General features: G+C 41.4%; 5 protein-coding genes and 1 long non-coding RNA gene across 18 annotated transcripts; 2 read left to right on the top strand and 4 right to left on the bottom strand.

The window, feature by feature from the left end:
* Positions 1–6381: 6381 nt before the first annotated feature.
* On the bottom strand, positions 6382–86243 carry SMAP2 (small ArfGAP2). Of its 7 annotated transcripts, none has more exons than XM_070610168.1 (13): positions 86097–86243; positions 84751–84920; positions 66184–66242; positions 65720–65850; positions 22744–22877; positions 21423–21508; positions 20378–20456; positions 16759–16845; positions 15647–15728; positions 14521–14630; positions 13580–13745; positions 12845–13161; positions 6382–7729 (listed from the first exon to the last, which is right to left on the bottom strand). In XM_070610168.1, exons 3-13 carry the CDS (start codon positions 66195–66197, stop codon positions 7604–7606), a joined length of 1332 nt encoding a protein of 443 aa, XP_070466269.1. In that variant the 5' UTR covers positions 66198–66242; positions 84751–84920; positions 86097–86243; the 3' UTR covers positions 6382–7603. The 7 variants fall into 7 exon arrangements, with proteins under 7 accessions (XP_070466269.1, XP_070466268.1, XP_070466270.1 ...); XM_070610167.1 differs by having other exon boundaries at positions 84751–85094; positions 86097–86240; XM_070610169.1 differs by lacking the exon at positions 66184–66242 and having other exon boundaries at positions 84751–85094; positions 86097–86224.
* COL9A2 (collagen type IX alpha 2 chain) lies at positions 85741–101019 on the top strand. Of its 2 annotated transcripts, XM_008524171.2 has the most exons (32): positions 85741–85907; positions 87172–87246; positions 88472–88507; positions 88590–88652; positions 89682–89735; positions 89859–89894; positions 89988–90011; positions 90329–90382; positions 90715–90768; positions 90875–90922; positions 91140–91196; positions 91336–91389; positions 91716–91769; positions 92169–92222; positions 92321–92374; positions 92494–92547; positions 93686–93739; positions 94166–94219; positions 94454–94507; positions 95488–95532; positions 95942–95995; positions 96605–96658; positions 96952–97005; positions 97091–97162; positions 97404–97439; positions 97585–97629; positions 97716–97748; positions 97931–98077; positions 98362–98416; positions 98725–98913; positions 99705–99782; positions 100228–101019. In XM_008524171.2, the coding sequence occupies exons 1-32, from the start codon at positions 85836–85838 to the stop codon at positions 100425–100427; spliced, it is 2067 nt and encodes a 688-aa protein (XP_008522393.1). In that variant the 5' UTR covers positions 85741–85835; the 3' UTR covers positions 100428–101019. The 2 variants fall into 2 exon arrangements, with proteins under 2 accessions (XP_008522393.1, XP_070466205.1); XM_070610104.1 differs by lacking the exons at positions 85741–85907; positions 87172–87246 and adding an exon at positions 87502–87602.
* ZMPSTE24 (zinc metallopeptidase STE24) lies at positions 99517–153683 on the bottom strand. Of its 3 annotated transcripts, XM_008524169.2 has the most exons (11): positions 152803–153464; positions 150823–150969; positions 144036–144122; positions 136898–137014; positions 136158–136310; positions 134697–134838; positions 129463–129647; positions 115081–115185; positions 112280–112423; positions 101391–101488; positions 99517–99591 (listed from the first exon to the last, which is right to left on the bottom strand). In XM_008524169.2, exons 1-11 carry the CDS (start codon positions 152923–152925, stop codon positions 99585–99587), a joined length of 1308 nt encoding a protein of 435 aa, XP_008522391.2. In that variant the 5' UTR covers positions 152926–153464; the 3' UTR covers positions 99517–99584. The 3 variants fall into 3 exon arrangements, with proteins under 3 accessions (XP_008522391.2, XP_008522390.1, XP_008522392.1); XM_008524168.2 differs by lacking the exons at positions 99517–99591; positions 101391–101488 and adding an exon at positions 107390–109115 and having other exon boundaries at positions 152803–153683; XM_008524170.2 differs by lacking the exons at positions 99517–99591; positions 101391–101488; positions 150823–150969 and adding an exon at positions 107390–109115 and having other exon boundaries at positions 152803–153161.
* A 5219-nt stretch (positions 153684–158902) lies between these two features.
* On the bottom strand, positions 158903–161653 carry TMCO2 (transmembrane and coiled-coil domains 2). Its single transcript, XM_008524166.2, has 2 exons — positions 161317–161653; positions 158903–159303 (listed from the first exon to the last, which is right to left on the bottom strand). The coding sequence occupies exons 1-2, from the start codon at positions 161551–161553 to the stop codon at positions 158989–158991; spliced, it is 552 nt and encodes a 183-aa protein (XP_008522388.1). The 5' UTR covers positions 161554–161653; the 3' UTR covers positions 158903–158988.
* Positions 160065–166296, top strand: LOC139081933 (uncharacterized). Its single transcript, XR_011537444.1, has 3 exons — positions 160065–160194; positions 164989–165060; positions 166159–166296. It is a non-coding gene; the product is annotated as an uncharacterized lncRNA (long non-coding RNA).
* Positions 166297–168858: 2562 nt separating this feature from the next.
* RLF (RLF zinc finger) lies at positions 168859–240982 on the bottom strand. Of its 4 annotated transcripts, XM_070610051.1 has the most exons (9): positions 240675–240979; positions 214671–214825; positions 213179–213260; positions 209079–209211; positions 203327–203415; positions 202606–202808; positions 183160–183296; positions 177580–177721; positions 168859–173792 (listed from the first exon to the last, which is right to left on the bottom strand). In XM_070610051.1, the coding sequence occupies exons 6-9, from the start codon at positions 202765–202767 to the stop codon at positions 169140–169142; spliced, it is 5094 nt and encodes a 1697-aa protein (XP_070466152.1). In that variant the 5' UTR covers positions 202768–202808; positions 203327–203415; positions 209079–209211; positions 213179–213260; positions 214671–214825; positions 240675–240979; the 3' UTR covers positions 168859–169139. The 4 variants fall into 4 exon arrangements, with proteins under 4 accessions (XP_070466152.1, XP_070466151.1, XP_070466153.1 ...); XM_070610050.1 differs by lacking the exon at positions 203327–203415 and having other exon boundaries at positions 240675–240982; XM_070610052.1 differs by lacking the exon at positions 183160–183296 and having other exon boundaries at positions 240675–240922.
* Between the last annotated feature and the right edge of the window lie 36631 nt (positions 240983–277613).

A 277613-nucleotide genomic window follows, 5' to 3' on the forward strand; every position in this document is an offset into this window, starting at 1 on the left:
CCAAAATAAATCATGTGGTATTCTTTCCAAAAATACCTGAATCTAATCAAGCCTCTAGACCTAATTTCCAGTTTCCAGGTAGGTCAAAAGTGTGGAACTTTCTACCAAACAATTGGCTTAAGCCCCTCAAAAGTCAATGTTGTGGAAAACAGAAGTTAGGGGCATTGTTCCAAACTAAAAGAAACCAAATAGACATAATAACCAAATGCAATGCATAAACCTAGATTGGATTTTTTAAAAAGCAACAAGAAATTTTTGTGATAACTGGGAAAAAATTGAAAATAGACTGACTTGTAATATGAAATTATTGTTTTCATTGGTATGAAAATGGTGTTAGGATTATATAGGAGCGTATCATTCTTAGGGGGCACATGCTCACATATTTAGGGATGAAGCATTACTATGTCTGCAAAATACTTTCAAATGATATAGTGAAAAATGTGTTCAACAATAAGTTTGTGAGATTCCTCTATGTGGTTGTATATAACCATAGTTTGATAATTTCTATTACTGTTTAGCATTCTATCATATGAATACACCACCACTTATTTATCCATTTTTCTGCAGATGGACATTTGGATTTCTGGTTTGAAGCTATTATGAGTAATGCTTCCTTCCATGAACATTCTTGTCTCTTAATGCTTACATACATGCATTTCTATTTGGTATATACCTAGGAGCAGAATTTCTGGGCCACAGGTATATCTATCTAGCAACCTTAATAGATAATACTAAACCATTCTCCAAAGTAGTCGTATCAATTTGCACTCCCACCAGTTGTATATAAGAGCTCCCACTGGGGCCAGCCCAGTGGCACAGAGGTTAAGTTCGCACGTTCTGCTTCAGCAGCCCGAGGTTCACCAGTTCAGATCCCAGGTGTGGACATGGCACCGCTTGGCAAGCCATGCTGTGGCAGGCATCCAACATATAAAGTAGAGGATGATGGGCATGGATGTGAGCTCAGGGCCAGTATTCCTCAGCAAAAAGAGGAAGATTGGCAGCCGATGTTAGCTCAGGGCTAATCTTCCTAAAAAAAACAAAAAAGAGCCCCCATTTCTCCACATTCTTGTCAACACTTGGATTATCTTTTTCCATTTTGGCCATTCTGGTAGGTGTTTAGTGATGTCTCATTGTGGTTTTTATCTGTATTTCCCCCATTACTAACGAGATTGGTCATCTCTTCATATAATTGTTAGTCATTTGGGCATCCTCTTGAAGTGCCTGGTCAGGTCTCCATTGACTATTTTTCTATTAGGTTGTCTTTTCTTATTTTGCAGTTCTTCATATTCTGGACACAGCCCTTTATCATATGTGTTTTGAGTATTTTCTCTTATTCAGTGACGTCTTTCCACTCTCTTGACAGAATCACTTGATAAACAGTTCTTACTTTTAATCTAGTCAACTTTATCAATCTTTTCCTTTATGATTAGTACTTTTTAACTCCTGTTTCAGCCTTCCCTCCCACCATGGTCATGAAGATATTCTCTCATATTCTCTTTTAGGAGCTTTATCATTTTGCATTTCACATTTAGACCTGCAATCCATCTAGCATTCACTTTTGTTATGGTATGAGGTAGGGGGTCAACTTTTACTTTTTTCTGTACGTATATCTAGTGTCCCAACATGCTTTATTAGAAAGACTTCCTTTAATCCACTGCTCTGCATTGCCACTTTCATAAATCAATATGTGTTGGGGGATGTTTCTGGGTTCTGTATTCTGTTGGTCTCTATGTTTATCCTGCACCAATTCCACACTCTTAATTATTCTAGTTTCATAATAAATCTTAAAATCTGGTAGTGTAATCTCTCCAACTTTGTTCATCCTATTTCCAAAATTGTCATGGCTTTTCTAGATCCTTTGCATCTCTGTATAAATTTTAGAGTCAGCTTGTCAGTTTCTACAAAAAAGCCTGGTGGAGATTTCTTATGCACTGATGGTGAATTGTCTCTTTCTTCCTGAAGTTCTATCAATTTTTGCTTTATTTATTTTGAGGCTTTAAAAAATGCCTACTGGTTTAGAATTATAATATTTTCCTTGTGAATTGAACCTTTATTACACAGAAATCCTGTTTCTAATAATGCTTTCTGCCTTAAAGTCTATTTTGTGAATATAGTGATCACTGCTTACTTTTGATTAGTATTTGCCTAATCTTTGTCTTTCCATTCTTTTAAACTTTTTGCCGTCCTTATGCTTCAGGCAAGACTCAGAGAGACTTTCAGTCAAGGACATTCCAAAGGATTTACTTCAGGTGAAGGAAAGTGATCTTAGAAGAACAGTCTGAGATGCAAGGAGTGGATTTTAAAATTCCAATCTGACAATCTCAATAGTTTAACTGTATTTATTCCATTTATACTTATTGTATTTTAGAGTACTTAGACTTGTTTCAAACATATTACTTTTAAATTCTATTGTTTTCCACTTTTCAATGCTTATTTTTAAAATTCTTACCTTGCCTTTTTCTTGAGGGAGATGACTAATATTTTTGCTTATTTGCATTTTCTTATTCCAAAGTTTTCCTCTTCATCAGTTTGTAATTTACACACTATTTTTATTCTCAAGAATAGAATATTCTTAAAATCTTATCATGTATATTTAATGTAATAGAGCCTGTTTCTCTACTTTTTCAACTCCTTCCATCCACTCCTCAACCCACCATAATCTGGCCTCTGGCCCCACCACTCCACTAAAACTGCTTTTTGCAGAAGTTTCCAAATGCTGAATTCAACAGTTCTTTTATCAGTTTATATGTCACTGGATTTCCCTGCTAATTTGACATTTGTGATCATCCCTCCTTCTTGATATTCTAGTCCGTGGGGTTCCCTGACATTGCACTTCCCCAGTTTCCTTGTTTGTTCTGCTTTCCATCTCTTTGACTATTACTCCTCATCCCCACTCCACCCCTCTCCTGCTTAGGCCTTTCACCCTTAACTCCTATTAAAGATGAATATTTCCCCCAAAGTTCTGTCCCCAGCCTGCTACTCTTATTTTAAAATTCACCCCTTGTCATCCCATCCATTCCCATGGAATCAATTACCACCTCCAAGGGGCTGACTCTCAAGTTCATTTCTCCATCCCGGCCTCTTCCTTGAACCTCAGACTCCTAAATCCCTTTCCAGCTGATCAACCAGACCTGGCTACATCACAGGGACCACACATTCAACATGCCTAAAACCAAACTCCTAATTTTACACAGATTCTCCCCTCCTAGAGAGAAAAGCCAGTTTCTCCTCTTCCTATAAATTCTCTCTCACACAAGCTAGAAATACATGAGATTTCTTTAACACCTGCCTCTCCCCGCCTCGATCCCACATCTCATCCATTACTGAGACCGCCCAACTCTACCTCCTAAAATATTTTTTCTGGTTGTTTTTCCCAAATAGTATTCTATAGTTAATAGGTATTCCATAAAAATGAATTCCATGGAAAAATAAGTCTTGGTAAATCCTAGAAAACCACGAAAAAAGTCTTTCCTCAAGAGAATGAGAAGACAAGCCGCAGACTGGAAAAAAAATATTTGCAAAAGACACATCAGATAAAGGACTATTATCCAAAATATACAAAGAACTCTTGAAACTCAACAGTAAGAAAACAAACAATCTGATTTAAAAAATGGGCAAAGACCTGAACAGGCTCCTCCCCAAAGAAGGTACACAGAGGGCACGGAACCACATGAGAAGGTGTTCAACATCATGTAATTAGGGAATTGCAAATTAAAACAATAAGATACCACAACACACCTATTAGAATGGCCAAAATCCAAAACACTGAAAACACGAAATGCTAGTGAGGATGTGGAGCAACAGGGACACTCATTCATTGCTGGTGGGAATGCAAAATGGCACAGCCACTTTGGAAGACAGTTTGGCAGGTTCTTACAAAACTAAATACACTCTTATCATATGATCCAGCAACCACATTCCTTGGTATTTACCCAAATGAATTGGAAACTTATGTCCATACAAAAATCTGCACACGGATGTTTACAGCAACTTTATTTATAATTGCCAAAACTTGGAAGCAGGCAACATGTCCTTCAGTAAGTGAATGATGGAACTGTGGCACATCCAGACAACGGAATAGTATTTGGTGCTAAAAAACAAATGAGCTCCCAAACCGTGAAAAGACATGAATGAATATTAAACGCATACTGATAAGTGAAAGAAGCCAATCTGAAAAGGCTACATACTGTATGATCCCAACTATACAACATTCTGAAAAAGGCAAAACTGTGGACACAGTAAAAAAAAAATAAGTCGTTGGCAGGGGCTAGAGGAGAGGGAAGGATGAAAAGGCAGAGCACAGGGGGTTTTTTAAGGGAGTGAAACTATTCTGTATGGTGGCTACATGTTATTATACATTTGTCAAAATCCCAGAGAACATACACCACCAAGAGTGAACCCTAGTGTAAATTATGGATTTGGGGTAATGATGTGTCAGTGCAGGTTCATCAGCTGTAACAAACGTGGCACTGTGGTGCAGAATGTCAACAGTAGTGGAGGTTGTGTGTGGAGGGGGAGGGATGATGGGGGAATACGGGAACTCTCTGTACTTTCCCCTCCATTTTGCCCTGAACCTAAAACTACTCTAAAAAATAGTCTATTAATCAAAAAAACCAAAAAAGCCTTTACCATAGAACTTTTCAGAGCCCTTACTATGTGAATATTATATTCTAGATGTACAAGAGGTGACACAATGTGCAGTCTTTCCAAACTTATTTTAGCATTTTTGTGTTCCATACAAAATGTTCCAAACTTATTTTAGCATCTCCCGAGCCTCATAAGCAGTTCATGAATTGCTGCTCTCAGCCACTCCATTCTCCTCTGCCCCTCCTATCATGGCCCTTGCTCAGCTCTTGCTGCCTCTCTGGTATCCTAATTCTGGTCTTGCTCCCTCATACACGTTGTTCTCAGCAATGCAAGAGTGAGCTGCCTAAAACTCAAATCTGACCACGTCACGCCACTGTTTACAAAGATTGAGGCTAAACTCCTTCCTAGGGTAGAGGAAGCCCCCATGATCTGGCCTGACCCCGCCTCAGCCTCACCTCTCACCACACCCTGACTTATATCATCCCTTAGAAACACTGAACTGCGTGTGCTTCCCCAAACATTCTGTGCTCTTGCAGGTCTCTCTCTCTCAGTTCACATGGTACTGTCTGGAATACTCTTCTCCCCACCCCCACCCCACCTACTGGTTAACTCCTACCTCTCCTCCAAGACTCAGTTCAAGTGCCACTGTCCTTAGGAAGCCTCGCTGCCAGGGTCAGGTGCCCCCAGCTCCCATAATACCCTGCATAAGATTCTAAGTCTGTTGCCCCACAAGACTGTGAGCTTCTCAGGAGCAGGGAGGATGTCAGATTCATCTTTTCTTATCTGTTCTTCCCAAATTCTAAAAGCTGATGGGCCCCAAGGCCCAGTCCTCTTCTCTTTCTCCTTAGGTGACTTCATCCAGTCTCACATACCATCCATACCCTGATGACTCCCAGATCGACACCTCCAGTCAAACAATTTCCAGGGCAGACACTTACACTTGCTCTCCTCTTTTTCCATTCTCCACACACGGGCTGCTTATTCAGGTCTCATTTCAAATGTAACTTTCTGACTAATCCATCTAAACGGTCCCATACCCACTCTCTCCCCTTAACCTACCTTAACCTGTATTATTACTATCTGAAATTAAATGACTGATTTACTTGTTTATTGCCCATCTCTTCTACCACACTATCCCGTGAGATTGGGGAGTTTTGATTCATTGCTTTATTCCAGAGCCTAAGACAGTGTTTGGCACATTGTACACACATTACATAATTGTTGAATGAATTAATGCCTACCATAGGTCTGGCATACAATACTTGCTAACATTTGAGTATTAAGTGCCCAATATTATGCTAAATGCAACACAGGAATTGTTTCATTTTTACCTTAAGTACCAGCATTACCCCAATTTTACACTGACACCTGGGGGTGTGGGAGCTTGCCCAGGTCACAAAGTAAGAAAGGATATGAATACTGGCAGCCTGATCCAGAGCTCACTTTCTTAGGCACTGTGCGATCCTCTCACTTACGTCTCAAGTATTTAAAGGAGAACTCAAAGGAAGGCAGGAAGGGGGCTGTCTCCACTTCTCCATCTATTGGGGGGGCGTGCTTCAAGTTTCCATCTTCTGAGACTCTAGCACGTGCAGATCTCCACGGTCCATCAGCTCACAACTCTAGACACCCCTGGAGAAAGGCCCCCTTTTGGACTGCCGGAGCGGGGGCCTGGCCCTTGGGTAGGCCCAGGATGGAATTTTTTTAAATACAGAAAGGGAGGGAACTGCCCCTGGAAAGCAGAACTGGTGTAAATCACCCTCCTCCAAGAGTGACACACAGTAAATCAAGCAAACAGTCCTTCCCTGCAATGTTTATTCAGGAATTGACACACACACGGGAGAAAGGCAACCAGGAACTGTGGTTCCCACAGGGGAAATCTTTTAAGCAAAGTTGTCTTGTTTTAATTTTCCAGTGGGGTGAACAATGACTGAGAGGAAAGGTGGCCAGGCGCGCTCCCTCACACACCTGGAACAGGTGGGGAAGCAGAGCAGCCGGGACACACAGGCATGAAAGAGTGATCGGCAGCCTGGGAGAGGGGAAACGAGAGAACCATCGATGAGACTGCAATTTTTTTGACTATAAGAAGAACTGACAACAGTTTTTAGGCTGTTGATAAATTAACTCCTCTCTGTTGCAAACCTAAAACTAAGAAACAAAAACAAAAACACCCAAAGCAGATGGGGAGAGAGAGAGGGCGGAATCCACACATATATGCACAAGCAGGACACTCGTTAAGGTCTGCATTCCCACTGGAGGGGCTGGTCCTCCAGCCTCGGGGCCAGATCCTACTGGAGGCAGGACAGAGGTGGGGAAAGGGCGTGTGGGACCTTCATAAAGTCTTTGGTGCTAACAAGGCTGACCGAAGCAGCAAGTCCTGAAGCCTCAGGATCCAGAAAACAATTCGGGGCAAAGCAGAGTAGTATTTTTGCTCATTCTCATAGGAGGAGGTTGCCTCACCCCAGGGGTAGGGCCAACCTGATCTGATATCCATGGAGAATTTAATTTGATTTCAGAACTTTCTTCATTCCCATAAATCATGCGAGCATGATGCCTCCCTCTTCAACCAATAATTTAAATATGTAGAAATAGCTTATAGAAGTACCTCCAAACCCTCCCCTCTTTGCCTAAAACAAAACACCTACAGACCTTTCTGAGAGTCTGACAGGAGGTTTAACCTTGTGGGAAAGGTACTCAAAGGTGTGCACATTTCTCCCGCAGTTTAAGTGCCTTCTGCCAACAATTTCTAAGGTGCTGGTGCCAGGAGAAGACTGGGGCTGAGGCTGGGGAGGAGGTCAGGACGGCTGGGGGACATGTACAACATAAAGCAACAGAGAGGTGTGCGTGTTCGGCAAGTGGCTGGGCTGGGCGGAGTGCCGAACCCCAAGTGACGGATTGAGCAATTTCTAAACCAAACAGAGATTGGTAGGAAAAGGGGATGGGGCTGGGGGAGTAGGGTAAAGAGGAAAACCGGGGAGAGAGGGAGCTGAGGAGTGGCAGCCATACGGGTGTCCTGTTTTTATTTCCACATCTGAGGGCTGAGAGTCTGGTTTGCTGCCTGTCCGTTCCCGCCATTCATCGACTGTCCATAGCTCAGCATGCCATTGGCTCCACAGAAGTTCATCCCGGCCATCTGCTGGGTCATCTGAAAGGGAGAGAGGAGACTTTGAGGCCAGGCTGTGGGCATGCAGCCAGTTCGTGCAAAAGGCAGGGTAGGAGTCCTTCCGGCTGTGGGGAGAGGAGAATGAGACAAAGGGAAACCACTGTGGTATATGACGGCGCTGAACCCGGTTAGATCACTTCAAGGACACCAGAGCACAGAAAGGAAGGACTTTCCAGAAGGAAGATGTTGACAGAGACCAATGCTCTGGGAGGGAAGGAAGGAATCCTGGACTAGTCAACATAAAAGCAGCAGGAGAAGTTATTATCTTTTTCCTTGCCAGTCTCTCATCCTAAATAGCAGGGCCTATCGCTAACTTGCTGTAGCCAACCCTGAGTATAAACAGAAGCCCCCAGGCCAGCGCTCCCGTCATCTCCCGCAGAGAGTTATTACTGTCAGCCTGAGTGAAAGTGCTTATGCACGCTCAAGCAGGACAAAAAGCAAGAGAAAGAAACTGAGCTGCTCAGAGCGAACAAAGGCAGGCAAAAAAAAGACCAATGGGGCTTCAGTGTATAAGAAGGGAAGCTCCTGGGAGAAAAGTTAGTGGAACAAGGCCTGGGTGGGGGCTGGGGCCGCTTTATGAATTAGATTGAAAGACTGGCCTCTGGCAGTGAACAGAAGAAACAATTTATCACAGAAAAAGGCCTTAAATTTTCCCAAGCCTGGTATACTTTCCGTATAAGTTCTTTTTCTTTAGGAGAAGGTCTATTTTATTTCTACCAACTTTTAAAGAAAATTTCAAGCTTACAGAAAAGTTGAAAAAGTAGTACAATGAAACTTATATAACCCTTCCTTAAATTCACCAATTGTTAACATTTTGCCATATTTTATAAACTTTAAAAAAATTTTTGATGAGCATTGAAAATTACAGATCTTGTGACATTTCACCCCTTAATCAGGAGGCATCTCTTAAGAAAGAACAGTTTCCTAGAACCACAATACAATTAACATGTTCAAGAAATTTAACATTAATACAATATCCTAAAATACATGTCATTTTCATATCTCCTTAGTCTCCTTTAATCTGGTACAGTTCCACCACCACTATCTTCTTTTTTTCCTGACATTGTTTTAAGAATCCAGGCCAGTTATTTTGCAGAAAATCCTTCAGTTTGGATTTATCTCATGTTTTCTCATGATTGGATCCAAGTTAAATATTTTTGGCAAGAATTCTATGTAAGAGATATTGTGTCCTTCTCAGTACAAGATACCAGGAAGCACATGATATTGATTTGTCCCATTGTTGGGAATTTTATGTTTATCACTTGGCTAAGGTATTATCCATCACGTTTTTTTCATTATAATTAATGTCATCTGAGGGGTCCTTCTTTGAGAATGTGTGACTACCCTGTTCTTTCTACAATTATGAGTCATCATTCTTCTGTCAAGAAGGCTTTCCCTCCCTCTATTCCACATCCATCTTTTAAAAATATCACTGTGGACTCATGGATTTTTTTTCCTTCAGTGTGCTATAATCCATTAGTGTCATTCTTTTTGATCTTCAAATTGTCCCATATTTGGACAGCGGGAGCCTGCAGGAGTTGGCTCATGTGGCCTTTTGACATGTTCCAATCAGTTTTATAACACTTCATTACTTATATAAATAAACATGAAAGAATAAAAATAAGTGAATTAAAATCCCAAGTATGAAAGCTGGAAAAAGGAGATCAAAGTGAGTGAAGATAACCCAGAAATTGAGGTAGAAAACAGAAAAATGTAGAACTAGTAAATAAATCAAAACGCTGTTTTAAAAAAAATAAGTAAAATACACGGACCACTAGCTAACTTAAATGAAAAAGCGGAGAGGGGAAAGGCGAGCACAAACATACAAAATAAGAAACAACAAGGGAGGGGCCGGCCTGGTGGCGCAGCGGTTAAGTTTGCACATTCTGCTTCGGTGGCCCGGGGTTCACCAGTTCAGATCCCAGGTGCGGACATGGCACTGATTGGCAAGCCATGCTGTGGTAGGCGTCCCACATATAAAGTAGAGGAAGATGGGCATGGATGTTAGCTCAGGGCCAGTCTTCCTCAGCAAAAAGAGGAGGATTGGCAGCAGATGTCATGTCAAGGCTAATCTTCAAAAAAAAGAAATGACAAGGGAAAAACAACCGCTGAAACAGGAAACTAAAAAATCATGAGCCTGCTTGGCACAACTTTTGAGAAAGGAATTTGAAAACCTAGGTAAACTGGATAATCTAGGTAAACAGAGCTTTCCAAAACTGACTTCCACAGAAGACACAGAGAAAGCTACCAAAGAATTACTATAGAAAAAAGCAAAAGGACCATACAATTTCATATGGTAATTCTACCAAATCTCCAAAGATCAATACTACATAAATTGTTCCAGACCACAGAAAAAGGAAAACATGAAATTTTTTTTTTTTTTAAGATCGGTACCTGAGCTAACAACTGTGGCCAATCTTTTGTTTTTTCTGCTTTTTATCTCCCCAAATCCCCCGTGGTACATAGTTGTATATCTTAGTTGCAGGTCCTTCTAGTTGTGGCATATGGGACGCTGCCTCAATGTGGCCTGACAAGCAGTGCCATGTCCGCACCCAGGATCTGAACCCTGGGCCACCACAGTGAAGCGCATGAACTTAACCACTCGGCCACGGGGCTGGCCCCGAAAATATTTTTTATAAAGCAATTATAATCTTGATACGTAAACCTGACAAAGACTGCCCGTGCATGCACTCGTGTGGGTGTGCACACACACCATGTGTCTGGTATTCCTCTGCCTATCTCTTTATTTTCCAACTTTGAATCACTTTGTTTCAGCTGTATTTTTTGTATCTAGTATAAAATCAGGCATTACTTTGTGAGCCAATTTGAACTTCGTTTTCTTTTAATGGAAGAGCTGCTTATTGCTATGACTGATATGTTTGATCTCAATTCCATCATATTATATTTTTATTGTTTTATTATATTTGCTGTACTTCATATGTCTTCTATTTTGTTGTAAAAAAATTCCTTTGGTATTCATGAAGTTCCATATTTTTGTTCTAGTGATGACCTTTACTAATACTTTCCGTCTTTGATCTCATTTATTCCGTTCCCAAGCTTCTACCATTTGGTTTGTGAGCTTATTACGTCCTTTGACTTCCACCTATTTCCTCTGCAACAATTTATTCTACTTTCCCCTTTTCTTCTCCTTTCTCCTCCCATTACTTTCAGTTGTATCGTATTTTAGTTGTTTGTCAAAATACAACATATGTTCTTCCACCCTTGTCATTACCTTTGTTTTAGTCAGATTCTCAATTAAACATTCACTCACCATCAGTCCTTTTGCCAAAATGTCCCCAGTCCTTAGATGGATGCAGCTTATCTTCAGGTAGATGCCTCAGGAAAGGCTTGTACGTATGATATTCTCTGATTTCCTGCATATTTAAGATTTCTTTTATAGCCTTGATACCTAAAGGATAACTTGGCTGACTATGAAATCTCGTCTCACATGCACCTGAGTGTCCTGAAAATACTATTGCCATTGTTCTCTTTTTGTATGTTGTTGTTAGGAAGTCTGATGTCAACCTGAGTGTTGTTTTTTCTTTGGAAATGACAGATTTGGGGGGAGGAGAGATGAGGAGAGGGCTGGTGCCCTGAGAATTTTCCTTGTTCTATGAAGTCCAAAAAGTTTACTGGGATATGTTAGAGTTGACCATTTTGGGTCAATTTTTACAGATACACAGTGGCTTCTTTCAATATTATATTAAAGTCTTTTATTTCTAGGAGATTTTCTTGTATTAGAGTTTTAAATAGTTTAATTCTCTTCCACTATGTTGTTTTTCTTCATTGGGAGTCTCCAAATATAATTGTGTTAGGCCTTCTTTGCCTAATTTCCATCTTACTTTCTCTCTGATTCCTTTTACTGTTTTCTATATTTAGTTTTCATTCTCTTAGCTGTTTCATGCCTTTCTTCAATGCCAAATATATCTCAGTTGACTCTATTCTCCTTTGGCCAACTTGTAATTCAGTCTTCATTTCTAAGATAATTGTGTCTTTTTAAAATTTCTTTCCTCAGTTTACCAAACTTTCATTTCACAATCTCCAGCTTTTTGTCCATGTTGGTTCTAAGTTTTTGAATTTCTGATTCAAGCTGTTTTGTCTTATCTGCAGTTGTTTGTTAAAGCACATTTAATTCACATTGGTGGACTGTGTAACAGTTTTCTTCTGCTTCACGACTGTTTTTTGGTGGAGAATTTTCATTTCCTGAAATGTTTTGATTTTCATTTTCTATTTTCTTCTCATAGTAGTGTTGTGTGAGTGTTGTCTGCCACTTTCTGTTTACTTTGTAGTGCCTTATTTTTCTGAATCAGCGATAACACAGGCAGGTGTGAGAGTTTTGGGATGCTTACTAGATTTCTTAGTTCAAGAGCGCCCTCTTCTGTTAGTATAGTGAAATGATGGGGGTGTATCTTCTGATTTTGTGATTCTCTATTCCACTTCTCATTTATTTTCCCTTTACTACCAGGTCTCCAAACAACACCTTCTCCTTCTAATTCAACCCCATTTCCCCTAGAAGCAATGCTTTTCCAAGGCTATCACCTACAATCCTATATATTTCAATCCTTTTTTTTGATTCTCCAAGTAACCGTTACTGGTTCTAACCTGCCAGGTCTCAGACCTCTTAGCATATCTCCAATCAGGGTAGGTCTTCACTTTCTAGGGAGTGATTTTATCTGTGTTCTGTCACTTCTAGCCTCCTGCTCCCTCTCCTCTTTTCACAGTCTCCCTGGGATGCTGACTCTGCTGGATTTAGGTGCCATGTAATCTGAAGTCTGTAGTATTTTCTACTAGATGCAGTAGTCGTGGATTGCATATGGGTGGTTTTATCTGCACTCCTATTTTATCTGTACAGGTTTTTGTTTTTTTCTCGATGAATGTGTGGAGAAATTTAGATTTAGGCAGTTACTCTCATTCTACAGGAACCCAGAATTCCTCAGATATTCTGACATTAGATAGACCTTCTAGGGAAAAAAAGCAAACCTAAGAATGTCTCTGGCATTATCTCATTTACTTTCAGGATTCAAAGGATAAGAGACAGACATAAGGTGGAAGAAAAAGTGCCAAAACTCTCGTCCTGAGTAAAATGGGATAGCTTACCTGAGTAAGGTTCCATTGCAGCTGCTGAGCTGGCTGAACCCCATACATAGTCTGGGGCATAGCTGCCATGCCTGCCATGTAGCCAGCCTGCTGAGTGGTCATCATCCCATTTGGTACACCCATCATTGATGCCTGCATGCCACCCATATAGCCTGCAGGCATGGCCATGGGGGCAACCATCCCAGAGGCTCCAGGCTGCGGTACCATGCCTACTGGTGGGGGCATCATGCTCCCCATTATGCTGTTCGGAGGTGTGACCCCAGGGAAGCTGGGGTAGGCTGTGGGATATGCCATCTGAGCAGGAGCCATGAACATTGCTGCCGAGAAAACACACATACAGTTCTGTTAGAGAGGAAACCACACAAAATCAGTCCAAACTCCCACTGGCTACTCCTTTCTAGCTAGAATTTCTCAGGACTACTCAACCTAGAATGCTCTTTTACACAGAAAAACTGTTAGATTTCCTCTAAGACTTGCAGTGGCTTATCAAGGGGCCGCTGGCCTAGCCACTTCCCTTTAGACTTTGCGGAGGTGTGAAACCAGACCCCAAGTATGGCTCTGAGTTCTAGCTATCTGCAGATATTTTGTGGCTTCACAAGAAATGTCATGTTCAGGCTTGTCTGCAGTATGACATCCTGGCCCCCAAAGCAAGTGCCCCCATTTTAACAAATAATTCCTGCATGTAAGTCCTCGCATCTCTATCTGGCATATTGCCAGGACCCCCATGAACTCTACCTTGGGCAGGCATTTGAGGCGTCTGGGATCCATACAGCGAAAGGATGGAGTCTTTAGAAAGCTGTTTCTTGCCCGTTTCTTCTGATTTGCTCCCTGGCTCCGGAAACAGGTTCAGGTTTTCAGGAACAGAGCCAGCACTCCCTGCAGTTGGCATGGAACCCACAACCTTACGGCAAAGAGGGCAGAGGGCAAATTGGAATGGTCCTCATGGGATCTCTGCAAGGACCGCCCTCATCTCTCTGCGGCTTCTAACATTCGCAGTAAGGATTCACGGCTCAAGCGAATCGCGTCCTGACATTTTCACGATACAAATATCTGAAAACACCTGATAGTTAAGCTCTGGTACAATTCTTGGTCCTTTGGCAAAACAACGTGATTTGGCGAAAAACAAACAAAGAAATAAAAACAACCTACAAATGATGCAGCCAGAGAGAACTGAGTTTAGATCCCAGAGCAGCCATTTACTGGTTGCATAATGAGAGGCTAAGTCATATAACTTTTCTGAACTAATGTTTCACCTATTAAATATCCATTTTGCAGGGTTGTGGTGAATATTTTAAATTATAAATGAAACATACAAAATCACCTAGCACCGTGCCTGGTACATTGCAGGTATTCCACAGATGGTAGCCATTAAAAGTTTCAAGTCTTTCATAGCTACAAGTTCTCTGGCAATAACTCAGGCTGAAGAGCTGACCCGAAGTATCAGCCTTTATAATTTGTCACACCTTCAACAGAAGCCCACTCTTTTTGGGCAGGAAACAAAATGGAATGAATAGTAATCTTAGGCTGTATCAGAGATGACACAGTGTTCAGGGAAGAATCAAGAAAATCAAAGTCCAATTCTACCAAGGAAGCATGACTTGGGTCCATGATTAGGTTATCAAAATCACCCTTTTCAGAATGCTCTCTAATCCTCTAAAGGAACCCACAAGACTCACCTTTCTGGAAACCGAAGAAGAGGGGGACGGAACAGAGGCCAAAAGATCTAAATCCTTCTCTAGGGTATTGCTGGTCTTACTATTTGCAGCGGAGCAGGACACAGGAGCATCTGGAAAGAGAGATCACAGTTAAAATGGAGCGCTGCTCATTAAGCCCATGCCTTCCTCCTATTCTGGACATGAAGCAGACAGGGAAGGCCCACATGCTCCATCATGGACCTGGAAATCTTGACTTTTCTGGAACCATCTAGCTTGGATGGGGCATCTAAAAGGAGGCCTCACCCCACATTCCCAAGAGCACGCTGGAGAAGCCTGTAGCCCAGCCATCAGGCCCAGGACAGCAACAGCCCAGGCCTGGAGGCTGCATCAGCCCCGCAGCAAGGGGGCTGGCTGGCTCCCTGCTGGCTATTTGAGGGGCAAAGCTGCGTAGGATTCATTTTCAGAGAGAAATGAAAGGTATAGAAATTAGAAGCCTAAGTAGCCAACAGCCTAAATCAGCGGAAATGGGCTGAAACAAAGGACAGCCAGCGGTACTGTGAAAGGTTCAGACTAGACTCTGTTTCTGACAGGGGCAGAATCACTAGCTCAGGGTTTCAAAGGTTTGGGGGAAAATGACCACAAGGTAATAGGCCATCTCAGAAACAGGTCTCACCTGAAAAATGAGAAGGACGGGGGCAGGGCTCACAGGCGCTGGCTTAGTAAACTTGCTAACGTTTAATGAGTGCAGGCACGAGGCTAAGAGTTTTAGAGGCATTATCTCCTTTCGTCCTTCCAACGACACCTCTGAAGTAGACTCTTATCACCCTCACTGCACAGATTAGGAAAGCAATGTTCAGAGAATGAGGAAGCTACCCCGGGTCACACAGATAGCAAGTGGCAGAGCTGGGACTCTGGCTCCAAAGGCCATGTTCTTAACCACAACATTTTACTGTCGCTCTGAAAAATCTCACCATAAACACTTCCTGAGAACAACTGCTCAGATGTAAAACAACAGGAAGAACAAGAGAGAACAATCTTAGTGACGAAGACACAAACTGAAGACTCTTGTCTCTGCCTATCCTCCCAGGGTCACAGAGAATTCATCAAAATTTGTAAGATTATGGGAGTGAAAAATTCTAACTCTTACCAAGGCCCAACAAATCCATGACAGGTGCTGTGGATTTCGGGGAGCTCTTCCGAGGTAGCTGTGGATCCTCTTTTTTCTGTGGCTAAGGTGAAAATATGTTATAGAAAGAAATAAGCAGGTGTTTTTGAAGGCTTTTCCCCCCTCTCCATTGTAAAGCCACAGGTATTCCAGTGGCATGGTTGCTGTTATTCAGAGACAAGACTCAGGAAGCGTCAGGTGAAAGAATCAAGTCAGGAGGCACGAGGGCATAAATCAAACCTAAAGTGAAAAACAAAGATATCATCTGTGCCTGTCTGGCTTTCTGAAGAGACAGATCTTTCTGAAACCGAGACAACCACAGATCGGGGGATCCCACAGAAGTAGCAGTTTTTGGTCCCAGGAAAAGCCAAGACTAAAGGTAGGTGTCTGATGGTACAAGAGCCGAGAGCCAACAAATCTCCCAGTGACTATAAAACCTTTAATACCAAAAGGGAGATCAGTAAAGACCACCTAATTCACTCTGCCAAATCACTGATGACTGCGATCTGTGGACGATTCAAAATGATGATAAAAGGCGCTTCCTTAAGCAAATAGCAAAAAGTCCCCTCTCCCAAGATTCCAAGCTCTGATATTAGACTATCTACTACTACAGCCACAGTGTGTCCTGTGGAAAAAGAAAGCTGTCTACTTCAGTATGATAGAGCAAGAATACAAAGAAGGGATTGTTTAAAATGGATTAGTATGGCCTGGCTTCTGGACTGTTCTTAACTGCAACAGGAAGATGAGGTACAGAAAGTCTAACGAGAGAAGGACAACGTAGCATCTGCTCAGAAGGTGTCACACAGCCCTGGCACTCTGGCATGGAGCGTGCCTCTTGCTCAGATGGGGCAGATGCAGGTCCCAAGCTCCCATGTGGCCCCCAAGAGAAGTGTTACAGAGCGGATTAGGCAGCAAGAAGGCGATGGGAAAGCAGCACAAACGGCAGCAGCTGATCTCATCTAAACATGGACCCTCCCTCCCCCTTGAGCCCCAGGTGCCGTGCTGCAGTACGCTATCAACCCCACACCCCCTCCCCTCCACACACACCAACACACTCGAGGCCATCCACACAGTGCAAATCCTGGCCCACTTACCATTTTAACTTTCTCAAAAACAACAGGTTCCATTTTTTTCTCTGGAGCTGGTTCATTCCCTCTTTTCCACTTGTCATCTTTTTCTTTCTATAATGATTTAATAAAACAAGACAAAAAACACAGGCCCCAGGGTGACTAACAGTTCGATAAATTATAATTCCACATGTCTAAAAAGGACACAAAAAGTCCCTATTGAATTTGATGCAGGAGTCTGATGAACTTGAGGGTTTCTTGGGGTGGGGCATGAGAGCTGGCCTCTTCCACATTAGCCTCAATGCCATAAGAGACATCTTTCAAATGTCTGAAGCACCTGCCCTCCTTGTTCTGGAAATGTGCGGTCTGGGCTATCTACAGAGGTTGACGTTTCCCCAGTTTGCTGCCTTTTTTTGACGCAACTTTAACTTGCTCATTCTTTGAGGGGTTCCCCCTCATCTTGCTACACCAGTCAATAAGTTCATGTTCATCTTACTCAGCAGATCCTTTGTGATTTTATAAATTCAATCATAAGTTCTTTCCATCTTCATCTCCTTTTTAAAAATCAAAAAATAAACTGTAATTTCAAGCTTAAAGATTAGGGGAAAAATCAAGGAAATAAGGCAAAAAGGAGAAAAAGGATTAAAGTATCCCTTTTAGGGTATCCGAGTGAGTTGCCTGTATAAAACCAAAAAGCACATCAAAAATAAAATATTAGAAAGTCTCTCTCAGTTTTTGCTACTTTCAGAGGCAGTTTCATAAGACTTTCACTGATTATAATGTTATTGGTCACATTTTTGACATCAAATATCTAAATGCAAAACAGAACCCCAAAGTGAACTTAAGAACACAGGCATATAAAAGGAAGTATAGCATATATATGAAAAAATGGTCAGCCTTGCTAATGATCAAAAAGCGAAATTTAAAGTGCATTTTAGGAGGAGAAAGAGCTTAATAATAATACCTAATGTTGGTAGGGATGAGGTAAAACCAGCACTCTTATACGCTGAGAAGACAGCGTAAAACAGTACACCTTCTAGAAAGCATATTGGCAAAAGTATGAAGAGACAAATACTGAAACCTTTTGACCTAGATAATATCTTATCTCGTAATATATTTTAAGAAAGTAATCCAAAATATGTAAAGGGTTATATCCACCAAGAAGCTCATCCCACAATTCTTTATGCTGAACAAAAACTTAAACAACCACCTTTATGCCACAGAAAGAGAATGACAAAATAAACTGTGGTCTAGCTACTCACTGAGAGACGCAACAATTGAAGATTATGGAAACTACATAAGGAACATAAATAACATAAAATACATCCTATGTTAAGTTGAATGAAAGCAGGAGACATTCTTTCTTTCTTTCTTTCTTTGGTGAGGAAGATTGTCCCTGAGCTAACATCTGTGCCAACCTTCCTGTATTTTGTATGTGGGACACCGTCACAGCATGGTCTGATGAGTGGTGTGTAGGTCCGCACCTGGGATCCAAACCCACAAACACCGGGCTGCTGAAGCAGAGTGTGCGAACTTAACCACTATACCACTGGGCTGGCCCCCAGGAGACATTCTGAATAACTGTATTATAATTATGCCTCCAGAAAGTAACTACGTAGAAAAAAAGAGGGAACACACCAAGATGATAATCACTCGTAAAGATGGTAAGAGTAGGCATGGATTCTCCACTTTAATTTTCATATTATCTCTAAAATGATATTATAATCACAAAGAACACATGCAGCTATGTCTGCTTCATACACAGTGTAACATTTTAATGCAGAATACTTTATTTCTTGAAGTGAAAAGCGTTTTATCTGTCCATTAAAAAAGAATACTCTTTAATTAACAAAGTCAGTTTCTTTTCAATTTGATATTAAATGTCTTCACTTAGCAAATATTAGTCCTTGGCATATAAGTCTTCACAAGAATATTAAAAACAATCTAAATACATCAAATAAATATTTTTGAAATAGCTTTTTGGTAAACAGGAGGTACTTCCTTCCTAAGTGAAAACATTTCCTTCCTCAGTGAGTGAAACAGGCTGTTTTCATGGGTACGGTACACCAGTGACACAATTATGAATGAACACTGTCTTCACGTGGCAACTCTTCCCTCCTCCCTCACTCTCTGGATCGCCTCGGATACCCTTTTCTGACCTCATCTGATTTCATACCTTCTGATACAAGGAATAGAGCTAAGCAGACAGGCCACAGCTTTCTACAAATAAAAGGAAATGTGTGTGATTTGGTTTCAAATGCTTTTTGATGATGCCATCCAAGCTGTAGCTGTACACTGGGTTAATTCTTTCTTGGGCCAGTTAGGATAACTTCCAGGTCCCTTTTCTGGATGAGGTAAGAGTCCTTCAGACTAAGTTGAGAAGAAATTTTCTTTACTAACTACATGTATTACCTTGTACTTGCTTGCTTTGAAATTTACCTACCAGTTAATGCCCCTTTTCACAACACCTCAAAAGATCAACCTGGAGCTGATTCCAATAAGCTTGATTTTAAAATACCTGGAAGGGCTTAGAGCCCATGTAAACTTAGTGATTTCACTGGCTAGTATATCCTCCATTAAAATAAACAGATAGATAGATAGATAGATAGACAGACAGACAGATAGATAGACAGACAGAACCTGTGCTGGAACTGGAGAATTCCATACTCTCTATACTTCGGCTTGAGAAATAGTCCATCATTCGTAAGAGAATTTCCTGTAGAATCTTATCAAAGACTTTTGAAGTTCTAAATAGTCATATTTATTGGTTCTCCTTTAGTTATCATTAGTCAGGCGTGCTTTCTTCTTCCAGAAACCATGTTGTATTTCCTGCTGTATGTTATACTTGTCCTAGTTATCATACACTGTATTTCAGATTCTAACCACACGCCCAGGTTGGAAAGTGTACTTGGCAACTGGTAGTCTCCTTCTAAAACCCTTCTCAGGAACAAGGGGCCCATTGGCAATCAGTCCATCAACTCACTAGAAATATACACTGGTCAAAATGAAGGAAAGTCTGGTGATTTAATTACACCTAATTTTGTTGACTTCACTTACAGAAAAAAATGTGTACACACACATATGTATACATACATACATATATACACATACATTTTATTCTATTTGATCTAGTATGCTCATCATGTCTATTTGAAGAACTAATTTGGAACTGGGGATCACTAACATCTAAATATAGATCAAGGCAAAGAAGTCACTGATGGTTTGCCCTGTCCATCCCTGAGGCAAAAGTTTGATCCATGGTATCTCATGGTCTTGAGTCAATAACTGGCTTTTTTTTTTTTTTAACAGTTTTTTTTTTCCTTTTTCTCCCCAAAGCCCCCGGTACATAGTTGTATATTCTTCGTTGTGGGTCCTTCTAGTTGTGGCATGTGGGACGCTGCCTCAGCGTGGTTTGATGAGCAGTGCCATGTCCGCACCCAGGGTTCGAACCAACGAAACACTGGGCCGCCTGCAGCAGAGTGCAGGAACTTAACCACTCGGCCACGGGGCCAGCCCCAAATAACTGGCTTTTTTTCTACTTTTGTATTTTTTTTTGGATAGCTTTGGAGTATTTTAGTAGCTGTTCTTCAAATTCTTCCCTAGCATGATTAATAAGCACACAAAACTTGAAAGATTTACAACCAACCCTAAAGGCATTGATGTCCAGACTTCGGTCCATGTATTTCTTCTTCTCATATTTATCTCGAATAAATCCCTCAACAGCTCTGCAAAAAGCTTATTAAGGATAAATCAAACAAATCTTTCCCACAATGTGACTATAAAAGGTGAATTTATATCCCATGGAAAATTGTTCTCCTCTCTCCCTCCTGCCTGGTTTCCATACGGCTCCTGTCTCTTCACATGTACTTTCTCTGACCAAGACCTTAAAATGCCTCCTTCACGGGTATGGCAGGGAATCACCATTTCCTATAATTTTCGTTCAGAGTAATGATAGCAGCAAATGAGATTAATCTTCATATTGACATCAGGGGAGCTTGGCTGTTATAGAATACAGGTAAAGCAGTCAGTTACCTATTTCAAAGCTCTTAGGTCACAGGCCTTAAACAAAGGCACCTGAGTGCCCCTTAAAAATATAAGCTCTTGTGCCCACTGCCAGATTCTGATCAGTGGGTCTTCTGCAGGGTCTCAAATCTGCATTTTAGCAGGATCCACCTGCACCCACTAAAAAGCAAACTAACAAGATCGTCTACAAACCACATTTTGAGAAACACCGCCTTTAGGGGGTTTGGTTTTGTGAGCTGGGTACTATCCCCTGTTGAGGGGATGGCAGAAGAAAGTTATGGATTAACTAGTCAACAACAGTTAATTCCTTCACATAGGACATAAGAAGGCCTTAAAAATGAATGGTAGTTTTGCTGATTCAACATAGCACAGAAAACTATTCTTTTCATCAAAGACCCAAAAACTACTGGAGATGTCTCTTTACGGAAGAATTCACAGTGAACCACTGCAGTCTTAATTCCTGAATGAGTCTTCCCCATGAGACCCACCATTCTGACATTAGAAAGTATATAGGCGTTCTATGTCTCGGTTGCAGGAGAGAGCAAAAGCAAGACTTGGACTAATCCATATAGAGATGGCCCAGTCAGATCATGGGTCTTGACTCCTGTGTGACTCTCTCAAAACACCAAAATACCACTCAGCCTTATAAGTTGCTCCAGAAAAGATACGGGTCTATTTGAGGCCGCCGAAAGGTCTCAGGAAGGTAGGCTTCATAAAGTCGGTTTGCCTTTCCATTCCCCATCTCTTGCATGCACTGTAACCAGAGACACGGAAACACAGAATGTCACATTAGGAAGGAAGTGAAAAATGTCTCCCCCAATTGCAGCATTTTACAATTGAAAAACCAACCTCGAGACTGGCAGAACCAAGACTGAAACCTGGGTATTCTGATTACTGATCCACGAGTCCCTCTACTCTGCTCCCAAACCTTTGGCCCCCCACAGGTGTCTTTCCCACCTCCCACCCCAGTACCATTTACTGAGAGGTTTGTCTCACTAGATACAATTAATTCAGTAATAATTCAAGATCCCATTTGAAAGTCCAAAACACATAGCTACTAATAAAAATGTCTACTTGGCAGGCAATAATCAGGCAATAATTACAATTTTGAGCTTATACTATTAATTAACCTATTCAGCTCTATTACCAATAAATGTGTTTCCCATTAGGCTTTTAAAATAAACTCCTTAACACTTGTGAGGGACAAATCCAGAAATCTTTTCAAATCTTCAAATGCCCAAGTATCTCCATGTATGCAATTTCCTTCATAAGAGACAGTAAAGTATAACTGAAAAATATAACTAACCTTTCAGACTTTTAGTGAATCTATAAAAACAGTTTAACCTCTAAGGTCATTTTCTGGTTAAGAATAACCTCTTATTTCCATTACCAACTTTACCAACTGGTTTTCTTTGCAGCTTCTCTTCCCTCACCCTCCCCAATTTTTTAAAAAATTACTTTTTAAAAGTTTCAATGCAGGAAGAGAAGGGAGAACAAGGAAGCCACATCAAGGTGCAGATCTTAGGCCAGCTGGACTCACTAACTTAAGTCTCTCACTCCAGCCCACCAACCCAACAGCAAGCAAGATTCATATATGCATTTTAGCAGTAAAATATTATTATAAGTTTATAAGTTGGAGGATTTTTTTTTTTTTTAGTGAATATCTAAAACTACGAATGTTAGATCTGCAAATGCCAAGGCTCGTAGAAAATGATCCAAAGATCCCCTTTACACCTTCACGGACCCATGGGGTCCTGGACCACAGACCATTTGTGTTTTGAAGGAGGTAAATTATAGGTAGAATAACTTGTATCTTAAATAGAAAGACTAAAAATTTCTCTGTTAAAGTATGAGGATGTGACATGAGTGTTTAACAACTAAACCTTTCTTTATCATCACCTTTGTGCCCACTTTGAGCGAAATTCCTCTGGAACTGCTTCTACACGGAAGCACGAGAGCGGCCGACTCGCGCCCGGGCTGTGTCCGTACCTGAATCTGTTCCTGAGTCCACTGGTCGAGGTTCACGGACTTTACCCTGGATATGTGCACCCCCAGATTCCTGTGGATTCCAGCACATCGAATACAGATGAACACACCGATGTTCCAGGAGGCCCATCGCGGCCCTGTGAAGGTCAGGAACACGGCAATAAAGTACACATTAAAACAAGAGTCAAAGCCTAAGCTGGACCATTTAGATCCTCAGCCGTTTCTGCTAGAACATAAGTGAGAGAACCGTTACCACAATGACCTTTATTGGTTTTGTTCATTCCCCCATGGACCGGCTTTTTTTCAGTTTAGTTCTATTTTTTTTAGTTGTACAATACTGTGGTTTTAGTATCTTCACACAGTTGTGTAACCATCACCACTATCTAATTCCAGATCATTTTCATCACCCCTAAAAGAAATCTCAAACCTGTGAGCAGGCACTCCTCCGTTCCTCCCAACTCCTCCCCCTCAGCCCCTGGCAACCACAAATCTTCTTTCTGTCTCCATAGATTTGCCAATTCTGGACATTTCATATAAATGGAATTATACAATATGCGAGCATTTGTGTACGGAGCAGCTTTTTACAGTGACTGATAACATGAGTGTTCAAATGCAGACATTGTCATAACAATAAGTAATAATACTGTAATTAAATAAAGAAAAATCCCAGGAGAACAGTGCAAAGCCATGTCACATTCTGTTCAGCATCTTATATGAACAGCCCCCCAACTCAAGAAACTTTTCAATGGTGGTAGGGCCTGGATTCAGTTTTCCTAAGAGGAAAAAAGATACAGACATGTCATGCCAGCCCAAGGCTCACCTGAAATTTAAAGCTTTGTTTATCCTCCCCTCCCTACCAGGCCTATAAAATATGCATCCAGATTAACTTAGGATCCTTTACCCTTGGGCTAGTGTCCCTACTTTACCCAACTATAGAATTATCTAGATTCAAGACTGTCAAGTAATAAGGATGCTTATTACAATAAAAAAGGAAATCTCAGATTTTATTTTTTTTTGGTGAGGAAGATTGGCTCTGAGCTAACATTCATTACCAATCTTCCTCTTTTTGCTTGAGGAAGATTGTCCCTGAGCTAACATCTGTGCCAATCTTCCTCTATTTTGTATGTGGGATGCAGCCACAGCATGGCTTGATGAGCAGTGTGTAGGTCCGCGCCCGGGATCCAAACTGGCAAATGCCAAAGGAGAGTGTGCAAACTTAACCACTATATCACTGGGCCGTCCCCTCAGATGTGTATTTTAATAAAAAACTGTTACACAATTTCCCATCCCCTGCTGACTTCGATCACACTAATAATCACTCTGGAAAATTATCAAACTCCTCTTCATAATTTTTATACAGGAAAAAGGCAACTTACTTTTTATACAACACCTTTCAAAGACTTACTGAAAAAGCACTGATATTTCCTTCTCCATCATTCCACTAGGCAGAAATTTACCACATAAAATAAGCATGACATCACAGTTAGAGGTTGCAATAAAGAGGTGAAAAGTCACAAATTGATTTTCTACAGAGATAAACAGGACCTGCGTTTCTAACAGCAAAAGGCACAAGACTTGAGTTCTGCCAGACACAGACGATTATTTGGTCGGTCTGCAGGTTTGGCGGCAGTTTTAATGAAGGAATGCTAGAATCAGATGGCAGAAAATTATTCTTACAAGTTTGAATCCATGATTGTTATAAATAAGAATGTAATTTTTTGACAAAGGTATCACTCAGATCCTAGGGCGAATTACAAATACAGAGGGTCAAATCCTCCTTATAACCACCAGGTGGTGTTCTCTGCCTGAAATTTTATCCCAACACCCTCTTATTGCTTTCATCTTGATCTAAAAAGACCTTCGGTCCCTTCAAATCCCTGGATAGATTTGCACAGTAGGCCTGCCATATAGCTAATAAACACATGATGATTCACACATTTCCTTCGGGTGGTGGGGAGCTACATAAACACAAAATGAAAAACCTAAACACACGTGAACAAAGTTTCTTAGGGTGCCGTATGTCTGTTTGGGGTTACAATTTTCATAAAGGAACTCAGATAAGATCTAAGTTATACAGGATTAAAAACGAGACCAAAAGTTAATATTTCATGTTTCTTTACCATTTTCCCTTTGCTCTAGATCCCAGAGTCTAGAACTCATGATAAGATAGTTAAAATATATTTGTTTGCTAACAAGACCAGAAGCCAAAAACACTAATTAAAAGTTAGCCGTGGAATGTTACACTCTTTGCTTCCTGGCCCTAAATCTAGAGAAGGATATTCCCAATCATCTAGGCCACTGTCACAACTATGGAATTTCTCCAGATTCCATTCCAGAGTATTTAAAGTCTCTTTGCCTCTGAGGGATACAAAGACTAAGATCTGATTTTTCTAAAGCCACTAAACAAGGCTTCAGTACAGAACACAGGCCATGATATTTTCATGAGAAGTCAGAGGAGAGCCACCACTGCGGTCCTCCCACACCCTTCCCACCACCTTTTCCCAGGGGAAGAGTGGCAGTTCTATCTCAGACACTCCGCCTCCTTTTAGTTTTGAGCCGCCAGATTTGTTAGTCAGTAACTGCATGCTCCATAAAAGATTCTGAAATTGGAGAAGAGGAAAACACAAGAGACAAAAGCTACTTAGATGGCTGAACACGTGGGAAAATGGTGTAGTTATTAAAAGTACAGTCTTTGCAGCCAGAAAAGATTTAGGTTTGGATGTCAGCTCCATCAATGATTAGCTGTGTGGCCTTCAGAGAGATACGTAAACTTCCTAAGCCTCAGTTTGCTCATCTATAAAATGGGGACAATAATATCCACCTCACAGTGCTTAGAACACAGAGGGATAATCATAAAAGAGAGCTACCTATAAGAACATGGTATAGAATGAGACTTCCAGAACCCATTTCCCATTCATCTCCTTCACTGATTAGGCCTGTTAACTCAATCATATGTATATACCAACACGCTGTGCAACAGCGCAGAATGCTTCTTTTTAGACAGGAATGTGAGTTCTAGTCCTAAAATGTCAGAAGCAAAACTGACTAACTGAATATCAGAAAGAAGAAATTTACCCTGAATCCAATTTCAGTCTTCTAGAAAACATGAAATTTTAAGCAGCTTCCTTTATCTCCCTCAAAATACTCTTTGAAAATGCACTACCTGGACCCCACGTGTTCCCCTTCTCTGCTATACACCCCCGCCCTGCCCTTGTGCCCACACATGCCTCCACCACCCACACAAGGGAAGGCTCAGAGCTGCCAGCCTGCCATGCTTAGATCCCGGAGTATCTGGTGTTTCTGCCACAGGGCCAGCCTACTTAAATTTGGTACGCTTGCAAAGTAAACCAATTGTTCAATACACATTGGTCATGGCAACCAAGGAGAAAATATAAAACATACCATTTTGAAGTTGCAAATGGAAGAGACTCTGAGAGACAATATTCCGAACAATTCTGAAAGCAAGGAGGATAGACAAGGGATATAAACTGGTAGTGATCAGCATGACAGAAGAACAAGGTCATGGCTAAGTGAACATATTCAACAGGAGCCTCAGAGCAGGCTCAGGAAGCATTCAGCAATATTAAAATTAACATATAATAAGTAATTATTATGTTAATTAATATACTCTCTGTAATGCACTCTGCAATAAGGAATCAGTGGAAATGAAGGCAGTATACGGATTTGGTTGATCTATCAAGAAATCGACTGTAGGAAGTACTAGCCAGCCCACTGGCAGGGAAATCTGGGTTTACACTGACTAGTTGCGTGTGTTTTGACACGTCTTTCTAGGGCTCAAGTCTCCATTTGTAAAAGAGGAAGCATATAAGTAATATCCAGTTTACATCCAACTTCTGCACAGCTCCTACCAATGGAGTAACTACCGCTGCCCTGCGGCACGCTTCCTTGCTGCGCAAACTGCCCCCAGCAGCAGAGCTGCCAGGCTTCAAAGGGTTATGGGTTTGAGAACGCAGCAGAGAAAAGGAGAACTAGACTTACAGATAGCTTGAAGCTACTGTTAGAATAATGACAGCTTGTTGACCTCTAACTTATGGAGTTCCAACAAATAAAGGTTGAGAAAAAAAAAAAACACTGATAAATTAATGGCTGTCCATTGAAAAGCTCTTTGACAGGAAGGGTAAAGGAAGGGAGAGAAAATCTCTTCCATCTTACACTGAGGCCCTGTGGAATCTATCTTGGAAACTTCCAGAATTTATCCATCCATCTCTACCTAGACCTCATCTCTCACCCATAAGCATTCATTCTTTTAGCATTATTTATTGAGTACCTACTATGTGCCAAGCACTCTGCCTGCTAGGTACTAGGGATACAAAGGCAGAGACAACAAAGATGAGAGCCCCCGGTCAAAGGGCTCATGGACTAACAACGAATTGGTCTCCAGACTCCTAGCAGAATAATCTTTCTAAAACACAGAGCTGTACAGATCAGGCCCCTGAATATATATACCTTTCATGTAGTCTCATATATAGAGGTGAAAATGTAGATTGGTGCTAATTTTCTGAATGGCATATGCCAAACAAGATATTCCTAATCTTCTGCCACAAAACCTGCTCTTCCTCCATTCTTCTCCATCTTAGTCAATTACACCTCCACCCATTCAACTGCATCAGTCAGAAATTTATGCATCATCTTTGATATCTCTCTCCTTAAATCCCCATATTTATACCATCACCAAGACCAAAATAGCTTTCAAATCAGTCTCTCTCCTCTCCATCTGCAACGCTATTTCTCTAATCCAAAGTCACCAGATCTCTTAGACTATAATGGCTCTCCACTTTTACTTTTATATTCCCTTCTCTTCCATCCCAGAACCAAAACCATTGCCCACAAAAGAGCCAGCCTGAGCTCTTAAAGAAGCAAAAGCCACCTTGTCACTAGACTGCCTAAAACCCTTCTATGGAAGGCTTCCTTCTAGCACTGTTCAGTCAGAGAGCAAAACCCTAAGACGGTCTCCAAGGTCTTCTATCATCTGGCCCGTGCCTACTTCCCCAGCCTCTCACCTCCTATGGTACCAGCCTTCTTTCATTTCCTCAAGGCACCAACATCTTCCTTCCTTAGGGCTTCTGGCCTTTGTACACGCTGCTCCCACTGCCGAAAAAGCTCTTTGCCCAACCACCATCCACCACTTGTAGCCTGGTCATCTCCTATGCATCATGAACGTCTCAGCTGAAACGCTTCCTCAAAGGGGCCTTTCCTTGGCCCCTCAGTCTAAACCAGATTATAATCTTTCTCCCATCTTTTCTTCTGGTTTTTACATTTTATTATGGAAAACTGTAGACACACAAAAGCACAGTATAATTCACCACCAGCTTCAGCAATTATCAACCCCTGGCCAATCTTACTTCAGCTTTACTCCCACCCACTTTCCCTCGCTCCCAACCCTGGAATATTTTGATGCAAATTCCAAATATCATACCATTTCCTCTGTGTCTACTTCAGTATATATCTCTAAAAGATAAGGCCTTTTTACAAATTATAAACTTTCATTTACCCTTTACTTTTTCTTTCTTAGTCATACCCCATTTTATCATATATTTATTTGTGTGAGTGTTTAACAGTCTTTTCCACTAAACTAGAAGTGCCAGAAGAGCAGAAAGCAGATCTGTGATGTTCACTGTATACTCCCAGGGCACAGCAGTTCCTTGAATACAGCAGGGAGGCAAAATTTGTTTAAAAATTAATTAAAAGTAAGTAAATCCTTTGACTATCCCCCCCCCCGACTTGTAAGAACTCATCAAGGAAACAAGAAGTCAAATATACATAGAAATATATTAAGAATATTCATTAATACATTAAGAATGTTCTAATAAAAACTAGAAACCTTCTGGGGCCGGCCTGGTGGCATAGTGGTTAAGTTTGTGCACTCTGCTTCAGTAGCCTGTGGTTAGCAGGTTCGGATCCCAGGCACGGACCTACGCTCTGCTCCTCAGGCCATGCTGTGGCTGCATCCCACCAAAAAAGTGGAGGACGACTGGCACAGAGTTACCTCAGCAACAGTCTTCCTCAAGCAAAAAAAGGAAGATTAGCAACAGATGTTAGCTCAGAGCCAATCTTCCTCACCAAAAAAAAATCAGAAATATCAACAGATTACATAAAGGAATTACAATATCACCACACAATAGGGAGAAAATTTTGTAGCTCTCTATTTAATATAGAAATATCTCCATGTTACATTAATTTTAAATTTCAGTTTTAAAGCAGTATACACAGAACAATTCCATTTTTGTTTAAGAATGTGAATAAATGTATATGTATACACAAAAAAATGTCTAGAAGAATATATGTAAAATATTAAAAGCTATTATTTCTGGGTAGTGGGGTTGTGAAATATCTATTTTCTTCTCTATATTTTTACAAACTCTCTGAATTGATTGCAATAAACTTGTATTACTTTTGTACTATGAAAAAAATAGTACAGGTATTTTAAAAACAAAACAACACAGTCACAGCCATCGATGGCTCCTTATTGGCTGCAGGATAAGTTGAAACTCCTTAACATGACACAGAAAAGCCCTTTAGGAGCCTGTGCCCTACACACGCTGGGCAAGTTGTCATTCTGAAATATGCCATGCATTCCTCACACCTCTTCGCTTACACCATTCTTCTATCTGGAACAGCTTTCTCCCCGACTCCCTGCTTGACAAACTTCAAACTCCAGTCCAACGTCACCTCTTCTGGGAGGCCCTCCCATGGAATAAATCTTAACCTTCCCTATGGCTAATAGTCCACCGTATGCTTTGCTCTTCTAACAATATCTTACGAGTTCACCGCCTACCGGTCTCCCTTGTCCTAAGCAAACTGTGAGCTCTCGAAGGCAAGGACCACGCCCCTTCATCTTTCATCCCAAATACTTAGCACAATGCTCACAAATAGGACACACAAAATAAATACTTATTAAATGAATTCATCAATCAGTAAGGTAAAAGTATACAATTTTTTCCTGTTTTGCAAAATGAAGGGAGAAGACATTTTCAAACACCTTAAAGGCGAAGCTATCCCACAGAGAGGGGAGCTCCGAGGCAGAACCAGCAGCAGGGAGGAGAAGTTGACTTTAGCGCACTCTGAGGAAGAGTTTCCTAACAATTCAGGTTGTGTGAAGACAAAGGCAGCACATCCAGAAACAGGAGAATCCCAGTCGGTGCAGGTGTTCAAGCAGAGGCTGGATGACCGCCTCCCAGGGATGGTGGAGAAATGACCCCTGCTCAGCAGGTGGGCAAACCATGAGTCCTAAAGTTCTTTCTACTCCTACAGGGCTCCTAGGTGATTTGCTGGTAATTTTTAGGTCCCTTCCTGCTTGACATTCAGTGGTTCTGAAAATGCAACATGAAATAATCAATTTATGAAGGTGTTAGGGCTTGAGGAACCTAACACACTGAAGTAAATTCAGTTCATGGAGCCTGCAACTGGCACTGAAAACTGGTTTAACTGTGACAGACACACAAGGAAGAACCTAAATCAACAAATTCTGATTTGAAAATAGAGGTTAATTCTCTTTGATTTGGCCTGTCATTAATTCCAACATGAAATTTGGGAGGCAAAGTGAAGAAGCAGCAGCAATTGTTTTAAGAATACTTCCAAAGCCAGTTGCCTCAGTTCCACACATCCTGTCTCTTCACCCCCTGATTCACTATAAGGAAGAGCACGCAAACGCCAGCGCCGTCTTGGAGAAATTAGGTAGGGCTGCTGAGAGGTGTGTTTACCAGTCTGTTTTCATCTGTCCAAAAGAGAATTCACCTACTTCCCTATTCCAAAATAACCATAAACAGTACAAACAGTTTAGGGAACCATGAGACCAAAATAAGGGCTTACTCAATCAACCTCTGCTCTCAGAATGTTCTGTAGAGAAGGCCCTTTCCATCCGGTCTATCTTGCGAGAATGTTGTTTCCTTTTGTCAAGAAGAGACACCATCCACGTTCATATATTTAAGAAAAGCAGAAGTTAAGTTTTTTAAACGTTTGAGGCAAAACAAATTGAAACATTTCTGAGATTGATTAGAGAATAAAGGTGAACACTACACCAGGGAATTTAGGAAAATCAGAGGTGGAAAGAACCTTAGAAGTCAGAGTCTAACCTCCCACCGAATGCAGGAGAGCTTCCTAGAAGTGACCACCTGGCTCCTCCTTGAACAGCTCCAGTCCTAAGTCAGTTCGACTGTTAGATGGCACTGATTATCAGAGATGTCCTCCTTATACTGAGTCCCATTAATCTGCCTTCTTACATTTTTACCCTCTGGTGCCATTGCTATACTCCTCCCACATTTATATAAAATATCAGAGTATGCAAGATACAATAGAGGTTTGGAGATCCAGCAGAAGAGAGCAGCTACTCATACACTCAACCAAAATACAAGCCAGTTAAGCCAACTTAATCCAGGAGGTCAATGGCAGAACAGATGTAGCAATCAGAACGCTATGACATCAGTGGAGGTGAAGCAAAGCAACGTTATCTTCCTAGCAGGTAACCAGAAAAAGGAGGTCAGTGAAGCAGAACACCGCTAATCATACACTGATGAAACCATTAGTCAATCGACATGTAAAGCTATTTTAGCAGTTAACTTAAAATGGCTTTTCTCGAAAGACATTAAAGTTTGTAACACTAGGAAGTCAACAGGGAAGCAGACTGGGGACTAGCTGGAAAATGGAAGGAGAGATTCTTCATCTTTCTCTAGTTGTTAGCAGTGCTTACAGACAATGGATCTGTCTTGACTTTGCTCAGTCCTGGGCAAGGGAGGACCACAAAATTAAATACAACTGAAAAACAGCCTACAGAAATAAGTCCAAAACAATTAGACGGCCAATGGGCCAGGGACCAAAACAAGGCACACGTCTACAGCTTGGTGCAGTGGCGTTCCTCAGCTCCTCTATATGTCGGCTATTCATCTCCTTTAACTCCCAGGAAAACCAGGACTTGCTCTGAACTAGTCCAGTAACGTGCTTGTACGTATCTTGTATTATTTCCCCGGCCCCTGCTATCCACAGAGCTAAGGATACGGGTTATTTACACTGTGCCACTAATCAGTTGTGTGACTTTAGTCAAGTCAATTCACTTCTCTGAGAGTCCATTTCCTTCCCCAGATTAGGTTATCTCTAAAATCTACCTCTTACAAAAGATAGTAGGTGTTATCTCTCAAATTCATTAAACTACTTTGAAAAGACTTGAAGGAAGGGCGGTTAACTTTTGGTAAATTTAGCTCCACATCAGTCTTATCTTTCTGGTATATTATTAGTAGGGAGGGATTTACTGTGGGTTAGGCTGTAACTCTTCCTTTCCGTCTATCTCAGCACTGGATGGTAACTAGGGTATACCTAGGTGATGTTTCTGGTAATAAAGAACTAGGAAATCAACCCGCACCATTATTACTCAACTCTAGTTCCCAGAATACCTCAGAAGGGAAAGGACAAGATCCTAGTTTGGAATTTTTTTTAGCTCTGAAAAGGACATTCTGCCAAGGTATATTCCAATGATGTCATCACCCTACTCAAAGACAGGTAACTGGACCCCCATTGTCAACTGAACTGCTAACTTCTAAGTATAGCTTAAATTCTTCTATTATCTGGGCCTTTCTAGAATAAATTCTTATTACTCCCCTTCTCACTTCTATACACCAAAAAAGACATCACCTCCCCTTAAAACTGTGTATATAGGTGCCAGCTGCCATGTTCTAGCCAGACGGCGTAATCTGAGAGGGTGACTCCTATCCACAGATGCTCAGAGGCCTTTTTCTGATTTGGGGATGGGACACAGATAGAGGGAATCCTGGGCGTGGAGAGTCCCTGATTCCAACCAGAGGGCCTCTTGATTGCCACAAAGATGTCTTTCCAGCCAGTCCTGGAGCAGCTGTGCAGTGCTCTTGGTGGTGCTGTCTGAAGTATGAGGCAAGGCCCACGTCTCTTGGGATTTCCCTAGGAGGTTCTGGTATGTGCAGCTATGACTGTTTTGATAGTAAAGAGCCAGCATATTTTAAGGAGGGGAAAAGAGCTAGCCAAAAGATTTGCTGCCTGGTTGAAGAATCTCATAAAGTCAGTGAGAAGATTAGACGGATGACACAAGCTGATGCCTCCAGTGGAAGCCAGTCCTTGAACATTACATTGAGTATGGCAAAAATTAACACAAATCTGAACAGGTCCACCTCTTCACTTAAGGACACAATAGACTTTCTTGAAAAAGAAGAGAAAAGTGAACCCCCTAAACTTTCATTTCATGGAGTGATGCTGGCTTGCCTTCAAGGACATACATGGTCACTAAAGACACATCAAAATCTCTGCAAACGCTAGTGACTGGCATGAAAACACCCTAAAAACATCTCAGAAGAATGTAGAACAACTTCAGAGGGAAAGAATGGATGGTATGGTTGAAAACATTCTTCAGGAAAGCCTAAAACTGCTTTCCCAAGAAGCCACAGAATGTAAGCAAAGAGTGTGGGAACTGAGGAAAGAAATGCTTAAAAACTCAAACACATGAATGAAATAGGTTGTAAATGATGAAAACAGCCAGCTAAAAATCTATGACTAAAACTGTGCAGGAGATGGTAAATTTGCCTTCTCTCTTTGGAGAAAATCACATGAATGATGACAATTTGGGATTAGACAAAAAGACTGGATCAGAAAATGGGGACCACCCAGACTCTGAGTCAGAAGTCACCTTGAAGAAACTCATTGATGCTGTTAACTTAAATGTCTCCTTTAAAAATCTTGAAGGAGAGGGGCTGGCCCCGTGGCCGAGTGGTTAAGTTCGCGCGCTCCGCTGCAGGCGGCCCAGTGTTTCGTTAGTTCGAATCCTGGGCGTGGACATGGCACTGCTCATCAGACCACGCTGAGGCAGCGTCCCACATGCCACAACTAGAAGAACCCACAACGAAGAATACACAACTATGTACCGGGGGGGCTTTGGGGAGAAAAAGGAAAAAATAAAATCTTTAAAAAAAAAAAAAAAATCTTGAAGGAGAAAAGAAGAAACATTTTAAAGGCTTTGTGAAGAAAATGAAATAGGGCTTACAGGTCAAATGAGAAATTTCCAAACTGAGCAAGCATCTTAATAGTCTGAATAGTCACAGCTTGAAAGTGAGATTCAAAAGCTTCCGGTGAAACTTCATATACTGACCGAACTACATGAAGAACATATAATGAAACTTTACAGAAAATTAATCAAGGCAGGAGGTTATTGCTTAGAAAGAAAGAGGAAACTTCCCAAAGTGTATCAGAACATCAGCAATATACACCAGAAGTGCAACCCCCATGGAACGATGGTCAAAGGCTTAGAGAGAGAATCGGAAAAACACACTTCCTTCTATCAAAGATGGACTATGTCCCACGAGATAAAAAGCTCAACAAAGTTAGCTGGGATCTCTGTTGACTGAGAGGAAACTCAAGGAGTTAAGAAAATGGTCACAGCAGACAACAATTGGCTAAAGCAGAGTTGAAATTGCAGCTTTCCCCAGTGGCTCCTTAGCCCTTGCCATTCAACAAGCAGAGGACCAAGAGGGTCAGGGCGCCCCTGTCCTTACCAGGCTCCCAGGGAAGGAGGAGGGTCACACTGGGAGGGCTGAGGGACCCGGGTCACAGTCAGGTTTTAGCTTCCACAGCAGCCGCCCCCTGAATCCACAACCACAGCAGAACATTTGCACACATTTTCTCTCTTTAAAAGTAATTCTGATTTCTCTCTTTTTAGTTAAGGGCTGTTATTTAATCGATGCTACATTTGCTCTTACTATAATTCCTAAGACAGTTTTTAATACAGTGCTTAGGAACATATTATTCCCACTTCATTGAACTTTCTAGAATTGGACAGTATAACTACAGTTCTTTGACTGAAATAAAAGATCCACTATCACTTAAACCATTAATTGAAGTTTGACATGACCAAGTGGAGACATCTGAAACAATACTGGAAATGCAATGAGCTGTTGTTAAAAATCTATGAAAGTAACAATATTTATCTCAATAAATTTTGATTGGTTTTAATAACAATGCAAAACAAAAACTAAACACCACCACCACCCTCAGCCAAACTTAGTAATATTTTTATTAGTTTAGCCCTAGAGGCATGGATTAATTTAGGAGAATTGACATTTTGCAATTATTTGTTTCCTGATTTTTAAATTTCTTTTTAACTTCTGTTATTTTGTTTTGAATATGCTTTTAAATTTTATGTAGTCAAAATGAAACTTTTCCCTTCTAAAAAAACCCAGTATGGGGGCTGGCCCCGTGGCCGAGTGGTTAAGTTCGCACGCTCCGCTGCAGGCAGCCCAGTGTTTCGTTGGTTCGAATCCTGGGCGCGGACATGGCACTGCTCATCAGACCACGCTGAGGCAGCGTCCCACATGCCACAACTAGAAGGACCCACAACGAAGAATATACAACTATGTACCGGGGGGCTTTGGGGAGAAAAAGGAAATAATAAAATCTTAAAAAAAAAAAAAAAAAACCCAGTATGTCCACAGTTCTTGTTAAATAAACACTCCCATGAGAGACCAGTATAAAAGTTGTGACACATACTGCTGGGCCCTCCAAGTGGGAAGACCCCACTTTTGCTGGAGAATCTTCAGTCCCGCCTGGAGGATGAGGTCTCTTCTTATGCCAGAAGCCTCAGAAGAGGCCTGGATGCCTGCCCACTGGGAAATGAGTCCAAGAGCCCTAAGCGAGCAGCAGCACCAGGCTAGTTGGGCTTTTAGCTCTAGGTCAAGTTCTCTGAGAGTCAATTCCTGGGCGGTGGGTCCTTAGATAGCGCCTTTCACATGGAGGAGGGCTGGTGCTGAGAAGAAAGAAATCAGGCAAGGTAATTAAGAAGCTACCCTGGCCCTATAAAGCTAAGGCACAGAGACCCCAGGCTTATGAAGCTGAATAGGGACTGAGAACAAAGCAGGGTAGGATCAGCAATTAAACCTTGAAAGGGTGACTATTGTTTAGTTTTGTATATTTTGTGATAAATTCCCTTTTTTCCCCCTCTTTGTACTCAAAGTTCTGAACAGTCCTGACAGGGTTAAGGGCAAAGAATCAAAGGAAGTGATTTGTGTCTATATATAAGCCAGAGCTTTAGCGCAGAGGCAGCAATGTGACAAAAGCATCGATAATCCAAAAGAAGCAACCCAAAGCGAGAAAGAGAAGCAGGGCACACTGGGGCTTCCTGGGCAAATTTTCATCTCTACCTGTGGATTCTCCTTCCTGAATTCACATTTTGCAGGTTCTTGGTTTTGACCAATAACGAAAACTGGACTACTTACACTTTCCAGACTGACTTAAGAGCCCTCACAAACAGCTTTACACGGCAATTACACCTACCTGCAAAACATCACTGTGAAAATCTTGTTCCATGCACTTTCTCCATCAAGCCTTTTCTCCGTCCTATTCTGACTCCTACACCACTTTGCTGTTCTCCTGTGGCACTCATCTATGGTGGTTCTGTTGCTGGGTTTCATTTTTGGTTTTGTTTATTTTTTTGAGCTCCTTTAGGTAACACCTGCCTAATTTGGTATATTTTTTTTAAAAACCTGAGTATTTTTCTCATGTGGACTTCAGGTTTGAATCACTTTTTAATCAGAAAATCACACAAAGGTAATTTAAATACCCTACATAGAAAGTTAGGGGAGGGGCTGGCCCAGTGGCATAGTGGTTGAGTTCGCACGCTCCACCTCAGTGGCCAGGGGTTTGCAGGCCCAGATCCCAGGTGCAGACCTAGCACCACTCATCAAGCCACACTATGGCAGCATCCCATATAAAATAGAGGAAGATTGGCACAGATCCTCAGCAACAATCTTCCTCAAGCAAAAAGAAGAAGATTGGTAACAGATGTTCACTCAGGGCCAATCTTCCTCACAAAAAAAAAGAAAAGAAAGGGAAGTTAGGGGAAAGGGTGTCCTTGATGTTCCTTGTCTCCTGGTTAGCCCATGAGATTTTGGCTCTAGCCAATTTCCTCTGCACAAAGACCCTGCTTAAAGCATTTATGAATAAGCTAGAAGAGTGGCAGCTGAAACATGGCTTCTCTGAAAATGGGAGGGAGGAAATAAAAAAATAGCTGCTTTCATTAGGGGCAGGAAGGAGATTATTTCATTAGAAGCTAAACAGTGAGACTATCTCAGTACAAACAATTGTTTGGCTTGAAGGCTCTATGTGGCCAATTACTCCAGCAAAGGCTCAGCTGGAATGGAACACAGAGCTGCCAGGACCAAGGGACTGGGACTGACACAGGCTCACGCGTCTCCATCATGGCTTTGGGATCCCAGAGCCCCCCAGCAAGGATGCTTACAGAACACGTTCTACCCCAGTCAGCAACCAGCACCATTCTGCAGCCAATCCAGTCAAGAATGTGGATTTAAAACACACGAGGAAAAGATGACACTGGGGCAAATGCAAAGTTATTCAACCTAAAACTGACATGTTACGGCAAATGTAAGAAGGATAAAAATTAGATCTCATCAGAGATCTGATACAGTTCAATCACTACATCAATGGCTGACAGTAGGCTGGGGGGAGGCGCTGTGGGGGAGGGGCTGCTCAGCTAACTGCTAGATGATCATTTCAAAGTCCACCAGGTGGACCTGATATTCCAAAACTTGACATTATAATTAAACTAATTTCCTACCACTCACTTCATAGGAAATCACTAATCTCCTATGATCTTACTTCAGGTCACAGCTGCTACTTGGTTCACTAGAAGTTATTACTTCACCCACTGGGGACATTTAGTTCTTTACATTTTTTTCAGGTTACTTCTGATTAAAGCCTTAACTTCCTCTTTGCAACAATCAGTATCCATTCATATTCTGAAAAGAATACCGAAGATGCAAAGTGAGCCTGCCCACTTGGGGGATGCAAATCTTTAGAAGAAGCTATGAAGGGTGATACGGCCATTGACCAATGAGACTGCTCTTCATCCTCTACCCCCAGAATAGGTAATAAGCAGAAGAGAAACAATATGAAAATGGACATTAAAAATAGCCCCAATTCAAACAGTACCACTCGTCTCCCTCTACAGCAGTGTTTCTCAACTGAAGCAATTCCCTCGCCAAGGGGCACTGTCGACGTCTGGAGACATTTTTAGTTGTCACATCTGGCAGGGGTGGGCGCTGCTACTGGCATCTAGTGGGCAGAGGCCAGGATGCTACTAAAACATCCTACAATGCACAGGACAGCCCCACAACAAAGTATCCAAAATGTCAATAGTGCTCAGGTTGAGAAGCCCTGCCCTAGAGGAGGCATTTGAAAGCCATTTAGTTTGGAGCACGGGAGATATGAGAAGATACCAATTCAGTGGAAAAGACTCTTCTTCTGTAACAAAGAGTGAAACATTTAGAGGAAAACTAATGTTTTCAAAACTGGAAAGAACCTTAAGGATTATCTAGTCCAAGCACAGGTGGAAAAATTTAAGGCCCAGAGAGGCCAACCCATGTACCCGCGTTCACAGAAGAAAGCATCAGCTAGACAGGAATTAGAATCATCTTTATAGACTCCGAATGTGTGTTAAATGTAGCAGATGTCCAATAATGGCCACTAAACTGTTTTGAGGTGTTCTTCTCTATTACAACACACAGTTCACTCTCTCCGCTGGGAAACCCAACATCTGAGACTGTGCGTGAAGGCTTGTTCACACCCCATCCCACCCACATTCCTCTTCCTCAAAAGAAGCCCGGAGGTGGAGAAGAGTGTGATAGACTAGACCTCAAGACCAAGTGGCCAGGCAGAAAATGTTTTCCAACTGTTTGAAGGGAAGCTCAAGCCTTTCACCCAGGCAAAGCTTGACCCAAAACCTTCTGAGTCAGCAAATGAACCCTTGCACAAGACCACGGACATGTGAGCTTCTGTCCTCAACACCGTGCAGCAGCTTTCCTAACACATCACAGGAGCCCTAACCAATGGCAAACAGACGGAAAATTGGTGCCAGTTTAATTCAATCACAGCCGTACGCAAACAAGCTAGAGAACTTTCATTTCTAAACAAACAGCAGAACAGAAATGAAATCTGGGATCAAAGTACAGATGGTTAGTCCAGTGGCATGCTAAATGTTAAGTCATCAAAATAGCCCTGGCTAAAGGGAAGAGAGCAAAAGATAGAGATTTCCGCTTTCAAAAATAAAACACTCACTATAATGTTCAAAATCTAGGTGTTTCAGAATTGGGTATAATGAGGCACAGGTCAGAAGGCGTCATGCAAGGGGGTAAGGCAAAGATGCCAGCCATGCAGATAGAAACATCCTGCAAAGGGAACATTATGCAGAGGGACCCAGGGCAGGTGTCTAGGAAAAAAATCTCAGCTTCAAAAGAGCCAGAGCAAAGTTCTTCAAATGAAACAAACCTGTTCCAGTGGGTAAAAAGGAGAGTGTCTAAAAGTGCTGCGAGGTTATTGTTAATTTCTACCGTGCCTGAGAGCAGTGTCTAAATATTTACTCCCACCCCGCAAGAAGGCTGAAGGATTACGACTGCTGCCACCCGCTTCACACCCCATGCCACGTTTCCTCACGATGATGTGTCGCACTGGAACCTCCCACTGTGAGGGCAGAGTATGAGCTTCGTGACTGGCTCCGGTTCTCAATGCGGCACAGATGCCAGAAGCACACAAAAGAAATGGCACAAAGCAGCAAATACCACAAAGCAAATATGAACTTCATCTGCTCGGCTTCCTGGAAGGTCACAGATCTTCAAATATCTGAGTTAATAGCATGATGGTGACTTTCAAAAAATAAAACAAAAAAAGAATATGATCTGAACACATAATAGAATAATAGTGCTTATGATGGAGACATTAGACACCATGTGCCAGCCACTGTGCATTAAATATACAGATATACATGGGACATAATCCCTGTCCTCATAGAATTTACAGTCTAAGGAAAGCCTTTGGGGAAGAAAAAAATGCAGTAGCTGTCATCCCCTTTCTACCAATGCAGGGACTCTAGCCCACCTGCCCAGTGGACTGAATTTAAGTGAAGGAGGCCTGTGTGAACAACATAAGAGGCCGTTCAATGGCACAACAATATTTCCACATATCAAGTATTTACTGTAGAAGATTACGCATGAGATATAAGAATATATCACCCATCTTGCTGTGATCATGTCCCATAAAGCCGTTCCTTATGCTCAAGGCAGGGTTGTCCCCAGCTCTCCACTCCTTACCTCAACAGAGGTCCACAGCCGTGAGGCAGTTCAGAATGACAGGCCCCAGGGCAAGGCCTTCTCTACATGGACTCAACCCAGAGGACTCCCTGACACCTTTTTAAAAACAAAGGGCCCACATGACCACTCAACTCTGAACACATAAAAACCCATCAGTCTAACAGCAACACAAAAATTGACGTTGTACCATTATTTACAATACTGAAAAACTAAAAAGCCAAATGCCCAGCAACTGGGCTAGAGTTAAGTAAGTAATGACACAGTCAAACGATGAAGTACAATAAAGGTATTTAAACATTTTTTTTAAAGATTTTATTTTTTTCCTTTTTCTCCCCAAAGCCCCCCAGTACATAGTTGTATATTCTTCGTTGTGGGTCCTTCTAGTTGTGGCATGTGGGACGCTGCCTCAGCGTGGTTTGATGAGCAGTGCCATGTCCGCGCCCAGGATTCAAACCAACGAAACACTGGGCCACCTGCAGCGGAGTGGGCAAACTTAACCACACGGCCACGGGGCCAGCCCCTAAATATTTTTAATAGCGTGAAAAATGCTTACGTTAAATTTTAAGCAGAAACATAATGATATAAAATTATTACGGTATAAACTCAAGTAAAAAATCGGTGATACAGGTTATGGGAAATATCTTCTATATCATTATACTTTTTCATACTTTCTAATGATTTTTATCACAAATATGAATAACTTCCATAATTAGAAAAAACAAAGTTTTTGCTTTTGAAAGAAACAGCATTTAATGATGTTTACCTAATAAGCACAAGGACCCTCCTGCCTCCCTACCCCCAGAATCCCACAAGACAAAAAAACAACTGGTCTGGGAGTCTGTTTCTATGGTAACAAATCTTTTTCTTTTCTTCCCCTTAAATGCAGAAGAAGTCTAATGAAACTGAGCCCTATTTTTAATCTGCCCACAATATGGACCCTGGATTTGAGTCATCTGTGTCGGGCTGCTTCCATCACAAACTAGGCTCAGAACTAAGTCAAACGCTCAGAGGAGCTCATCTGGGGTCTTCCTGATTTCCAATGCCGCCTTTAATGACACCTCCTTTCTCTCACGTACAAGCTGGACAAGTTAATACAGCACTCACGCTACAGGAAAGGCCTTTTCTCAAAATTCTCCTGGGTCTGAAACAGTTCCTCTAAACAAACTCCTCATGCCTACCTTCAGAGCAGCAAAGTCCAGGTACCAAATGGCTATTCTTTCAATAGAAATGCTTTCCACATAAGAGAAGAGCTTGCATCTTTTAATTCTTTCTTTCTCAAATCTGCTGTCACACTTAAATTGGTTCCATTAGCTCTGCTGTTTACAGTTGTTTTGAACAAAAGTATCATGATAAGAATGGGGAGTTTCCTTCCCATTTCTCGCTGGAGGGCTTGTGTCAGTTATAACCCCAGTGGTAATCTATCAACAAGAAAAGACACCAATGCCCCCTCCCTGTCGAGCTTTATCCTGCAGCTTACGATGTGACCAGCTCACACAGAAAATTCTGTAAGAAATTATTTTTTGAAGGCATTAGGACAAAAACGATCTTCTAAACAATATTAAGACAAAATCTTTAACTCAGGCTTGAAACACTGGAGAATTCATTTCTAAATCCACACACTGGGGGACTTCCAGTGAGACAAGAAAAGAGGAAGAAGTTAAATAACAAAATTTGTTTCGCATGCACTTCAGGAAGCAATGTGGTAGGATTAGCACGTAAACCCACATCTAAAGATGTAAGCTCTGTGGCAGAGGCGTGGGGATTTATGGTCTTTCCATCACTAGCAACTGCTGCAAAGACAGTATGGCTATTTGAAAAAAGGAAAAGACAAGGCGCTCTATTTTCTCAAATCACTGTGTTAGGACAGGCTTATCAGCTACGGCTGAGAACAGGTCTCTCTTTTTCCTGTGTTTGTTTTACTCTGTTCAGTACATCATAAAACGAGAACATTACACATTTGTTTTTTGGGCAAAGAAAAATGACATGAAGCCTGAGGGATCCAGTTCTCCTTGTTTCAGATTAAGAAATTTCTTTTTGAAAGTTTTGACTTGAAATAAAAATTTTTAAAACTCAACAAAGCATTCTCCAGTGAGCTTATGAAATTCAGTACTTTCTAAATAAACCATATTCTATATGTGTATGTAAAAGCAAACCAGAACACTCATAGAGAATATACATCTTGGGGGGAAAAGAGAGCTATGGTCAACAAAAATGGTCAGAGAATTACTTAACATTACTTAAAAATGAAAAGCAGCAGCAATAATAAAATCCTCTTAGCACCCAGTGATAGAGACAAAGGTGGGATTCCAGGGCGAGTTTCAGCCACACGAGGGAGGTACCTGAGGGCGGGGTGGAAGGGGAGAGTTGGACAAACTGAAGACAACCACCAGGGCGACCTTACGCTGCTGGATGGCTCATCTCTGGGGTTTTCCGCTGGGGAGGGACTTGCAGTTCAGCCATCAATGGGCCAGCGTCCACAGAGCCTGTGGGGAAATACGGGATCCAGAAGAGTGGGGCAGGGAAGGAGAAAGTTTGGAAAATGGAAGAGTCAAACACAGTAGTGAAATGTTGTAATTATTAAACATGAGGCTTCAAAAATGCATAGAGGTACCTCTTAAGTCGAAATGGACTGGCTGAAAAAAACTGGTACTCTGGGAAGCAATCTTATACGCTTTTGAAAATACCAAATTACATTTTAATTACACATGGAATTACAGTAACACCTGCCAAGAGGAAATTAGTTTTTGGAGAAAAGAGAAAAACAATGAAACCTACGCAATTTTTACAGTTGGTAGCTTTACTCAAACCGTTAGGGTCCCCTATCCGTGGCCTCTATGGAAAATAGCAGCCTAAAAGCAAACGTACTCACACTCTACCGAAAAACCTTGCTGGCCTAGTTCCACCAATTCCATTAATGTAGCAGAGGCCCAAAGGCAGGTGACCTGATTAACAAAAAAAGCACTTCTAGAAAGTGCTGAACTTTCTAATCAAGAAGAAAACTAGTGGCAATAACTTGAGAAGCTTTGCTTTTAAATGGAGCAGCAGCCACCTTCCTTATAAGACAAAATACTTTTCAGGCCCAGGATAGAAGAAAGCAGATCCAGAGACCTCACCTCCTGCCCCCAGTGCTAACCTCTCAAAGCTGTGGGGGAAAAATCAGACAAACCAATAAGACTAGTTAAAATGATACGTGGCACAAAGAAAATTACAGCAGTTACCCCTTATCCACGGTTTCAGTTATCCGCAGTCCACTGTGGTCCGAAAACATTCAATGGAAATTTCCAGAAATAAACAATTTATAAGTTTTAAATTGTGTGCCATTCTGAATAGTGTGATGAAATCTGGAACGGGCCCTCTCCGGCTGCTCAGGACATGAATCATCCCTTTGTCCAGCGTATCCACACTGTATACCCACTTACCCGGGAGTCACTTAGTAGCCCTCTAGGTTATCAGATCACTGTCAAGGTATCCCAGTGCTTGTGCTCCAGGAACCCTTCTTTTAGTTAATAATGGCCCCCAAATGCAAGAGTAGTGATGCTGGCAATTTGGGTATGCCAAAGAGAACCTGTAAAGCACTTCCTTTAAGTGAAAAGGTGAAAGTTTTCTACTTAAGGCAAGGAAAAAAATTGTATGCTGAGGTTGCTAAGACCTACAGTAACTTTTATTACAGAATATTGTTATAATTGTTCTAATTTTAGCTGTTGTTAATCTCTTACTGTGCCTAATTTATCAATTAAACTTTATCATAGGTATGTAAGTATAGGAAAAAATCTAGTATATACAGGCTTGGGTACTATCTGCGGTTTTCGTCATCCACTGGAGGTCTTGGCACGTATCCCCACAGATAAGGGGGGACCACTGTAACTCCACTGCAATTACCTTAACTATCAAGGAAAGACTACTCTGTACCGTGCTTTAAGGCTGCAATCCCTAAATCTCTCTTTGTACATCTTATGTGTTACTGACAAGTCGTCTAGCTGTAGATGGGACAAGCTCAATGTATATACATCCTGCCCAAGGCTTCCCAGAAGTGACAGGGTGGGAACTCTTTTTTTCTAAGTAATCAAACGATAAATCGCTCCTGGCAGCAACCAACAGTCAAATATAGATTCAACAGAAGCCAATTTTCCTAGTCACACATCCTAATTATATAGGCAATGACTGAGTTGTTACATTACTTCCCGGGACTAATTATTGTTTCCGCAACAGTTAAGATCCTTTAGAAGCACAGAAGGTTGTATCTGCCTGAAAACCCTGCACGTCTCTTGTCCAAAATAACTCAACTATTTACTTTAAGGAGAAAGAATTACATCTTAGAGATTTTTTTCAAGTGCCTTTGTGCCTCGGCCCATTTCCACTTGGATCCTACCTGGGTGCACTCTAACAGAGGGAACTACATCTCCCAGGCTCCCCTGCCAACTGATTTCTTGGTATGATCCACCAACGGGAGGCACTGATAAGGATAAGAGGCAGGACGAGGGGGGAAGCCAGGTAATGCTCTCTCTTACTTGGTCTGAGTTCCAGCTGCCACCAGACAGCTCTTCTTTCCATGCTTCTAGCTCACACCAGATGGCTCAGGCTTCTGGCCTTTGATGACACCAGTACCTTCTAATTTCCTTAGGGGCACAGTAGCTCCCAGGTGTTGCTAATCTCTGGGTTGCCTCCCCTGCCCATGTACCTTCTCGGCTCTTGTATCACGTGTGTAACCTATTCCATATACTAAATTCCCTCTGCCTGTATGGCCTGTATGAACAGAAACAGTGGTTTCTGTTTCCCGACTGGTCCTTGACTTTAAAATATATTTTAAAACCTAGCTTTCCTAAGAATTAAACAAATATTCAGACAACCTGTAAAAGATTTCTCCTAATAGGAACCAAAGGGTTTATGGATGACAAAACCAATTCATTTGTTTCAACAAATATTTACCAAGGGCCTGATGTGTGCGAAGCAGTGTTCTAGGTGCTGGAAACACCAGAGCAAACAAAACAGGCACCAACCCCTGCCCTCATGGAGCTTACATTCCAGTGGGCATGTTAGCTGTGGCGAATTACAATTTTAAAAAATTAACCGATACAGGGATATCTCTTTAACAATAGAGGAATTTGGTAAAAGTGAATTAACTTTAAGGTCTTCTACTCTGCACAGACTTGGTTCCTACCTTTTCAATGTGGTATGCTGAACTGTCACATTCCAGGGGCCAATACAAAACTTCTTCAAAGTTAGTGTCAACTTAAACTGGCCACTTGCTCAAATAGAAGTACAACTGTGATAAGGATTTAAATAGATACAATAACAAAAGGCAGTGTATGCTTAGAATGTAAATAGTATGTGTGTTTTATGCAGATTCTTGTTTGGCATCTTTTTCACGAGGGATATCATTTGGAGGAACTGAGTCTGAGTCCATTTAATGTCACTTTATCTTTGTCTAGAACACAGGTAGAGTCCATCAACATAATACACAAAGTCAGCTGCAATGTACATAATGAGTAAAGTGTTGCAGTCATCAACTGCAAGATGTTATTTCCAAGATGGAATTTTCAAGCAGAAGAATAGAAACAGACAATGACTCAATGACAACTGTGCCCAAGAAAGCTGCCACCTACACACCATAATGACATCAGATGAAAAACGCAGAAAGAAAGCAGTTTTCTGATTTATTTGAAAGCAACAGATCTGTGTACTGAAAAGTGTAGAACAGAAAAGTGCACTAAGAGACGTGGCTGCAGCTACCTGTCTGCACACCCTAAGCACTGAGCAACCGAGAGCACACATCAAATATTCAGTACCCTTAGACTGCTTGAGTATAAAAGCATGTTCGGCCTCAAAAATCAATGTCATCAACTCCAGAAATGATATAATATCTACCACTGGCATTTCCCTAGACTTTTCTAAGATAATTCAACGCATTTGTGAAGGTACACTTTCATAGAGATCTTGTGGGCACAATACTCAGACCTTTCTTGCTACTCAGCAATTGGAAAACATTTCATGTCTGCAATATTTATAATTCCATTTGAGTAGCAGGTGGACTTCCAATACTATGGGCTTCTTATACAACAGGGAGTCTAATGCATATTCACAATCTCAGTACCATACAGCAAGTCAACTACAGGGCTAGCTAGAATTCTAACCCTATTGGCCCCTGCCTACCTATTAAAAACCTTATCCCTCGCTGCTCCCAGCATATAGTCAAAATATACTAAAGAATCACACACACACATATACACACAATACAGCACATCTTGGAGCCTTTGCACATTCTGCTTCCTCTGCCTAGAAGGCAAAGTCCCCTGAATTCACCTGGCAAGGTCATGCTTATCATTCCTGACACAGCCTACTTGTCTCTTTGCAGTCACAACTTCCTGAGGCAGACTTGTTTGCCTTCTTCAATGCTTTCATTTCTCCCTGTACACAATGCCATAATGATAATTATTACATTGCATCATTTATCTGTTTACACATCTGCTGCCCCATTAGACTATAAAATCCTTGAGACCAAAGACCCTATCTTTTAATCTACAGATCTGGTCCAGTGTCTGACACACAGTAGGTGCTTAAGAAATATCTTCCAAATGAATATAAGTAGTGTGGGATTGCAGGCTTGCAAAGAGTTCCCCCAAAAGACAGGACATTTTGTACTCTCTATCCCACTGCCACGGAATGATATTTAAAGGACAGGGCAAATGATCAGGAAAGTATCTCCCAGGGAACAGGTTTAACAAGTTGATATTAAAAGACAATGTAATGGGGACTTTAATAAATCACTTTCAGTAAAACTGTGTCATCTTAACCACGACTGTCAGAGTTAAGGTGCATTAGCTGTAGAAACCCAGAAAGTTATTTGATCTTGGCTGGAGAAGGGTGTTTAAGAACTAGAAATGGAACCAAAACTTCTTCCGTTGTCTAGATCTGATGGAATTTTTTTTTAATCTCTCAAAAGGTACCATGGATACAGCTAAAATAATTAAAAATTGATAAGAATGTTCATGTTCTAAGGGATGATATAACAAGCAACGATTTAGCTATCAACAGAAAACAAAAGTAAAGGAAAACTAGAGATTAATTCACCGGAGTTAAAATTTAGCACTACTATTAGAAAATTTCTACACAAAGATTCCCTGGTTTAATCTTTCAGACAAGTTTGAAGAGTCAGGAAATATCCAGGGACCGCCCTCAAGGGTACCATAAAGCACATCTGCAAAAATGCCAGAACCCCCATATATAGGAAATGGTTTTGGCTTAAAGACTAGGGAATTATTGGGTGAGTCATTCTAACTGTGGCTTCCAGTAACCAGAGTATTTAAGGGAATACAGTCAGCAAGTAAAATGAATAAAATCAAGATAAAAATAAATAAGATCAGCAATGGTAAGAATACATAATGCTGCATTTGTGGAACCCTTTAGTTGGCGAGGCGCTTTCATCTTTCAAACGAAGAAAATTAAACCGAGAAAGTTAGGTGGCATGCTGGAGGTCACAAAGCTAAAACTAGCAGAGTAAAGGAGTTAACTAGATGTTCCAACATCAATTCTACAGCTCCTCCCACTACTCTGCTTCTCCGTCACCTGAAAGGTGGGCTTATATGCACTATGGATGGGCCTAAGACACTTTCTAAGATGCCTTCAGTGAGAACAGATATCTTCCAAATCACTTCACCATATCTTTGAACTTAATCAAGATAACCTAGGTACAGCCTTAGAAAATGCCTTGAAAGAATGAAGAAGCTCCTCAGCGTGCATGGAGAGAGACTCTTCATGCTTTCCATGTTATAGCATTGACTGAAAAATGTGGGGTGCCATGAACTGTGGGTAACATGCTACTATTTGCATAGAAGCCCTGCAAAAGAATATATTTAAACATAGTTGTTTGTCTACGCATATATTATCTCTTAAAAGTCACATAAGAAATGACCAACAGTGGTTACTTCCAGGAAGGGAAAATGGTGGCTAAGGGATCAAAGACAATTTTTCAGCGTACATATACCCATTTGGATTTTGAACTAAATGAAAGCGCTACTTTTTTCAAAAAGTAAATTTAAATTTAAGAACATATGATGGGAGTTGCAACAGCGGCAATGATTAGGTGATTCGAGGTGAAACATTTCAGAGATAGGATGTAGCAAAAGAAGCAAAAAGTAAAAAAATTATTACAAAGTTTCTGTGAGACTCCAGAATTCCATGTGGTGTTTCACAATCAGAAGTAAACATTCCTCAAAACCATCAAATTTCTTCCATTCTAATTCTTTTTCTCATTAAACAGCTCTCAATTTTTTACGAACCTTGATACTGAGAAAGGAGTGTCCCGATAGCGGACACAAGTATTCAGGTCATCAGAAAGGTAGATCTTTTCATGGCAAATAAGATAGTGTCTACTCTAAACCAGTCTCTTAAGAGGCTGATTAGGAGTTATTCCAGGCACACTGATAAAATGTGGAACTGCAGAGCGAAAGGCTAAACCTTGGACCAGTACGACCCCACCAAGCATCTACCCCAAAATGGGACTTAGCCTCAGCGAGGTGGAGTCATTATTAACATATCTGGAATTTTCAGTATGTTTGTCCTATGTTTCATCACTACGTAACTCTGTCCAAAAATTTACCAAAAAGGTAAATGAGGAAACCACATCTTTGGGCCTAGAGCAATTCATAGCATTTTTTAAAAAGGCAGTACCATAGCTGCTTCCTTTCCCCCACAAGGATCACTCCAATGCCTGGGAGGTCCCGGAAACTGGTGAGTCTTGTGCTCAGGACAGTTAAAAACCCCAGGACCAACAAAACTTGTACTACGTAAAGAGAACACAAGTTTGTTCTCTAATCTGATGCAAATTACATATCTAAAGATAATATCATTTTTAAATAACTATAAGATTTTAAAAAGAAGAACAATTACCAAAGAGTTATTCTGGAACATTTGAAAACACCTGCTCACAGATCTGCAGTCCAGGACCACATCATCTGATTTAATATTAACGGATTAGCAATCACTCACCAGGTCCTGGACAATTAGCTCTCAATTTTCTAAGTAAGAAAGGACATGAGACCTACAGATAAATAAACTCAAATCTAAATCTCATTTTAGCCAACAGTTTTTAAACTCGTCCTCCCACTACATGTATTTTTAACCAAAGCTAACAGGTAATTTGATGCTAGTGTCTCTTCCTTCCGTGATCTAACAGTCGTCCACATGATCACGATAACAACCAAAATTAGGGAAAAGGAGGGGGAAAATGAGTGAGAGGGATTGAAAGAGCAGAAGAGGCTAGATAATTCACAAACTGGATCAAGTAATAAAGCTTACAAGCCAGCAGTCACTAGTTCTCATTAACAATTAACTAATGTTTCATTACCTGATCCCCAGTAATGCTATTGATAAACAGCAACAGACAATTTGAAGGGAGGAAGTGATGAATCAATCTCTCTCTTCCATATGCTATATTTTATTGGAATATGACGGTATGAGAAATGAGGAGGTGGAGGGGAGGTACTAGTCATCAAAAGGTTAGCTGACTCCTCAAACCTAGCAATGCTCCCTCCAGTGAGCTGCTTCACTGTGACTCAAGATCTGTCAACTGAGGACACAAGGGAATTTGAGAAAAGCCAAGAGATGCATTCCTAAATTTCAAACTGAATCTTCCAACAGATCTAGCACAAGGTCTAACAGGAGTCAACTATAAGAAATTAACCCGCCCAACACAAATTGATTCTGAAGTACTTTTTAAAATGAGTTGTTGCTAAATGTAAAAATTCAGGAAAGAAGTCCGGGGACCTGCTTTCCTAATGGCACATACCATTTATTTATTGGTAGAGGGCACTAAAATATACTACTAGAATTCCAAACCAATGTATCACTCCCCTGCTCTCCTTACATAACCTTATTTTTCTAAAATAAAAGGTAATTAAGTGAAAGCATCAATTAAGCATGTACTTCCTTTCTCAATATTGATAAATACAAATACATTTGAATCTTTGTCGTGTACTCTACCCAAGATGCTATATGGCGAACAACCCTGGCAAATCCACTGCATTAGGAACAAAAGTAAATGAATAATAGCTCCCAAAATATAACTACGTATCTCTTTCTCCCCAACCAAAGGGAAACAATTTTTTCCAACTCCTCCAATCATATTCCAAAGAATTCAGAAAAAAAACAAGGAAATAAAATATCTATAATAGCTTCTATCTATAAATTTGGAGGGCAAACATTTCACTAATAACCATGCTTTCCTATCATACTGATTTTTAACTGTATCAAATCATGAATCTTTGAGGGCACAGAAAACAAAGACTAAATGGCTCTGCCAATTTACAACGATCACATTTCATCTTTAGAAGGATAATCACCATGGAAGCAACACATTTGATGCAACCCTTGCTTCCTTCTCTCCACTGATTAATCGGATCCTGCGCTCCAGCCACAATCAGCTAGTTTCTGCCACCACACACACTAGGCCTCCAACGCACTCCACAAGCCAGGGCTAGGCTGTCTAGAAATCTGCACCGTGTCACTGCATAAGGCAGCTTCCCACTGCACACATCCAGGAAGAAGAAAGCCACCTAAGCTCTGTCAGATCTCCGCGAGGCTGTAAAATGACAGAAGGAGCTGCTAACCAAATAGCAGGCAGCCACCATCACCACCTTTAAAGTCATTTAAGCAGTTTTCTTCCCCGTCATCTCACTTCCCTCCTCCCCCTCTCTCCTTTCCCTCTCTCTCACGCGCGCGCGCGCGCGCGCGCGCACACACACACACACACACACACACACACACACACACACACACTGCAGTTCGTCCCCAGCTTTGCAAGTGGAAGGCTGAGAGCCCTGGGCTGCCTCTGGACTGACAGTCGGCCCAGAACTCATTCAGAGCCCTGAAATACACACATTCTCACCTGCACACACCAGCCACTTCCACCCGCCCCCGCCCCCCCCGAAAGACACTCACCCTTGCCCTCGCGACCTCTCCCCACACCAAGCCCGGCGCTGCAGGACACCCAGTAGGCTTATCAGCAAGAGCAGCACGCGTTACCATTTAGGATGCTCTGGGCCGCCTAAGCTCCAGAAACCCCCTCCCCACCCCGGCCCCCTCCCAGGCACAGCCCGGAGCCTGGACCCCTCGCCCTCTGGGAGGGATGCGCTACCTTTAGACTGGCAGTCCGCACAAAACTTGTTATCCTCCTCCAGCAGCAGGTTGGCCAGGACCGCCTGGTACCGATCCACGTCCTTCACCGACTTGCCCGTCATGGCCAGGGTGCCGGCGGGGGCAGAGGGCGACGCGCCCTCCTCGCCCCCAGAAGCCCCTGCCTCAGTCCGGAGGTGAGGACTCCCGGTCCCGCGCCCAGGGGCACCTCCTGAGCGGGGGAGAGCCCTCTCCCCCCGCCCGGCGCCCCTTCTCCCGGCAGCCGCGCCCGCCCCCCACTCCGCAGCCCCTCGGTGCGGCGCCCCCTGGCGGGCTCAGGGGAAGGCCCGCGTCCAGAGAAGGATGCGGGACCGGTGGCCCTCCACCCTGAGAGCCCCAGGAGCTCTCGAGCCTCCTGCGTGCCGGGCGCAGAGACGACCCCCGGGCCTGCCTGTCTGCGGGTCGTGCGTCCCGCGCCTCGGTTTCCCTGGCAGCTGCCGCCCGCTCGGCCACCACCTCGGCTGCCTACTTCCGGCAGCTCTTCCTCCCCACCGCCACCCGGCCCAGCCCGCGCATGCGCCCCGCCCCCGCCGCTTCGTCCCGGGCTCTCCGCCTCTCGGGAACCAATCCGGGCAGAAGTGGGGGGCGGAGCTTTGGGGGGGAGGAGGGAGGGTGGACACGCCCCCTGCTTGTCCTTGGAAAAGAATGAATGGAGCCTGGCAGAAAGAGAGTGGAGGGAGTGGAAGAAAGTGAAGGCAAACCACAATCAACCTTTGCTGAGCTCTTACTATGTGCGAGGCACTGTGCTGAGCGCTTTACATGACCTAGCCCAAGATAATCCTCAAAATGTCTCTGTGAGTTAAATATCGTCCTTATGTAACCTGAGGGTTGTGGATACTCCAAAGTCCTCCAGCTTATTCCTTCCCTCAACAACCAAATAGAAGGGCTCAACCCCTAACCCAGGATTAGAGAGACATCACAGCCACCTCAAATTTTCAGAAGATTCTGATCACCTCTCACTTGGAAGGCCTGCTTCCGCTGAATCTGGGTTCCCCTGTTCATGAGCTTTCCTCTTACGATTACTGACATCTTTGGACATTGTTCTGCCTGCTGCGTAGACATTTTGTTCTTTCATTCCCTAAATCCTCCCCAAACAGTGCACTTTTGTGCAGCAGACCTTTACTGAAGGTTATTTGGAGAGGTGAATAGAGAGCAGGGGTGATTGCTGGGAAACAGAATAGGCAACCACTTAAAAACCATTATTAAACATCATTGTCCAAAGCCACCTTTACTACAGAGAATTTCTCAAGGGCTGTCCTTTTCTTTAGGGAGCCACCTGGCGTCTGCAAAATGTTTTCATTCATTCATTCATTCACTCAGCAAGTTGTTACTGAGAAACTTCTAAGTATCGGGCACTGTACTGGGGGAGAGGAACAACATGATCCAATTAGTGCTTTTAAAAGATCCCTCTGGATGCCCTGGGAAGATTGGACCAGGGAAGCTGGCAAGACCAGATGCTCAGAGTAGTCTTATCTCTAGTGAAACCCTCTCCCTTATCTCTTACCTTCTCCCAAGACCAGGCTTCCCTTAAAACTCATCAGAGAAAAACTAAAATTTTCTGTTACTTTATTAATCAAAACAATTGAATTCTCTGTCTAGCCCTCTTCCCTTCTAGCCATGCCTAGTGCCTAGGAGACTTGATTTTCATAAACATACATGTTCATCATGGTATTTTTCCTAAACAAAATCTCAGTTCTTTCTGTAGAAGGAATTCTGCCTTCCTGCTAAGATAATTTTCTCAACCTGCAACCAGTTTATAATAATTTTTCTTACTTTAACTTAACTTTTCTTGCTTTAACACCTATTTTATAAATGAGCAAACTGAGACTTAGAACAATAAACTCTCTCATCTAATGAGGAGTAGAGCTGGGATTTTTTTTTTCTGCTTTTTCTCCCCAAATCCCCCCAATACACAGTTGTATATTTTAGTTATGAGTCCTTCTAGTTGTGGCATGTGGGCTGCTGCCTCAACCTGGCCTTGTGAGCGGTGCCATGTCCGTGCCCAGGATCCGAACCAGCGAAACCCTGGGCCGCGGAAGCAGAGCACACAAACTTAACCACTCGGCCATGGGGCCAGCCCCAGAGCTGGGGTTTTTTTTTTTTTTTTAAGATTTTATTTTATCCTTTTTCTCCCCAAAGCCCCCCGGTACATAGTTGTATATTCTTCGTTGTGGGTCCTTCTAGTTGTGGTTTGTGGGGCGCTGCCTCAGCGTGGTTTGATGAGCAATGCCATGTCCGCGCCCAGGATTCGAACCAACGAAACACTGGGCCGCCTGCAGCAGAGTGCACGAACTTAACCACTTGGCCACGGGGCCAGCCCCCAGAGCTGGGGTTTTTAACTTAGATCTTTATGATTCCAGAGCCTTAGTATTGTCAGAGTTTTTGCTTATGTTATCTTTTATAATCTCAGAAAGCCCCATAAAAATAGGTATTACCACAACCATTTTTCAAGAAATAATGGCACAGAGGCTCAAGTTGGTGAAACAGAGCCTCAAAATTACCCAGCTAATTGTGGTAATTGTGCCTTAGTTCAGGTCCTTTTCATCTTCATCTCTTCATTATGCAAATAGCCTTCCTGCCTTAGTCTAACCCTAGTTAAATTAATCCTTCACCGCACTCGTGAAGGAGAGCTTCATAAATGGCAAACCTCCATTGAATCCCACCCTCTTGCTAAAAGTCCTTTAGTAGCTCTCCATGATCTATGGCGGTGCTTCTTAAATTTTCTCATCTTGTACGAGATTGCATAGCCTGGTGGTTAAGCACACAGACTCTGGGAACAGAATGACTGGGTTTAAATCCTCAGCTTCGCTTTCTATCTGTGTGACTTTTATCAGGTTACTTGACCTCTCTGTGCCTTAGTTATTTCATCTACAAAATAGAAATGATAATGATACTGATAGTACCTATTTCATAGGATTGTTTGAAGCTTAGCTGAGATAATGCCTAAAATATATTTAAGCACAGCTCTTGGTACATAGTGAGTGATAGACCATTAATGCTCTTCACTAAATATTTCTGGCTTTCTGCCTTCTGGGACATGATAGGACTTTATTTCCTGGCCCTCTTCTGGTTGGAGGTGGCCAATGAGTTTGAGCAGAAAGGATACGTGTCATTTTATGCCTGAAGCATTTATTTGCTGCTTTGAGCGTCCTCTGATTCTCTTTCCCTCTGGCATGGCAACCATCAACGTTCAAGACAGTGGTTCTCTTGTCCAGTTTGGAAAACCATAACAGAACACCACAGACTGAGTGACTTATAAACAACAGAAATGTATTTCTCATGGTCTGGAGACTGGGAAGTCCAAGATCAAGGCGCCGACAGATTCTGTATCGGTGAGAGCCCACTTCCTGGTTCATAGCTGGCGACTTCTTGTCGGCTACAGCAAACTTCTCTTCCAACAACAAACATTTTTTGGAAGTCTTGAGTTTTGCCTTGACAGTTCTTACAAAAATGTCCCTTCTATTCCATAATGTGACTCCGTTATCTTATCATAAAGCTGTTTTGCATTAATTGCCACCAGAAAGAAAAGTTTCCCATCTGACTCAGTGGCTAGTGGACACAGTTTGGTGGCACCATATCTATGGATTTCAGAAAATTGAGATGAATGGAAGAGACCTGACACCACATTATCACACTCAACTTTTGGATGATTCCTCTTCTTCATCTTCCTGCCAGAGTATTTTGGAACCCCAACTCACATAAATAAGAGGACAAAATAGAAACTGGTTTAAAAACTATTATTTTAGAGTAACCATGGTGATAAAATGCCCGGAATACTACCAAAAGGGTGGTATGGCGAATATTTTTGGACTATTGCTATTGAAAAATTTCATTAGTGTGTCTTCTTGCTAAGAGATCAAATCTCTTGAGTGATATACTGAAACAAAATAGTTTCTAATCCACTGGTCAGCCACTTTCCCTATTCAGGGTAATACTCTTAAAATGACTTTCATTAAGAAAGCAGATAATTATGCTCCCCATTTGACTGCTAGCTCTGTACTGTTTGTCACACATATATGAACGAGGGTTCTCAAATGAACTCATAGTCCACTCAATAACTGCGTTCAGCCAACTCTCAAGCTTCTTCCTCGGTGCAGAGAATCTGTGACTGTTTAGAAGCCTCCACTGCCTCGCAGTAGACTAAGCGTTCAGCCTTGTATCTGCTTCAGAAGCCAATTCTTTGAGCCCCACAGTTGAGTTACATGCCCCTCCTCTCTTACTCCGGCTCCCATTTGTCCATTTTCACAACCTGATATTCTTCAAAGAACCTACATTTTCCATTGCTGATGGAGCCCACTGTGAGAAAGCCTGTGTCTATATCAATGGCACTATTTTTTGATGCTCAAAGCACCAGGATTCCTTGGTCAGTAGTCATCCTTTGCAAAGACAGAGAGAATGACGTCTCCCCAACTCTGTGTCACACCTTATTGTCTAGTCCCCAAATTACTTGTGTGCAGTCTCACAAGGTCTTTCTTAAAGACAGTTTGGCTGGCTTTGAACCTCTCCCTCTAACCTAGGGGCTCAGGCCCACTGCCAGGGACCCAAGGGGTCTGATGGGAACAGACTTCATGCCATACAACCCATCATTTGCCTTGAGACAACAGGTGACCCTACCTCTACCAAATGTCTCCCTCTTCCCTCTTCTTCCCTAGTGTCACAACAAAACCTTCCACGAATATCAACCGGTACAAATTCCGGGAGGAAGCAGAGTTGTCTCTACCAGCAATGTCTGAATCCCAGCCCATTGCGATTTTGCAATGTCGTCCATAGGTGCATAATAATGACCAGACATCATATGTGCATTGAAACTATGTAATAATGCAGGAGATGGATGCTTACATCCATAGTTCTTACATTTTCAGGGCCTAGGAGGGACTGAGCAAGTACACCTGGCCTGGGCCTACTCTGGAGACCCTGTCATATAACGATAGAAACTAATCCCTTACCCAATAGTGGAACACTGGAGGAAAAGACAAGATCCTGAATTTCCAGAAAGGAAAAAACAAGTCACATAAAAAGGATCAGGAATCAGAATGGCAGAGTTCCCAACTCTGGAAGCCAGGAGACAATGGAACATTGCTTCCAAAATTCTGAGTAAAAAGAGCTGCCAGCCCAGAATTCTATACCAGCCAAATGATTACTCTAGAGGCAGTGTTGAATAAAGACAGTTTCAGATATGCTAGATTTCAAAATTTTACCTCATGTGTTGGCTGCGTTCCATTGCCCCTCCATAGCCACTCTCCACCCTTCACCCTGCTCTGTGCCCCGAGACACAACCTCTGTGCAAGGGCATCACCCCAGTTCCCCATACACTGGCTGCTGGTTGGATTCAGCCAATGAGAGGCACGAGCAGGAAATCAGAGTGGAGGGGCAGAGAGAAGCTGAGTTATTTATTTTCTCTGCTCTCTTCCTGCTGGCAGAACCACCACATCCCTGAGTGACAGGCAGAGTGCCTATGAGGCACTCCCCCTGCTACAGCTGTGGCTCTTACCACGTTCTGGGAAATACCCTCTCCTCTTGCCTGTTCAGGCTTTGGGGGTAACAGCTTTCTGCTGTTGCTGGTCCCAAGGTACATCATGTCCCTTGTTGGCTTTTTTTTAACCCTGTTCATACTTTGTAAAATGGTCCTTTCTTCAATTATCTCTTTCGCATTGGCCATGTGCTTCCTGTTGAAACCCTAACCGATTCACCTTCTGTACATACTTTGTCAAAAATGACAGAGCAAATCAAGAAAAAGGGAGACAGCAAATCCAGAAAACAGAGCATTCAATGCCGGAAAAGGATGAAGGTTATTCCCAGTGCGATGGGGAAGGGACATTCCAGGGTGACAGTTATGCAACCGAACGCCTACTCCAGATCGGAGCGATGGGACAGAACTTTAGAACGGACAGTGCCAAGAAGAATGAAATTTATGGATGTGTTGGAACGAAGAGGAAATTCTTTCCTGGAAGAGGATTAGGGGATGAATTAATCATAGATTCATAGAAAATTAAGCAAATAAGAAAAAATGGAGCAATTATTGACTCCAGGGGAAAAGCAGTTTAACCAGAAAAAAATATAATCAATGAATACAAGGCCCAGCTGTCAATAATATTTAGTTATAATATTATAGACATTGAGTGTTAATTTAACAAAATATTGTTAATTAACTATAGTGGAAAAATGTGGGAGAGGAGATGCATATAGAAAAAGAAATCGAAATGCTCCTTTTCCAAAGTGGGACGTGAATAAACAAAGCTGAAGAGGTATATAACGGTAGTATAAGCATGTCATTTAGGTAAATTTGGAAATTGCAGAAGAAACAACTACAAGAGTTGAAAATGATTGTGTCAGAAGAGTAGGTATGGGGGAGGGTAGAGGTGGAATAGGGCATTACCACTTGTCATTATAAGCCGTGTATAACCAGACTTTTTAAACTATGTATATGTTTTACTTTGATAAAAAAATTTTTAATTAACCTAATATTTGAAATCCCCACAATCTTACTATGATCAACACCCACAGACGCTAAGAGACGTTTCAAAACATTTCCATTGAGGCAGTTTTTACTCCAAGCTGAGTTAGCCTTGGTTATGCATCCCTCTGGATCTTTCTCTCTTTCTGCCCTCCCCACAGCATCCAGCTCTCTGTAATTACAGAATGCTTTTGAATGTGAGTCATAAGGAACCCAACTAATCGTAGCTTAAACAAACAGCGGTTTATTTACTTACAGAACAAGAAACCCAGAGGCAGGGCAGTTATTTACATTGATTCAGCTACCTGACAAGGCCATCAGCACCCAGACTCTATCATCCTGCTTTGCCATCATCACCCTATTGAATTTTCATCTTCATGTTCAGTGGTCCTCAAGGGGAGTTCTCAGCCCAGAAGCATCAGCATCACCCGGAAGCTTATTAGCAATGCAAATTCCCAAGCCTACTCCAGACCTGGGAGTCAGAAACTCTGGGGATAGGGACCAGCAGTCTGTTTTAAGAAGCCCTCTGGGTGATTCTGATGCATATTCAAGTTTGAGAACCAACTGTTCATGCTAATCCCCTTATAGCCACAAAATGGTTGCCACAGCTCCAAACATCACATCATCTTTGAAGGCAGAAAGAGGGCAAAGACGTGTCCTCGGTCTGGCTGTTCCTTTTATCAGGAAAGCAAAAGTTTTCCCAGAAGCTCCCAGCAGACCTTCCCTTAAGACTCCCTAGCGAGGCAGCATGGCTCAACCTCTAACCGCAAAGATGGCCAGGAAAGCATGGATTTGGTTTTCTAGTGCCTACAATGGGAGGCAGCAGTAGGGAAGGGGGCTGGGAATGTCTGTGGACAGCCAGCAGACAATGTCTGCCACGGGGTCCACAGTGGTCAGGGCCACAGATAACACCATTCCTGATTCCATCCTGGGAAAGCAGCAGAAGATCTTGACACTCATCTGCACAAGCAGCCTTAGAACTTTCGAAATCTTCAGATGGGAGAATCGGCAAGACATGGAAATCACGTTCTTATTGATACTATCTGCCTCTCATGGAATGGTGGTTCTGATCATAATTCATTATACTACAGGGATCTCTTTCCATCAGAAATGGGCAGAGGAAGGAAGAGGGGAGAAGAGAAGACAGGATATTCCTGTCCTGCCACACTGGCTTAGGGAAACACTGCTTTTACCTTTTGACGTGGAGATTTGACATGATGGCTGCTTTGATACCATTGACCAAACAGCCCATCAAAATGCCCTGTTTTGGTGCACACCACACAAAAAAAGAAGTGCTTAACTCTGCCTTAATAGAGTGAGTCAGTTTCCAGGCAATCAAGGAGGAGGACATTCCAGGCAAGGAGGTTAGTATACAAGAAAGTGCGGAAATGAGAAAGCAGAACTGAGAATTTTTGGAGAGGGTTCATGTGGCAAGCATTAGGAGAAGCTGGAGAAGGCACCAAGGGCCAGATCACAAAGGGTCTTGTGTGCTGTGCTGAGAAGGCCAAACTTCACACTGTTCCTGATATCATTACTATTTGGAGAGCATCTTAACCTGGGTCCACAGATGGATTTTAGCACCTTGTCTGCCCTCTGGCATTATATGACAAATTTCATGGGTTTGTGGGTTACATGTTTTTCCAAGGAGTGCGCCCTAGATTTGCAAAGATGCGTGTGACCCAAACAAGTTTAAGAATTACTTCTTTGAGGAGTCAAGGAATTAGTCATTCAATGTTTAATTCATGATCAGAATAAATTCATACTCCAACCAGATTCTAGTCCAGGTTAACTAGAAAAGGACAGAACTCAGACTAGAACCAGGGTTCCCTTTTCCTGTCCAGAGCCCTTTCCTGTGCAATCTCTGCAGTGGACAATCTCCAGTAAGAGCCAGGGGAGAGACGGGTATTCATCCAGTGTGTGAGAAACACTTGCCAGGTCACAGAGCTCCTCCTTTCTCCAGAAACCCTCCAGTCTTGCTCTTCATCACCACTCCCAAATTACAAGGATGGAGGGGATGAGATATCTGTGGAGAGAGAGCCACCAGCTCTCCATCAAAGCTGGGGCACTCCAGGCTGGCCGCCCCAGGAAGGCACCAGAAAATGGAACAGGAGTAGATTTTTCCAAGGAGAGCGGGCAAGTACAAGAGAACATCTTGTCCAAGACTTGTCCCTCTGATTCCTGGTAAAGACTAGGATCGTTTGAATCTGCTCTCAACCTTGAGTCTTCAGAAGTCTCAATTCCGGAAGCTTGCAGTCATTATTTGTAATGAGTGAGCAAGCAGCATGGGGCAGAATATCATCACTTATTTTTCTTAATCCAAAGGAAAACGACTTTATAAAAATCCCAGTGAACGGCAGAATAAAGAAATATTTGTTTTAGAAGAAGATATGGAAATATTCCTCACATGACTGAACCTGTTCATCAATGGTATTATTTTGGTTCTTTCCAATTAGTTTTTAAGAGATCTTTTAGGTTCTTAGTCCTTTAGGTACCACATACCTGAAATATTCACCCAGGTAGACTCAAGAGACCTCCGAGTAACTTGGTTAGTGCCCTCAACGAAGGCAGGAACTTCCCTTGATCCAGCTCGTTGGAGCCCTACTTCCCCAAGTATATTACACAATAGTGCCTGGACAGGAAGTGGCCCAGATTTGCAAGTTGCCACACAAATTCAGTTTTGTACCCACAATACAGTCTTCCTCTTGGTTTTGTCTCTTAGCAGGAAACAGATGTGTCACCCATTCGTCCCAGCCGACTCTCCTCTGTTCTTGAAGTCCTCGCGGATTCCTGGACCTCTTCTGGTCATGCTTGTATGGTGTCACGTAGTAGGGACCGCAGGTTTGCACACTGCCCTCTGTGCCCTTTGCTGATCCCCAGCATGGTGTGATGGGTCTGATCTGATTCCTACATATCGGGTATTTGTGTTCTGTTTGGGTCGCCTGTGGAAGGTCATGGCCGGGGAACCAGTGACTTCTCTGCTGGCTCACCTGGCCTGCTCTCTGGTGCTGGTGATGCATAGCTGTTGGCTTCATCACGTGGCCCATTCAGTGAATTCAGAGCAGGCAGCTGGGCAGCCCCTCCATGGCTTCTCGAGACTGGGATCCCACGGCCGCACACCTGCTGCTCCTCACTGGTGGGGGTTCCCCCTCACAGCCTCTGAGCGGGCTGGAGAGTACCGTCCTTGACTGTGTGGTAAGGTTGCAGATAATCCTTGCCTTCTCTCTGACTCTCCAGCCCTCTGCCGTTTCCAACAACTGCCTGTGAGATACCAGACTGGACAAATTGCTCCTGTCAGTGACCTTAGAAAGGATGGACTACTGCTGCTTGGAATGCAGAGAAAAGAACACCATACAAGTTGTCACGAGGATTAGAAAGAGCTTTCCACTTACTCTCTGCGTGACCTCAGAGGAGATACTTAACCTCTATGTGCCTCAGTGTCCACCTCTGGAATATGGGCCTAAAAGGGTGGTTATGGAAATGGGAAATAATATGGAAGAAGTACCTGGGATGGTGTAGATGTTTAACAAGTGGTACCTGTCTTTATTATTAACTACAAACAGCAGGCCTATTTTTGACCCTCACTTTATCACCAAAGTCACAAAACTTTATGCGTTAAATGACATAGAAACAACATCAATCACAAAAGGCAAAAATGGTAACCTAAGAAAAATGTACAGAAATGCACTTGTGGGAGAATTTCATAAATTAAATGTCCCAATAGAAAAACAGGGTAGATGATATGAGCAGGCACTTTGACTAAAGAACAAAAAAATGATCAACAAACATAAGAAAAAATTTTGCTCTCACTAGAAATAAATCCAATTAATAGAATAACAAAATTGGTTTCACCTATCATGTTGGGAAAGATTTTAAAATTATGATACCCTCCTTTGGGCTGGGAGGTAGAAAACCACTAATCTTGCATACTGCTGGGGGGAGGGGTATGTAAGCTCTTAACCCAATTCTGGAGAACAATTCAGAAATATCTATTAAATGTCTTAGAATATTGCATATTCTGTCATGATGATTCCACTTTCAGGAATTTGTCCTAAAGCAGTAATTATAGTTGAATACAAGGATATTCTTTAAGCACTATTTATAATACTGAAAAACTGAAAACACTCCAAAATCAATTTTAAAAAGGTGATTATCTAGAGGTTATCACCACAGAAAATTCTTTCTTTTTTTTTAGATTTTTTTAAATTTTTTTTTCCTTTTTCTCCCCAAAGCCCCCCAGTACATATTTGTATATTCTTAGTTGTGGGTCCTTCTAGTTGTGGCATGTGGGATGCTGCCTCAGCGTGGTTTGATGAGCAGTGCCATGTCTGCGCCCAGGATTCGAACCAACGGAACACTGGGCCGCCTGCAGTGGAGCGCAGGAACTTAACCACTCAGCCACGGGGCCAGCCCCATCCACAGAAATTTCTAAATACAAAAACCAGAGAAGAATTCACATGCACAAAAATTTAAATCTATATCTTAAAAAAAATCATAAATTATATTTAAAAGCAAGCAACAAGCTGGAAAAATATGTACCACAAAATTGACAAAATGTTAATATCCTAACACTACGCTACAAATATAGTGTATACTACAAATCAATAAAAACACCCTCCAGTAGAAAAATGGACAAAGAGTTATCTGACAATTCACAGAAAAAGTATAAATGGTTAATAAACGTAAGAAAACTATTTAGCCTTATTAAAAGAAATGCATATTTAAATGAGATTTTTAAAAACTTAGGTCAGCAAAAGAAATTTCATTATAACATGAAGTGTTGTTGAGGATATAGGGAACTATGCATTTTCATTTACTGTTGTTGGAAATTTAAATTAGTTCAGATTTCTTTTTTGAAAACCAACAGCAGTATATTAAATACTTGCCCCCCAAAAGCAGACTTTGAGCTCCCATTCTAGCACTATACAAAGGAAACAATCCAAGAAATCCACGAAGAATTATATATAGTAACTTGCTTCACAGCATTATTCATACTTTTGCAAACATAGAAACTGGTTAAGTAGTGTATTTACGGAGGGGCGCAGGGTGGGGGCAGGGAGACCAACCGCGTTGATCTCATCTTCTAGATCCTCAATGCATATTCTGGTGGATGCCATACATATAACAGATATAAAAATGATTGAAAAAGTATGACATACGACAGAAACACCAAGTTTGAAGGCTATTTTTCTAACGTAATATATAAAAACAACTCTGACGTCAGACTTTCCGCCCCATCCCCTCCAGCCAGAGGCAGTTTTAGTTCTTCTAAGAGTCAAGATTTTCCTCTCCTCTGGGCCTACATTTGCCGTTCCCCATACCTGGAAGACCACGCCTTACTCCACATGCTCATTCCTACTTTATCCCTCCCCTTCACTTGGCTAGCTCCTACATGGATCCAGATCCCAAATCATAAGAAAAAACCCTGGAAAATAAAGACTTGTTATATTATACACACACACACACACACACAGACACACACACAACTCCTCTCAAGAACACTGTGTCTAACTATTCGGTGGGGATGGAGAGTTTGAACCACCAAGGGCTTGCTCAAGAAACCACTGATGGTAACACAACTAACTTCTAAAGAGGATGCGTGAGTCTAGTCAATAGCAGAGCTTTTGTTTTGCAAGTTCAGGGCCAGAGCTGAATCCTAAGCATAGGATAATGGAAGGGAAGGAGAATGTTTCCCCCAACAAGACTCCCTCTCCAACCTTCTCTTATATAGTACTCATCCTCTCTGCCAAATAAATAAAGACTATCAGCTTAAGTGGACACCAAATTAATGGCCTGCCCAAAAGACTCAAGGGAACATCTGGCATGTTTCTGCTCATCTACAGGTTGCAGCCTAAACACCACTTTCATTGTAGCCTCAGTACTGGGGCCGGCCCCGTGGCCGAGCGGTTAAAGTTCGCGCGCTCTGCTGCAGGCGGCCCAGTGTTTCGTTGGTTCGGATCCTGGGTGTAGACACGGCACCGCTCATCAAACCACGCTGAGGCAGCGTCCCACATGCCACAACTAGAAGGACCCACAACAAAGAATATACAACGATGTACTGGGGGGTTTGGGGAGAAAATAATTAATTAATTAATTAATTTTAAAAAAACGTAGCCTCAGTACTGAGCACTCAAAAACATTTTATAGAATGAATCAAGAAAGGCATGCAGAAGAATGGTGACATGACTGGTTCTTTCAGAGACGTTTAATAAGAAACTCGGAACCTAAAAAAGAAGACTGAAATAGGCCCAGGTGAACCCGGGCCTTTCTGTTCTCACCCAGCTGCTTCCTGCCATGGCGGGCCAGCACGACCTAGTAGAAATAGTACGGAACTGGAATTCAAGATTGCTGATTTCTAAACCTACTTCTGCCACTTATGGAGCAGCTCTGGGTAACTCACGGGAACCCTAGGGGTGTTGGAAGCATTAGGTCTGTAAAACACTTGGTATGATTCTGATGAAAACATTTATATTCATAAACACAGAGTGAAAATGTCAACTAGATCAAAATGATGTCATCAAGATGTTTTGCACGACCTCCCTAATAACAAAAGGAAAAGAAATTACTTGGCTGTTACCAGGTTTTTCTTATCACGATAGCAAACACATGAAAGATAGATAAGATCTGGTGCTGGCCAGGGTGTAGAAAAGTGGCCAGGCTCATACACTGTGGTGGGAGTATAAATTGGTTGCAAACTTTTTGGAAAGTGGTTTGATACATTTTTGGAGTGGGGTTGAAATGCACATACTACAGGACCAAGTGACTCCTCTTCTGGGGGTGAATCCTACAGAATGAATAGCAGAAGCACGTAAAGATGCATATTCAGTGATGTTCACTCTAGCATTGTTGTGTAACCCTAACACACCCCAGGACTCCAAGCAGCCCAGTCTCTATGTGGAGTCACATTCGAAGATGCTCAGCAATCAAAATTAAGAGCCAGTAGAAAGGACCGCCAATCTTGCATCTCTCAACAGGCATTGAAGGGAAGCTGCAGCATTTCATAAGCTGCAGGAGCACTTCTCTTACTCTCCAGGCTTCTGAAGTCCCGGTCAAACCTCCAAACTCAAGCTTCCAACCTCCTGTTCCCCTCCCTGTTTCCTTCTGCCCCTTCTGTCAGATCTCTCTACCTGTTCCTGACTCAGAATCGCAAAGCCTGGGAAAGGACAGAACTTTGCGTAGAAGGCAAGATAGCAGCAGGGTGAGGAAAGAAGCTGAGCAAAAAGAAACTTGAGAGGTTGGCCCTGTGGCCTAGTGGTTCAGTTTGGCACACTCTGCTTTGGCGGCCTGGGTTTGCATGTTCAGATCTTGGGCAGGGACCTACACCACTCGTCAGTCATGCTGTGGTGGCAACCCACTTATAAAGTAGAGAAAGATCGGCACAGGTGTTAGCTCAGAACTAATCTTCCTCAAGCAAAAAAAAAAGGAAGATTGGCGACAGATGTTAGCTCAGAGCAAATCTTCCTCAGCAAAAAGAAAGAAAGAAAGAAGGAAAAGAAACTTGAATTTGGTTGGGGAAGGATTGCTGCTAAGGTTCAGATTGGAGAACACCTACTGATAACTGTGAAAAATTGGAAGCAATATCAATGTCTTTCATTAGTGGGCTATGGTTTTAACATTATGTTGTTATACACAATAGATGCAAGGATTAAAAAAGAAGAAAGGAAGCCTTTATGTCCTGATCAGGAGAGAAATCCATGATATGTTGATATGTTGAAGAAACATAAATTGTGCTTTGTGTGGGGGCTGGCCCCGTGGCCGAGTGATTAAGTTCGCTCGCTCTGCTGCAGGTGGCCCAGTGTTTCGTCAGTTCGAATCCTAGGCGCGGACATGGCACTGCTCATCAAACCACGCTGAGGCAGCATCCCACATGCCACAACTAGAAGGACCCACAACTAAGAATATACAACTATGTACCAGGGGGCTTCGGGGAGAAAAAGGAAAGAAATTTTTAAACTCTTAAAATAAATAAATAAATAAATAAACTGTGTTTTGTGTGTGTGTGTGTGGAAAGAAAGATTGAGAGAGAAAGAAAGCAGTTTTAAGAGGTGGGAGTCTGGATGCTATTTACTATTTTGTTTTTTGCAAACAACAATAAAAAATAAAAGCAAATAAATGTTAACCTTTTGAGTTGAGTTAACCACTGATGGAAAGGCGACTCCTCCTTGACTAACCTGGGGTGTGATAGCTGTGGCTCCAAGTGTTACCTTCTGAGCTGGAAATCAGCTGAACTCACCACAGAAATGAGTAAGGCAACAGGCTGGCTGCTCGGCGCTCTCCCTCTGCGACTGCCATTCCCGGCTCAGAATCACTGCCACCAGCATGACGGCTGCCTCGGACACCTCTGCCAAAATCCTCCAGCAAATCCTGCAGTGAGAGTTCACAGAGCAGAACGCGTGAGCTGGAAGGAATCGTGTCCATTATTTCTCAAAGCAAACACTCATGAAGAGCCTGTTTCATAGTGGACCCTTGCTGGGTACTGAGGACACAGCAATGAGGCAGACACAGTTCCTGCCCCCGTGCAGTAGAGGAGACCGAAAAGTCCCTGGGTCATTCCAATGCCATATGATACACCCTGACTTGGGGAAAGCGCTGGAGCTTGTGGGAGGGGGACACATAACCCAGGGAAGCCTTCCGGAAGAGGATGACGCCTGAGCTAGACCCAAAGAACAATTAAAAGTGAACTCAGTGAACAATGACCTTGATGGCATCATGGAAACTGAGCTGAAATCAGTTCAATATGGCGGCGGCGCAGGTGCCTGAGGCAGGACAGAGGGGAAGGGTGAGAGAGGGTCCAACAGGTGAGAACCGCTGGGTCACTAAAGCTGCTTTACGACAGCCGTGGCAGCACTTTGGTCTGTATCCTGAAGCCCACGGGGAGCCATTTAAGAGGGACTTTTTAGGTGTAATTGATATACAATATTATAGTAGTTTCAGATGTACAACCTAATGATTTTATATTTGTATACATCACAAAATGATCATCACAGTAAGTCTAGTTAACATCCCTCACCTTACATAGTTACAAAAAATTTTTTCCTTGGGGCTGGCCCCGTGGCCGAGTGGTTAAGTTCGCGCGCTCCGCTGCAGGCGGCCCAGTGTTTCGTTGGTTCGAATCCTGGGTGTGGACATGGCACTGGTCATCAGACCACGCTGAGGCAGTGTCCCACATGCCACAACTAGAAGAACCCACAACGAAGAATATACAACTATGTACCGGGGGGCTTTGGGGAGAAAAGGAAATAATAAAATCTTTAAAAAAAAAAAAAAAATTTTTTTCTTGTGATGAGGACTTTTAAAATGTACTGTCTTAGCAACTTTCAAATACACAAACAGTAGTATTAGCTATAGTCACCATGTTGTACATTACATCCCCGTGACTTATTTATTTTATAATTGGAACTTTGTGCCTTTTGATGCCCCATCATCCATTTTGCCCACCCTGACCCCCACCTCTGGCAATGACCAATCTGTTCTCTGTATCTATGAGCTTGGTTTTTTTTTTTCAGATTTCACGTGTAAGTGAGATCATATGGTATTTCTCTTTCTCTCTCTGACTTATTTCACCTAGCATAATGCCCTCAAGGCAAAACTCATTTAAGAGTTTTAAGCAGGGGACTAACGAGACTGAGTTTGTTTGGAGAGACCACACTGGCTAAAATTTGGAGGGGTGTGGTGGGCAGAATAATAGCCCCCCAAGGACGTCCACAGCCTAATCTCTAGATCCTGGGAATATGTTACACGACATGGCAAAAGGGATTCTGCAGGCATGATTAGATTAAGGCTCCTGGGATGAGGAGATTATCCTAGATTTTCCGGACAGGCTCAATGCAATCACAAGCATCCTTAAAAATGGAGGAGTGGGGGCAGAAGAGAGGTAGAGGAGATTGTGCTATGGAAAAATGGTCAGAAAGATGCCTCACTGCTCGCTTTGAAAATGGAAGAAGGAGCCATAAGCCAAGGAATGTGGAAAGGTAGAAAGGCAAAGGAAACAGACTCTCCTCTAGATTCTTTGGGAAGGAATGCAGCCCTGTTCACATGGCGATTTTAGCCCAGTGTCAGACTTCTGACCTACAGAACTCGAAGATAACGAATTTGTATTGTTTTAAGCCACTAAATTTGCAGTCATGCATTACAGCAACACTAGAAAAACGAATACAGATCTTGGTACTGCCGTAGCAAATACCCACAGGTGGAAGTGGCTTCTGAATTGGACAGTGAGAAGAGGCAGGAAAAATTCTGAAGAGCGTGATGGAAAGCCCAGACTATCTTGAACAAACTGTTAGTAGCAATATGGATGTTAACGACCCTGCTGGTGAGGACTCAGAAAGAAGTGAGGAGCATGGTAGAGAAAACGTAAACCAACTTAGAGAGTACCGAAGTCATCATGAACTGACTTAGTAGAAATACAGATGTTTAAGGCGCTGCCTGCGAGGGCTCAGAAGGGGGTGAGGAACACGTTATTGAAAACTGGAGGAAAGAGATCCTTGTTACATGTGGCAAAAAGCTTAGAAATTGTGTGCCCTGAGGTTATGTGGACAGCAGAACTTACGAACAATGACCATGGTCATTTAGCTGAGGAGATTTCCAAGCAAAGTGTTGAAGGGTGTGGCCTGGTTGCTTCTTGCTGCTTACGGTAAAATGAGAGGGGGAAATAAATAAATTGAGAGCAGAACTGTCAAACAAAAAGGAGCTAGGACTTGATGGTTTGGGGAGTGCTCAGCCTCCCTAGACACAAATGGCTTAAAATGAAGAGAGTCACTCAGGAAAGCGTGCCTCAGAGAAAGAGCTGAAGGTGGCGCTGGACAACCTTTTGCTAACATCTCTGAAAAATCAAAAGGTTGGAGTAGTCAGTCACATAAAAGGCTTTCAGGAGAAATTGACTGTGTGACTCATAGATCCCCTCAGCTACCTCGACCAAAAGTCAAAAATAGAAATGGAACTCTCTAGGGAAGATGTGTGTAGGAGCCTCTTGCCTAATGGAGCGAGTCCCTGGGACATACATGAGAGAACCACAAGGTTCTTGAGAATTTTACACCAGGAAGAACAGTGGAACTTGGACTGAAAGGGACAGAGAGAGTAAGAAACAAAAGAAGGATGTAGGATCCCCCCAAATTCTTCAGGCAGGAAACAGGTTGGTAAAACTACCCAGCTGAAAACAGGTGGTATCTTTCATGAAAAAGGAAAAATGACTCAGAAGACAGAGCTGTGGGCTCGTAGGGCCAACCCTTGAGCCGCAGAGAATTATTATTCTAGGCCCTTGAAACCTAACGGAGTTTGTCCAATTTAATTTTGAAATTACTTGGGACTGGTGAGTCCTGTCTTTCTTCCATTTTTCCTCTTTTTGCACGAGAATGTCTAAGACTGTTAGCCTACGCTGGTCCCTCTATTCTATTTTGGGAGCAGAGAACTTGTTTTCTAGTTTCACAGGTCCACAGATGGAGAGGAACTTCACCCCAGGATAGATTATACCGAGTCTCATCCAATATTTAGATGAGATTTTGGACTTTGAGTTGATGCTTTAATGGGCTGGGACTTTTGGAACGAGGTGAATGTGTTTGCATGTAGGAAGATATCCAGACACGGCTATTTGGGGGGCAGAGAGAAGACTGTGGGAGGCAGAATAACAGCCCTCCAAAGACGGCCCCGTCCTAATCCCAGAACCTATGCATCTGTTACATTACACGGAAAGAGGGCTTTTGTGGATATAATTGAGTTAAGGATCTTGAGATGGAGAGATCATCCTGGTTTATCCGAGTGGGTCCAATGCAATCACAAGAGTCCTTAGAGTGGAAGAGGAAACAGAAGAGAGAAACAGAGGCAGATCTGACCGTGGAGGAACCGTCAGAGAAATGTAACTTTTCTGGCTTTGGAGATGGAGGAAGGGGGTCATGAACAAAGGAACGCTGGAAGCCTCTGGAAGGTGGGAAAGGCTAGGAAACGGACTCTCCCCTGGAGCCTCCAGGAGGGAACACCAGAAGCTAACAAGGGGCAAAACCGGGGCAAAGAGCCAAATTCAGAGGCGGTTGTAACAATCCGAACAAAAGAGGATGGTGTCCAGAGTTGCCACAGGGATGGAGAGAGGAGGATGGATTAGATAAGCATACACGAGGCATAGTGACTGGAACACGGTGATAATACTTCTGGGGGAGGAAGGAGGGAGGAGGCAAGGCTGAGACACATATTTTTGGCTTAATCAATAGGGCAGAGGGTGGACCCACTGGTTGTGTAGGCCACACAGGAAGAAGAGCAGGTTTGGGGACAAGCATATCACTTCATTTTGGACATATCAAGTTGGTGGTGCCCGTGGAACATCCAACAGGCAGTTGGATCAGCGGGTCTGAGACTCTGGGGAAAAGATATGGGTGATTGTCAAAGTCATTGGAGTGGGTTAGATGGCCCAGGAAGAATAGGGGCAGTAAGAAGAGAAGGACAGGACAGGACCCTTTGTTAAGTAAGGGTGTGCAGAGAAAAGAAACCCACAAAGCAGCCTGAGAAGGAACAGATAGAGAGGTAGGAGGAGAATATAGCTCATGGAAGCCAGACTGTAGCTTATCAATGTTGCACCAGAACTGGGAAAGAATCAGATGGAACAAATAGGGGGTCAGACGGAACCAGGATCAGAATTGGGCAGTTCAGAGGAGCTCTGCCCTAGCTTAAGAAGCATAGTGGTTGCATTCCTGCCCAGGCATCTGAGGGCAGCCAGAGTCCAGGTGAGCAAGGCTGCTTAGGCTGGGGCTCAGCCTAGAACGGGCATCTGGCTCCAGGGGGTCCCGGCTCCCCCCACTATGCTGTGGTTGAGAGACTCCCCAACCCCCGCCTTGCTCCTTGGGACTGACCCTCTCCCCGGCAAGGAGGAGGAATCATGTCACCTACTCTGTGTTCTGTTTGCCCTGTTCCCTGCCTTTGCTCACAAAGCTCCTTCTACCTAAAACAAATATCCAAAGCTTACTGGGCACCGTGTTAAGTACTTCGTGGACATCAAGAGGCATGCTCACAGAGGTGAAGTGACTTTCCCGAGGTCACACAATCGGTATGTGGTAGAATCAGGATCCAAGTCCAGCTGAATACAAATTCTAAACTCGGATTCCCCAGAAGCCATGATCTCTCTCGTTGAGTTCCCCCAGTGCTTTATCTTCTCTCCCCATCTCATCCCGCTTAGGGCTCCCTGAGAAAAGGGCTTTCGTTCAACCTGTCAGCATGTTGTGCTGCGGCAGAGTACCACTAGGTGGCGACAGAGCACCAGATAGCCCGATTTACTGCAGACCGGGAGATGGGCCGTGAAGGAGGAACCGGTGGGCCTGGCGTTTCTTCTGCCCTCCTTGCCCACCCGTCCTTCCTATCAGAGTCGAGGAGAAGGCATCAGGAGATTGGAAGGCTAGAGATTAGAGGTCTGAGGATTATAAACAGGAGGCGCCCAGGCCTCAAGCCGAATGGAAAACTCTAAGAATTCTTCTCTAAGAAGGCCTAGGACCAGCAAAACAAAAGCCTGTGGCCGGGGCCGGGTTTCGGCCCTACTCCCCGCTCTGTCATCCGTCCTCGCGCAGAGCCCAAACTGCATATCCTTAGGCGGTGATCTTAGTGAAAAAAGAAGGAAATGTGCATTACTGGTACCTACTATGACCCAGAAACCGTGGCGATACAGTGAGCATCCTTGGGAAAATCATTTCATTCCTGTATCTCAGTCTTCTTGTGTATAAAATGGGGATAATCACCGGACCTACCTCACTGAGTGTTTGTGAGGACTTGACGAAATGCACATAACACACAAGTAAATCTCTGTCATATAGCAAGTGTTCGATGTCTTATTACAACAATATAATAATCATAACAATATAAACATATAAATGTGTTATTATTAATAAATGGTAGTTCCTAGTTACCCTTCTTATGATTATGTCATTTAATTATTTCCTCACACTTCTTCCTACTATGAGGCCTCACACATGGTAGGTCCTCAGGAAATATTAGCAGAATGAAAAATTTAAAAATGTATTTCTGTCATGTTCTCTGGGTTAACCCAGCTTGTAGAGTCTGGAAAGACTTTCTGGAGGCGGAGTCTTTAAGGACCAGCTGAGGACAACCACACCCTCTATAGCAGACGGAACAGTGCCTGGATAAAGAGAAAGTGTTCAGGAAATATTTTAGAAAGAAAGAAGAGAAGAAGGAAGGAAGGAAATGAGGGAGGAAGAGAGAAAGGAAGGAAAGGAAGAAGAGAGGAATGAAAGAAGCTCCAGGAGGTTTTTTAGTTGAGCTGAGGACCTCTGAGGCAGGGGCTGGCTGCAAATAGGATCTCTAGCAAAACGCTTAGTAGAGAGTAGATATCAATAAACCCTAGGTCTCCATAATCCTCCAATTTCCCCTAATATAGCCCTCAGCATACTTCTTTCTTATCTGAACCCCCACGCCCCAGTGTGAGCTCTGTGAAGGCAGGAACTGTGTCTATCTTGCTCAAAGTCATACATACCTAGTACAAAGCAGGTGTTCACTAAACAGTTGTTAAATTCCTAAATTAGGCTGAGTTCCAGTCCTGGTAATGGCAGAGTAAATTGTCAAAGTATTTTACCAAAAAGCCAAATTAAGGCACAGGAAAGAGACCAAAAGCAGGCATAAACTGCAGGAAGATTCAGCATTTAAAATAAGGGAACCATGGGGCCGGCCCAGTGGCACAGCAGTTAAGTTTGCACATTCAGCTTCAGTGGCCCAGGGTTCACCAGTTCAGATCCCAGGTGCAGACCTAGCATGGCTTAGCAAGCCACGCTGTGGCAGGCGTCCTGCATATAAAATAGTGGAAGATGGGCATAGATGTTAGCTCAGGGCCAATCTTCCTCAGCAAAAAGAGAATCAGTGGCAGATGTCAGCTCAGGGCTAAAATTCCTCAAAAAATAAAAATAAGGGAACCACACTGGATAGGATTCACACTCATATCAGTTTTCCTCCAAGAGTACTCCTCAGTCTTCACAGCACAGGGAAGCAAAAGTCCAAGCAGAAGTCCAGAATCCTATTGGTCTGATGAATCAGAGGACAGAGTCAGGACTGCTATAGTGGCTGAAAATTGAGGCAAAGGCCCCAGAAACAAAAGAGCCATAAGGAAGGATCGCCAAAAATCTGCACATAAACTCCCCTCAAATCCTTGGCTAACCTCTGAATTGCACATGCACAAACAGGACTCCAAGTGACTCATGGGAAACCAAGAGCTGGAAGGACAAAAGAACTGAACAAAGATTTTAGCTGCTGCTCACTGCAAGGAAGACAGCTTAGAGTTTAAATTCTGCCAAGTTAGAAGTGCTTGGGAGACACCTAGGACATTCCACTAAAATCCTAAAAGAGTCACACATTACGAGAAAACCCTATACCCGAAAACTAAGACATAGGCCCTGGAACTAAGACTAGGAGCAAAACCAAAAGTAGACTTATCCTAACAAAGAGTAAGCGCCCACAAGTTCAAGACCATCCACCAGTAATCTAACTGCTGGCTGGAAAAAACATTTGACACCCTTCAGAGGAATATAACAGAATTCAGAGTCTCTATAAGACATCATTCATGTTCAGTGTACAGTAAAAATTAATATTTTAAAATTAATGTGGAAAACAAACAAACAAGGAAACTCTTATCCATAGTCAAATCGAAAAATAAGTCCATAGGAACAGAGCCAAAGACAACACAGATATGGGAATTAGCAGTCAAGGATTTTAAAATAACTATGAACAATATGTTTCAGAGTCTACAGGAAAGCCCACAGCTAACATCACACTCAAGAGTGAAAAGCTGAAAGCTTTTTCTGTAAGATCAAGAAGACAAGGATGCCCACTCTCACCATTTTTGCTCAACATAGTACTGGAAGTCCTAGCCAGAATGATTAGGCAAGAAAAAGAAGCAAAATGCATCCAAATCAGAAAAGAAGAAGTAACACGGGGGGCCAGCCCTGTGGTGTAGCGATTAAGTTTGCACGCTCTGCTTCAGCAGCCTGGAGTTCACCAGTTCAGATCCCAGGCACAGAACTAGCACCGTTCATCAAGCCATGCTGTGGCAGGTATCCCACATATAAAGTAGAGGAAGATGGGCTCAGGTGTTAGCTCAGGACCAATCTTCCTCAACAAAAAAAAAGGAGGAGAAGAAGAAGTAATACTGTCGCTATTTGCAGATGACATGATAGCATCTATAGAAAACCCTAAAGACTCCGCCAAAAACTGTTAGAACTAATAAACGAGTTCAGTAAAGTTGCAGAACACAAAATCAATATACAAAAATATGTTGCATTTCTATACACTGATAATGAACTATCAGAAAGGGAAATTAAGAAAACAATCTTATTTACAATTGTATCAAAAAGAATAAAATACCTAGGAATAAATTTAACCGAGGAGCAGAAAGACTTGTACACTGAAAACTATAAGACATTGATGAAAGAAATTGAAGAAGACACAAATAAATGGAAGTATATTCCATGCTGACGGAGTGAAAGAATCAGTATTGTTAAAACGGCCACACTAACCAAAGCAATCTACAGATTCAATGCAATCACTATCAAAATTCCAATGACATTTTTCACAGAAATAGAACAATCCTAAAATAAGGAACCACAAAAGTCCCTGAATAGCCAAAGCAATTTTGAGAAAGACAAACAAAACTGAAGACATCATGCTCCCTGATTTCAAACTATATTACAAAGTAATAGTCATCAAAATAGTATGGTATTGGTATAAAAACAGACGCATAGATCAATGGAACAGAATAGAGAGCCCAAAAATAAACCCATGCATATATGGTCAATTAATTTATAACAAAGGAGCTAAGAATATACAAGGGGAAAAAGATAGTCTTTTCCATAAATTGTGCTGGGATGCACATGCAAAGAATGAAACTGGACAACTATCTTGCATCATACACAAAAACTAACTCAGAATGAATCAAAGACTTGAACATAAGACCCGAAATTATAAAACCCCTAGGAGAAAACATAGGTCGTAATCTCCTTGACATTGGTCTTGGCAATGGCTTTTTGGATTTGACACCAAAAGCAAAGGCAACAAAAGCAAAAATAAACAAATGGAACTACACCAAATTAAAAAACTTCTACACAGCAAAGAAAACAATCAACAAAATGAAAAGGCAACCTACCAAAGGAGAGAAAATATTTGCAAATCATATATCTGATAAGAGGTTAATATCCAAAATATATAAAGAAGCATGCAACTCGATAGCAAAAAACCACAAACAATCCAATTAATGGGCAGAGGATCTGAATAAACATTTTTCCAAAGAAGATATACAGATGGCCAACAGGTACATGAAAAGGTGCTCAACATCACTAATCATCAGGGAAATGCAAATCAAAACCACAACGAGATATCACCTCACACCTGTTAGAATGGCTATTACCAAAAAGACAAGAAATAACAGGTGTTGGAGAGGATGTGGAGAAAAGGGAACCCTTGTGCACTGTTGGTGGGAATGTAAATTGGTGCAGCCACTATGGAAAACGGTACAGAGGTTCCTCAAAAAATTAAAAACTACCATATGATCCAGCCATTCCACTTCTGGGTATTCATTCAAATGAAATGAAAACACTAATTCAAAAAGGTATGTGCACCTTCATGTTCATTGCAGCATTATTTACAATAGCTAAGACATGGAAGCAACCTAAGTGTCTATCAATGGATGAACAGATAACATGTGATATAGGTAGGTAGATAGATAGATAGACAGATACACACACACAATGGAATATTATTCAGCTGTAAAAAAGAATGGAATCTTGCTGTTTGTGACAACATGGGTGGACCTTGAGGACATTATGCTAAGTAAAATATGTTAGACAGAGAAAGACAAATACTATATGATCTCACTTATATGTGGAATCTAAAAACAAACAGTAAAATGAACTCATAGATACAGAGAACAGGTTGGTGGTAGCCAGAGGTGGGGGGTGGGGTGGGCAAATGAGTGAAGGTGGTCAAAAGGTACAATATATATATTTGTACCTTTTGATATATATATTGATATATATATTTGATATATATATTGATATATGTATATCAAATCCTGGTTGTGATGTTATAGTATAATTTTGCCAGATGTTAGCATTGGGAGAAATTGGGAAAAGAATACACAGACTCTGTTTATATTATTTCTAACAACTACATGTGAATCTACAATTATCCCAAAATTAAAAGTTTAATAAAAATAAAGAGGCTCAATGAGCTATGGGACGATAACAAGTGATCTAGCACATGTAATTGGAGTCTAAGAAAGAGAAGAGAGCGAGGGATGGCTAGAAAACATTTTTTAAAAAATTTATATATGTATTTGTAAATTGACATTCATAATAGTTCACATCATTGTGAAATTTCAGTTGTACATTATTTCTTGTCTGTCACCACGTAAGTGCTCCCCTTCACCCCCTTTGCCCACCCTCCACCCCCTTTCCCCTGGTAACCACTGAGCTATTTAGAAAACATTTTTGAAAAAACAATGGCCAAATATTTTCCAAATTTGATGAAACTATAAAATCATAGATCTCAAAAGTCCAGGAAACCACCACAGGATGAACACAAAGAAAACTGCACCAACGCACATCATATGTATGATACAGACATCACATAGCATAATCAAACTGCTAAAGGCCAATGATAGACAAAAGCTTAAAAGCAGCCAAAGGAAAAAGACGCATAACATACAGAACAAAGGTAAGAATGACTGCATGATTGCCATCTGAAACTGTGCATTCCAGAAGACAACAGTGCTGAGAGAACTGCTAGGGGTGGAGGGAATCTATACCCAGCAAAACTATCCTTCGAAACTTAAAGTGAAATGAAGACTTTTCAGACAACCAAAACCTGAGAAAATTCAACAGACTTGTTCCGTGAGAAATATAAGACAGTTCAAGGGTCAGCCAGGTGGTGTAGTGGTTAAGTTCATGTGCTCTGCTTTGGCGGCCCAGGGTTCTCAGGTTTGGATCCTGAGCATGGACCTACACAGTGCTCATCAAGCCACACTGTGGTGGCATCCCACAGACAAAAGAGAGGCAGATTGGCACAGATGTTAGCTCAGGGCCAATCTTCCTCAAGCAAAAAGAGGAAGATTGGGGGCCAGCCCCGTTGCCGAGTGGTTAAGTTCAAGCACTCCACTTCAGTGGCCCAGGGTTTTGCCAGTTTGAATCCTGGGCGTGGACATGGCACCGCTCATCAAGCCATGCTGAGGTGGTGTCCCACATGGCACAACTAGAAGGGCCCACAACTAAAAATACACAACTATGTACCGGGGGGCTTTGGGAGAAAAAGTAAAAAGTAAAATATTAAAAAAAAAAAAAAAGAGGAAGATTGGCAACAGATGTTAGCTCAGAGCCAATCTTTCCCATACACACACACACAAAAGTTCATCAGGCAATAAATTTAAATCTACACAAGGAGCCGGCCTGGTGGCGCAGCCGTTAAGTGCACATGTTCTGCTTTGTGGCCCAGGGTTCGCCGGTGTGGATCCCGGGTGCAGACACAGCACCACTTGGCAAGCCATGCTGTGGCAGGCATCCCACATATAAAGTAGAGGAAGATGGGCATGGATGTTAGCTCAGGGCCAGTCTTCCTCAGCAAAAAAAGGGGGATTGGCAGCAGTTAGCTCAGGGCTAATCTTCCTCAAAAAAAAAAAACTACACAAAAATAGAATGCTTCTTTGAAAGACACAAATTACCAAAACTTACTCAAGAAGAAATAGAAAATATGGATCCTTATATCTATGTTTAAAATTGAATTTATAAGCAAACTTAACTGCTGCGTCACTGGGCCGGCCCCTGAATTTATAACTTAAAATATTCCCACAAGGAAAACCTCAAGCCTAGATGGACTTACTGGTAAATTCTATCAAAGATTTAAGGAATAAATAATGCCAATCCTACACAAACTCTCAGAAAATAAAGGAGGAGTAAACACTTCCCAACTCATTTTAAGAGGCCATTCTTACCCTGATACTATGGCATACAAAAACGCTAACAAAAAAAGAAAACTACAGACCAATATCATAAACATAAACATAGACACAAAAATCTGCAACAAAAAATTAGGAAGATATCCAGAATATATAAAAAGATTTCAAGTGATACATAAAAAAAATTAAACCACAACCAAGAGAGGTTTATTCCAGAGATGTAAGGCTGATTCACTACTTAAAAAAATCAATCAATGTAATCCACCATGTTAACAGGCTAACAAAGAAATCCATGTGATCATATTGGCTGATTCAAAAACAAATTTGACAAAATTTAATATCTGTTCATGATTTAAAAGAAAAAACTTGGGCCAGCCTCAGTGGCCTAGTGGTTAAGTTCAGTGTGCTCCACTTTAGCAGCCTGGGTTTGGTTCCCAGGTGCAGACCCACACCGCTCTGTTAGCAGCCATGCTGTGCTGGCAGCCCACATACTGAAAAATAGAGGACGACTGGCACAGATGTTAGCTCAGGGCAAATCTTCTGCAAGAAAAAAAACTCTTAGCAAACTAGGAATAAAAGGGACTTTCCTCAACTTGATTAAGGATACTTATTTTTAAAAAACCCAAACCTACGCCTAATATCATATTTATACAGGTGAAAAACTTAATGTTTCCTCCCTAAAATTTGGACCAAGGCAAAGATGTCCACTCTCACCACTTTTATTCAACATAGAGCTGGGAGTTCTAGTCAGTGCAATAAGGCAAGAAAAGAAAAGAAAAGGTATACATATTAGATAGGAAGAACTAAAAGTGTGTCTACTTACAAATAACATGAAAAGCTAAAGGAATCTACCAAAAAGCTCCTAGAAGTAATAAGTGAGTACATCAAATTAAAAAAACACAAGATCAAATACAAAAATCAATTTTATTATTGTATATTAGCAATGAACATGTGGAAACTAAAATTTAAAATACCGATACTATTACTCAAAAAATGATATATTTAGGAATAAAACTAGCAAAATATGTATAGGACTTGTATGCCGAAAACTACAAAATGAAAACTACAAAAAAAAGAAATCAAAGAAGATCTAAATAAATGGAGAGATGTACCATGTCCATGGATTGGAAGACCCAACATAATAAAGATGTCAGTTCCCTCAAAATTGATCTATAGGTTGAATGCAATTCCTATCAAAAATTACAAGATTTTTTTTATATATAGACAAGTTTATTCTAAAATTTATATGGAAAGGCAAAGAAACTAGAACATCTAAAACAATTTGGAAAAGAAGAATAAAGTTAGAGAGATCACTCTTCTTGATATTAAGATTTAATTACTATATCTTAATTCCTATAGTAACTAAGACAATGTGGTATTTGCAGAAGAATGAACACACTTAGAGCAACAGAATAAAATGAGAATCCAGAAATGGGCTGACACAGGTACAGCCAACTCGTTTTTCCCAAAAAGGTAGAAAAGCCATTCAGTGAAGGAAGGATAATTAGATATCCATAGGAAAAAAAAAAAGAAGAACCTCGACCTAAACCTCACACTTTATACAAAACTTAGCTCAAAATGCAAAGCATAAAACTATAAAACTCTTAAGAGAAAATAGAAACTCTTCTGGACCTAAGGCTCAGCAAATTCTTGGATACAACACTAAAAGCACAATACATAAGAGAAAAAAATCAACAAATTGTATTTCATCAAAATTAAAATCTTTTTCTCTGCCTAAGGGCCTATTTTAAGAGGATGAAAAGTCAAGCTACAGACTGGGAGAAAATATTGCAAAGTATACATCTGACACTGGACTCATATCTAGAATATGCAATAGACCCTCGAACTCAACAGCAAAGAACCAAACAAGCCAATTAGAAAAAGGTAAAAGACATGAACAGACATTTTAACAAAGGGGATACACAGATGGAAAATAAGCCCTTGTGAAGATGTTCATTATTAGCTATTAGGGAAATGCAAATCTAAAGCCACAAGACGAGATATTATCACACATCTGAAATAACAAAACAGCTGAAATAAAAATAGTGACAACCTCAAATGCTGGCAAGGCTGTGGAGAAACTGGATTTCTCATACATTATTGATGGTACATATATAAAGTGGTACATCCACTCTGGAAAACATTTTGGCAGTTAAAAAGAACTTAACATACACTTGCCGTACAACTGAATAATTGCACTTCTGGGTATTTATTTCAGAGAAATTAAAACTTACGTCCACACAAAAACATGTACATGAATGTTCGTAACAGTTTTATTCTTAACAGCTGAAAATTGGAAGCAGCTCAGATATTCTTCAGAGGATGAATGGTTAAACAAACTGTGGTACGTCCATACCATGGACTGGAATACTACTGAGCAGTAAAAAGGGAAGAAGCTATTGACACACTCAACAACTTAGACGGATCTCAAGGAAATTATGCTGAGTGGAAACAGCCAATCTCAAAAGGATACATACTAGATGATTCCATTTATATAACAGTCTCAAAATGGACAAAATCACAGAGATGGAAACAGACTGGTGGTTACCAAGGTTTAAGGGGGCAGGAAGAGAAAAGGGTGTCACTATAAATAGGTAGCATGAGGGATCTTTTTGGTGATGGACTAGTTCCGTATCTTGTTTGTGGTGATGGTTACAGGAATCTGTACCTGTGATAAAATTGCTTAGAACTATATGCACTTGCATCACACACACATATGAGTGCGGGTAAAACTGGTGAAATCTGAATAAGGCCTATGGATTGTACCGTTGATTTCCAGGTTTTGTTATCGCCCTATGATTACATAAGATGTTATCATTGAGATTAATTGGATAAAGGGTACACGGGACCTTTCTGTACTATTTTTTTTTAATAAGATTTTATTTTTTTCCTTTTTCTCCCCAAAGCCCCCCGGTACATAGTTGTATATTCTTAGTTGTGGGTCCTTCCAGTTGTGGCATGTGGGACGCTGCCTCAGCGTGGTTTGATGAGCAGTGCCATGTCCGCGCCAGGATTCGAACCAACGAAACACTGGGCCGCCTGCAGCGGAGCGCGCGAACTTAACCACTCGGCCACAGGGCCAGCCCCTCTGTACTATTTTTTAAATTTTCTGTGAATGTATGATTATTTTAAAAGTAAAAAAAAGTTCTAATCTTTTAAAAAACATATCTCACAATTTTGTGGATCAGAAATCCAGGCAAAGCTTAGCTGAGCTATCCTTCTGCTCCATGTGGCGTTTCCTCAGCCCCTCGGTGGTATTTAGCTGGTGATCAGGCCGGTCTGGAAGGTTCAAAAAGGCTTCAGTCAAGGGGCTCGTTGGTTCGAATCCTGGGCGCGGACATGGCTCTGCTCGTCAGACCACGCTGGGGCAGCGTCCCACATGCCACAACTAGAAGAACCCACAACGAAGAATACACAACTATGTACCGGGGGGGCGTTGGGGAGAAAAAGGAAAAAATAAAATCTTAAAAAAAAAAAAAAAAAAAAAAAGGCTTCAGTCATGCGCCTGGTGCCTTGGTGGACAGCTGGAAGCCTGGGCTCCTCTCTCTCCATGTGGTGTCCCTAGCAGAGCGGCCAGACTTCTTACATGGTGGCTCAGGGATCCGAGGGTTGTTTGATTTTAATATTTCAGAGATGAGGCACTTCTGGATGAGACCGAAGTCTCAGGTCTTCTCCCCTTGAGAAGATGAGTGAAGTGGAAGTGAGGAGACGGTCACTAGAAATTAGGTGGAAATGAGTTCTCAAGGAACTCAGAATCCAGGCTGTTGAATGGGTCATTTAAGAAGGCGGTGAAGTGTCCCAAATGATGGCAGCACTCCGAGAGGATGGGAAGATAGGACTCAGGTGCCGGAGTCATTAGCGAGCGAGGGAAAGTGGCCCAGGAAAGAGAGGAGGGGAGACAGAACCGGTGGGCACGTGGCTGAGGGAGTAGGGGTTTCTACATGCTCATGTCTGGAAAAATGCTTCAAGAAACAATGTGGACACTGGTCCCACCCCTGACCCCTGACGGACGTGGCGCCTCCATCTGAGACGGGGGCAGGAAAGCGGGCTGTAGGGGAGGATCATGTGGCGGTCCAGGCTTGGAGGCGGAGGATGTGTTCTGAGAAACTGCGAACAGGCAGAAAGTTTGCTGATCAGTGAACCACTGTTCCAGAGCACTGGAAAGGCTGGGAGGGGAGACTGGCTGAGAACTCAGATGCTGGGGGAGGAGCCGGGAAACTCAGAGCAGCGGGGAGGTTAAGTGTTTTTAAAAAACAACGGAGGAAACCAGGATGTGAGCCTGGTGGGTTTGGCCAGAGATAAGAGGATTTAGTCCATCGCTCCAAACTAAGCCCTGAGACCCTGCTTCCTGGCCAGGGAAGGTTCTGAGGGAAGTCTCAGCCCACGGATCCAATGTGTGTTGGGGTTGATTCAGCGATAGGTCATTTGCTCACTCAAAAATCTGTGGACATCTGCAGCTTGGGAGCACAGAGGATGAATTAGACTCAGTTTCTGCTCAAACATAAAATATCTCTACAACTAAAACTTAAAATTGTATTGAAAGAAAGAAAAGAAATCCTGAGTTAATTTGGATGAAAAGGAAATAGAAGGGACAAATTCTCTCCCTCCTATTCTTTCGCTCTAGTCCACAAGGATGCTTCCAGGCTCTGTGCATTCTTCCAGAAGATGAGACTGGCAGGGCTCCCTTCTGATCCAAGACATGGCTTCTTGGGCCCCCATTTTCAGGCTTGTTCTAACAGAGAAAATTACTATGGTAGGCGGAAAGACAAGAGTAGACATTTGGGTTTCTTTCTTCTTTTTTTTTTTTTTATCTTTGAGATGATCTTAAACTTTCTTCTTTAATAGTGTGGTGAATTACATTAACAGATTTTCTAATTTTAGACCATCCTTACTTTCTTGGTATAAAACCAACTTGGTCATGACGTATCTTTTAATAGGTTGCTACATTCAATCTCCTAATATTTTAAATAGGATTTTTCCATCTGTGTTCATAAGACAGATTGGCTTGTAATATTCCTCTCTCTTATTGCCCACCACTGGTTTGGATATCAAAGCTATATTAGCCCCATAAATGAGTTTGAGAGTGTTCTTTATTTTTTCTCTCTATAAAGCTTGTAGAAGTTTCAAATTAGAAAATCCTTGAACTGTTTGATAAAGCTTGCCTTATTGATTTGTAAGAGCTCTTTGTATGTTATCCATATTAATTCCTTGTCTGGTGATGTGTAGTGTGAATATTTCCTTTCTGTCTTTTAATTTTATCTCCATGTTTTTATTATACAGGCATTTGAAAACTGTTATGAAGTCAAATTTAAACATCTCTTCATGGTTTCGTGTATTGCTCAGGAAAGTTTTCCTTACCACAAAACTACAAAAAATTTCCCTTTAGGTTTTCATAGTTTGCTATTTTTATATTTAAGTCCTTAATTCATTTGTCCAGGAATATATTTTTTATATGGTGATGTAGAAATCTAACTTGAATTTTTTCTGAATATATATCCAACTGCCTCAATATTCATTGACTAAGCTACCCTTTCCTCACTGATCTTCAATTTAGCCTTTATCATAAACTAAATATATAGACCTTTATCACAGATTAAATATATGTAATAAATGTGTGTGTGTGTTTCTTGTCTCTCTCGCTCTCTCTCCTTTTATCTCTTCCTAGGCAGATAATTTTGAATTAAAGCAAGTTTGAATAAATTGCTTTATATTATGTTTTGATCTCTGATAGAGAAGGACCTTTCTCATTTATTTTTTTCAAATTTTCTTGGCTATTTTCATGCCATGTCTCTTCTAGAATCTCTGTAGAATCAGTTTGTCAAGTTTCATAAAGACTGTGCTCTGACTTTGATTGGAATTGCATGGAGTTTACAGATTAATTTGACATCTTTGCCACAGTGGAGTCTTACTATCCAGGAAGGTGGATCTGTGACTCTTCATTTATTCAGGGTCTCCCTGCTCTTTAAAAGGTATATGAAATTGGCTGGAACCTCTAGCCCATTTCTTGTGGGTCTAAAGCCTTCCCTTGTGGGTCAGCTCCAGCTTCCCCTGAATTGGTTCAGTTTATAAGCCCAAGTATAGTAGGCTGAGATCTCTTTTCCAGAGATGTCTGCACCAATGTATGTCCCATCCCCTATGCTCTTCTTGAAATGTGATATTGAAACTTGTCCACCAAAAGGTGGGGTCTCTGTTCCCTCCCGTTGAAGCTGGGCAGACCTTTGTCATTGCCTGGACCAAAAAAAGGGGTGACATTGATGCTGTGTGACTTCTGAGGCTAGGTCCTAAAAGGCAATTCTGCTTCAGTCTGGTGTTCTCCCTACCTCTGAGCTGCTACGTAAAAAGTTCAGTTACCTTGAAGTCGCCATGCTGGAGAGACCCCATGGAAAGCACGCAAAGACAGAAAGGAGAGAGCTGCCCAAGAAATTCCAGCTGGTCCAGCCCCCGCTATTGGAGGCTTCCTACTACAGACACCAGACACGCGAGTGAGGAAGCCTTCTAGATGACACTACCCCAGGCACCATCTGCCTGCAACCTCCTAACAGACTTCGAGCGAGAGCCAACCAGCAGAGCCATTCCTGCATTCGCGATCCAAGAAATTGTTTTAAGCCGCTAAGTTTTTAGGTGATTTGCTATGCTGCAACAGACAATTAAGCCACTAATGTGTGCTGTCCAAGCGTGACGCTCATCTCCTGTCTATAATTTCCACACAAAAAAAGAAAATTTATTCACACCAGCCCTTTGTGTCTTTGCCTCACAAAGAGAGGAAGAAATGAACAACATAAGACCAACAACTTTGGACGTCCCATTCCTTAGAAGTCGTGTACACCTATTATAGCACTCCCCCGGGCAATGCCCATCATCCCTCTCACCTCCTCCTCCTCTCATCTTGCTTCCTGCAAACTCCAAATTCCTCCTCACTCAGTCCAGCAGAGCAATTAAGTTCTCTGGAGCCCTTTCTCCTAAACTCAGCTCCAGGAGCCCCTTTCAAAGCCCAGGGCCCTTTGGTAACATGCCCAACACAGGTGGACTTTGTAGGTTCCAGAGCATACTCGTTGACTATTTTAGCTGATCTGCTCATGGCGGTCTTCCCCACATTGGGTGCAGGCCTGGGAAACAGAGGGTCCTCAGTAAATCATAATGAAAGCTAAAATGTATCAAGCACCTACTATGTGCTGGTGCTAGGTAACACACTTCACACACGTCATCTCATTCAATCTTCACAAAAGCCTTCTAAAATAGGGGTTATTATTATTCCCTTTGACGGATAAGAATACTGAGACTTCATATAGTTTTAGGTGCCTGTGGTCATACTTAGTGACAGAGTCAGGTTCCAAAGCACTTACCAATCTTGCTTAAGTGAAGGAAAGAAAAGGTAAGGGGCTCTGGAGAGGCGGTGCTGGACAAACAGGCTTCATAAACTCTGCTGCCTGAGGCGGTGGTTTCCATGAACACGGAGGAGATCTCTCGGAGCGAGTGAGGAGGCCCAGCCCAGAGACACTAGCGCCTAAGGGAGCTGCAGAGGAGAAAAGGCCACAGAAGAAGCAGGCTGCTGGACGCGGAAGCCCGGGCAGGGAAGACCTCGAGGCTAGAACAGCCAAGGGCAGGTCCAGGTGCCAACAGCCTTCTGTCTGAAGAACTGAAGAGGGGCTGGGCCTCACTGGTGACTCTCAGGAGACTGATCTCCCAGCTGGAGCAGAAACAAGGAGGTGAGAAGGAGGTGTGGAAGTTTAGAGGTGGGATGAGGACAACTCTGCTGAAGAATTAGCAGTGACGCTAGAGGAAAGAGGCGGACGCGGGTATTCAAGGGATGGAGCATCCAGGAATGGCTTTGGCAGGCTTTAACATGGAAGAGGCCTGCTTGCTTGTACGTGGAGAAGGACGAGGAGGGTGGGGGCTGGGCAGAGCCTGCTACAAGGTCCGCAGACCCTAAGGCCGGCTCGGCCTGGGCCCTGGAGGAGAGAGGACTGGTCCACGCCGGGACTCGCAAGCAGAAGTGGTTTAGGACGTGGGGCAAGTGATGAGGCGAGGGCTGCGGGTCAGATGGAAGGCGCTGGGTCCTGGAGGTCAGGCTGGAGGGGCCCTCGACGGCCCTTTGCCTCCTCACAGAAAAACGGGACCATGATCTCGGTCCTGCACCCCGGCCGCTCCTCGCATTACCTTGCCGGGGCCTCCGGGAAGCCCGGGACGAGGATGGAGGGTGGGCGCTGGCAGTTGGACGGAGCGGGGCGGAGCTGGGCGGAGGGCGCCGGCCTCCCTCCCCGGGCCTCTCAGGTGACAGACCCCGCGGGCCCCCGCCCCGCCCCCCGCATATTCAGGAGGCCGGGCCCGCCCCGTCCGTCCGAGAGCAGCCAGCGCCGCCCGCCCGGAGCCTCGGCCGTCGGTGCGTGCGTGGACCCGGGCACCGTCCTCCTCGAGCCCGCCGCCCACCATGGCCGCTGCGGCCGCCCCCCGCAGCCTCCTTGTCCTCCTCCAGGTGCTCGGGCTCGCCCTGGCGCAGATCGTAAGTCCCGCGGCCACTCCTGCGCCGGGGGCCGGGATGTGGGGCCTGGGGTCCGGGGTTCAGGATCCAGGAGACTGGGGAAGGGCTCTGCCTGTCCCCCACCCTCTACTGACACTCTCTAGCCCGAGGGGCTGCTTCGGAGAGTCTTGCGGCGCAAGTCCCCTCGGGAGGTGCACCTATGGGACGCACCCCAGCCGGTGAAAGGAGGTGGATGAGCCAGGCAGCCAGAGGGACCCCGTCCGGAGATGCTCGGCCCTGCCTGGGACAGGCAGCGTGGGGCAGGAGCTGGCGCCGGGTCCTGGCAGCCCGGAGAGCCCAGGTGGCGGGGGAGACAATGCTGCCCATTCACGGGGCTCCGGAGCCTCCGCCCCCGCCGCCTCCCAGGGGGCGCCGGCTCCAGCCAGACGCCGCTCTCGCCCGGCGGCTGCCTCTCGGCGGGGCCCGGGGGCCTGCGTCTCACTTCCGAGGGCCGCCGGGGGGCTGGGGGCCTAACGGGACGCGAGGGCGGTGGAGCAGGGCCCGGGCACCGTCTAGTGCCCAGTGCTGTTCGCAGCTGCCAGCAGGGCGCCAGCCGGGGGAGGGTGCGGGCACCTGGAGCGTGCGGGACCCCTGCCTGGTTCGGGGCTGGCACCCATAAGAGGGCCACCCAGGGGTGGATGGAGGAGTGGTGCTGGGAGAGGGGTGTTCTGAGTGGTAGGCGAGAGCATGTTTCCCCTCCCTACGCCCCCCTCCTCGTGCCTCCCCCACTTTGCCTTCGGGTTTTCTCCGCACCAGGGGGAGAGGAAGGGGTACCTACTCACCATCTGTACCCGTTGTTCATCTAAAAATAATATGAGCAACCATTCATTGAGGGCCAACCGTCTGCTAGGCACCACCTTGCCTACCATCTGTTATTGACTGGAGCCGTCTCCATCTCTTCCCCACCATGGCAGCGCAAGGACAACAGGGTACAGTGGAAGGAGTGAGGCAGACCTGGGACGGAATCCTGGCTCCACCACTTACTCTCTGTGATCATGGACCCCTTAATCTTTCTGAGCCTGTTTCCTCAACTGCAAACTGGGGGTCGTAATAGTATCCGCCTCACAGTTCTGAGCATTCCATAGGATCATATATGCAATAGTACACGATATCTGCTACATAGTATGTACTCGACAAACGGGAGTTCCCGGCTCCCTGCGGGGCTCCCTTTCCCAGTGGAGCTGCACCCCTGCGATGCCCAGCTCCCTGCACTGTCTGAGGGCTGCACCCCTGTGTGTGTTTTCAGAGAGGTCCGCCAGGAGAGCAGGGGCCCCCGGGTCCCCCGGGGCCGCCAGGAGTGCCTGGATCCGACGGCATCGACGTGAGTCTAACCTGAGACCGGAGAGGGAGGGAGGCTGCGGACAAAGGGGAACTTTGTGATCCTTGGGAATGGGGGCAGGGGCGAGGTTGGTGCCTAGAGATGCAGTGTTCCTTGTTGCCAGTAGGCGGCGCCGGCTTGCGCTACAAGGAGCCTGTTTGTTCTGCAAAAACCTCAAACCAGCCCAGAGAGATGCAGATCCCGTTATAGCTGCCCGCGGACAAGGAGCTGCTGTTCCATCTGCCGGCCACAGCTCATAGCGATTCCTTATCCCCCTCCCCTCCTCTCCCTTCTTTTTCGGGTGGGAGACGCCTGAACCTCTCGCCCTGCCCCCTGGCACGTCTAGATGCTTCTTCAAGGTAGCTTGGGAGCCTTGGCCAGACCGCTGACCAGCTGGAGCCAGACTCTTGTCTCTTCCCTTTGCATTTTTCTCCCCGATTTAGAACCACCTGGGCTTGTTCCCTGCTCTCCTAGCACGGTGAGGGTTAAATACCTCATTCCATAGGCTCCCCCAGGAGGTCAGCTCCATGTTTACCCATCTGGACAGACTTCTATTCAACTTGGTGCCCCCACCCTCCAACACAGGGCCCTGGGACCCCGCCAGCGTTCTGGCTGCTGCAGGCTCTGAAATGCCTGGAGGCCTCTCTGGGGCTGAATGTGACTCTGCAGGCCCTGCCTGTCCTCCACCAAGGGTCCTTTGTCACCGAAGGAAGAGGTCGTGCTCGCCTTGGGAACAGTTGGAATCTGTCCCCTTCAAAGGCCCCTGTGGTCTTTGCCCCCCACTCCAGTCTTTTGTTTTCCTCACCCCAATTCGGAAGAGGGCTGCTGCCCACTTCACTCACCTCCCCTTCAGGTTTTTCTAAAAGCCCCAGCTTTCTTCCCACACTTGCCCCAGTCCAAGAGGCGGCGGCTCTCCCGGGTACCCTGGAGCCCACAGCCCCATTTACAGGTCTCATCACAGGCACCTTCCCAGCATCGGCATGTCTAAAACCCACCTGCATGTTGATATCACCCTCTCCATCCTGGCTGGCATTGGTTTCAATTCACCTACAGTTTTTTTGAGGGAAAAGGAGCTATTTTACCAAAAAGTACAAGGCTGAGGGGACCCAGGGCAGAAGAGAAGAGAGTGAGGAGAGGAGCATGTGGGACCAGCCAGCCAGGGCCTGCGTGAGCCCACTGGGGGTAGCATGAGCCATAATGTGCTGTCTCACTGACTTGTATCTTGCAGGGTGACAAGGGGCCCCCTGGGAAAGCTGGCCCTCCGGTGAGTGCCTTTTCCTCTTTGACCTTTGACCCTTCCAGTTCTCCCCTCCTCTGGCTAATATCTGCCCATCTCTGTTTTCAAGGGACCTAAGGGAGAGCCTGGCCAAGCGGGGCCCGATGGACCAGACGGCAAGCCGGGGACTGATGTGAGTACCTGAGTGGCGGGTGGAGCAGGTTAGGGCCCCACCCACTGACTCCCAGAGCCCAGTTCTGGCATCTTCTCTGCTCTTCTGCTCAGAGTGGGGCGGCAGGATAGAGACTCTACAGCCGTGAGCCCCCCTCACCTTCATATGACTTGTGGCCTCCTGGAAGCCCACCCCCACCCCAGGAGCCGCGGATCATGGGCAGATGGGGGTGCAGAGAGGGGTTCTGTTTGTCTGTGGCAACCAGGATTCAGTCTCCAAGCATCAGACTGAATACTCTAGGCGGACCCGTCATGCTCCCCTCCTCCCTTCCCCACCCCACCCCCTCGTGGCCTCAGGCGCAGCTCAGGAGGGGAGCATTGTTTGGCTGATACCGCAGAGTATCAGGGGCCCTAAGGTCACAGGCTGCTGGACACAGCCAGGGGCACTGGGACAGTCATCTGGTTGGGGATACACTTGGGTCGGTCACTGAAAGACGGGAAGAACAAGAGGCCCCCATGAGTTGCCTTTGCCCTGCTGGCTCACGCGGTGCCCACCAGGGCTGTGGCCAGCCACCAGGGCCCCTCTAACTCATCCACACCCTGCAAAGATCACAAAGCCCATGGCCTTCCACAGGGGTTCTCACATCCTCCCACAGAGAGAAGCATGATTATTAACCCATTTTGCAGATGAGAAAAGTAAGGCTCAGAAAAAGTTGCCAGGGGCAGACGTCAAGAAAGTGACCAATCCAAACCTGTGTCTAGGTCTTCTAGACTCCTGAACTGAGAGGCCGGAGGCCTGGGCTGACAAATCTTTGGGCCTTTGTTTCTCATGTTTCAAAAGAGGATAACTGTTCTGCCTGCCTGCCTCCCGGGGTTACTGTGGGAATGGGGGGCGGGGAGGGATGGAGTGAAGTGTCAAGGCCCCCAGGCCTTCATGGAGTGTGGTGAAAGGCAGCCTGGACCCTCCCAGGAGAGACCTCTGGACCTGCCCTACCCCATGGGTCAGGGAGCAGGCTTGCCCCTCACTGATAGTCCTCTCTTTCTTCCCCAGGGTCTAACTGGAGCCAAGGGGGAGCCTGGCCCCATGGGGATCCCTGGAGTCAAGGTAAGTGGCCTGCTGGGGACTGGCCAGCAATCTAGGGCCAGAGTTTGGGAGGGGCTGCAGGAGAGAGGATCCTGTGGGATCCAGGAGACCCCAGCCTCTGAGCCTCTCCCATTGGTCTTGCAGGGCCAGCCCGGGCTCCCAGGTCCCCCCGGTCTGCCGGTAAGTGGACTCCATAAGGGCTTCGAGGGACATTTGGTGGCTAAGGGGGACTTGCAGAAGGAGTCATTAACCTAATCTTTCCTTCTGTTCCAGGGCCCTGGCTTTGCTGGACCCCCTGTAAGTCCTCAGGGATGGGGCAGGGCCCCTGGGACACCCAGGGAAGGAGGATGCAGAAGGGCTTCCAGGGGACTGGTCATCATGGGGAGGGGCCAGCATGTTGTGTTGGTGTCGGGAACGGGTAGACTTGCCGGAGGACTCTGGGCCTATCCACTGGCTCTGGGATTCTCTGGTTCTTAAAGCACTAATCTGTCAGTCTCTCTGGGGTTGGTGGCAAAGTAATAGTTGGGAAGGGGGCTCTGGGTGCCTGTTCCTACCTTTGTGTCTGGGGTGGTCTAACCTTCCAAGACATCCTGGCCTGACGTCTCTGTTCCTAGGGACCTCCTGGACCAGTTGGCCTCCCCGGTGAGATTGGAATCACAGGCCCCAAGGTGAGCCCCAGCCACCCCTCTGCTCAGTCTGTCTCCTGCCCTCTGCCCCGGAGCCGGCAAGTTGGGAGTCTCTCCAGGAGTTCCTGGGCCTGCTTCTGGCCACTAGGGAGCTCCCCCAGGTCTGGGGCAGAAGCCCCTCCTGCTGAGCCCACTCTCTGGTGGGTCTTTCAGGGAGGCCCAGGGCGGGGCCATTGGTCTCCCCAAGAGCTCAGGTCTCAGGAGGTGACCTGGAGGGCAGGGTGGACAGGGCCATTGCAGGAACTGCAGGAGGGGGAAGAGGTGACCTGGTCGGGGCTACACAGGGGTATAATTTGGGCCTCTCTTGCTTCCAGGGGGATCCTGGACCAGACGGACCATCAGGGCCCCCAGGGCCTCCTGGGAAACCGGTAAGTGTCCTCAGACCTCCCACACGTGGAAGGACAAGGTGCCTTGGCGCCAGCCTGGGGTGGGGAAGGTTTGGGTCAGGCTCCATCTCCACACGTCTCCTCTCAGGGCCGCCCCGGAACCATCGCGGGCCTGGAAGGCAGCGCCGATTTCCTGGTGAGAGGCCGGGCCTGGGGCGGGGCTAACGCGGGGAGGGGGCGGGTCCGCTGGAGAGGGGCGGGCAAGGAGGTAGTTTCCATCTAGGCGGTGGAGTCCGGGGAGGATGGGGAGAGGATGGGCAGAGAGGTTCCCCCGGCTTGGGTGGGAGGAGGGTTCAGGAGTTGGTTGGATGGGGAACCAGTGACAACAGAGGCCTGTGGGATTCTCTTTCCAGTGTCCAACCAACTGTCCAGCGGGAGCTAAAGGCCCCCCAGGGCTGCAGGGAGTGAAGGTGAGCTCCGGACCCGAGTCTTGGGGGGCGGGGAAGGTGGATAGGAGGGGACCTCACATTGAGGGCTTCGAGGGACCCTTGGTGGGTAAGGGGGACTTGCAGAAGGAGCCACGAACCTAATCTCTTTTCTTCGCTTCAGGGGCATCCTGGCAAACGCGGGGCTCTGGGCGATTCGGGCCGCCAGGGGAAGCCGGTGAGTTGCAGGCCATGGGAGGGGGTGTGTGGAGAGGGCCCTACAGAGGCCTCCCTTCTCCCTTCCTCTTCTTCTTCCGTGGGTCTACGGGGACAGAGCCCTGAGCTGGGAGGCAGGAGGCCCATGTGCTAGGTTGACGTGTCCCAGGGCAAGACCATAGTCCCTGCTGGGCCTCCATTTCCCCCATCCATCGGCCACATGAGACTGTGTGGGTTCTAGGGGTCCTTCCTGTCTGCTTTTGCCGGGAAGGGGATGGTATCTTTGGTTGCCTGTGTATTTGTCTCTCCATCTGCCTGCCTGTCTGATTGTTCATTCCTGCCCCTTAGGGTCCCAAGGGAGATGTGGGTGCCTCTGGAGAGCAAGGCATCCCTGGACCGCCGGTAAGGAACCCTCCCCACGGGGCCCTGCTCTCCTCATCCTAGGAGACCGTAGTAGAGTCATTTCCCTGCTCTGGCCTCTAACTTGTAAAAAAGACGCCTGTGCCCGGGTGGTGTGTCTCTGGGTGGGGAGAGGGAGGCTGAGGCTGACTTAGAAATTGGGGGACAGGAACCAAGGCTGTCAGCTAGAAGACTCGGCTGAGGCCCAGGTTCTGCCACTGTCTCTTTGAGTGACTCTGGCAAGTCCCTCCCCATCTCTGAGCCTCAGCGTCTCATCTGTGAGATAAGAGACTGTGCTGCCTGCCCCAGAGGGGCATCGTGAAGATGGGGAGTGGGGGTCGGAGAGGGAATCATGCAGTGGGCCTTGTAATTGCCATTGCTGTAATTCTTCTGTCTCCATAGGGTCCCCAGGGCATCAGGGGCTACCCGGGCATGGAGGGACCCAAAGGAGAGACAGTAAGTGATCTGGGAGTGTCCTGCCAAAGCTGTCATGACCAGCCCTCTGGCCTCTGGGGTCCAGCCGGGACTGACCCACAACCTCTGCCTCTTCCCAGGGTCCTCGTGGGTACAAAGGAATGCTGGGCTCCATTGGTGCCGCCGGGTCCCCGGTAAGTCTGCTCCTGCTCACCTTCCCACTCACACCTCCTCCAGGCTGGAGCTCCTGGGGCTGTGAAGGGGGTGTGGCTTCCCCCATGTAACCCGGATTGCTGTTTGTCCTTCTTGCCAGGGTGAGGAAGGGCCGCGGGGGCCACCAGGCCGCGCCGGGGAGAAGGGTGACGTGGTGAGTCCTCAGGCACCCCTCGTCCTGTGCGGGCCCCTGGGGCGTACTGGGCAGGACTCAGCTCCACCCAAGCCTGGTGCGTGCGTGCGTGCGTGCACGTGTGTGTACGTGTGTATGTGAGCGTGTATGACGCGTCTGTGCGTCTGTGCGTGGGGGTGACTGGTACAGGGGCGGAGCATCTGTGCCCAGACCCGGGTCAGCACCCGCAGCCCCGACTCCTCGAAGCCCAGCCTGTTGCTGATCAAATTCAGAGACTCCAGTCCCACGGTCACTGGGGCCTGACAATGAAATTCCAGCAAATCAGCCATGGGGCTAATGGGATTTGGTCCAGATCCCAGTTCTCATAACTCTTTTTTTTGTAATTAATAGACTATTTCTTTTCAGCAGTTTTGAGTTTACAGAAAAATTGAGCAGAAAGTAAGCTATTTTTAAGTTTTTTATTATGCAAGTTTTTAAACATACACAGAAGTAGAGAGAATGAAACAATAAGCCCCTGTATACCCATCTCCCCAAATTAACATGTAGCCATCACCACCTCACCCATGCTCTTTTTCCCCATCCTTCCTTCACTTTGTTCTTGCTTTGCACTGATATTTTCAAGCAAATCCTTAACATCATGTCATTTCACCCCTAAATACTCTGTGTATCTCTTAAAAATAAGGGCTTTTTCTTACCTAATCACAGTACCATTATCACACCAACGAGATTATCCGTTATTCCTTAACATCATCAAATAAGCAGTCTGTGTTAAATTTTTCCCATTTCAAAAATGTCTTTTCACGCTTCTTGTTTAAATCAAGACCCAAACCAAGTCTACACCGTGCATTTGATTGCTGTGTTTCTTCACACACGTCTTGCTCAGGGCCTTGCTGGGGCCACAGTGGGTGCCGGCGTGCCTTCCGGCCCTACCGCTGCTCCTGCCCAACCTGGTCCTGCTTGGCGCTGACCTCTCCTCCCTCCCGCTGGGTCCAGGGCAACAACTGCACTCCCGGGCCCCTCTCCTCCAGCCCCTGCACGGGGTGGTCTGTGCCAGAGGGACTCTGGGACCCAGAGGTCCCTGTTCCCGGCTGCTCCCCTCTCCAAACAGCCAGACAGGGTTCCGCATCCTGGAGGTGAACTCATCTCTGTCTACTTGCAGGGCAACCAAGGTGTTCGAGGACCTCAGGGAATAACAGGCCCGAAGGGAGCAACCGTAAGTGGCCCAGGCCCCCGGGGACAGAGGGCAAGGTCCAGTCATCACTCCAAGCACCCAGAGGACGGAGAGCCTGCGATTCTAGACTGAACTCTGTTGCAGGAGGGCTGGCTCTGTCCCCTCAGGAAATGCCCTTTCTGCGCCTTAGTTTTTTCGCCTGTAAACAGGGTGATGATGTAGAAGTCATGGGAAGCCTCCAGCAATCTGGGACACTCACCACCCACACAAGGAAAGGACTGGGGTCCATCCCCCGAAATCCCCTTCCCACTTCCACTCCCCTCCCCTAGTTGGCTAGTGGTGTTCCCTGAGATGACCAGACCCACTTCCTGCCTGCACACTGCAGCTGTCACAGAGGGACATGGGTGGGTGGCCTGACCCCAGGCATCTCCCCATTGTGAGTCTCCTTATTCCTTTCCTCCTGAGCAGGGTCCCCCAGGCATTGACGGCAAGGACGGGACCCCAGGCACACCTGGTGTGAAGGTAGGAGTGGGGACTGCTGGTGGGATCGGGGCTGGGGTCAGAGCCCTTACCAGCTCAGGCCCTGAGTCCTGTCACACTGATCCTAGAGGCCTAGGAGCCTGGGATCCTCAGGTGTGTCATTGGTACATTCCTTCTTGCCTCTGGGCCTGAGTTTCCCTGCCGTCACTCCAGGGGAAGCCATGGACCCTCTGGGTGGAGGTCTCATTTGTGACTCTCGTTCTCTGTCTCTCCCAGGGCAGTGCGGGACAGGCAGGACGGCCGGGAAACCCAGGCCACCAGGGCCTCGCGGTGAGTATGGGCTGGAGCCATAGGGGCTGCCCCATGGTAAGTTGCTTCTCTGCAGAGGCCAGGCTCTGTTGCTCACCTCCCTATGGTGGCATGAGTGGCTGATGAGGTTGAAATCCACACACCCAGAGCTCCTGCTCTAGTCCTTGTCCCCCTGCAGCCCAGGCCTCATCACCACCTCTGTGGCCTCTGGCCTGGCTCAGGCCTCATCATTTGGACAGTCGCTCCAGCCTTCTCTTTGGCCTTTCCAGTCCTCCGTGGTGGCTAAGAAGAATCTGACCATTTCCCTCCTAAAGTACCTTCCATGGCCCCCGTTGCCTCCAGGACAAACTCATTCCGTCCAGTCATTCATAAAGTTACTGAGTACACGAGGTACACTGAGTGGGAGGGAGACAGTTATGAACAGGGCAGCCACAATGCTTGTCCTCACAGCTCATCTGAGCATTCAAGGACCACCATAATCTGTCCCCAGCTACGCCTCCTGCCTCATCAGCTGCTGCCCCTCCACATCCTCTCCCTTCTCAACACTGTCTAGGCTTTTCACCTCCACGCCTCAGGCCTTTGCTGGTCCCTCTGCTTGGAATGCCCTTCCCGGTCTCTCTGGGCCTTCTCACCATTCAGGCCCAGCTCCATCCCACACTTTATGGGAGCCCTGTCCATGGGAGCCTGCCCCCCATGCCGAGGGTACGGAGGCCAAGGCCTGCTACCGTGCCCATGTGCAGACTGTGTTCCTGTATGCACTCACGTGTGCCTGTGAGCACATAAGTGTGCTCCTCTTGTCCCCGGGAAGCAGGCCCTAGTAGGCAGGCCCCTCTGTACCCTCTCCTCTCCCACGAGTCAAGTTGGTGATTCCATGGCTGGGCCTTCTGCTGTTCAGCTCCCACAGGCAGGGGAGGATCTGGACTGGGGATGTGAGGCAAAGCAGCAGGTACATGGGACTCCCCGAGGCTAGGGCAGAAACTGATGTCAGCTTCTTTCTCCAGGGGGTGCCAGGCCAGCCTGGGACAAAAGGAGGCCCTGGAGACAAGGTGAGGTGACCCCAAGCTGGGGGCAGAATTGGCTTTATCTGGGGAAGGGGAGCCTGGGGGCAGGGACTAGGGGCATGCCGTAGACTGCAAGGCCCTGGCCTCACCCCAGACTCAGCAACTCAGCCTGGACACAAGTCCCTTGGGCCTAATCACCTCCCTCCTGTCAGTCCCTGCCCCGCACCCCCCCTCCCCCCCAATCCTGGCTCAGTGGAGACAGGATGGCCTGGCTCCAAATCCAGAGGAGGAACAAACACAGGAAAATCAGTGGAGTCCAGAGGACCTGACCAAGAGCACCCTTTCCCCTCCCCAACTCATAGGTTCTAGAGTCTGTCTAGGGTTTATCGGGCTCCTCCAAGGCCAAAGGCCTCACTGGGCTACCCAGACTGACCTTAGAACTGTTTTCCTGCAGGGTGAGCCAGGCCAGCAGGGCCTCCCTGGATTCTCTGGTCCCCCGGGGAAGGAGGTAAGTGTCTCCTCCTGACACAAGGGCCCCTGCTTTGGCCTCCCCAGGCCTGACAGCCCTGCATTCAGTGTATGGGGCCTGGGTGAGACTGTGGGGTAGGCCCCTCGCCTGAGGATGCCCAGGTGCCAGTCAGTACTCTGCCACACCCAGTGACCCAGGGAAGCTCCCTTCTCCCCTCTGGACCCGTTTCCCTATGTACAATGCAGTGAGGGGAGGACTGGTTCTGTCCTGGGGTGTGACCTCCCCAGATGGCCAAGCCGACTGGGGCTGAGAATCCAGCAGGGAGTCATTCATTCATTCATTCCATAAACATTCACCGAATATCTGCTAGCAACTGTGCTAGACACTGAGAAGATGGTCTCCTCCTCACATGGAGCTTACAGTTTAGCGGAAAAGAAAGGCATTAAATAAATTATCACATGACGACTAATTACAATTATGTTGGGTCCTAGGCAGGGAAAGTGTGAACCAGAGAAAAGAACAGGGGTGAGGGAAGCCTTCCTCGGTGAAGGAGATTAGCTGGGCCCCAGGGGTGGGGAGCAGTTAGCCAGGTGTGGAAAGGAGGGATGCCCCAGGCCTACTGCTTATCTCAATCACTCTGTCCCCCAGGGAGAGCCAGGGCCTCGAGGAGAAATCGGTCCCCGGGGCATCGTGGGCCAGAAGGTAAGTGCCTGGCACAGTGGCCCCTCCCTGGGGGCCTTTGCAGCAGCTGGCACTGCTAGACCCAGGATCTGGGTCCTCTCAATGGCTCCAGCATCTGCCCCGCCCTGCCCAGCCTGTGTGAGGCCTCCCCAGCCAGGGCCTCAGTTTGCTGCTCTTTGAAGTGGAGCAAAGGACCTCCACGCTGGTGACAGCAGGAACAGAGGGCACCCGATCACACAGGGTCAGGGATCTGGCAGGGGGAGGCTGCCCCTGCTGATAGCCGGGTTTGACCGTCTTTTTCCATTCCATTTCAGGGCGACCAGGGTGAGAGGGGGCCAGTGGGGCAGCCAGGCCCTCAAGGACGTCAGGTAATGCAGGGCCGGTGAGATGGGCGGTGGGGCGCATGTCTGGGCACCTCACTTGATTTACTCCTCTCCTTTCTTTTCTCCTCAGGGCCCTAAGGGGGAACAGGGGCCCCCAGGAATTCCAGGGCCCCAGGGCTTGCCAGGCATCAAGGGAGACAAGGTACCAGAAGGGGCTGGAAAATACCTGGGAAAGAAGCGCTGAGACCCTGGGGGAGGGGTCGGTGGGCCTGTGGGATGCTCGATCCCTTGCTCCAAATCCTCGCGGAAAAATTACTACCCTCGGGGGCGAGGCTGAGCTGCAGATCGGGGTGTGGCCAAGAGCCGGGGCTGGGAGGCGCTGTGGACCCAGCCCTCCCTGGAGAGGGGAACTTACCAAGGCCCCGATCTCCCGCTTTCTGCAGGGCTCCCCGGGGAAGACCGGGCCCCGCGGCGGAGCGGTGAGTACAGCGCCGCCCCCGCCCTGTCTTCGGGGCGCCCTGGCTGTCGCGGTGGGGGTGGGGAATGGGGATGGGGGTGGGGAGGGTGTCACACCTCTGCGCCGCAGCTCCGCCGCTGCTCTGACCCGTTGTTCTCCATTTGCAGGGCGACCCGGGGGTGGCCGGGCTCCCCGGAGAGAAGGGCGAGAAGGTGAGCGGGCTGCGCGGGGCGGCTGGGGCGCGGCGGGCGGGCGCCGGGGCCCCACCTCCTCGTGACCGCGCTTCCTTGCGCTGCAGGGCGAGTCTGGCGAGCCGGGGCCCAAGGGACAGGTGAGCACTGCCCCTGCGACACCGCCCTCCTCCTCCTCTCCCGCTGCCCCCGCCCCTCTTCCCTCAGTGCTCCCCGGGGACCGCTGCTCTCCAGGCCCACCCCCCACCTTCTTAGGACGCGCCCCCGCCTGTGATGCGTGCGTCCTCTCAACCCCGCTCTGCACCCACCTCGCCCCTGGCAGCAAGGAGTCCGCGGAGAACCCGGCTACCCGGGACCCAGCGGGGATGCGGGCGCCCCAGGGGTGCAGGGCTACCCCGGGCCCCCCGGCCCTCGAGGACTGGCTGGCGATCGCGGCGTGCCCGGACAGCCCGGGAGACAGGGCGTGGCGGTGAGTTGGCCCTCAGGGGAGGGGGAATCCCCTAGGTAGGAAATCTCTCTGGGGTGCGGCTCATGCCCCCAAGGCGGGGAGTTCCCAGAGGCCCTCTGGCTTCCCTGAGGCCGGGCCCAAGCTCCAGCTCGGAGAGGATGGGTGTGGGTGCTGCAGGAGGGATTGCAGTCAGCTGGTGAAAATACTTCCGGTGGGAAAATGGGCGCAGGAGGGGGTCACAGGGGCGGGAGCAGTCAGCCCTGGTAGCAGGGCACTTCTTCCTGAAAGGCCGCCTCCGCTTTCAGGGCCGAGATGCCAGTGACCAGCACATTGTGGACGTCGTGCTGAAGATGCTGCAAGGTGAGGGGAGGGGGCAGCAAACCCCCCTCATAGTCCATGTCAGGATATGGCCACCCTTCAGGAGCCTCTGCAAGTGGCCTTGCCTGAGAGCCTGGAGTCCCGGGTGCTCCTTCCAGCTCTGCCTCCAAGGAGTTGGGGACCTGTGATACATCCCTGCCCTCTCCAGACCTTTGACTTCCCAACATGGGAGCTTTCTGTCTGCACACCAAGGGGCCAGGGGCCATCAGGATGCTCTGCCTTCCCCAGTTTTCCTGAGCTGACACCCATCTCACGTACTTCTCTCTCTCTCCCTCCCTTCCTCCCTCCAGAGCAACTGGCAGAGGTGGCTGTGAGTGCCAAGCGGGAGGCCCTAGGTGCAACAGGCATGGTGGGTCCCCCAGGACCCCCTGGGCCTCCTGGGTACCCAGGCAAGCAGGGACCCCATGGGCACCCTGGCCCTCGGGGCATTCCTGGCATCGTGGGAGCCGTGGGTCAGATCGGCAACACGGGGCCCAAGGGTGAGTGCTGTTCTGCGGTGGGGTGGGGGCAGAGGCTGGGGCTTTGGCCAAGGCCAGCCCCGTGGGTCTCAGCTACATGGGCTGATTGCTCAGCCTCCTGTTTTCTTTCATCATTCACCTTCTCAGGATGAGGTACAGACACTTTCCCCCATTCGCTCAGCCATTTTTCAGAACTACTCCTGGGCTTGCTCTCTCAGTAGTAAACTGATGAAAATGAATGTACTATTTTATAACTTGGGTTTTTTTGGGGGGTTTTGTTTTTGTTTTAAATTTACTTAGTGGTACCCCATAAACATCCTCCTGTGTATCTAGAAGTGGGGAGGCAGATTAGCAAAGTAATAAAGCAGGTGGGAACAAGAGTACAAGACGAGTGTCAATCCAGACTTTGCCACTTTGCCCCTGTGGACCTTGGACAAGTTACCTGATAATCTCCCTGGGCCTTAGATTTATCATCTGTAAAAGCGGGATATTAATAGCAATAACCTCATAGCATTGTCATTGTGAGGATGACAGTTAGAGGTAATTCACATAGAGTTGGCACACAGTGAATGCCAGCTATTGTTATTATTAGACACTTTCCTGTAGTGAACTTCACCAGCTGTATAGTCTGCCATCTTGTCTGGACCTTCCTTTATTTAACCAGTTCTGCAGTCTTTTCCAACGTTCCCCTATTATAAACTAGCACAAAACAGGAATAAATGCTGTGTGTGAAATAGAAATTAAATAGCGACCAAAGTAGAAAACACATTTTCCGATTCTGCAAAACTAAAGGCTCCCTTCTTTCTCTGCAGGAAAACGTGGAGAGAAGGGCGACCAGGGAGACACAGGACGTGGCCATCCCGGGATGCCTGGGCCCCCAGGGATCCCAGGTAAGACCTTGGCCCTGCCCAGCTGCAGCTCTGTCCCTCAGCTCTGGGATTAATGACCCCCAGACAACGGGGTCTCTTCCATGGAGGCCTCATGCTCAGTGACCTGTCCCACACGTCCAGCTTTTGCACCCCTTTGGAGCACCCAGGAGCCTCTGGGTGGAGTCTGGCCAGGAAGTGGACAGCTGGGATTCTGAGGACTTCCCGGGTAGCACCAAAATCTGCTTCATGGAGGGAAAGGAAGGGACGTTTGCTCCCAAGGCTCACTGATTGGAAGTTGGGAGTAATGGATAATTGCCCGTGACTCTCCCAGAGCCTCCGTGTCTGGGGCAGCGTCCCTTCTTCCTATGGTGTCCTTGGCCTCATTTTCCCCACCTGAAAAATGGAACTTAAGAATTCCAGGGTCGAGACAGGAAGCCCTGATGTCTTGACCTTCTGCCTTTCACAGGACTTCCTGGCCGGCCTGGCCAGGCAATCAACGGCAAGGATGGAGATCGAGGGTCCCCAGGTGCCCCTGGAGAGGCAGGCCGACCTGGCCTACCAGGCCCTGTGGGGCTCCCAGGCTTCTGTGAGCCTGCGGCCTGCCTCGGAGCCTCAGCCTACGCCTCTGCACGCCTCACGGAGCCTGGATCCATCAAGGGGCCATGAGCATCAGGCCAGGACAGAGCTCAGCGGGCATCCTGGGGGGAAAGGACTAGGTCCCCTCTGGGTCGACAAGCACCGCATCCCTCAGCCCAGGAATCCAGCTTTCCCAGGACTTTCTGTCTGGGACCTAGGAGTCCTGAGGACAAGGAAAATCTGAAACATGGGGGAAGGGAAGGGAGGACATCAAAGTGAAAAAGTGAGGCCAACAGACAGGGCAAGTGTCACTGGAGCGTCCAAGCTCCAAAGAGGATGTGGTGGCTTTCCTTCCTGGAGTATCACTCAGATGTTACCAAATGCCTCTTTAATCTGCGCCATCCTCTACTGGCCATCTTGTCCTTGGGGCAAGTGGACTGAGGTCTCTGCCGGTTCCTGACCCCATTTTCACCCCCTGGACTTGCTGGGTGACTGCTGATGGGTGACTACCCTGAGGTGGCTATCCTTAAGCCAGCCCCACTGCTTCCTCCCTGCCTCCCTCCCATCTGAGTATTTAAACACCCATCTCCCTTCTCTTTCTGGCATTACTGTCTCCCACCACCCTCCTCGATCCACCCAGGCCTTTCTGTAAATAAAAATCCCCAACTTGGGTAGAAACCAGGATGTGAGTTGTTGGGCTTAATTTCTCATGGATTGGGAGTGGGAGGTTGTTGCTGGGCCTCCATTGCCTGGCAGGATGGTCAGGAGCTCCAGAAGGGGACGGCAGTGGGAGTGGGTGGGGTACCTTCCTCTGGGCACATCCTGAATTGTGAGTATAAGGATGGCATGACGTTTGAGGAACCTCTGTGAGAAGAACCCGGGGGGTCCTGTCAGGACGATGACCTGCTGTCTAACTCTGGGCAAACCCCCTCCTGGTCTTTGTATGGCCATGGCAGGGACTCAGCCACACACGTTATCTAGCCCAGTAGAGCACACCCAGTGTCTTGCCAGGGCCTGGCCCATAGGAGGCCCTCTGTGAGTTTCGGCACCTACTGTGTGCTGGTCTGGGCAGCAGTTGGTAGTTCAAGATTGGGAGACTTGGCTCTTGCCTTCCAGGGGTTCCCAGGCCCGTGAGAAAAACAGACAGGGACCTGGATGATGAGAAAAGAAGTGACATTCATTTCACACCACTTGCACCAAGGGGACATCAGATCTGACCTGTACCCCTGGGGGCTTCCAGCCCCATAGCCTTGTAGGCCAGCAAGGCTGCTCCAAGCAGCAAGAGCAGCAGGGAAGACCCATGCAAAGATGGGAGCCTCTGAAATTCAGGGAGTGACCAATCCCTTTGCCTGATTATTGATTTGGGCTTTTGTTCCCCCAAATGATTCTGCTGGCCCAGCCCCTCCTGGAGGCACAGAACTCCAGCCTGAGGGCTGAGAATTTGCTGACACCTGAGCTCTCCTATACACCTCACCCTAAGCTTGGCTCTAAGTCCCCACCTAAGCTGGGCGCCTTTCTCCTCCTCCAGCCACAGGGGCAGAGAAAACTCCCTTCCATGCCCCAACACACACACACATATCCCTGGTGACTTCTCAGCCACCTTACCCCAATCGATGGGCAGACAGGAAGAACAAAATGGGGCAGCCGTGAGGGCCCGCAGTGCTTTGGCGAATCCTGAATCACAGTATCCCGGCCCCCCGCAGGCCCTCCTGCTGTTGAGGCAGACAATCTAGGGCTCAGAAGAGGAGGGGAACAGGATGCAGGAGGCAGCTGAAGCGTCACCCACCACCCTGAGCAGGCTCTCAGGCATTTCATACCTGGTGGGGAGGGGGTTCCCCCTTCCCTAGGCCAAGTCACTTTACTTATTCTGGTGCCTGAAACCTTGGGCGTAGGGAGCCAGTCTACTCCTGGAGGTTTCCTCATCCACTGGCCCTGGGCTCTCTCCTTGTCCCTCTCTGCAACTTTTCACTGGAGGATTTCAGTTACTAAATCCTACGCAGAGTTACACTTCATTCCTTATCACTCGGGCATTTGAGGGGGCTGATCCCTAGGGACCAGTGACTGGTAGCCTTTCCAAGACTTCCTGGTGGATGAATTTCACTCAGGAAAAACCCATGTCCTTACTGTGATCTTAAGTCTCCCATAAGCCTCTCTGACCTCATGTCCATGCCTGGACCCTGGTACCTTCCACTCTGGCCACGCCAGCCCTCAGACATGCTGTGCCACACACACGTACCCTCTGCTCGGAATGCTCTTCCCCAAAATATCACGGCCAGCGACCTCGCTTCAGGTCATTACTCAAGTGACCTTCTCATCCCCACCCCAACATTCCAGAGAGCCCTCTCGTGCTTTATTATTTCTCCTTAGCACTTACCACTATTCAACATACAACATATAACATACAACATATAAGCTCCATAAGGGCAGAAACTTTGGTCTCATTCGCTGCTCCATTCCCCAGCACATAAAACGGTGACTGGTAAGGATCTCAGGTGCAACAGGGTGACTATAGTTGATAATACCGTCCTGTACTGAAATTTGCTAAGACAGTAGAGCTTAAATGTTTTCACCAAAAATATAAAAATAATATATATAAATATGAAAAAATCATTTGAGAAGAGAAAAAAATAAAAGTTTCAAAAACACAAAATAAAACCCAAAACAGTGCCTGGGACATATCAGGTACTCACTAAGTTATTAGTGAATGAATAATATGCTCAGGATGCTCAAAGAAGACCCCCCATCAATCATCAGACATGAAGGAAGGGATCTGGTCTGAACTTTCTGTGTGGCTGAGGCGTGTTCCAAGATGGCACACAGCATCTAGGTTATTCCCTCCACTGCCAAGAACAGGGGCCTGCCCCTTGACAAATGAACTTCAGGAGAGAAAAATCTAGTGCAACAAAAATGAAGTAGGAACTCAGCTCCCCTGTTTGCAATTAGGAAAATGGGGATTCAGGAAGCCTAACAGAGTACCACGGCAAGACAGCCCAGCTCCTGCCTGGAGGTTCTGCAGCTTCTCCAGAATGTGGCCTGAGATGCCTCCGAGTCCCAAACTCGCCCCTGGCAGGGCCCCAGGAGTCTGGATGACGAGATTTTGTTTCAAGTAATTTAGCAAACCACTAATCTTCCAGCTAGACGGCCAGGATCTAACCCACGCCATCAAAAAATCAGCAGAGAAAGGGGCTTTCAGCCAGGGCCCTAGTGTTTTCCTGACAAAGAGTCTCAAGTTGGCTGCTGGTCATTTTGGCAATTTATGAAGTGGGTATCGATATGGTGGCACTGGTGGGCTTAGAAGCAGATGAAGCCCTCTGCCAGGTTAGCACTGGCCAGAGAAAGGGAGCAGCAGGGGAAAGGCTGCTGTGAAGGATCCTGGTAGGGACAGAAATGTTCCCAGGATAAATGGTAGGCTTGTTTCTTACCCATAAAGCAAGGCTTCCATTGGTGATAGGACCCAGAGCCAGTTGCCTTGGTTATTGGGCCTCTGTCATGCTGCTCATGACATCACAATCAACTAGTGGATCCAGCTCTAGGTGGACGAGGAGATGGCCTCTGCCTCCTTTGCATATCCTATCTGATAAGCACCTCAAACTCAACCTGCCCAAAACCAAAGTAAAAACTGAAGGCACCACCCTGCCTAACCCGCTCCTTCAGGAGACCCTATCTCAGTGACTAGTTCTCCCATCTACCCGGGACCCAGGCCTGAAACCCGCATCATCTTTAACTCCTTCTGTCTTCATTCCTTACCACAAACATCTCCAACCTTGTTAGTCTCCCCTTTCCACTCCTTTGTTTAGCAAATATTCATTCATTCCATAAACACTGTTCTTTGTCTCCCCAAGTACAATGTAAGCTCCCTGAAGGCAGGGGATTTCCAGAGTCGACAACAATGTATGGTATTTAGCAGGAACTTAATATATATTAGGTAAATGAAGGATTATATTATTCAGGATAATATCCATACGCTTTATTATGGAACACAAGCCCCTTAGACCTGCTTCTCCAGCCCCATTTCTCACTCCTAACTTCTTGCAATTCCTAAAATGCCCTATGTTCTCATGTTTTTGTACCCTGTTCCCTGGAATACCACCCCCGTGCCCTTCTTTGTCTGGCTGATTTCTACTCCTCTTTCAAAACCCGATCACGTCTTCTAGTAATCCTCTCCTCACCTAACTGCCAGCTGGGTTAGGCACTTCTGTTCTTGCGCTTATCTACATCTTAGCAATTATGGTGTTAGTAATATCATTATTAACAATTGTTATCATCGTTAACCAATTCTTGAGCTCTTATTATCATGGGACTGTAAATGCTATCTCATTCTACCCTTACAACAGTCCTGTAAAGCAGGGATTACCACCTTTCATCACGTTAAAAAATAAAAATCTCTCATACCCACTTCTGCCTTTAATAAAGCTACCATCCCATATTTTTGCTCCCTTTGATAGGAATAAAGGTTGTCTAATTTGGCTTCTAGCTCACCACTCTGTCCTTCTCAGATTCCTTTGCTGGGGTCTCATCTCCCCAGGATCTGAAAGTCAGAGTGCCACGTGGCTTGGTCCTTGGACTGCAACTTTTTTTCTCACTTCTCTCAGGATCTTATTCAGTTTCATGGCCTTAAATTCCATCTATATAGTCCCAACCCAGATCTCTCCCCTTAATTCATTTATCCAGCTGCCTCCTCAACATCTCTCCTTAGATATCTAGTAGACATCTCAATTTTAACATGTCCAAAATGTTTAAATGATCTGCCCCTCCAAAATCTCCTCCTTCTCCTCCCCCCCACCCCATCTCAGTTACTGGCAACTCCGTCCTTTCAGTTGCTTAAGCTAAATATGCTGGAGTCATCCTCTACTCCACGTTTTTTCTTGCAGCCACATCTGATCCATCAGCAAATCCTGTTGGCTCAGCTTTCAAAATATTTCCAGAATCCAATCACTTATTACAACCTCCCCAGTTACCACTCCAGACTAGCACTATTTTTATTTCTTGCCTGAAGTACTGAGAGCCTCTCAACTAGTCCCCTTGCTTGCACCCTTGCTCCTCAACACAGCAGCGAGTGATCCTCTTAAAACTTAAATTAGATCATGTCACTCTTTGGCCCAAAATCCAATGGCTTCCACTGCACTCTAGGAAAAGCCTGAGTTCTTAAAACGGCCTACACGGCCCTGTAAAATCCGCTCATCCTTACCTGACATTATCTCCCACCATTTCCTTCTAGCATACCCCAGCCCAGCCACTCTGGCCTTCTGGTGTTTTTCAAACAGACCAGGCTCACTCCCACTTGAAGGCCTTTACACCTGCTGTTCCCTCTTCCTAGAATGCTCTCCCTGCAGACACCTGCTTAGACCATTCTACGTCCTTCAGGTTTTTGTTCAAACGTTGCCTCGGCGATGCCTTTTTATGACCACTCTACTTAAAATTGCAACACCCTCCCTACCGACACAAACACCTCAGGCCCTCCTTTCTCTCCAAGATATAGATCACCATTTGACAGCTGTATTTTGATTGTCTGTCTCCCCCACACTAGAATGTAAACTGCCTGAGGTGAGGAATTATCCTATTCGTTTATTTACTAATGCGTCCCGGCAGGGGCTCCATATCTGCTGACTAATAACAGATGGAGAAATGAAGGCTTGGTCAAGTTTCTCACCCAAGGTCTTACTAGTAAGTGGGGTGCTGCATTCTAGAGCCCTGGATCGTAACGTTAAGTTATACCTTCCCTGTTTATCAGCCATCATGCAGAGAGCCAGAGGGCAGCTGTAACCGGGAGGCAGAGGCTGTTATCTGAGACGCTGGCTTCATCCTGCTCTCTAGATGCGGGCAGTCCTGCTTTCACAGGTTATTAAAAAACATGTCTCTGGTCAAATGGTTTAGGAAATCCTCCTCCCTGGAGACCATCCTGGAGAAGAAAAGAGCCAGAGGTTTCCCTACCCGTAACGTCAGAATTTGGCTATCCCACTCCACCATGGACTATTTCTGTCTTCCCACGGAACTATACTTAGCCTGACACACAAATTACTTGCTCACATCCTTGTGGTCTTGAATCAGAAGTCTGTGGCTGTAAGTTCTCTGTAATTTTCTTTGTATAGCACTTAGGAAAGAACTTAAGGCCCACAAGTGGTACTTAGTAAGCTTTCTGCTAATGATGCCAGAACACTCAAAACAGTCAAAGCTACAGAAAGCACGTATGTACAAAGAATCCAAAGGATTGATGAAAAAGACCGGGTGGAAGAAGGTTCCTCAGGGAGGGGAAGACTACATAAAGGATTAGGGGTGACAGTGAGAACACAAAGGCAAAGGGCAGGCTGGGACCATCACTGGTACTAAAATCATTGAAGTAATGCCAGGAATTCTGCTCCTATCCTAAACAGAGGTAGAATTTACTAGGAGCTCTCACATTTCAGCAAAGGGCCAAGTCAGATAAAGGTACTATATACACAACAGGGACTCAGCCTTAGCTTCAGAGGTCAAACCTGCTGAGGCCATGCCGTTTTCCTTGAGGCCTTGATCTACTTGATTCTGCCCCTGCATATGTGCCGAGTATTAGGGTGCAGAGTGCCGCCTCTTTCTCTCCTTGGTTGACCTCTCCACTCCTTCCCCTGATTGGTTAAGACCTCAAGAACCTACCAGTATCCTCTGGCCATTCCTATGTCTCTGCCATCCATAAACTGTAGGTGACTAGGTCAAAACAATCACGTATTAAAAAGCTAATTACTGCTGTCACATGTAAGGAAGACCAAAGAGGCAGGTGGAGCAGAGCAGACAGGCCCAAGACAATTTGAGGTTATGAAGACGGAGAAGGAATGGTTCTGAATGAAGCTTCTGAGGAAGCGTCAGCAAGAACAGGTGAGGCTCTGGAGCAGAGCAGGAGGAAGGCGCTGAGGCAGACTGCGAGTGAGGCACAGGGATGCTGCTGACGTCACTCAGCACCAGGGCCATCTCTTCAACTACTCTCCATGTGCTAGCACCCAGTTCCTCTGCGGTGAGAAACGTACATCTAGGTAACAAATGACACACAAATTCTGTCAAATTAAAGACAAAGTACATCCATCTACATTGACAATTTTTAATGTTTCACTTGTGCAGAACTGAAATTTGTATTTAAAGGCACAGAAGGAAGGAAAGGCAGTTATCACAGCGTGAATTCACAGAAAAAGGATGCTGGATAAAATCACAGGACTGTTCCTCTTTATAGCCTTAGGAAAATAATAATGCAGTACTAAACTAGATCTTTATTTTTATTATAATTCCATGTAAAGACATCACCCAAACATCAGCTGAACAAAAGACTTTCTGGCCAGACACCAAGGGTGCACAGTTGATCCCATTTTGGAATAAATGCCCAGAAGGTAAACGTCACCAGTGAGTGGGAACTCTGGGCACAAAGTCAGTTCTCATTCAGAAAGTGGACAGAGATTTGAAGCAGTCAAACATGCAGCTTTGAAAACTGGAAAAGAAATTTTTCATGACATTTGTTTTGAAAATAAAAATTATCTGCACATCAACTGCTAATTTTCAAAACTGGAATCAGGCCTGATTAAACAGTGCGTATGTATGACCTACTGATAAAAATTAAAAAAATAAAAACAAATTCTTCTGTCCGTGAGAGAGATAGAAAACTATATTTTCTCCTGTAATATGAGAAACATCAGTAATTCACCCTTATGTCTCTTAAAATGTCAATTCTTCTTCTTTCCACATTCTGCCACTTTAAAAACAGAAAAACTTGTTTAACATGGCAATTTTTGCTAAGTGAAAGAATGCACTATTTATCGAATAAAAGAGTATGAATGAGAAAAAGCTGAATGTTTCGGAAAATACTAGTTTACCCCTAATGGGATCATACCTACCAGGCAGAAGGAAAGACAAAGACTGAGATTTTCTTAAAAAGAAAATCCAATGATTTAAAACATTCTATACATAATTTCTAATTTCAAAATACTATCAGAAACTCCTGATCAATGTGTAGACGAGAGAGGGAACAGAGAAATTCGATAGAACAGTGAGCACATTTTTAACTACTTTCATTTAAATAACACCAGCCTTACCAATTATTAACCTTCTTTCTTACTTAAAACACTGATTGGCCAGGTTAAATCATAATAGCATGAAAATAAAAATAAGTCTCAACTTAGGTATGAGCACAACTATTTGGAACCACGGTTTCTGCCTTACAGAGAAGACTCAGAGGTGGTGTCCCTCCTTTAAATATATGCCCCCAAACACTTTATATATGCAGATTCCATATAAATGTGTAAATAAAACAAGCTCTGTATTTTCTCAAATAATTTTACAAGTTGATGGTAAATTAGATTTTAAGGATAAAACTATGCCTTTAAAAACATTAAGCCACAACATTTTATCCAGTGTTTTCTTTAAGAAATGAATTATTAAAATCATTTTTGAAATGAGATATTAAATGTATTGAAATCTTGGCTTTTCTGTACTTAATAATTTTTCTTTAAAAAAAAAAGTTTAAAAACATCAAGAGCTGGAACATGCTGCCAGGACAGAAATAATCAGAAATGTCTTCAGTCGCAGACCCTGGGCAACTCAGTCTTGTTTTGAACTTTTCAAAGCTTGAAGTCTCTCTAGTAGTGGTGGATGAGAATAATGCCACATTGAAAACAGCCAGTCAGAAACAGGGAATCCCAAATTATCTTTGTTTAGTTTGATTAAAGCAGAATATAAGTCTTTAGCCTTCCCAAGTTTCTTGGCAAACGCATCAGCTTGAAACTCAAATCTGCGGCTTAGGACCGTGAGGCAAAAAGAAAGAACCTGAAAAAGTAAATAAAAAGGTTTTAACTACTGCCCACCTCTCTGTTGTCCCTGAAGATTTCATGAGCCAAGACCCAGAGGAGGTTTGGCTCCGGATGAGAGAAACAGCCGGCCAAGAGAAAGATCACTAGTATTTAGGAAACTACGGTGGGGGAATTATTATAAAATGAGCTTTTTTCCCCCAAGCAAACAGATCAGAAACAGATATATATCCAAATAATGCTATTCTTACCAAAAAATACTAATTTTTGAGAATTACCATGTGCCAGGCACTGAGTTAGGTGCTTACGTATTCTCCAACAATCCTACAAGGTAATCACTCTGCCTCCTGTTTGACAGGTGAGAAGGGGGAAGGTCAGAGAGGTTAGGAACTTGTTCGACACAGCTGGAAGGCGGGAGCGCTGCCGTTCTCGATGACTCCAAAGCCCACCCACAGCACCCTCCTCAGAGTCCAAGTTAAGCTGCACCGATTTATAGTCAGACTCTTTTAAAAACATTCTTGGGGCCAGGCCCGTGGCCGAGTGGTTAAGTTTGCGCACTCCACTGCAGCGGCCCAGGGTTTCGCCAGTTCGGATCCTGGGTGCACTCACCAAGCCATGCTGAGGCGGCATCTCACATGCCACAACTAGAAGGATCCACAACTAAAAAAAATATGCAGCTATGTACTGGGGGGCTTTGGGGAGAAAAAGGAAAAATCAAATCTTTTTTTTAAAAAAAACAAAACATGCTTGCTCATTTATCCACCTTTAAAGGACAATGACAGTCTTCACTGAGAATATTCTAAAAAACATGCTACAGCCTCCAACTGTCTCAAAATTGAATTTTGAGCTATGGCAGCATCACCCAACTAAACAGTCAATCTCCGAAGGTGACTACTACAAAGGGGACAAATTTCATTTGAAAACATATATTTCTGAGGGAAAAATAATTTATTTGCATACTGAAGTATTTCTTACCTTAAAATACTTCAGCATTAAAACAACAAGAAAAGTTAAAAATAGTCTCTCATTTGTACCTGTTATTGCTACCAGTAAATACAAGATTTCAAAATAAAGTCTGGGAGTTCCCCATCCTTGTATGTTTAAACCTAATATCTGAATTCTGCCTGAAATTTCTTTCCAAATCTTGAATATACTTTTTGGATAGAATCATTAACTCATCTCTCTCTCTCTCTCTCTCCTAATTTTAAGAGTCCCAGGCCAACTGTTCTTTGAATCTCACTGTAACACATAAATAAAAACATAAGCAGATACTAACCTGCACCAATCTGCTCTGCTATAGGCTTCCAAACTCTTCTTAAGAAGGAAATTTTCTCATTTTCCCCAGGAAAATATCACTTTCCTATCATGACTTCTTAAATGCTGATTTTAACATAAGGTTTTGTTTAAATATCTAGCTTTTTTGAAAGAAATCTCCTGGGCTCACCAAGAATTTTAAAATAGTTGCTGATATCTCTGTGTATTAAGCACATTTCAAATTACCCCACATTTATTTAGACTTTTTTTTTTGCTGCAGAAGATACACCCTGAGCTAACATCTATTGCCAATCTTCCTCTTTTTTGGCTTGAGGAAGATTAGCCCTGAGCTAACATCTGTGCCAGTCTTCCTCTACTGTGTACGTGAGTCACTGCCACAGCACAGCTGACGAGTGGTGTAGGTCTATGCCCAGAATCCAAAGCCAGGAACTTGGGCTGCCGAAGCAGAGCACACTGAACTAAACCACTACGCCACGGGGTCAGCCCCTATTTAAACATTTTTGAAGTGAACTCAACCACTCAATATAAGGAAACAAACAAAACAAAAAACCCTTTGAGCAGCCCAGTTAGGGGCCACAAAGGATAACCACTAACACTAGTGATGCCTTTACTAATAAGAGGACCCTTCTACTCGGCAGAATCTAGTAACTCTTATTTAATGAGTCTGACTATCTGATTTCCCAGTCTTCAGTAGGTTAAAGAAGAAACTCAGAGAGGGATGATGACGGTAACAGAGAGTCACATTGATAGTAGCAAGGAATACCAGCCTGACAGTGAGGGAAGAGACAAGAAAATTAGTTAAATAAATAAACAGCACAACTGCTTAAAATGCAGAGCAGCCTGGGGTTGTTAGTATACACAGCTCAGGGTCCTTACAGCATTTCTGAACTGTGACAGAAGACAGAAGTCACAGTATCATCATAAAGTGTTCTCTAACCTCTTTAAGCAGTACAAATTGTACAAGGCATTTTATAACTATTTACAACAAAAGTTAAAACAAAAAATTAAAACATTTAGAGTTTAAAGATAATAAATCTCAGTCCTTGGTAAAACTTGTTTGGTTTATGTGGACAATGCTACACAAATATGAACTATTTCTCTCCATTTTTCTTTCCTGGTGCCTAACCACCCCGACCCTGCCCTTTTTAATGGAGAAACAGGATTCATTTAGCTCATCTAAAAACCTTAACTCTACAACCTGTCCCAAGAAAGAATTCTTCTGAACGAAGACATCTCAAGATCCCCAATGTTATTTCTTAGCTAATCTGGAAGACTTATAAATACCAGGACACGTGCCATCATCAGATTCATTCATCTACAGTCTCATCAATCCACGTTTCATCACATACGTGGAGGCCCTCTACCGAGCAGTCACGGAGCAGTGATTCTTAAACTTCACTCAGCGTCAAGGGCCAAGTCTGACTCAGAGGGTCTGGGGTGGGCCCCTACGGCTGTTCTGAGGCAGGTGGTCAGGGAACCTAATCAGAGGAACACTGTCATCTGGCCTCCCTTATCTAGTCACAAGTATATACTCAATTATTACTTGTTTCGTCCCCTCACACACAGATTTTCACCAAGTATTGGTGAATATGTGTGCAGTACATAGCACTGCAAGAGTTAACCTCCATCTACCAAGTGTCTGAGGTGTGTGTTAGATCAAGGTTTTCACCACTCAAGTCTAATTCTCTACTTTTTCCCCCTAACAGTATGTAAGCATTTGCTTATTTGGGCTTGGGTTTTTCTGCTACTTTCTTTTACCGGCCAGTAAATCAAGGGACTAAAAGACTTTGTTTCATCTACTTGTTAAAACTATACAGTTTTGTTTATTTCTTTTTTCACTACCCTAAAGGTTCCAGATCTGAAAGAGGCAAGGGCATATGTGAGATAATTTTAAAGATTATACGTTACCTCATTGTAAGGTGAAAAAATAAACTGGAAGATGATCAATAGCCCAATTAGAGTGGGTTGGCTGTCATAAAAACCAAACGCAGCAAAAAGCTCCTTTCGACCAATTAATACAGCAAACAAGAAAAAACACAGGAAAGAATTCATCTAGAAAGAAGGACACAAAATTTCTAAGTTATTGCCAAGGTGATTTCACTGTGGGATCAGTAGTACCAAAAAAGTAGAACAAGACATCATCATGTGATTTTAAGAATGGTGTTAGTGTGATCACAGAAAAAGTTATTTAGGTAGTTTTATAGTTTTGCTTTTACTCTAGAAAGGAAAATAAAATTTTCCCAAGTGTATAAACTGTAGAGTTTTCTATAAGTACAGGCTTCAATGGAGCCTCCTATCATTGAGGGTCTAAAGTGGTCAACAGCAAAGGGATATTTTCTTTCTGTAAAAAGTTAAAGAACTAGAATGGATTCTGGCTTTGTTTGCACTAAACCATAACCAGACGCAAGGCCTCCCACCTGACCTTGATTTGGAGGCTCCAAAGAAACAGGTTTCCCTTGAATTCCCTTTAGGATCACTGGAGCTAAATTCAACAATTAGCAAGGTCCACAGAGATAAATATATCTTTAACAATAAATGAGAGAAAAAAATATCAAAAGTCTACACCAAAATACAACTCCTTGGACTAAAGTTGGAGAACAAATACCATTCTTTCCCTTAGCAGATGAGGATCTTGGAGGCCACGTATACCATATTTAAGTGTGCTGCTCCAAACCATTTACCAGGTGACTCAAACAGCTGCCAGCTTAGAGTGGGGCTCAGAGCATTAAAAGGCTCGCCGGTGGCCCAGGATGAAGCACGAGCAGCTCTGCCACTCAGTGGGTCCCATATGACAAGCTCCGATCGAAAAACTACTGGGAAAGCCCCTAGAATTATTAGCTACACATTCCATTTTCATCAAGTAACCACTGCCCTTCTGAGAAGTAACTTTTGGTTTGCAACTGGGCCCTCCCAGAGATTGATTCCTACCGGGGGACACCAGGGTCCTGCAACTTGAGCTGCTCCTCCTGAAATGGATGCTATGTTGATCCATCTAGCCAGGAAACTGGTTTGCCCAGAAACACTCCATCACCAGGCACAGGCAGTATATAAAGGAGTGGTAACGAAAGTCATGAAGGCAGAAGTAAGTTAAATGAGCAGGCGGCTCACACTCCTAGTGTGCCAACTCCTGCCACTCTGCCACCCCTCAAGCAACCCTTACTCATGAGGAACTCCCTATAATAATCTGAGGAGAAAAAACTGGAGCCTATTTTACAAATAACTTAATACAATATGCTGGCACCAGCTGAAAGGAGACCGCTGTGGCACTATAGGACCAGCAGGGATGGCCCTAGAAAACAGTGGTAAACAGAAATACTCTCAGTGGGGAAAATGTTAAGTAGTATGTCTCATTGTCCACTCAGTCTAGAAGGGTAGAGGGCCTGAGCTGAGGATATATATAGCAATTCACTGGCAGTGGGCAAATCATGGCTAGGCTGGATGATCAGGGCCATGGAACAAACCAGAGGATGGCTAACAAGGAGATTTGGAAAACAGGTATGTGGGGAAACTTCCAAAATTAGCACAGAGTATGATACTGCTTCAGCCTAATGTGTGCGCTCCCCAAGAGTCCCACCAGAGAGGAGGCTCTCGACGATCAGGCAGAAAAGATATCTGCTCTGTGGATGTTAGCCAGCCTCTTTCCCCAATCACTCTAGGACTTGGGCAAGTGGCTCATGAACAAAGTGGCCAAGGTGACAAGTGTGGACTCAATGGATTAGTCAACAACACAGACATCCTCCCACTGGCTCCCGTTGAGAGCCCAATCCATCAGAAGAGGCAATCAACTCCAGCCCTGACAAGGTGCCACAGCTCAGGAAGTAGCTCACTAGCTTGTGGCAGGCTGATTTCCCTGGACCCCTTCCTTTATGAAAGGGGCAGTGACTTTCCTTATTAGACGGAACACTTACTTAGAACTTGGATTTGGACTTATTTAATGTCTTACTCACCACCATGTAACCATAAAACATAGCTTCAAGCCCAGGAACTCATTTTTATACCTAAAGAGGTAAGTGCCTCCAGGGGTTCACAAGTCTTCCCGTGTAATCTGTTACCCAGTCCTTCCAGAAAGGTACAAAGACCACTTAAGACTCAGTTCAGGCCACATATGCTCAGAACTAGTCAACGAAATATTGCACTATTTCACCGAGAGCCTGGAAACTGGTCACTCTGTTGGTGTAGAGGTATTAAGGCCCAGAGGAGGAATGTTACAGAAATTATTCTCTTCTTTATATTTACTACATTTTCCAATTTCTTTTCAATGAATGTAGAATGACTTTTAGATGAGACAAAAAGTTTTTACAAAGGCATTCTAATGTCCAACTTATCTAGGCTCACACCTTTGGATCTTCACAGCTCCTCTGGTTGGTTAAATGACTGTGGAGGCGGTGGTGATGATGGTGACAACAATAAATATTTATAGAGTACTTACCACATTCCAAGCACCACTCCAAACTCTTCACACGTATTAACACATTTAATTCTTACATCAGTCCTATGAGGTATTATCATTCAATATGGGAATGGAGGCAAAGAGAGGTTCAGGAACTTGCCTGAAGTCACACAGGAAGTAAGTCAGGGAGGCAGGACATGAAGCCAGGTAGCCTGGCTATGGAACTGTCTTAACCTCTCTATTGCATGACCTCTCATGCCTGTCCTACTTCTAGTTTGACTACCATGCCATAAAAACAGAATTGTCACTCCAAACTTACCTGGCTAATAATGATATTTTTGACTGTGTGTCCCAACTTCCAGTGCCCCAGTTCATGGCCTAACACAGCAAGCACCTCTTCATTTTTACATCCTTGTTTCTTACTCTGAATCAAAGAACAAATTGAAAATAAATTATCAAGAATCTTCAAAGTCTACACCTTTTAACCCAGTAATATCCCTTCTTAGATTCTAACTTAAGACAACAATCAGACTTTTATGGAAAATTGTTCATTCACTTAACAAAACATTCTCTGAACCGCTCCACGTTAAACACTGCGTGAGCACTGAAGAATCAGGAACGAGACAGAGCTTCCCTGACTTCACGAAGCTTACAGTCCATTTAGATTACAAAAAAAACTGGAAAAAACATAAATCTTTATCAACAGGACAATAGTTAAAGAAATCAGGACAGAGTCATAGGACAGCCATATCATAAACCCATTAGAAATTTTCTTTTCAAAGATTATACTGTGACATGGGAAAATGGTTTATCAGGTGAAGAAAGCAGGAAACAAAACTAAAAATACATAGTATGATTCCAATTATGAAAAAATGTGACTGTATACTTAAAAATAGACAAATATAGAAAACAGACTGGAAGTATAAAAAATGTTAGTTTTTTCTATATGGTAGAATTACAGTGATGTGTAACTATCTTTTATCTTTCCTGTTTTCCAGATTATCTACAAATAAGCACATATCACTTATGATCCCTCCAAATACACCATGAATTGCCATTTTGAAAATTGACACTTCCAAGTTAAGATGGCAGAAGGAACATTCACATCTAATTTTATTCCTTCCAAAAGTCCCAATAAAGCTACAATCAAGAGATTTTTTTTAAAAGATATAAACTCACAAGGACTGGGAAAACAGGAGCAGTGACAACAGCAACACCATTTTGGAAGCAGGAAAGCAGACGCACAAATGATAATGGACTAAGCAGATCCCGGAAAGCAGAATACAAGCTGGCAGTGGAGAAAACAGAACCAGCCTGATTTACCCCACAGAGTCTTCAAAGGGCTTGGGAACTAACAGCACCAGGTACTTCTGGAACTGGGGAAATAGGGGGAGGTGGCTACAGCAAGAATGGGTGAGAGTTGTTTGAGAAATGGTTAAAGCTCCAGATTCCTTCTCTAGCTCCACACCAAATGGCAACTGCTACTCCCTCATTCCGGCAGAAGCCTGAAAGTTTATTCTCTCTGAATGGGGCAAAAAGAGAACCTTCAACTGGGGAGTCAACACATTTGAGGCCAGAGTACACCAGCAATAGACTGCGTATCTGGTTACCTACTGCTACGGTGCGCTGAATATGGAGACTCCCTCTCCCAAGCCAACCCTCTCCCTCACTGGACTCCCACAACACTCCCCTCCAGGCAGAGGATTGGAGGGTGCTCCCAGCATTCCCTGGGAACTCTGACCACTCACCAGGAAAGACCTGAACATAGTAAAATCAGATTCCCCAACAAAAAGCCCACCCAGGCCTCCCTATAGTGAAGCTCAAAGTTGACTAGCCTTATGAATAGGTTCAAAGATTCCAAGCAGGTTTTCAGTCCCATTCTCTTACTAAGGAGTAGACAAACAAGAACTGCTAGATATGTAAGATAAGCCATCGAGACGGAAGACCAGGTGCAGAAAAAAACAATATGGAAGAAATAAAAATTATATAAGGAGAAGATTTAGAGAGATAAGATATTGCATCCATGGAAAAACAGAGGATGCTGTAAAAACGGAAAATTCAGAGAAAAATAATTCTTGGAAATTAAAGCTTAATAGAAGGATTGGAAGATAATGAGGGAATCTCTCAGTACATAGAACACAGAGATAAAGAAACAGAAAAACGGGGGAAAGATAAAGTTCAGTATAAGAAATCCAACACTCAAATAATAGGAATTCTGAAAAGAGAGAACAGAAAAAAGAGAGAGGAGGAAATCATCCACAAAACAATTTCAGAAATTTTCCTAGAACCAAAGGACCTCAATTTCCAAATTAAAAGGGCCCAACGCATAGCCAGCACAATGGATGAAAACAGACCCCCACCAAGCAAGTAAAACTTCAGAACACCGAAAGCTTCCAGAAGAGCAAAATAAAGGTAACACACTCAGGAGCAGTAAGCTGAAGGGCTTCTAACGCTCCACCAGCAACGGTGCCATCAAGCAGACAACGGAACAACGCCTTCCCAACCCAATCTAGAAATCTATACCCCAGACAAAATGACAGAAAAAAGGACAGAAAAATGAAGACATTTTGATGCCACAACTCAAAAACTTTACCATGTGACCTTTCTCAGGAGGTGGTGGAGGATGTTCTCTCCACCAAAATGAAGGAGCAAAACTAAGGAACAAAAAGTCATGGAATACAGAACACAGGAGATCCAACACAGGAGAGAAGTGAAGGAAATCTCCAGGATAAGAGGGAGGGGCGATCCTGGAATGACAACTGCACAGCAGATACAGAGGGCACCCCTCTACAGGGGTGCTAGATTTGAACAGCATGACTCAAAGGACAATCTGTTGAGGGCTGACATCATCACACACCCTCTGTCACTGCACCATCTTTTTAACCTGAAGAACCTAGCAGAGGATGAATACCACCAAGAGAAGGCAGTAAATCAACATGGATTCCAACCTAAAGAAAAAGAAAAGGACTATCAAGGATGACCACAAAGAGAAGTCCAATATCAGAGCTGAACAGGAGGACTCCAGAGAAACCACTCCAAAGAAAGAGAACAGAGATCTCTCCCAGGGCGTGAGAGGGAGGAGCGGACTAAAACTGATAAGGATGATGATGCAACTAACTTGTAGAAAATTAGATTAGTTAGTGGAAGTTGTGAGAAGAATTAGCAAAATGATACCAAGAAAACTAAGCACATCAAAAAAAAGCAATTATTAAGCAAGAGGGGAAAAAGGCAAGGCATGCTCAGCAGTGAATAATAATCACATAAGTACAACACTGTCTTACAATAACATTAACGACAATGTTTTAACATTGATTAAACCAAGAAGTGGAACACGACTCTATTGGGAGAACCGGGGGAAAGGAGAGGCAGAGCAGATGTTAGGACAAGAGAGCTAAATCCTCATCTACCACAACTGAAAGCCAACAGTGTCAATAGATAAGAGCATATATATATATTATTTAGAAAAATGGAAATTGGTAAATGTTAGAAGACGCTAACAGAGTTGAAATCTGTGGGGAGAAGGGACTGGCAGGGAGTAGGAAGCATAGAGAAGGGAGGAACAGGAGACTGCTATATCTTATTACAAGCTTTTTTGTACTCTGAACTTTTAAACAACATGCTTGTGTTAACTTCAATATAGTAAAAATTAATGTTAAAATTTGTTGGAACTCTGTTTCCTAATTTTAGTGTAACCTCTCAAATCAACATTTTATATATTTATCATGTATTATAATAAACATTTTTATTCATTTATTTTTATTCAACACATATGAAGACCTGGGCCAGGAAAGATGAAAAAAATAACAGCAACAGGGGCTGGCCCCGTGGCTGAGTGGTTGAAGTTCTGTGCACTCCACTTCAGCGGGCCTGGGTTTGTGGGTTCAGATCCTGGACATGGACCTAGTCCACTTGTCAGCCATGCTGTGGAGGCATGCTGCACACAAAATAGAGGAAGACTGGAACAGATGTTAGCTCAGGGCTAATCTTCCTCAAGAAAAAAAAAAATAGGAGGATTGGCAATGGATATTAGTTCAGGGTGAATCTTCCTCACCAAACAAAACAAAACAAAACAACAACAAAAGTTGCTGACACTTATTAAACAATGACTATCCACCAGGCCCCTTGTGCTAAATATTTAACATTTATTAACTCATTTATACATCACAACCATTATACAAGATAAGTACTCTTATTATTACGACTTTACAGATGAGAAAATGTAGGCACAGAGAAGTTAATTAGTTTTCCGACGGCCACACAGCCAGTAAATGGAAAATCTGAGATTTGAAGCCAAGAAGTCTGATGCCAGAGACCTGTGTTTTGAACTTTTATACCACTAAGAATGTAAAAGTAAATTATTCAACATTCACCAATCAAATAAACGATTTTAGTTGATACATATACAATTTACATATTATTACAGTACTGTAAAATAATTAAACATAAATAAATGGTAGTCATTTTAATGATGAAATATGTTTACAAAGCCAAATAAAATTCTGTTTATAAACTTCCCAGATTCAATGTAAATAGTGCCAAGACACAATGAACAATTTAATCTTATACACACAGTCATACATGTGCACACACATTCACTGATCAACACACACCTAAACACCTGCTTTTGGCAACATTACTAACTAGATAGTCTGCAAAACTCTCAAACATCTAAAAATGCTTCATAGGTTATAACAAATATCCTTTTAAACATACAGTTTAGTTCACTAGAAAATAAGGAAAAGTGAAAGGTGAGGAGTTGAAATTTGAGATCCCTCACATAAATCCATGAAGGGCTATACTCTGAGTCAAAGAGTGAGCTAGAAAAAAATATACTGGCAAAAACAACTCAATAGTGCCAAGTCTCATCTAAGTGGAAAAAGACAAGTCTCCTATTAAAATTAAAAATCATTATCTGCATGGTCCAGAAAACCTCAAGCTGAGATATTACAGTGCTTTGAGCTGGGTAGCACTGGGACAACCGACAGCAAATGCAAATCCTCTATTGAGGATTGTAACCTAAACCCAGACCCCTTGGGATTCTTAAAGATTAAGATCAGCAACGTATTATGAGCTCACAATAAAAATTACCAAATACTTCAGAAAACAAGCCAAAGTGAGTAAGAGCAGAAATAATAAAGAGCAGCATTAGCTCCATAAGACTTTGATCATGGAATTACCAGATACATAATATTAAAAAAGCATGCTTTGGGGCCAGCCCCGTGGCTGAGTGGTTAAGTTCACACACTCTGCTTCGGCAGCCCAAGGTTTCATCAGTTCAGATCCTGGGCACGGACCTAGCACCACTCATCAGGCCACGCTGAGGCAGCGTCCCACATAGCACAACCAGAAGGCCCCACAACTAAAATATACAACTGTGTACTGGGGGGCTTTGGGGAAAAGAAGGAAAAATAAAATCTAAAAAAAAAAAAAAAAAAATTAAAGAAAAAAAAGCATGCTTTATACAAATAAGGAAACTAAAAACATGAGGAAGGAACAAGAGACTACCAGAAACGACCAGACTGAGTTGAAAAGAACGAAATAGAACTATTTTTTTCTTTTTAAGGTATAGTTTTTGTGAGGAAGATTGGTCCTTGAGCTAACCTTCTGTTGCTAATCTTCCTCTTTTTTTTTCCTCCCCAAAGCCCCTGTACATAGTTATATATCCTAGTTGCAAGTAATTCTAGCTCTTCTATATGGGATATCGCCACAGCATGTCTTAATGAGCAGAGTGTAGGTCTGTGCCCAGAATCAGAACCAGCAAACCCTGGGCCACTGAAGCAGAGCACACAAATTTAACCATTTGGCCACAGGGCCTGTCCTCCAAATGGAACACTTTTTTTTTAAGATTGGCGCCTGAGCTAACAACTGTTGTCAATCTTCTTTTTTTGTTTTTCGCTTTTTTTCCTCCCCAAATCCACCCAGTACATAGTTGTATATTTAAGTTGTGGGTCCCTCTATTTGTGACATGCAGGACAGTGCCTCAATGTGGCCTGGTGAGAGGTGCCACGTCCGCACCCAGGACCCAAACTGGCAAAACCCTGGGCCACCGAAGTGGAGTGTGTGAACTTAACCCCTCGGCCACGGGGCTGGAGCCCCCAGATAGAACTTTAAGATTAAAACACAATAGGGGCAAGCCTGGTGGGGTAATGGTTAAGTTTGTGCACTCTGCTTCAGCGATCTGGGGTTCACTGGTTCGGATCCTGGGCGCAGACCTAGCACTGCTCATCAAGCCATGCTATGGTGGCATACCACATAAAGGAGAGGGAGATTGGCAGAGGGGTTAGCTCAGTGACAATCTTCCTCAAGCAAAAAGAGCAAGATTGGCAACAGATGTTAGCCCAGGGCCAATCTTCCTCACAGAGAAAAAAGTAAAATAAAATTAAAACACAATGAACTGGGCCGGCCCCATGGCAGAGTAGTTAAGTTTGTGTGCTCTGCTTTGGCAGCCCAGGGTTTCGCTGGTTCGGATCCTGGGAGCGGACATGGCACCACTCATCGAGCCATGCTGAGGCGGCATCCCACATGCCACAATTAGGAAGACCCACAGCTAAAAATATGCAACTATGTACCGGGGGGCTTTGGGGAGAAAAAAGAAAAATAAAATGTTTAAAAAAAAATGATCTGGTTAAATAATAGATTAAATATATCTAAAGAAAGAATCAGTGAACTAGAATGTAGAGCTGAAGAAATTACAGAATGCAGCCCCAAGGGACAAATAGATAGAAAACATAAAAGAGTGGCTACCACTCGTGGGAGACAGGATGAGATGGTCTGACATTCATCTAACTGAAATTCCAAAAGATAGACTGGAGAAAATGGTCAACGATACACTCAAAGATACAATGGCCGAGAATTTTCAAAACTTCAGGAAAGACAGGAGTCCTTAGATTGAGGAATGACAATACATCCCAAGTCGGACTGAGATAAACAAGTCCATACCTGCAGAACACGAAAATCAAAGAGAAATCTTAAGAACAACCAGAGAAAACTAAAAAGGAATGACAATAAACTCAGAGCAGACTTTTTCAACAGGAACAAAGTAAGCCAGAACACAATGGAAGAGTATCTTTGAAGTGCTAAGATAAACAGCTCAATAAGATAAATAGTCAACCTTCAATTGACATCCAAGAATGAGAGCGAAATTAAAACAATAACAGAATTTTCCTAAGAAATTTCTAAAACATATACTTCTGGAAGAAGGAAAGTAATTTCTAAAAGGAAGGTGTAAGATGAATAAGGAACGGTGAGCAAAGAAACAGGTAAGCATATGGGTAAATCTAAATAATGGCTGTATGAAACAATAATAATGCTTACTTGAGGTGCAAAAATTAAACAAGATAAAACTAAAATACAAGATGAAAGAGGTAATTGGATCAAAGTGTGTAAGGTCTCTGGATTGTTCAGGAAGCAGTGAAGATATTGCACATTTTAAGATTTTAAATTATGTGAGAATGCTTAATTTTTAACAGCAATCATTCAAAGAACAGTAATACAAGACCCTCCAAACCTGAATAACAACCCAAATGGAATTTTTTTTAAAACGCTCAATCAGTTCTAAAAAAAGGCAGGAGGGTATATGTGTGTATGTTTGGTGGTGAGAGTGGGGGTATGGAAAGGGCAGGAAAAAAGGGCATAAAATAATATGGTAGGAATAATTCCAACTATATCAGCAATCATAACAGATATAAATGAAATAAGCTTGTCACAAAAAAAAAGACAGTGATGGTTAGTTTGGATTTAAAACAACCCTAACAACAAAATCTGTCTATATGCTGTGTACGAGACATCTCAGACATAAGGACAGTAAGGTTAGAAGTAAAAAGATGAATGTGCCTAATACTATTTCCTCAGAAGATACTAATTGAAAATTGTAACTCTAAAATGGTTGAAATGAGGAATTTCATCTCAATAACTTTTTTAAAAAGTAAGAAGATGACACTTAACAAATATTAACCAAAAGAAAGCTGGCGCAGCTACAGTAGGATCAGACAACACCGACCTAAGGGCAAAAAGCATCGTTAGAGAGGGTCACAAAAGAATGATAAAAGGTTCAATTCACCAGGAGAGTAGACTGATTCTAAATTTGTATGTACCAATAATACTATCACCTTAGAATAGATTAATTCAAAATTGTCAGATTTGCAAAGAAAACCTGACAAATCTATCATAATAGAGGAGGTTAACATACCTCTCTCAATAATTGAAACATCAAGCAAATAAAATATCAATAAAGATATAAAGATCTGAACAAAATAATAAACAAGCTTGATCTACTGGACACGTAAGTATCTTGCAACAAACAATTAGAGAATATACATCCTAGAAAGTGAAGACGAATGGTTTTGAAATAAACTCCAGCTACTTAAAAGGGGAAGTACAAAAAAACAGATGAAAATGGAATTGATTTTGTTTCATACAGTTAGGAAAAATGTAACCTAATGGAAACACAGGCAGCAAGATTTATTGGAATCTAGATATTCTACCACTTTTCTCCTCCTTCACCAATTTCTCATTTTTAAGGAAAATAACCACTTAAAGCGAGGCTGGGCAGACGCACGAGACGAGCAGGTAAAGAGATTTGCAAGATGGTATTTACATTTATTATCTGTTTTCCTTTTAAATATTAGAATTTAGGTCAGAGTATCTTTGGTAGAGAAAGAAAAGGATGAGAAAACTAACCTAGTTCTTTAAATGGCTAAGAGACACACGTGTCCTTGTACCTTCAGGGAATGGCTGTAAAGAAAGAGTAATGAATTAAAGCATCCATTAATAGACATCTATTCTAAGGGGGAAATTAAGAGGTGCAATGAAGATGTACTGACAAAGATATTCACTGCAAGAATATTAACAGCAGCAAAAAACTGGAAACAATCCATATTTCCAACAAGAGGAGGATGAAAAAAATAATAGTTTAGAAAGACTAGAAATATATATAGTAAGATGTTTATGGTTAGTTGGCTTATTCCTGTTTTCTAACTTTTCTATTACTTTAGTAATAAGCAAAAATATGGCTGTCTTTGTTTAATAATAATAATGATAGGGGGGCAGCCCAGTGGTGCAGCGGTTAAGTTCTCAAGTTCTGCTTCAGCGGCCTGGGGTTCGCCAGATTGGATCCTGGGTGCACACCTACGCACTGCTTGTCAGGCCACACTGAGGTGGTGTCCCACATATAAAACAGAGCAAGATGGGCATGGATGTTAGCTCAGGGCCACTCTTCACCAGCAAAAAAAGAGGAGGATTGGTGGCAGATGTTAGTTCAGGGTTAATCTTCCTCAAAAAAAAAAAAAAAATGATGATAGGGGCCAGCCTGGTGGCATAGTGGTTAAGTTGCGTGCTCTGCTTCAGAAGCCTAGGGTTCGCAGGTTTGGATCCTGGGTGTGGACCTGTGCACCAGTAGTCAAGCCCTGCCGTGGCGTCATCCCACATACAAAACAGAGGAAGATTGGCACAGATGTTAACTCAGTGACAATCTTCCTCAAGCAAAAAGAGGAAGACTGACAACCAATGTTAGTTTAGGGCCAATCTCCCTCACCAAAAATAATAATGATGATGATGATGATGATGATAACTGGTCCGACTCATTAATGGCCCAGGCACTGTATGTATTAGATATTTTGTATATAGTTCATTATCTCCACTACTATAAGGCCATTATCATTAGCCTCATTTTATATAAAGAAACACGGTCCTCAGGCTACTGTTTTCACTAGTTACCTGCTTCACAGTATGAATTATGAATTCTTTCATGAAACAACTAGTTCTCTATTTGATAGCATAGGCTCTTGTCTCTTGGTTTGAAGTCCAGGTTTAGGAAGCTATTTAGAACTGCATGGAGTCACATTCAAAGATACAGAATGAAAAGAGCTTAAACAAGGATCACTTTCCACAAAAAGGAGACTTGCTTATTTGTGGGAGATTGTCAGACAAAATTGGATTGTCTTTTCTTCTCATACTAATTTCACATAAAAGAACAGAAAATAAGTACCGCACATCTTTTACTTTTCTATAGCACTTTCCTTTCTGTAAAATTAATACAGACTCATTTGTTCCTCACAACATCAAGCTGGGTAAGATGGAAGGTATGATCTTCATTTTAGAGATAAAGAAAAGGAAGCTGAGAAATTAAAATGTCTTGCTTGAGATCATCTTGCTAATAAACAGTGGGGAAAACTCACCCCCACATTCCAGAGCTTGTGCCCTTTCTATTACACATCACCCAGGTTTTCACATAACCTTGGCATGTGCTAGGGAAATACTTGTTTTCTTCTCCAAAAGGGCAGCTTTTCTATACAGCTTTTACATAGTTTTAATTTTCCTCTTACTTAAACTGCTTTTGAGACAGGTTTTCCAACTATTATAATTGTCTCCTGAAGGGTAAAATTCCAGAGAGTTTAGTTTCCTAGACATCTTTTAAAATGTTAATAGCCAGTATGGACACATTCATCAAAATGTTAACAGTAGCTATCTCTAAGAGGAGGAGTTTCAGAAAACCTTAGTTTTCTTCTTTTTTTTTTTTTTTGAGGAAGATTAGCCCTGAGCTAACATCTGCTGCCAATCCTCCTCATTTTGCTGAGGAAGACTGGCCCTGAGCTAATATCCAAGTCCATCATCCTCTACTTTATACTTGGGATGCCTGCCACAGCATGGCTTGACAAGCAGTGCATATGTACGCACCCGGGATCCGAATCAGCGAACTCTGGGCCGCCAAAGCAGAACGTGCGAACTTAACTACTGTGTCACTGGGCTGGTCCCTTAGTATTCTTCTTTAAATTTCTGTGAAAAATGAAATGCTCCAGGGGCCGGCCTGGTGGCGCAGCAGTTAAGTGCGCACGTTCCGCTTTGGTGGCCCGGGGTTCACTGGTTCGGATCCGGGGTGCAGATGTGGCACCGCTCAGCAAGCCAAGCTGTGGCAGGTGTCCCACATATAAAGGAGAGGAAGATGGGCACGGATGTTAGCTCAGGGCCAGCCTTCCTCAGCAAAATGAGGAGGAGTGGCAGCAGATGTTAGCTCAGGGCTAATCTTCCTCAAAAAAAAAAAAAAAAAAGAAACGTTTCACTGTCTCTATATCATCCAGACTTAAAACCGTCTTTGCATCTCCCACTGCCTCGTACACAGTAGGCGTTCAGTAGGAGGTGCTGAATAAATCACAGTTTCCTCAGCTTCTGCCTCATCTGTGTACTCTCTGTGATTATTTACTTAACTTTCTTTAAATGAATTCAATTTTTAAAACTTAGCCTTATCTTAAATTACAATATTCATGAAATCGCAATATGCTAGTTTTATCTTTTTCGTAATATACATTAGCAAATATCTAGCTATTCAAATTTAAAATACTGATACACTATCTGAAATCATCTCATCAGTGGCACAGGCACTGGAAAGCAACACAGTGAGTGCTGAGTCCACTGTGACCTTCTCCTTCTCTCCCCATAGCAGTAATCAAGGACTTTAACGCAGGCCCTCATCATTCCATGTTTCTCTTGGGCATCTTGATGCAACAGACCCCTAGAAGTCTCCCTGCCTCCAATCTTTGCTTTATCCTATACGCTCTCACCAAATTTTAATCTTCCTAAAAGAAGCTTTGGCCTCTACCCAAACCAATCTAAATTTTCCAGGCCACTGGAAACAACCACTTGATGTCCTCAGAAGTATTTTATAGACTGGCTATTTTCTGGCCTACCTTTCTATCCCCATCTACAAGAATCCATTTTATCATTAGTCTCAGAATAGCCATTGTGTCATTTTTTGTCTCTATAGCTTTATTCATCCCATATCTTCAACCTGAAAAGGCCCATCCCCAAGTCAAAATTCTGCCTAGTTCAAATATCGTCTCTTTTAAGAAACCGGTCTGACCATTAGGTCTGCATTAACTTCTTGTTCGCTTGATGAATGGTATGTAGGTCTGTGCCTGGGATCAGAACCCATGAACCCTGGACTGCTGAAGTGGAGCGCACAACTTAACCACTACACCACCAGGTCAGCCCCCTGCATCAATTTCTTAATTTCTAAAAGCCACGCTATTTCAGCCACTCATGATATTTACCACACTTCACCTTAAACTATGGGCTATTTATATACATATCTAGTCTCCTCTACTTCAGGTTCTTCAGGGTAGGACTATGTCTAATGTATCTACATCATGTAACTTACACATAGATGCTAAAATATTTGTAGTTATCAACAATATAAAGCAGGCTCTTCAAGAAGCCAGCCAGGGGTCAGCCCAGTGGCATAGGGGTTAAATTAGCACACTCTGCTTTGGCAGCCCAGGGTTTGCAGGTTTGGATCCTGGGGGCGGACCTACACATCGTTCATCAAGCCATGCTGAGGTGGAGCTCCACATAGAAGGACTAGAAGGATCTACAACTAGGATATAAAACTATGTACTGGGGCTTTGGGGAGGAAAAGAAAAAGAGGAAGATTGGCAACAGATGTTAGCTCAGGGCCAATCTTTCTTTCTTTTTTTTTTTTTTTTGAGGAAGATCAGCCCTGAGCTAACTACTGCCAATCCTCCTCTTTTTGCTGAGGAAGACTGGCCCTGAGCTAACATCCGTGCTCATCTTCCTCTACTTTCTATGTGGGACGCCTACCACAGCATGGCTTGCCAAGTGGTGCCATGTCCGTACCCAGGATCTGAACTGGTGAACCCTGGGCCACCAAGAAGAACGTGCGAACTTAACCGCTGCACCACTGGGCCAGCCCCCAAGGGCCAATCTTTCTTACCAAAAAAAAAAAAAAAAAACCTTTAAAGAAATTAAAAAAAAAAAAAGCCAGCAAAATAACTCAAACTCCATTCAACACACTTCAAAGAACCACCCAATCTTTTTAAAGATTTAAGCCAAAGAGCACTGTTCTATAGATAATGAAAGGTCAGTATTTCATTACACGGCTTGAAATCAGTGGACTACCAACATCTGGGTTTGGCTATAATGCAACTGACCCCGTATGTGGATACCTCTTAAGCAGGGTGACTTGCTGAACTTGCATGATTCTCCAGTGCTGTCACTGGGTTACCCTTTCCGGACACAGTTTTCCTATTCATAAGATGACCTTAAGATCTTGTCCTAGCTTAAAATCCTATGAGTCTTGATCAGAACAAAGTGACTTTTATCCCAATATCCTAACTAGTGAGATAACCCCACTTAAAAAATAAAAACAATCAAAGGAGTTAACCCTCTCCCAATGCTATTTAACCCCTCCACAGAATTTTGTTCCATCTACATATATTTCTAACAGGCTAGGCACTTTACTAGACCATCTTTTTAGGGTCAAAACAGATGCTCAAATGATAATAGTTATTTTCTGGTACTTAGAATGTACAAAATGGAGTACAAGGTTTTTCACATATATTATTTCACCTAATCTTCATGACCCTAAAAGGAAGGCATCTTTAGCCCAGTGTTTCTCAACTAGGAGTGATTTTGCTCTCCAAGTCCCTGCCCCCGGGGATATCTGGCAATGTCTGGAGACAATTTTGGTTGTCACAATTGTTGGGGGGTGGGGTGGGTTTGATACTGGCATCTGGTGAGGAGAGGCCAAGGATGCTGCTAGACATCCTGTGATGTACAAAATACCTTCCCACAACAAAAAGTTATCTGGCCCAAAATGTCAATAGTGCAGAGGTGAGGAACCCTGCTGGCATCATCTTTTTGTTAAGAAATCAAAGATTTAAGCATAAAAAAAAAAAAGCCATAACTAGAAGGACCTGCAACTAAGATATACAACTATGTACCAGGAGGGATTTGGGGAGATAAAGCAGGAAAAAAAAAAAGAAATCAAAGATTTATAGAGCTTAACTTACTTGCCCAGGGTTACACAGATCCAAAACCATCTCTGAATGACACCAAAGCCAATGGTACATTCCATCACACATACAAATACTGGTGAGCGTTTCTGATTAAATTTGTGTTATTTCTTATCATTACCCCTCTCCCCCATTTAGTGTTGGTACTTTGGATTTTGCTAATCAGCATCAGCTGACCTCATCCAGGAAAAGATTCAGAAAAAGCTTTCTCAGACTCTCAGGTCAGATTTAATAAATGTCTTCTCTCGAGCTCTCACTGCAACCAATACATACAGCTTCACTGTAGCAATTATCATAACATACTGTGATTGTATGACTGTCTCCCCTTTAGATGATAAGCTCCCTGAGAGCAAGGTTTGCCTCTTCATCTAGCGCCAAGCAAGCCATCTCAGCGCAGAGTATACATTTCATAAATGTTTGTTAAACAAACAAAACTGACCAAATTACACAGTGTACCTGTACACAGCTACTAAATGACAGAACCAGGATTCACATCCAAGTCTCTCTATTGCCAAAGCGTATAATTACTACGTCTCCGTGAAGCTATAAATTAGGTGTTTAGCTCCTTTTATCCTGCCTGTGGGAATTCTTTGATTATAAACATATCAGGAATATATATAAAGTCCTTGTTTTAAAGATAGCTTATAATAATAACTTTTCTATCTTATGCTTCCAATTTTAACATGTACATTCTGTAAAAGCCTGCAAAGTAGTCAGCATATAATAATAGTGATATTCTCTCCCAAATACCAGAATTATAAAGGGGCCATGGTGTTTTTATTTGATAGTCTCCCTGAATTCAACACTCACTACAGAGAAATTGAGGTTATTTTGAGTTGTCACAGGAACTGTTTATAAAAACTAAGCCAGGGTCTCTTAGGAAAAGAAGAACTCACTTTAACTTTAGCTTTTATTTCTTCACTGTCCCCTTCTCCATCACTGCGGGGTTCCATGCCAGACTCCTCCTGGATGTCTCTGTTTAGTACAGAATACTCTTCTAGTAGAGTGTCAAACAAAACTATTCGCTTGTTCTTGAAGAAGCCATAAAAATAAGCATTGCTGTGGGAGGAGCGTTTAGATCCTAAGGAAAAGACAGTTCAAAGCATGGAAAATAATTATAAAGTCTGGGGTCCTTTGGAGAGACTCCTAGAAATTGAAGTATTGGAAAGGACATTAACATTTTCAAATTGTTTAATACCTGAAGAAAACTGTCTCAACATAAATCACCGCCAGCCGTGGAGAGTCTATTTCCCTGCCGTGTTGCCAACAAATATTTATGCTCATGGCAGCTTTACAGCAATAAGTACATAAGTGAAGGCTAGGTATCCAAGAGTGGAAGGATTCAATCACGGTGAAGCTATGAAATGGAATTTTAAGCAGCCAGAAAAAAATACTTTTGAAGAAATTTAACAAGATACGAAAAAGCTCACCAATATACTATAAAGGATATGAAACTTCATGTATATAAGGTTCCACTAATTGTCATGAAAAACATGAACATGGAAATAGAAAAGCATAAATACAAGACTACTAAGAAATATGTCAAAATATTAGTGTTCATCACTGACTTCTAGAACTATAGATTTTTGTTCTCTCCTTTATACTTTTCCTTCTTTTCCAAGGCTTTTAAAATAAATATATTTACTTCTATAGTCAGAAAAAAATTAAAGCTATTTTTAAGAAGACTGGAAAAAAATACCTAAATTTTTAACAGTGGCTAACAGTAGCTGACGAATGGTTGATTTTTTATTTTCTTCTTTATATTTTCCTTTATTTTCTAAACATTCTACACTATGCAGTGAATTTAGTGGTTAAGAGCAGACTTTGGGTTCAAATCTTGGCTCTGCCATGTATTAGTTGTGTAAATGTAAGGAACTTTCTTAATTTAAGTTTTATTTTCCTGTTTATGACATGAGGCTAACATCTACCTCCTTGGGTTGGATAACTGATTACAAGAGAAATTCTAAGTAAATCAATTAGCATACTGCCTGATCCATAAAAATTACTATTACTTACATACTTTTTTAAAAGAAGAAACGATAAAATTTATTTCTCTTGAGAATTTGAGATGTCTCAGAAAATGTGAATTTTGTATCTACTCATATTTCTAACGTAAAGTACATTTAGCAGTATATTGAGAACAATACTATATTCTATATATATAGCAGTATATGTGGCAGTATTTTAGAATACAGCAAGGCTTTGGTAAATAGCATCTCTTATTTATTTATTTTTCACTTTTTGGTTTGGTTGCTTAGAGGTTAAGAGCCAAACATGTGGTCCAATTTTGTCAATGTAGGACCTTAGAATCTGAAAAGCTGTGTATCATTCTGAGGTCTTACACTTGTCTCTCATTTCGATCTTCTCCAATTCTAATTTTTAAATTAATTTTAAAATATTTCTTGGAAGCTGCCTTAAGTTATTTATGGAAGTAGGCAGATTGGATGCATATAAATAAAGTTAAATTACTGCCTTAATATTTCCCACTGGTCCAAGCATCTCAAAGTGTGGCCCAAGGAACACTTACACCAAAATCACCTAGGGGCACTTGTTAGAAGTAGATACTAAAAACACCTACTAAGTCAGAATCTCTGGGAATGGAGCCCAGGAATCTTTCTTTCAATAAACTCTCCAGGGAATTCTTACACGCACTGAAGTTTAAGTATCCCTGCCCTAGACTGTAAGCTTTTTTTTACCACTGTGCCTGCCGTGGTGAGTGGCACACATGTAGTGGCATGTAGTATTTCCCTCCTTGAAACACTTTCTCCTCCTCTCTCAAAAGAAACATCAGGTTCTCTTGGTTTTCTTCCTATCTCAATGGTCTCTCCTTAGCCTCTTGCTGGCTTTTCCTCCCCTGCTGACTAGGACTTGAGCCCTCTTTTCTTCTCGAAGTGCCCTCATCCATGGTATTAAACACCATCTATGGGCCAGATACTTCCATATCAAAATTTCTAGCCCTGATCTCTCTCTAGAACTCCAGACTCATATATCCAGCTACCTATTTGACATCTCTACGTCTTCACAAGGATGTCTATAGCGCATATTTATTTATTTACTTTCTTATGTATGGTTTTCCCCTGGCCTACTATTGGAATCTCCCTTCAGAGTTTAGGGAATTCTATACATGTAAATCTTGTGAGAGACCACTTCTCATCTGAGAAATCTCAAAGCCAGATATTTGCTTCCCCTGCACTCCTGGCAGCTAGCCCCACGCTCTGGCTCAGTCAATCAGATGCACCCACTGGGGACTCTGAATAGTTAATAATTATGCAAAGCAGCAGGGCAGTGAGGAATTAATTCTGCAGGTGCTAGTGGCAGGGATGTTAGGGCTGCACACTGCTGAATCCAATAGCAGGAGGCAACAGCAGTGTCCTCATCAGACTGGACCTCCAGTGTGGTTCTGAGTTTCTAGTCTCCCTATGGAATAGCCCATTTTCCAAGCTTGGTAAACTTAGCTTTCCTGGTGACTTTGTGAGCTATCAAATATTGTTTCAATAAGGAATTTTTCTGCTTAAACCAGCCACAGTTGGTTACTATTGCTTGTTTGCAACTAATTATTGCTTACAGAACTCTAATACAATGTTCAGTAGATATCTCAAAACATAACACATCCAACAGAACTTAATTCCCTAAAAACCTGCTCTTCTTCCAGTTTTTTCCATCTCAGTAAACTACCATTATCCAATTGCTCAGGCCAAAAATCTAGGTTGTTATCCTTAATGTCTCCCTTTCCCCCTTATTTCTTCACATGTAACCTATTAGGAAATTGCATCAACTCTACCTCTAAAACATATCCCCAGTGCATCCACTTCTCTCCATAAATTATTATCGTTCTAGTCTAAGCAACCATTATCTCCTATCTAGACTACTGCAACAATCTAACTGTTCTTCCTGCTTCTACTCTTGCCTCCCCCTACAATCTATTCTCCAAACAGCAATTCAAGAAATTTAAAAAATACAAACCAGACCGTGTCACTTTCCTGCCTAAAACCTTCAGTAGTTTTCTCCCCTGAACTTAAAATAAAATCCAAGCTCCTTACCCTGATTTACAAAGGCCTATGTGGTCCGACTCTTGCCTATTATCTTAGATTTCATGTCATAACACTTTTCTGCTATGCTGCAACCACACTGGACTTTTTTCTGTTTCTTGAACAAACAAAGCTCTGGAAGGTCTTCCCACTGATCTCAGCATGGATGACTCCTTCCTTCAGGTCTCAGCTTAAATTCAAGACCTCAGAGAGGTCTTGCCTGATGACCCAATCTAAAGTATCTACTCAGTCATTCTTCATCACATCACACTAGTTTAGTTCTCTGCTCAGCACCTGCTATCTGACATTTTTTGAGAGCTGGAATCTTGGCTTTTCACTATAATATCCCTATCAATTTACATATCCCTAAAACGTGTTGTTATTGTTAGTAACAACATTCATTCAAAATATCTTTAAGGATTGTTACCACTAACAACAAAAACATATATTTCAGATGAGTAAACTTTTGTTTAGCAAAGGTAAGTTGCCCAAAGTCACACAGGTAATTTGTGATAGAGCTAGGATTCAAACCCAAGCCTACTGACTCCACCGCCTTACCTGTGAAATGCTACGCTCTGCCTACTCAAATCTTGATTTTCCATGAAGTCTCAACTCACATTATAACCCTCCTTCAATAAAGCCTTTCCTGACTATTTCATTGAAAATCATACAGCACTGACGGTATATATCACATATCTTATTGAGTACCTCTACCGTCATATCATTAGCTGTCATTTCATGTTATCTGACTATAACTTAAGTGATCAGCAACTTAGACTGCCCGTTCAGTAAAAGCCCCTCAGAGATCGTTTTATTGGATTGATCAGTTTGCTACTAGTTTAATATTAGCTAAAAGGCAGTGATCTCAGAGGATAAAGAAGTAGTAGGAATTGGCTTATTCTTCTACCACTTCCCCATAGAAATGTCCCTATTGTGTCTTTAGTTGGGCTGTATAACCTCAGAAGCCACTAAATATCTGAGATTTCTAAACTATTTTAGTCGCTGTTAGTTCATTCTTTCCAATTGTGACCATCTCCGTTCACCCCTGATCCTGTAGTTACTTCTCAGTTTCTACTCCTTCATCCAGTATAGCCGTTTCTCACTGGTAATTTTTTTTAGTTTAGAGGAGGGATGGGCATACGATGGCTTACAGGCCAAATCCAATCTGCCACTTATTTTTATAAATAAAGTTTTATTAGAACACAGCCATGCTGATTTGTTTACGTATTACCTATAACTGCTTTTGTACAATAATGGCAGAGTTGAATAGCTGTGATGGAGATCACGTAGCCTGCAAAGCCTGAAATATTTACTACTAGCCCTTTACAGAAAACATTTGCCAAATTGTGGTTTAGAAGAAGCAAAACTGAAACCTAGAGGGGTGAAGTGATTTATTCAAGATCCCACAGCTGGTAAGTGGCAGAGGCAGGACGAGTCTCATTCATTTACATGGATTTCAATTTACAGGTTCTGAAAGTCCCGGCACCACACAACAGTTTCACTCCACATGGCTGCAGGCCTCCTTGAGACGTAGTGGTCTCATGTAAGCTAACAGATAGCTTAACTCTCAAAAGCAATCATCAAAAAAAGCAGAGTTCAACTAGTCTGAAGTACCCAACGGTACTACAGCTCTTGGTAATCTGCAGATCAGAGTCCTCCAGAACACTGGAAGTTTTGTTGGAGGAGATAAAGGCAATAACGTTGGTTTTGTTTATGAGCCCCCAAACTAGTGCTAAATGGAATTTGACTATGCAAGAGTCCAACTCAACTATCTAATGGAGCCAGGCAGGTAACAGAAGTGAATAAACCAGTCTAGTATACATGATACAACAGGGAGTGATAAAGGCCTTGGCCCAAAATTTAAAACAACCAACCACAGCTACAGGCAACAGCAGAATTTGGCACCAGGCCGCCAGTTTCTATCTCTGGATTATGTCATCAACTCCTATAAATCTTAAAAGCCAAAGCGTAAAACCCTCATCTTTACATAATAAATTAAAAAAAACCAAACTGATTCGTTCTTTCATTAAAGTTTTGAGAACAAAGTACTCAAAGAAAAGAAACTACTCAAATAAAGACTTCTTACCCCCAGGAAGCCTTACCTTCAACAACATACACCTTAGTCAAAGGAAAGTCAATACTCTTTGCCATTACTTCAATTTCTTGCTTAAGCTTTCCCTCAGGCAGAGGTGTGAATTTGTCAAATAAAGGGGCAATATAATCAGCATAGATAGTGACAAGCACCTGAAAAGTAAAAGTCAGAGCAACCTATGAACACACCTCAAACAAAAACTACTCATTATACAGGTTCATTTATATTACAACAACTATGTGATCCCAGCCTTGAGAACAGGGACCTTATCTTATTTGCTCTACTAGTCCTAGCCCCAAATAGTACCACATAGCAAGTGCTCAACATCTGTTTGACGAATTAATCAAAATGAGTAATCTCTAGGTGGTAATAATTGAAAAGTCAAATGGTCCATTCAAAACTCTCTTGGGGATTTCTGATACTTCATAAGCCCATCATTAACTTGGAATTCCGCCTTTCAGAGTAATCATGATAGACCTGAAGTCTTGCTAAAAAAAAGAACTACTGTGTGCTGTCTGTTATTTGGTTGGTCTGCTAAAATTAATTATCTGCAGTCTGCAAGCGTACACTTTGGTTGAAATAGCACTTCCTTAAGCATTTTTGGAGCATTTCCTCTGCTTTCTTTCCTTTCACTTCAATTTGCCACACAACAGATATGTGTAAATCCAACTAGTGCCAATTTTCTGATCTTGATGCCACCAGTGGGAAGTGAAGCAATGAGCACCACAGTAATTCAGACTAAAATAGTGGAGTTGAAGAACTGATAGATGGCATTTTCTGGGGGCTGTGAACAGACCATTTTGATTGTGTTGTAGATGTGTGTGTTGTGAAGCAGTTTCAAATACAGGAGAGAGAAGAGGAAAAGAAGGTGTGAGGGAGGGAAGTGAGAGGAAAAGGGAGGGACAAGGAAGAGAAGTGGCAGTGGGGGAGAAAAGAGAGAAGAGAAGAAAGGAGGAAGGAGAAGGGAAGAGAGAAGATGGGTAAAGAGGTGAGAAAGGGGAAAGGGAAAGAGGAGGAGGGGAAAGGCAGGGGAAGGAGGGCAGAAGAAAAGCAGATACGTTTATGCTTTCTTTTTCTCATCCCTCTTACATCTACTCTCTCTTTAAAACATCCATGATTTTTAGGCACTGGAGCTCAGTCAAGAGTCAGTACATTATCAAACTTAGTCATCCATTCTGGTAGCAACTCACAAATGCACAGCCCAAAACTGCCTGACAACTGGATCATTAAAAGTAACTAACAACTAGCTTCTAGGATCAGTAAGAGTCAGCAAGAACAGAAGAAAATCCATGGTCAGAGTCAACTCTCCTATTTCTATACCCAAAAGCAGAAACCAAGGTGGGAATTTATATGACTATCTATTTATATTTCATCTGCTTCTTAAGAACTGTTTACATGCTAATGAAGATTAAATCACAGTTATCTCACCAAGGGACTTTTGTAACAGAAATGAAACAAAGATTTTACTCACCAGAGAAACAACTAATGTGAACAGCCAGGCATAAATAAAAAAATAGTCACCCCCGATTTTAATAATGTAAAGTAGAAGTGAGGACACAGGCAATAAAATGCATTGAGTCACAACAAATTTCTTGATTGCATCTTTCATGAAGAACCCCAAAGTCTGAAAAAAGAAATAATCAAAAGAAACTGAGAAACTGCTTTTTTTTCCAGGAAGAATAGCCCTGAGCTAACATCTGTGCTCATCTTCCTCTACTTCATATGTGGGACGCCTGCCACAGCATGGCTTGATAAGTGGTGTGTAGGTCTGCACCCGGGATCCAAACCTGTGAACCCCAGACCGCTGAAGTGGAGCACGTGAACTTAACCACTACACCACCCGGCCAGCCCCAGAAACTGCTTTTAAAATGACTAATAAGTGAATAAAAGGATATACCATTAAAGCAATTTTAAAAATTAAAAGGCTGTGAGACTATACTATATGACACTAACATCTTACATTACATGTCTTGCATTTTACAGTTTACAATAAATTCATTTAAACATTATTAGCTGAAAAACACTAGACATTAGTGCTACTAGAGTTTATGACAAGACTTTAAAGCATGATCTTTACATATCTGCAGTTCCTTTTTCCTCAATTAAATCATGTGCTAAAATAGCAAATTATGTTTCAATTGTTACCAGCAGAGGACAAAAGCACAAAAGGTCTTCATATTTAAAAGAAAACATTTCCATTCTCTATTTTACCTGTTGATTGAAACCATGTTTTTCTTCTATCACAAAAGTATTATAAAGACTCCATGGCAAACCAGTTGATGCACTGAAAAGTGTAGCCAACAGCAGAAACACCAAGGACTGAGTGATCTAAACACAAGAGGAAAAAAATGGGAGTTTTTATGGTGTAATACTAATTAATTCTTCAAATGAATTTTTAGTGAACAATTGGATAAGTATTTGCTGAGTAGTTACTACTGTCTCAAACAGTACGTGCTTGATTCTATGGGTAATACAATGTCTGAAATATCTCTGCCCTCAAGGTTTACTTTCAAGAGAAGCAGGCAATCAAACAATTCCTCTTTTATTACACAGGCACTATATGAAAATTACCTGAAGTCATATAGACCAAATGGTTCCAAGAACTAAAAAATTAGAGACAGCCACATATGCTGGTGAATTCAAGGAAGATTTACAGGGCTGATAAGACTTGGGATCCCACTCTGAAGAAAGAGACAAATTAGTGGGACAGGAGAGAAGAGGAAAGGAGGAAGAATACCATGCAATTTGCAAAAGCATAGAGAGACAAAAGAGCACTCTATAAATGGAAGATGACAAGATGAGGGTCCTGGTTGGGACCAGGCAGAGAAACTTAGAGTATCAAGAAAGATGGGCCAGGGCAGGTGGGGCAGTTTGTGCTAAGGTTTTCACAGAAAAGCCAAAATCCAATAGAGAAATTACCCTCAAGAATTACTTTAATTGAATTAAGAATTACTTTAATTGCCTTTACAATGAGTCTTAGGAAATAAAAATCCAAGAACTGCCTCATTTCTCATTACAAACTTTTTCCTAGGATAGTGGAGGACAAGGGCTAATTAGTATGAAGGGAGTTGTGGGGAGGGGGGAAGGGCAATGAGGCAAACAGAACCTTTCCTCTCTCCCTCCCACTATACTGTCACTCTCCCTCTTACTCCCCAGAGTAAAACTAAAGTCTTTTAAGGTAAATGCGAGCATACCACACACCACCAAAGCATATTTCATTTGGTAGCAAAGATGGAACCAATGTAAGTTTCTACCATAGGTGGAAAGGAAAGGGTAAGAGCAAGGAAGGAGATGTGCCTAGCTGCAACATGCAGGGCAGTTTACTCCACCATTTGTTCCCAAACAGGAAATGGAAAATTTTTTTAAAAGCAATTGCAGGATCTTTCTCAAAACTACTGAATCAGAATCCCATCTCCCCAAAATGCAATCATACTGTACAGATTGTCTGAATACCTGCTTTTCTCACTTAACATGTCATGAACATCTTTCCATATCAATGAATAGATTTACTTCTTCATTGTTAATGGCTCTAGAGTATTCCATTGTATAGGCGGACACCTAGGCTATTTCCAGTACAGCATTCATTCCAATACTAAAATGAACCCCTTTATACATGCCTCTCCTGCATTCATTTCCCACAAATTCATAAAAGCGAAATGTCTGAGGTTAAGCTTTTTAAAGATTTTTGACACATACTGTCAAGTTGTCCTCCAGAAAAACTGTACTAGCTTTCGGGCTGCCAGCAGCATGAGACAATTTCCCTACCCCTCACCAATTCTGCCCTATCATCCTTTTTAACTTTTTTCCCAATCTGATAGGCCAAAACAAACAAACAGGCAAAATTCCTAGAAACTTCATTGTTTTAAAATACATTTGATTGTCAATATGGATTTATATTTTTCATGTATTTAATGACCATATGAATCTCTGCCTTTGCTCATTTTTCTGGTGAGGTATTCAATTTTTTCTAAAGTGATCTTTCTATAAAGAGTTATTTCTATATTAAATATATTAGTTCTTAATCAGTCACATGTGGCAATTTTCCCTCAGTCTGTAGTTTGCCTTTTAAATTTGCTAACGGCAGTTTTTCCCACAGAGAAACTTTAATGCAAATCTACTAAATTTTATCTTCAGGGTTTCTACCTTTAGTGTCATGCTTTAAAAAATTCTAGATCACATTAAAATTTATAGTTTTTGTTTTAATACTTTCGAAGTTTCTTTGTCTATATTTAAATATTCAATTCATTCTGTGTCTTTATTTTTCTTGTAGGATATAAACTAGAAACATTTTTTCTCAGTTGTCCTAAGAAAATTTATAATTTATACTTTCCTCGCTGATCTGAAATGCCACCGTTATCATATAACAAGATCTTACATCTATGTAGGCCTGTTTCTGGTACCGATGCAGTGTTTAAGCTTTATGACAGATTTGAATATCTGAGAGCAAAAGTTACCAGTCATTATTTTACTTATTCAGAATTTTTTTGGCTATTCCCTTGTCCTTAGGCTTTCTGATTAACTATAAAATGTTTTATCATGTGCCCCTCACAAGCTGCTCTGGGATTGTAATTGAGCTCTATTCTTGTTTTATTCTTTTTTTAAAAGTTCATAAATCTCTTAATAATTCAATATAGAGTTTAGATAAGGCAGTGATATCAAGTTTAGCATTCTGCACAGAATCTACCCCCTTTGGAAATCTAGACATTTGCTCATCTCCTATTCTCCCTAGTTTATCAATATATGCTATAAATTCAAGTTCCTTCTGCAAACTAATACGTAAATCATCGATGTCTGGAGCCTTGAATTAACTTAAAACAACTTGATTCCTTCTTAATATATTTCACTTATCTTATGCATAAATACCACTTTTAAATTAATAACTCTATCCATAAACTATCTTACTTGCGTGAAGAAAATGAACAATAGGTCTGCCTATTCCCCCAACCAATGGGCTTATTCCCTCCTTAAAACACTAAGATTTCAAGAGTTTTTTAAATTATTTTTCCTGAATCCACTAAAACAGCCTCTTAAGTGGTCCCCTTCCTTACTATCAGTCGCTCCCATTCCAATCCATCCTACACGCATACCAAATTAATCTGAAACCCCACTTTAATACTTAAAAAACTTTTCATGGCTCTCTAATATAACACTTCAAACCCATTATGTTTTCAAAGATTTTCATAATCTGACCTCAAAAAACTACTTCCCACTAATCTTCTATAAGACCCTTCCACTCCTAACAGACAAGTGTGAGCTAAAGTTTAGAAAGGTGATTGAGTTAGGGAAAATATTCTAGCTGAAAAAAGGAGGTGTGACAGTAAAGTCACAGTGGGGAAATAAGAGAGTATGCAACCCCCAGGAGCTTTACTCAGAAGATCTCTAATTCTAACTCAGAAAGGAGAAGATTCCTAGGAACAAGGTCTACCAGACAATGACAAGGAGTTTGAACTCATAGCTTCTCAAAGCCTACAAGATCTGGGCTCTAGCCCTATCAGTAAACGCTTGAAGGCTCTAGGACACAGAACATTATAAAGGCCTCGGTATTAGGGCCGAGTGATCCAGACCAACACATCTTGAATGGCATGATTTATCCCTTGTCTAAGATGAACCTACTCACTCCATCTCATGCTCATGATGTGGCAACAGAGCTCTGGAGCATTCTGAGTCATTAAGTCCATTACCTGCGGAGAAGAGCTGAGCCACACCTCACTGTTGAAAAATAAGGACATTGATAGCAATAGCCCTTATCGGTAGTTTGGAAAAGCAGAAAGTCCTGCTGAAAGACACACTGCCTATACCCAAGATAAGCTGAGCTTCACCTATTTTTCTTCTTCTTCTTCTTTTTTTTTAGCGTAGAAATTGGTTTTAGTTATAAGAGAAGTACATGCTCATTGCTGAATTTTAAGAGATAAGCAAAAATAAGGAAATAAAAATTACCAAAATTCTCTCCAGAAAAAACCACTTCGGCATTTTGATATATACTATTTCAGATCTTTTACAGACGTGAAAGTTGTGCACAAAGATGGGCACCATTATATGCAATTAAGAAAAACTGAACCAATCCACATGTTTATCACTAGGATACTAGTTTTATAAAAAATGTGTATGGATATTCACACATACTTTTATTTACATATGTTGCTTTATAATCTGACTTTTCCATTCAATAATAATTTATATGAAATAATAGCACAATAAAATTTTTCCCCATCAGACTGGCAAAACTAAAAAGATTGTGCATATAATAAACATTGGTGAGGATCCAGGGAAAAGGGTATTCTAGTGCTTCATACACTATGAAAGAACATAAACCAAAAAAAGCTATTTTAGGAGGGAATTTGGCAGCATCTGTCAAAATTTTAACTATACATAGCCTTTGATCCAATTAATTCCATAAATATTTATACATAAGCATAAAGACAGGTGAAATATGTGCACTATAGCATTATTTGTAATAAGGAAAATTTGGAACTAACCTATCAATACACGAGCAATGAAATAAATGATACATGCATATGATGAATACAAGCAGTCCTGCACCTATCAATAGACGAGCAATTAAATAAATGATACATGCATACAATGAATACAAGCGGTCCTCGCTTTACAGAGTAGTGCAGGAACGTAAAAACGACTGCAAACTCAAACTGTGGAGAGCAATCAATAATCAATATAAAAAACTACGATTGTTCTTGATCTTTAAAGTGTTCCTTAATATACTGAAGACTCTCCTACTGTCAGGTCTAAATATGTAGGGATATGGAAAGAATAATAAAACCAATATTTATTTAGTACATCGTAATTTAAAACATTAGAAAAATAGAGAATTAGTGTTTTATTTCTTTGTACAAAACAGGAGTAGTGTGAACAATGCTCGCCTTCTCATTGTGTAACGTATGATATGGAGAGGGCATCTTTTCTCTGCCTTGGTGAATTGCCTTACTCCTCTCAAAGGTTGGATCAGCTTCCAACATTTTATCCTTCAGCTCTCAATGTCATGAAATACCTTCAAGAAATCCTTTAATGTGAGAGTTTTTGCCAATAACGCTTCCTCTGGGACAGCTTCATCCTTTCTATTACAACCACTTTCCCCATTTATATCAATAACGTTGCACTGATAAGTTCCTCTGGCTGCGTATCTAGAATCTCTCTAATGGCAGCAGCGTCAGCATTTCTGTGGTTAGCTATTTCTTCTTCTCTAACTCCATGTAGGCTGGATTTGAATTTCACTTCCAGTGTTACCATTTTTCATTTCTTTGGGACACTTCCATCTTTGTTGGTTAAGTCCCTCCTTCGATTATCCAGTTTTGTAAAACGTCATGTGGATTTACAGCTGGAAGGCCAGGAAGCAAAACAACTGCACACTCTGAGTAACTGACTAACAGACGCACAGCGGCCAACCACTGACAGACTGAAAAATGTGACGTGACTGGTCACTGATCACTATGAGCATCTGTTATTTGCACAGTGATTCGTGGACTAAAGAGTTAGCAGGGAAGTTTGTACTTCATACAGTTAGTCATACAATATCTTGTGGTAACTGAAATCTGAACTGCGTCCTTGAGGGACCGGTGCTATTTAACTAAATATTGGTAACTGAAATTTGTGTATACCAGAACTGTGCAAAACAAGGACTGCCAGTACCATGCAGCCTTTAAAGAAAACAAAAATCCATATACGCGGACAGGAAGAGATCTCTAAACATTGCTAAATGCAAAAATAATGTCTCAGACCATTACATAAAATATGTCCTATTAAGGTAAGGAATACTTTTAAATGTGTATGTATGTGATTGTGTTCATTCATTTAACAAATATTTATAGAGTACCAATTCTGTCACTGGCACTGTTCTAGGCACTGGTGACACAGCAGTGAAGAAAATGTATCAGGTCTCTTTTCCCTTAGAGCTTAAAATTCTTGTCAAGGAGCTAGATTAAAACTAAACAAATAAACAAGATAACTGCAGACAGTGATAAGTGCCTTTACAGTCATGTGCCACATAACGACATGCTGGTCAACAATGGACCGCACAGACGATGTTGGTCCCATAAGATTAGTACCATGTAGCCTAGATGTGTAGTAAGCTATACCATCTAGGTTGTGTAAGTACACACCACGATGTTCACACGAAAACGAAATCACCTAACGATGGATTTCTCAGAACATATTGTTGTCATTAGGCAATACATGACTGCACAAAGAAAAGAAAATAAGGGGACGTGTTTCACTAAAGAGGGATGTTATTTTAGATGGACTGATCAGGGAGGTCCTGAGAAAGTGAGATTTAAGATGAGAACTGAATAAGGAGTCAGTCATGATGTTTATATGAAACCCCTTAAATTGTTTCTGAAACAACGCAGAGCATATCTAAGAAAACTGCGGCACCACGTCCAGCAGGTCAGGAGCCTGTCTGAGGAGATACAGAGATATCACAGGAAGAAGAGGTCTTAAAAGAGTTTGACTGCTTTAGAAAAAGGTTTACAGATAAAGGACACAGCATGAGCTGAATTAAAGGATGAGCCCAAGGTATCTATAAATGTAGAGGAGAGCCATCATTTCAAATAAACAGTCAGGAAAGAGAGAACAGACTTGGCAGTTTCCAAGGAAAAGTCAGGAAGGAGTGTCCCAGCATCCATTACAGGTGGGAGTCTTAGGTTTAAGGCTTTGCCCAGTAATGAGTTCCTGGAAGAGCAGGTAGTCCAACTTAAGCAGTGCAACGGAGATGCTAGGAGATACTCTGTCTTTGTTTGAAGCACCTGCTAAGGGTGTATGTGGCACACAGTATCTACTTGGTGTGGGTTCAATAAAATCCATGCCTTTCCCTTTCATTGCATCAAGTTATTCCTGAGAAGCAGCTGCCTAAACAGAGACGGCATTTCCCAGATCCCTTGCATGTAAGACTAAATGACTGGTTTACCAACAAAATGTGAAAACAATAGACAGGTATGACTTTGGAGCCAAAGGAGTTAATAAGAGCATGTACTTTCTCCATCCTCTCATTCCATCTGCCTGTTGGATGCAGAGAACTCTGGGGCACTCGAGGGAAGGCAGAGCCATAAGATAAAAAGAGACTAGGTTCCTGGCTTACCACACAGAAGAATGTCACCTGCTGACCAAAAATACTCACTCTGGGCCATTATGTGATTGAGAAATAAACTGTTCTGATAAGCCATTGAAATTCTGGGGTTTGTCACAGTAACTAGCATTACCCTAACACAGCATGGGTGGACAAGCACTATACAGACAGAAGCAAGCCTAATGATGGTAGGACCCAAAAAATTAACTTTAGTATAAAGCTGGCCAAGCGAAAAGACAGAGTCTGACAAATACATGCTAATGAATCACATACCTCATATTCTGGTCCAAAGCCAGCATAGCCACAGAACCGTCCAGAAAGTCTCCAGAGATAAGGGATTCCTCCAAAGAGAAGAATAAGCTATAAAACAAGGCATACTTTAGTTACATTTGAACAGCACTGGAAACTATCACATGAGAGCATTTTATTAAAAAAAAGGACAAAATAATTATTTCTAAAGAAAAAAGAGACCTACCTTATTTAGGACAGAATATACGTGTAGATAAATACAAACCAATTGAGACAGCAAGTTTAGACTGGTAAAAGATTTCTGCCTGTACATTTTATATGGATGAATTAGTATGGTATATGAATTATACCACATACCATATATTGTGCAAAGCTGTATGAGAAAAAAAAAGCTTTTGCCAAAAGACCACAATAAAAGCTTTACAGATCAGGAACTAAGCTTAGAAAGGTTACACAATTTGTCAAAATCCCACAGTTAATGAGTGACAGACATGGGATTTGAACCAGGCTATAAGGCTCCATAACTGGCTTTTCCTTGAAAGGAAACAGCCCTCTTCAGTGAAGACAAAGTACTAGCATTGGTGTAAGTGGAGAGTCACGTCCACTTACCAAACTAGTGGGACAGAATGGGCTATCTGTGCCTTCTCTGGGTAAGGAAAAGGTGAATCCTGAGTCTGGGTTTCATAAGAGGAGGCCCCTTTCTCAGCGCAACCCTTTGTCTTGGGCAGATAAAGTGAACACAGATATTCACCAATCACTATGACATTCAAATGAGGGAGCAGCTCTTAAAATTAGAAGAGAATACATGCTTAAGAAACATGACTTCCAGGGGAAAGGTGGGGTGGGGGGTGGGCACAAAGGGTGAAGTGGTGCACCTACAACACGAATGACAAACATTAATGTACAACTGAAATTACACAAGATTGTAACCTATCATTAACTCAATTAAAAAAAAAAGAAAAGAAACATGACTTCCCACAACAGATACTAAGTTTGTGGAACGCATTTTGTCAAGAGGAATTAATTTATTTTCTCTTTCTGTGGAGTCTCAGGAACACGACAATCAATCACACTCCTTGGTTAGAAGCACAATATTCTCATCAGTTCAGACACGGTTCCTCGCAGTTTTGAAGGTTCATGGCACTATCACATATTTCATGGGTAGCCTTCCAATCTACTTTCCATGTTTATATATGTATCCATAAATAATACGGTGATTTATGTATGCTTTTTAAGACTATATATAAATGATATCATATTGTACTTACCATTCGATAACTTGCTTTTTACATTCTACATTTTTTTAGATCCATTCATGGTGATTTTTAACTTTATTTGGTATTATCAACTTGTTCTCTAAAGTGTTTATACCAGATTACATTCCCACCAGCAGTACTTGAGGGCTCCTCTCCCCCACAATCTCACCCACACCTGATGCTGTCCCTCCTCTAGGTTTTTACCAGTATGCTGGGTTGGTTTAATACGGTCTCTGGAGAGCAGCATCAGCAACACCTGGCAATGGGTTGCAAATGCAAATTCTCATGCTCCACCCCAGAACTACTGAATCAGAAACTGAAAGTGGGGGGCAGGCCTGGTGGCGCAGTGGTTAAGTGCGCACGTTCCACTTTGGCAGCCCAGGGTTCGCCAGTTTGGATCCCAGTGCAGACATGGCACCACTTGGCACGCCATGCTGTGGTAGGCATCCCACGAATAAAGTAGAGGAAGATGAGCATGGATGTTAGCTCAGGGCCAGTCTTCCTCAGCAAAAAGAGGAGGATTGACAGCAGTTATCTCAGGGCTAATCTTCCTCAAAAAAAAAAAAAGAAAGAAAGAAAGGAACTGAAAGTGGGGCCCAACGGTCTCTAGGTAAATCTGACATACACCAACATTTGAAAGCCTCTGTTTTAATAAACTGCCTTTTTAAAGACTCCCTTAACTCTATAGCCAGCTATTTCCACTTTACTACAACTAACTCGATCTTGGACACAAACCCTGTTTTCCCAAAAGACGTGCTTTGGCAGCACTGTATGGTATATGCTCCATTTGTTGAACTAATTGACTTGGGATGGCACTTCTTTCATCCTATTCTCGATACTAATAAATAATGCAGAATTAAGGATTTATAATGCTTTTGGTGAAAGGCTGGAACACCTATTATTAAAAGTCCAGCTTTTAAGTAAGTATCAAGGGTAGTTTTAATATGAACTTTGAATGCATCTATGAATTCATTTGGAAACTGCTGTTGCAAACTTTGTCTAACATACCTTGGGGAATGAAAAACAAAGCACAGCAAACAATAAAGTTTCTTTATACTGATAATCTCACTGAGCATGCGTCTGGCGATGTCCTATGAAAAGAACTAATGATCCCAACAAAAGCAAGCCCAGTGCTTTTACATATACTGTTTCACTAAAGCCTTGAAAAGCAGGCAGAGCAGGAAGCACAGTCATCTCTATTTTACAGATGAGGCAACCGAAACTCAGAAAGGTTAAAGTAATTTGCCCAAGGACTAAGTAACTGCTATGCCTTGAGCTCTGTACTAAGTGCTTCATTTACATTATCTTACTGAGTTCTTGCCACGAACCATATGAGATATGGTTTAATACCTATCTATCCTCATCTCAAAGAGGAGAGAAATGAGGCTCAGAGAGGCTAAACTGCTCACTCAGAAACACACAGAAATTGGAGAAGCAACAATTTGAACTTTTCTAGCCCTACTCTACTCCCTAGCTATTCTGTTTCTTAAGAGGGCTCTTTATTGACAGCTACGAGATTTCAGGAGAGTCTGTCTCAGAGAGGCTGGACATTTTCTCTCTGGGTGCTCTGTCACATGTGTGTGAACAGTGGCACCTGTAATTGGTCACATAAGGCCTCTGCTTATGTTCCCTCAGGTAGAAAGTACCGAGGGGAAAGAAGTCTAAATTAATCTTTACACTTGTTCTTTGTGACCAAAGCATACAAACTTCTTTTCATTTTAATCAACACAAAACAGGAATTAATGAACTTGTCTTCAAACAGGACAGGATTTCAAAGTAACACAAAGTGCTTCCTATCTAACAGTAAATATAGCTACTGATTCCCGAGGATAAATTTAGCACATTTGTGATGCAGTCGCTAGACTTTCAAGAATGGTTTCTTTAATGTAATTTTTTGTTTTTTTTTTAAAGATTGGCACCTGAGCTAACAACTGTTGCCAATCTTTTTGGTTTGTTTGTTTGTTTCTGCTTTTTCTCCCCAAAGCCCCCCGTACATAGTTGTATTTTTAGTTGTGGGTCCTTCTGGTTGTGCTATGTGGGATGCCACCTTAGCGTGGCCTGATGAGCGGTGCCATGTCCGTGCCCAGGATCTGAACCAGTGAAACCCTGGGCCGCCGAGGCAGAGCGTGCGAACTTGACGGCTCAGCCACGGGGCCGGCCCCTCTTCAACGTAATTTTAAAGACTCAGAAGAGAAGAGTTTGAAATCCAGGTCTCCCATTTATTAGTGTCACCTGGCCATTAAACAGCAGGCCATTTAATTTCTCTGAGTCTGTTTTCTCATCCATACAAAGGGACTAATAATGTATATACTTTCCACCTCAGAGCACTGTTATAAACATCAAACAAAATAATAAGTAAAAAAACAACATATGAAGTGAAAATCACTACCCATACAATATTATGAGGATGACTACTACTGTTTCCAACCTTAGCCCGTCAGTACTGCTTCTAGTTTGAGCCGCAGCACATGACAAAGCTCTCATTCTACACGTGTACTCCCCGTACCTCTATCATCCCCTAGAACTTACTGAACAATTCCCACCATCACCAACCATACCAACCAAGCTATTGCCCATCTTTCCTGGAACTGTTTATTGGTGACAACCAAGGAGACTGAAAAGGGTTTTCTTGTCATTTTACAATGACCATGTGGGGGTTAAGTCAAAGAACTTCAAAGAATCAAACGTCAATGAAGAACGAGGATAGTGTCTAAATTCACCATCTCTACTTTCATCTCTTCTGAAGGCTGATTTCCTGCTTGGACCCTGTCCCTAACAGAAGAAATGCTTCAGATAAGTTAACCAAAGCCAAACATAATCCACAATAATGCTACCTTTCCTGGTTTCAGTGGAAGGCATCAAGTTTTAATACTAATCTTCAATATCTCAGTAACTAAACCTGGATTGAACTAGTAAGAAAGTAACAAAAAATCAATATTGAAAAGACTAATTAGGGGCTGACCCGTGGCCGAGTGGTTAAGTTCACGCGCTCCGCTGCAGGCAGCCCAGTGTTTCATTGGTTCAAATCCCTGGCGCGGACATGGCACTGCTCATCAAACCATGCTGAGGCAGCGTCCCACATGCCACAACTAGAAGGACCCACAACTAAGAATATACAACTATGTACCGGGGGGCTTTGGGGAAAAAAAGGAAAAGACTAATTAACTAGCAATCACAGTGTACCCCAAAAGCCAATGCAATTTTATTTTTCAGATCATTTAATTTTTCTAAAATACCAAGATTTAACTCTTCTAGAAGCTTTGCCATTTTCCATCATATTGAAGAAATGAGAGAGGTTTCTAATAACTTGGTTCTAACACACCAGTCTTACTATTCCGTATTTGTCAAGGCAAATTTTGCGACTAGCTAGGCAATTTTGTTATCATTTAACAAAGCTACAAATTGCCAGTTCCTTCTCTGTAACTGATGAAACAATTATGGTAGCCGATCTCAATTATTTCCAATTTAGGAATCTTTCTCTTAGTGGTACTAGGCGATCTAAAAGAGTTCTGGAGGAATAGTGATGATAATCATGATGATAAAAATAATAATAGCCAATACTATGGAGCATTTACAATGGATCAGGCACTGTTCTAAGCATCTTACATATATTAACTAATTTTAATTCTCTCAACACTATGAATGAGGAACTATTATTACCATACAATTTTAATAGATGAGAAAACTGAGGCACAGAAATGTTGAGTGACTTTTGAGGTCACACAGCTAGTATGGTAGAGCTGAAATTCAAACTCAAGCCACCTGAGTTCAGAGTTTGCTCCCAACCTAGACACCATGCACTTTCAACAGTTCTTAGAGGTGGAAAACCAAAAACTGGTTTTTGGGGGTAGAAAAAATTTTAACTTATTTTATGTATAACAGATATACATACATAGAGTACCAAAACAGATATACAGTGCACCCGTGATATTAAAATTTCATGGAGGAACGATTAAGAAAAAAATGTCTAGAAAGATTCAGGGTCAGGGGCCAAGGGAGATCATGAAAAAAGACTGAGAAACACTTCTCTACACTATACAGCCTCTCTTCTTTTAGCATGGGGACAACATTGGCCTTGTTTTGCTAGGTAAAAATGACCTGTCACTCATTGTTTCTTTCAATAAACATGAATGATGTGCTTCTTATATGTCAGGCACTAGGTATAAAATGATGAACAGGGGCTGGCCCGGTGGCGCAGTGGTTTAGTGTGCACATTCCACTTCGGCGGCCCGGGGTTCGCCGGTTCGCATCCCGGGTGTGGACATGGCACCACTTGGCAAGCCATGCTGTGGCAGGCGCCCCACGTGTAAAGCAGAGGAAGATGGGCACAGATGTTAGCTCAGGGCTAGTCTTCCTCAGCAAAAAGAGAAGGACTGGCAGCAGTTAGGACAGGGCTAATCTTGCTCAAATAAATAAATAAATAAATAAAATTACGAACAAGACATTAAAAGTAACCTTTGTTTAAGGAACTACCAGTCTGCAAGGTAAGCAGACAAATTCAATACAATGTGATAAGCACTTTGATAGCAATTAATGATAGGATGCTACTTTACCCAGACTTGAAGGACAGGGGAAGTTTCAAATGGTTTTTCAGAAGAGATGATGTCTCAGCTGGATCCTAATGGAAGAGCAGGGATTCATCAGCCTCCAGTGAGAGAGTGGACTGAAGAGGGAGGGGAAGGGCACCCCAGACAGAGACACCAGCGTGCGAAAAGACTCAAAGTCATAGAAACCAAGGGAAGCATGAGATGGATAACAAAGAGAGCGAAAGAACTTGGGGGAAGGAATAAAAAGATGAAGCTCAAGTAAGCAATAGCCAGGTCAAAAAGGACCTCAAAAACCATGCCAAGAAATCTGGACTTCATCCTGAAGGCCACAGCAAGCCAGTGAAAGGTTTGATGTAGGACACTAACACGATCAGAACTGTGCTTCAGGATTCTCTGGCTGCCACGTGGAGGACAGGTCACAGAGGTAACACAGAGGCAGGGAGACAAGTGAGGCCTGCTACAGGAGTAACTTACAACATAAGGTTCTTCTTCACACCTGGCCTCAGCGTGACACTTACCATATTCTACAATTTTCAACTGACTAAACAGTTATGTTTTCGTCTCTTTTGCTCCACACCCATTACTATCAATAACAAAGGTTAAGAAAGCACCCTGGGATGTGTAGGTGTGGTACCCTCTTCTGTGTCACAAAAATGTGAAAATGAAAACAAACATAACAAATTATTATTAGTATTATTATTATTTTAAAGATTGGCCCTGAGCTAACATCCACTGCCAATCTTTTTTTTCTTCTTCTTCTTCTTCTCCCCAAAGCCCCCCAGTAAATAGTTGCATATTCTAGTTGTAGGTCCTTCTGCTTGTGTTACATGGGATGCCACCTCAGCGTGACCTGATGAGCGGTGCCATGTCTGCGCCCAGGATCTGAACTGGTGAAACCCTGGGCCGCTGAAGTGGAGCGCACGAACTTAACCACTCGGCCACAGGGCTGGCCCCCAAACATTATTAAACAATTTGATAGATTGTCTCTCCAAGAAGTAAATTACTCACAGTGCCTTCAATCTCTGAATAGAGTCCTGACCAGAAGCTGAAAGTACTTTTATCCAGCTGATACAGTCGAGATTTCTCAAATGTTTCTGAATCCATGATCTGTCCTAACTCCAGTGGCACATGAGTTGTTGTTTTATATATCCGTCTCTGAAATAATTTGAAGAAAACACTTTAATGAAACAGTCAAACCAACTCATTATTTATTACAAGTCATTTATGATCAAACACTGAATGCCTTACAGCATTAACTTGTTAAGCCTGTTGAATTTGCTTTATACATACACAAACGCTGCATTGGAACAAGTACACTGACCACGAAAACAACTGATGCAGGAAAGTAAAAGCAGAACAAGAGAATCTGAGGCTAGCTGACTGGGCAAAAGTAAAACCAAGGTTGTCATCACACTTCAGTTTGTGTATGCCAACCAAAATTGTAACATCACAAAGGGTACCACTTACTCCAGGTATAACATACATCCTGTAATAGAGAAAAGAAAATTCATGGAGAGAAGGAAGCAAATATACTAACCGTGAGTATTAACAGATATTGTGGCTAGTCATTAAATTTGGTCCTAGAAGCCAAATTCAGGGAAATTTGAGGAATGAGAGACAGAAGCATATCAGATCGTCAAGAAAGACAAACTTTCTCATTATACCAAATTCTAACAGGTAATTTCAGCCCTTGGGACATAATACAGGGGATACCAAACAATATAACGGACAGCATCTTCTACAATGATTTTACAACAAATGGCTTCTCTATATATTGTGCACCTTACCCAACCCTCAATTAAAGACATTACACTAAAGCATAACTGAGTAAAGACTCTATTGAAAAGCAGTTCCTGTAACTAGGCTTATTACTAAAGTAAGACAGATAGATATTCAGTACCCACTCCCAATTTAGACACTATATACTCCGTGTTCACTTTATGCAAAGGATGTTCTCTAGGTCTACAAGCTTGCGTACTAACGAAGCCATCCGAAGAGCCATGTCAGAGAACCTAGTGCCACGCAGCTTAGCCTCACTGAACATCCTGAGCTAAAAGAAGAGATCAAGATGTAACCCAGATACTGACAGAGGAAAAGTAAATTTTGTAACTTAAAAATTCATGCAGAATGTAAACTGAGAGAACAAACTGGCAGAGGAAAAAGACTGTAATACTCAAGAAAAAGAGTTCCAGCGAGTTAAAAAGAGAAAGGTTTTCAAAACCATCATGGTTGACACAATTCAGCGACGACACCGAAGAGTGTAGTAGGTAAAGCAAACCAGGAGTGAGAGTTTGCAATAAAGCGGTCAATTAAATTTAAAATCGATCTCATTTAAAAGTTTAGATCTGTAATCCATCTATTACAAGCTATTAATTATGATAATCTCCAGGGAATGGTTATGTAACTTTCACTTTCTACTTAGCTGTTCTTTTTAAACTAGAATAATAAAGATGCTTTTAAGAAAAACAAGAAAATACTGTTCTTTGGGCAAACATATATACACTTTTTTAAAGGAAAAAAATCCTTCGGGTCCTTGGAAGGATTGTGAAATCTTTATTTTCAGAAAATGGTGTCCTAATCCGGTGGGTGAGCATGATTACACAGTGTCATGGGTAAATTGTGATTCTAAAGTTTTAGCAGCTTCCTTTTGAATGGGTCGCTGCCAAGGATAAGGAGGTAAGTCTGGGCCAGAGGATCCTAAGGACGCTGTGGGGCAGGCACAAGAGCTCAAGCCTGACAAAACGGAAGCCCTGCCTATCTTTCACCAGGCCCTAACCGGCCTGGGTCCCACGATCACGCTGCGGAAACCGTCCCTGAGACACCAGATCCCCGCCAGGCAACCCCGCCACCGGGCCGAGTTAGGAGACTCAGCTGGGACCACAGGGTCGGGGCTGGGGCTGGGGCTGGCGCGGCAGCCATCATCCAGGGACTGGGGTCGGACCGAGGCTGGCCGGGGGTCGGGGTCAGGTGGGCTCCGTCTAGGCTCACCTGCCGCTGTGCTAGGAAGGTCTCCCAAAGATACACTGTCCACGAGAAGAGCAGCACGGCCCCGAAGATACGCTTTTCGGCCGGCATCTCCCACATCGCGTCCAGCGACGCCCACATCCCCATGGCCACCCGGTTCCGCCAGCTCCTTCAGCGTGCGCCGGTGCCACACCGACACCAGTCCCCTCAGAGCCTCCTCGCAGTGTCACAGCGATATCCGTCCCTTCCGAGCGCCACTGCACCGATACCCGCCTCCATCTCACCCCTTCCGTGCACTCGGCAGTGTTACACAAACATTCTTCCCCAAGACGACGCCCCCAAGGACTGCCTAGTTTCTGCCGAAAAGGCTAAGCCCCTCCCCCCTCACTTCCGGCCCGAGAGGCTCGAGAGCCCAGAAGCCGACTTCCGGCCTCCGCCAGACCCGGCCCCGGCACACGCCTTGATCACGCTGAGTTGCGTTGCACGAACATTAGTCCCCCTCCCTTCCACGCCGGTCCCTGCCGAGGGTTCCGGCTTCCTTCCTGGGCCTGGCAGCTCGGCGGAGCTCTTCGCTTTCCAGCCTCCCGAGGAGCAGTTGCTTCCCTTCGCGGCGAGGCTTGCCCTGGCCGGGCTGCGGCCGGTGCTGCGCTGTCCCCGGCCAGGACAAGCGGGAACTGACGCAGAGTGGGCCGCTGCTCCCGCCCTACGGAGGCTGGAGGAACCGGAGAGGAGCCTTCTTCCCAGGCTCTAGAAACCATTTCCGCAGCCTAGTGCTCTTCGGGCTGTGCAGTGCCCTCCCCGGCGTACCTAAGGCTAAGGGGATAGTCGAGAGCGAGACTGGGCATTCTAAGGGCAGTATTTTGACCGGTATTAGGGTGCTCTGAATTCAGGCACGGTAGAGAGAGGGCGGTCCTGATGAGAATTCTCCTGTAAAGATCTCGTCTCTTCCACCCTGAGTGAAGTCGGAGGCGACATTTTGCCTGAGGGCGTGCCCTGGAGCAAAGCAAGGATAGCGTAGCTTAGAAATACCTAAAATGAAAGGATCTTACTTTATCTAGAGACGAACTCACAGCTGAGACCAAGCCATATCTGCCTTGGAATTCAGAAATGTCGCAGGAATGTGAAATGTCGCAGGGACGCCTGTTAACACGTTTATTTGACTTGAAAAGTGAAAATTTTTCTGACCGAAAAATGTCTGATTTGGTTAGTTGGTTTGACAAAGAGACTGACGTTTCTAATTTGCATAATTATTATTTACAATAAGTTGAGCTAAATCTGCAGCTGCAACTAATATGTATATAAATTACAGTGATATTGTAATGCTAAAAGATGTGTTGAAATTAACAATATCTCGAATTTCCCAACTCTTCCTAAATACTTCTAAGTGAGAGTAATCAGTATAATTAAAAGTCACTTGAGAAAGTAAAGGACTCTAATGACAGAATAATGAATTCTTTTGCAAGTCAGATGATTTCCACTTCTTTGCTTTCAACAAACTTAGTGGTGGACCTAATTGAACTGTCAGCTGACAAAGGAACACCATTGGATTTTTGGCATATAACTCAGAAGGAAACCAAATAATTAACAATCCTCTAACAAAACTACCAGCATCCCATCTATTTATGTGAGCAATATTTCTCAGCACTGTATCTATGAAAACAAAAAAGAAGTAAAATCGAAACTGAACCCCGTTAATCTAATGGCAAAAAATAGTCATTCAGATACATGAATTAATTGGTGGGGAAGCCCCATCCATCTCACTGAGAGATGTGTTTCCAGTAGAATTTTACCTTTCATGCTTATGTATTATCAAAATTTGTAATCATGTCATTTTGAGCAGCTATATATTAAAGATAATTGTAATGATTACTCAATTCAGAAGAATTCTTTCTAATATGTAGAGCCACACAGTTACAGGAAAATTTTTAAAATTTTACTTTAATACATACATGTTTTTATTGCAAAGAAGTGATCAATAAAAGGTTTTTCAAACATAAAAAGTCTTACATTTGGATAACCTTTTATAGAGAGTAGAACATAAATATAAGTTAGGGGTGATAAAAGAACAGTGTAGAATTACCGAATGTTAAAAAGCTCATTCATGTAATTTTAAATGGATGATGGTGGTTATCTGATTGTTATGTAGATTCTATTGCGAACATTATAAAAAGTGGTTTAGCAGTTTTATCTTAAATTGTCATTATTTACAATTTGCCAGAATTTACATCCATTGCAACTATTTAAATTTATGATAAAAACTTTTAGATACCAACTTAAAAACATACGGGAATACACTTTTTCCAAATTCTCTCTCATTTGGGCTCTCATTGCTCTGTCCTCCTGAGTCTTCTCGTCTTCACCTGTCTGGGTCCTTCCAGCCTGCTGCAGTTAGTCCAAAGCTTCCGAGAAGATCCTCCACCCACACTTTGTGGCTCAGAGCACAGGCTTAGAGCCAGGCTGCTTTGAGTGCCAGTCACAGCTACGCCACATATTAGCAACTTACTCTACCTCTCTGCACTTCCTCGACAGGAAAATGAAAATCATAGTACTTACTTCTTCGTATGGTGAGGATCAAATGAGAAAAATCAGGTAAAGCTCTTAGCAACGTATGTAACTCTGAAGAAGTGCCCAATAAAGATTAGCTACTAGCTCCCCATACTTGGAAGAATCCCATCATAGTGTTGATCTGTCACCATGTTCTACAGAGAGAGGGGAACAGGAAGCTGGTATGAGATTTCTAAAAGTCAAGACTGGGATTCACTCATTCATCCAACAAATAGAGTGTCTGCTAAGTACCAGGCACTGTTCTAAGTGCTGGGATTATGGCAGTGAACCAAACAAAGCCCCTTTCTCTCCTGAAGTTTACATTCTTAGTGGGCTGGGGTGGATGGAGGAGTTGTTAGATAATAAGCAATTACGTAACAGTAAAAGTGGAGGAGGTGATAAGTGCTATGAAGAAAAAGCAGGTAAAGGAGGATACAACATATTGGCATGAGGGGCACTACTTTATGTAAGATGCTCAAGGAAGGCCTCTCAGATTAGCTGACATTTTGGCACAGACCCAAGGAAAGTAAGAAAAGAAGCTGTGTGGGTATCTGGGGAAAGTATGCCATGCACAGTGAACGGCAAGTGCAAAGGCCCTGAGGTCAGACAGTGCTTAGTATATTTGAGGAATAGTAAGAGCGTGGTAAGAGTGGAGAGAGTAAAAAGGAGGGAGAGTGAGGATCATGCCATCATGCACAGTTTTTTAGTTAAGAACTTGACTTGGAGGCTGGCCCCATGGCCAAGTGGTTAAAGTTCCGTGTCCTCTGCTTTGGCAGCCTAGGTTCACACAGGTTTGGATCCTGGGTGTGGACCTACCTCACTCATCAGCCATGCTGTGGAGCCATCCCACATACGAAATAGAGGAAGACTGGCACAGATCTTAGCTCAGGGCTAATCTTCCTCAAGTGAAAAAAAGAGGAGGATTGGCAACAGATTTTAGCTTAGGATACCTCTTCCTTACGAAAAAAAGAAAAAGAACTTGACTTGTACTCAGAGGAAAATAAGAAGCCATTGGACGGTTTTAAGTAGAGGAGTAACATGGTCTCTTTGGCTACTGTGTAAGAATAAATTGAATGGGAACAGAGATGGAAGCAGGGAGTCCAATTAAGGGGCCACTTCAAGAATCCAGGTAAGAGATGATGGTAGCCGGGACTAGCGTGGTGGCAGTGGAGAGAGAAGTGACTTATAGAAAGTGAATAATTACTTGTTCCCCTTTGCAGAAAGATAGTGTTAATAGAGGTCTTTGTGGAGACTGAAATGGGAGTCTGAAAACAGGCTCCTGTCTGGGTTTTTAGCCAAAGGAAAGAGACTGAATTTGGAGAGTAAGGATTCTCCTCCCCAAAGTGTGGACACTGGTGTAGGGCGGTTCATCTTCCCCATCTAACCTGAAGGGTAAAGCAGCTCTCCAGCCCTTTCCCCAGCTTGCCTTCACTCTCTGCTTGTCAAGAATCTAAAGTCCCTTAACTGATGCCCTGGACATAAGTGCTCTGATCTCAAGAAAAGAATGACCCCCACTAGGAATGACTACTTGGGAGCAATTTCTTATGATTGTGGTGTGAATCACACATCCTTTCTGGGGAGCTGAGAGCCAGGAACGAGGTGACCCCATCAGTTTCTACCACACAGTGCACCCTAACAGGATGCACAGGCTGTTCTATCTTTCGCATCTAGCTCATTCTATTTGTCTCCCATGCAGACTACCAAATCTATGTCACTCCCCTGTTTAATGGCCTACAAAGGTCCATTTCCAACAATATGGTATGACCTTTAAGGCCCTGCATTACCTGACATCAGTCTTCTCTTCTAGGCCCTTCTTCTGACACTTTCCTTTGCTACACCCCAGAGCAGTCACCAAGACAAGATGCCTGGAACTACGCAGGAAGATGCTGAAATTTAGACAGCACAAAAAACTGAGACATTGACTTCAAAAGATTGCACGACACTCCTTCAGCAGCATAGTTAACAAACTTCTCACGTACACTGTCAGATAAGGCAGGGTTGATAACTCCCATCTGTTCTGTTCACCACATCATGAATTAAAGCTGACTTGAGGATGAGGTTGGTGTGTCTTGCCCCGAAGCCAAAATCCTTCACTGTAGCTTTGGAAATAGCCATTTCTTCAGCCATCCTGAAACTCTCCTTGTTCTCCACACAGGCCACTCGTTTTTCTTATGGCTCAGCGATGATCCCATCAGCAGGAATACCTTCCATTTCGTTGTCTGCCTATGTAACCCTTTATGGGACAACTCAGTGTCACTTCCTCTTCAAAGCCTTTCCTAGCCCCACCCTGTATTCACCGAGCTGCTTTTGCACTGTGTAGTGAAATTTCATCTTAACACAGGGGTTGCATTTAAATGCCAGTGCACTGGACAAAAGTTATGATCAAAATTACCCTTGGAAGTCCCTTAAGAAGATGCCACTTGGGAGACTGCTATATTGTCTCCTGTTGAACAGCATAGCCAGTTTTCCTCCAGTATGGCAACAGATCACTGTTCATTTGCACACCAAATGGAATATTTTCATTTAGGCGTCAGATAGTTAGGGGCTGGCCTGGTGGCGCAGGGGTTAGTTCGCACAATCCACTTCGGTGGCCCAGGGTTCGCAGGTTCGGATCCCGGTTGCAGACATGGCACCTCTTGGCAAGCCATGCTGTGGTAGGCATCCCACATATAAAGTAGAGGAAGATGGGCACTGATGTTAGCTCAGGGTCAGGCTTCCTCAGCAAAAAGAGGATTGGCAGCAGTTAGGTCAGGGCTAATCTTCCTCAAAAAAGAATAAATTAATTTAAAAAAAAGATAGTTACAAAGTGTGTCAATGACTGTAAACATTTTTTGTGGCAAAAATGCACAGACTATAAGGCATGTGTGATCTGAGACCCACTAAAGGGACCATCTACTCCCATCTCCCCAGTCGGGAGTGGACCTGCACGTAGGCGCCTCCTTTCCTTCTCCCCTCCCTGTCAAGCTGGGATTCACATGAGCAGAATTCACCTAAGTTCAAGGTATGACTCCACTGTGTTACAATTCTTTGTTCTGAAATTACCTGTCCGACCAGCTAAACTGAGTGCTCCTGAAACACTCAAGACAGATTCCCAAGGATTATCACAATGCTTAGCACAGAGTAGGCAGCAGTAAAAGTTAGACAAAATTACACAGTCTCCTTTATGTCAGTGTCCTTTATGTCCACCCCCATCCTTGCCCACCTCTGAGTAATTAATGCAGGGAGACTCCCAGGCTACAGACAGTACTTACCTTTGGGCCAAAGACCAGCACAAGGGCCACCCTACCTATATAGGACACTACACAGCATTGCCCTTAAACAGCACTTTCTTGCTGTTTTTATTATATGCAATCCAACTTTTTCAACATGGAGCTCAAGGCCATATCCCTGACGACTTTCCCTTCTTTTCCCACTCCCATGGATTCCAGTTTGGCGATCCTTTCCTGTAGTGCTGCCGCAGTCTCCAGCCTACCAAGCGGGCACCACAATACCAGACGTTTTTAACCACCCATAAACACATCACACTACCACAGACACAAGAAGTTAGGCCCTGGTGGATAGAGAGCCAGTCCTTGCAGGGTAATTTCAGTATAGTTGTCTATCTTTATTGATACACCACCGCACACATGAGGGAAACAGTGCTTTTCTGGAAAAGATTGGAGTCCATCACATTTCGGATGTGGAAGTAAACCCTGATGTGGGCAAGGGACTCTGGCAGTCGGAGCAGCTGCAGTAGGGCTCAGAGGAGCAATCCCTCTTCACGGAAGGTATTTGGGAACTGATCATCCCCTCCAGGTCCTTCACTTTGGTTTCCACCATCTGAAGTTTTTTCAGAATTTTCTCTTGCAGACCCAAGGACAGGAAGAGCTTATTGTCTTGACTCGGGAGAACAGTTCCTTCTGGGTTGACCAGAAAAGCCTGAAAAAAATCTGAGCCCTTCTTGTAAAGCTTGTAGAGAGTGATTACAAAAAGCAGTATTCTCTAAAATAAAACAGAAGTTGAACGTTACTTGTTTATTCATGTGAAATGCCACGGTTTACTATAGATGCAAAATAAAATGAAAACCTAATAGTAACAATAATCCCTCATTCCTATGCCAAGCCTCCTGTTTAACAAAACATCTGCACATCTATTTTGTTTTTTGGTCTTCACCACAAAACAGAGTGGCAGGCAGGTCAGGGATTATTATTTGCATTTAACTAATAAAGACTATAATAATAGATACCATTTGCTGAAATTTTGCCACATGCAGGGGCTCTGTGCTAGGAGTTTCCTTGCCTATGCATGACCTATTTATGTAGAAAAAACAGAACTGAATAACCATTTAGATAATTTCCAGTTTGGACTCCGTGGTTGTCTAAGGTCATATACTTGGAAACGGTAGAGGCAGGACTGGAATCCAGGAATTCTGACTTCCATGTTTGTTCTCTCAGAACACAGTGGTCTGAAAAACTGGACTTCCTGGTCATGAAAAAATTTTTTTTACTATACTAAGATAGATTCCTGCCAGGATAAGAAAAAACCAATCATCTTTTTTTTTTTTAATAGTAACTGGCACTGTTTATTGAGTACTTATTATGTGCTAAGCTTTATACCACATCTCCTTTAATCCTCACAAGAACTCTGAGGAAGGCACTGTTAGCAAACCCCATCTTATAGATAAGGATCGGGTTTAGAGCATGTTTGTTCTCAGGTCACACAGCAAGTGATGAAACCAAGATTGAAGCCCCAGAAATCTGACCCGAGAGCCCATGCTATTTACCACTCATTATACTACCTCTTTTTCTTGGCCGAGGTGTTCAGTGGGCTGTGAATTCATCTTTGTGATTGAGCTAAACATTAACCAAACAAGAGAAGAACCCAGAATTACAGGTAAGAGTTTGCCTTTTTGCCTTATATTCTACTAGCTAACTGAAATTGGTGTATATGAATATGTATACACACATATCCCTATTGGGGATAGAGTTCAGCTGGATTATATCAAATGAAATTTTGGAGAACTGAATTTGGAATCCTAAAAATTGGGTTCAAATCTCAGCTTTTATGTGCTTTGACATTCTATGTCAACTTAGATAGGTGATAACCAAGTTCCCTCGCCTACAAAATGGAGATGATAATCCCTGCCCTGCCTACCACGCAGGGTTTTCAGAGGTTAAGAGAATGCATGTGACCACAATTCCTCAACAGGAATGACATATGAAAATAAGTGAATGCTACGAAATGATCCGGTAATAACTTCTCTCAGCATTTATCAAGCAAACCAGTCACCCTTTAAGAAAGTCTCCTTTAAATCCTACCTCCTTAAATTTCCACTAAACCTCAATGCACATCAGTTACCTTGTTTGTCATATGAAAATAAACTCTACCCATTTCATGGAATTATTGGGATTCTCATAGCATTTTGACTATACAGTAAATACAGCTATTATTATTGGTGATTAAACAGATGTAAAATCCTAAATGTTTCTCATAATCCCAATGATACTCCTACTCCCAAAAAGAGCCCTTGTATATTTATAGAGCCCTATCTTGTCAAACCAAGTAAATAATGAAAACATCGCGATGACCACATGAATGTACATGCCTCCTCATCAGTTACAGAGCAGTGGCACCGTGAGAACAGAAAGGCCAAACCCAAGATCCCAGTTATACTCCTATTAAAGGTACCCCACATGGTGTCTGGCACATAGAAGACACTCAAAGATGAATAAGTGATTCAACAAATTTGGGGGTAATGCTGCCTTCTCAGGTTATGAACCTGTTTGTTTCATCTATTTTAAGACAAGCCAAAGACCATTGTGAGAAAGAGCATTTTTATGCTCAAAATCTAATTGGTAGAAGTTTTTAAGGATAGCCTAGTTTCAACCAAGAGAGACAAGGGTTCACCCTTGCTCATCTGATGGTCTTAAAACTGAGTGGCAGCAATATGGGAGAGAACTAATCATATTTCAATTTGTAACTATTTAAATTTCTCTGTAACAAAAAGAGTATAACCTGAATTGACCGAACACTTTGTTTCCATAAGGCATATACTCCTACTCCCAACAAAATCAAAAAGAAAATCCCCAGGACAACTTGCAGAGCCGGAGCAAGATTATCTAGTGGCCCCAAATTTGTTTGCTGAGGCACACTAGTCTCTCCCAGAAGAGTTGCTTGTAGCCAATTCCATATTGAGCTCAGAGAGAGATAATCCGTGATGGTGTTCCAGATAGAAGATGAAGATGTTGACATTTCAGTAAGACAGCAGCTCCAGGAACTACATGTGCAGAGGCTTCAGGAACCTAGATATGAGCTAGGGAGAGTAGCCTGGGAGCCGGGGTGTTCTGGAGTCATTGTGAGCTGTGCTCTGTGATGTCACTGTTCCAAAGGTCAGCTTGCTTCCCACTCACCCAGTGAAACTTCCCACTCAAAACCAACCAGGCACTGGCCTGGGTTTGCACTTCAGTCACATTGCTTTCTCTGATCTTTCGCAAGTCCTAGCTCTAGCACAGTACTGTCCAACAGAACTTTCTGCAATGATGGAAATGTTCTGTGTCTGCTCTGTCCAACTGTGGTAGCTACTAGTCACTTGAAATGTGGATGTGTGGCTGAGGAACTGAATTTTACATTTAATTTAATTTTAATTCAATTGAAGTAGCCTCATGTGGCTAGTGGCTACCCTCCTGGAGAGTGAAATTATAGAACATTTCCAACAATCCATGGAATGGACAGTTATTATTTTCACATGACGAATGAGAAAGCTGAGGTTCGGTGGAGATTTGAGGAGATGCGCTTAAAGAGGGCTTTCCTAAAGAGTGAATAGTTTACCCGGGAAATGTGGAGGGAGGCTATTAATGGATCATTTTGTAGTATTCCCCTCTTTCATATGTCACTATTGTTTAGAAAGTGTGATTTGGGAAGGCTTTTTAACATATTTGAGCCTCATTTTCCTCATCTTTTTATAGATGGGGATTCCACCTCCTTCACAAGGTTTATATTAGGAACAAATGGTATAATTTTCTAAGCACTTTGTGAACACTAGCTATCTGCACCATAACCTATGTGATATGTTATCAAATCAATTATTTACTGACTAGTACGTATTTACTCAGCAAGGAAAATATAAAATGTATGATGTGTTCCCCAAAAGCTTAATGAAAAAAACATAGTTCACACACCAGTGTATAATCTAAATTGTAAGATCCACTACAAGGACAGCAAGAATTCAGAGGAGGGTTTGCACCGAGAGGAGGGGTACAATAAGGAAGGAGAGAAAGGCCCAGTTATGACAAGTAGTTTTCAGAAAAATATTGTCTGATGCTATTCCAACTTGGTCCTTCTGGTTGACTGAGACAGAGAACATGAATTTGGGAAGCCTGGGGGAGAAGAAATTACAGTTTTGTTCTTGCAAAAGGAGGAGGTATGGCAAGTCATTTGATGTATTAGAGACACATCCAGAAAATGGAGTCCAGAATGCTGTTGGAAATATATAGTACTTACGTCAGGGTGAAATGACCTCCTGATTTAGGAGTGACTGCTACTGATGTTAAACCCACAGTCTGCTAGTGACTGACCAGAGCCAGAATCCTCTCTAGCGAGGAATAAAAGTTATTCAGAAAAGACTTGGGACTGTAACAGATTAAACGTAGGTCAGAAACCATTAAAGAATGGTAACCAGAAACTTTTTCGAGAAAGATAGGGTTGTGAGAACTGAATCACTACCCAACTCCCTACACTAGATTAGATCCTGGTTACATGGCACCTTAGACTTCACTTTCAAAGCTCTTAAAACTATTAGTTACTTGTGCAATTTTGTTTTAATATGTCTTCTCTATTGTAAACTCAAGGAAGACAGGGACTATGTCCATTTGACTCCTGTATCCCCAATGCTTGGCACATAGCAGGTGTTAAAAAAAGAATATATAAATATATATATATATATATATATATATATACACACACACACATATTGTGCATGTGTGTGAGGAAGATTGTCACTGAGCTAACATCTGTACCAACCTCCATTTTGTATGTGGGACACCGCCACATTATGGCTTCATGAGTGGTGTGTAGGTCTGTGCCTGGATCCGAACCTGTGAACCCCAGGCGACCAAAGCTGAGCACGTAAACTTAACCACTACACCGCCAGGCCAGTTCCTAACATATTTTTAAGTGAATGCAAAGTCCCTTAGAATTCCAAATATCTTTATAGCCTTAACTGTTTATTCGCCAAGTGCCTATTACCATATTTGTGTACTTGTTTATATAGAAGCTTTATAGAGTAGGTGTTAAGAGGATAGGCCTTTGGGAGTACAATGGATCTGGGTTCAAATTTTGGCTATTTGACTATTCACTAACCTTGTTACCTTGGCCAAGTTACTTAACCTGAGGTTCAATATCTTCATTTGTAAAGTGGGAGTAATTCCTACTTTGTAGAGCTGTAATGAGAATTTGATAATTTGTGTAAAAGGACCATACTATATAAATAGATAAGGGCAACTATTATTTGTGGTGACATTTATAACCAAATACAAGGTATTGTAAATCTCAGTAGTATAAGGTGCTTCAAAAAGAATCTAGTTCGAAAAACCCATTTATTGTTTGACCCCCTCTTGGACACCTGAATACCTCCAGTGATGAATTTCTTACTAGGGAAGGTATCTCAGCTCACCTTTAAATAGTGTCATCCTCCATCTATCCATCCAGCCAGGCATCACTCAGTCACCTCCACTCAGTAATCTTCCACATCATGTCCTATTTGGACTTTTTGATTTATGCACTGCAATTCATGACTTATGCAACACCTACTTTCAAGACTTCAGTAGGGGAGCCGGCCCCGTGGCTAAGTGGTTAAGTTTGTGCACTCCTCTTCAATGGCCTGGGGCTTCGCTGGTTCAAATCCTGGGTGCGGACATGGCACTGCTCGTCAGGCCATGCTGAGGTGGCATCCCACATGCCACAACTAGAAGGACTACAACTAAAATATACAACTATGTACTGGGGGGATTTGGGGAGAAAAAACAGAAAAAAAAAAAAAAAAAGATTGGCAGCAGTTGTTAGCTCAGGTGCCACTCTTTAAATTGAAAAAAAAAGCCTTCAATAGGTTCTTCATTGCCTTTTAAACAAAACCCACAATCTAAAACATGGTTACAAGGCACTAAAATACCTGGTTCTTGCTTATCTATCCAACCTTCTCTCCTTTCCTTTTCCCATTTATTCTCTCAACTGTAGCCATACTAGACTCGTCAATGTCACTAACACACCAAGCTGTTGCACCTCAAGGCCTTGGCACATAATTAGATTATCCTCTCTGTCTAATTCCTGTTGATTCTTCAGGTTTCAGTTTAAGCACTGCTTCCTTAAGGAAGTTTTTCCAGTCTGAGCTTTTTATTTTTTTGAGAAAGATTAGCCCTGAGCTAACATCTGCCACCAATCCTCCTCTTTTTGCTGAAGAAGACTGGCCCTGAGCTAACATCTGTGCCCATCTTCCTCTACTTTGTATATGGGACGCCTACCACAGCATGGCTTGCCAAGCGGGGCCATGTCCACACCCAGGATCCAAATCGGTGAACCCTGGGCCACTGAAGCAGAACGTGTGAACTAACTGCTGCACCACCGGGCCAGCCCCGGTCTGAGCTTCTTTTGCAGGACTCTGATTTAACTAATCATTTTCATTTTCCTCACTAGACTCTAATCTCCGTAACGCAGGAAACTTACTTTGTGACGTTCGACACTCTCATCCCCAGGAGCTAGCAGATGGTATGTACTCAGTAAATATTTGGCTATAGCTTTCCTGTGCCTCCTGTCTTCCTTTCCAGGCTAAACCTGCCAAATACAGGTTGACAGGTTTTTAAATCTCCTGACTATCCTGGTTACCTTCCTCAAAGTGGGCCAGACCTCCAACTGCAGTCTGTCATAGAATCTACCCCTGCAGGTGTAGACCAAGCAGGTCAGAGTAGAGTGGGCCACTCTTTCTAATCTCAGCTTTGTCATAGGAGGCTTTGCCCCTGAATTAGTATAAAGCCAGGAGGCATCACAGTCTCCTGTGGGGTGGAGAGGGGACTGGGCAAGTTTTCTGACTTTTAGAAGGTTCTTACAGAAAGAAAAACGGACTTCTTCATAGGTCACATGTTATTCACAGAAACAACATGCAGCAGTTTTCCATCTCTTTCTCAAACGAGGAAACGTCAACACTGGTTGTACGGCTGGAGTTGGATCTGCATGACCTGGCTTTTACCTACGCTTTGAACTTTATTTCCCACTATTCACTTTCACAAACAACAGAGTTTAATGACAGAACTGTGGTATTTTTGGCACTTTATTTTTTTGAGGAAGATTAGCCCTGAGCTAACATCTGCTGCCAATCCTCCTCTTTTTGCTGAGGAAGACTGCCCCTGAGCTAACAGCCGTGCCCACCTTCCTCTACTTTATACGTGGGACACTGCCACAGCATGGCTTGATGAGCAGTGTGTAGGTCCACACCCAGGATCTGAACCTGTAAACCCCAGGCTGCCGAAACAGTGCACGAGAAGTTAACCACTAAGACACCACGCCAGCCCCCTTTTGGTACTTAAAATACCACCTGCAACTTTCCATTTCCCTTCCTTCACCTTAAGTTCCCCTCCCTAATATTTTCCCAGTCAGTGGAGATTGGCAGCTAGGCGCCCCCTCTTCCTAGCTTTTATCAGCTTGGCAAGACACTTCATCTCTATCTTAAGTTTTCAATCTGTCAAATAAGGATACTATCAGTACCTACTTCATGGAGTTATGAAAATTCAATAAGATAATTTTATGTACAGAGCTAAAAAAAGTGTGATTATCCTGAATTCTCACAGCACTTCCCACTTCGTGTTCTAGGTCACTGCTGATAGAACGTTTCTGCGTCTGTGAATCATCTGGAGATCTAAGATGCAGATGCTGGTCCAGAGGGTTTGGAGTGGAGCCTGACATTCTACACTTGTGACAGGCTCCTAGGTGATGCCTGTGCTGCTGGCCCACTGCCACACTTTAACAATGTTTAAGCTACTCTAGCCCTCACATTAAAAGTCCACAATGGCAGACACTTCAACAAGTTTACTTTGGTATTTTTACCTCCCAAAGCATCTGGAACTGTCTTTGAGTATGCATGTACTGAAATGTATGGTTAACGACTAACTCTGTCATCCAGTGACTATGTCCTTGGCAGTGCAGCTCAGAAATAGGCAGCCTGGGACTGACAGAGGATAGGTTGGGGACGGAATCCCCAGGAAGGCTAATCAAAAACTTTCCTCTCCATCATTCCCCACCATCTTTCACACATGTGCTCATGAACATGGGGAAACAGTGAAGCAAGAGAATTGTGGGTAAAAGGGAAAAATGAGTGTCAGCCACTCTCGATTTCCACCTATCATTTTAAGGGGCATTCTTGAATTCAAAAACTCTTTGAAATAAAGTCAGTGCCTCCAGTCTGTGCCAGGGTTGGGACAAATCCCAGAAACATCAAGTAAAAATGAGCGTACTAAAAACTTCAAAAATAACCCTTTGACCTTCTGTATTATCACATAACCACACATGCTAGTTTTAACATAAAACACTGTCTTCAGTAAAGATCAAAGGAACCAAGCTTCTCCAATCAGAATCAAAAAATGATCTTAGGATCAACTATTTAGGCTTAATTGAAGCAAACTTTCAATTGGGTTCTAAAAATTAGGGTCTGGTTCCACTGGTCCTTCCAGGGGGTTAGGAGTTAGGAGTGGCTGAATGGATATAGTTCAGTCTTAAGCAAACTACAGTTTTCTCTTGTTCTGGGCTAAAAATCTCTAGTAGGAGGAACTTAAAAAATGAGGGCACTAGTTGTTTCTCATGTTCAGATTACAGAAAAGGACCTTTCAAGATGATCACCTATACCTCCTTTTTTTTTTTTTAAGGAACATTAGTCCTGAGCTAACTGCTGCCAATCCTCCTCTTTTTGCTGAGGAAGACTGGCCCTGAGCTAACATCCGTGCCCATCTTCCTCTACTTTCTATGTGGGACGCCTACCACAGCATGGCTTGCCAAGCGGTGCCATGTCCGCACCAGCGATCCGAACTGGCCAACCCCGGGCCACTGAAGCAGAACGTGCGTACTTAACCCCTGCGCCATTGGGCCGGGCCCCTCATTTTTTAAGTGAGGAAACTGAAGCTCACAGAAGAAATTAGCTCGAGGTCCCAAGAAGTCAGTAGTGGTCTCAGCCTCTAACACATTCCACTGTTTCTGCCACTTTTTCTTTCAACAGATTCTTATGTAAGACTCTTCTGTTACCTACTGAAATCTGAGCCAAAAAACAACTTGTGGATGGGGGGTGCTTTAGACTCTTAGGGTGAGGAGTTGGCAGAGTGAAAGTTCTGAAGAGCTAACAAAACAAGGAAACAAGGTGTAAGGGTCAGAGAAAAGGTCTTAAAATCCTAACCGCAGGCTCAAGAAAGGGACGTTATGAGTATCTTGAGTCATTTCATTGCTAGCTAATGAAAGTGGCTGAAAACTTCAAAAGGAACAGAGAATAAAGCTGCTGTATTTACATTGCCTTCCTTATCATTAGACCTGGATGTACCACAGTCCACTGAAACTCAACACATCCAAAAACCAAACTCAACTTGGCTTTCCACCCTCTTCCCAAAAACCCATTCCTTCCTCTTGTAATTCCACAACTGGTTGCATCACTATGAATCTTTTAAGTTTTCCTCAAAACGTATTTTTTTCACCAAAGGCTCAACAATCCTCTTTAAACTTGTCAATTTCATCTCCTCTTCCCTCTGCTGCAACTGTCGGTACAGACTCTCACCAAGTTTGCCTCAGTTACTTCAACAGTCCTTATCTACTGTTTCCATCCTCTGCCCCTCAAATCACTCATTTCAAGTGATCTATACATTATCGTTATTTTGTTTAAAATCCTTCAAAGGCTCTCAGCTGCCTATGGACTCAGTTCCGAACTCCTCAGTGTTCACGGTTTGGTTCCTGCCTACCCATTTCTACAATAACCCCATCCACCCCAGAGCCCTCCTTTTACTGCCAGCCTAATAAATTATTTGTAGGTCTCTGAAACATGACTTCGAACATCTGAATTTGCTATGCCCTTCACATTCTGCTTGGCATACCTTCTCCTTTCTACCTGGACAATTCCTGGACATCCTCTTTTGAGAGCTAGCATGACTCCTAGAGCTAATTACTCAATCTTAGAATTTTCTTTCCACAAAAATTTCAAGACAACAGTTACTCAAAAAGAAGCTTGATCTGAATGGTTTGGTTAGTAAGAAATGAAAAACTACTGGGATAAAATATAAGTGCACATTCCAGAAAATACAAGTGCAATTCCACTTTATGGGTGGCATGAAAACTCATTATGAGTAAACAAGAAATGGGTGAAAAATTGTAATTTATTGAAACTCAACTCAAAAAATATAAGATGCTGTAGTGTACAATATATTACACAAAGCACCCTCAGGTGCACATTCAAGTCAAGTAAGAACTCCGTATCCCTTTCCCTAGCCCTCCCACCCTGGGATCTTAGTATTTGTTCCATATACAATCATGCACACTTAATTTGAAAAAGGAAGCCCCAATATATTTTGATGTATTAATTAGCACCAAACAAGAGTACAGTTCCATTTTTTTTAATAAACAAAAAACCCAATCAATAAACCAACTGGAGAGCTAATGGACTCAGCCAATACTGCTGACATAGATATTATACATTCATGTAAATACACAGCCTATTCTACCCTAAAACAATGGTGTGGTTGGTTCTCAGCCTTTGTTCGAGTTGGCAACTGTCCCCATGTTGCAGTGTTGGAGCCAGTCTGTTTCTAAAACAAAATTGCTACTTAGGAACTTCCGACACAAAGCTCATCTGTCTTTTTTGTTGGAAACAAGTCTAAAATTGGTGTGGAAAACTTAGATCTTTCAAGGACAACCACTGGCCGAAGATAATGAAGCTGTTTTAAGGCAAGCTCTCCACAGTCTGTTAATGCTTTGTCCAATACGACCCTCAGGTTTTCCAAGGAAGGAACTGTTGCTGTCTCAGCTACTATTAAAGGTGGGATTGCAGTCAGGTTCTCATGAATTGTGGAGTCACTGGAAGAATGAGGTATGTCAACTTCAGGGTCATTGTCATTCACCATGTTGTTTGCCATAACAGTCCCTGTTAAGTCATTACTGGGCTGTGAAGAATTACTTAATGTTAAGTGCTCTGAAGGTTCCCAATCATCAAAATCGTCATCTTTCTCTTCACTTTCCTGAATAAATTTCAGAAATGAAGATTCAAATCCCATAGGTTTATAAGTCTTCAAATCAAATGACCTGGGCTGTGCATGCTTCCTAAAATTCTCTTTTGGGACATGGGTTAAATTTTTTACAGTGTTTTCTTGCCCTGAACTTTGCTGCCCAGTTTCTGAGTCTTTGATCCTTGGTAAAGGCAGCTGGAAACTTGTGAAGTAAGTCCCACTTTCAGTCCCATCAGAATTAGGTATGGAATTTTCTATTTTACAAGGAGGCGGCTGAACTATATTACATTGTTCCAAAGAAGTGGTTTCTGAACTATGATTACATTTCAAAGTTCCTCTGTACAGCAGAGTACCTGCATCAAATACTGGGCTGCCTTCTGTACATCCTTTCTGACCTCCATCCCTTTCACTTGGATGAAGGGAATCAATGTTCTGGACAGGTATGCCACTGTCACCTGGGGAATGGCTGTGCTTTGTGTGCTCTGATTCACAGCTCGTATTTTCTTCTTTCTTTATACAGGGCTCTGCTTCAGAAAGGGGCTCCTCTTTAATTTTGGTACCGTATTTAACACAAACGACAAGTTTTTCCATCTGTTGCTCTAAATAGGCACTACTCATCTGATGGGTACGTTTGTAATGCCTCACTATGCTGCTCTCCAGCTTCACCACAGATAAGCATCCTTGAACCATGCAGGGGTACTGAGTGTGCTCAGACTGCTCCACACACATATGGAGGGCTTCAGCTCTTGTTTTAAAACTAATTGGAGCCTTCTTTTCTTTGATTAAGCCGCATTTTTTAGCCTTAGCATTAAATGATCTCCTGGTAGTCTGATGTTCATGCCCCTGAGTATGAGCTGTTTGACACACCTTTTCACTCCTTAGCAGCCTTTCATTTGCCACTTTCTGGCTTCTAAACAGATCATCATAATAGTCCTTATGTCGGTAATATACATGTTGAGAATAATTACTGCGATGGGTGAAAATCTGGCCACAGCCATTAAGATCACAATGAATTTCATAATCTGAATGTATTTCTCCTTCAATATTATGCTGTTCCATCAAGTGGTGCTTCAACTTGCTGAAAGTATAAAAAACAGCAGGGCACTGAGGCTGGTTACAGGAAAACCTTGCCGCAGATTCAGCTTCAGAAAGCACTTTAGGCTCTTCAATCTGGTCTAGGTTATGAGAGTCACTACAGTGCTTAGCAAGAGCTTTGGAACACAGGAAGCGTTTGTTACATTCCTTATATTTGCAAGCAAATATCTTTTTACATTTGACAAGTTCCCTTTTGGTTCTTGCTTTGTCTTTCTCTAAACATAACTGTTCTTTGTTGTACTGATGTACAGTTCTGTAATGGCGAATCAAGCCTTTCAGATTGGTGAATGAGGAGTTGCAAGTTTTATGGATACAATGGAATGGTTTGTGGTATTTATTCAAAATGTAGCAGAGATTTCCTTTAGCAACAGTTCTCCTGCTACCTCTCCCCTCTCTTCCTTCTCCTTCTTCTCTATGGCTACCTATTGGTGATGAAAGATCAGATGTTTTACTTTCTGTTTCTTCACAAGATGACTCCAAATCTGTTTCTGAACTGCATTCATCCTTTTTAGAATGACAGTGTGGCTTCTCAGAGTTACTGTTGGGAACCCCTCCAAGTTCTGTAGAACAATCACCCTTCAACCTCTCTACTGAGCATGGGCCTTCATGATCACATTTTTCATTATCTAATAGTTTGTGAGTTACTCTGTCATTGCCAATTTGATGTTTATTTTTATAATGAATCCTAAGGTGTGTTTTTCTCGTAAATGACCGTTGGCAAATATGACACTGGAATGGAGAATACCGATGTTGAAACATGGTTAACTGAAGGACTTTCTCTTTTGAATAATTATGCTTTCTAAGATAATGCATTAACAAAGCCTCTCTGGTCACAAATTCATATTTGCATCCTTGAAGCTCACAGAAAAAAGGCTTAGCTGCCAACTGTGCAAGGTACTGACTTGGCATATTCTCATCTTGATTCTGAAAATTAAGGTCTGAGATAGTAGGTGAAACCGATTGAAGAGACTTAGCACCACTGGATGGGTACCCCTGCAATGACCCTGAGAAAGATCCGTGTGTTATTGAGTTTTTCAAGCTTAAATGTTTCAAGCGTAACAGAAGTTCCAACATGGTATCCTCTGTACATGGCCTTTTAGAAGCACAAATGGAAACGTCTGAGGAATAACCTTGATGTTCTCGTTTACATTTAGTATGAATATTGTGATCTAGACCTTCATCTGGGGAGTCACTGTTTGTATCTGAGCCGGGTTTAGGTTCTGCATCAAACTTTTCAGTTGTTTGATTATGTTCATTACCCAAACAGGGAAAGAGATCTTTTGTCTTTATCTTCTTCGGTTTGAAATGGTATGGATGAACCTTCCGTAGATGCTTCTGCATCCCTTTTGCGTTTTTGTATGTGGAACCACAACCATCAAAACCACAGGTAAACTTAGTCCCATCAAAACAAACTGCCACACTGGAACATTTTTCTTTTAAACTGGAGGGCACAAAGACTTTCTCATGAGATAATAATATATCCTGCATGGTTTCAGAGTGATCCAGTGTGTCAATTAACTCTTCATTCATGGAAGCTGAAGAGCTATGACTTAACTGATCACTAGAATTACTGTCACTGTTTTCTTTCAGATTTTCTGCAGTTTCTATTTGAGAACTAGCTGATCCTGCACAGAAAAGAAGATCCTCAGGTAAATGTGACTTATCAGTTTGGTCAAGTAGATGAGGCTGATCAATACAATCTTGCTTTTCACCTGCTGCAGGCTCCTCAAGTTTCACTGATTTCTTCACATCTCCATTTGAATTTTCAACATTATGCATTGAGAGGTGATTCTGGTATTCAATTTTGGAATAATAGAACTTTTTACAGCCAACAAAGTTGCATGTGTAAGACGCATCCCTAAAGTGTTGTGCTTCATGGTGGTAAAGCTGTCCCAAATCACTGAAAACAATATTACAGCCATTTAATTCACATTTATAACGCAGATCATCATGTTTTTGTTTATGGTTAAGCAGTTCATTCACTGATCCAAACCTGGCATAGCAATCTATAGATACACACATATAAGGTTGAGGACCACAATGTACTTGTTCATGCTCTCGCAGGTGAAAAGCAGACATGAAATGTCGACGACAGTAAGTACACTTCTCTCTTCTATTTTTCATATCCAAGTAGTGCTTGGCATTTTCATCATTATTTTGGTGTTCAGCTTTAAGATGCACACTTAAGTATTTAAACTGCTTAAACACACGGGAACAGTCTGTGCCAGGACATGGGTACAAATCTCTGTCTTGCAGGTGGCAATCTTCTAATTTGCTGAATGTGACATATTCATGAGACTCTCCTTTGGCTTGTTCATTCAATGACTGATTTTGCTCCAGAGTTGCAGAGGGGCTCTTGGGACAAACTCCCTTTTGAGAGCCTTTCAACAGTAATTTCTTTCTAGAGCGGTCCCTTCTGCTTGGTGGCATTTTAACATGTTCCATCACATGAGGAACAAATATTTCTTTTCTCTTGAATTTTTTAATACAAACCGGACAGGTGTAAATTCCATCTTCCATATGCATCTTAGAATGATGAAGAATCCTGGCCTCTATACATTCCCGCTTACATAACAAACAGAAAAATTTATACTGAAGCCACCTCTGGTATCTTTCTGAAGAACCAATGGGTTTTTTGTCTCTTTTCTCCTTATGCTGATCGGTCAAATCTCTTCTTCTATATTGTTTATCTTCTTTACCTTCCTCATAGTCACTGAGAAATGACTCTAAAACATCTGTATCATTAATAGACATTTCATAGCCACTTAGATCATCATCAGAATCTGAGGCTTCTTGTCCTAGGAGTTGGTGGCAGTGTCGTTTTAAAGTTTTCCAGTCCCAAAATTCAGGATCAAAAGGCCAGTGGGCTTTTAAAGCTAATAAAAGCTCACATCGGAGAGAATTTGGAACTGGTGCGTTTTCTTCATCAAATTTTTGATCTGGTTGCAAATACAGTTCTTCCAACATATTAAATCCATCCAAACTGGGTTCAATTAAGAATTCTGTAAGCTGACAGGCTCGTCTAACTTCTAAATCTTCTGGCAAAAGACAAGCAATTGTTTTACAAACTGATGCCTTCATTTCTTCATCCTCACTTGATCTGAGTTGAAGAGCTCTGACACATAGTAAAATCGACACCCCAAGACCTGCATCTTGTGCCTATAAAGAAACAGGGAAGAAAGGAGTTTTTTTAAATTATGGAAACATGACATAACTTTCACTGATATATATCTTATAAACTTCTCAAAACTTTCAGAGTTCTTAAATTTTATCTTAAATCTTTCTTCCTGCAAGTTACATTTCGATCCTTCCTGTCTCAACATGCAAAGGACTGAATTATATGCTACAACCATGAACAACAACAATGTACACTAACAGAGCATCCAACTTTACAAGGCAGTGCATATTAAATCACTCCCTAACCTTCAAGGAATTTACCTATATGCCAAATGTATAAATAATAAAGCCACATGAATTCAAAGGAATTTAGGATAAATAAGGTCACTGAAGGATTCAAAAAAGAATTGTCTTAAGCTGGGTAGGAAAGATAGACCTTAAATAAATGGGTGCAAGAGGAAACATATGTATAAAAGTGAGTCTAAAATTGAACTCAATTTAAGAAACTCATGTGTCATGAACACCTGGGTGTTTTCAAAACCTTAAGGCTAAAATAATTCTCCCCATTTCCTCCCAAAAGAATTAGTACTTTATAGTTACAGGTGTACTGAATCTCAGCTTCTTACGGGAAAACAACAGAAATTAGAAAATCTCTATATAGCAGCAAGTTCTAAGAAACCAGTCAAAAATCAGAGAAAAAATCTGGTCATATGTGATAAAAAGGTAGTGCATACTAGATGACTCTTTTATGTGAGAGCTTGAAATGGAATGCAAAAGTAATACGAGCAAAGAAATGTGGGATCTATTTGGCAGAGTGGCCTAAAATGCAGTACTTAAGAACTTAGAATTTCAAGTCTTTGAACCCCAGTTTCACTACAATGACAAGTTCTTAACTCCTCTAAGCCTCAGTTTCCTCCACTGTAAAACGATAATAGTAGTGGTAGTATTAGATTTTCCTCCTAATGTTATAAAAATGAAAGAAAATAACATAAAGTGATTACTACAAAGTTGGCACATAGAAATATTCAACAGAACACCATGTAAAATAACTGAGGAAAAATTCCACCATTCAAATCAGTAATCAGTTTGCTTAGCAATTATTCTGTGTAGGGTACCATTCTAAATGCTGGGAACACAAAGAAATGATTGCCATTAATTTATAGAACCCTTACTACATCTTCAGCATTATTCTAAACATTTCATTTTTCCTTTTTCTCCCAAAGCTCCCTGGTACATAGGTGTTTATTTTTAGTTGTGGGTCATTCTAGTTGTGGCATGTGGGATGCTGCCTCAGCGTGGCCTAATGAGCAGTGCCATGTCCGTGCTCAGGATCTGAACTGGTGAAACCCTGGGCCACCAAAGCAGAGCATGCGAACTTAAGCACTTGGCCACAGGGCCAGCCCCCTTGGCATTATTCTAAATAAACTCTTTGCATACATCATCCTCATTTTATAGGTGAAAAAACGAAGGCTCAGAAGGTTAGTTGCCCAATGTCACCAGTTAGTGAGCAGAGAAGCAAGGATTAAAACAAAGTAATCTTTTCCCAAAACCTGAGTTCTTAACCACTTTACAGCTTACACTGACTCCAAAGCTTAACAGATTTGGCTATATCCCACGTGCCCTTGATACAATATGCCAAGCCACTCTTTGTTCCTTCAGCTTCCTGGTTTAAAACCTACCAATTTATTCATGTCCATCAACTTCCTCAAAATTTAGCTCCACATTCCATATCCTAATTCTGATTTGTTCACCAATACTTTTACAAGTAACTTCTTCGTATACGTGTTCAAAATGTATAATGCTATTTCTAGTTTCTTTTTTTGTTTTGAAAAGCGTTCTTAACGATGTCACAAATTTTACCCATTTCAACAAGATTAGGCTGTTTAAGAAAACCCAGGCCATCGCAGCAGAGCGCACTGAACTGAACCACTAAGACCAGTGGGGCTGGCCCAGGTGAGTGTCTTAATTTGAAAGGAATTCTACACTCACTCCTCTTCCACCTACCAGTCCATATCTTTTCTACCTTCAGGCTAAATATCATAAATGAGGATTATAGTGGAAAGTGCCCTAGACTGGAATTAAAGAGACACGGGTTCTGGTTATACAGATGGACAGCAGATTCCTTGGTCTGTGTCAGAAACTCACTTTCCCTAGTCTTCTAGCAGCTTTCCCCTTTTCTGTGGTTCCTTGTAGTAAGTAGAATTCTAAGATGACCACTAGTGACCATCACCTTTATATAATCTCCCCACCTTGAGTGTAAACGGAACTGTAAATATGTTATGCTATCTAGCAAAAGGGACTTTACATATGTAATTAAGGCCTCAAATCAGTTGATCTAAAGACAGGTAGATTACCGAGGTGGGCCTGACCTAATCACTCGAGTCCTTTAAATCTAGGTCTGGAAGTCAGACATGGAGGAGGTCAGATTCAAAGGAGGATTCCCTTGGCCTTTGCTGGCTTAAAAACGAAGGCATGGAATGAGGGAGGCTTCTAGGAGCTGAAAACAGACCATGGCTGACAACTAACAAGAAAATGAGGACCTTAGAACTACAATTGAAAGGATTCTGTCAACAGTAAAATTGAGCTTAGACGTGAATTTTCCAAAGAGCGTATATGTAAAAACTCAGCCTAGCTGACACTTCAATTTCAGCCTTGTGATACTCTGAGTAGCAAACTGTGCCACATTGTGCTGGACTTCTGCCCTACAAAACTGTGAGCTAATAACGGGTGCTGTTTTAAGTACTAAGTTTGTGGTAATTAGTTACGCAGCAACATAAAACTAATATTTCCCTTGAAGATTAAAAAATAAAACAAAACATTTTAAAGGCCAGCTGTAACACTAATTTTTTTAAACAAGGCAAGTTCTATAATTACTTGAACACGTTCTTTCTGTGATAGGAAACACAACCTCATTCATAGGGATTAGAAATAATTATCACCTAACTTATCTGACCATGAATTTGCTTCTGATAACTGTTTTATCTTTTTATATCTTCACTGGAGAAGGCTAGATCAACATATTTCAAATAAAGTACAGGATATAGAAGGTTGCGTTAAAGGAGATGGGGAGTATCAAAGATACAACTGTGCCTTGACTTTAGTATAATCATCCCTTAGATGTTGTCAAAGAAGTAACCCATAGAACATACCCACGAGCCATTATAGATATGGGTATACAGAGCTCAGTCAGGAAGAGATACTAAAAACAAAACAAAAATACAGCATGGCATAAGATTAATCCCAAATCTCTGGGCTGGTAGTCTTAGCATACGTCTATAGGGCTGAACTCAAAAAACAAGGTTTTACATATGGCACTTCATTCCATTTTAGGAAATAGTTATTTCCTAAAAATATCTAACTTGTTTTCTATTTGCACAGAAGTTTACAATTGTGTACAGTCAATTCTGGAACTGTTCTATTACTCCAAAACCTAGAAAGGGTATTACTCCATCCTCAAGGAGTTGAAAAATACAATTATATTTTCTTCATTTATAATTATTACATTAATTGGCAAAGAAACATGCATGTAAGATACAGAACACCGTTCTAGAAAAAGCAGATAAAGGGCAGTGAAGGTGACAGCCAAGAAACATAATCTTCCTTTCCTCCAGTGGTCTGTCACTTCAAATCACTATTTTCCATTAAGAAAAACTGTAGGTTCCTAAGAAGTCAATCTGTAGAAACAGCAAGATATGTCCAAGTCCATAATCTTACTAAACCCCATCATTTCCCATTTTCCCTTATCTAAAAGTAGCTGCCTGGCAGAAGTTATCTCCCTACTAATTTCTTGCCTCCAGGACGATCAGCATAAAAAGCATAAATTACTCACTTCAGTTTGTATAACTCGAATCAGGCAAAACAAATGCTGCTGTGTTTTAGCTATGACACCAAACTGACGACAGCGCTCCAAAAACGTGTCTAAAGAAGGGTCGATTCTTCTTTGCAGTTTACTCCAAAAGAGAGTCAATTCCCTAGAAAAACAAAGATTAAGGTCAAACATATAAAGCAACTAGTATTTGTTACTCACCTCCCCATCCCATTTTTGGTTTGTAAAAATTAAGCTGACAGTAGAGTAAACAAAAACTAGAAGAAAAAGCTGTCTATATTCCCTACTGCTTCCTTACAAACTGGTAAAATTGTTAAGAATCCTCCTTGAAAATCTCCCTACTTCCTTATTCTTTTGTGTCTAGGGAAAAATAAAACAGACTACTTCCACTATGCTGACATTTTAAAAGACTTCTTAGATCTCATCTTGTTCCAAAAAGGTTTTACCCCTTATACTGGTAATTATACTGACTGAATTAAACCCTATCCTAGCGGGCAGGGATCATTGGACATCACTACACTGCCAACAAAAAGTATACAATTAACGAATATTCTAATGGTACACTTCTCCACTAATCTCATGGGCCCCTTCCAGCTCTAAAACGTCATGATGCTGTTTAGGCCTGTATTTTGGAATGTTTAAATATTACTAATAAAATTAGTAAAATGGCACCTATGGAAATTGTTAAAATACAAGAATCTCACAAATATTCATTATGGAAACAAAGAAAAGCTTGAAAAAAATAAGTTAAATAAAAGATTGAATGGGTTAAGAAAAAACTCTCAAGGAAAAGCACTAGAAATTCAAAAATGCCCAGGACAGAAATGCTAATGCGAATGTAAGAAAAGCTACTTAGCAAAACTGAAGAGAATGTTATCCCTTAAAAGAACCTTGGCTGTTTTCCATCCAACTTCAATGGATGCTGTATATTAGTTAAATGATTTTCATTTTAAAAACCCCATATTATTTTCACAAGTCAGTTTTAGAACACTAATATCCTATTCTTGCTGTTAACACAACTATTACAGTTAGTTGGGTACAAATCCAAAGCTTAAGAAATGAATATAACCTCCTTTTATAATAGATTCAAAATAAAGATATTTACCAGAACTTTTTTTCTTATACTTTTCAGAGGTAACTAGGATTCTCATATGGTGAAATTCTTACATAGATGTAAAATTTGCTTCAAAGGCTGAAATGAATATACATCTCAAAAGATATATGATTAAAGCTTATAATATTTAATGATGGCAAATTTGAGCTATAACAAATAAAATTAGCTTAAAATGCCTTTAAATATTTGTCTTTGGTGACTAGTGTTGCTTTCCTAACCAAAAAAAGTAAAATTAAGACAGGTCAGCTTTGAAAATAGCTACCAGACAGGTAAGTAACTGGGATGACTGCTTGTTTTTTTTAAACTCACAGGACTGCTTCATTCAGATGTAAGCATCTTAGTAATAAAAACCTTTGAGCATAGTGCAAAATTCTGAATAACAAAGGAAATGGAAAATTATATATTCTCAGAGATCAAAAAGGGAGTATTTATCAAAATATATGTATGTGAATTCGATCCTATTTGAAAAGAAGTATCAAAATCAGTAAAACCTGATTATGAAGAAAAAAGGCTAATGGATATCTACTATCTAAAATTCATCAACTGGCTGGAAGTTTAAAGTTAGGCAAATCTGCTAAAGTGATAAAAGACAGGTTGAGATTTAAGGTCTCTCAAATAATTTTTTAAAAATAAATCAGAAGGTCTAGGGCTTGATTTATTCCAAATTAAGAATTTCAACCTCTAGTTATCTTAACTTCAAATAACCATGTTTCAAAAAGGACATTCTATCGGGGCTGGCCCCGTGGCCAAGTGGTTACGTTCGCGCGCTCCGCTGCAGGCGGCCCAGTGTTTCGTTAGTTCGAATCCTGGGCGCGGACATGGCACTGCTCATCAGACCACGCTGAGGCAGCATCCCACATGCCACAACTAGAAGAACCCACAACGAAGAATACACAACTATGTACCGGGGGGCTTTGGGGAGAAAAAGGAAAAAATAAAATCTTTAAAAAAAAAAAAAAAAAAAGGACATTCTATCATGTATTTTCTATTTTTATACATATTTGCAGTTACAAGTCAATGATTTAAAACCACTATTTATTAGCCTCCCAAACATATAAACATGCCTGAAACCACGACAACCAGCAGATTACTCATGAGAATGCCAAGATGTCACTCTTAGTCATCCATTCAAGTCTGCACACTGAAATAATGAAACCACCAATGAATAGCAACTTAGAGCCTGCTGGATCATACACACACTAGGATAAACACTTCTCCAATTACAACAGTGACATGATTTTTAAAAATGGGCAACCCTTAAAGAATATATTGAAAATGATCCCATCATACGTATGCTTCCAATGTTCAGATTTACTGCACCCTCAAATTAGCCCACTGCCTACCTCAAGTCAACAAATTATACACAAGCTCATAAAATTGGAAAGGAAATTTAGTTCTATTAATAGTAGGTAATACATTTTGGCAAAGATCTAGCTACTGAGCAAGAAATTTAAACTATACTGTTTCTGCACAGCAACACGCCCGTGAAGTCCAGTTAACATGTCACACTGAGATCTAGAATTGAGGCATTTTACAAATGAGGCAAAGAAAACTTTGTGGAATTAAGGAATGATCATCCCCTAAAGAAGGCTCCTGCAAATACAGTAGTTGATTCTCATGACCTCTTTTTTTCCCTACAAGATTCAGTTAAATAAAACATGTATGGATAGCTGGTCTTCACCAGGTGGCAGGGACTCAGCTGTGAATTAGACAACATACATGATGATCCAGGTATATCAGTCTAGTTGGGAGAGAGGAGACACAAATTCACATCTGAAGGAACACAAACGTACAACATACAAGATTTAAAAGCTCTGAGACATTACAGAAAGCAAAGCTCAACCTATCAAATACTCAGTGAAAGCTTAGTGTGGAGGTTCAAGGTTCAACTGTATGATTTTATTTTTAAAGTACTGGTGGTAATTACACGTCTGTTATATACACTGTCCCATTCAAAATGGTTATTTTTCCCACTTGCACGGCTACTCTACTTATGTCACCACTGCCAGACATCTACAGGGAACTCATTCCTCCAGCACTTCTTTGCTTTTTGCAAATCGCCAAAAATCTTCTGGATCAAGGCTAATGAATAAGCTAAGTAATATACCTTCTGAGATGAATAATATGGTGACTGCTATAAAGTAATGATATATTTTATTGTGGTTTGTAAATGTCACTGGAGAAAATTTCTGAAAGAATAAAAAACTGTTTTGGGTGATAGTTATATAGTTTATATTTTACCTATTATCTTCCACGATGATCAAATTCAAGAAGGATACTTCCAATAAATAAATTCTAGTATATATGTTTAAAGATAAGTGATGGCTTTTATTTCCTATTCCAACTTTATTGTCGTATTTTTACAAATATCTCTCATCAAAAACACCACATAATAAAAAAAATTTCTTTTCTAGACAAATACTTTATATAGCCCACTATTTTCACACCCTATTTGAATCTACCCGATTTGAATAGAATTCCTGGGATTCATTTTCCTTAGTAAAAAAAATAGAAAGAAGAAAAAAAAGTCTCTGAAAACAATAGAAGGGTAAAAAAAGTTTCCAAATCCTAAAATTTTAGACTCTATTTCTCTTTGAATTGCTTGGAAGAAGCCTACTTTTAACAAAGTGTGAAGTGATTTAAGATTTTCTTTCCTTCATTCATTATAGCTCCTCAGGAGGCCAACAAGAGGGCAATCCCTGTTAATCCCTTCCTGCTGCAGGGGAACAGCACTAATCCTAGAGCCACTAACATCCTCAGAAGGGCTAATGGTGGCTGAGAGAAGAAGGGAAGAAAAGAAGTTATGGGTCACTGTCAAAGGGAAGTAGTATCAGGAATATTAAAAGAACGGTGTGACTATAGTTTTAAAAACACTTTTAGTCTATAACATATCCCATATGTGATTTTAATATATTCTTTGCACTGAAAACCTAGCTATAACTAGCAGGTATTTTCTCATTATAAGCAAAGAAATTAACTCTAACAAGAAAAATTGGGGTTTGTTCCTCAAGTAAATACATCTATTTCCTGAGGTTAAAATCTTTAATCTCTAATGCAGGGGAAAAAAACCTCTTCCACTTGATTTAGTGATCATAAACCTCACTGCTATTTAACAGTCTTTTTATTTATATCATCTCTTTTTTGGTTTCTTAACAAAATGCCCACAATGATTATTACAAAATATATTTAAGTCCCTATCCCACTATTTCCTTTCTCACAGGACATATAACTCTGGCATAGTGGACTTAGTGGCAGAGGACTGAAATCTGAATTCCAGCCATGTGCCAAGAAACCACATAGAAAAAAAGCACTGGATTAGGAGTCAAACACCCTGGTCTTGAATCGAAGCTCTACCACTTTAGCCTTGAGACCCTGGGCAATCACAAGACTTCTCAGATCCCTCTGATCCTCCACTGCCTCATCTATACAATGATTATTATGAGGATTGGGTGAGATAATTTACAGTACAAAAATAATATTTCTATATACAATAGTAAACATAAAGAAATACAGTAAGATACAAAATGCTAATAACGATAAAACTACATAAATACACAGATGCTCCAGAGGGAGATCAATGAGGTCTGAAGTACACAAAAGGTTTTACTATAAACAAAATGCTCATTTCCAACTTCAAGTCATCCTTAGGTTCTGAAATATTCAAGGTTCCTCTAACCAAGATTATGCTAATCCAATCCGTTCTTTGAATTAAAGCTCAAATACTACCTCCTCTCTGACACCTTTCTTAAAACACTGGTGTACAGTGAGCACCTTTCACTATCTCATATAGCATTATCCCCACCACTCATCTCATACTTATTGACAGAGTCTTGCATTTTAGAGATTTCCTGTGTATCAGGTTTGTCCCTCTGGCCTAAACAGAATCACTACCATCAGAATGAGAGAATCATGGGTTACAATTACTGTTTCCTTTTTAGCAACTAAGTACTCTGTAAGCAAACAAGATATAAACTGAATTAAAACCAAAACAATGCACTTCTGCTATACAGTACGAAAATTGCAAAAGATTACTATTCAAATGGATTTCCTTCTCTAGTGCAAGACTGACCTAGAAACCTAGATAATTAGTGGGTTTCCAAATAAGAGGGGGAAAGTGACTACCAGAAGATATGATAAATGTAAAGGAAAACAACATAACACCAATTTGTCTCATATTGCCATAATTTTATCTTAAAAGACGACAACATATATTGGAGTTAACAGACAACCCTCTTTGGAATGGTTAAGAGGAGCTCAAACTTTTTACCCTTTATGTTTTGAACTCTTCTGGAAAAGATTAAACCAATAACATCTTTAATTAAATAGTTTAGCTTGTAAGCGAGATTTAATTCACCTTATCATTTAATTTGCTTAGACTTCAAATTTGAAACAAACCAATGTTTTACACAAATCCTAAATGCTATACTATGTACTCACAAATAAAGGGAATAAAAACTAAATATACTTACCAAGAACAATATACACTTGCAGTTTGGAGCTGCTGGGTAAGGTAAGTCGTACAAAGAACAAATGCTGTGTTATCCTGACCCTCGGATTCCAGATTACATATGATGTCTAGTACTTCCTTGCAGTCGACCTTTGCAATCTATCAAAAATGAGATGACTAAGTCAAAAGGAAAATGGTGACTTTCCTGTAAACTCTGTTATATAACGTGAAGCTTCTTTATAACGTTTTCTATCTTTGATAACTGATGAGGCAAGAATTAGAAGGAAATAATTTCCTTCTATTATCTAACAGCTGAGTCTTCTGGAATGACTATTTCATATAGGCAAATATTAAATGGAGAAGAGAATAGATGCTATAAGGAAGTTTCACTGAAGTCCCAACACAGATAAAAACATTTTTGTACAGTTTTAAAAAAATTACTCATGAACACTGCTACCATATAAATGAGTTGAATTATGCGTAGTAACGTCAGGTTATTTTCACCTGAAGTACCTCATCTTTTTTTTGTTTTTCCTTTCTTTCTTTTTCCATTTTATTCCAGTCACTCTAGTCACAGATAGAAAAATACAAGGCTTACCCTTACTGCCAGTAGGGCTAAGGGAGGCCTGCTGAGAAACTGATTTAAATACAACTGCTGTATTAACATATCATTTTCTCATATAATTAAGGAAAAAATCTTTTGCATAACTGAATTTTTCAAACTAAACACTTTTAGAAACACATCTTTTTCATCTACACTATTCATAGAAATCTTAAAAAAAAATACCTCTGGGGAAATCAGCAGAATTTCCTAGGGGTCTTTTTGTATACTGGTAAAATAGGAGAATAAGAGCTCTAACGACTCCCACTCTCTATTTTATCACTTCTCTGTCAGAATAGGAAGAACATAATCTATTTCATGACTGTGTCAGCATTAGAAATGTCAATTATACCAGGAACCAAATATACAAAACAATAATTTCAGGACAAATGAGGTATGTGGAGTTTAGCTCATCTCTTCCAAAGTGCCATGCAGTTCTAATTTTAGTCACACCCTTAGGTAGTCACAGAAAGACTTCTTTCAAAGCTTAGCTCAAAGGCGATTTTCCTCTCAGAATCGTTCTAACTTCTAAGACCATGTTAGAATTCCTGTCAAAAACTCTACTCTCAAATTCCTCCTTTGCAGCATTTATCACAACTGCAATTCAACCATTAGTTGAACAACATATTAGCATCTGTCTTCTCTGCTAGAATATAAAATCCATGAGGTCAGGGGCTACATACATCTTTTTCAATCTCAGCATTTATCAGCGTCTGGAACATAGAAGACAGTAAATAGGTGCTGATGAATAGAATGCATAAATCAAGTTTAATCAGGGTTAAAAAGTTTATGTTTACAAAGTGAACCCTTTACTATTCTGTGTTTCCTAATCTTTTCTAATACAATGAGATGACATAAGCAGTAGAGTGTAGTGGTTAAAACCAATTGTTCTAGAACCAGATTGTGCATATTCTCTTCTCAGCTCTATAGCTACTAGCTGTGTGACCCTGGATAAGTTACATAACTTCTCAGTAACTTAGTGCCTCAGTTTCCTCATCTGTAAAATGGGTGTAAGAGAACCTCCCTCCCTCACAGAGTTACTCTAAGAATTAATAATATGTTTTAGTACAGCATAGTGACTATAGTTAATACTGTATTGAATATCTGAAAGTTGCTAAAAGAGAGCAGATCTTAGAAGTCCTCATCACAAGAAAAAAAAACTGTAACCATGTATGGTGATGGATGCTAACTAGATTTATTGTGGTGATCATTTCACAATACATACAAAGATCGAATCATCATGTCGTACACCCGAAACTAATATAATGTTATATGTCAATTATACCTCAACTTAAAAAAATGTAGTATGTGCGTCTATTAAAGTCACAGCTCAGTTTTAAAATAATGTTTTTAAAAGGATTAGCAAATAGGCAGCACGTTAAAAGTGCCATTAAAAATTGTTTTTGTGAAATATATAAATTTTAAAAAGTGAACCTTAAGAATACTAGAAAGCATTTCAAAGGATCACTCTCAGATGTAATATCACTCGATGCAAATTTATATCTAATGAGTACTGGGAGGCAAAGTAAAGTTGCTAAAGCTTAAAACATAAAGTTAAATTCAGTTTTCAGGGGAAAAAAAAAGACCTCATCATACATTATGAAGATAAAATTTTACTGATGCCCTAAACAACCACGTCCTCATCCCTAGCTGAATGAATCAGAAGCATCATCCAGAGAGGAAATGCCCACCACATGGCCACTTAAAACTGCACTGACTGAAGGACCAAAATGAGAATTCCATTGCAAGTGAAAACAGCTGTTCCAGAGGAAATACCGCCTACCATCCATGCCATGTTAAAGTTCCTGTCAAAACCCGAGAATTCTAAAATTTGATTTTGACAGCAATATAACATCTCCAAACTGAGAAACAGCACAAGAAACTCTCTAAACCACACACATAAATTAGAAAGGAAATAACATACAACTTGCATTTCTAGAACATTTTTTATCCTTTTCAAATAACTTTTATTATATTATCTCATTTTATCAACACGATAAATCTGTAAGATTAGCAAGGCAGGAAACATTACTTTTACTTCACAAATAAAAAATGAGCCTAAGGGGACCAGCCCAGTGGTGTAGTGGTTAAGTTTGTGTGCGCCATTTTGGCGGCCCAGGGTTCACAGGTTCGGACCCTAGGCATGGACCTGCACACCACTCATCAAGCCATGTTGTGTCAGTGTCCCACATACAAAAAATAGAGGAAGACTGGCACAAATGTTAGCTCAGCAACAATCTTCCTCAAGGAAAAAAGGAAGACTGGCAAAAAATGTTAGCTCAGGACCAATCTTCCTCACAAAAAAAAAAAAAAAAGAAAAAGAAAAAGGAGGGCCTATGAAGAGAGTGTTTCTTGTCTCAAGTCATTTTGGGAAATAATCAGAAGTAATAGTAAACAAAATGAAAAACTAATCTCATGTTGTTTTATTCCTATGGAGAAGCCTTTACATTTTAAAAGGGTATATTTCAGAGATGTACAGGCTTTCATCTTTTGGAAAGAAAGTGGTAAGAAAAAAGGGACAAAAGTGAAGAAAATTAGAAATATACATTTCAAGTAAAAATTCTTTAACCTAAAATGATGGGGGAGGAAGGAAATGATAGGAAAAATCTGGATGAGTTTATAAGGTATATATAGTTTTATTATTTCCATTTATTACAAATACTCTACAGATGATCACTAACAGTTAGTGCATATTAGGCCTAAAGAGCCCCGCCTCCTCTCCCCTGCTCAGCCAATTCTTCTCATCCTTCAAAATCCAACTGAAACTCTGTTCATTAAGAAGTCTTCCTTCAGAAGACTGCTCTAGCACCCAATGATGTGTCTTGCCCTGCTCTGAATTCACAGCATCTCCTCAACACTTCTATTTGGGCTATTTTTTCTTCTTCTTTGGGTCAACTTTTGAACTAGTGACTCACACTGGCCTTTACCATTCATTTCACTTTTTTGTGCTTGTACTTTGGTCTCCAACTAGACTACAAATTCTTTGAGGACAAGAACACAGTCTTATAAATGATATCCAAAATCCTCTGTGCACAAAATCTCTCAGGAAGGAAAACAGCCACATTAAAATGTTTATATCTGTCAAAGCAGCGCTATTTACTAAGTACCTGTACTATGCTAAATACAGGCAATACAAGCCAACCTGATTTTTGCCCTCATGGAACTCACAGTCTAGTCAGGGAAAATAAATAAGGAGGCAGGCAATTACAAAGAATAACAATGTACGTTAAATGCTACACAGGGGGCAGTATATAGCATATTCTTCAAATACCTTTGGTAAGAAAAATCTACCCTAAATCTGGAGGATTGAAAACAACTTCCTTGATGAAGTCACAATTAAGATGAGAATTAAGGAATGAGTAGGAATAAGCCATGGGGAAAGGTAGAGCAAAATACAAAAATTGTTCCAGACAGGGAGAAAAACACATGCAAGGGCCTAACGCGCGAGAGTGTGCATAATATCAGAGGAACAGAAATATATTATCTCAATACAGCTAAGGGTAACACAGCAGTATTGTTGGAGCATCAATCTAGGGAGTTCCTAACAGGGAAGCACTTTCGTTCTTCCAGTATCTCAGTGCCTTCTGAGTCTACCATAGGGATGCTGATAACCATACTCTCACACTGGCCTAATCTCTCTACTAACTTCTCAAACTTCACCTCAACTTTCTCAAAGTGTTACATATTTTGTAGTAAACTTAAAATACTAAAATTCTTTTAGTTTGTGCTTAGTATTGCAATTTACCTGACATTTAGAACACCACTATATGCCTGATAATGAAGTTTCTAAGTGGTCCATAACACCTAAGCATGGTATCTTACACACATTTTTATTATCCATTTACATGATTGTTTTACTTCCATCAAGGTATCTATTGAGAAAGTAGGACTAGTTTATGGTGGTGTTTTTGTACAACCTTCCAATTCTATAACACATTTACTTCACATGCACTTATTTAGGCTAATAACACAGAAACGTCCTTCTAGACTTATTTTCCACTTTCATTTAAGTGATAATTAAAAAAAAGCTGATCATTTTTACAAGTGAAGAAACTGAAGCCAGAGTTTCTTTAGTCTGTTATCTGCCCCTCCTTATAGACTCTAACTCCCTTGAAAGCTGGTACGATATTTTCCTTTTTTTGGAAGATTAGCCCTGAGCTAACTGCTGCCAATCCTCCTCTTTTCGCTGAGGAAGACTGGCTCTGAGCTAACATCCACGCCCATATTCCTCTACTTTATATGTGGGACGCCTACCACAGTGTGGCGTACCAACTGGTGCCATGTCTGTACCCAGGATCCAAACCGGCAAACCCCGGCCTGCCAAAGTGGAATGTGTGCACTTAACCACTGCACCACTGGGCCAGCCCCTGGTATGGTATTTTATTTCATACTTTTATCTCCCTTAGTGCCTGCTTCAGAATCTCTGCATGACAAATAAGCACTCAGTTAAGATTTTTTTAACTGAAGAGAATCTCAGCATGTGACCCCAAATACTTGTATTTTCTTGAATACAGAGAAGAAAGAGGTATGACAAAGAAATAAAATTAAGTAAATAAAAAGAAAAATCCAGGTAAATTAAAATGACATACTTTTAACACCTCACTAATAATATAATATAGTTACACTACTTGTCCTCAACCTTTTGTAATAAATAGCTTAAGACCACACTAAAAATCAAATATATGCCACAAAATACTCTTCAGCTAAAGTAAATTAAAATGAAGGTCACTGACAAGCTTTTGAGAATTTCAGTGAGTATCTAGAAAATACCTTGTACCTGGATAGGGAATCAAATAATTTTTTTGTTCTTAAACATGATTCCTATCCCTGGAGTTTACTATGGAGTTTACTATCCCATGGAGTTTCCAGAGCCATTAAGACAAGTAGGACACATGCATCAAATAATTAAATCTTTGTTTATTATCCTTATCTTATCAACTAGCATATATGTTCCATGAGGGCAAAAGTTTGTTTCGTTCACCATTGTATCTTTAGGGTCTACAACAGTGTCAGGCACATGGGGGAACATCAATAAATATTTGTTGGAATGAAAGATAACTACAAGATAAATAACTTAGTGGTCACCAAATGGCAGAATGAATAAGCGGGACAGATTGAAGACAAGAAGAACGTGGACTGGAGTAAGCAAAGAAGTCTCCGAGGAAAACAGCTCTTGGGGGATATCAGGGTCTCAAAAAAAGATGCCAGAATGAGCAAACTAATAAATGTGAGAGTAATCATGGCGTGTGTGTGTGAGGGGGTGGGGGGTGGCGGGTAGGTTATCTGATGTAACTGTAAAGAGTGATATTTACCACCTAGCTGGCAGTCCGTGAATGAAAGGTTGAATCAAATAAAGTTAGAGACAATGGAAGATATCCTGAATAAGGCCATGCCATAGAGTTCTCCAGTTTCACAGTACACAAAGGTAACCAGCTAAGGAGGTTAGTGGGGACTAAAATTCAGTCTGCTTGCCAAGCCCTAAGTGTTGGCATGGGGTTTTTCCTCTCAGAAGAAGGGAGACCTCTGAAAGGCAACCATGTGAAAAGGGGCATAATGGAGCATGGTATTTTTTGCTGATTTCAATAAAGGTACCATGTGAGCTAATGACAGTAGGAGACTGGAAGACATGAAACTCATCGTTTGGGTTTTATGGGGAATCAGTTTGCTGTTGTTGTTTCTTTTGGATACACATCTGAAAGGGATGACTTGAAATTAGTAATAGTTTTTAGTTTGATTACTTCTATTTATTAGATTTCTGATTATGAAAATATTTATAATCAAAAACCTGAAAAATACAGAGAATAAAAATTGTCCTTAGATCTTACAACTCAGTGATAACCAATGTTAACAATGTGGTGAGTTTTATTCCAGCATTTTGTCTATACACACTAACTGTACAGGATGGATTCAATATAAGACTACTGCAAATATGCACCTATTTTAAAGAAAGGTGAGATTGTGCTGGCTGTATATTCCTTTGTTTCCCGTAATGTTCTGCTGTAACTTAAGTGAGAGTTTTTGTCAGCCCACAAGATAAACAGGAGAGGGTAAGAAGACTGTAGAGACAGAAGAGCAATAAGGAGATGTGAAGAAACAAAAGCAGTGGAAAGGTAATAAAGATGATGATGATAATGTTTCTAACTCATCCAGCATTCCTATATGCCGAGCACTGCTCTACAAGCTTACATAAACTATTACATCTTCACAATAGCTCTACAATATAGGTACACTACTGTCACCCCCTTTTGCAGATTACAAAACTTGAGGCACAGAGAGGTTAAGTAACTTGCCAAAGGTTATACACGTAGTAAGAGGCCCAGGATCTACCCCAGCCAGTCTGGCTGCAGAGTCCATACTCTTAGTCACTATAATATATTGAGATGTTTTAACAGTAGAATTGACAATATATTATGACTAAACAGAAAGGAAACTGTATACCTTTGGTTTTCCTCAAGTGTGTGTTCCTTGAAGACAAGGAATGCTGATTATTTTATTTCGAAGGGTAGTCAATAAACATCTACTGTACTGAAATGAATGGAAAGTGAGCAGAACTAGCTAAGAACTTAGAAGCATCTGAAAGACTACTCAGGATCATTCATTCCACACCATGTTCTCACCTTAAGCCTCTTCCAAATCCTAAACAGTTCCCTCAGATCTTTCCTAATTAAAATTTACTTCATAACAAAAGTCTGATAAACTTAATGATACAAAAGTACAAATCATGCATAAGCACTATCAATGGCATTTGAATTTACCAGTATCAAAACTTTCAGGATAAAGGCACGAAGTGGCTAATGCTGGAAACTCAGGTAGGAAAGATGAAAACGTACCACCTTACCCTATGAATTTTATACATAATGGTTACAAACCTCCCTGCCAACCCTAATGCTGAATAAGGAATAAAAACAAAGAGTTGGATTTGACAAGATTAATGCCTGAAAATTCTCCTGTGGCAAAGCACTTAGAAATCATGGATAAAACCTAACAAATGTCTTTTATAAATGCATAGCTGAACACTCAACAAAGTAAAAGAAATCACTAAGAGGAAAAAAATGTTTAAGTCTAACTAGAGAACTACCCTAACTCACCAGATCGTTGCTAATTTCACTAAGAGGTTTGGATTTTACAAGTTGTGGATAAGAGATTAAAAGGTAAGTTTAGTTTGCTCTTCTTTATCTAGTACTTTAAGGTAGATGGTTAGGTTATTAATTTCAGATCTTCCTCTTTTTTTAAATTGAGATAACACTGGTTTATAACATTATGTAAATTTCAGGTGTACACCATTATATTTCAACTTCTGTACAGACTACATCGTGTTCACCACCACAAGTCTAGTTTCCATCTGTCACCATACAAGAGTGCCCTTTTGCCACCCCTCACCCCCATTCCCCTCTGGTAACCACCAATCTTTTCTCTGTATGTGTTTATCTTCGACATATGAATGAAATCACACAGTATGTGTCTTTCTCTGATTTTTTTCGCTTAGTGTAACACCCTTAAGGTCCAGCCATGTTGTCACAAATGACAAGATTTCTTTTTTTTATGGCTGAATAGCACTCCAGTGTGTGTGTGTGTGTGTGTGTGCGCGCGTGTGTGTGTACATATACACGTCTTTATCCATTCATCCATCAAAGGGAACTTAGGTTATTTCCAAGTCTTGGCTATTGTGAATAATACTGCAATGAACATAGAGGTGCATGTATCTTTTTGAATTAGTGTTTTTGTTTTCTTTGGATAAATACCCAGAATTAGATAGCTGCATCATATGGTATTTGTATTTTTAGTGTTTTGAGGAATCTCCATACTGCATCAATTTACATTCCTAATAGCAGTGTACAAAGGTTCCCTGTTCTCTACATCCTCTCCAACACTTATTTCTTGTTTTATTAATAATAGCCATTCTGACAGGCATGAGGTGATAAGAGATCGTCCTTCATCCTTCCTTTTTAAGATTGACATTTTACAACTATAAACTTCCCTCTAAGCATTGCTTTAGCTGCACCCCATTAACTTTAGCATGTTGTGCTTTCATCATTCATCTCAGTGTACTTTATAATTTCTTGGGGTTTTTTTTTTGATCCATTGCTTGAGAAGGTATGTTTAATTTTCACATATTTGTGAATTTCCCAAATTTCCTTCTGTTACTGATTTCTAATTTCATTTCATTCTTGCCAAAGAATATACTTTGTATGATTTCAATCCTTTTAAATTTATCAATGTTTGTTTTGTGGCCTAACATATGCTCTATCCTGGAGAATGCTCGATGTGCATTTGAGAAGAATGTATACTCTGCTGCTATTGGGTGGAGTATTCTATAGATGTCTGCTAGATCTGGTTGGTTCATAGTGTTGCTCTAGCCTTACATTTCCTTATAATCTAGCTGGTCTATCCATTACTGAAAGTGAGGTGTTAAACTCTCCAACGACTATATGTCAATTGTCTATTTCCCCCTTCAATTTTGTCAGCTCATGTCTTTTGGGACTCTTGTTCCTCAGACTAGATAATCTCAACTAACCTCCTTCATTCAAGTTTGCTGATTCTTTCTTCTGCTAATTCAAATCTAATGTTGAGCCTCTCTAGCAAATTAATTTCAATTATTGTACTCTTCCACTCCAGAATCTCTATTTGGTTCTTTTTAAATAACTCCCATTTCTTTACTGCTATTCTCTATTTATTGAGACATTGTATACTTTCCTTTAATTCTTTAGACGCAGTTCTCTGAACATACAATTGCTCTTCATTATTTGCAGATTCTGTGTGTACAAATTAGCCTACTTGCTAAAATTTCTTTTTAACCCCAAAATTCATTACTCACAGTGCTTTCACAGTCATTCATGAATATGCACAGAGCAGCAAAAAATTTGAGTCTCCTGATGTGCATGTCCCCGGCTAAGATCAAACAAAATGATGCTCTGCCTTCTTGTTTCAGTTCTCATACCGTAACAAGCATCTTTTTCACGTTCTACTTAGTGCCACTTTTTTTGGATCTTCCATGCTTTTCATTGGTGATTTTGCTGTTTAATACAGCACCCAAGTGGGGCCTGGTGGTGTGCTGGTTAAATTTGCACACGCCACTTCAGCAGCCCTGGGTTTGCAGGTTCGGATCCCAGGCGCAGACCACACACCACTCATCAAGCCATGCTGTGTCAGTGTCCCACATATAAAGTACAACAAGACTGGCATGATGTTAGCTCAGGGACAATCTTCTTCAAGCAAAAAGAGGAAGACTGGCAATGGATGTTAGCTCAGGGTCCATCTTCCTCACAAAAATACCAAAACAAAACAAACAGCCCCCAAGTGTAGTGTAGCAGTGCTGTCTAGTTTTACTAAGTGCAAGAGGCTATGATGTGCATTAAAAGAAAATATATTTGTTAGATAAGCTTCATTCAGGCACAAGTTACAGTGCTGTTGGCTGTGAGTTCAATATTAATGAATCAACAATATAAACATGGTGTCGTTAAACAGAAGCACACATAACCCAAGGTTATGTATTGATCAGCTAACAAAAATGTTGTGACCAGAGGAACCTAACATTGTACTTCCCCTCAGAGCAATGGTTTCAGTATTTGCTAATTCATTGTTTCCAGTGACTATATAAAACATAACTACCACAAATAACAAGAATTGACTTATTTGTAAAAGCTGATTTAAAGCCCTGTCGAAGGGGTTAATTTCCAAAAAATATAAAGGACACATACAACTCAACAACAAAAAACAAACAACCCGATCAAAAAATGGGCAGAGGATACGAACAGATATATTTCCAAAGAAGATATACAGATGGCCAACAGGCACATGAAAAGATGTTCAACATCACTAATCATTAGGGAAATGAAAATCAAAACTACAATGAGATATCACCTTACACCTGTCAGAATGGCTTTAATTACCAAGACAAAAAATAACAAATGTTGGAGAGGATGGGGAGAAAACGGAACCCTCACACACTACTGGTGGGAATGCAAACTGGTAGAGCCACTATGGAAAACAGTATGGAGATTTCTTAAAAAAATTAAAAATAGAAATACCTTATGCTCCAGCTATCCTACTACTGGGTATTTATCCAAAGAACAGGAAATCAACAATTCAAAGATATTTATGCATCCCTATGTTCACTGCAGCATTATTCACAATAGCCAAGACACAGAAGCAGCCCAACTGCCCATCGACTGATGAATGGATACAGAAGATGTGGTATATATACACAATGGAATACTACTCAGCCATAAAAAAGGATAAAATCATCCCATTCGCAACAACATGGATGGATCTTGAGGGTACTACGTTAAGCGAAATAAGCTGGACAGAAAAGACAAACACTGCATGATTTCACTCATATGTGGAAGACAAACACAAGGATAATAAGAACAGATTAGTGGTTACAAGAAAGGAAGGGAGTAGTGGGTACAAGTGATAGGGGTAAAGAGGCACATACGTATGGTGACATAAAAATTAAGACTCCTGGTGGTGAGCACAATGCACTCTATATAGAAACTGATACATAATAATGTACACCTGAAATTACACAACGTTATAAACCAATATGACCTCAATAAAATAACTGAAAAAATAAACAAAGTCCTTTGTCTACTAAGCCCAACATCTGTGTGTCCTTAGGAACAGTTCTATTGGCTGCTTTTTTCCCTGTGTATGGACTATCACATTTCCTTATATGGTAAGTAGATATTTTAAACAATATATTATGGCAAATGTGGAAATCAGACTCCCCCACCTCTTCAGGGTTTGTTAGTGTTACTATTTGTTTGTTTAGTGATTTTCCTGGAATAATTCTGTAAAGTCTGTATTGTCTGTCATGTGTGGCCACTATAGTCTCTGTTTGGATAGCTTAATTGTCAGCGACATATTCAACATATTCAAGAAATCTACTTAAATGCCTTGAACAAGTGTATATCTCTGCTTTTGCCAAGCAGCTCTGTTTTGTGTGTTGGGCACGCCTTCAATATTTCAGTAGCCAGTTTCCAACTCTGCCTTACCTTTCACTTCCTACTTGTGCAGCACCTCAAGGTAATCAAGAGGTGAGTAATTGGAGCCTTCTCAGGTCATTCCTTGGCAGATACACAGACCTGTACATGTGTGTTGCTTTCCAGAGCCCTTGGAATATATCAGAGGTTTTCAAAGTCCCCTATGGACATCCCATATCCCAGTTTTTCTCTTCAATCTTTTTGGCCAGTCTCTGACTGGTAATGCCTCCTCAGACAACTGTCATGTTAAGCAATCACCGTTAATTGTTTTTGAAAATGCCCTGGGCACAGAGCTTTTGGCAGAGGGAGCTCTGAGTCAAATAAAGACAAATCCTGAGGAGGGAGCTTTTGACAAAGTTGCCAGATAGGCCAAATAGTGACAATTCTCTGGGCAATTTGTAGAATTCCAAAACCATTCTGCTTCCTCTGGTGGCTGTCAGGCTGCTGGTTTTCACAGTCACCATAGTTTTGAGGCTGTTTGTTTTCAAGCCTGGGGAGAGGGAGATGGGAAGTAGGGCAAGGTAAAATGTCACCAAACTCACTGCTCTTACTGATATCCATCAGTTTTTCTTGAATAAAACCTCCTTGGATTCTGGTAAGCCTTTATTTAACTTCCAGAGTTCTCAAAAAGTTAATCTCATTCATTCTCTGGTTTCAAATGCTGATGACTTGGAACTCTTAATTTCCAGCTCCGACCTCTCCCCTAAGTCTCACATTGTGTGAATACCGTCTGCTCCCTGGTGTCTTGTTTACCTTTGTATCCCCAGTGCCTAGCAGTGTCCTCTAATGAATATATGTTAAATGACTGGAAGGACATCTATTTTATTTCTTACATTAACACGTAAAACTAAAATAATCTTAAAATAAAATGCCTAATATTACCTAAAAAAAAGAAAAGAAAAAAGATCACGTTGGCTATTGTAGAAAATGAACTGTGAGCACAAGAACAGATGCAATTAGAAGACTTTCATAATAATCAGCAAATTAAACATCAATGGTACGACAGGGGCCAACTAACATAAAAGAAGGTGGGTAGAGGCAGCCTATCTGTCTTCCTAAGTTATTTTCATGCTTCGGCTACCAGGGTAAACTAGCATTCAGGTCAGTGCCATTACTGGAATATTTTATCATTTACCTTTCTCTAGAATAGTGATTTTCAATCTAGTATTTTCCTGATCAGTCTGAGATGTAATACAAATAATTTGCTCCTAATAACAGATTTTAAAAACTGAAGCTGGTAAATATTTTTTCAAAAAGGAATCAAGGTGGATTTAAGGTTATCCATATAAGCTTCACCACACTTGCAACTTTGAGTAGGAGAATGGTGGAAGTTAAGAGTCTACCTTTGGGAGAATCGTCCCTGTTAGGTTCATAGACATGACCTGAAAAAAAAGCTGTGCTTCCAATCGCCTTCTTTTAAACTGTAGCAATACCACAGACCAGCACTATGCTATCAAATGGTCACCTGTATGTTTCTTAAAGAAATAAACGGTCATTGATGTTTCTAATTAAACCCTCTGACTATGTGTATCTGAGAGCAGCCTGAAATGTCCTAGTGAAGTCTTGAAAATGATGTGTCTGACTAACTCTCCATAATGATCCCTCCAGCGTAATCACACATCAACCAGAATACCCATACATAACCCATGAAAGGCAGACTAGAAGTGAGATCCAGATACATACTACCTCCTGGGAAGATGTCTCTTCAAAGCTATTTAAAAGAACTCTGCTGTAGGAGATGAAATGTTTATTAGGCAAATCTTCAATTTTTTCACACAGCCTTTCTACCTTCAGTGCAATTTTTGAGTGTACATCTCATTCCCCATATGACCATAAGAATAAAGTAAAATTATTTAGATTTTAACATTCAATTTAATTATACATTTTGTTGTTATTCCTTGTTCAGGATCCATTTTAATCTTGATTCTTATTTAAGCTACACCTGGAATTTCTATGCTTGTTTACTTTTTCTTCCAAATTGAATTCCCAGTGGGTCCTGTTTGAATGTATTTGCTCTGTTTATCATTTATACCTAGTGACGGTGTTAATTCCCAACAGTGTTACACTGGTGGGTAGATTAGGTCCTGTTTTCTTTTCCTTTCCCCATCATGAGAAGAAACAAGTCTCTGCTACTGTGTCTATTAACCACATTAGACACTGAAGATGTAGTTCACTTAGGGATCGACAGAAATGGACCTTACTTAACTATGCCAAAACGCCTGCTGACAGATTTCTTGGCTCTTCATAATAACAGAAGTGCTTCATGTTTAAAACATCATTATCCTTCATCATATGTGTGGAAAACTTGATCTTTGCAAAGATTTCCTCTTTCAGTAATGAAAAAATATAGGAAACATCCACTTGGGACACTAGGCCATGGCCAGGTCTCTCTCATATGCAAAATTAAAATCCTCTCATACGTAAAACTTAACAGCAGTGTCATGCCATCGCATTCAATTCTAAATGAAGTATTTACAACCTAAAACTCAAGGATTCCACTGAGTACTAAATTTTGGGTTTTGAATTTTGGCTTTCAAGCTGACCTCATCAATTAATCTTAATTGTATGTGTCTGGCTAAATCTTCCCCAACAGAGGTTTCCCATTACACACATCCATTACTGCGATACCCACAGGTGCCAACATACAAGTACTTTTATTCCCAGCTGTTGCTCAAGTTAATTTGACTTCGCTCCTGAACTGAGCTGAAGTAAATAGCAAAAAGTGTGTATAAATCTACCTTAGAACATATGCTGATTTTAAACTCCAATTAATGAACATCTAGTGATTCATTAGTACTTTTCCAAAGCAAATTGTAAAGATTCTCTTTAATTCTGTTCTCACTTGCAAAAGGAAACATCACTGGATAAGAGAGTAATTACGATGGTACCAGTGTTCCTTTTTAAAATAATTTTATGGATGTGTGTTAAGTGTTTTTGCATTGATATATTTAACAAATTAATCCCAAACATTATAAAAATGTTTTAAATCCCACCTATACATGTATAAGTATGAACGGCATGATATACCACCAAGATGCTTCCTATTAGAACATGGCTCATCAGTGTTTACCAACTAGAAATACGTTGTACAGTGGAAGAGGGCTGGCCAGGCAGCCAGGAGATCTGTGTTCTAGCTTGGGCTTGGACTCCATAAGTAGCTTAATGCAGGTAGGGCCTTGGAAACATTACCATCTTGGCCTTAGTTTCAACACTGATAAAACATGGAGGGTTAAACTAAATGTTATTTAGTGGTTGTAATACACTGGAAAATCTGATCCTCGTAGAGCAGGGGTCAGCAAACATTTTCGGCAAAGGGCCAGACAGAAAATATTTTCAGCCTTGCAGGCCAGGTGGTCTCTGTTACAGCTACTTAACTCTGCTGTTATAGAGCAAAAATAGCCATAGACAATAAACAAATAGGCATGACTGTGTGCCAGTTAAACTTTATTTACAAAAACAGTTAGTTGGGTGGATTTGGCCCACAGGCCACAGTTTGCCAACCCCTGTTGTAGAGAATCAAATCACATTTCCTATAGTCCAGTGTCTTGCAAACTTAACAAATTTGTTGAAAGAAATTATATAACTTTAGGAAAAAATCCTGTTTTATTCACTTGTTATTAATAAACCAGGAAAGATCACGTAAAAAACAAAGCTGACTATCTTCCCATTCCCTCCCTTGCCATTCTAGTCAGTGGCAGAGCACCGCCATTCTTCCAGGCCTTATGAGTGTCTGGAAGGTATTTTTACACATCATCCTCTACTTTTGTCCTGTCAGCAAATCCTGTCTCTTCTCCTCTTGCTAACTCCAATCCCTTCTCCTAAACCTAAGGTATACTCTAAGATTCCTAAAACACTGTTTCACTCATTTCACTTCCTACCTTCAAAACTTTCCTAATTTCTAATGCATCAAATCTAAGCTCCAATGCATTGGAGTTCCCAAGGCCTTCCTTTTCCCCCAGGTATTATTTCTCACAAGACCTCAACACCCACTCTCTGCCCCAGGCAAGGTGTTCTCTAGTGGGTCCATGCAAAGTACACATTCATTTCTGTGCCTTTACTACCACAATTAGTTATCCTACAACCATTCCTTCTACCCATCCAAATCCCACCATTATTTCAAGGTACAACTCAAGAATCAATTTTTATAAAGCCTCATATGCCAGTCTACAAAGACAGTTTCTATGTGTACACTTCTACTGAATTTACGGGCAGTACCATATAGCTTAGTACTTATCTTCCTATAACTGTTTCTGAAAACCAAACTAGGCCATACATACTCCTCTGTATTTGCCAATGCCTAATACAATGCTAGAAACAAAACACGTATCAAATAAACAAAGGCTGAGAGATTAAAGGAAGACTTAGCTGGTAATGTCACAGGATGAAAAGGAATCAAATTGAAGCTCTAAGATTTTTGCTTCTTCTGAATTCTTTGGCATATATCAGGTGGTGGGAATAACCATTACTACATCTTACTCTTATTAAGTTTCCCCAAAACAAAATAGTGCAGCAGTTATTAGAGGTAAGCAGTTTCTCATCTCCTTACCCTCCCCATGTAAATAAACAAATCAGCATAAAGGCTTACAGTTAGTCTCTTATGAATACCTACTATGTGGCTAAGTATTCCTCTACAATGCAGGGATATGGCAGTGAACCAACCTATGTCCCTGTCCTTATAAAGTTTTCAATCTAGTGGGAGGAAACAGAAAACAAGAAAATATGATGTCCAGTGGAAGTAGTAGTTAACATGTACTATAAGGAAAAAACAGATATAGTAAGGGGACAGAGAGTGATGGGGTCCATTTCAGACGCGTTTGAATATATCTATAATAATGACAGCAGATATTTATTGAAGAAAAATAGGAGAGAGTAAGGGGATGGGGTGTTATTTTAGATGGAAAAGTGAGAACGGCCTCTCTGATATGGCAATATTGAGGAGACGTGAATGATGTAAGGGAATGAGCCATTCAAATTATCTTGCTGGAAGGGTACTGCAGGTGGAAGGAATAGCAAGCACAAAGCTCTAAGGCAGAAAAACGCTTGGCTTGTTCAAAGAACAGCAAAGACAAGGTGGCTGGAGAGCAGTGAGCACTGAAGGTCAGAGGCAGTTAGAGAAGCAACCAGGGGCCATAACACATAGAATAAAGACTTCTGGATTTATTCTGAGGAAAATGACAGCTATTGAATGGTTTTGATCAAGGGAGTGACATGGCCTGACTTAAGTTTTAAAGAGATTATTCTGGCTACATTTGGGAGGAACAAAATGTAGAGGGCAAGACTGAAAGCAAGTACACCAGTGCGGAGGCTTCTGGATTCATCTTTGTATCCCCAATGCCTAAGACAGCATTTGGTATATAAATCCTTAGATATATACCACCTAGGATAATACTTATTATCCTGTATCTTTAATATAATATTAGTGATAGTATACCAAACTCAGGTTTGAATCTCAGCTTAACCACTTTAAGCTTCATAACCATGAACCTATTACTTAATCTGAGCCTCACTTTCCTCGCCAATAAAATGGGGCTACCTAAGAGTTGTGAGGATTAAATGTGACAATGTACATAAAGCATTTAGCATAGTGCCTAACATATAATAAGGACTCAAAAAAAAAAAAAAACAAACCAGTAGCTGGTTATTCACTACCTGCCCTGCCCCTACCACCTCCAACACTGAGAATATAGTTGGAAGGAAACTGACTTTATTCAGAAGAAAACTCATAAAAACAAAGCCCTAATATCAGGAGCTTAGCTGTGGGCATGTTAGGTTTGAGATGCTATCAGTAATACAAGTAGAGACAGTGATTAGGTAGTTGGATATATGAGTCTGGAGTTCAAAGGAGAGGACTGGGCTGGAAATAAAACATTTGGGATTCAGACCACATTTGGTAATCAAAGCCACTGAGTCTAGATGACATCACCAAAGGAGTAAGTGTAGATAGAAAAAGAGAGGACATGCAAGGACAGAGTCCTAGAGTATGGGAACATTTACTCATCAGAAAGATGAGGAGGAAGAGCAAGGTAGAAATGAGAACGAGCAACCAGTTAGGTAGACGGAAACCAGGAGAGTTTCCACAAGCCAAGTGGAAAAACTCTGTCAGAAGTTCAAAAGACAAAGTTAAGAAGTCAGATTCAGTAAAACGAAAATTGAGACATCATCATTGGATTTAGTGATGTGGTGGCCTGGCAGGGGTGAACGCCATATTAGAATGTGTTCAAGGAGAAAAATGTCAAACAGTAAATTCAGACAATTCACTCAAGAAAGTACACTGGAAAACCAAGAGGGAAATGGGGTGGCAGCTGGAAGGGGAAGTAGAATCTCAAGATTCTTTTTTAAAAATGGAAGACATAACAGCATAAACGCTGACGGGATGGTTACAGCTGAGGGGGAAACTGATGACACAGTAGAGAAAAGGAGAACTGCTGTCCCATTATCCTTGATGGAGCAAGAGCAGATGGGATCTGATGCAGAAGTCAGGGGGACTAGCCTTACCCAGAACAGATGTAGTTTATCCTTAGTAACAGAAGAGAAGGTGTATATGCAGAGATGCAGGTAGACGAATAGATGTCATGGAAGTAGCTTATGGAAATTCTCTTCCAACTGCCCGAATTTCCTCAGAGAAACAGGGAGAAAGTTCATCAATGGAGAGTGAGATGGGATAGAAGGTATTATAGCATAGGTTTGAAGAGAAAGGAAAAAGTATGAAATGGTAATCTAAGAGTGGGAGAGTGACTGAACTAAGGAAATACAATGTGACTGAATTAAAGTAAAATCCATTGGCAGATTTTTCTCCACCCAAGTTTAGTGCCACTGGTGCCGGTAAAAATATAGAGTAGGTGGAGATTTAGGGATAATCAGGATACTGGTTAGTCAAATAAGTACAATTAATTAAGGGAGAGACCAGCAGAGGAATTGAGTGTGTATGAAATGGAGCGATAACACTGAGTGACTATGGAAAAGCAGAGTACAGAGGGAAGTGAGTCCATAAGAAGGATGAGGGAGAGCGAAAGGTAACAGGATCAATAAGTTGTTGGTCTTGGTGGAGTCTGTATATTAAAGGAGTGAGGAGGAAAGACAGAGTTGCATATTTATAGGTGAAATTGTCATAAAAGTTTAAAAATTACTACAGCATAAAACCAGATCCTTGGGATCCCTACATTTAATAAGAAAATTCAGTGTAGAGGTAAAATGAGAATCCTTATGTCAGATCTGAACGACAGGGAAGAGAATTAAAGACGATGGAATAGAGCCTAGGAATTCCTCATTTTTCTCTGTATAATTTATCAAAAACTATTAGCGAAAACTAATTCCAACTTTTCTAAGGAAAACAATGATTCAGGTTAAAAAAAAAGGATGCAATCTGACTGATAAAATAGTTTTAAAAAAAACTCAATTACTTAATTATTTTCCATGATATCCAGTTTGTCCACTTAACCATTGTTCAAAACGTATTCATGGGTTCTAAAGTTCTATACTTCTCTGCTTACAGAGTTAAATGTATAAAGCTACTTAAAGTTAAGCGCCATTGTCTTTAGTTTATCCCTTGACACCAGTATTAATAATTTCTTCATTTCCCAAACACAGAGAAATCATTACTTTAAGAAGAAAAAACAACTTTCACGTTTAAAGATTTAAAAGCAAACCATCCCCCAAACACATAAACATCCATCTGCATATTCTTTAATTATCTACTTTTCAAATCCACCTACAACACATAACTTTATATTCAATCTGTTGAACAGTTAAATATACAACTAAAATAGTACTTTTCAGTAGCCTGAAAAAATGAGTCTTGGTTTTCATCCTGCTGTGCAATATTTATCAAAATCTATTAAATTCATAGTAAGTGTGAATGACAACAGCAGTTATCTGCTTTACTCACCTCCTTAATAGCATCTTCATTAGGGAGAATGGAACATAAGCATGTGATATACGCTTGCTGAAAGGATGACACATTTGAAATTTCTTTAGATTCTGCACACAGTTTTGATAAAGCAGTAGCCTGGGAGATACAGTTAGATTTCAACAGATGTTTTATTCGCATTTGGAGAAAGGAAGGACCCTCTTGTGCAATCAATTTATTGACTAAAAAAAGAAAAAAGAAAACAGTTTAACAAAACATGTCAAGGGTGTTCAGATGAAAGTTTGATATCTTTTGTTGTTGTTGATTTGTTTTTAGTGACTAAAAATTCCTTTGATATAACTGGGAAGTTTATTCTGGTCTCAATACTCATCCAATAGAGCAGAGCAAAATAAATTAATTTTGCTAATGATTCTCATATTACTTAGTAGTTTTCTTTTGAACACCAAAACTTTTAATAAAGCTACTAATATTTCACCAAAATGAATCATTTAACCTTCTCCTCCCTCACTTTCTGATAAGGACAGTAAGACATAGTGAAATGAACTATAAGCATAACAGCAAGAAAAAGAAGTAACCTATGTAATATTAAATACCATTGGAACACTGAGGAGGTACGAAGCTTTAAGCTGAGTGTTTTTATATACCTCTCATTTATTCTTCACACCACCACCAAGGCAAGTATTATTATCCCCAGTTTAAGGTTAGGAAAATGAATATTCAGAGAAATTAGGTAACTTGCCAAGGATTCCAAAGCCAGTGGTGCTCTTTCCTCTAAACCAGGCATTTCTCAAAGTGTATTCCACCGACCAAAACACCTGAGAGATATTCCTAGAAAAAAAAAGGATTCCTTGGTCAAATCTCTGAACAGTCCTGCAATAAAGAAAACTGTTCACTTTTATTTAACCCAATGTTTCCCAAACTGATTTGACCAGAGAACCCTTTTACGTATATTATCAGTACAATGTACTAATAATGTTCCTGATTCAGTACACACTTTGGAAAACGCTGCTCTGAGTAGTACTGAAGATTAAGCACCTGAGCACTGATTTGTACAGTGTTCTGGACAAGCCCTCGATTTATGAATAGTAGATACTCAACAAGCGGGTGATATCACTACATAGTATTATTTAAAGAACAGAGGTGAGAAAACTGCATGTCAAGACAAGTAGGGAGCAAATAAACTGCTTCAGGTACTGCTTCAGGTGGTTCATCTAAAATAGTGTTTCTCAAATATGAAAGTGTCTTCTGAATCACCTGGGGAACCTTATCAAAATGCAAATTCTAATTCAGTAGGTCTGGGATGGGACTAGAGATTTTTGCTTTTCTAAAAAAAGCCTCTCAGGTGATACCCATGCTGCTAGATCTGCAGGGGACATATGAAGTAGAAATCATTAATATTAACCATAAACCACTGAAGGGGAGGGGCACAAACCATTCACCCACTCTTAACTACACAGCAAAATCAACTGTACAGTTTTTAAAATTCTCTTTTTTTAAATAGGTAATACCACATTGGCACATCACACAAAATTCAAAAGGCACACAAAAAAGGGTAGAGTTGAAAGTTGCCTCCCCACTTGTGGAAGATGTGAGAAACTAATGCTGGATTCAGATTATACATGATGAAAAGCAAAATAAACCAGACAAAAAGAGCATGCACGCACACACACACAAGTTGTCTCCTTTCTACTCTGACTCCAGTCCCCTAGTCTCTCTCTCCAAGAAACAGTAACCATTTCCAATTTCTTCTTTATCCTTTCAGAAACATTCTGAGTACAGAAGACGTATTTCTTTACTCACTTAATATATCATACAGGTCATTCTATCATCACTGGACATTTACAGCTACTGCCATACTTTTAACAACTGAATAGTATTCCACTGTATAGATGTACTACAATTAATTTAAGCAATCCCCTGCTGGTACACTTGCAAGCTCTTTCCAATCTTTGGCAATGACCAATAATGCTACATTTTACAGCCCTGTACACAGGCCGTTTCACATATGCAGGACTGTATCTACAGATAAAATTCCTGGAAGCAGAACTGCTGCCAAATTCATCTCCAGAGATTGTACCAATTTCTACTCTCACTACTTACAGGTAGATAGTACACATTTCCTGCAGCACTTCAAAAGGGTCTGGATTCCAGAGCTCCAACTCTGGAGATTTTGATTTAGCAGGTGGAGCCTGGACTGCGGGGTGTGTGTGTTTGTTGTTTTGGTTTTAAATTCTGTAGATACTCTAATATGCAGTCAAGGTCAAAAAACATGGATGGAAAGCATCACTTTCACTTGCACTTCTCCATTTTAGTCCCACAAAATGAACTCACAATCACTATCTCCTACTTACATAGCTCCTCATTCTTACTTCTATTTTCCATAATGGTATTCTCTCAATCATACAGAAATGAAATTTTGGCATTATCTTTCCTTGTCAACTCCTTTCCTCAAGGATATCAACTCAGTTAGTATAACCAAGCAATTCTTTTTAAAACTCTCTCCAGCGGGCTGGCCCCGTGGCCGAGTGGTTAAGTTCGCACGCTCTGCTGCAGGCGGCCCAGTGTTTCATTGGTTCGAATCCTGGGCGCGGACATAGCACTGCTCATCAAACCACGCTGAGGCAGCGTCCCACATGCCACAAATAGAAGGACCCACAACGAAGAATGTGCAACTATGTACCGGGGGGCTTTGGGGAAAAAAAGAAAAAAATAAAATCTTTAAAAAAAAAAAAAACTCTCTCCAAACTAATTTGTCCATATTATTTCTCGCCAGCCCTACATCCTATTCTGCCTGACATCAGATTCTGTTCTGTGTATTTGCCCTACCAAGTTGTAAGCATTTTCACAAACCCCACACCTGCAAACAGGCATGTAATCTACACAACCCACCCCCTTCTAAATTCCCACAGCATTTTACTTCCTTCACCACACTTAGTTTTCTCTTTAAGTACAGTAACAAAGGGTTATAGAGTATAAAGGTTAAGATCTCAGGTTTTGAAATCACCAATCTGAAGTTGAATCATGACTCGCACACATACTAGCTATGAGACCCTTGGACAAATTAACTGACCTCTCTGAGCCTCTGGTTTCTTCATCTGTAAAAAGGTTTTGTAATATCCACCTCACAGAGGTGAAAAAATCATAAATGAAATACCAGTAATGCAGATAAGACACTTAGCACACGGCAAGGCAGAGGGCAAATGCTCAATATTAGTTGTTGTTATTTCTCTCTGATATCTTCCTCATTACACTACCAGCAATTTGAACAAATACATGTCTTGCTAACTTTTGTATTCCCTACAACAGCACTAAGCACAATGCCTTGTATATTAGAGATATTTAATAAAATCATGTATTTTGCTACTGAATGGTTATCACTCCTCAATCAAATGCTTTTAATATCTCCTCACCTGGGCTCAAATTCTGCCTCCACAATTTTAACTATGTGGCCTTGGACATATGTAATCTCTCACCTATTTTATGGATTAAATGAGATACAGCAAGCACTAATACAACACCCATCACATAACAGGTACTCTATAGGTCTGCTATTATTTCTATGAGGTAAAACTATTTTACTGAATACATTATAACTACAGTTAAACCGCTGTATCAATTTTTAACATACAGATCAATCTTGCATTTTAAAAATCATTCTAAGTTATGTTAAAATCAATTTTTACTTAATGTTACTTTCTAAAAGGAAATCCACCCATACTCTTCAATACTTAAAAGGATATAATAAATGCACACTGAGAAGTCTCATTCCCAAATATGATCCTTTCTGTATTTTTTTCCAAAGATTTTAATACAAAAAAATTTTTAATCATATATCCTCTCCTCCATCTAGATTCAACAACTGAACTGTTTTGCCATATTTCTTTACCTAGCTTTTCTTTTTCCAAGCCATTTAAAAATAAGTTGCAAATATCATGACAGTTTACCCCGTATATATTCCATCATGTAAAAAATGGTAATATTTAAGGCCCAGTTAAAAAGCAGTTTCTTTTTTTCTTTTTTAACAGGAAAGCCTACTTTTGTTTTTACTGGAGGCTCAGGTGGCATATAACAATTCATAAAATGGCTTCAGAGGTGGGGGGTAGGGGTAGAAGAGAAGCAAAAAATAAACTGGGTTTGGAAAGAAAAACAATTAGGAGGAGGTAAGAGCTGGCTGGTTCCTTTTCAGCCTGATTTAGGGGAGGGAGTTCGTGCCTCTACACAAGATGGATCCCTTCCTTCAACCCACGGTAGGGGAGAGAGAAAAAGCAGCGAAGGGTTGTTGCTTTGGCCCTCCTGAGCCTCAAGGAAAAGGAGAAAAGCCAGTGTTTTGATGTCATGAATCAGGAAAGTAGGGGAGGAAGGTGCTGGCTAGGGTATAGGTCAGTTGGAAAAACTGGCAGATACCAAATGGTAACTCTGGGTGTCCTCTGAGCTCTGAGGTGGAATCACTCCGGGGGAAGGGGGGTGAAAGTCGGGGGGCCAGGGCCATGTGGTCCACTGTTGATGGGGGCTTAGGTCTCTGGGGCTGTGGGCTGCCTATGCCCAGGCAGCTGGTGCCATCACTCCTGGGGCTCAGGCCATGAAGCATCAATGGGGCCTTGGCCTTACCATCCCCACCTTCTATGGTAGGCTGCTGGGTGTGGAAAGGCCTTCAGTACATGGGCCAGAATCTGGGTGGGGGGACCCACTCATTTCCCTGCTGATCACGTCAGGCAGAAGCATCAAGAACTAGTAATTATTACACACTTCAGTAATAAACTGGGCTTATGGGGGGGGGAGGGGATTGGGAATAAAATTCAAGAATTCAAAGCAGAAAAAAACAAAAATCCTATAGACTTTTCTTTTATTCAAAAAACTACTGAAAAGCACTTATTGAGTTCCTCGGATGTTAAAAAAAATGTGTGTTTTTATGCTTCTGACTACTACATTATTGAACAGAAGACAATGAGATGATAATCATTACTTTCTGGCATCAAATGTTAGTATCTGGGCTGCATGGGCAGCAGAACTATAAAGGAAGCTTTCTAATCTTTTGACCGGAAATTAGGGTAAGAGCCAACTGAGAAAGCAGGCAAGCCACAGGCTGCTCACCACTTATACCGTGGTTCTCAGAATAATTCCTTAGATATGTAGGTATTCTGTCTCCATTCAGAGTCTTATAGATAGTGGGTAGTTCATTAATCTTTATTCAATAGATACAATACCATGGAATGTTAGGCAAACAGTGCTTCTCCCCATTTCTTGATCTTTTCTACATGAAAAGAAATTAAGTACTGTTAACTCCTGAGGTGGGGTGATATATTTAATTAGTACATCAGGGGAAAATAAACAGGAGACATTTAACGGAACTCTATCCATTTTCCTCTTGGGCTTGGACCTGCCTACAAAGAGCATGTGTTCTTCTCCACCCTAGTCAGGCCTTATCTGGACTGGGATCTGCCTAATTCTGGCAATTCTGAAATTATTTGGCTCTGTCCTCTAACAACGTTTTTTAATAACAAAGGTGATATTTTGGCCTCCATCTGCCTATATTTACAAAGGGATGCCATTTATTGGGAACCTCAACAGAAAATAAACACCCATCTCTTTTCTATTTAATAGCTCTTTTCCTTACTTTTTTCCTTTTTTGTCAGTCTAACTGATAAGCAGAATTATCAGAGGAAGGGGACCAAGAGAAAATCTAAGTACCCTTACTGACAATCTTCTCATTTTCACTATACAGAAAAACCCAAAGAGCATGTATACAGTAGGTTGTCAAACCTGGTGAATGAATAAACTAACTGGAATATTTTAAAGCATCAATATTCAAACGGCCTGTACTAAGACCTAAACTAAGGAGGTACCAAAAGTGTAAATAAAAGCTGTTCTGAAACTCATTTTTATTCCCAAAACATACTTAACATAACAGAATGTGATCCTTTTAATTTTCCACTAATTTAAAGCAAATGAAATCACAATTGTTGGTCACATCAAATGAGATACTTTTGTGTGTCTAGAATGCAAATGTCAACTCAAATTCATAAATCTTCTGGACCTAAACCAACAATTTTTTGCAAACAAAAATTTTCATTCTTTGCATTTCTATACAAAACACTAAATTCCATATTTCATAAGTTTAAAATAAAATAGCAGTTTTTTTCATGGTCCTCAGCTGTAGTAACCAGTGAACAAAATATGAGCAAAGTTCTACTATATACCAAAGACTCAGAAGCAGATTATTCATTTCTTCCTCAGGAACTTTGTATGAACATTCTCACTCAATGCAGCATTTTAAAATAAATACAAAGGGATACTTAACACACTACCAAAAAATGCAAGAATCCTTAGGCAAAACATTAAATGCTAATGGTTAGCTTTTATTATTCAAAGGAGAACAGAATGACTGGTATAGATATACAGGTGAAATTTACAAAATTTTAACCTATAAATAATTTTAATTCTCTTAGAACTAAATCCTCCTTCAATATAGTCAGCGAAATTTTAAGGCTTACCTTCTTCTGTTTCTACTGGCTGTTGAGACAGAATTTTAAGAAGAATTGGGTTTTTCCACACCCCTTCCTTGGTAACATGAACCAATATTTGTAGGTTATTATTTCCAAATTCCAATAATGCATCATGTGACTCCTAAAACAAAAACAGCATATCCAGAAAACAGGCTAATAAGCAATATAAAAAGTAGTTTTGCCTTTTCAATATATCTGGACATCTATGCAAGGACCTCTATCTTGGATTTCCTAAAAAGAAACAAGTAGAAAAGCAACTATCCTGAAAGCTTTGTGAAATTCTGTTGCTGTTTTAAAAGTAGGGTGTGTTTTCACTGTTAAAGTGCACCTTTATATGTTTTCCTGAATTCTCCGTATGTAAAATTATCACAATTCAATTTACATCTTTGCATTACTAATTATTTTAATTATTTAATTATTTTAAGGTCTTTGGTACAGCTTTCTTTTAAAGGATTCTACAGTATTCACACAGGCAACCTATTTCTTCCAAGAGAAATACTAAATAACACCAATTGTTAATATACTTTTTTAGTTATTTAAATTTTTCTATCAAATGACTTTTTAAATGAGGTGGCTCTCTATACTGTCATGGAAAGTATACATTGTTAGGTGTCATTCTACCGCCTCAGAAAACAAATAAAATGTAATTGCCAATGGTTTGTTCTTTAAAATACTTATAAACACAAAGGCTGGAAAGAAAGAGGTCAGAAATTTAACCTGACATAAATGGTTAAGTGTATCTCTCACTGTCTTCTATTACTAGTGGATTATTGGTTGTTCCCATATTCTAAAATTTGAATTCATTTTCCCTTATTTTAGACTGCTGAAATTCTCAAAGAACATAAGCTTCCATTTATAGGACTATTCCTTTGTAAAATGTAAGTTAAAAACGTTCCAGGGCCAGCCCAGTGGCATAGTGGTTAAGTTCACGTGCTCTGCTTCAGCGGCCCGGAGTCCACAGGTTCGGGTCTCTGGTGCAGACTAACACACCACTCATTGAGCCATGCTGTGGGGGCGTCCCATATACAAAATACAGGAAGACTGGCACAGACGTTAGCTCAGGGCCAATCTTTCTCACTAAAAAAACAAAACAAAAAGCCAAAACAAAACAAAATGTTCACAGACATAAGAATATAATCATATTCACTTAAGTAAAATATAAAAAAAAAGTTCATTTTTTCACCTTAATTTTCATGTCAAAATGACAGGTTTTTAACATACACACTCCCAATATGCTGAGTTATCTTCTGCTAAGAAAGGGTTTAAGATATAAAATTAACACAGGAAGTAATATTTCCAATTAATAGTTTACTAATAGCAATATTTAACTAATGCTGCAATTTTCCTTTAATGGCTTGACATGTCTTCAGGCTTCTTTCTCCTTCACTTAGGGCGACAGGTATTTACTTTGCAGTGAAGATGAAGACTCCACATGAACATTCCAGAATTTTCTGTGTTAACCATATTGGTAATATGTAACAGACTACTACTACACTTTAGCAGAAAACACTATCACCTACCATGATACACAGCAACTAAAATAAAAAGCCACAGTTTTGGTTGAAAACAAAAACAGTTTCTACTTTTTCATCTGTTCAAAATACAGTTTATTCTGAGTAAGAAGGATGTGTGTAATCCTTGGTTACCAATAGATATATATTTATTACAGCAAAATTTTTTTTAAAAGTAACATTAAATAGAGTCTTTAAAAGCTATGGTGGAATTTTTAAAATAATTTTAGAACTTAGATTTGTTTGTTTCTTTCCTTTTTTTTTTGAGGAAGATTAGCCCTGAGCTAACATCCATGCTCATCCTCCTCTGTATATGTGGGACGCCTGCCACAGTATGTCTTGATAAGCAGTGCACAGGTCCACACCCAGGATCCAAACTGGTGAGCCCCAGGCCGCCAAAGCAGAACGCATGAACTTAAGTGCAGCACCACTGAGCCAGCCACTGTTTCTTTTTCAAGGTAAAAATATCCTGCTCCACATCTTGTACTCTACAATACAGAAATACTAGAGTAAGATGTTCACTCTAGCACTTTTTACAACAAATAGTGAAGAGATTTGGCCAAACAATTTATGGTGCAACCACATAAGACAACCCCAGGCAGTAATTAAAAAAGGAGATCTATATATGCAATCCTAGACACATACGCCCATGATAAATTAAGTTTTAAAAAAGTTGCAAAAAATGAGGATCTTATTTTTGTTTATTAAAAAATCCATTTCAGAGTGTATTTTTATATCCATAGGGAAAAGGTCTGGAAGGGTTACACAAACTGTCAATAGTGATTGAGAGTATTCTATCCATGGCCTATTCTGATAAAACTATTCTCTTATCAAAAGTATCCTCAAAACCCTCTGCTGCCTTGTCTATTTATCATCTAAAATAGGAAAACTTCAAGGTTGTATTTTTTAGATTTCAACAGGGACCATGTCTTACATTTATCTGTAACTCTACTGCATTTATCTTACTGAACACTTATTCAAAAATACCTCCTGGGGCCAGCCCCATGGCCAAGTGGTTAAGTTCGCACACTCTGCTTCGGTGGCCCAGGGTTTCGCATGTTCAAGTCCTGGGCGCAGACATGGCACCACTCATTGGGCCATGCCGAGGTGGCATCCCACATGCCACAACTAGAAGGACTCACAACTAAAAATACACAACTATGTACCGGGGGGCTTTGGGAGAAAAAGGAAAAATAAAATCTTTAAAAACAAAAAACAAAAAAACCCAAAATATACCCTAAATGTCTCATAAATGCTGGAAAAAGTTATACAGGTGGGAAAAAAAGGCAAATATTTTATTCAGGCATACAATCTAAGAAAAGAATGAAGAAATATGAAAGTATTCTCTGTGCTAAGGATACGAATGAAAATAAGAGTAACAGCCCTAATAAGTAGATTTGCCCTTCTAGAATGTTGTATGTCAGGACAAAACTTCTGGTGGGCTTCAAAACACAGAGTGACAAAATCAATGTGCCAAGTATGAAAGATGATTTTAGCAGCCATATTAATATGTAAGGAATTAGGACCACATTACAGGGATTAAAATAGGCCAAGAATATGAGAAAGAATCCTCTCCTCCCCAAAGAGAAAATGATTAACGTTCTATCATTTCATTTTGGGTTATATATCCCAGAGGAAAGACGTTTCCAGATAATGAGGCATGTCTGTTAATATGCAAATCTTTACTTGTGTCTACATGAAACAGGTCCAGGCTACTATGGAGTTTGTGTCCTCCAAGAAGCAGTTAACAAAGCAAGCTCTGGGGACAAATCTCAGTGTAACTTTGGGCGAGCTAATTAACCTCTCTACACCTGTTTCCCCAGTTGGAAACGGAGATTCCTACATTATAAGGTTTGTAATTTGATCAAAAGATATGAAACACGTAAAAGATCATGTAGAGCACTGGCACATAATTAGTGATAATAAATGAATGAAGGCTATTACTATTTATTATATCGTATTTTTTAAAAATAGTTTTTCTGTCTCTACCAGTTACAGGCAAATTTGCCTCCTGTTGCTGGCATTGCACTTGCTTTTCCTCCTACCCTACTCTCCCTTTCCAACTTGCTACTTTCTGATCTGCTCACCTACTAAGAAAGCTGATAATCAAGCCAATGAGAGGCAACGTAGCTCTCTTATAAGTAAAATGCATGAACAGAATCTATGATGACAATTATGGCTGTACAGGAGACTTTTAATGCTTGACACAATCCCTGAAGCGTTAGGGGGAAATTAACTAGACAACTGTACTACGAATAATCTAAATATAGCTACCTTATAACCATATACGATTTTACATTTTTAACAGCTTTATTCTGTTTAAAGGTTTGTTTTTGAATAATGAAAACTTTTTTGTTGATTTCCAAGCTATGTAAAGGCTAACAAAACCAAACGAAAGAAAAAAACCACAATTTTTAAGATACCCTCTTCATCTGGAAGGCCTCCTTCTCATTTCATGAATACCAGTACTACAAATATGTTTTTCTTCTAAGTTTCCAATTTTAGTTTTCTGGGAGAAATTAACTAGGTGTCTTGGATACCTAAACAGAAACCTTTTTTGAGCCCGAATCAACTCACCTGTAGAGTCTGAAGGAAGAGTACCCAGACTTCACATGGCAGTTCACTTTCAGACACTGAAAGCAGTAATTCAAAACAACTCCTACAATATAAACAACTAAGTCAGTATATAAAGGTGGTTATAGTCATAATCAGGTACAGTATAACAGTGATACTGAATATACATTTTACATTTGTTTAGACTATTCCAAATTTGTTTTTATTCTTCAAAATTTTCTTCAACATTGTCATATTGGCTTTTCAACTTTAAAACGGAGAAGAAAAACCAAGAGGCTTTATAATTACACTGCTGCTTTAAGACATTTGGTAGTAATATAAGCCCTTTAGAAATCATATTCCAAGCAGTTTTATTTAGTTTATTAGGGTATGGGGAGGGTACCCATGTAAGAACCATTCTGATTCCAGAAGACAGAAACACGAGTTCATACTGTTGTCAATTCAGCTGATAAAGTGATAAATACATGTAACTGTCATCTATATAGGTTCCTGTCACTTGCAGAGGAAGCAGAAAGACCGGCAAGGTCATTTCTTTACCTCTAACAAATGAAGCAAGAAAAAAAACAGTTTCTTCTTTCTACCCTAACCATTACCTGGAAGAAATAACAAGAAGAATTTTAAAAAGGAAATGCTTAACAACTTGAATAAAGACCAACTCAAAATACCAAGCAACCAACACCTCTCTAAAATCTTACAGAATGTTATTTTACCCCTTAGCACAGGTAACAGAGAAAGTGGGATTAGTAGGAGAAATAATGGGATTATAAAACCAAGAATGTTTGTGTTTCATAAAGGTATGGTGTTTCAGGTTTTGGGCTTTGGAAAATAGAAAGGAAAACAGGTAAGGCCAGAGAAAAATAAAACGGACCACCCAGACTAGAAGTTATCCCATCAAACAATCCGTAAAGTAAACCAAGGGGATTCCCCAGCTAAGAACTAAATAGCTGTGTATTTTTTCAATTTGTAGATGAAAACTACATTAAAGGTGTAGTTTTGTCTGCTACTAGGCAGCCAAATATTAAAACAGCAGCTAAATTATCAAGGACTCTTAGGGTGGTAATCTAAGAGTCTACTCTGATACTACACCTCAATATTTTCTGCTAGTAAAATTATTCTTAGTTGAAATAATATAATTGAATCGCAGAATTTCATAGTGTTTCTCCCCAAAGTGTTCCTCAAAGACCACTACGGTTTGCAGATACTCTGTCACTTGAACTGATCTATACCTAAGGACAGAAGTATCATTCTTGGATTCTAAGCCTGAGTAGGAAAAGTGACTCTAGAGGCAATTAAAGATTATGTTGTTTGGCTGGAGCTTCATTTGTACTTTATCTCCTGGGAACCTGAGCATGAAGGCTAAGAGCAAAGGAAATTTCGTTAGAAGGTATAGCTCTAATGGTGCTCTGAATAAAGTCCTGCCACAGTAAAGAGAAGTCAGGCAAACATTACAACCAAAAGTACTCAATTTTAAAGTGATTTAAGTTCTTAAACTTACAGTACTAATCTGCCAAGCACTAAGAGGACATCTTCACATTCAGTAGTTAAATACGGGCGTGCACTGGCAAAACTTTGGATGGCAAGTCGATATACCTCCAGAAGATACACAATATGTTCTGATGCATTCTTGTTGCTTGCATATTGCAATAAGGTCTAAAATATAAAATTAAAGTTTTAATTATTTGAAAAATAAAAACAATGAAACAAATAGATTATCTTTGTTCTTAAACACACTACCCACACCACCCTGTCTCTTTTTCCCTAACAGGTGCATATACCTTTTACTTTCCTCCAGTTTGTTTAGAGGATTCTATTTTCATCACTTAATGAATTGTTATTTTGAGTTAAAGAAAAGTGAGAACTGTTCTTTTGACATGAGAACAAATCTAATAGTAGAGCCATAAAACACCTACAGTTGTTCTCACTAGAGGTCTCAAGTTAACGTCTCTGAAATTCAGTGAGTTTCGTTACTACAACATTAAATTGAGCACCAACCATGTGCCGAGCACTGGGTCTACAAGAATAGGACTATGATCCCTGCCTTCTACAAGAAAATACTATTGAGTACGGCCTTCAGTTCTAGAGCTCCATAAAATCCATTTTTTTCTGCACACACAGAATTGATTAGGCTTTATTTACACTAACCAATTTATAAAAGGTTGATGTTATATTTGTATTTTTAATGAATTTTTTTTTTTTTTTTTTTGAAATTAACATATAGGCCAAATGCCAGTTTATTTGTTTACAGTGGGGGATAGTCATATTACCACCCAAGGTACCCCATTTCCCATAGTTTGGTATCTAAGAAGATATCTGGTAAGTAGGAAATCTAAAACAAAGGAAAATTAAACCACAATAAAGTCTAATATGTTACATGTGCCCAACGCTAAGAATCTGTTGAAATGATAGTGGAAAGCCAGCTTATGTTCTCTCTGGGAAGTGCTGGAAAACTACTGCCATATTCTTGTCTAGGGACTCTCTAGGTTCCAGGGAGCTGCTCTCTCTTCTATTAATATATTTCTTTCTTCTAACAAATGATTAGGTTTTACTTATGCTTAAATGATATATCTAGTTAGATTAATACTTGAATTATACATAGGCAGGATACAAGTTTTTCCCCCAGAATACACCTTCTGACTGGGCTAGGGGGTTCCTAACAATCTTTGGTTGGGACTACTTCAATAGGAAAGTCTTTTTTTCAGAGGGTAGCTTCATCTTGAGTGAATTACATATGATTTGAATTGATTACTCCCAAAACTTCAAACATTCCTAACGTCCTGTCTTCACTTTGATTTTTCTGCCTAAAGAACTACAAATAGCCGTGGTAACAATGCCGGATTCCACTGGGTTTTCTGCAGCTTCAGTTTCCACACTAACAGTCCCTATATCAGTTCTGATAATTAAGAACTGACTGGTCTTGATTACTTGGGGCGGGGAGGGGGGGGCTACCTTACAAGGAAATACATGATAAACCTTTAAATCATATACAGAAAAAGCTCTCTCAACCAACACATTGGATTGTCTGATCTTTGCATACCTGAATGATCAAGCCAGTTAAGCTATTTTAGTATATCCATTCAATTAAGTATCTTTGCTTTATCACAGACACTTCAGAGAAGTGGGCTCCTTCTGTGTTTTCAGAAAAGCATTATGTCCCCATTTTCAAATCCCAAATTTTAATAAAAAAGAAAAAACTGAATAATAACAGGATCATAGAACTGACTCCATAACAATCCTTTCAGCTAAATGAATAGAGAGAAGTAACAGAGAATATGTGCTTATCTGTTATGTAAATAAGATTTCACATAATCTCTCTTAAAAAATTTATTAAAATCTATGTTAGAAAGAAATTCTGTTTTAGGTCAGCAAATTACTTATTGTCCGAACTGGTTAACCTAAAAAGCAGAGAGCTTTCCAAATTTATATTCAGTACGAGATTTTATGCTCTCTAAAGTCAGATACCATGTCTTATCAATATAGGCCTAACATTCCTCCACTCACTTCTAGCCCCCACCCCCAGACATTCTCAAGTCTCACTAAATGTTTGTTGAACACATTCACCATTTTATTCATTTGACAAATATTTATTGATGGTCTATTCTATGTATAGCGCTAGGTGCTGGCGAAAAAGATATGGGAGGCTATCTTCATGGAGCTTTCAGAACGAGTCAACACAACATGACAGTTGAAACTACACATGCAAATTAACCAACTGCTGGCTAAAGTATGCAAAGAGAAGGGCAGAGTGTATACAGATCAGGTGTGTCTTTCCACAGTCCCCCCTTGCCACTTAGAATGTTCCTGCCACCAATCAATATCTTCTGACACAGACATTCCATTAAGACTTCCACAAGTCACATAATTTCAAAGATTCAATATTTTTTATATTATTAAAGATTCAATATTTTTTATATTCCTAAATCTTTTCCCCCTCATGTGTTAGTCCAATGAAACAGTGAGATCTCTTTAATATATCCGTTATGGGCATACTCAGGGCATCTGAAGAATCACTGGAACAATCTTCACTATCATCTTTTTTAAAAGCTCAAGATTAAGCTGAATGAATTATAGCCATCCAAATAACATTTTACATATCTCATGTAAACAAAATTCTACCAAAAGCAGTAAGGTCACATTTTCTCTTTAGAAATTTAAATTTTAGACACCAAAAAACCTGAAAGAGAAAGGAGTAATAAATGATAATATGACTCCCTCAAGTTTACTGGCATTCTGCAAAGACCAAATTAATGGGCTCTTCTCTGTTTCAATAAACTCATTTATTCCACAAATGTCTGCCATGTGCCAATAGTGTGCTGGGTAATGAGGATGGAGACTCTCCCTGCCCTTAAAGAGCTAACTACACTGAGAAGTCATGTATAGAAAAATTAGCCCAATCAGGCACCAACTTTGATGATTTTAAACATTCTTATTGGGGTGCTCTCATTCGCATCCCAGGCAGATTACTCTCAAGTCCTCGGTATATACCTTAACTGCCAATTAGACATTTCCATCTGGATATCCTATTCAAATTTCCAACTCAACATGTCCAAAACAGACACGTTCCTCAGCAAATATGCTCTTCCTCCTATGTTCCATCTGCCTCTTTTCAGGAGTTAGAGCTAAAAAACTATCTTTGAAATCACTACACCAAAGTTTGTTGATTCAACCTCAGAAATACCTTCGTCTCCATTCCCTATGCTTTATTTCTATAGCCAGTGACCTAGATCAACCCCCCAACATCCCTCCCGAGCTACAACAGTTTACTTCTCTAGGCTAAATACCCTCCAGTTCTGTAAATGTGTTATAATCATGACATACTTGTATAAAAAACTTAATGCACAGGAAAAAAAAAAAACTAGAAGGAACTCAACTAAAATGCTAATACGGTTATCAGCACTGGGGTAGTGGTAGGATTATGAACAATTTTTTATCATCTTTATATTTTTTAAACTCCCCAAATTTTCTTTAATAAGCATTATTACATTTATAATGAAGGAAAAAAAATCTCCCCTCATCCCTACTCTATCTACACTCCCCACTACATAGTTTCAAAGAGGTTGGCAGTATCCTATTTTCTGAAACTATCAAGGAGGGAGAATTTTCTTTCAGGATGGTCATAATTTATGCAGGGATGCATTCCAATTTAAAATTCAAATGGTTCAAGACTAATTTTTCCAATGAAATAAACAAAATTAATATTTTTGAGCAATAGTATGGGCTAGGCACTTTCCTAAGAGCTTTACAGACTACTAACATTTAATACTTACAACAACCCTGTGAACTAGATGATTTATCACCAGCCCATTTTAAAAATGAGGAAACGATGGCATAGAGAAATTAAGTTATCTGCCCAAAGTCACTCAGCAGGTAAGTGCTGACTTCAGGATTTGAACTAGGGTCATCTGACTCCAGAGCCCACGCTTAATCATTTTGCTTCATGTCTTTTCAGAATGCACAATTCTACAACTATTTTAAGGGCACTTTTAAATTCTGCTTTTTCCCCCTTAAGCATTATGTTTAATATTTTGCAGCAACTAGTATCATGGTCATCATTTGGCCTCCTTCCTGAGAGTTTACAACATCTAATTTTCAATTAAAGTGGCTGCTTCTGGGGAAAGTTTTCCAGTAATGGTGATGACTGACACTCCACACTTTAGAATGTTGGTGGTTCACAAAGAAATGACAAAATGTTTCTGGTATTTACTGTTAAAGCTGCATGTCCTATGGCCATAGGAAATTATGTGACTTTTAATAGAGGAGGATTTGCATTATTTCACATTTTGCACATAAAGTGAGAAGTTTTACTGATTTTAATTTCTCAACAGATGAAATTCCCAGAATTAAATAAATTTGAGTAAAAAGTGATTGCACTATGACAAACAGACTTCCAGCAGGGGGTAGCACTTGAGCTGGAATTGTGAAGTATAGGTCAAGTCTGAAAACGTGTAAGTGAGGGGAACAGGAGGGCTCCAAGTAGACAACAACTTGAACAAAGTCAGAAAAGACAACTAGAACAGATGGGGACAAACGGTCAGTCGGCAAGGAAGCACCGGAGGCTTCCCATGAAGAGACAAATCTGGGTGTGAGATGAAATGGAATGGGAAGAGAACAGCTGGCTGCTTATACTGAGAAAGTGGCTAGAGTAAAGGAAAATCTTTAAGTCTGTTACATACATTGCTATTAGGCACCCCTCTCACACTTTATACACTGGCTACATTTGGTTTTTTTTTTTTAAAGATTGGCACCTGGGCTAACAACTGTTGCCAATCTTTTTTTTTTTTTTTTTTTTCTGCTTTATCTCCCCAAACCCCCCCTGTACACAGTTGCATATCTTAGTTGCAGGTCCTTCTAGTTGTGGGATGCGGGATGCCACCTCAACGTGTCCTGACGAGCGGTGCCATGTCCGCGCCCAGGATCCAAACCCTGGGCCACCGCAGCAGAGCACGCTAACTTAACCACTCAGCCACGGAGCCGGCCCTAAACCCAGAAATATGACTTACTTATTACTCTATCTACCTATTCATCCATCCTGATTAAATTTCACTGGATTCCATCCATCATCCAGCCTACCAAGATTATTTTTAGATACTGATTCTGTCATGGGATTTAACTGTGCTTTCTAGCTTCATTTTGTTTTCGATTTTTAAAAGTACTTTGTGCTGTTTTATCATAAAAGTAATATCACTCACTGTTTAAAAAACAGGAAGACAGATAGATGGAGAAGTAAAAATAAATATTTCAATAATCCACACTATTACCACCCAGAAATAGACCACTGTTAATATTAAGTTCAAGGGGGTTTTATGCCTAAATTAAGCATTTTAATAGAAGCATACTAGATACTGTTTTGTAAAGTTTTCTTCAATATCAGTATTTTTATAGCTGCACAGCCTTGTGTGCATACCACAATTTATTACCCAATTCTCCATTTCTGGACATTATAGTTTCTATCTTTGCATTATTATACATAATGTTCAGAGCACTCCTCTACCTAATTTTTTCCATGTATCCAAGACAATTTTCTTAGAATTATGTCCTACAAGTGGAATTGCTGAGTCAAAGGATGAATAATTGTTATGGCTTTGTATAGTGCCAAATTCTGCTCCAGAAAATTTGTTCCAATTATTCCTATTATTATTGTCAGATAGTGACAGATTGAGGAAATGTCACAATTATTGTACCTTACAATCTAAACACAATTTTTTGAGGGTCAGCTGGACAGGGGAAATACAATATTTTATTTATTCAATTTACAATCCTTTCATTATTGTTGCAGTTAAAATTTTTCATACATTTCTTTTATGATATAATCTTAAAATTTAATTACTATAGTACTGTGTGGTATCTTCATCTGAATTATCAATATCAGTGAGGAAGAGACCTTGGATGAGAAGAGAATCAACAGTTAACTTTAATCTTCCAAAAAACGAAGAGGGAACACTTCCTAACTCATTCTATAAGGTGGGCATTACCCTGATCCCAAAGCCAGACAAAGATTATAAGTACAGAAAACTACAGACCAATATTCCTCATGAACATTGATATAAAAACGATCAACGAAATACTAGCAAACTGAATTCAATGGTATGTTAAAACAGATTACACACCATGACCAAGTGGGATTTGTTTCTGGAATGCAAGGACGGTTCAGCATATGAAAATCAATGTGATATTCCACATTAAGAGAATGAAGAGGGAAAAAAACATGATCACCTTAACTGACGCAGAAAGGACATTTGACAAATTCAACACCCTTTCATAATAAAAAACACGCAACAAACTAGGAATAGAAAGAAACTTCTTCAAACATAACACAGACCATAGATGAAAACCCAACAACTAACATTTTACTCAATGGTGAAAGACTGAAAGCTTTTCCTTTAAGATCAGGAACAAGGATGCCTACTTTTACCACTTCTATTCAACATAGTACTAAAAGGTCTAGCAAAGTAATTAGGCAAGAAAAAGAAATAAAAGGCATCCAAATTGGAATGAGGTAAAAGTATCACTGTTTGCAGATGACATGATTTTATATGTAGAAAATACGAAAGATTCCACACAAAAAAACTATTAGAATAAACATTCAGCAAAGTTGCAGGACACAAAATCAATACATAAAAATCAGTTGTGTTTTTATACATTAACAAGGAACAATCTGAACAGGAAGTTAATTACTCCATTTACAACAGCATCAAAAATATTGTTAGGAATAAATTTAACCAAGAAAGTGAAAAACTTGCACAGTGAAAACTACAAAACCTTGCTGAAAGAAATTAAAGACGACACAAATAAATGGAAAGACATGACATGGAAATGTTCATGGATTAGAACACAATATTGTTAAGATGTCAATACTACCCAAAGCAATCTACAGATTCAATGCAATCCCTATCAAAATTCCAATGATAGCTTTTTGTTTTGTTTTGGAGAAACAGAAAAATCCATCCTGAAATTGATATGGAATTTCAAGGGACCCTGAATTGCGAAAACAATCTTGAAAAAGAAGAACAAAGTTGTAGATCTCATACTTCCTGATTTCAAAATCTTCTATAAAGTGATGGTACTCAAAGCAGTGTGTACTGGCATACAGACAGACACACAGATCAATGGAATACAACAGAGAATCCAGAAATAAACCCTCACATATAAGGTGAAATGATTTTCCACAAGGGTGCCAAGACCATTCAATGGGGGACAGGACAGTCTTTTCAACAAATGGTGCCAGGAAAATTGGATATCCATATGCAAAAGAATGAATTAAGACTTTTACCTTACAACATATGCAAAAATTAACTCAAATAGATTTAACAGCTAAAAGCATAGAACTTTCAGAAGAAAACAGACAGGAAAAGCTTAATGATATGGGATTTGGCAATGATTTCTTGGATGTGATACCAAAAGCACAAACAAAAGCAAAAATAGCTTAAATTGTACTACATCAAAATTAGAAACTTTTGTACACCAAAGGACACTACCAACATACTAAAAAGGCAACCCACAGAACGGGAGAAAATACTTGCAAATTATCTATCTGTTAAGGGATTAATATCCAGAATATATAAAGAAGACTTAAAACTCAGCAACGACAAAATAAAACAACCCAATTAAAAATGGGCAAAGGACTGGATTAGACATTTCTCCAAAGAAGATATTAAATGGCCAACAAGCACACATAAGATGCTTAGCGTCACTAATTAGGAAATGCAAATCAAAACCACAAGACACCACTTTACACCCATTAGGATAGCTATTATCAAAAAAAAAGAAAATAAGTGTTGGTGAGGATGTAGAGAATTTGGAACCCCTGTGCATTGTTAGTGAGAATGTAAAATGGTGGAGCCACTGTGGAAAATGGTATGGTGGTTCCTCCAAAAACGAAACACAATTTATCATATGAACCAGCAATTCCACTTCTGGATATATACGCAAAAGAACTGAAAGCAGGGACTTGAAGAGGTATTTGTACAATCATGTTCATTGCAGCATTATTTACAACAGCCAAAAGGAGAAAGCAAACCAAGAATCCATCAACAGATGAATGAATAAATAAATTGCGGTATATTCATACAATGGAATATTACTCAGCTCTACAAAGAAAGGAAATTTGACATATGCTACAACATGGATGAATCTTGAAGCCATCACACTACGTGAAATAAGCAAAGCATAAAGAGACAAATACTGTATAATTCCACTTATATGAGGTACCATAGTCAAATTCAGAGACGTAGACTAGAATGCTGGTTGCAGACACTGGGGAGTGGGAGGAATGGAGAATTAGTGTCTAATGGTTTCAGAGGTTCAGTGTGGGAAGATGAAAAAATTCTGGAGAGGAATGGTGGTGATGGTTGCATAACAATGGAATATATTTAATGCCACTGAACTATATACTTAAAAATTGTTAAAATGGCAAATTTTATATTATGCATATTTTACCACAATAAAAAAATATAAAAAAAAGAGTTACCTCTATGTCTCAACATTTTAGATTAGAAATTTTCAAGAAACAGAAGTAGGTGAGTGTGCAACAGGAAGACTAGAGAGAGAGAGGAGGATAAATTCAAATATCTCCCATTTTCTGCTTCAGTGAGTCACTACTACTAAAAGGATTGATCTGAAATACTTCTTAAATCTGGAGACTTTAAGATCCAAGCTTTATCACACTGGGGAAAAGTAACACAATTCTGAGGTAGCTGTGTAATAGAGTGAAATAACGTCCTTTGGGTGTGGATTCAAACCTCTGTCTCCATCATTTACCAGCTAACCTCTCTGGATCTTGGTTTTTTAAAATCAGTCAACTGAAATTGACTGAGTACTTATTTTGCGGCAGGCATTGTGCAATACAGATTTTTAAAAACTTGTAAAAATATATAACAAAATTTACCATCTTAATCATTTTTAAGAGTACAGTTCTGTGGCATTAAGTATATTTACACTGTTGTGCTATCATCACCAACATCCATCAACAGAACTCTTTTCATCTTGCAAAACTGAAACTGAACCCATTAAACAGTAACTCCCCATTTCCCTCTCCCTTCAGCCCCTGGCAACCACCCTTCTACTTCCTGTCTCAATGTGCAATACAGCTTTAATAATATTATACTTTCTATGTGAAAAAGCAACACAAGAGTGTGGTAATGGCATCAAGGTAGACAAATAGACCAATGGAACAGAATAGAGTCCAGAAATAGACCCACACACATACGGCTAATTGATTTTCAACAAGGTGCAAAGGCAATTTCTCAACTCAATGAGAAAGCAGTCTTTTCAAAAAATGATGCTGGAACATTTAGATATTCGTATTAAAAAAAAGAACTTCCATCCATCCCTCACATAATATACAAAAATTAACTCCAAATGGATCATAGATCTAAATGTAAAACTTAAAACAGTAAAATTTCTAGAAGGGAACAAAAGACAAAATCTTTGTGGTCTTGCGTTAGGTAGATTTCTCAGATATAAGATAAAAAACAATCTATAAACAAAAATGTTAATTAATTTAAGTTTATCAAAATTAACTTACGTTCTTCAAAAGATACTGTTAAGAGAATAAAAAGACAAGCCATAGCCTAGGAGAACTTCTTTGCAAAGCATGTACTATTTTCCTTGACCCTATCAGCTCTGTGGTTATAGAAGCAATCAACTTAACAGAAATAACCATGGCTTGGCTGCTCTTATGCCCACCTAATAATGTAGGACTTTTCTTTCCTGTTTGTCTCACCCAGTTTTTCCTGGAAGTTCTTGATGGTATCTCACATGAGTTCACCAACAGTTGTCCAGAACGAGTGACACTCTCCATGTTCTTCTGCTTCAGTTCACCCTTGTTGTGATCTGCTCCCTGCAAGCTGGTGAAAAGCACCTCAGCCTTTCCCCATGCCCACATCACCACAATGGAATCTGTGTCATGGCCAAGAGTGTTCCCTCCAGAGTCCCAAGTGAACCATAGGCAGAGAATGTGTGTAACTTAGAAATGATACAAATCACCATCCCCAATCTGTCTACCCTTTGGCATCTAAGCCCCAGCACTAAAAAAAAAGAGAATATCTATATCTATGTTATATTTTTGGTGAGGAAGATTGGCCCTGAACTAACATCAGTTGCCAATCTTCCTCTTTTTGCTAGAGAAAGATTGTCGGTGAGCAAACATCTGTGCCAATCTTCCTCCATTGCGTATGTGGGACACCACCACAGCACAGCTTCATGAGCAGTATGTAGGTCTGCATCCAGGATCCAAATCCGCAAACCCCAGGCTGCCAAAGCAGAGCGCACAAACTTAACCACTATGCCACCAAGCCAGCCTCAAAAAAAGAGGGAATGTATTTGATAAGGGTTTGTCTCCAGAAACACATTCCTCTCAAAACTCAATAATAAGATGACAATTTCTTTTCAATGTGCCAAAGATTTGAAAAGATATTTCACCAAAGATATAAGGATGGTAAATAAGCACATGAAAAGATACTCAACATAGTAAGTCATTAAGGAAATGCAAATTAGAACCACAATGAGCTACCACTAATTTTAGAATAGCTAAAATTAAAAAGACTGGCCACACTAAGTGGAAAGGAGGTGGAAAACTAGAACTCTCATACATTATTGGTGGGTATGTAAGATGATACAACTACTCTTAAAAACCCGTCACATGACCGAGCCATTCCACCTAGGTATTTACCCAAGAGAAAGAGAAAGTATTTGTCTACACAAAGACTTACACACAAATGTTCATAGCAGCTTTATTTGTAATAGCTAAAAACTGGTAACAAGCCAAATGTCTATCAACAGGTGAATGAATAAACAAATCATCATATAGCCATATTATGAATACTCAGGAATAAAAGCAATTAATTATTAATATATACATGAATTTGAAAATAATTATATTAAGTTAAAGAAGCCAAAGAGAAAGACTGGATAATTTTATTTATATAAAATTCTAAAAAATACAATCTAATCTATAGAGACAAAGCAGATCAACAGTTTGAGTGAGGATGGAAACGTGTAGGGGAGGAAGGTAAGAAAGAAGAAATACAAAGGGGTAGGAAGAAACTTTTAGGGGTGATGGATTTGTTATCTTGATTAGGGTGATGCTTTCATGTGTATATAGATATGCCAAAGCTTATCAAATTGTACATTTTAAATATGAGCAGTTTATTGTAAGTCAATTATACCTCAATAAAAGTTTTTTAAAAAGACAAATGGGCAATAAAATGCACAAAATCATAAAAGGAATTTAAATAAATTTCAATGTCTTGATTGTCAGATTTTTAATTTTTACTGCAATAAAATATAAAACTTCTGTGCATAAAAATAACATAAAAAATGAAGAGATAAACTGGAAAGAAGATAATCCTACTGTCTATGACCAACAAAGGATTCATGTCTAGAATATATAACTTCATAAAAACTGTTATGAAAAAGACAACCTAACTGAAAAAAGGAGCAAAAAATAAGAAAAGGCAATTCACAGAAGAGGAAATCTGAATAGCAATAAATATATACTAAAAAGATAAAGAACCCTTCCCAAGTAAACAGAAAAAAACAAAACCACAATGAGATACCACAGTCCACTCATCAGAATAGCTAAAATTAAACTGTGTGACTACACCAAGTACTGGCAAGAACGTGGGGCAACAGTAACTTTCATACTGATAACTAGCACAAACTGCTGCAAATACTTCGGAGAGCAACTTGGCAGTATTTATTATAATTGAAGATAGACCTATATATGAACCCAGGAATTCCACTGCAAGCATAAACCCTAAAGAAATTCTTGCACCCATGTATCAAGATATACTGGAAAGATATCCACCCCAGCAGTTAATGTAAATACCTTTAAATCCAACAACAAAAGAATAGACAAATGAACTGTGATATATTTACATAATAAAATACTACACACCAGTGAAAAATGAATGCATCAAAGCTATACATACCACTATAGATGAATCTTAGAAACATACTGAATTTTAAAAGCCTAAGAATACACACAGTACATCATTTAAGCAAAGCTACAAAATACTACTATACATTGTGTTGAAATGCACAAATGCAAAGCATAAAGATGCAGGGGAATGATTAAATACTAAAATCGGGATGGCAGTGAGAGGGACATGGTATCTGTGAAAGGATACATAGTTAGCTTCAATCGTTTTATTTCTTAGGTTGTGTGCACTTTAGTACGTTCTTTACTACTTTGCATGTTGGAGATATTTTATTTTTCAAAAAGTTACATACCCGTCAAAGTTCTGAGCAAAATGGATTTCCAACCTATATTCCCTATACCCAGCCCAGAGGGATCTACTCAGGAAGCTACTGGAGAGTACCCTCCCATATCCAAAATATAAGAGAGTAAAACAAGAAAAAGACATGACGGCCAGGAAATAGAGGATCTAACAAGAGAGAGAAGCCAAAACAAGCACTAAAACAATAGCTGATAAAATGGAAATTATTTAAAAGGGTAATACACAAGTACAAAAACAAGTAACATAAAGTGAATGTCCCATTAATTCTTCACTGAAACGCAACAAATAACACTTTTGTGTAATTGTAATTGTCTTTCACAACTTTTTCTATATATCACTGCTTTATAAAATGAGATCGTTTTCTAACTTTTTTTTAAAACAACGCATCTTGGATATCCTTTCATATCAATACATATAGCACTACCTTTTTTGCCTGTTTAAACTTTATTCGAAAAAATACTGAAATACAAAAAAGTAAAATTCACACAATCACACCACCTACAAATTTTGTCTGCAATAAAGAAGTGAAAGATCACACCTGTGTTCCATTCCCACTCCTCACCCCCAAATAACTCCTATAAACAATTTCGTGCATATGCCTTATATACAAAGACAACAGCTTTCTAATTCTTTGTAATAATCTCCTGGGTTCAAATGTTTTATGGCTCTGGGATGTTCAAAGGGTACTTAGTTTTTGGCATTTCCAAACCTAAAATATCTCTAAAAACCCTCATCCAGTCCAAGATGGATTCCTGGCATTTCTGCTCTTCCTTAAATTAGTAGGGTCTTCCCTTCTTTTTTTTTTTTTTTTTAAAGATTTTACTTTTTCCTTTTTCTCCCCAAAGCCCCCCGGTACATAGTTGTGTATTCTTCGTTGTGGGTTCCTCTAGTTGTGGCATGTGGGACGCTGCCTCAGCGTGGTCTGACGAGCAGTGCCATGTCCGCGCCCAGGATTCGAACCGACGAAACTCTGGGCCGCCTGCAGCGGAGTGCGCAAACTTAACCACTCGGCCACGGGGCCAGCCCCCGGGGTTCTTCCCTTCTTAATCACACATTTGCTTTAAATTTTTACTTTAGCAACCGACATCAATGAAGCTGATAATACAAAAGTAGCATGAAAAATCATTTCTTTATAACCTATTTGGAAAAGAGCAATAATGTTGCTTATTCAAAATGATTTATATTAGACTTCAAAATTATTATGCAATACTTAGGCACTGGGAATTGTTTTACTTATGTTCCTGTTGCCTAAGGACAAACTAGCTGGAAGGTGGATAAATACACATGATCAAACACTGACTACTGCTGTATTGTATCATAAGCAAATCTAACACAAAAAATTGTTGAATATGTATATTTTCCGCTAGACAGTAAACTCACAAAGGACAAGAACCACATCTGTTTTTTCATCAAAGCAGACCAGAACCCAGCATACTGAGTAGTACATAGCAGGTATTCTGTAATTATTTGCTTTTGATGCTTGACACTATTGTTAAAGGATATGCTAACTTATTTTTCAGGTTTGATTAAGACAGTTTTTCAGACACATATCTTTGATTAGAGTGAAATACACCTATATACTAAAACAAATTCAACTAAGTAGATTTGATTCCAAATTCTCATTGCTTCATTCAAACCCTATAAAGGAGGAGAGCGGCAAAATGTTGAACAAACTGCACTTGTGAAATTTTAAAAAGGGAATGCTTAGATCACATTTTTCGTTTTTTAGATCATATTTTTTAGAAGGGTGCTCACATCAGATTACAATGATACACTAGTCCTGAATTTTGTCTGGTGGCAAACAGATATGCCAAAGTTCAGAGCTATTGCTACCATAGCCTATTCTGATCCTCAGCTAGCACCCTAGATTGAGAGGGCGTTCCCCCTTAAAAGCTTTAAGCTGGAAAGGGAATGGGCTGGATAACCTCTAAAGTTCTTCCCCTAAACATAAGATTCTACGATTTTATGAAAACACGGCCAGCTTTTCCCCAGGGACTCAAATCTAATGTACTACAAATTCAAATCATTTTTGATATATGCATATTTCAGTAAAACGAAATACATAATTTAAATACCAAACAATAAACCAAAGTTAAAGCCAATAGCCAAAAGAATCAAAAATATTTTATATAGAATGATCTGTTGGTTGCAACAGATCAAATCCATTATACCCACTATAAACCCCAAAGAGCACCCACATTGCTTCAATATAGCAGACATTCATTGTAAATTATACTTCCAGTCTACAAAGCTCATCATATGCTCTCTAAATCTAAAACTATGCTAGCAAATGCTCTGTAAAGATCTAGGAAACTTCTTTTTTCTTTCAATAGGCTGTACATTGACCGGAAAATAGAAAAAGCTGCTCTACATGAAATTCTTTTGTAAAATAATATTCAAGATAGAAAGGAAATAAAGAAATTGACACAGTGGATACCTATCTGCTACCAAAAGCTATGCTAAGGGCAGTGTTGTACTGTTCCATTTGATCCTCACAACCAACCATGGGGTAGTTTTCTATTATCCCCAATTTTATAGACAAGAATATAGTTCCAAAGCAAGTTGTTGGAATGAAGAGTTAAAGTGAAATCTCCTAACTTCAAATCTACATTCTACTGGATATGTTCTCCATTTCATAAGACAATAAAACATCAGACTGACCAAACGTGGTGTTTTATCCACACTTACTGTCAGAACTCAGGGATAATCTGCTCTAGATTTAACATTTTCATTTACCAAGTTCTTTAAATGCTGAAATCAAGATTTCACTATGGGGGCCGGCCCCGTGGCCAAATGGTTACGTTTGAGCGCTCCACTTCGGCTGCTCAGGGTTTCACCGGTTTGGATCCCAGGCACAGATGCAGCACTGCTCATCAAACCATGCTGAGGCAGCATCCCATATAGCACAACCAGAGGCACTCACAACTAGAATATACAACTATGCATTGTGGGGCTTTGGGGAGAAGAAGAAGAAGAAAAAAAAGAAGATTGGCAACAGATGTTAGCTCAGGTGCCTATCTTAAAAAAAAAAAAAGATTTCACTATGAAGGAAAAAGCCAAGTAAGGATAGTGAGCATGACAACTAATGTAAACACACAATTTCAGTTCAAATTAGTAGAGTGGTTTCCACTGGGATGCACGTTTACCCTAGAGGAGTAAATAATAACCTATGAGGGGGAAGGAATATATTAATAATACTCTTATTTAAATGAGTTTTCAAAAATCTCATCCCTTTTATATTTTTCTGTTTGCTTATAACATATCGGTACTGTACAAATAAAACATATTAGGGCTGGCCCGGTGGCACAGCCGTTAAGTTCGCACGTTCCGCTTCTCGGCGGCCTGGAGTTCACCAGTTCGGCCCCCGGGTGTGGACATAGCACTGCTCATCAAGCCATGCTGTGGTAGGCATCCCACATATAAAAGTAGAGGAAGATGGGCATGGATATTAGCTCAGGGCCAAGCTTCCTCTCCTCAGCAAAAAGAGGAGGACTGGCACAGTAAGCTCAGGCTAATCTTCCTCAAAAAAAAAAAAAATTTAAATATTCATTTATTTCAATAAGGATGCACAAGACAAATGTTTGGAGATGATTCAGAAAACAATCCTTAGCAAATGTTTTTCAACAGAATGATATAATTTTGGAGGAGAATCAAACCTTAAAGGTCATCTCATTTAAGCAATTTGAGGCCCCAAATAAACTCATGTGGCCCAACGTCAAACACCCATTTGGTGGCACTTGATTTGAAAAGATATAAAGGTAACAATATAAGTTAGCTAATGGAAAGCACTAGGGTCTTTCCAGTTATTTAGCTATAACTTAGTCTTCCCAGACTCTAACAGCATTGATATATAAGAGATTAATAAATGTTTGTTGGAAATGAGCACACTGAAAATCTCTCACAGCAACAAGCAATTACTAATCAATCACTATTGGAATGTATTATACATTCCAATGGCTTCAGGTTAGGTTGCAACTAACTATATGTTTTGCTTCTTGAGAACCTCAAAGCAGCATGGAATCTCAAGATTACATGATCATAACTCGATGATTAAACACAATCAAATTTTAATGACTTTTAACTAGCAACATTTTAAAATACAGGTATGTAAAAATAAAAAGTAAAAATAAACCTCACAGGAAAAAATTTAAATATCTAATACATAGAAAAAATAAGCAAATGCTGTTAAAATGCAAATTAATGTAAGTGTGATAATTTTTTACTATTAGATTGGCAAATATTAAAAAGTTCAATAACACCAGAGTTGGCAAGGATACAGTGAAACAGGGACTCTCAAACACTATTGGTAGAAGTACACATTCAGCTTTTTGTAATCCAGTATTCATGAAAATTCAAAATAAGCATTCTCTTTAATCCAGTAATTTTTAATTTCCGGAATTTATACTATAGATATAAATAACCAATGTTTAATGTTCAAGGATGTTCACTACATTATTTGTGTTAACAACAAAAAAGAACACAGATGGTTTATTCTGGTACCATGTTCACCATGTACTGACACACAAAATTGTCTTCAATATATTAAATTAAAAAGTGAATTACAGAAGAGTGTGTATTTTGAGTTTTTAAGAATACACAAGAGACTGTTAACTCCTCTGGGGAGTGACTGGAGGGATGGAGGGCACAGGAGACTTTGACTTTCCCCATAAACCTTTTGTAGCATTGCATTTTATGCCTTGAGCACTGCTTTGATAGTTTAAAAAAATTTTTTTTAATTAAGAATGTTAAAGGTTTTGCTACCCGTAGAATTTAAAATCCATGAGGTTTCAATGGAATGCTATGTAGCTTTTTAAAATTTTTTTTAAATAAGCCTTCACTTTATTTTTTATTTTTATTTTTTTTGAGGAAGATTAGCCCTGAGCTAACTGCTGCCCATCCTCCTCTTTCTGCTGAGGAAGACTGGCCCTGAGCTAACATCCATGCCCATCTTCCTCTACTTTTATATGTGGGATGCCTACCACAGCATGGCTTGCCAAGCAGCGCCATGTCCGCACCTGGGATCTGAACCTGTGAACCTGAGGCCGCCAAAGCGGAACGTGCACACTTAACCGCTGCGCCACCAGGCCAGCCTCTATGTAGTTTTTTTTCTAATGGGATAAATGTGTGTATTCCACATGGAAAGATGTCGATAATACATTAAGTGAAATAAGGAAGTTTTAGTATAAAGTTTGATATTATTTTTCTAAAAACAGTACATATACATGTACATAGCATATAGAAAAATTCTGTAAGTATACATTTCCAAACTGTTAACCTAGGAAAACATAGTATTGGGATATAAGGGTGTATGTGACAGTTTTCATCTTTACTCTCTCTTCTTTTCATTGTTCTAATTTTTAACAGTTAGAATGTATTCATGGGTCCAGCCCCATGGCCAAGTGGTTAAGTTCGCGCACTCCACTTCAGCGGCCCAGGGTTTCACTGGTTCGGATCCTGGGAGCGGACATGGCACTGCTCATCAGGCCATGCTGAGGTGGCGCCCCACACAGCACAACCAACTGCACTTATAACTAGAATATACAACTATGTACTGGGGGGCCTTGGAGAGAAGAAGGAAAAAAAAAAAGATTGGCAACAGCTGTTAGCTCAGGTGCCAATCTCTAAGAATAAAAAGAAAATATTCATGAATTGCTTCAGCAATTAAACATTTTAACATTTATATATACACACATACTATATATGTATTTTTCCAAAAATTAGATAAATATACCAAGCTATGAACAGTGAGATTACATGGGACTTTCACTTTCTGCTTTATGCATTTATACCTCTTAGGTTAAGCTTTTAGAACGAGCATGTATTAGTTTGGAATCACAAAGTACATACATATATTTAGTTTTATTACTTTAAGATAACATATATTTTAAACATATATATGAAAAAAGCAACCTAAAGAAAACAAAATTACAAGTAACAGCAGGCCAATTTTATACAACCATATATCATAAAAATGCAATTCTCAAGCTAGGCCATTCATTCTATCGTATCTGGTAATAATTCTTATAAGTGTCCATATTAGTAAAGTATTCTTGTGTTGGCTAATGTGACATACTCAGGTTATATCCTTGGGAGTAAAAATACTATGAAATCAAATGTCAGCACAATAAGCTACTAGACCCCCCCAAAAAAGGACAAGAAAGGCACTTAAACATTAAAGACGGGCCAGCACGGTGGCACAGCAGTCAAGTTTACACATTCCGCTTCTCAGCGGCCCAGGGTTTGCTGGTTCAGATCCCGGGTGCAGACATGGCAACGCTTGGCAAAAGCCATGCTGTGGTAGGCGTCCTACATACAAAGTAGAGGAAGATGGGCATTGGATGTTAGCTCAGGGCCAGTCTTCCTCAGCAAAAAGAGGATTGGTAGTGGGTAGCTCAGGGCTAATCTTCCTCAAAAAAAAAAAAAAAAATTAAAGAAATCAGGCACAGCACAAAAATGAAGAGAAACAAATACATTAGTAGTTTCCAGGCTAGCTAATGTTGCAGAAATATGGGTAAACCTAAATGAATAAACCTGAATTCAAGATATGCCTGAAATATAAGTCATTCTCAACTTCCAAAAAATTATAATACTGTACACTGAAATATTTTTCATATAGGACAATAAGTATAATTTAAAACCTGCAAAAACTTTGGAGGGATTTTTTTTTTCCATAAAAAGCTCACAGTCATGTTTTAGGCTGAAACTAGGGAACCAAAACCCAGTAGTCTACAGAAATATACGGCAATCAACTCTTCACCAGAGTGTTTTGCCTTACCTTAATGAAAGAAAAGCATGTGATTTTTGGGCTGACACAGGGTTCAGAACACAGCATTACGTTAAATGTTTGGACCTGCTAAATTTAGCAAATGCTGCACAACACTTAATGTTTCTCTAGGAGATTCACAGTGCAACTTAACATATAAAAGGACACCTTAAAAAACACTTATCCTGGGCAGGTCCCCTGGCCTAGTGGTTAAGTTTCATGCTCTGCTTCAGTGGCCAGGGTTCAGTTCCCGGGTGCAGACCTACACTACTCGTCAATGGCCATGCTGTGGTAGCAATCCACATACAAAAAGAGGAAGACTGGCCCAGATGTTAGCTGAGGGCAAATCTTCCTCAACCAAAAATGAGGAAGATTGGCAACAGACATTTGCTCAGGGTTTATCTTCCTCAGGGAAAAAAAAATACTTATCCCAACTTATATGAACACAGAATCCTTATTTCAAGAAGTACTTACCAATACACACATCTCACGGAACAAAACACAGTTTACGAAATGCTGATATAGGAAAAAGAGCATGGGCTCTTTTGTTACAGCTTACTTATTAACTAAATGCCCCTAGCACAGTTACTTAACTTTCCTGGGCCTCAGTTTTCCATCTGTAAAATGAAAATAATATCACCTACTCAAGTGCTTGCCACATAAAATATGCTCGATAAATTAAACAGCCCCTCTCATTTTTCTTATGATAGCTTGTCTGTTGGTTTTACACAAGCAATGACAGTTTTAGGAATCTATTTTTTATACCATCTTGCTCAATCCCTTATCCATCTTCAGGTTTTCAAGTATGGTGTCAATCACACCAAAATAATGGTTTCAATCTGGCTAAGCAAACCTTGTGGAAAAAGTCATTACTTTAAATATTTGTGGAATATAAGCAGGCATAGGAAGTTCTTAAAAAACATAGATAAAATAAAAATGAGGTTCTACTCTTACGTAATCAAGATACAAAGAACACTAAGACCTAATCCCTGCTGAGTAGCAGCATAAACTAGCTGACAAAAAATGTCCCTGTTTCTTGATAAAGACCGGTAAGACTTGCTTGTTACCCTCAGGAAGTCTAGGTGGCGATTTAAGGAAGAGAGGAGATGAAAGATCAACAAATATTGAGTACCCATCAAGTTCCAGGGGCCATCCTAGGCACTTAGGTAAACAAAATAGTCAACACCCTCAGAATGCTTACATTCCAGGTGGGGAGACAAACAAACAGACAGATAGTAGTCAGTGACTTGAAAAAATACAAAGCAGTGTTAAGGAGTTGGAAGAATACAGGAAAGAGCTGTTTTAGATAAGACAGTCAGAAAGGCCTCTGGGAGAGGTGACAGGTGTCTACACTGAATGAAAACAAAGTACATTTTAGCTTGCCAGTGATTCACAGTCTTGAAATAAGAGGTGCTCTCTATTTAGATTTTTTATTAACATTGTTCAGAAGAGCGTGATCTACAGGTAGACAAAGCCACAGTATACACGAGACTGGATGGCACCACAATAAATGGCATCACCCAAAGTTCCCACTGCTTCAACAGGTCGCATTTATAATACGTTTTGGTTATATGCACTACAAACGTAGCTTTTGCTATTGTAACTACCTCTCATCTAGTTCTATCTAGACATTGCCCAAAAGAAGGCAGCACAAGGAGAAAAACTAATGCACTAAAAAGTCTTTAAAATGAATGAAAGAGGTAATGCTCAAGAGTATTCATGGCCACCAACCCCAAGGAGTTAGGAAGAGTGATCCTCCCCATCTCAACATCTCCAAACTGCTTTCCTATTAGGCTAACTCTTCCTAACTACCAGAATGCCTACCATTTTCTCCCTCCATCAACACTAGCCCTCCTTCTACACATCTAAGTGTGTACATTATTAAATGAATGGAGGCTAAGTTGCCAGTAACATCTTCAAGAAATGACCAGTATCTCCTATCCTGTTCCTTGACAGTAATTTCATATGGTAAAATTGCTTTTTTACATACTAGGTTTTACTTTAGGTGTTCCTTTTGGGTACTCTTCTCTTGTGTGTATCATCAAGTCCTTACAATATAATTCATTCAACAAATTAGTTTTGTGTACCAGGTACTGTATTAATTGCTGAGTACCAAGTATACAAAAAAACGAAACAAGACCCCTGCTCTTGTTGGCTTACTAGTCAAAGCAAGAGACAAACATGGAAACAAACATTCAGGCGCCACACTTATGTACAAGATGCTACTGAATATACTAAGTGAAAGAATCACTTCACTCTGTCTGCTGAAATCTGAAAACACTTCTGAAAGACTGTAAATATTTGAGCCAGGTCTTAAAGGATAAATAGGCAGATGGGAAGGGAGGATCCTGGGGTTAATCAGTCAGACTGAGAGATGGACAGTGTTGTGAAGGTGGACCAAAAAAATAAAGAGGCTAGAAAGGTGGCTGCTGGGGGGTGGGCGGGGGCGGGGGGGGGGGGAGCGTGGGTGGTCCAGATTCTAATAGGCTTTGTATGCCAGGCTAACAAGTCTGAATTTTATCTTGCCTTTGGGGCAGGAGGCCATTGAAGAATTTTAGGGAATAACGTGACTAACAGGATTATATTTACAATTTAGAAAGAACACCCAAATAGATGGTAGATAAGGCCAGTCAGAAGGCAAGGGAGATTAGTGAAGAGGTTGCCGCAATAGGATATTATGAAGCCTGAACCAAGAAAGTGACAGTAAGAAAGAAAATCAAGAGTTAAAACCATAGGTATGCACAAAGTATCAAAAGAACACAAACTAAGAGGAACTCTACCTAGTGAAATCAGAGAACGCTTCACAGAGGAGGTAATATTTGCACTGAGCCCTAGAGAAGGAAAATTTCCCATGCAGAAAGTGAGGAAAAAGACAGAATAGCACAATGAAAGGGAAAGACATAAGAACGCTTGATGACCTGAGAGCTTGTTAAAGCAGTAATTCTCTCCTTTTGGAGATCAGTCAGTTGGTAATATTTACTGAAAGCCTAATATGTCTTGGATCAAAGAATCAAATGAGACTTAAGATTATCTTTCCCAAAATGATGCACTTAGAAATTCACAGTCAAAATTTTAACCAGAGTAACAAGTGAGATGACACTTTGGTCCACGGACTCCAAGTAAAGCACCCTCAAATAAGTAAGAATAGGACTGGGGTGATGGGATTGGCTAGGTAAGAGCTGAAAAGTAAGGGGGGCAGGGTTGTGAAGACTTTTTAGCCCAAGGCTAAGAAATGTGATAACTCAGACAATTCCGGGGGCATGGTTTTTTTTCTTTTTACAGAGATTGTCTTACATAGTACACACAATAATGTATTTACATACAGAACAATAAGTACTATTATTATTTCACTTGCAAATGCGAAAACTAAGATTCAAAGAAAGTAACATGCCCAAGGTACCACAGCTAATTTAAATGGTGAAGCCAGTATGCCTATCTGACTTAGACCCTTTGTACTCAATTACTAATCTAGGAAAAACTGAAAAATATGCAGTAATTATCTATTTTAACCACTGAAAAATCTACAAAATCACTGTTAGCCCAGAACCTAAAAATGTCTCACATAAACAAGGTTTACTCATAAAACTACTTTGCCTGGTATTCTCAAAGTATAATCATTCACTTAATTAATTTCAAGTTTATTAATGAAGTCTACCTAAAAAGTCTTCAACATGTGTGTTACAAATAGAACTACCAGTTGTAAAACTTCAGGAATTTTGGTTTCCAAAATACAGCAAAAACTTGAGAAGGTATCATCAATTTTTCAGCAAACAAAGAAAGACTGTTTTCTGGAGTTAATCTTATCCACACTGTCTGGCAGACAATGTTTTCAGAAAAGAAACCAAGGGAAAGAAGAAGAAGAAGAAGAAAAAAACCCCACATCGCATAGTCACTGAATACAAATTCTCACTCAATACAACTTGATCTAAGTATCATTTTCTTAGTAACTATTACTTCTGGAGTTTCGTTTTTATCATCTTCACAAACTTCTGAAAATTGAAAACATGCCCAGAATGAAACAAGCTTCTCTATCCTTTCATATGTTAGTTTATTTCTTGATTTGGTGCAATTCCAAAGATAGAGCCATTTCTTCTCAGCGCTGCAAGAGATGGAGATCCAGTCTGTTGCCTGAGGGATCTACCTGAAACAATCTAAGTTTTTAGGACAACATTTCTAAACTAAACATCTGATGAAGATACTTTTGTGGCAGTTAAGCATCCCAGAGAGCTCAGGTCAGGGCTTTATGATAATGTAATGCTACTACCTATCTTTACATATTATCCACTTGTAGAGGGCAGGTACCTATCTCCAGCGCTCAGTGCAATGTCAGGCACACACACAATCAGTGTTTCCTAAGAGGATGAATAAATCTTATTCTGCCTTTCAAACGTGAAACCAAGAGCTACTCAACCAAATTTGGATGGAGAAATTTTTCCTGCTTCATTATAAATTTTTATTTTTATTTTTTTTCTGTATCTGGTGAGCAAGGACACCCTAAGTTGATTTTATCTGGGCTACTGGAAAAAATGTGACACAAATATTGTGACAAATATTGCAAAGAGCTGTATGTAAACTTTATCTGCTATTGTTTGTATAAAGCATTACAAGGAGATAAAGATCAGAGAACAAAATATAATTTCACAGTCATAGTTTGCCCAAGGTTATTAGCTAGTAAGTGGTAGAGCTGCAATTAGGACCCAACTAACTCCCAATCCAATGTCCTTTCTATTACGATATATCGTCACAGGAACACCTTTTCTTATTTCATTTATTAGTCCAAAAAATGTTCTCCGAAAAATGTTAGGCCAAAAAATATCTCCATAGAAAAGACAAATTACAGGGGCCGGCCTGGTGGTGCAGCAGTTAAGTTCGCACATTCTGCTTCTACGCGGCCCGGGGTTTGCCGGTTCAGATCCCGGTGCGGACATGGCATCGCTTGGCAAAAGTCATGCTGTGGTAGGCATCCCACTTACAAAGAAGAGGAAGATGGGCATGGATGTTAGCTCAGGGCCAGTCTTCCTCAGCAAAAAGAGGACTGGCAGTAGTTAGCTCAGGGCTAATCTTCCTCAAAAAAAAAAAAGACAAATTATAAAAGTTCTTTTTAAGAAAATTCTTCTGTGCCCTCACATCTCTAGACATCCCCAAGACTCAAGACATGAAAGCATTCAGTTAAAATAAGAGCTGCAAGCACTAGGCATAAAGCAAAAAATATATATAGTATCCTTTGAAAAGCTTCAATTTGATTGGTTACATTCATTCTTGTTATCTTTCTAGGAAGACAACTCAAGCTTAGAAACCTTACCCCAAACTCTCAGTTCTTCTCCGGTCCTCCTCCCCACTCTTCTTTGTCCCATTAGCTCCCCCTTCTTCCAAAGCACTGTTTTCCTTCTCCTCTCTACCTTTGGCACTGGAATGCTCCCCCGACACACCTTCACATGACTCATTTTCATCCTTTCAGCCAAGGAGCCTTCCTGGACCACCCTATCTAAAATGGCTTCTCCCAGTTACTTCTTTCTAAGTACACATCACAATCTATAGTTCACCTTTTTATTTACTTTTACTAGTTAACTGTTGTTGGCATCGGGATGTCGCATGAGATCTCCCCTCACCGCTGTCTCTACAACACCTCCTTTTCCATCATTACCAAAACTGCATGCGGTGAGTGCTGTCTTATGTTTCCTCAGCACTTAGTAAAGTGTCTGACACCATCCTAAGGAGTCAGTAAAAGTTTGTAGAATAAATGTGTGTAGTAAGTACGAACGCTCATTACTAGGAAGGAAGCAAAGAACATCTTAATACCTCATAGTGCAGAAATGCTGCAGGCTGTAGACACAAAAACTGGAGCGATACAATGTATGGAAAAATTAGCAAAGACAAAATTCCATTCAAAGAGATGAGGTGCTTCTGGCTCAGCTGAGAGGAGGGAGAAAAGCCAATCAAGCAAGTCCATTTTTGATTCTCCTCCGGACCAAAAGAGCAAATTGTCCCCCAAAATTATAACTTTGGAACACCGCAATTTATTCAGCACACTCAACTACTCATTAAGAGTCTAAGTACCAACATACTAGGATTATTTTGCATTCTCTAAGGTATACCAGGTGAGGAACAGAGGCATGGCTCTGAAACCTGATAAAACAAACAGCAGAAACAATAATGGCATATCGTTACATCTATAAAGGACTCGAAAACATTGAGAAAAACCTCGGAGCGATCATGGAGACTAAACTAAACACATCAATAAATATGTAAATCACAGGTTAGGACCCACTATGGCACAGAAATGGTCACACAACTGGCAAAAGAGACCACACGCCACATCTTCCTCGATCCTCTTCTACTCAAGGGACCAAACCGCCACTACAAGGCTCACCAGCCTCATTCCTGGTAGCACAATCCTCAAAGGAGTACAGAAGGGGCGAAAGGACGGCTTAAACGTCAAAAAAAAAAAAGCGCAAAAACCCAACCACCACGCGGCTCCGCAATCTCTAATCATGAAGCCCTAGACGCCTTTCAAAGCCAACTGTCATACCTTTTAAGGGACCAAGAAGATGTTCACTCCAAAGATAAGTCTCTGGCCACAACACATATCTCCGGATTATTCAGAAAAACCCAGGTTTTCCAGTTTGGAGATATGCACTCTACTCAAAAAAGGATCTCCTGGCAGGAACGAGTAATCAATCCCTGAGGGGGCAATGGCGCTCCAACCACTCGGCCGGGGCACGGGCACCGGCGACAGGGCACGGCCCTTCCTGGGAGCCGCGGGGGCCCTCCGGGCTCCTCTGTCCGGCCCAGCGCAACCCGCCCTGGTGGTAGCCAAAGTCGGGCAGCGGCGGAGGGGGGCCAGCGGTTGAGCTTCCGAGCTGGGCCTTCCCGGCCCGGGGGCGCGGCGAGACACGGAGGTGGCGCCTTTCAGCGCGGCCCCGGCCGCGGCGTCGGCTCCGGGGCCTCTTCCCCTGGCCTCCCCGCCCCGCCGCCTTCGGCCAGCCAGTCAGCCTCTCACCTGGCAGAAGCTCCGGCAGTAGTTCAAAGATGAGACCTCCGACACCTCCTGCTCCCTCAGCTCTGTCTCTAGCTGCCACAGACACGGTCGCAATCCCGGGGCTCCCGGCGCCGGAGATGCGGGGCGATGACCCCGAGCCATGGACTCCGTCTCGGTTCCGTCTCCGGCTCCGGCTCCCGCCGGAGCCTCGGCCCCGGCGGCGGCGGCGGCGGCGTCTCCCTTTCCGTCCGCCATCTTCCCACGGCCCAGCAGCGCGTAGGCAACCAAGCCACGTGACTCAGCCCTGGCCCCGCCCCCGGCCGCCCGCGCGTGCTGACGCACTCCCTAGCGACGCCGGCGCCCGCCGGATTCCGTCACGCGGCCTCGGGGCGCTCCTGCTCTCGGCGGCCCCCGCATCCGCCGCCCTGGCAACAGCCTGTCAACAACTGGCCAGAGGCGTGTTCCCATCTCAGCCCTGGCAGACCCTTTGGAGTCATGGGGTCGTGGAGCCACACATACCTGTAGACATGATCTAGATATGAGGGGGAGGACGTTTGAGCTGCGATCTGAAGAATGAGAGAAAGGTGCCCTGAGAAGAGCCTAGAAAAAAGCATCTTCAGTAGAAGGAAAATAAGCAGCAGAGGTTGTGAGGCCCAAATGAAGACCAGCTCCATGGGAACTTGATTTATAACAGAGATGTTGTTACAGGTCGGGAGGGAAAGGATGAGCTCTTCAATAAATGGCGCTGAGATGGTTTTTCCAAAAAGGGGGAAAAAAGATTTCTACTCAAACCATATCCAAAAATAAATCCCAGATAAAGACCTCAAAAATATTTTTCAGAAAATACTAAATATCTTTACGATATCAAAATAGGGAAGAATTTCTTAAATAAGATCCAAAAAGCACAAACCATAAGGGAAAATATTGTTGAATTTGCCTTTAAATTTGTTAATTCTGTAATAAGTTTTAAGAGACAGCAGAGGAGAACATGTAGTTTACATTTTAATGAACAAATGTGGTTAAATGTCAATGTTATTTATATTCGTGTGTTAATTTTTTTTTTTTTTTGAGGAAGATTAGCCCTGAGCTGACATCTGCTGCCAATCCTCCTCTTTTTGCTGAGGAAGACTGGCCCTGAGCTAACATCCATGCCCATCTTCCTCTACTTTATATGTGGGACGCCTACCATAGCATGGCTTGCCAAGCGGTGCCATGTCTGCACCTGGGATCTGAACCTGTGAACCCTGGGCTGCTGAAGCAGAACGTGCACACTTAACCGCTGCGCCACTGGGCCAGCCTCTCATATATTAATTTTAATGTGTAAATCTGCATAGTGGGCACAGGGGTGTCTGTAATATTTTTCTCTGTACTTTTTTTGGTATTTTTACAATACAAATAATTAGGTTAAAAAAAAAAGGAGAGACGATCAGTGTATCTGGAGCATGGTGCATAAGAGGCAAAGTGGTGGAGATGAGGCCGGAGAAGGAGTAAAGGGCCAGATCATAAGGACTTATAGCGCAGGGTAAGCAACGAGGATTTAAAGTGAGACAGACGGATAACCACTGGAAAGTGTTAAGTGGTGCTATGACATCATCTGACTTACATTCTGGCTGCCATATGCAGAATAAGTGGTGGGAGGCAAGGATGAAAACAGAGCAGCTACTGCAGCAGTCCAGATGATAAAAGTGAAGAGATGAAGGATACATTTTAGAAGTAGAACCAACAGGCTAATGCCTTGTTTTTGAGGAATGAGGGAAAGAGGAATCTGGAATGGCTACATGGATTTTGGTTTAAATGGTTGGCAATGATGCTGACTGAGAAAAATGAAGACTTAGGAAAGAACAGATTGGGGAAAAAGGGAGGGAGAACCAAGAGTTCTGTTGGGGACAGATTTTTTGATTTTCCTATGAGACGTCTAAATACAGATATCAGGTAGGCACTTGGATATACGACTGTGGAGCTTCAGAGAGGGCGGGGCTGGAGGTGCAGAGCTGTCCGTTGATATGTCCCCTGTTATTAGACAAAAAAAATCTTCCTTGACTTCACCACATCCTCCTCTAGTTTCCATCCCACTTTGCTCTCTTTCATAGAAAAACTCTTCTGAAGAGCTGGCCAAACCCTCTGTTTCCACTTACATTCTTTTCATTCTTGAACCATTTTCAGCCAGGTTTTCATCCTGACTCCTCACTAAAACTTCTCTTTTTAACATCACCAGTAATTACCACTTTTGCTGTGTCAAATGGTAAATTCTCAGGCCTGGTTTATCCACTCTCTTAGCAGTATTTGGCATTGTTTTTTTTGTTGTTTTTTTAAAGATTTTATTTTTTTCTTTTTTCTCCCCAGAGCCCCCTGGTACATAGTTGTATATTCTTTGTTGTGGGTCCTTCTAGTTGTGGCATGTGGGACGCTGCCTCAGCGTGGTTTGATGAGCAGTGCCGTGTCCGGGCCCAGGATTCAAACCAACGAAACACTGGGCCGCCTGCAGCGGAGCGCACGAACTTAACCACTAGGCCATGGGGCCAGCCCCTGGCATTGTTGATCATTCCCCAACATTTAATTTTGCTTGATTTCCAAGTCTACACTTTCTTCTGGTGTTTCTTCTTGGTTTCTTTTCTTGTTCTCCCTTCTCTTTCTGATTTCTAAATGCCCCAGGCATAAATGTCCGTCAATCTCTTTTCTATGTACACTCATTGATATACTCATCCAGCCTAATGGTATTAACTATTTATAATGGTTATAAATGGTATTAACCACTTATGTACTATTTACTGTATACTTATAACCATTAATACTCTCCTGAGGCCCAGGCAAAAAGGGGCCCTGCCTCCACAAATCTTAGTCCACCCCTCCACATACACAATATAACTATATTAAACAACACATAGAGGCCTCTATCATTCAAGATCCAGCGCTTACCAAAAAGTATGACCCTAAGTATATGCTTTTATAACTAACACTGTTCAGGCTCCAGCGAACCTCTTCTCTCTATCTCTTGCTATGTCCTCAAAACTGAAAGCACCAAAAGAATTGAAAGCAGGGATTTGAACAGATATTTGTATACTCATATTCACAGCAATATTATTCATAATATCCAAGAGGTGGAAGCAACCAAGTGTCCATGGACAGATGAATAGATAAACAAAATGTGGTATATACATACAATGGAATATTACGCAGCCTTAAAAAGGAAGGAAATTCTGACTCATGCTATACCACAGATGAACCTTGAAGACATGCTAAGTGAAATAAGCAAATCAAAGAGAGACAAATATTGTATGATTCCCCCATACCTAGAGTACCCAGAATAGCCAAAGCCATAGAGATAGAAAGTAGAACAGTGGCTGCAAGGGGATGAGGGGAGGGGAGAACACAGAATTAGTGTTTAATAGGTACAGTTTCAATTTGGGAAGATAAAGTTCTGAAGAAGGATGTGGTGATGGTTACACAACGATGTGAATGTACTTAATGCCACTGAACTATATCATTAAAAATGGTGAAAATGGCAAATTTTACCACAATATAAAAAATCTGAAAGGCAGTTGCATCCTAATGCCTTTAAGGTTTTGTGTTGTGCCACTTAAGAGAAACAGGCATTGCTTTAAAGTGCCGAGAGAATTTGAACAGCAGAAGCACTTAGGTAAGAGAAAATCCAAATTAACTTGTTATACCCTTCCTCTCCCATAGCACAAGTTCGAGATATTCGTGGGTAACCAAGTATGGTTTCCCAGGAGTAGTGAATGTTCCTTTTTTTCATTGCCTCTCTTCATGTTCCACTCCATGGTTGGGAAACAGCTGATGAATTAGCATAATTTCCCATGGTGGCTGAAGAAAATTTTGCAATATTAAACACCTCCTATAACCCTTAAATTTTATATAGACATAGATATTTATCTCTCTATATGCATATGTATATCTCTGTCTAGATGTAACATGAGTGAAAAGAGAGACTGATCCTTTACTTTGTTAATAGACGAGCAATGAGTGCTACTGCATAGGGAATAGTTTTATTTTTATAAAAATATTTACTAAAACAATTTAGTTTTTAAAAATTAAATTAAATTTATATTTCCAGCATTCTTTATATAATTTTGATTTAAATTTTTGCTATTTTTGTATTTTGTGTTTTAATTTTAACAGATAATTTGAATGTTTTTTTTTTAAGAGTTTTCTGTTTTCTGGGGTTTTTTTTTAGAAAATTGGCCCCTGAGCTAACATCTGTTACCAATCTTTCGTTTTGTTTTGTTTTGTTTTTTCTTCTCCCCAAAGCCCCCCAGTACATAGTTGTATATTCTAGTTGTAGGTCCTTCTAGTTGTGCTATGTGGGACGCCGCCTCAGCATGGCTTGATGAGTGGTGCCATGTCTGCACCCAGGATCCAAACCAATAAAACCCTGGGCCACTGAAGCGGAGTGCGCCAACTTAACCACTCCACCACGAGGCTGGCCCCAATGATTTGAATGTTTTAAGACAAAAATAACTTTTTTGAAAACTAATGAAAACAATTTCTTGACATTTTACATTTTTAACTTTTTATCAAAATACATTTAAATTTGGTACACTTTGAATACAATTACATTTAATTTTTAATCCTTTTAGCTCATTATTACCATAGACAGAAACTATGTGAAAAATGGTATTGCAACAATATAACTAGTGATTTTGCTACGGAAAGAAAAATTAATTGTATGGAATAAGCATGTAATAATTTGTTAATTATGTATGTTATAATTTATCTAAACATCCCTGGCCCATCAATAGAACATCCAGAAATGTACAATAATAACTAAATTCAGTCATCTTTGGTATTTTGCCAATATTCAGTTATAAAAATCTCAGCTTTATAATATGTCTTTTATAATTTTATTGTTGTAAAGGTATATTTATCAAGGTAGAAGGATAGAGCATGTTTTATCTAACAGTGTCTTGTTAGCTTGGTTATACCTTCTAAATAGTTAGATATATGATATGTGGGCCTCCATTTATGCTCATGCTCCCAGGCCCTACAAATAATAAGAGTGAACCTGCTATCACCACTGCCCTGAAATCCATACTCTGCCTCCTAACTATCTCTTTTGGATGTCTAGCAGGCATCTCACACAAAACATGTCCAGAACTGCTCCTCTCCTAGTAAATGGCACTCTATTCCTTCAGTTGCTTAAGCCAGAGACATTGGAGTCACGCTCAACTCCATTCTTTCTCTCAACTCCATATCTAATCCAAGCTCTAGATTGAAAATGTATTCTCAAATATGTCCTTTCTCGCCTGCTCCAGCTCTACCACCCTAGACCCCTGCACTAACACCTCCCATCTAAACTTAAGTAATAACCTTTTTAGTGGACTAGCTGTTTCTATTCTTATCCTCTGGCAATCAATTCTCCACACAACAGCCACATTAATCCTTTTAAAACATAATTCAGATCACATCACTGCCCCGTTCAGAGCATTCCAGTGTCTTACCATCATCCTTACTATAAGGTCCTACCTGTATTGGCCCCTGAGATTTCTCCAAACTTTCTACCTCTTCATCTCACTCATTGGGCTCCAGCCACATTGACCTTGACATTCTTAAGCAAGATAAACAAACTCCATGACTTTTGCACCAACTGTTCCCTCCCCCTGGGAAATCCTTCCTTTTTAAATTTCATTCAGGTTCCAGTATCACCTCAGAGAGTCAATTCCCCGATGACCTTATCTAAAATAGCCCTCTCTATCCCCTTGCTCTCTTTGCATTTTTTCATATTAATTGGCTCTACATTATCACTATTCTGTGTGTCTCTCCTTGCTAGAAGGTAAGTTCTTTGAAAGTAGGATGACTTGTTTTATTTAATGCTGTATCCCTAGGGTCTGGTACAGTAGTTCCTGGCATATTTGGCCACACAATATTTGTTAAACAAAAGAAGAAATTTTAAAAGCTTATGGTATTAAATGAGACTGGATGAGATCACCTGAGGAAAGTGTAAGTCAAGGGTCACAAACTCTTATTCTGACACATCTTAGGCAGGTGGCCTAAATGAACAAAGCGGGCTGGATATCAGATAATTGGAAATAGTAAACTGACTAAGAAATGACCCGAGGCAGCAGATACTCAGCTCCTGCAGATTATTGCTATGTGAGAATGCAGATCCCATTTTGTTAGATCTTCTAATTCTCCAAGAGAATTGGAAATCCTGGTGGTTGGGGTTTTTAAACACCATTCTCCATTTAAAAAACAGCAGGCCATATAATGCCCACTGGTGAGTTTGGTTTGCATGATGAGCCGAAAGTATGCGACCTTAAACAGAAAAAAGGAGAAGGAGAGTCCAAGATCACTCCAACGTGGACATCCTGGAGGAGGATCCAGCCAACAAAGAATGTTGAGAAGCAGCTGCCGAAGAGGTGGAAGGAAAACCAGAAGAGTGTGATATTCCTGAAGATGAAGGAAGAAAGTGGCAGGAAGAGAACAGTCAGCTGTGTGGACTGCTAACGAGGGTTTGCCTAAGATGAGGACAGAAAAGTGATCATTTCATATGATATATGGGGATTGTTGATAATCTTGACTAGAGAAGTTTCTGCAGATGTCTGTCACAGAAGCCTAACTGGAGAGGGTTCAAGAATTAAATGCAAGGTGAGGAAGTTAAAAAAAAGGCGGGGGGGGGGGGGGGACGGGGAGGGGGGAGAGGGGAGGCCGGGATGGGGGGCGAAGGAAGTTAACCACTTTGTAAAGTTTTTCTGTGAAAGAAGAGCATAAAAATGGGCCTGTGCTGTAAGGGGATGTGAGGTTTGGGAAGGAATTCCTAAAGATAAGGACATTTTAGATTATGGTTGTATGCATATGGAAATGATACAGGAAAAAGGGAAGAAGTTCCGATGCAGAAAAGAAAGAGGGGGGAAAACTGCAGGAGAAAAGTCCTTGAGAAGGCAAGAGGAGATGGCCTCCTGAATACAAGCAAAGGTTTGGTCTAGGGTAGGAATGAGAGACACATTTTTATTTTTATTTATTTTTATTTTTTTATTTTATTTTTTTAAAGATTTTATTTTTTCCTTTTTCTCCCCAAAGCCCCCCAGTACATAGTTGTATATTCTTCGTTGTGGATCCTTCTAGTTGTGGCATGTGGGACGCCGCCTCAGCGTGGTCTGATGAGCAGTGCCATGTCCGCGCCCAGGATTCGAACTAACGAAACACTGGGCTGCCTGCAGCGGAGCGCGCGAACTTAACCACTCGGCCACGGGGCCAGCCCCGAGACACATTTTTATTTTAACAAAAGAGAGCATTTGAGGAGAGGGAAAAAATTTTGTTAGAGTTGTTTCAGCATGAGATAGGAAAGAATACTTACTAGATACGTGCAGGAAAATTTCAGGGCTGTGTTGAATGGCATTCATTCATTTTTGTTTAACAAGTATTCATTGACAGTCTACTATGTTTCAGGTCCTGTCCTGGGGCAGAAATATGTCATGACATCCCCGGGTTTTGTATTCTTTTTTCCCACAAGTTACAATACACTTCATTTGTTTGTAACTTTCTTTAGTCATGTTCCAGGTCTACGGATACTCCCAGTTCCCCTTGATGGAAGCTGGGTGTTTCTCAGTACACCATCAGTAACACATTTTCAAGTGACAACTTAGGGTAGTTTCATTTTGCGGAGTCATCTATTCACATTCAAAAAGCACTGTGCACGCCTGCTGTGGTCATGGTAACTTCCTCTCAATACAGGTAAAAAGCAGAGGGTCCGGGGGTCAAGTTTGCTTAGTTTGAATCCCACTTCCACTGCATAGCAATTGAGTGCTTCTAGATCATTTAACTTCTTTGAGCCTCAGGTTCCTCTTCCTAAGGTGGGCATAAAAATAGGATGTATGGGGCCGGCCCGGTGGCTCAGTGGTTAAGTTCACATGTTCTGCTTTGGCAGCCTGGGGTTCACTGGTTCAGATCCTGGGTGTGGACCTACGCACCACTTGTCAAGCCACGCTATGGTAGGCATCCCACATATAAAGTAGAGGAAGATGGGCTTGGATGTTAGCTCAGCAAAAAAGAGGAAGGTTAGTGGTAAATGTTAGCTCAGAGCTAATCTTCCTAAAAAGAAAACTAAAAATAGCATGTATCTCATAGGAATGTTGTAAGATCTGATGAGATGTGTGTAAAGTACCAGAATAGGGACAGTAAGACACATAGAAAGCACTCAATAAGTATTATTATTATTACTCCCATGAGGTTCAGTCTCAGATAATAACTTTAGCTTCCCTTATTGTAGACCCCCACATGTACTGACTGTGAAAACGATCTATTTTCATGACTGTCCTGTGAATGACAAAATGATCAGAGGACAGACACCCCACATTGTGGGTCATTGAAGGAGCCGATTAGGCTAGAATTTCTGATTGCAAGTTGAAGAACTGGATTCTATCATTTCACCTAGGTGGTGAGTAAGTCACAAGAGCCTAATTTACTAATTTATCCTGAAAAATATAATGGCATCCCTATAGAAAAGTCAGCTTGGGAAAGAAAATTAACATCAGAAGCATTAGCTTACGGACAGTAGGATTGGTGTTAAGGGAGCCAGAAGATCTTAAACCACCCCAATTCCAACACCCAGGCTTCTCCCATAATTATTTTCTATTCTCTCTCTTTCTCTTCCTCAAAATCTAACCAGGTTGAATGGCAAATTCTATCAATTTGTCCTCAGGGAATTTCTTCCATCCCTCTTTTCTCTGATCCATTTCCACTTATTCATGCCTGGGGAATGAGAATGTATGCATTACAGAACATAACATCCTCTAAGGTCTAAGAAGCTTGGAGGGCGAGTAGCTGCCGGATGAGGGGACCAGTGTTTATACCTCAGAATCTCATTTTGAATGATTATCCTTCATGACTGTCACCACGCCCTCCCAGGCTCTCCCCCTTGGACTCGCTGTCGTCACCTCACTGGGGCCCCAGGAGCTCAGTGCTCCTTCCTAAGAGGCTTTGTTGCTGTGTTTTGATGAAGGGTCTGGGGGTCCAAAGGCAGAGAAGCCCCAAAGGAGATGGAAACCCCCAAACCTCACAGACGCTGTGGCAGCCTTTTCCTTCCTGCCAGGGAGTCCCGCAGGAGCTCTTCCTTGCTCTGCCTTTTGGGGGATTTTCTCTTGTTTGGACCACCTCCCTTAGACAAGTCCTGCTTTTCTCTTGCTTGGGCTATTGCAAGAGCTTCCCACAGGTCTCCCTGCTTCTAGGTCATCCCACTTACTCCCTGCAATTCATCTTTCTAAAGTTACCTCCATTGCTTAAAAAGGTTCAGCCTCTTCTTGCTTCAAATAGAATCAAAATCTTCAGCCTGGCCTTTAAGTCCAAGCACTTATCACTTGCTATTCCTTCACAGAGTTGCTTGCAAGCTCCTCAAACATGTCACCACCCCACCCCGAATTATACACAGTTTCCCTGCTTTTGTGGCTTTGCTCAATCTGTCACTTCTTCCTGGAACTTCCTGCCACTTGTACTAAATGGATAAGACACAGTATCATCCAGTCATGGTAGAGTGGCCCCCAGCTACACTGGCCTTCCTTCAGCCCCTGGAACCCTGATCTTTTTCTTACCTCAGGGCCTTTGTAATTGGCTGTTCTCTCTGTCTGGAACATTCTTCACCTGCCCAGCTCCTTCTCAGTCTTCAGGGTTCTTCTTTTAAAGTAGGTCCCTTACTTTCCTCTCTTTTAGCATCCTATTCTTTGTGTTTCCTTCATAGCACTTACCACAATCTGTAATTATACATTTAAGTATTCGTTTATTTATTTACCATCCCCCCCAACTAGATTGTGAACTTGCAGACAGTGTTCATGTCTGTTTGTTCCCCGCCCCATTTCAGTGCCTAACACAGTGCCAGGCCACAGTAAGCGTGAATGTTTGCTGAATGCATGAGTGAGTGAACGGGTTATAGTGCATGGAACTCATGGTCTATCAGCAGCAAAATCCCTACATCCTCAATCTCTTCTCTGCTTTGACTCAGACCTTGCTCTCCCCAAAGAACACTGCTCCCCACAAGGGCTGGCTTTTCTCTGCTGTTCACTTAATAGATTGGGGCCTCACACAGACTGGTTGCTCTGTATATGTTTATTTAATTACCAGTTACTGGCTATGGCCCTTTCCCTTCCGTCTAATGAATGGACACAAAGATAGCCCAACAGAGTGAAAAGCAGTAGTAGTTCAGAAGTCAGACAGACTGAGATCGAATCCTAACACTGCTACTGCCTAGCTGGTGATCTTGACCAAGTCTTTTAACTTCTCTGAGCCTCAAGGTTCATCCTTTAAGTTTAACAGAATTTTAGCTTGAGCAGAGATCCCTTGTTGGGCTGGCCCAAGGAGTTAATCTACACTGCCCCCTAGAGGACTCTTGTGGACTCCGAATCCCAGGAATGTGGGGATCTTTGTGAACTGCTCTGACCCCCTGGAGAGAGAGGAGGGCTCCAGCGCAGCCCTGCAGAGCACTGACAGTGTTGGCCCCAGCACAGACAGTGGGCCACAGGTGAAAAGTTCACTGGTCTCAGAGGGCAGCACAGACTTCGACAACGTCAGCAATTCTCAAGCAGCTGAGTGACAGCGGTAGTTCCAGTTATTTCTGAGAAATGGGGAAAAGAGGGGACCTAGTTGAAAGACTGAATTTACTACGACTTAAACAAGTGGTGGATTGTTCAGAGTTTGGAGATTTGGGATATTGCTAAATATATGATACATTTATGTTAACAGAATGTAAGTGAGGTCAGGGGTATTTCTGAGCCACATGTAAAATGAGGATAATAAATATCTACCTGTCAGGGTTGTTGTGAGGATCAAATGAGAAAATGGTTCATGTAAAGTGTGCAAATGGTGCCTGATACATATTAGATGCTCAATACATGGCAACTGCTATTATTCTTGAAAAGAAGGCAGCCCCTCCGCTTTCCTTCCTTATGCCATGTGACAAATTTATTCTCTATTAATAAAGAGAGAATCAAAAAGATGGATTGAAACAAGAATATGGTAAACTGCACTGTTTTGTAGCCTGTCTTTTGCTTTTTGGTTTAGTAATAAAATACGGATATTCTGTTAATAAATGGAACATCTGTGGTTAAATATATTTTAAATCCACAAAAAGGCAATAAAGTGAATATTAAGTGGTTGCCAGTGGCCAGGGGTGGGAGGGTAGAAATCGGTTGAGAAGAGGCACTCAGGACCTTTTGGGGTGGCAGAAATGTTCTAAATCTTGCTTGTGGTCATGGTTGCATGTGTGTATGCATTTGTGAAGGGGCAGAGATATCTGGGAAATCTCTGTACCTTCCTCTCAATTTTGCTGTGAACTTAAAACTGCTCTAAAAAATAAAGTCTACTAAAAAATGTCAGAAACATAAAGTTACCTATGTGGCTCACATTTCCTTTCTATTGGACAGTGCTGCCTCGTAGGGTGATAATCTGTGATTGTTACTCACATCATGACCACGGCTTTAAGGTAGACTTTGCATAATTTGGCTTAGTCAATAAATAATATTTCCAAATGTTTATAAACTTTATCCTGGATTCAAGCCATTTTTACAGATTGAACTTTTTCCAGTTGATTTTCTGTCATTGATTTCAACATTCGGCTTGTTGTGGCTTGCATGTCCCAAGGAACTGAAAACTTTCTTCTCCAACTGGCCTGTTGCCTCCTCCAACGCTATACATGAGATCCCCAAAGAGCTGCTACTTCCTGTCAGTAACAAGATGTACCAGGAGTTTCCCTGCCTGGAGATTTGGCACTGGCTGCCCTCCAAGAAGCCGTGGTTCCTTCCAGTGAAGAATAACTGAAGGATTTAGGCACTAGGGCTGCATCTGTATCATTCTCAGTGACCGTTGGGTGTCAGCTGGCCCACAGCAAAGCAAACGTTAACCATCACTGGCTGAGTGGAAGCCTTTCAGAGTCATGAGTTCAATTTAACCTTAACCTCACCATTTTTATCTTAGTCTAACACAATAATTCTTTTTTTGAGGCAGATTAACCCTGAGCTAACTACTGCCAGTCCTCCTCTTTTTTGCTGAGGAAGCCTGGCCCTGAGCTAACATCCGTGCCCATCTTCCTCTGCGTTATATGTGGGATTCCTACCACAGCATGGCATGCCAAGCGGTGCCATGTCTGCACCTGGGATCCAAACTGGCGAACCCCAGGCTGCCGAGAAGCGAAACGTGTGAACTTAACCACTGCGCCACCGGGCCAGCCCCTAACACAATAATTCTAAATAAAAATTAAAATTCTACATAAAAATTCTAGGCATTTAACACTGCAATTCCCCCTCCCCAACATTCCTGATCCCTCTTATCCTGCCTGTTCTAGTTTTACAATGGTATTTACATTTTCCAACACACCATCAATATTCATTTATTCTCTTATCTGAATAGTCAGCTTTTTAACTTTTAATACGTGATATATTCATACCATGCACGTTCTTAATATCATGGGAAAGAGAAAAGCAGCCTCTGGCATCTGGAGCTGTCCTGGCACTCATACCTGGGCCTTAGCATAGTGAGTCGCTGGCCTGGTACTCAGCTCAGCCATGGTGTTCTCTTGGACATAGATAAGAAAATTTTACAGAGCCCAAGCATCAGATAAGGCCACTCTGACTATGATAGAGGCAGACAAAACAAGACCGCTCTGTAACATGTCCGAGTAGACAAAAACAAGAATGTTGTCTAAAAACTGCAAAAATGACTGAGCACATGCCCTTTCCCCGGATAATATGAGTGACTACTGTTTCTTTACCAAGTATTGCTTTAGCTCTGCTTTGTTTCTCCTGCCTTCTGGATAAAAATTATTCAGATACTCAATTATAGAATTACTCCTGCTTCCTGAAAGTATCCAATCGAGAGCAAAGCCCTGCTTCCTTAAACCCTCCCTCAAATCATCGAGCACAAACTCAAACTCCGTAATAAATCCTCTATGACATCCTCTTGCCGAGATGCCCAACCGATTCCGTGTTTACCGTCTCCCTCGTTGCAATGCCCCACTTTGATCTCCTACAGTTGTGCTCCTTCTGGTCTTCGACTGACATGCCACGTATGGCCACACCATATCATTGGGTTAAACTGCAATGCATCTTAAAGCTTTAGAAACATTTATGTTCAATTATCAATGTATGGCAGCTTGTTCTCATTAAATTTACCCGATGTCTATTAATTTCTTTTGGCCAGAAGGCCTACCCTTGCAAGACTTCTGAATTTAACTTTCCTAGTTTATTCAACTCAATATTAATATATTCATAGCTAATAGATTCAAGACACTCATAGCAATATCAATTTCATCAAAACTAATCTTATCTAAGGATATTATAAAGAAATATTGGGGGAGGTACATAAGGATTCAATAGGATAAATTTTTAGACGTTTGAGCTAACATGTAGAATAATTTGACCAACAATATACATTCAATTCAAGACTATTATCACAATGAATAAGAAGCGTTGAAACATTACATAAAATCTGCATCACACCAAATGGCTGTCTATAAACTAGACTAGCTCACTAAGACAATCTTAAAGCCCAAATTGAGATGTCCCATAATTTACCATATATCTTAAGTATATGTTATTTCTACTATATGAATAAAATCTTTCATTTATTTTCATCTCTCCTTTTGAATTTTTACATTCATGAAAATCTTGTCAAAAAACTGTACTTTGGCTGTTTCCTGTCAATAGGGGAAAAATGAGTTCCCTTGCTCATGTTTTTGTCCTAAACAGCTTTGCTAATGATTTAATTAAAAAAAAACACAAACAAGAAAGGAAATATAATTAATTTATATAAACTACAATTGTGGATTTGGCTTGCCTCTGAGTAATAACTCCACAGTCAAAACAATAGAAATATTATGTTGTTGCTTTCAACTTTTGGAATCAACTTTAGACAAAGCACAGAAAACTGAATGTAAATATTTTCCATCTTGATCATGTAAAAGTAAAAATACAGGTAATAGAAGTTGGGAGCGACAGGAGGAAGAATGCCGAGGGGAAGGTGAAGTTGCTGACATGTGCATTTTACTAAATGAGGAGTCTAGAGCTGTTTCTATTGTTGAGCAGACATAAAACAAATATGTAAGGGCCGGCCCTGTGGCCTAGTGGTTACGTTCAGCATGCTCTGCTTCAGTGGCCCTGGTTGGGTTCCGAGGTGCAGACCTACACCATTTGTCAGCGGCCATGATGTGGCGGCAACCCACAGACAAAAGAGAGGAAGATTGGCACAGATATTAGCTCATGGCAAATCTTCCTTAGCAAAAAAAAAGTAAAATATTGATTAGAATTACTAACTTAAGAAGAGAGGATCTAAAATAGTGCTATAATTGTATTGATAGAAGGAGACGGGGTATATTTAAGTAAGCTAAACCCCTGTCTGTCTTAGCAGGAAGCCAAAAATAAATAAATCAAGAAATAGCAGCATGGTGTATTATTTAGAAATGCAAAGATAAGCGCAAGGGGGAAAAACTCTTTTAATAGTTAAAAAAAGAAGCTTCCCACGGGGAAATAGGGCAGAAGAAGGGTTCGCATGCTCTGCTTCGGAGGCCGGGGGTTTCGCCAGTTCAAATCCTGGGTGTGGACATGGCACGCTCATCAGGCCATGCTGGGGTGGCATCCCACATGCCACAACTAGAGGGACCCACAACTAAAAATACACCACTATGTACCTGGGGGGTTTGGGGAGAAAAAGGAAAAATAAAATCTTAAAAAAAATAAAACTTGTTTTTTTCAGTTTAAGTCTTTTTGTACTGTTTGTGATAAAGCGGAAGTATTGCTTTGGAAAAAAGAAATTTATTTAGAAAAAGGAAAACCACAATGCTATTAGAACTAATAAACAAGTTGAGCAGATTTTGGGATACAAGATTAATATACAAAAATAAACTGCATTTCTACAATGGACAGTCCAAAGATTGAATTAAGAAAATAAGTCCATTTACAAGAGCGCCAAAAAGAATAAAATACTTAGGAATAAATTTAACAAAGGAAGTGCAAGAGTTGTCCAATGAAAACTGCAAAACGTTGTTGAAAGAAACTAAAGATCTAAATAAATGGAAAGACATCCCACGTCTGTGGATAAGAAAACTTAATATCGCAGAGTTGGAAATACCCCCTGAATGGATCTAAAAAGTCAATGCAATTCCTATCAAAATTCCAGCTGAGTTTTTTGCGGAAATTGATGAGCTGATCCTAAAATTCATGTAGAAATTTAAGGGACCTCGAATAGCCAAAACCGTCTTGAAAAGGAGGGACAAAGTTGGAGGACTCACACTTTGTGATTTCAAAACTTACTATAAAGCTACAGTGATGAAAACAGTGTGGCAGGGACGTGAGGAAGGACACAGATCAACAGAATAGAATTGAGAGCTCAGAAATAAGTCCTCATATTTATGGTCAATTGATTTTTGACAAGGGTGTCAAAAGAATTCAATCAGAAAGAATAACCTTTTCAATGAATGGTTTGGCTGCATAACTCTACATACTGAAAACCATTGAATTACACACTGTAAATAGGTGGATTTTATGATATTGTACATCAATAAAGCTGTAAAGGTGGATTTTATGATATTGTACATCAATAAAGCTGTTTAAAAATACAGCAGATGTCACTCCTCTGCTTACAAGTCCAGTGGCTTTCCATATACTCTAGGGTAGCAGTTCTTGACCAAGGTTAGAGGGGAAGAGGCTTTTTTTCCAGGGGATGTTTGACATTGTCTGGAGACATTTTTTGTCGTCTCACTGGCAGGGTGCTACTGGCATCTAGTGGGGAGATGCCAAGGATGCCGCTTACTTAACATCTTTCAATGCACAAGACAGTGCTCCACAACAAAGAATTATCCAGCCCAGGGGCCAGCCTGGTGGCTCAGCAGTTAAGTGCACACGTTCCACTTTGGTGGCTCGGGGTTCACCAGTTCGAATCCTGGGTGCGCACCTACGCACCGCTAGTCCAGCCATGCTGTAGTAGGCGTCACACATATAAAGTAGAGGAATATGGGCACGGATGTTAGCTCAGGGCCAGTCTTCCTCAGCAAAAAGAGGAGGATTGGTGGCAGATGTTAGCTCAGGGCTAATCTTCCTTAAGAAAAAGAAAGAAAGAAAGAATTATCCAGCCCAAAATGTCAATAGTGCCGACATTGAGCCACCTTGATCTAGAGGAAAAAGCAAGGTCTTTGTAATGACCTATAAAGCTCTACCTGATCTGGTGCTGGCTGGTCTGTCGTCAGCTGCCTCCACGCTCTCCTTCAGTCACGCTGGCCCATTTGCTGTTTCTCAAACTCCCTAGGCACACTTGTGCACAGGTTAGTCCCTTTGCTTAAGAGCCTCTTCCCCCAATAATCACATGGCTAAATCCCCTCTCCTTTTACAAGTCTTTAAACAATGTCCTTTCTCAATAAGACCTACCTTGACCATCCTATTTAAAATTACAACACCCTTGCAGGCACTAGCAATCCTTCTCGCCTTGTTCTATTTTTTTTTAATTCCAATTTACTTATCGCCTTCTAACACATTATTCACCTTGCTTATTTATTATGTTTATTGCTGTTGTCTGTTTTCCAGACTATAAGCACCCCCAGGATCTTTGTCCGGTTTGCTCACAGACTTATCCCAAGTGCCTGAAACAGTATCTGATATATAGCAGTTGTCAATAAATATTAATTCAATGAATTGAACAAATGAACTTGATAATTTCCAAAGCCTTTTGAAACATAGGTATTCTCTATTCACTACCAATTCCAAATTTCCAAAAGACTTTTAAAAATAAAGAATTAAAAAAAATCTGAATTATACATTGCAACTTATACTAACAATGCACTCTTGCCTGCAGACAAGACTTCTTTTTTTTAAAGATTTTATTTCTCTTTCTTCTCCCCAAAGTCCCTCAGTACATAGTTGTATATTTTAGTTGTGGGTCCTTCTAGTTGTGGCATGCAGGCGCTGCCTCAGCATGGCCTGATGAGCGGTGCTAGGTCTGCTCCCAGGATCTGAACCAGCGAAACCCTGGGCTGCCAAAGCAGAGCACGTGAACTTAACCACTTGGCCACAGGGCCGGCCCCCAGACAAGACTTTTTGAAAGTCCATAGATTATTCTCTTACTCTGCTGTGCTGGTCTCCAGGAGATAAATTGCACAGCCAGTTAAACTCTCACTAGGTTCCCAGAATCTCGTTGTCCCTATATTGAGGATTTAAGATAAAATTGTATTCGGGTAAGCACTGGGCCAGCCTAGTCACCCTAGCTCTGTCCATTGCATTTTGAGAAACACACTGCATTTTGATATTAACAAAATTAATTAGATCCATCTCTGTTCATTTTTTATTTTGCTCTCAAATTTTTCAAATAACTGCAGACACAGAAAACACTCCCCTCATATAAACATACATACACATGCACACAAATTACAGCAATAGTTTATCTTTAAAAGCAATAGTTGGGGCTGGCCCAGTGGCATAGTGGTTAAGTTTGCATGCCCCACTTCAGTGGTCTGGGGTTTGCAGGCCCGGATCCCAGGCAGAGACCCAATATGCCTTGTGAAGCCATGCTGTGGCGGAATCCCACATAAAACAGAGGAAGATTGGCACAGGTGTTAGCTCTGGGCCAATCTTCCTCACACACACACACACACACACACAGACACACAGACACAAAAGCAACAGTTTGTTTTTCCTCATGAAAATTATTTCCATGAGTCAGGCAGCTCTTATTTAGTAATCAACAACTCCACCACACAGAATCAAGTAATTCTTTTTTTTTTTTTTGAGGAAGATTAGCTCTGAGCTAACTGCTGCCAATCCTCCTCTTTTTGCTGAGGAAGACTGTCCCTGAGCTAACATCCATGCCCATCTTCCTCTATTTTATATGTGGGGCGCCTACCACAGCATGGCTTGCCAAGCAGTGCCATGTCTGCACCCGGGATCCGAACCGGCAAACCCCAGGCCGCTGAGAAGCGGAACATGTGAACTTAACCTCTGCGCCACTGGGCCAGCCCCTAGAAGCACAGAATCTTGGAAGTGAAAGAATTAAGTAATTTAGGCCATCGCTGCCCCACCCAGTTTTAAAAGTGAAAAAACTCTGATAAGAGATGTCATAGTATGGTCTGTCTCCTACTCTTGGCCTCTGTACCACATCTATCTCTCATACGAAAAAAGAAGTTTCTATATCAACAATGTATGACTAAATAAATAGATTTATTTGCGCCCAAACTCATAAAAAATAAAAACATTTGAAACAACTTATAGCGAGAACACATGCAATAAACTAGGAATTGAAGTGGGGCACCATGTTCATTGAGGAACCCAGGCATGCGGCCTTGGGTGCAGCGCTTTGCAGTCTTGGACACGTGGTCCTGATTCCTCTTCCTTTCGTTTCCTTGTTTCCCTTCCAATAGTATATTTTACAATCTCTTTTGGAGTGTGGAGAATGATTGGAAAAATGTTCTCAGAATTTGTCTTCTCTTGGTGTATTGCTAGATACTGGGGAAGGAATAGCCTTGTTGCCAAGGTGTCAGGATTCTTGGAGGCCCATCTGAAGGCTTTACTAAGGCTTATGGGAAGGTGCTACAAGAAGCCACAAGAAGATAAAGCAAGAAGAACCCCAGACCTCCCCAGGAAAACATCTCTTGATCCGGGCTGACTGGCTTCCTCTTTCTATCTCTCCTGGTCAAAAATCTCCTGCACCCACCACTGCTCGTCTGCTACTGATATACAGGACTTGAGTGGGATGGAGGAGAGGGGCTGGATCGGGAGGGAACGGTTTAGCATGCGCATATAAAATCCTTTGTAAAAGGTGATTCTTTAGAATTGTGACTCCAGGATGCCACTGTGCCTCATGAGTTCATAAGTCTCATGAGAACTTGCAAGTCATAAGTAGCAGTTAGGCTGAGTGCTTGGGCTCCGCAGTCACAATTGCTTGCTTCAAATTCTGTTTCTTACTTGCTGCCTCACCTTGGCTTTGACGTCATGTCTCAGTTTTTTCATCTGAAAATTGAAAATGATTGAGCTCACTTCATAGAGTTGTTGTTGGCTTAGATTAAATAATCTCCATAAACCTCTGTGAAATAATAAAATATATATATATATTGGTCTCTGCCTCCAGTTCCTGGCACAAAGCTCCTAAAACTTTCGTAATTTCTCAAGTGATAAGAGCACTAGAAGCATCTTCTATTCTAATATTTGGTCTTTGACCTTAGTTCCCAGCACAGAGCTCCTAAACCCTTGGAATCTCCTGGACAATAGGAATGTCTTTGGTTCGAATGAGGCAACTCTGGTGGGCTTCTGGACAGCGTCAGGATGGGGCTGGTCACTAAAAAAGACTAAGCCATGACTAGGTGCTTGGAACTTTCCAGCCCTACCACACATGCTCTGGAAGGGGAGAGGGAGATTAAGTTAATGATCAATCATGCCTACGTGATGCAGCCTCCATAAAAATCTCAAAAGTACGGGGTTCAGAGAGCTTCAGGGTTAGTGAACACATTTAAATGGCAGGAGGGTGGTGCACCCCAATTCCATGGACTTCGCCCTATATATCTCTTCACCTGGCTGTTCATTCATATCCTTTATTACAACCTTTATAATAAACCAGTAAACATAAGTAAGTATTTCCATGAGTTCTGTGAGCCATTCTAGCAAATTACTAAACCCAAGGAGGGTGTCATGGGAACCCAGATTTATAGCTGGTTGGTCATAAGTACAGGTGACAACCTGGGACCTGCAATTAGTGCCTGAAGGGGGTGAGCAGTCTTGTGGGACCGAGCCCTTAACTTGTGGGATCTGACGCTGTAGTGTCAGAATTGAGTTAAATTGTAGGACAGCCAACTGGTGTTGGAGAATTGCTTGATGTGTGGGAGCCCCACCTATCTGGTGTCAGAAGTGAAATCAAGTGTGGTCGTAGTGTGAGAGTAAAGGAGAAAGCTGCAGGAGGAGTGTAGATTTTCCTTTACAACCTCTCACAAAGGTCATGGCTCATCATAAGCACTTCACAAAAGTTAGTGGTGATTATTTGTCTTTGTCTCCTCCCTGGGCCTCCAGGGAGGCTATGGCTACTAAAAGATGTAGAGCTTTTGGGCGGTTTTGATCTGACCCATAGATGGTGTTAAGAGTACTAACATGAGGGGCAGATTCCACACTTGCTCTTTCCACAGGGCCTCCGTCTTCTGGCTAAAATGCTCCCCTGTTCATCTCCAACTCCAGTTTTGCAAAGTAAACATATCTTTCAGATCACAGCTCAAGCGTGACTTCTGAAAGAAAACTTTCGCCGACCTCCCAGTCTAGGTCAAACCCTCTTTCTACACCTTTTCTGTACAGAACTGATGAGAAGTGTAAGGTTATAATTTTTTACATAGTTATTGCATTTGTATCTCATTCGCCATCAAATTGTGGTCCCACAAGGGCAAGGCCTACTCCTTTTTGCTCACCTCTGTATCCCCAGGACCCAACATGGTGTCTGGCATATAGGAGGCATTCAAAAAATATGTTTTAAAGAATGTACCCCTCATGTAATCATCCATAAATATAAGTTCATTTTGTTAGACTTTGCTTTTTTAAAAATTAATTTTTTAGTTGAAAAATACTTTTTACACTTATTACGATAGACTTTTAATGGGTGTCGGCAGTCCGGAGTTGAAGCTTGTGTTCTCTGGAAAAATCCTAGTACACTGACCGGACTTAGTGGTAGAGGTGACCTTATAACCGAGTCCCAAATAGAAGATACATTTGAGACAAGCTGCATTCTCCACCAGTTTCCTACTGTGGTATTTTTGCATAACCTGATTAAAATCTTAGTGCCCCTATCCAATTCCCTCTTACCTGTAGATGTTTTTTTCCAATGGCTGTAATCATATCATTCTATTAAGGGCCACTGATCATTGTAATTCAGTTTATCTATTGATTATAAAGTACCATTCAACTATTACTAATAGTTGAATTATCAAATTCTGGTAGCTGGCATCAAAATAATTCAGGGCAACCAGCAAGCGATCAGGGATTGCCGGTTCTGTAGAGTTCAATTATCTTGTGTGGTCTGCAAGTTTTGGTAGCTGCTGTATGGTGAAATAATCTTGTGTTCATTTTATATTTCACTTAGACATAAGAATTTTTATTTGTTCTAAGTAAATAACTGACTGTGTCCACTTAAACAGACTCTGTTTGATGGCTTAGTGTTTCTGGCTGACATCCAATAAAGCTGAGCTTCAAGCATCCCAACGCTTTTCAAGGGCTAAACTGCTAACCTTTTATTTTGCTTCTCAGCAGATAAGAACATCTCATCAAAGGGAATATTTATTAATAAATCGGCATCTGTTTCGTTCTGAATGGCTCCCAAGTGAGCCAGGAGAATTAAGGATAGAAGAAATTCCAATTCTTCCTAATCCACTCATAAGAGATCATTGAATGGATCCCTTGTATCTTGAGGCTATTAATAAGAGGGAGAAAGGGTACTTACTTATTGGGTAGACAATATTACAGTAGACAAAGAAATAAGCAATGACGCTAATAGCCTCATTCTCTCTAATGACCCAACCTTCTCTCAGCGGTGCTCTCTCTCAGAATGGAGAGACTGGAAGGGCTGCTAGTGGCCCCTCCTGAACCACAGATTGTTCACGGACTGACAACTTAAGTTGTATATTCAGAAGGAAAAAGTCACTGAGTCATCCGTGGTCTCAGGATACCATCTGAACAAGCAGGATGCACCCAGCAGCAGGCCCACCCCCAGACCACTCAGTCCTTTTAGAGATTTCCAGTCTTTTTGCTACTGAACCATTCTCCTTTCCCACATAAACGGACTAACACCTACTCCTTTTCTCATCTTTCAGGGCATGACCATCACAAGTAGAACCCGCAGAACCCCTTTATGGAGGCTTACACTCCTGTGAATTTGGTTAGTGTGAGTCTCTGAGCCTGATCCCTTTGGGCACACTGACAGAGCTCAGCCGCTGGCCTAGGAGGCCCTTGTTTGGGCAGCTTACCAACCTCCCTGCAAGTCATCCTCGGTTTATCTAGATGGAATCATGAGAGTTACAACATTCTGTATATTTCATGAAACACCGTCCTACTAGGAAAAGATAGTGATGGTTTCTTTCCGGTTGGGGTGTTATCGTCTCCAAATTGGGGGTGTTCTCAGTCCAAAGTTATCCTGTGAGCATGCTGCGTAATCGTTCCTTCCAGCGCGCCCCTCGAAGATGGCAGAGAAGCTTGCACTTTCCTAAAGAGGACGTGTTTACCTTGGCAGAATTCCCAGCCCCAATCAGCTGTTACAAAGATCAAGAAGAAAAGAGCATATGTTCAAAGATTTTTCTTGTTCTATCTTTAAAGTGCATCCCTCAGGCAAACACTGAATGTTCTTTAGGGTGGAAAGACTATACTGGGAGAAGATCTAATTAATGGGAAGATCCTTGGCTAATCTGGGGCAACATTGAAGAGCCGTTTGAGGAGAAAAAGTTGGCCTCTTTGAAGGTCTCCCTGTTAGAGACTGACCCACTATTGTGACTGAATTAAATATATTAAGAAACAGATTGTTAAAGAAGGGCTTCAACTGCAGTAATTAAATCGGCAAAGGGTTTGAAAATGACGAACAAATAGAGTCAAGAATACATGCAACAGTATTCCTCCTTGCTAGTAACCAGGAAGGAAAATTCAAAAGAAAGCACGCTCTGTTGGACCCTTCTCAAATAAACAAAACTATATTTAAAATAATACCTCCATTGCTGATGAGATCAGGCTAAAATGGATGTGAGAATAGGAATGAAAATAGGAATACCATTTGGAAAAACAAAATAGACATAATTAGCAATAGTCTTTTATTTAGCATATAATTCAATGACTTCTGGTATATTCTCAGAGTTGTACAACCATCACCACAATCTCGAAACAGTCTGGAAGATACTAATATCCTTGAAATTACTCCTGGGTGAATAATTAATAACAGTAGTGGTTATCCCCTATTGAGTTCTAACTTGGGACCAAGCGTTTTGCATGTAATTTCTTTCTTTCAATTCCCTCAACGATCACATAAGGAAGGTGATATCAGTGACTCCATTATACAAATGAAATATTGAGACCCAGAGAACTAATTTGCCCAAAGTACCACAGATATCGTGGAACTAGTGTTAAAAACCAGACATTGTCTTTCCTGAGCCTGCAGTCTTAACTACTGCACAATAAGCGAATAGTACAAAGAAAGTAAAAAGCTTGATGCAGGAAGAGTTAATTGCAGAATTCTGTAAGATTCAAAAATGTGTATAACTTAAATTTCAATAATCCAATATAGAATAGGTTTAATAAATTATTGTGTGTCTACTACCCGGTCATAAAAGGGAAAAAAGCAGAGCTTATAGAATCAAGGAAAATGTTTATAAGATTCCGTAACAGAGTATACTGATTGTTGGATATGTGAATATACCAGCAGAGTGCTTGCTTTCCTCAATTTCTGGCCGCCCCAAATGACTACCAGTTGCTGCATACCTGGGGCCGATCCCTGTGTCTCCACTCATGGGGCTTTCCAAGTGCCTATGAGAAGCGAAGGTTCTGCCCTGGGTGGCCCCATCTGAGCCGCAGACTCTAGCCTTGGAGATGTTCCCCATGGACAAAATTTTGATGGCGTCTTCTGTGTTTCCAAAAGGTTGAAAAGATGTCTGCTTGTGGGCAAAATCTGGAAGGTGGCATGCAAAAATAAAAATAGCTGCAGTGTTTGCTGGAAGAATTGTATGAAGTTACTTATTTAAAAAAAATTTTTTTTTGGAGGAAGATGAGCCCTGAGCTAACTGCTGCCAATCCTCCTCTTTTTGCTGAGGAAGCCTGGCCCTGAGCTAACATCCGTGCCCATCTTCCTCCACTTTATATGTGGGACGCCTGCCACAGGATGGCTTGCCAAGCGGTGCCATGTCCGCACCTGGGATCCAAACCAGCGAAACCCGGGCCACCAAAGCGGAACATGCGAACTTATACCGCTGCACCACCGGGCCAGCCCCTTATTGAGAGTTTTTATTATAAATGGTTGTTGGATCTTGTCAAATGCTTTCTCTGCATCTATTGAGATGACCATGTAATTTTTATTCCTCATTTTGTTAACGTGGTGTATCACATTGATTGATTTGTGGATGTTGAACCATCCCTGCATCCCTGGCATAAATTCCACTTAATCATGGTGTATGATCCTTTTAATGTACTGCTGTATTCAGTTTGCCAATATTTTGTTGAGGATTTTTGTATCTATGTTCATCTGTGATATTAGACTGTAATTTTCCTTCTTTGTGTTGGTCCTTGTCTGGTTTGGGGATCAGGGTGATGTTGGCCTCGTAGAATGAGTTAGGAGGCATTCTGTTTTCTTCAGTTTTTTGGAATAGTGTGAGAAGGATAGCTATTAAATCATCTTTGAATGTTTAGTAGAATTCTCCAGAGAAGCCATCTGGTCCTAGATTTTTTTTGTGGGAGGTTTCTGATTACTGTTTCAATCTCTTGTGATTTGTCTATTCAGAGTCTGTATTTCCTCTTGATTCAGTTTTGGGAGGTTGTGTGAGTCTAACAATTTATTCATTTCTTCTAGGTTACCTAATTTGTTGACATATAGTTTTTCGTAGCATTCTCTTATACTCCTTTGTATTTCTGTGGTATCCATTGTACATTCTCCTCTTTCATTTCTAATTTTATTTATTTGAGGCTTCTCTCTTTTTTTGTTAGTGATTCATTTGTTAGTTTTGTTTATCTTCTCAAAGAATCAGCTTTTAGTTTCATTAATCCTTTCTACTTTTTTGAGGGGTGGGTCTCTGTTTCGTTTATTTCTGTTCTAATTTTTATTATTTCTCTCCTTCTGCTGACTTTGAGTTTTGTGTGATCTTCTTTTTCTAGTTCTGTTAAAGTGTAGTTTAAGATTACTCAATTGAGATTTTTCTTCTTTGTTGAGGTGGACCTGCATTGCTATGAATTTTCTTCTTAGAACTGCTGCATCCCATAAGAATCGATATGATGTATTTTCATTTTCATTTGTATCCAGATATTTTTTTATTTCTCCTTTGATTTCTTCATTGATCCAATGGTTGTTCAGTAGCATGTTGTTTTGTTTCCACATATTTGTGACTTTCCTAGATTTTTTCTTGCAGTTGATTTCTAGTTTCATAGCATTATCGTCAGAAAAGATGCTTGATATGATTTCAATCTTCTTAAATTTATTGAGGCTTGCCTTGTTTCCCAACATATGGTCTATCTTTGAGAATGTTCCATGTACACTTGAGAAGAATGCGTATTCTGCTGTTTTTGGATGGAGTGTTCTATATATATATCTATTAAGTCCATCTGGTCTGCTTTTGCATTCAATTCCACTATTTCCTTGTTGGCTTTCTGCCTGGATGATCTATCCATCAACGTAGGTGGGGTGTTGAGGTCCCCTTCTATTACTGTGTTGCTGTTAATTTCTCCCTTTAGGTCTATTAATAGTTGCTTTATGTACTTTGGTGCTCCTGTGTTAGGTACATATATTTTATGTGGTATGTCCTCTTGGTGGAGTGTCCCTTTTATCATCGTATACTGCCTCTCTATGTCTCCCATTGTCTTTTTTATCTTTTTTTTTTTTTTGAGGAAGATTAGCCCTGAGCTAACTACTGTCAATCCTCCTCTTTTTGCTGAGGAAGACTGGCCCTGAGCTAACATCCATGCCCATCGTCCTGTATTTTATACGTGGGATGTCTACCACAGCATAGCTTTTGCCAAGTGGTGCCATGTCCGCACCTGGGATCCGAACTGGTGAACCCCGGGCTGCCAAGAAGTGGAATGTGTGAACTTAACTGCTCTGCCACCACGCCGGCCCCTGTCTTTTTTATCTTGAAGTCTGCTTTGTCTGATATAAATATGGCAAGACCTAATTTCTTTTGTTTGCCATTTGCTTGGAGTGTCATCTTCCATCCCTTTACTCTTAGCCTGTGTTTGTCTTTAGAGCTGAGATGTGTTTCCTAGAGGCAGCGTACTGGTGGGTCTTGTTTTTCAATCCATCCAACCACTCTGTGTCTTTTGATTGAAGAGTTCAGTCCATTTACATTTAGAGTGATTATTGATATATGAGGGCTTAATACTGCCATGTATCTATTGTTTTCCAGTTGTTCTATATTTCCCTTGTCCTTCTCGTGTATTTCTGTCATTTCAGTTTGGTGGTTTTCTATGATGGTTTTCTCAATTTTCTCTTTATTTATCATTTGTATTTCCGTTCTGACCATTTTTTTTTTTTTTTGAAGATTAGCCCTGAACTAACATCTGCTGCCAATCCTCCTCTTTCTGCTGAGGAAGACTGGCCCTGAGCTAACATCCGTGCCCATCTTCCTCTATGTTTATATGTGGGACGCCCACCACAGCACGGCTTGCCAAGCGGTGCCATGTCTGCACCCCGGATCTGAACCGGCAAGCCCTGGACCACCGAAGCGGAACATGAGAACTTAACCGTTGAGCCACCGGGCTGGCCCCTGGTCTGACTTTTTGTTTAGTGCTTACCATGAGGTTTGTATAAAAGATCTTGCAGATGAGATAGTCCATTTTCTGATAGCCTCTTACCTCCATTAGCCTATAGCAGGTTCCATCCCTTTCCTCTTCCCCTTCTAAATTATTGTTGTCACAAATTATTCCACTTTGCGTTGTGAGTTTGTGGTTAAACTGAAGTTTATAGTTATTTTTGATGCTTTCCTTCTCTTTATCTTTAATGTTATACTTAAGTGTTTGCTAACCTTTTCTGATAGCTGCTATTTTCTGATTTTGTCTATTTATCTCCTTGCTCAAGGCTTTGTAAACCTTTTCCTTTTTGTTTCAGATATGAGGGCATTCTTGATCATTTATTGAAGGGAGGGGTCTTGTGGCAATGAACTCCCTCAGCTTTTGTTTATCTGGGAGTTTTTATTTCTCCATCATGTCTGAAAGATAGTTTTGATGGATAGAATATTCTTGGCTGAAAATTTGTGTCTTTCAGTATTTTGGATATATCATTTCACTCTCTCCTAGACCATGAGGTTTCTGCTGAGAAGTCCACTGAAAACCTGATAAGGGTTCCTTTGTAGATTACGTTCTTCTGCCTTGCTGCGCTTTATAGTTTTTCTTTGTCATTGACTTTTTCCAGTTTTAATAATATATGCCTTGGAGAAGGTCTTTTTACATTGATGTAATTAAGAGTTCTATTGGCTTTGTTTACTTGTAATTCCAGTTCTTTCCCCAAGTTTGAGACGTTCTCAGCTATTATTTCTTTGAACAAGCTCTCTGCTCCTTTCTTCCTCACGTCTCCCTCTGAAATACCTATAATCCTTATGTTGAATTTCCTAATTGAGTTGGATATTTCTTAGAGAATTTTTCATTTTTTTAAAGATTTTTAAAAATTTTTTTCCTTTTTCTCCCCAAAGCCCCCTGTACATAGTTGTATATTCTTCGTTGTGGGTCCTTCTAGTTGTGGCATGTGGGACGCCGCCTCAGCGTGGTCTGATGAGCAGTGCCATGTCTGCGCCCAGGATTCGAACCAACGAAACACTGGGCTGCCTGCAGCGGAGCGCGCGAACTTAACCACTCGGCCACGGGGCCAGCCCCTCATTTTTTTAAAGTCTTAGTTCTCCCTCCTCCTCCACCTGAAGCATGTCTATATTTCTGTCCTCTAAATTACTAATTCTGTCCTCCATGATGTCAGCTTTGTTTTTTAAGGTTTCTAGATTGTTTTTTTTGTCTCATTCATCATGTTCTTCATCTCCTGAGCATTTCTGGCTGTTTTTTGTTTTTAGAGTTTCAATCTCTTTCATGAAGAATTCTTCTGCTCATTAATTTTATTCCTGAGTTCATTGAACTATCTTTGAGTTTTCTTGTAACTCGTTAAATTTCTTTATGATAACTATCTTGAATTCTCTGCCCTTTAGATTGTAAATTTCTGTGACTTCACGGTTGTTTTCTGGAGGCTTGTCTTTTTTTGCTTTTTTGAGGAATATTAGCCCTGAGCTAACATCTGCTGCCAATCCTCCTCTTTTTGTTGAGGAAGACTGGCCTTGAGCTAACATCCATGCCCATCTTTCTCTACTTTCTATGTGGGATGCCTGCCACTGCATGGCTTGACAAGCAGTGCATAGGTCTGCATCAGGATATGGACCAGTGAACCCTGGGCTGCCGAGGCAGAATGTGCAAACTTATCCGCTGTGCCACCGGGCTGGCCCCATGGAGACTTGTCATTTTTGTTGTGATCTAGAGTGTTAATGTATTTCTTCTTCGTGTTTGATGAAGTAGACTTTTGCCAGTGCATAGTCATAGTATCTAATTGCAGATTCCACCTGCCACCACTGGGGTTGGGGGGCAGTAGCTGTGTTTTCTGAGCCCACTGCATCTGCTGGAAGTTGTACCAATCATGCTTGTCTGTGTTTGCCACTGGTGCACCAGATGGGAGAATGGTGCTTTCCTCTGTGCATGTGAGCCCACTCTTCACTCACCAGTGGCCACCTGGACTGCTGGGCTTGGTGGGGGTACCCTCATGGTGGCTGAGCCACCTCAGTGTGGAGCATTCCAGCAGGCTGAGATGTAACTATGAAAGTAAAGAGTTCATCAGAGGCCTTCCCATTCCCCTGCCTCCTCTCAGAGACATGCACCAGCTGCTGCATGTGGACCCACAACCTAGATTGCTGCCCTTGGGTAGGGGGAGGAGATCCACTCACCTCCTTCCACTGCTTCCCAGGATCTGCTACCCCCACCTTCATACACATGGCTGCATGGGTCTCTTAGATGTCCTTTTGTGCTGTGTGAGCATCCTTTGTTGGTTAATGAATGTCTTTTTGGTTGTATCTTAGCGGGGAGAAACTAAGGGAGCAGTTCGCTCCACCATGATGCTGACGTCACTCTCCTGTAATAGTTTTTAAAGTCATGGAGCCAGATGATATGACTCAGGGACTGTATATAGAGAAGAGGTCAGAGGACTGATTTGTGACACTCTACCTTTAGATGTTAGAAACAGGAGGAGGAACCAGCTGAGGGGACTGAGAAGGAGCAGCAAGTGAGATAGGAGGAAAAGTGTCAGGGGTGTGGGGTCTTGGAAGCCAAGCAAAAAATGTGTCTCAAGAAGGGGATGATAGGGCCAGCCCCATGGCTGAGTGGTTAAGTTCATGCACTCCACATTGGTGGCCTGGGGTTTTGCTGGTTCAGATCCTGGTTGTGGACATAGAACCGCTCATCAGGCCATGCTGAGGCAGCATCCCACATAGCACAACCAGAGGCACTCACAACTAGAGTATACAACTATGTACCAGGGGCTTTGGGGAGAAGAAAAAAAAAGATTACCTCAGATGCCAATCTTTAAAAAAAAAGGTTGGGGGGAATGATAAACTGTGCCAAGTGCTGTTGAGAAGCTGAGAAAGATGAGACTGAAAAATAACCCTTGGATTTAGTAAAATGGTGATCACTGATGACCTTGATGAGAGTAGTTTAGTGGCATCATAAGTGTAAGAGCTTGATTAAAATGGATTCAAGGGAAAATGAGAAGAGAGGCAATAGAGAGTTCAAGTACACACAACTGTATAAGGGATTTTTTTTCTATAAAAGGAGCTTGGATATAGGGTAATAACCAGAGGAAGGTGTCAAGTTCAAAGGAAGTGCATTTTTAAGATAGGAGAAATTACAGCATGTTTGTATGCACATGGAGACAATCAATTAGATAGGGAAATTCTGATGATGTACAAGTAAGAGGAAACAAATTAATGAGCTAAGTCCTGGAGTGGGTAAGATGAAGTGAGATCTAGGGTTTTGGATCATTCATTTCAGTAGCTACGGGACATTCTGGAGACCCATCCCTTGCCTCTTGCGGGTCAGGTCCTGGGGCAGAGGCATATCCCCTTCCTTATCAGCACCAGTTCCAGGGAATGAACATTTTTACCCAGAGCATGGCTGGGGATTGTCACTGAGGTAGATGGAATCCTGTCTCACTGTATGGAGTCATTCGGGATGTGTCTTATCCATTGTGGAGTCTACGTCTCTCCAGTGACTCCCACGGCAAGTAGTTCCTGTGCCAAGCCCCAGCTATACAGAGACGTGGGTCCCCTCAAGAATTGGCAATAAAGTTGAATAGACCAGATATTAAGAATAGAAAACATTTTTTTGTCCTCCCTCATAGCATTCATTTTGTCCAGGGAATCTGACTCTAACTCAGGGGTGGAGCATAGCAGTGCATACTTGGTCACAGTGATAGGTCCAGGGGTGGGCATGTGATCTAATCCAATCCAATTATATCTTTTTTAGGAATGTGAGGCTAAAGATTCCCTGTTTCCCAAAAGATGTGAAAGAGAAAGTGTGTTACCCTGGAGCTACAGGCATCAATCTTGGGACAACAAAAGAAGTCATCTTACAATGAAACCAACATTTTAGAAGACAGAGCTAAGGGATGAAAAGAAATTAGATCCTTGGTGAGCTGCTGGATCAAGCCTTGCCTGAATTTCTAAGATTAAGTTTCAGCATAGCTCTGAAAAATTTTCAGTTATGTGCAATAATAAATTCCTTTTATTGCTTAAGCCAGTTTGAGTTGGATTTTCTATTACTTGCAACCAAAAGCACATTACCTGAAGCACAAAGAAAGGCACAGTTCTCTACTGGATTATGCATTTATTAAACATATTTTTTTGTACACCTGTGTCAAGCATGTGCTGTGCACTAGGAATACAGTAGTAAATGAAGAAGATTGTGTCCTCACATCTAAAAGCAACTCCCCAGGCACCTTCTCCTTGAAGGGCTCTTGGGCCCTTTGTTCTCTGCTGTGAGCCCCAGTGATCCAACCCTTTCCTCTCTCTTCTCAGAGCCGCCACCTTCTGCCTTCACCATGTGGGACCTTCTCTATCCAATTTCATCTCAAAGCAAGTTTATCTTCCCAGCTCTTGTCTTTGTCACTGTGTCAGTTGGGGATCAGTCAGGGAAACAGACTACTCTAGATGTTTCGAGTGAGAAGGAATTTATTTCAAGGAGATAGTTGTTTTACCAATCCCTTAGAAGAGCTGGAGGACTGGAGGTCAGGGAAGGTCATGCTTTGCTTTCAGACTTCCCACTAGCTTTCAGAGGGTCAGAAGTGTTAGGAATTGCAGTGATTACGGCTGCATACAGCACCAAGGTGGGAGATTGGTGGGGGAGTACTTGGAGGCCACTGAAAAACCCCTCGTCTTCCTGCTACTGCCTAAGAGGCAATAATATATGGCTTCTGCTTCTTGTTTGCTTTCCAAATCTCATCTGAATGTCTTTCACTGACTGGCACTAACCTGAACTCCACTGGCAAGGGAGTTTGGAAAATATAGACCCCAAATGTCCAGTACCTGTGATATGAGACAGCACAGAAGAGGGTAAGTGGTATGAATTTCTAGCAGACAGTCTGACATGGCCATCCACCAGAGGAAGAACACAACCACTTTTTCTTTTTCCTGAGGAAGATTAGCCCTGAGCTAACATCTGTGACAATCTTCCTCTATTTTGTATGTGGGTCACTGCCACAGCATGACTGATGAGTGGTGTAGGTCCACACCCAGGATCTGAACCTGCAAACCCAGACTGCTGAATTGGAGTGCACCAAACTTAACCACTGTACCATGGGGCTAGCCCCCCCAACTGCTTTCTTTTAAGGATTTATCTTCTAATAACAACATAGATGCTCTCTGAAGACAGTGGGGATTTTCCTGGAGAAGGGTCCTAGGGAGAATATTTAACTTGACAGAAAGCAGATCAGACTTACACAAAAGGAAGGGGAGTAGGGAGCAGCAGCTTCACTCAGGAACAGTTCATGCAATGCAGTCCACCCTCATGATGGAGTCAGTTATGGAGGTCACCAGACTGCCTGCCTACTCCCCATGCACTCTACAAAGAAGTCTGCCTGATGATGTGATATGCACCTCCTGCTCACACAGAGCCCAAGGTTAAGGAACAGACCTAATGGAAAAACACACATGTAGAGGAAACTCAGGCTAGCTCTCTCTATAGGTATATGAATGGGCAACCAAGCATCTGAAGAGAAAAAAAGCAAACAAACAACAAAAGCCCCTAGGTTCTCTATAAAGGAATGAGACGTCATCATTAATAATGAATGTCTTCAAATTTGAGAGGGAAGAAATATTTGAACCTAGAATAGAGAAAAAGAGCCAGACAATAGTTAAAGGCAGTAAAGACAGATTTATTCAGTACTATTGCAATATGAGAGGGAGGCTTCCTTCAAACTGAGCTCAACTCCAGATACATCAAAGACAGCTGGGGATTTATAGGCAAAGAGCAGAGTGAGGAGGTCAGTGAATAGAAAACTATTAAGAGGAGACACTGAAGGTAGGAAGATTCTTGATAAATTTACCTAATAGAATTCTTGCTAAAACCAAGTCAAGGACTCAGACATCAAGGGTGGGAATGAGCAACCTGATCAGATATCAGGGGCGATCAGATATCAATGATGGGGGGATTCTTGCTAAAACTGGGCAAGGCAGGCTGAGGACAGAGCCCAAGGATGAGGCAGAGTCAAAAAGGGGACTCGGAGGAGCCTGTCTAAAGTTTGGTCAAGGAGACAGTCTTTGCCAGAATTCTATACCCAGCCAAACTGCCAACTGTATGTGAGGGCAAAATAAGGAACATGTAAGAACTTGAAATGTTTAACACCACATGCTCTATGTGAAAAAATTACTCAAACATACGCATTAGCAAAATAAAATGGAATCTAACAAAGAGGACCATATGGGGCCTAAGTAATAGAGGTATAAGACCAGACAAAGTGAAAAAACCTTGGGGAAAAAAAAAAGATGCACAAGATCCTGATACATGGAAGGCTCTCTTTTGAGTTACAAAGTTTCAGTGACATAGGAATATATTTCCATCACTAACAGTCTAACCACACTACTTGCTTCTACAGTTAGTATTTATAGAATTATAAGACAGTAAATGTTGGGTTTTGTTTTTAACTTATAGTCAATCTATATCCAAATTAATTTTGTATCTAATTTAGTCACAAAATAATATAAATATTATAAATATTCACAATAATGAACAAAATTCAGAAGTGGAGAGGAGAAATGGAAAGAAGGGAAAACTCGTTAATTTCTTTATCTTTTACAGTGAAGAGATACAGTTTAAAATTGGTAAACTAATAAATAATTATACAGATTGAAGAAATCATGATAAACATCAGGAAAACTAAACAGCAGAAATTGTTAACAGAATGGTCTCTAGGAAGTGAGATTAGTAAGAAATGGGGAGGAAGAGAGAACTTAGCTTCCCTTTTATGCCCTTCCCAAAATTTAAACACTGTGTGTTTATGTCTATATATGGTAAAACATTTCAAAAGCTTTAAAAGTTGTCTCAATGTTACAAAAAAAGAATGATATTCTTTTCCACTGGGGAAGAAGATGAAAGCATTTTCTCAAAAGTTTTTAATGTAAATGGCGTGTTTAATATAAGTCTTTCACATTTAATATCATTTTTGTAGCCCCCAGTAGTTAGCAAATGAAGAAATCTTGGTATTACTTTAATCCATTTCTGCTACCAGGTTATGATATCATTGTCTTTTCTCATGGCCCAGATGATGGTAGATTCTCAGTCCAAGAGCATTTACTATATGTGGTCACCTGGTGAAACCTCTGTTCATTTTTTTATTATTTTTTTGAGGAAGATTAGCTCTGAGCTAACTGCTGCCAATCCTCCTCGTTTTGCTGAGGAAGCCTGGCCCTGAGCTAACATCCCTGCCCATCTTTCTCTACTTTACATGTGGGACGCCAACTACAGAATGGCTTGCCAAGCTGTGCCATGTCCGCACCTGAGATCCTAACTAGCGAACCCCGGGCCACCAAAGCGGAACGTGCGCACTTAACCACTGTGCCACGGGGCCCGCCCAACCTCTGTTCATTTTATTGAAAAGTCATTTGGTAACTAGACCTTGATTATTAATAAGCATTTTTTAATAGCAAGCAACTTTATTCAAAATTTTAATCTATAAAAAGTGTTTTCGTTTCTTGTGTGCAAAGAAAACTGCAACCTGTGAGCATTCAGATCCTTCTCTACATTCCCATGGTTCCTTGTCTATTCAGGGAATGGATATATATCTTGTTAACTTTCAGTGCTCTTTGAAGTTACATTGAAATTCAGGTTTTGCAAGCTCTCACTTCCTATACATTACTATTTAATAAGCTTCAGAGGCTACTTATTAAAATAACAACTTGGAACTGACTTAAATTGAGAAAACTTTGTGTGTTTCTCTCTAAATGCTTCCCCTTAAAATAAAATCCAGAGGAAGTAAGAACTCTGTTGGCACTTCTCTATGTGGATACTTTTTAACTATTTAATTAAAAAATGCTTGGGTAGAGGGTGAGCCCTGAAGGGGTCGATGAGGAGAGAGACCAGAGGTTGAGCTTTGTGGGATGGGCTGCATTTACGTAGGTAGAAGGAGGATGGTGAGTCCACTCAAGATGATAAAAATGATTTTGGAAAAGGAACAGGAGCAGGGACCACCTCTTATAGATCTGCCCTGTTAAAGTGGGTATAAAGGGAGATGGTTTAGGAAAATAATTTGGGTTTTTATTGTTACCGAACCTGAAGTGAGTTCGCTCATCCGTTGCGCAGCAAGCCAACCTCTGACACCGGGTGTGGTGGAAGAAAGTAGGAATTTTATTTTTGCACAGCGCTGAACAAGGAGAGAGGGCAGCTAACACTGAAATCCCAACCCCCCAAAAAGCTAAAAGGAAGGGTTTTTATTTGGGGGTTTAGGTAGGGGAGGGGGAGCACATGGCCTTGCTGGTCGGAGCTTTCCCACCAGCCTGTCTTTGGCCTTGAGACACCTGCAGAGAGGAGGCGGCTCATGACCTTGCTGGTCAGCAGCTTTCCCACCAGCCCGTATCTCTTTGCGGGAGGAGATAGTCCAGGTGCTTGTCCTTGACGGTGTCTGTCTCCATGGAGGATAGTGGATTCTGGAGCCAGGAAGCCAGAGAGTAAGCAGGGAATGAGTGTTTTGGTTTTAACCCCATATATGCTGGGTTTAATGTGGGGAAACTGATATCAGGGTTGATATCATTATTTTGAATACAAAAGCTTCAATCGTATCCTGAAGACTGGGGAGAAGTAAGTATTGAAGGTTTGTTTTTCATTTTGTTTTGTTTTAAGAAAAACCAGCTTATCGTTCTTATAAAAAGAATACATTTACTTTTTTTTTTAAAAAAAAAGATTTTATTTTTTCCTTTTTCTCCCCAAATGCCCTGGTACACAGTTGTGTATTTTTAGTTGTGGGTCCTTCTAGTTGTAGCATGTGGGACGCCGCCTCAGCATGGCTTGATGAGTGGTGCCATGTCCATGCCCAGGATTCAAACTGGCAAAACCCTGGGCTGCAGAAGCGGAGCGTGCAAACTTAACCACTCCACCATGGGGCTGGTCCCAAGAATACATTTTCATTTTAAAGAATTTAAGCAATGCAAAACAAAAAAAAAATGCACAAAGAAAAAGCATTTTAAAACTCCTAAACCTCACCATCTACAAATAACCGTTATTAACATTTGGTTAACATCATTCTAAACATCTTTCGACGCTTTTATACAGAGAGAATGATAGACAAATAGATGGATCTACTTTTTAAAATGATATCAATATATGTGTTATTAAAAAGAAACTAAAGGAAAAGCTGGACATCAAATAAGGGTTTATTTACTACAAGAGCTATTATTTCTTAAAATATCAATTTAAGGTTAGGAAAAGTAATACTGAAATTACGTTGTTTTGTTCTTTTTCAAAAAACACTTTTTAAACTAGAATCAGTTGTTGCTGCAGAAGATCAGGACACCAGCGCACTCACACTATCTTCCATAACCTCTTCCCACAGGGCCCATTATTTCTTAGTCATATTATTTGACATTGTTAATTTGTGTAACATGTATATGCTCTAAAACAACAATCACACAAGTGTTCAGTATTAATTCTATATTTAAACGAATTCAGTGATCATCACCTATCCTTTTACCAAAACATCTCAAATCTTGGTCTTAATTTTGTCCTATTTCTTAATTGTCTGAATTTTGCTGTCAAGGATTTCCCTTTTCTATGAGTTCGTTTATATTTGTGGGAATCTGCTCAGCACCTTTCTTTTCGAATGACATCTTGGCTGGGTGGACCGTTCTTACATCACACTTTTGTTCTTTCAGAACTCTGTAGCCAATGCTCCATTGTCTTCTGTCTCTGGATGTTGTTGTTGAGAAATCTGAGGACAGCCTGACTTTTTTTTTCTTGTAAATTTGCTTTTTCTGCCTGGATGCCTGAATTTCAATAAATTAATTAAAAGATGTCTCAGAATTGAATATTTTGTATCAAAATGTCTCGTTTTGATCTTTCAAGCTACAGATTAATTCACCATTTTAGAGAAAACTTCAGTTTTCATATTTTTGAATGCTTCTTCTGTTCCATTTAAAGAGTTCTCAACTCCAGGGATACCAATAACCTCTGTCTTCCATATCTATTAGCTTCTCTCTGATTATTTTAATCTTTTTTTGTGTTTTTCATTTGCTTTTATTATGATTATTTCAAGCCTTTTTCCCACATTGATATTCCATCATTCTATCACAGAACAGACCAGCCATGTCTGGTTAACATCATTCTAAACATCTTTCGACGCTTTTATACAGAGAGAATGATAGACAAATAGACGGATCTCTCCCTTGCTGTTTTGATGTATTTATTAGTTCTATAACGATATTGTTTAGGTCTTTGCTTTATCAGATACGTACTTTTCCCATTCATCTCTTTCAGTTGTTTTATTATCTCATTTTTGAGTTCTTAGTCTACTGAGCTAATTTTTTTAAAGGTTATTCTAGAGCTCAAAGCACTGGCAGTAAATTTTTCCTGTTTCTCTACTTGCCTCCTGAACTTCTTCCCACTTTATCTGAAACTGGTTTGGTTTTCCTAATGAACTGCAGACTGAGTTCCTAATGTACTTTTCCTATGATTTATAAGCTTTCTGAAGGAGGTGGGGGGGCAGAACTCAGAGGAGGTGGTGTGCAGCCTTTGTTAGAAGACTGAGTTCTGCAATCACTTCTGAGGTTTTAAG

The sequence above is a fragment of the Equus przewalskii genome, chromosome 2, assembly GCF_037783145.1.
Source record: "Equus przewalskii isolate Varuska chromosome 2, EquPr2, whole genome shotgun sequence".
Classification (NCBI taxonomy): Eukaryota; Metazoa; Chordata; class Mammalia; order Perissodactyla; family Equidae; genus Equus; species Equus przewalskii.

Bases quoted from the DNA above. Each gene is read 5' to 3' on its own strand.
- SMAP2 (XM_070610168.1), bottom strand. The intron at 15,729-16,758 runs GTAAGTGGGCCA...TTTTCACCTTAG, and splicing joins TTTTTGAGAAAGTTAAAATG to CCACAGAAAAAAGAGGATCC. The intron at 13,746-14,520 runs GTGAGTCTTGTG...CTTTGCCGTAAG, and splicing joins CTTCTTCGGTTTCCAGAAAG to GTTGTGGGTTCCATGCCAAC.
- COL9A2 (XM_008524171.2), top strand. From the start codon at position 85,836: ATGGCCGCTGCGGCCGCCCCCCGCAGCCTCCTTGTCCTCCTCCAGGTG. The intron at 97,006-97,090 runs GTAATGCAGGGC...TTTTCTCCTCAG, and splicing joins CAGGCCCTCAAGGACGTCAG to GGCCCTAAGGGGGAACAGGG. The intron at 97,749-97,930 runs GTGAGCACTGCC...CGCCCCTGGCAG, and splicing joins AGCCGGGGCCCAAGGGACAG to CAAGGAGTCCGCGGAGAACC.
- ZMPSTE24 (XM_008524168.2), bottom strand. From the start codon at position 152,925: ATGGGGATGTGGGCGTCGCTGGACGCGATGTGGGAGATGCCGGCCGAA. The intron at 150,970-152,802 runs GTGAGCCTAGAC...AAATTATTTCAG, and splicing joins CCTTCCTAGCACAGCGGCAG to AGACGGATATATAAAACAAC. The intron at 144,123-150,822 runs GTGAGTAATTTA...CTTGTTTTATAG, and splicing joins ATTCAGAGATTGAAGGCACT to CTTATTCTTCTCTTTGGAGG.
- TMCO2 (XM_008524166.2), bottom strand. From the start codon at position 161,553: ATGTCAACATCTTCATCTTCTATCTGGAACACCATCACGGATTATCTC. The intron at 159,304-161,316 runs GTTATACTCTTT...GTTTTATTTTAG, and splicing joins AAAGTGTTCGGTCAATTCAG to AGAATACTGCTTTTTGTAAT.
- RLF (XM_070610050.1), bottom strand. From the start codon at position 240,908: ATGGCGGACGGAAAGGGAGACGCCGCCGCCGCCGCCGCCGGGGCCGAG. The intron at 209,212-213,178 runs GTGAGTTGATTC...TTTTTGTTTTAG, and splicing joins TCTTCCTTCAGACTCTACAG to GAGTCACATGATGCATTATT. The intron at 202,809-209,078 runs GTAAGCCTTAAA...TTCTTTTTTTAG, and splicing joins GCCAGTAGAAACAGAAGAAG to TCAATAAATTGATTGCACAA.